The sequence below is a fragment of the Meriones unguiculatus genome, chromosome 4, assembly GCF_030254825.1.
Source record: "Meriones unguiculatus strain TT.TT164.6M chromosome 4, Bangor_MerUng_6.1, whole genome shotgun sequence".
In the NCBI taxonomy this organism is placed as follows: domain Eukaryota; kingdom Metazoa; phylum Chordata; class Mammalia; order Rodentia; family Muridae; genus Meriones; species Meriones unguiculatus.
The window spans coordinates 98,124,056-98,411,244 of NC_083352.1; the positions used below are offsets into that span (position 1 = coordinate 98,124,056).

The window sequence follows — 287,189 nt, forward strand, 5'->3', positions numbered from 1 at the left end:
AAGTGGGGTGGTGCAGGCAAACAGCCCTACCTAGGAGTGACCCTGACGGGAGCCGATTCTTAGGTTAAATGGACTCTGGGTGGTTTCGGTGGCATGGGAAGAAGAGCTGTCCATGGTCCCTTCCTGTTTATAGCTGCCTAGTGACTACCTTGTTGGCAAAGTGTGTTAGTGTGTTAACACCTGCAGAGAAGTTAATCGGTTCCCTGCTGTGCGTTAGCTACCCAGAAAATAAAGCTGGTGAGCTACCTGAACGCCGCACGCGGAAGACCAGCATGCGTTTTTGTCTCTTTTCATACTTACAGAGCATTTAGAGCCCTCTAGGGGACATCTCACAGCCCTGAGTGTGGTAGCACTGTCCACATCACCAACTATTGGCCCTGGGTGTGACATCACAGTCCACATCACCAATCATAGGCCCTGGGTGTGCTATGCCACAGTTGGTCTATGTCATGATAAGGCCAGGTGGCCAGCAGGTGTTGCTGCTGATTTTAAGGATCTTTTTCAGGCTCAGGGTTTTGGAGTCTCCCAAACTTTACTTGGTCATATTTTTTTGGGGGGGGCTACTTTATATTTTCCAAACCTATTCACCCTAATCCCTTCCAACACTCCCCCCCCAACAATAGGAAGGTTAGAGGGAAGAGGAGACATAGACCCCTTTAGACTACTTCCTGCTGATTTAAGAGTGTCAGGTTCCTAGGGGCAAGTCCACTCTTCATTGTCAGAATCTCCAGCAGTCCGGCGAACCAGCAAAGCAGAAAAAGAAAACGCAGCAGCCGGAACCAGCAGTGTCAGAGAGCAGCACAGCAGGGCAGCATCAACACCACAGGCCCCCTCAGAATTCTCCCATTTATGCCCTCTCCACAGTCCCCCAGAATTAAATGATCTGCACCTGGCCCCTCCTAGAGCACGAGACAATCATGGTTAACGGCTGTGGACAATCTGAAACAGCCTCAGGTCCCATAGCTGGGATTAAAACAAAAACATGACTGGGTTTAAAAAACAAAAAAAAAAAAAACAAAAAAAACGAAAGGCTCACCACAACCTTTCAAGATGGGGGTCAAGAGATCAATCCCACATGAAGAGGTCCATCTTGCCTGCCGCATGTGGAAAACCACAGCACGCTCCCTGTTTGCTCACAGGACGGCTTTGGGTTTCCTTCCTGGAGAGAGAACACCTTCCTTGCTCTGCCCTTGCTTCATGGAGATGTGCTGACAGGCCCTTGTAGTGTATGCCGCTTTAAACCAGAACCCCAAGCCATGGCTGCCTGGGCAGGACTGTCTGCTGGTAGATCCATGGTCAGGGGTCAGCTAGGTATGTCCTGTCTCTGAGCTGGACAGGAAATGCCCTGTCTTGCTAATTAGGGAAGAAAGGAAGTCACCACTGACCTGGCTGGGCTGCCACTGGGCCTCCCTGGAGTGTCTCAGTGCTGACTTTAAAACTCTTCAGCCAGTCGCTGGCAGGAGACCTTAGCCTGGTCTGTGTAGCCATCCTGTGGGCAGAAGGCTCTGCCTTGTGTAAGCTGACACGTCTGTCTGTGACCAAGGCCGAGGAGCTCCCGGTCCTCTGGAATGCCATGAAAATCCCATCACCCCCTAGGTAATGACATGAAAGGGAACTGGATTCACACCACACTCAACTCCCAGCCAGTTGCCTCAAATAACCTCCACCCATATCACTCTGAATAACACAGCCCACCTCACGTCTGTATGTGCTGTGCTCTCTGTGTGTGTGTGTGTCAGTGTGTGGTGTCTTGGGCTTTGTTTTTCCTGTGGAAGAAGTCCACTGTAGCATCTGGAGGATATTTTCATCAGGCTATCTTGAGCCTAGAAGAATATCCACGTGGAGAGGCGTTCACAAAACATTAGCACATGAGACGAAGTACCAGACGTAGGGGTTCAAGCCTGGAAAACACGCACGGGTATCAAGCACTACTGTGGAGGGTCGGGTTGCCTACAGCGGTGCTCATGTGACCTGAGCAGCCACAGACATTTGCTCTCCTCCAGCCGCCCACTGTGCGCTTGGGTTACACATATGAGACCCAGGAGTCTCCTGCATGGCTGGAGGAGGCTCCCCAGTTTCTGATGTGGGGACAGGCTCAGGAAGGCATTTGCTCAGGTGCCCGATAGGTAGGAGAAAAGGGAAGTTGGCATATTGTCTCCTCCCCACGGTAGCCTGGGTCGGCGGTCCCCTCAGCTGTCAACCTCACTGCCCTGGACATGGCTTCCCTACCTTTTCCACCTCAGCCTGAGAGGCTGGTACTGCTTCCAACCCCTCCGGTCTCCACTCTGCTTGTCAATTTCCGAAGTGCTTCTGTGAGTGTGAGACAGACCCCCTCGTCCTCTGCGTGTGGCGAACACTTTGAGGGTCCCTTTTGCTTCAACTCCTGGTGTCACTCGGGGCACCTGCCCTAGTTTGCTTCCTGTTGCTCCGATAAACGTCGTGACTAAAAACACCTCAGGAAGGAAAGCGCTCGTCCCGTCATACAACTCTCACAGTGCTGAGGGAACTCAGGGCCAGGAGCCTGGAGGCCAGGAGCCGAAGCAGAGGCTGTGGAGGAACACTGCACACTGGCTTGACCGCCATGGCTTCCTCAGGCCTACCTGTGTAGGGGTGGTACCGCCCACAGTGGGATTGGCCCTCCAAGGTCACTGATCAGGAAGATGCCCCATGTTCTTGCTGTAGGCCAGTTCAATGGAGGCATTTTCTCAGTTGTGGTTCCCTTCTTCTGGATGACTCTAGCTGTGTCAAGCTGACAAAAACCCAGCCAGCACCTCCCTTCATGTAAAGTCCATACAGGGTTGAGCTCACAACAATATGACATAATGGGTTATGACAAGGTGGTGCTCCTCCAAATCCCTCCCCTTCCCCCGGCCCGGGCTGGGAACTGTGGAGAGACAGTCTCTGAGCCTTGACACTGTGAACCTAAGAGAGCAAGACTCATCGAGGTGACTGTCAGGTGCTGTGGGAAGTTTAATTATGCCCTTGTCCTCTCTATGGATGCCAGCACAAAGGCCCCCACAATCCAAAGTGTCTCCAGACACTGGACAGGTCCCTGAGGGATGAAAGGGGACAAAATTGCTCTCAGCTGAAAGCCACCAGTTTACAAGAGGGTGGTTTTGCAGAGTTGGGCTTAGGACTGGGCAGGACTCCATGGATGGGTGCTGACTGCGGCCAGGTTTAGTGTCTGGGGCTCTGACTTCCCTGAGATGGCATGAGCCCACGTGGCTGCATTGGCCAAATCTCCAGACCAAGAAACAAGCATGGCACTCGACTGCTGGAGGTCACACCTCCCTGAGTCCAATGCGGAGGAGCTGTGGCCATTAGAGTGGTGGGAGGGGACCTGCCCGGTATCTCTGACGCAGGCCAGAGCCACAGGACACAGCTGGGCAGGGACAGGAAACTCCATGTTTCTCCTTCAGTGCATGGTGAGTTCACGCTGTAGACAGTGCTGACAGGTGCTGGGGAGAGTGAGCAGGGCTAACCTGTCTGGGCCACAGTTTACCAGGGTCATCCATGGTCGCCTGGGCACTGGACAGGAGAAATGGGGTAGATAGTGGACATGCATGAACCACCCACCCTGGCAACATCCTCATTGACCACTGGGCCAATCAGATCTCCTCTCATAGAAAGACCTACTGGCCCCTTGGCTTGGGGTACTGTCGTCAAATGTTTTCAGCCGTCATCTCCTCCGGGGATGCCTCAGCAACAGGGTGACACCTGCTGAGTGGCATGCCCTTCCTCCAAGCTCTGTTTGACACTGGCATGTAAGTGGCTATTTTTTTCCAGAGGACTGTAACAAATACAGGCTGAGGTGGTCTTGGGACCTCCCTGTGCCCTGACCTGATACTGTTCCCCAAGCTTCAGGCACCCGCTCATTGGATCCCTTCTCAGGGCTCTGTCTCAAGGAAGCCAGTGTGCAGGTACAGTACCGGACTGGACAGATCCTCTCAGGGACCGAAGGAACTGGTGTGCTGGGTCATGTCCCTGTACGATGGCGAGTGACAGGTGGAAATGGGTGGCAGTGGGTGAGACAGACACTGACTCATTAGATCATCTGAGCCTTCACCTTTCCTGCAGAAGAGGCTGGAGATGGGATGTCTGGGACATAAGTGGGCTTGCTGGTGTTCACAGCCAGGATCTGAGAAAAATAGGGCAGGTTTTATATAGGCAGGGACAGGGGACAGGGTGATTGCTTCACCTGATCCATGCTCTGGAAAACATACTGAAGGGCAGAAAGAGATCAGTGGTCCATTGGCAGCAAAATATGGAAGGAAGACGCCAGCCTAGTGGCATGTGATGGGGAACCCAGATGGTGGGAGATGGGCCAAATGAGGACCAGCCCTGGGGCTGAGCAGTCAGACCAGGTTAGTGGCAAAATGGTTGAACTCCCCATCAATACCACCTCCCATGTCAAGGCAGAGCTTTTCTTGGGAAGACTGAGACCTTGTGACAGGAAGCAGGGACACCTGAGTTGGTTGCTGGAAACTTGGGAGCGATGGCTCCTGAGGACCATCTGTGGCTGTGGTAGTCCTGTCCCATAGCAGCCAGGGGAGCACCATGGGTAGCTTTCATTGAAGACCTGACAAAACCTAGAGTCACCTGAAGGAGGGCCAGGGTTGAGAAGTTGCCCTAGTCAGGTTGGCTCCTGGGCGTGTCTGTGGAGAGTTGTCTTGACTGTTGATTGGTTCGGCTAAGCCCAGCCCACTGTGGGTGGCAACAACTTAGGCAGGTGGACCTGAGCTGAATAAAAGCCAGCTAAGTGGGAACCTGCAAGCAGCTATCCTCTATGGCTCCAGCCTGAAGTTCCTGGCCCAGCTTCCCTTGATCCTGATTGTTTCCTGGAAGTATAAGCTAAATCAATCTTTTCCTTCCCAAATAAGCTAATCAAGGCTAGATCCCACTCACAAACAGGAGAACACCCCAAGGCTATAGGGACAGAGGGCGCCAGCACTACCAACCACCGACAGGTTTACTGGTGGCTGTCTTCTGCAGAAAGCACCGATGGTGGGGAGGGCCTTTACAAGCCTACTTTAGTTTGTTTAGTCATTCAACAAACATCCACTAAGCATCCACCATGGACTAGAACAGCCAGTGGGGCAAGGAACCCACTTCACAGAGGGGAGCCCTTCAGGCCCTTTCCAGAGGCACACAGCCTGAACTGGGTCTACCTCAGAACCTATACCCATCCTCAGGGCTTGGTGCAGGCCCAGTGCCTTCTGGGAGTTCCCTATTCTCTCTCCCTCCACATTTTTATTTTAAATCTCACTGTTATTCTGCTCAGAAAAACAAACAGAACTTAGTGGACCAAGAGACTACAAGCCACTGGCAATGGACAGACAGACAGACAGCGAGAGGAGGCTCCCAGAGTCCACGACGTCAGTTGTTCGTCACAAACACTGAGCACTTGCCCTGTAGTTTGGAATATACAGTCATTCACCAAACACCCCTTCCATGGGTCATGTGCTGCTTCGGGTGACAATGACTCAGACAAGAAGTTTTCCTCATTGAGGGGACAGTGACACAGGGCCCTGGCCTCTGATGTGGTAGCACTTACGTGTGCGGGCCTCCTCCTTTTTTATTATCTAAATGTGCGTGCTTGTGCACATACATGTGTGGGCAAACACACACACATGCACACACGGATGCACACCAGCATTAGTGAGAACGGCACCCCATAATGGTGGAAGTCAGGTGCTGTCACAACTTCTGAGGCCAGACAGAAGCAGCCACCCTAGTGAGTGACAGGATGAAAAGGGTTGGTTGGAGGTTCCAGGAGGTCCAGCTGCAGGTGAGCCCCCATGAGCCCACAGGGTGTGAACCGCTCAGATGGCCAGGAGACTGAGGTCAGTGCCCGGAAAAATACACACTCCTTTGGCCATCTTGTAGACCCAGAGCTCACTGGCTGAAGGAGCCAAGTTCCTATGGGGGGGGGGGGTGTTCCCAGAGCCCAGCAAGAGTGAGGTAACTTTCCTAGTCTGCTCTAACAGATTTTCTCCAGAAATGGTGAAGCCACACCACCAAATAGCACTGTGACCCTCTCTCCTGGTGACAGTGGCTTGTGGGAGCCCAGCATGGCAGCTTCTGGACATTTATTTTTTTCTTCTCCTCCTCCTGGGGAGGAAGCATGATGGATGCCACATCCTGCTTACCAGCTCCAGGCTGAGTCACAGCAACGCTTGTCATCCGGGGATGGGGTAGGGAGAGTCACCTCCACCTACCCAGCATACCAGGGAGCTAAACAGATGTGTGTGAAAATCTTCCGGCAAGTGTCTCCTCAGGGTCGGCACACAGAAGCTACGCTCCAGAGGCGGCCAAGGTTGCACCTCACACCGGCAACTGACCTTGGTAGTGTAACAGTCACTCAGGTGGTACTGGTTTTGAAGGCATGAAGGGGTCATGGGAGCAGCTGAGGCTTGGCACTGTGAGGCAGGGCTGGAGTCCCAGAAGAGAGCCCAGGAGAAGCCATTGGTGAAAGTGCAGCCCAGTCGGAGCAGAGACCCCAGCATTTTGGGGATGCCAGTACCATGGGATGACCTCCAAGAACAGCAGCAGTGGTGGGGTGGAGCCAGCCTGAGCCTAGAAGACAAGCTGTGTGTGCTGCAGAGGGCGGAGCCAGAGAGGTGACCCAGGCCCCTTGGAGGAGCACAGAAGATCATGAGTCCCAGATAATTGGACACTGAGTTATTTACGCTTCTGGAGTTTGGTTTTGCTTTGTTCATATTTTGACTGTGCCCTGGTTCGTCCCTCTTGAAATAAGAAAGCATTAATTTGACAGGAGCACACAGTTGGGAGACTTTGAACTTTAAAAGAGATTTTGCAGTTTTAAAGAGACTGGATATTTTTCAAAGACTGAACTTTCACTGTGTTTGAAATTGTAAAGACTGTGGGACTTTTAAAGTTATCTTTTATTTTTTTAATATTTATTTATTATTTTATGTATATGAGTACTCTATTTGTATATACACCTGCATGCCAGAAGAGGGCATCAGATCCCAGTGTTGGTTGTGAGCCACTATGTGGTTACCAGGAATTGAACTCAGGACCTCTAGGAAGAGCAGACAGTGCTCTTGACGCTGAGCCATCTTTCCAGATCCCGAGAGGGCTACGACTGGGATTTAAAATGAGTAAATAAATAAATTAACTAAAATAAAGTTTTTATATTTTATATTGTGATATAAATATTAATGTGCCATCTTGGCGATAAATGAGAAAGGAAAGGTTCTAATTGAAAAGTGATTTGTTTGTGTGATAAGCTGACAAGAAGCCAATTGTGCTGGCTAATTTTATGTCAACTTGACACAAGCTAGAGTTATCTGAAAGTGGGGAACCTCAATTGAAAAAAAAAAATGTCTCCATAAGATCCTGCTGTAGGCAAGCCTGTGGGGCATTTTCTTAATTGGTGATTGATGGGGGAGGGCCCAGACTACTGTGGGCAGGGCCATCCCTGAGCTGGGGGTCCTGGGTTCTATAAGAAAGCAGGTTGAGCGAGCCAGGAGGAGCAAGCCAGTGAGCAGCATCCCTCCATAGTGCTCTGCATCAGCTCCTGCCTCCCTGTTCCTGTCCTGTCTGGGTTCCTGTCCTGATGATGAACAGTGATGGACTATGGTATGGAAGTGTAAGCTGAGTAAACCCTCTCCTCCCCAAGCTGCTTTTGGCCACAGCAACAGTAACCCTGACTTACAAGGGGAAATGCTGCCTTATGACGTTGAGACAGAGAATGGAGAGAAACGGGTAGCTGCCTGCCGGGCAAGCACAGGACCCAGGTTCCAGCCCCATCATCTAATTAAAAAGCCAGGTGTGGTGGTCAGTGCTTGTAATCCCAGAGTTGGGGGCTTTGTGGACAGCCAGCTCAGGGACTATTCCAGTTCCAGGCCAGTGAGAGACCTTGTCTCAAAAACAATGTGGATGACATCCTGAAGAAAGGCACCCCAAAGTTAACCTTGGCCCTCCACATGCAACAGCATGCACCCACACATGCAAAAGCAGCTGGGGGCATGTGACCACACACACATACACACATGTACACACAGGCACACAAACATGCACAGGCACATGCACATGAGAGTGGAAACGTGTTTAGAAGCATGCCTGCCCTGTTTCCATGATTAGAATCCTGGATTTGAGTTCTGCCCGGATCCCCTGCTAGCCCTGTAGGCTTGTGCACCACAGGCATGTGATGGACCAAAGGCTGAGCCTCCTGGCACTCCCTGGAGCTGACACTCAGGGCCATGTGCATGCTGAGCGCTGGCTCTCCCCTGTGCTCTGCCCAGATGGGGACAGAGCACTTTGGGTGGAGGCTGGTTTAGCACCCTGTTTACACTAGAGCCTTCGATGTGAGTATTACCTGGGTTCAAATATTGGTTTTTCCCATGTCTTGGACAAGCTGGCTTAACCTAAGAAGGGCTTTAAATTACAAGTCTTTATTTCTATGTGTGTTTGCACTAGGGACCTGGGGAGCGATCACAGGACAATTTGTGAAAGCCCTGCGGGTTGAACTCAGATTAGACGCTTGGTGGCAAGCACTTCCCCCTCACCCCCCGCTGGGCCATCTCACTTGCCCCCAGTGGTTAACCTTTGTGCCTCAGTTTCCACCTGTAGAATGGAGATGAGAGGACCCCTCCCCTCGCCCCCTTCCCCAAGGCTGTAGGGAATAATGAGTGAATCAGAGCCCTTGGAAGGAAGCTCACTGGGCGAGACTGTTGCCTACCTTAGCTTGCTTACAGCACCATGCCCACAAGGAGCCACCAGAGAGGTTGAGGTGGCTTCCACCCAGCCCTGACTCCTTCCCGTGGCAGAAGCCACAGCCTGGGTGCTTGTGACCCGCCCCGGGGACTAGATGGAGGCTGGGAAGACACTTGTCCGGAGCGGCCCCTCCTGCTCCCTGCCACCATATATGTCCATGCTGTCCGCAGCTGGTTCAACGGCCACCACCCCGGCTGTGTCTCCTGCCCAGACCTGGGGCTCACAGGCTAATTTTGGAAATGACTGGGGCCCAGCTGCTGCTATCTCACTGGCTGGGGGAGGAGGCTCAGGCAGGGCTGTGAGAGAGTGCAGAGGGCCCTCCCGACACCACACCACCACAGCCCCACACCCGTCCCTTGCCCTGCCAGGCTCTCCAGGCTTGCCGGGGTCCCTTTGTGACCACCCGGGGAGACTATTTGGATAGGAGTGGTTCCAGAGACCCTCACTGACCAGGTACTGTTGGGCTCGGGGTCATGCTGACACCCTGCAAGCTGGGAGCAAGTCTTGGTATTTGGAGGGCTGGAGTGAGGCCTTGGGACATGTGGTCTATTTTAGGCCTTTCTGGTAGGGAGCGCTTCTGAGGCCTTTCCCTTCGCTGTGGACTCTTGGTGTTTGCTCCAACGCCGAACTATTTGGTGTAAGGATTTTACCCTAGGTCATGGGGATATTGTTTAAGCTCAGGGGTTTTGTGTCTGTTAAAATTAAAAATTAATTTGAAGTTAGTTTTAATTTAAATTAATTTAATTTTAAATTAAATTTTAATTTTAAATTAATGTTAAATTAAAAAATTGTGTCTGTTAAAATTAAAAAGCATTTATAGTAGGTGTATCGTTTCCCTGGAGGGAAGCGTGCCACAGCACACCTGTGGAGTCAGAGAACAGCTTCTGACAGTGGGCTCGCTCCTTCCACCATGCGGGACCTCGAGTGGTCCCATGTGGGGATAGAGCTCGGGTCGTCACGCTTGGCAACAACATCCTGTGCCTGCTGAGCCATCTCACCAGCCCACTGCCAATGTCTGTTTTAGAAATATGCTGAGTTCTGACTTAATCCTGCTGTGGGACCTGGGAGGGTGGATTTCAGCTCTCTCTCTCTCTCTCTCTCTTTCTGTGTATGTGTGTGCATGCGCATGTGCATATATGCATGTGGAATCTGTGTATGTGTGGAGTACGTGTAACGTGTATATGTATTGTGTGTATATGTTGTGTGTGGTGTATATATATTTATGTGTCTGGCATGTATATATATGTGTGTGTGTGTGATATGTATGTGTATGCACATATGTGTCTGTGTGTGTGTTTAGTTTCCTTGATTTCAGTTTTACTGGTTTTCTGCGTTAGTCTGGAGGCCCCAGGTTCTCCCTCCAGAGTGTTCAGCCCTGCCGAGCTTCAGCCTGAGCTTCATGGGATTTTGTTTCAAATGAAGCCTGTGTGTGAGGTGGGGGAGGAGCCGGAGGTTTCAGTGTTTCTTGAGGAGAGCTGTTGGCCATGACACACTGATAGCCAATTCCTGTGGAGAAGATCCACCAGTCCCTGTGGCCCCAGGGAGGGTGGGAATGCTCAGAGGCCTCAAAGTGGCAGGCTCAGGCAGTTGCCTCCCTGAACTGACACCAAAGACACATGACCCGGGATGGTCCCAGGGTGGGCCTGGCCTGGTCTGGCACTCAGGGCTGGGAGCTCTGACTGCGAGCTGACTGTGTGACTGTCTTGGAAGACTGTTTCTCCAGGGCACTGCTCCTGTGGCTGAGCCCTCAGGGTCTCCAGGCCTTGTCCTCCAGGAAGGTGGAGTCAGAGGAGGGAGGTGTTCTGGAAACAATGGAGGCTAGAGAGGAGAAGGAGAGAAGAAGAGAGTGAGGAAGGGGAGGGTGAGAAAGGAGGAGGAGGGGCAGAGGGGGAAGAAGAGAAGAGGCAGTTTCAGGACAGAAGGGAAAGTGAGGGGGAGGGGGACGAAAGAAAGAGCCACAGAAGGGAGACAGGGTGGCAGGCAGGGCCCTCTTTTGAGGGCCTTTTGGCAACAACCAGGCATTTGCTTCTCCCTGCACATGGGCCTGGTCACCTTGAGTCATGTGATCTAGCACTACTGACCCTGTGACCTTGGCCATGACCTTCGTGCTGAGGATTTTGATTTTTCTTCTAACACTGGAGGGCTGAAGGCCCCTGACCTCTCCTCCAGGCCAGTGTGAGAGAGGCACCAATGTCCAAGGCGGGACAGGCCTCAGACTGGCCTGGGAGGGGGTTGGAAAGCCTAGTCCAGGCTTATCTCAGACTCTGAGAGCAGTGCTCAGGGCTGACCAGAGACCAAAGATTGGACCCTTTGTGGTTGCTTCGGGCTGGAGCCCACGCACATCAGAATTCATAGCCTTCTCCATGAGGTGTGCTGTGCACGTGTGTATGTGTGGTGTGTGCGTGCACTGTGGTGGGGGCTGCTCAATACAGGCATCACCTGTCATAAGCACGGAAAACACACAGCTCTCTATCAGATCCCAGTTTCTGCAAAGGTCTGAATAGGATGTGTGTGTAGAGCAAGCGCTGTACCCTTCTGCACCACCTGGAAATGAGACTCTAGTCCCCACGCTGGGAAGACTCCCTCACCACTGCGCCTAAAGGCAAGACCTCAGGCTGCTTCTCTGCAAGGCCACTGGGTGTGTGTGTGTGGGGGGGTGGCCCTCCTCCGTGCACACAGTCCTTAGGGCTGGTGCTAAGTCGCTGTTCTGTGACTTGCTTGTACTGGAAGCAATAAAAGCAAAAGGTGGGGAGGGTGCTCTGACACAAATGTAGTCTGTGGGGAGCTATCTCACACTCCCTGAGTGCTAAGGCACAGAAGAGAGAGGCAACTTGCCCACGGTCACATAGCTCTGCAGTGGCAGGATTGGGCTTAGATCCAGGCAGCCTGTTGGAAGAAATAACCCAGTCTACTCTCCCTCCCCCCAAATCTCAGTTATCATCATCCAAGACTAGAGGGAAAACATGCAGCCTCATATATTTTAAAATTATGTCTGTGTCTGCCTGTCTGTGTGTCTGTGGGTAGCAGAGCCTTGGTTCTGCTGGGACCATTTGTGTTACCAGCACAGCTGGCCCTTAGCTGGGCAGGGACTTTGGGGCTCAGGGTCTTGGGAGTTCCTCTTCACCCCCCAACCTGGGCTCATTTTCAGCTGTTTCTGGGAACCAGCTGGTGTTGAGGCTCTGGTTTCATAGAGGGCATCTGGAAAAGCCACGGAATTGAGACACTGTTTATTGGAACCGAACATTTCACTCAACCTTAATATTCATGGTGCTCTGGCAAGAAGGATGAACCCATTTCGCAGTTCAGGAATGTGGGGCTTCAGAAACCTGGGGTCACACAGACAAATGAAGTGGAGACCAGGTGTTTTCTGATAGACATCCTGTGTGACCCTTTACATGACTTGGGTTAAGATATCAACTCCTGTGAGGTTTCACTGGGGACAGACGGATGGCAGAGGCCATGCTAGGTCATCTTGCTGGAATGGGCTGTCTGTCAGTGGACGACTTTATCAGTTTTACAGAGGGAGAAATGGCACCACCGATGCAGAGAGTGGCTGGCTCTTCCTCCTATTTTCCTGTCATCAGTGTTCAGCACATTTTCTCATTTCTTTCCACGCCGTATCTTTTTCCTGTCTGAAGCAAAGATGTGTCTGCGTCCATTTCTGTTCATTCTCCATTCTCCTTGCCTTTATCCTTCTATTCCTGGCCCTGGATGGGTGCTAGTCTCGACTGCCACTGAATTTGTGGCAGGATCACCCTCTTTCTGGATGTTGGTTCCTGAAGGGTGCCTAGTGGCATCTCTGTCTGACCCAAGAGACTGCCTTTCCAGTGTGACAGCTGCAACCATCCTCAGGCATCACTAGCATCCATGGGTGAGCACACTCACCACTTGATGAGACTCACTGGTGCAGCCTAAGATCCACTGCTGCACCCATGGCAGACATGACTAGTCAATCCCAGCACATTGCCTTGTCAAATCAGACATAGCCCAGGCAACTACTCAGCTATGGCAAAACTTCATTGGCCACCTCTCAGTAGGTCATCAGGCCCACTTGTAAGATCCAGCATGTCATTAGGGACTGAGTGGCTGGTGAGGGACATGTGACCCATTGCATAATTGAAAGACAGAAGGGGAGGAGGGACCTTAAACATCTGAGAAGTTTAGGAGACATGGCGGATACAAACAGCCTTCGTGAGGCTAGGCTAGGCTAGTGCATAGACCATAAGAGATCAGTGTCTCTGTCTGACAGATAGTGGAACTACAGCCCCTGTGAGCGTGGGCTCAGGCGAGGCCTGAGGTTTCCAGGGTGGTTGATGTCAGTGTCTCCAGGGGAAGGAAGGACAGCCTTGGCCCTGGATCACCTCACACAGAGGGAGATGGCCACACAGGGCACAGCCACTTCCTTCTTAAGAATGGTAGGAGGCTCCAGATGAAGACCTGATGTGTGTGTGTGTGTGTGTGTGTGTGTGTGTGTGTGTGTGCGTGCGCAGGAACCACACGGGAAAGAGATTCTTGCTCAAGAGAGCAGGGCTGGGGTGGGAGGTAGTTGTGCAGGTACCATGGCAACACAGCTGCCTGTAGAGGAAACACATGTCTGGGCCTGGCATGTGGGTTCTGTAGGCATGTAGACCTCTGCTTTTTCCCAGACCACAGAGGCAAGGGCAGGAGAAGGGGCTTATGGTCTCAACACCAACTTCTGCCTCACATTCCTGAACTGTGCAATGGAGCAAGACCAAGAGGGACCCCTGAGGTGATGCCCAGGACATCAGAGTGACACAGGCAGACACCTGGGGCGTGCAACTCTGTGCTGAGGTCAAGCCTTCTGGCTGTCCTTACCTTGTGTCCCTCCCCCGCCTCTTGTGAATTCCTTTCTGCAATCCTCTGTCTCCTAGGTGGCTCACCCACACGTCAGGTCCCTCCTCTTTGACCCTCCCTCTCTCTGACCCTCCCTTCCCCATGATAGTTTCCTTATGACACACCTCATCTATGGCCTTCCCTTTCCTATGTGACATTCTCTCCCTTGCGACCTCCTCCGTGATGGCTTTCTTTGTAACCCTCCCTCCCTCTTGACCTCCCTTCCTATGACTCTCTCACTGGTGATGTTCTCACCCATGCAGCCTTCCTCCTGTGTGATCCAGTCTCCATAATCTCCTTCAGTGTGACTATCACTTCCTTGTGACCTTCCCTCCACCATGGACTCCTTACTCTATAACCCCCTTCTCATGTAACCTTTCCTCTTTGACCTTTGACCTGTGACCCCCCTTCTCTGTAACCTTCCTTCTCTGTGACCTTCAACATGTGACCCGCTTCTCTGGGACACACCTTCTTTGTGACACTTCTCTCCTGTCACTGTTCCTCCCTGTTCTGCCTCTTCTCCACAATCTTTTTGTCCTATGACCCCTTTTCTACTGCTAGCCTCCTACTCCTGAGCCCCTGCTCCTCATGTTTCTCACCTCTGTCTTGGTTGCTTTCATTTCCTTCCTTCCCTCTCCCCTACCCACACTCCTCTCACCATCTGTCTTAGGGATTCTGTTGCTGTGATAAATGCCACAAACAAAAGCAACTTGGGGAGAAAATGGTTTATTTCACTTTAAACTCCCAGGAAACAGCCTGAGAGAAGTCAGGACAGGAACTCAAGCAGAGCGGGAACCTGGAGGCAGGAGCTGATGCAGAGGCCATGGAGGGGTGCTGCCTACTGGCTTGCTTCACATGCCTTGCTCAGTTTGCTTTCTTATAGAACCAGGACCACAAGCCCAGGGATGGCCCCGCCCACAATGGACTGGGCCCTCCCCCTCAATCATTAAAGAACAGCCAGGTTGATGAGGCATCTTTCTCTATCAAGATCCCATGGTGGTGCTGGCTTATAATCCCAGCACTCAGGGCGGGCAGAGGTAGGTAGATCACTGTGAGTTCAAGGCCACCCTGGTCTACAAAGCGAGTACAGGATAGCCAAGGTTACACAGAGAAACTCTGTCTCGAAAAACAAAAAAACAAAAAACAAAAACAAAAACAAAAACAAAAAAAGATTCCCTTTTCCTGGATACATACCATCCAGCACAACACACCATTTCTCCACAATATCCAGCCTTTACGATCACTCAGCTTTTTATTTTTATTTTTGCGATAGAGTCTCACTATGCAGCCCAGGCTGGCCTTCAACTCCAGAGCTTCCTGCCTCAGCTTCCCAGCCCTGGGTTTCCAGGTGTGCACCACCACACCTGGCCCATTCCCTGTAGTCTTTCCGGTTCTGAGAGGGAGGGCCTGCTGCAGACACAGCGGCGACCCCTGGCCGAGGCTGCCACAGCCTTCGCTAGTGCTAATGAAGAGAGGGCTTGTCCTCATTTCTGTTATTGTTTGGCTCAAGGCAGGAGTGAGTTAGCCCGCACCATGAAAGAACCACAACAACCTCTTTTGCTTTCTTAACCAAGTGAGCTAGCCTGGACTGAGAATGAGCCACAGCAGCCTCCTCTGGTCACATAGCCAATAGACTGAAAATGCATAGGTGCTCCACGCACTCCCCCTGTGTTTAGAGCAGACGTTGATCATCAACCCAAGGACTATTTTGTCCTCAAGTCTGGACCCAGCTTAGAGTTCTTCTCATGTAATGTTCTGAGTAACCACTTCCCACTTTTCAGACTCTGTCTGGGAATTGGAACCAGATTGTCCCTGGCCATCATGGTCAGATTCTTCTCAAAATGGTACCTTCAGTGGGATTTTGGAGAGATTGGTGAATAAAGGAGCTCTACCAAGACATGAGTGCTGGAGTAAGAGACAAAGGGAACCGCAAAGCTCTGGAGGTGTGTGGGGCCTCATGGGGCTGGGTGTAGAAGGAGGAGAACAGAGGCAAGAGACAGAGGGATAGGAGATGGAAGGCTGGAGAGATGGAAAGATGGGCAGATGAAGGAATGGAGAGATGGAAGGATGGAGAGATGGAAGGAGGGAGAGATGGAAGGAGGGCGAGATGGAAGGATGGGGAGATGAAGGGATGGAGAGATGGAAGGAGGGAGAGATGGAAGGATCGGGAGATGAAGGGATGGAGAGATGGAAGGATGGGAGGGCTGCTTAAAGGCCTGAGACTATAGATGAACAGCATGGTTTTTGCCCAGACTCTAGCTCAGGTCCACTCAGATATTGGAGGCCTGGCCCTTTGCTACCTGGCGGTCATCTTTCAGGAGCTCTGTGCCCAGGAAGGACTGCATTCATGTCGGGGTCCTTTCAGAAGCAGATGGGTCACTGTGGCTGTTTATATGAGGAAAGTGGGAGCAGGATATGAAGTGACCACGGAGACAGGGCCTGAAGAGGATATTCATGGCCCCTATTGGCCCTCTGGCTCTACCTGGTTTAACATGTTCCATTTAAGCAGGGCATGTTGGCACACACTTTTGACAGAGGTAGGTGGATCTCTGAAGTCAAGGCCAGCCTGGTCTATAGAGTTCCAGGACTCCATAGTGAGACCCTGTCTCAAAAACAAAACAAAACAACAAAAACAAATAACAAAAACCCTAAAACCTGTTAAAAGTCAGTCTCACTCATTTACATATGTACAGGTCTGCCTTTCAGAAGCAGGACATTGTTCAGTCATATTCAAGGTTCCCTACCTGACCCTTCACCAGAAAACTGCCCACTCCTCCCTCAAGAGACAGTGCTGTGCTTTGCAGCAAACAAGAACGGGAACCCACACGTTTTCTGGACCCAGTGTAGACCAGGATGCAATCTCACTATGGAAGCAGGAGGAATGACTGGGCTGAGGAGAGAGCCTTTGGGAGGGGTAGCAGGGATCCACGCCCCTTGACGCCTGTCACCGGGCTTGGCTGGGGGACTCTCTTGGCCCAGGCCCTTCCTTGCAGGGTGGAAACAGGACTGTCACACAAGCGATCCCTGCAGCCGCTGCTCCCGGTAGGAGAGAAGAGGTAGACTGTTTATTGCGTGATGCAAAGACCATGTGGGGGTGGGGGTTGGGGCTGCAGGTGGGAGACCTCCATTCTCTCAGAGTCCCTGTGTTTCTGAGTGCCTGGGCTCTGTTTGACCTTCAGGGAGCCAGGAAACAGGCTACTCAGTCTCCCCAAGGCCTCTTGGTTCTGTGGAAGGGCTCACAGCGTGGGCCCTCTGCCTGTGGGAAGGAGGCACAAAGGCAGGGGCAGCACCAACCCAGATGTGGGGAAGTTGACATGGGCCATGCAGAGTGGGCCATGGGCAGGGGGACCGCCACTTTCTGGGGACCATTGGCCATCTGAGTTGAGAACCTGCTCCACTGCCTGGCTGCATCTTGGTGCTTCCTACACCTTTGTCTGAGGGGAAGGTCCCAGGCTGGAGTTACTCCCTAAAACCCCTGTGTCACAGGATCAGAAATTAAACTCAACAATGTCCAAAGGTGATGTCATCATAGCTGTGCTCTGTGCTGTACCTCAAAGGAGGAAGGGCGGAGAGTTCTGAGTCCGGGCTCAGTGACCACGGACGTAGGTATCCAGACCAGTGCTGTTCCCTGCTCTGTGACCATGTGCTGATAGTCAAGACACCAGCACTTCCAGACCTGTGACACACCCCTCCTCCACACCCAACCCTCCCCCCTCAATAGACACACTTCAGCCAACTTCCTGGGGTTCTGCAACTTGGCACCAGATTTCCGGCACCTCTTAGCTTCAATTTGGGATGCCCAGGTTAGGACTGGCCTTCCTCATACTGGTGTGGACCATGGCGAGGAGACGGCATGTTTGGGCAGAACCGGACACATGGTCGGTACTTCCCTCAGACTCTTGCTGGGTGACCTCAGACAAGGGCCTCCGCTTCTCTGAACAGCTGTCAGCTCTGTGGTGAGTGACACGGTTACAAGGACCATCTCGGATTTCAATGTAATCACATTTCAGATCCAGCAGGATGGAGGCAGTTTCACTGCAAGGACCCCAGGGCCGGGCACATGGTCAGTTCTTAACCGTGGGGGGAGACAGCTGTGGCTATCAAGCCAAGTGGCACACACCCAAGCTGCTTCAAGTGTGGCTCCCCTATTTTACAGCAAGCGAAGCTGAGGCTCCGGGAGCTTCCCAGATCTTAAAGGATGAGATCAGGGGAAGCCCTGCTGTGAGAGATGTCAGACGTCTTGTAGACTTACCCTGGGTCCCTTCTCTTCATCTTCTTCCACAAACACGCGTCCTACATGGACAGGAACGGTGTCATAGGGGAGTGGAATGAAATGAGGTTGTCCTGTTGCTTCATTGAGAATGTGACTTTGAGCAGAGATCTCAGGTGGGAGAGTGTTTGAGGCAGATGGAACAGGGCTGCAAAGGGCCTGAGGTGAGAAGGTGCCTAGAAGGGTATCCCCAGGGGCTTAGTTTAACTGCCCTGAGGTGGGGCAGGGCTGTTAGTCAGGTGACCATGAGTGACCCTTTGGTCTCCATCAAGACTTGAACATTTACTTTAGGAGGCAGGTAAACTCAGTGGGTACACTGTGGAGACTGGACGCTCTGGGGTGGTGGCGGAAGCTCGGAGGCTCATGGTGGGCCATTCAGATCCCACCTGAACATGGCCAGTGTTCCAGGTCACTGACTGGAACACTGGAACTCCTCTTCCAGAGGAGTCCAGAGAGGGTTTCCAGACTCCAGAGTCAGCACTGGGAGCTGCTTAAATTGGCATCTGATGGCATGTGTGGGTCAGGCCCTGAAGGGACAGAACATGAGAGCAACGTGTAAGTTAAAGCGAGGTGGAGCCTTGCCGTACAATGGACTCCTGACCCAGAGCCTGTGGGTAGGGTCAGTGTGCCGGGACTCAGGGACACCAGTTGAGACCTGGGGGAGAGCTGGCAGCTTAAGGTTGTCACAGCCAGTGTTCCTTGAGCATCTGGATGGAGAGTGATTTCGGCACAGGGCTCTGGCCAAGGCTGAAGCAGGCACAGTGGCCAGGGCAGCAGTCTCACGTCAGGCCTATTCATATCCCAGGTTCAGCCCCTCAGTTCAGGGCCTGTGAGTCACTAGGACATTCTCCAGTGTCTCCCAAGGGAGCCAGTGTGGGCAGAGGGGTGGCCCCATGCCGTACGCAGCCTCACGCTAGCTACACACTGAGCTCATGCTGTAGGGACCTTTCCATAGCCAAAGACCCAGCTCTGGCCACCTGCACATGGTCATGTCCCAGCGTCCTCTCTGGCATGTCTCCTCAGGCCTGAATGTCCCTTCTTGGCTCTTCGAGCCTCAAGTCTCTTCCTTGTCCAGCTATGGAGGAAGCTGGGAGCTCAGCCAGAGACTCCCTGGTGACTGCTAGGCAGCCTGTGCCCAAGCCCAAATGTGTGCCAGCTGCCAATTTCTGTGGTCAGGCTACCCAGGGCTGAGGTCAGGCCCCTCACAAGTCATCACTGGGAGCTGAGTTAGAAAGAGATGTAAGGAGAGATTGCAAGACACGCCTAGGGTCCCAGCATTCTGCCATCCGTGTGGCTACGGGCTGCAGATGCCCAGGCGCTGTCCTCACAGCCAAGCTCAAAGCCCATGAAGCTGTAGGAAGCCACAGGCTGAAGAAAGTTCTGGTGGTGTGCGTGTCTGCGTGTGTGCATGCTTGCGCTTTTGCATGTGCCGTCACCTACACAGGAGTTTCTCCTGCAGAGGGGAGGGAGAGCTCTAGAGGTCAGGCCCAGCTCACGTTCCACTACTCAGGAGCCTCCATGAAGACCTGATGCTATTTCTTCCTCACGGTTTCCACGTGGAAATTAGGTTCCCGAAGACCAAATTTGCCCCCTCTATGCTCTGCTTCCTGAAGGTTCCAAAGACCTCCACCCTGTCACACAAGGATGGCACCTCCCACACCTGAGCCATAGGCAGCCCACCCTAGTCACCTCACACTTCACATAGGATGTGGGCAACCTCCAGTGTGACAGCCATGCTCCTGGCTCATGACGCAGAGTTCCTGGCCTACAAGACACCTTGTCTCTAAAAGCAAGTGAAAGGCACCCAAGGCGTAACACCAGACGCCTCCACACACATGCGCACACACAGGAGCATGCATGCACATGCATACATGCACAAATTAAAATAAAAATGGAAAATGTTCAACACTAAGTTAGTACATGGCCCAGAAATTGCACTCTGAAAAAATGTGCCTGTGGAATGAAAGTGTGAATGCCAGGAGGCTCGTGAGGGCTTCTTTGCAATGGTCTCTTGTGGACCCAGCCAGATGCCTGTCTAGTGAGTGTGGGTCCAGGAGCCACAGTGTGTGCCTGGGAGGAAAAGGAGGCCCAGGAGAGCATTGTAGCAGGCTGAGGTCTAGAGAGTGCCACCTGTGATATCTGCTGGGCACCTGTGGGATAGGAAGTGGGTTTGCACAAGAATATTCTAGAGAAAGACCGTGGAGACAAGCTGCACAGATGTGGAGATTCAATGGGAACGTCACACTGTCCAAATTCTGCCCACAACCAGACAAACAAAACAAAACAGTCAAATACCACAGAAGCATGTGTTCAGGAAGCCTGTCAAGGCTTGTGAGTCTAACCTGGGTGAGGCTGCTTCAGGGTAAGGATTGCTGGGTACACTTTCCGGTGCCCACGCTGGACCCTGGAGCTGGACCCACTGACCCTCTAGCTGTCTGTCCGGGTACCCTGTCACTTCTGTGGTCTTATCAGCCACACAGTGTGCCTGTGTGTATCTGTGTGTGTGTATGTGCGTGTGTGAAAGAGAGAGATTCATTCCCTTCTTTTGCTTTATTATTATTATTATTATTATTATTATTGTACAACACAATGCTCTGAACAAATTTTTGTGACTTACAGAACTGGTAGAAGATGAGCTATTGACTCCTGGCACAGGTGAAAAATTAAAAAACGCCCCCCAAACGAGATGAAACAAAAGGGATCCCCAGGACACACATGCACACACGAGCATGCACCCCCAGTCTCCCTTCTGCCTTCAAGTCCTGCATACATGCATAATTTTATGTATTCATGTAAAGTATAGGACCCAGAAATAAGAGCAAATGTGGTTGTCGTTGTCTGAGCCTTTTGCATGCCCTGTGAGTGTGGACCGTGAACCCGGAGATGCAAACATCTCTGGTCTGTTGATCAGGAGACGTGGCTGGCTGGTGTGGCAGCTCCATTTCCGGTGTTTAGAGGACCTTCCACATTGGTTTCCACGGTGGCTGTACATATCCACCATCTTAGCTGAGATTTTATTTCCCTCTAGCAAAATGCACATACTTTATTTTTTAAATTAAAACATTTATGTAATATGTTTTGGTCATGTTTTTTTCTCCACAATCTCCTCCCAGGTCCTCCCTACCTTCCCTCCCATCCATGTTTTCCATCAAAACACAACAACAAACTGAGAAACAACAGAAGACATGTAACAACCACCACCCAATGCTGAATATCACAACAGACAAGGAAAAGGCCAATAAGAAAGAAGGACAGATTAAAGCAAAGTGAAACAAGCCAACAAGAATCCATTGAGTTCTTTCTGTCTTGGCCAACTATTCCTGGGCATGGGGCCTGCTCTGGTGTCTCAGGGTTTCTTTGCTATGAGGAGACCATGACCACAGTAACTTTTATAAAGGAAAACATTTAATTGGGGATGCCTTACAGTTTCAGAGGTTTAGTCCATTATCATCATGACAAGGACGCATGGCAGCATGCAGGCAGACATGGTGCTGGAAAAGAAGAAGCTGAGAGTTCTCCATCTTGATCCAAAGGCAGCAGAAGGAGACTGTGTGTCACTTTGGGCATAGCTTGAGCACAGGAGACCTCAAAGCCCGCCCCCACAGTGACATATTTCCTCCAATAAGGTATTACCTCCTAATAATGCCACTCCTGTGGGCCAAGCATTTCAAACACATGAGCCTCTAGAGGCCACACCAATTTAAACCACCACACCTGAGAGTGGTTGGCATGTTCAGAGAGATTCCACTGGAGAAACCTGAGTCTCCTTTTGTCAGTGGGTATCAATTGCAAGTAATTTCTTGGTTAGGGATGGGAGCCCATGTCCCCTTCCCCCTGTCAAGCTGGGACCACATTGTGCTGTCATTCTTTGTGAGTTCATATGTACATCAATCCTGTTGTGTCTGGAGGATGCTGTTTTACTGTTTCTTGGTGTCATCCATCACCTCTGGCTCTTAACAATTTTTCCCTCTCCTCTTCCACGTGGATCCCTGATCCCTGAGGGATGGGCTTTGATGGAGACATACCATTTAGGGTTGAGTTCTCCAAAGTCTCTCCCTCACTGCACATTGTCCATGTGTGGGTCTCTCTGTCAGCTCCCGTCTTCTGCAAGAGAATGCTTCTCTGGTGACGGCTGAGCTGGGCGCTGATTATGAGTGTGGAAAAATATCATTAGGAATAATCTTATCGCTGTGTTCATTTATTGGGATAACAACATTAGGTTTTCCCCCTAGGCCCAGGGCCAATCTAGTCTCAGGTTCTTGGCTACTTTAGTAGTATGGGTTCCATTTCAGGGGTGGGCCTTAAATCCAGCGAAAACAAACACACAAACAAACAATAAAGTGGTCAGTTACTCCTGTCACATTTGTGCCACTATTGCGGTCACTATATCTTGTAGTCAGGTCACCACTGAGGTCTCAGGGTGCATAGCTGTGTCATATTGCCACTCCGGTAGCATGCAGAGTCCCTTTGGTACACTAGTCAGTCAGTAGGGATGAAACGTCCAGTTTGGGTACCAGTTTGATTTCTCCGTGCTTGATGACGTAAGTGTTGCCTCCAACAATAGTCTTGCCACCAGGCTGTAGAGAGCAATCATCATCCTTGGCAATAGCCTGCGATGCTTGGGGGTTTCCATGGGACCCCTTTGGCCAACCACTCAACAAGATGCCACCCGGTCCTGGCAGTGGAGGTTTTACATGGCAGCCTACGATACCTAGGTGGGGCATCATCACGCCATCATGTAGTGACTCCATGTAGAATCCTCTCATGTATGTGTGTATTTCAGGATGTTTCTACAGTAATGGGTTCCCACGTGGCTTTTCAAGTGGCCTTTAGTGTTGGCTGCCCCTCCCATAATCCATCCTCTTCCGTCCCTCTCCCGGTTTAATCCTCCTACTCTACTCTTTCTTTTGTCTCTTCATAACACTGTGTTCTATTTTCCCTCCCTTGCCAGATCCTCCTCTCCGCCCTAGACCAGCAGTTCTCAATCTGTGGGTCATGACCCCTTTGGGTCAATTTACAATGTAAATACATCCTGCATATCATATAGTTATGTTACAGTTCATAACAGTGGTAAAGTTATGTTTATGAAGTAGCAACAAAATGACTATGGTTGGAAGGGAGGGTCACTATAACATGAGGAACCGTATTGAAGGGTTGCAGTGTTAGGAAGGATGAGAGCGACTGTCCTAGGCCCTTACTAGGTTCCCAACCTCGGTGGCTATTTGTGCTGTATTTGTATTGAACCCTAAAAATCTAGCATCCACGCATGAGAGGACCATATCTGTCTTTGCAGCTCTGAGTTACTTCACTCCGGATAATTTTTTTTTTTTTTTTTTTTTAGCTTCATCCATTTACTCACAAATTTTACGGTCTCGTTTTTCTTAAGAGCTGAATTAAATTTTATTGTGCGAATGTGCTCCATGTTCATTACCCGTCCGCCAGTGGATGGACATCTAGGCTGTTTCCAGGTTCTGGCTATTATGAATAGTGCGCACCAATGAACGTGACTGAGCAGGTGTCTCTGTGGTAAGGGGAAGCGCCCTTCGGGTCTATGTCCAGGAGAGCTGTCGCTGAGCCTTAGGGCAGGTCTAGTCCAGCTTCCCTAGGAACCGCCACAACGATCTTCACACAAGTTTGGACCTCCACCAGCAATGCACGAGTGCTTCCCCTCCCCGTATTCTCCTCAACATGAGCTGTCACTTTTGTTTTGTAATTGATCTTGGCCATTCTGACAGTTGTAAGACAGGATCTCAAAGTAGTTTTGATTTGCATTTTCTTGATGACCAAGGATAGGGAACATTTCTTTTATTGTTTCTCAGTGATTTATGTCTCCTCTTTTAAGAATCTTTTTTAGTTCTGTACCTCATTTTTAATTGAGTTTTTTGTTTTCTTGATGTTAGGGGTTTTGTTGTTGTTTAGATATTTTGGATATTAGCCCTCTATTGAATGTGTAGTTAGTAAAAATCTTTTCCCACTCTGTAGCCTGACACTTTGCCTGGATGACACGGTCCTTTGCTTGTCAGTTTCATAAGGTCCTGTTTGTCTATTTGCATTCTTCTGCACACAGACATTTGTTTTGATCAGCATTTATTGAAGGTGCTTTTTGTTTTGATTCTTTGTCAGAAATCAGGTATACGTAGGTGTGTGGACTTATGTCTGAGTGTCCAGTCTGATTCCATTAAACAACACGTCTATTTTTGTGCCTGTGTCATGCTGTTTTTATGAGTGCAGCTCTGTAGTATAGTTTGGGATTGAGTCTGGTAATACCTCCAGCAGTTTTTGTTTTTTGTTTGTTTGTTTGCTTTTTATTTTTATTTTTTTATTCAGGATTGTTTTAGCTATCCTAGGTTCCAATAGGAAGCTGAAGATAGTTTTTTTTTTTTTTCAATGTCTGTGAAGAATTGCATCGGGATTTCGATGCGATGACCATTTCTGTGAGATGGACTTCACGAACATGGGTCAGGATACAGGACAGTCCGCACCTTCCAGAAAATCCCTTTGCTCTGTCCCTCAGCTGAAACTCCTCTCATCTCCACTGTTCCCGACTTCTCTGGTACTTGATCACCACGCTGCTTAGACAGGCCTTGTCTTTGTGCCAGTGTCTCGCAGCCACACACACAAGACCACGTGTGTTTTTCCTTGGCTTTGAAACTATAGCACGGAGTCCAGAAGCAGAGCGTTCAGCCCACTGCCCTCTTTGTGGCTGGTGGCCTCATGGCTGGCCCACTCTCATGGGAGTGAGCAACAGTCTCAGCAGAGGGTGGGACAGCATGGCGCTGGCATGGTGGGAACAGAGCCAAACCAGCTTCTAACTAGTCTCTCTCTTCTCTCTCTGCTCTTCAGTGTGTCAGGCCCGTGTCCACTCGCCTCCTGTGCTCCATGTGTCTGTAACACTTCACTCCTTGCCAGTCTCGGGAGCACAACCTCATCTTGTCACCCTCAGCCCGGCGGGCTCTGTGTCACCATGGCTATATCGTCACGCCTTGCCCTGTGGGAACAGAAGGAAAGTGCTGTTTGGGGGACTGTGGTCATAGGGCCGGAACTCTACCCTGCAAGATGGGCCATGGCTGCTTGGCCCAACTCTCCTACCTCAGGCAGGGAATGATCTGCTGTCTCTATGGCCTGCCCAGTCCTTCTGAACCTACCATGGTGATCCCTTTCACATCTGCCACCTGTCTTGCCCCTTCCCTTCCTTTAGCAGGAGGCTGGGAATGAGGATAGTGTAGTTGCCCTGTCCTTATCCCATGGTATCCTGATAAGGGCTGGGGTGGGTGGGAGGAGAGAGTGGATGGGGCTGTAGAGGTGGGCTGTTGGCTGTCAGTCTAGTGCTGGAGGGTTTCTGCGGTCCTACCAACAGCCACCACAGAGACCTGGAACAGGGCTGTTACTCTGGCTATTACATTTTCCATAGGATTCTTAAAGGTTCCTTTGTCTCTGTCACCCTCCCCTACTTTTTCCCTCTACTTCCCTACCCTTCCCTCCCTCTTTCTCCTTCTCTTTTCTGCCTTCCCCTCCCCCCATATGATTATTATTATTTTCTAAAATCTTTTGTTCATAGTTGGTTAGATCCAGGGATACAGAACCCACAGACAGGAAAACCAGCAGCACAGGCCGTGGATAAGGGTCTTCCCCACCTCTCTGTGGTCCTGGCACACAGGAATTATCTATTATCTTATTCCAAGTCTCTAGGAGGCTTCTTCAAGAAGCTGGGAGGTGCCAGCTAGGAACGCATTGCACCCTGGGAGTATCCCTGTCTTAGGTGGGATGAGCATCTCTTGGAGTTTCTCCAGGGCCTGCTTGGGGCCAGAAGCACTACGGCAGGGGAGCTTGGTGTGTGAGCCATCCCTAAGGGCCCCTGTGGCTTTGATGGTTTGGGTTCCTCTCAGGAGGAGACTCTGTATGCAGAAGCCACACCCTTCTGTGTGGCCTCTGCTATCACAGGCCCATCCGTTCTATCTCCCCACACTGTCTCAGCCTCCTGGGGTCTCTCGGGCTTGTCCCCTATGCTCCTCCCAGGCTGTGTCAGATTGTCTGAAGAGAGCCCTGGCTTGCAGGCTCATTCTCAGCCCTCTCCTCACTTCCTTCCATACACAGATTCGAGAAGAGGACAAGAGCCCCCCTCCATCCTCCCCACCTCCCTTGTTCTCTGTCATCCCTGGGGGCTTCATCAAACAGCTGGTTCGAGAGACAGAGAAAGAGTCCAAAGAAGCCAGGCGAAGGAAAGAGGCAGCGCTCACCTCCCCGGAAGTAGAGGTGAATGGTGGTGCGGGGGATAGGTGGGGTGGGCTGGGGCGGGCGCTAGGTGCCTTTCCATTCATACCCTCCATCCTGGATGAAGATGGCATCCAGTCGTGCCATCTTCACTCCACCACCCTGCTGTTTTCTCCCACTTGCTCTGCAGAGCTCCTACGCAAGCTGAAAAACCCACCTCTCATTGCCCACCTCTGGAGGTTGCTCTTCTTCCCCTAACTCCCCCAGGCTTGTTTCTCTTGAGACCACACAGTGCTCACTTGATCACATGACATATTCAGCTGGGAATTCCTGAACAATAGCAGCTGCCTCCCACTCAGCTCTGTACCTTGATTAGCTCTCAGACCTTGAACTCGGTCCTTGAACCAGGCAGTCTTGGGGCTTCTACTCCTCTCCCTTCAGCCTCCTGAGTGGCCATGGGTATAGGCCTGGCCACTGGGCCTGCCTCGGTTCATTCATTAAAGCAGCTGGCACGCCCCTTACGGGGATAGTCTGACACAGACGTATTGGCATCCTTCTGGGTTAGATCAGGCACATGAACACCACGGCGTTCCCATGTCCCAGGGCCCTCCAGCTGCCTGTCTCTCTGCCCTTTCCAAAGTCTCTTGGAATATCTATAATCCTGTAACTAAAGGGTTAATCCTAGCCAGGTTGGAGATCCTGAGTGCTCACCCCATCTGTATCCCTTCTGATTGGTGGCATGTCCACCGTGGAGCTGTCATTGTTCTGAATGACACCACTGGGCACTGTTAGCCAAAACCAGGCCATAGAAAGGTCAGTGCCACAACCCTAATTTCCTCTAACCCTTTATCCAGAGGCTCCAAAAGCATAGGCAGGATTCCAAGGATGGATACCAGGAAGGTAGGCTTGCAGTGTCATGCACCCTGGGAGTAATCCCTGTGGGAGTCAGAAGGGGCACCAGCTCCTGCTGCCTCTATAGTGCCCTCTTGAGGCAAAGAGAGTGATGGCAGGATTGGGCTGGGAGGACCAGGGATTACAAAGCCAGGGAGTCATTTTGGCATCTTCTTTGCCTCCTCCTCAGCTCATTTATGCCACATCTAATGAGAGGGGATTCTCTGTGCAAAGCATTCCCAACTGACTAGCCACAGCTGAGGAGACAGGTCTTGTGGAAGAGGGTGACAGGGTGACTGGGCCCCGGTGCCTGCTCCTGCCAGACTTAAGGCATAAGCAGAGGCCACGGCTTACCTTGTGGACAGGGAAGAGGAGACTGAAGCCTAGACAGACCAAGGCACTCTCCTCAAGGTCACAAGATCAGAGAGAGTCAGAGCCAGGGCCATGTAAGGTTCTGTCTCTGGAGCTGCGCGCGCGCGTGTGTGTGTGTGTGTGGGAAGCAGGCAGGTGAGGTACAGGAAATATGGTAAAGGAGAAGGGGGAAGAGGCAGTCCATCAGGACCAGCAGGAGGGTATGTGGAAGGGGTGGGTGGGCCAGGACTAGGAGGTATCCGGTGTGGCCAGAAGGTAGGCTGAGTGGGGACAAACAGCCCTCTGAAAGGGCTTGGAGGAGCCTCACAGAGGGTGTGTTCATGCACTTCTTGTAGACTTGGCATGGCCGACAGTGTCCTAATCAGTTGTAAAGTGACCATCAGCAGGCGGCTGGGAGGTGGCAGAGTAGACAGTAGGTTTGAGAGCCCCTGTGGCTGGGGCAGAAGCTGCCCCCATTTTCCCCTCTGAGGTTCCACAAGACCTTTCCATAATCACTCCGCCAACATCTAAAGAGCATGCTTATGTTGCTGGGGGACCTGAGCTCACAGAAGATAGGAGACAACGGGTCACGTCCACCCGGCACCACAGCCATGATGGGAACATGTTTCCTTACTGAGGATCTCGTTAGGAGGCTTGAGGTGGAAATAATAACAACAATAGGCTCATGTGCAGTGGCTGCTGAGGACTGACTGTGTGCTGGGGACTGCCTGCGCCATGATGGATCCTAATATACGCCCTGCACGGCAGGCCTTTATGATCCTCATGTTATTAATAAGAAACTGGTTCAGGGATGGAAAGGTATTTGCCTGACGCCACACAGCAAAGGGAGGCAGAGGTGGAGGAGCACGACTTGGTTCTGTTGGACTCTGCACCTACCTTCCTTCCCTTGATTCTGTTGACCCTTAGCCTCTGTCTGGGCTAAAGCTCACTGCCAAGCACAGGACATCAGAAGGGCTTGGGTTTCTTTGGATGGGTGAACCAAGAGTGAATGGCTGCTGTTAAGTCTTGCAGCAGCTAAGTCCATTGTGGTCTCTTTCCTAGACCCCAGAAGTTCCCAGGACTAACCAAACCAACAAGACCAACAATGCCCCCAAGCCTGGAAGCCAGACTTCCCAGGACAGCCCATGCACCACTCAGAAGAGCCCAGACATTCCAGCAAGGGCTGGTGACAAGGACTCCACGCCTGTGACCAGCACTAGTGGGGAGACGCAGCGGGCGTCAGGCCCCACAGGAACACCCACCAAAAGGACACTGCCCTTCAAGAGGGGCGTGAGGAGGGGTGATGTGTTGCTGATGTTGGCCAAGCCAGAGCAGAAGATCCAACCTCATGACACCCCCACGGACAAGACCCCAGCCCCAGCCAAAGATACTGGAGGGCCAAAGAAAGGAGCAACCACGGGGACTGCCGGTGGCTCCCAGGCCCCTGTGCCCGAGAAGACAAAGACTGGGGTTGTTGGAGACACAGGCCAGGGCACAAAAGGTGGGAAGTGTCAGGGCACAGATGGGAAGGGGAGCCAGGACCCCCAGACCAACAGGCAAAAAGAAGCTGAGTCCCAGAGCACAGAGCAAGGGACCAGGGCCCAAACCCAGGGGGCAGGAAACAAGGGACAACTGGGAACAGCAGAGAAAGGAGGGGATTCCCCAAAGAAGATGGAAAGGGGGAATGGGCCCAAGGAGGCAGGGGCTGAAGTGAGGCCCATCGAGCCTCCAGTCCCCATAAGGAAGTGGGGAGGCTCCCGGGGCCAAAGGAGCAAGGGGGACGGTCCTCAGAGCAAGAATAGAGAAAGTGAATCACAAGGGAATAGGGATGAGAAGATGGGAGCCCTGCCAAGCCCAACAGGAGACAGGAGCTGTGTGCAGCCAGCAGAGCCTGGGGGGCAGCAGCAGGAGGCTCCAGGGAAGGTGGAAAAGGCAGGGAGACCTCAGAAGACGCCGGTGGCACCAGGGAAAGCCTGGGAACCGCCTGGTGTGGCAGCAGTGACTCAGAGTCCTGAGGAAAGCTGCAAGGCCCCAGATGGGATACCCACAGAGGCTTCGAGGAGGGAGGCCCATCTGGAAAGCAGGGCGCCGGGAGCCCAGGAGCCCCGTGCACACACAGAGGAAGAAGTGAATGTCGTGGAGCCTCAGGCGGGAGACAACATAGAGTCTGTTCCCAAGACCAGCGTGGAAAAGCCTTCTATGCAAAGGCCTGTAGAGGAGGAGCTGGTCCTGCAGGACCCAGGCAGAGGGGGTCAGAGCGGAGACTCCGACCAGGTGAGGTGTGGGCCATGGAGCCTGAGGGTTGGAGAGGGTATAGCCTAGGGGAGGTTGCAGGGTGGGCAGAGGGCTGGCCAGGGGCGGGCACTTCCCACAGCACTCTTCTGAAGCGCTAGGCCCCTAGGCTCCAAGCGGCCCCCACCCAGGCTCGACTTCTCCCCTGGTCCCCTCTTACTAATGCAACTTAGCATCCCATGTTACCCACAATTCCCTGCAGTGATGCTGCCTGTAGGTTCCCAGGCTGTGCCTGAGGTTCCATTAGAAAGTTGAGAAGATCCCTGGTGGCTCCGTGAGAAGCTCCCAAGTCAGGGGTCCTCGCATTAAATCCAGGGCTGGTGGTGTTTGCTGCTGAGGTGACGCCCTTTTCACTCCCAGGCCTCTGGGGATAGGTGGTACGAAGCACAGAAAGTCTGGCTGGTGCAGAAGGACGGGTTCACGCTCGGTAAGTGGGCTCAGGCCTGCTCGAGGGGTGCCAGGCTGTTCCTGTCGTGTGTCTCCTGCCTCCAGCCCCCAGCCAGTCTTATTTCACGCTGGGGCGAGGAGGAAGGGAGGAGAAGCGGAGAGGAGGGTGGGACCTGTAACTGCCAGTGGGCAGAGGGAGCCCCCCCCTCCCGAGAGCCGTGCTTGTTGAGTAGTTGAGGCGAAAGATACATTCTAGGAAGGGCTTCTGCATCCCAGAGAAGAGGCATCCGTTTGTCCCGCCTGTCAGGGAGCTGGAAGGGCTGTCAGCATCCTGTCCTGACCTAGGTGTGCGACTGACACTTTGCTACGGTTATGAATCATAATGTAAACATCTGTGTTTTCCAATGGTCTTAAGTGAGCCCTGTGAAAGGGCCGTTTGGCCCTCCACCCAAAGGGATTAGAGGCTCATAGTTGAGGTTCTTTATATGAACAGAACCCCGACAGAACCTTTCAGTCTGTCCCAAGTTCTGTTCCCAGCTTCCTGGTTTAGAGACTCTTTCCTTCCCTCCCCTGCCCTCCCCTCCCCCTTTCTCCTGTCTCTGGCCGCCTACACAGCAACAGTGCTCAAACCAGATGAGGGGACAGCTGACCTGCCACCAGGAAGGGTGCGGCTTTCTATCGACGCTGACAGGACTGTCACTGAGGTGGATGAGGAGCAGGTTCACCGAGTGAGTCTCCCCTACTCCTCTGACTCCCTGCCCCACCCTGCATGAGGTTTCCCTGGCTCGGCCTAGAGATGTGCATCAATGCCTAGAGATGCTGTGGGAAAACCCCCACGGAGCTCACTGCTCTATTGGTGGGATCATGGGAGCGTTCTCTATATCTTATAGCCTCTTCGCGAGGACAGGCTTGTCGGGCTGTGTTGCTCTAGCTCTGCCTGATCTGAGCAAGATATCACTCTTTGCTTTTTGAAAATCATCCCATAGACTTGCTTCCCTTTTCATCCTGGATGCCAGGAAACTCAGTTAAATGGCCAGGTTGCCACTGAAGAATAGGTTCCAGTGGCCCGTACTTTGGGCATCGGCTTTCTCTTAGGGGGTTGTGCAGACCGCTAAGGGATCAAGGCACAGCATGCTCTGGTAAAAGAGGTAGTTGGCCACTAACTCCTGAGTGTCACAGGGCACGTCTAGCATCCCTCTCCAGGACTTAAAGAGGCAAGGGACGTGTGCCCACCGGAAGCCACTTCATGGTGCACTCTGGGTCTCACTCGTTCTGTCTTCTGTATTGGAGACGTCAGCCTCACAGGGCAGTGAATCTAGGCTGTGGGGACAAAAGCAGAGAAGATGGACAGGTCAGGAGAGGGCTGCCACTCCCCCTGTGTGCTGGCCTTTGTCACATACCCTTCAACTGACAAGACCAAGTGTTTCGTGGGCACATGTACGCATGAGGGTGTGTGTGTGTTTGTGGGCATTCGTGAGTATATGTATCTGCACAGGCGAGGGGTGGTGCTGGGGGGGGGGGGCAGAGCCTGAGGGAGCCAGAGGAGACGCTGTCTGATGTCTGCAGGCCAACCCTTCCGAGCTGGACCAGGCTGAGGACCTGGCGTCCCTGGTCAGCGTCAATGAGTCCAGCGTCCTGAACACGCTTCTGCAGCGCTATCGGGCTCAGCTGCCACACACCTGCTCAGGCCCCGACCTGATCGCCCTGCAGCCTCAGATGACCACAGTGCCCTCTGCAGGGAAGGTGAGGTGGGGCCACAGTGTGTGTGTGGGGGGGAGGGGGAGCAGGCGCCTCTCCTGGGCATTGGAGGGCATGACAGAGTGTCAGCACCCCGAGGAAGTCTTGGCTTTGCTCAAGACGAGAATCTGGGACTTGGCAAGCCCTGAGGGCTGTGGAGTCCCCTGCTCCCTCGAGGGAAATGGTGAGCTCTGATGGAAAGCTCAAGTGACTGTGACGCCCACCTGGAGATCTGTTCCGCCGACATGCAAGCAGAGGAGCTGGGGCAAAGTGCCAGGCTGTGGGTCCTCCCAGATCCTAACGTGCACTAGGCACTCTGAAGTCTCATACATCCATTCACATGCGTGTGGAGAGAGAAGCCCTGTTTACCCTGAGGTTTATTATCCGTTAAGTGGAGAGGGCCTTTTTGGTTGGCATCGTGAATGAAAGCAAAGGTTCATGGCGCCACCTGGTGGAGAGTCTTGGACCGCACCGGAGTCCTCCGAGCCCATCCCTGGAAATGCTGACCCTGCTTCTAGGGAAGGAAGACAGGCCACAGCTCATAAAGCCCACAATGGCCAGATTGGCCTGGACACATGTGGACAAGGATGAGCCTGAAAGAAGCCAGTGGGGGAGGGGCACCTGCCACAAGTCCTGGGTGTGACTGGCATGTTGATGACTCACAGGTCCTCATTGGGGTTGCGAAAGACCCTGGGCTGCAGACAGACGGACAGGGGGACGGTGGGCAGCCACGTCCTCTGTGTACTCTTCCTGACTTGTGGAGACTGCACAGGCCTCTGGAGCCATGACACTCCCTCATCTTGGCTCCCATCTGTCACTCGGGGCTGAGAAGCCACTCTGTGCTCACTGGAGTCCCGTGAGGTGATGCCGGCACCAGGTCTCTCTTCTCAGACTGGGCATTGTACATTGGGCAAAAGCACCTGGAAATGGGCCCAGGGAAAGCCCTGAGCGGCACTGCCCTGGCCATCCTGTAGGGGGCGCTGGGCTTCATCTCCTCCACTCCCCCAGTGCAGCTGCCTCTCAAATCTCCTATGAAGTCTTGGCCTGGTCAGCCTCCTGTCCCCAAACAGCCATCAGGTGGGGGGGGGCAGGCCTGCAGTGGCCTGCACTCTGGCTGGGTGGCTTCAGGACACAGAGAGGGGCTCCTTGGGGTTGGACCGTGCTGAAGACGCATGTGAGTGTGGGATGTATCTGGGGTCTCTGGAGAGGGCTGCTGTGCATTCTGCAGAGGCCCGAGGCAGCGTTGCAGGACTGTGGGTGCCTGTAGGTGAGAGGCCTGCGCCTTCCATTCTCCACACAGTAGGAAACAGGAACTGAAGCTCACTCATGAACTCGTTTTCAGGATAACCAGAGCTCCAGGCTCAGACCCTAGGATTTTTGGCTGCCCCAGGCTCTGAGGTTGTGTCCAGTAGGGCAGACCTTGTCCCATGGCTTCTGTCTTAAGAACTTACTGAGTGCTGGTTCCAAGTGGTGTAAAATAAAAGGCCCAAAGTAGGGTTAGGCCACTCCAGACCTGGTTCCCCCAAACTCAAGGTCTGAGCTACGAGGAGGGCCCTCTGGCATGTGCCCTGGTTCCCCGAAGTCTCAGGAAGGAAAGGCAAGGCTAAGCTGGGCTCAGTGTCACTATGGGGCCTGGGGGCCTTGAGTTTCTAGCTCCTGTTCCTTCTCCATCTCCCACATTCCCAGGCTCCTCTGCATTCCTGTCCCCCAAAGTGGTTCTGTGTAGATGCCGTTAAGGTCACCTGACAAAACCAAGGCTCCCTCTCCTTGACCCTGGGCAACGTGGATGAGGCTGTTAACTCCCTTCTGGGCTCCAGGCCAAGCTCTTGTTTCCCCTGGTCCTTAGTATCCAGTGTCTTCTGGGGCTTTGGAACAATTTTGCACACCAAAGTGTGTGTGTATCTGTGTGTGTGTGTGTGTGTGTGTGTGTGTCTGTTTGTCCGTCTATCTGTCTGATGGTTATGAGTACTGGTGATGGAGCCCAGGGCCACTCCCGTACTAGGCAAGAGCTGTACCACTGAGTCACACCCAGGCCCTCTATTTTAACATTCTGAGATGGCCTCGCTGGCTTGTCCAGGCTGGCACTGAACCTGTCCATAGTCCAGGTAGGCCTTGTAGCCTCCTGAGTAGCTTGTGCCTCTGCATCCAACTCTTTGTCCCTTTAAAAGCTGGTTTGATGAAGCCCAACTGGTTCAAGCCAGCTCTCTATGGAACCCTTCCCTGTGACCATGCAGAGCTTGCCATGGCCCCCACAGGACAGCCACACCCAGCAAGGGCTCCGGGCTCTCTGTGCTCGGCCTCGTCCACCGGCCTCCCCCATAGTCCCTAGGTATGCTTTCTGGGCCTGTAGCTTTGCCTTCTCCACAGCCAAGGGCGTTCCCTGCTGTCCGCTTCTTTTATTTGCAGTAAAGCGTGTCAGTCATCCACAGTGTGACCTACTGTACTGTTTTCCTGGCTTTGGGGTGTTTTCTGGGACACACGCTGTACAACCCTCGGATGCCTGGGGCCTCCATGTACAACATGGAGGAATGCTCTGGTCCTGAGGGCTGGGTTCTTTCTGTTAGGTCCAGTGTGACCTCTGATGTAAGAGCCTTGTTGAGCACACCTTCCTTTCTCTTGGGTGTGTTCCCGGGGCAGTGGTGTTGGTCCCGTGACATGTGCTTACCTTTCTGTGGAGAGAGCTGCAGCCTGCGCTCTGCAGTGACAGCGTCACGTGCCACCAGCCTGCCCCGTCTGAGGGTCTTGCTTGTTCTCCGTCTTCATGGGAACCCAGCAGTGACTGCTCACAATTAGGTTCTTGGCCAAGGAGATGGCTCAGTTTGTTTCCATGGCAGACATCACTAAGTGGTAGCCAGTCCCTGTCTCCGTGTTCAATATTACTAATCAATTGTACCAATTTTTCCAGCTACCTAGAACCCTACTTAATGATTTAATGAGCAAATGCAACGAACCCCTTCTGGGTTGAGCCTTTAATGAGCCTATTGGTTGTCCAGGACTCCTGGTGAGCCAGCTGCGGAGGACACTCGCAGGCTGGCAGAGAGGCTGATGCCTGTCATCTTCTGGCAGGTACCCCGAGGGCGCCAGGATGGCCTACCCGCCCATGTCACATCCCTGGCCCAGCGTGCCTACTGGGCTCTGCTGAGCCAGCAGAGAGACCAGAGCATCGTGGCACTGGGCCGGAGTGGGGCTGGCAAGACCACCTGCTGTGAGCAGGTCCTGGAGCACCTGGTGGGTATGGCAGGCAGTGTGGACGGCACGGTGTCAGGTATGGTGGCTTCCAGGTAACGGCTGGACGGCGAGGGGAGGTGGGCAGGGGCCCTGGGTATCTTGTGGGGGGGTCGAGAGAGATGTGGGGGTCCTGGGTGGCTTAGGAGGGGTCCTGGGTGGCTTGGGAGGGGTCCTGGGTGGCTGGCTCTTCTCTACTTTTGTCCCGGCTGCCATTCGCTGAGCACAGATAGGCGAGGGCCCTGTGTTGGCTACTGACCCAGGAAGTTCTGCTCTGCCATGATAAAGATGCCCTTCTCTTATGACGTTGGCGGCCATTACAGTGCCCCCGGGCTGTACAGTGCTCACGGGCTGGGACACTCAGAAGCAGAAGCTTGGCTGCCACCTGCTGGAAGCCATCCCACAAGACAGATTGACAGTGCCTCCGGAGTGTGTCCTTGGGCAAAGCACAGCCTTCTGCACTGTACAGAGGGTCTGAGGAGCAAAGACAAACACAGAGCTGAGAGCCAGAGGGGAGGTGCAGCTACCGAAGGCTAGAGCACTCTCGAGAGCACTGCAGCCCTGATCAGGCAGAGGTGGGGCCAGCGTGCTGGGCCATCAGCTAACAGCATCCATAATAATGACAGCGGTCACTGCTAACAGTGTGGACACCGCCAGGGACTGGTGCCAGGCCCTCTTCCAACCACAAGAGCTCTGTGATTTTGAGCAGGACTGAGACATAGCTATTATGATTTGAGTTTTAGAGGTAAAGGCTTTGAGAATCAGAGAGGTTAACTAGGGTTCTCAATCATCTATGTCTCCACGGAGCCTTCCTAGACGTCTCTCTCCCCCACACACGTTCATCTAGAAAGCACGCAAGTGTAGTCGTGTGCTCGTGCATGTTTGTGTGCTCTAGATAAACGGCAGCATTTTTACTTCCTCCAAGAATGGTGTCTGCTCACTCTGGAGGCACTGCCCCCCAGAACCCAGCAGTGCCACACCCCAACGGTGGTGGCTGTGCGGCCGCTGCTGCAGCCTGCAGGTGCATCCAAAGCACTGCGAGTCGCTAAGTCAGAGCTGTGCCAAGGGCACACTGTTACCACCTCCAGGGATGGGCCCTCAGAGGCATAAAGAAGAGAGCTGTTTGTCCCTCCGTCAGCACTCTGCCAAGGGCAGAGTTCTCTCAGATGCTGTGTCTGCTGCCCTTCCCCCTCATGGTCACACTAGCATTCAGCTTACTTAGCTGGGGGGTGAGGGCAGGGCTGGCCTAGACTCTCTCACAGACTGGTTCTGCTGTGTGTGTGGCTGTGGGGACAGGCTGGAGTATATCCAGGTGCCCAGTACAGCCCACAGGGCACTGTGGGCACACAGAGAATACCTATGGGGAGATTCCAGGACTTTTGGGTCCCCCTGCTGGCCCTCAGATGTTAACAAAGAGTTAGGAGGGTTCCGGGCACCACGCTGCTGTCACTCAGATTGTCTCTGTCCTACTGGTGACTCTGGGACTCAGAGCTGTGCTAGGACTCGTCACAGATCCCACCCCAGGGACCAAGACCCAGGGATGAGTCTCGAGAAAGGTGGCCCTGTGTAAGGCACAAGTGACACCCCACCTCCATCTTCCGACAGTGGAGAAGCTCCGGGCCACCTTCACTGTCCTCCGGGCCTTTGGCTGTGTCTCCACTGGCCACAGCCATAGGGCCACCCGCTTTGCCATGGTGATGTCCTTGGACTTCAATACCACAGGCCGAGTCACAGCCGCTCAGCTCCAGGTGAGCCTCAGGGATGGCCACAGGCTACTTCAAGGTGCAGCGTCTCCAGCCCGCACTCACATCTCCAGTCAGGGCCCTGGGATGACAAGGGTCCTCCGAGGCTCAGCACCCCGGAATGTTGAGAGCAGCTAGCATGGTGAGGCTCTAGAGTGGGGGTGCAATGCATTCAGAGTGGAATTTACATGCTCGTTGGCCAATCATAAAAGCACACGGTGAAATGTGACAGAGCCACACAGAAGCATGTCCCTGTATGCCGGATAAGTGGCTGGTCCCCTCCCCCGCCCCAACATTCTAGTTAAACAGAAAACAGAACCAGTGCATTAGAGAGGATGGCCACGCAACATTCGGTGACTGCCCAGCTCAGGGAAAGCTGGCTTTTCAGCACCCACTAAGGCCTTGGATGCAGGCTGGCAGGCTTCGGTGAGGGCGGCTCTCTGGCCTTTCCCGGGAGCTGAGCTGGAGGATCCCGTAGTTTGGCTGATTGCTTGTGGGGCTCTGGATATGGGGCTCATCCTGTGGTGAGGCCTCAGGAAGTGTGGGAGTGGGACACCCTGGTGGAGTCTATGGGGACCAGGTCTGGACCAAAGGAACTGGCATGACATTGCCTGCCTCTCCCTCACAGACGATGCTCCTAGAGAACGGCCGTGTGGCCCAGCAGCCACAAGGGGAAGGCAACTTTGAAGTTTTCTCTCAGCTGCTGGCTGGGCTGGACGCAGATCTCAGGTGAGTCCTTGGGACAGGCTGGGCCAGCTGAGGCAGTGGGATGACGAGGGCCTGGTGTGAAGAGCTACTCAGAGCTGAGAGGCTGGGGTACCCAGTGACCACCTGTGTTCAAGGGTTTGGACACACTCCATCCGTTCTGAGCCCTAGTCTCTCTTTCACCCTGTGAGGCTGGAGCGTGGGATCCAGCGCTGATACAGTGATGGATGCCGGATGCAGCCAGGCGTGGCCTGGGGCAGCTGGGGGTCTGGTGTGGCCCCGCAGCGGGACACCTCATGCTCCGTGGCTTGGGGCATGGCAAACCCCTCATTTCCAGTCGCCTCTTTCAGGACGGAGCTGAACCTGCATCAGATGGCAGACAGCAGTGCTTTCGGCATGGGCGTGTGGTCCGAGGTGAGTGTCCTACCTCCAGGGTGTATCCCAGTCCCAGGGTCAGGGCCCCGGGTGGGAGGTGATGGCGTGTCCCGTGACCCGTGACCCACTGTCTCTTTTTGTTCAGGTCTGTAGTTCGCAATGGCAATCAAGTGGGAGCAACGGGGGAGGGGCCTCTTTTTGTAGGATCTGGGCTGGTTGAGGAAGTGAGACAAGGAAGGTGGAGAGGGCGGGGCATGCATCCCTTCAACCCTGCCTCTGTCTCCAAGGGATCCAATGAGACCCGACAGCTTAGCATGGCTCTGCCAGCAGGGGGCGCTCTGGAGGCTGATGGAGGAAGGTGGGCGCCCTCTGCTGGTGGCTGTTCATGGTCCTGCACAGAGGTGGGGGGTGGGGAGGGTGGGAATGAGGGGGTGAGGGTGAGGGCTGCAGGAGGGGTTGTGAAAGGCAGCAATAGCCCACCTGCTCTGGGTTACCCGTGTTCGTGGCTAACATTGCTCTCTCGGTCTACTTTGCCCTCATTTAGTTGTGATGACACTGGGGTTACAGTCAGGACTCTGGCACTCCTCTGAGGCTTTTGCTGAGGTGGGAAAGATAGGCATGGAGGAGAACACGTAGGAAGAGGTGGGGCTGTGGGCACCAGAGAGTGATTTGAGGAGATGTTTGGCCTCAGCCAGGGAAGGCTTTGTAGCCAGGGCGCACTGGGCCTGGTTCACACTGAGTTTTGAAGGATGGGTAGGAGTTTGCCAGGTAGAGGCGAGTCAAACCAGATAAACTGCACAACGACAACAAAAGAACATCGCAGACCAGTCCCTGCTGGGCGGAGATGCAGATTCTCAATAAACTGCTTGGAAGTTAAATCCAAGAGGACATCAAAAGGATCATTCATCAGGAGATGCTGCCTTCATTCCTTCATTCCGGTGAGGGAGGCCTGCCTCAGTGTTTGCAGATCAATAAACATAGCACATGAATGGAATCAGGGGCACAGGTCCCGAGACCCTCTCAACAGATGCTGAAAGGGCTTTTGACAAATTCCGACATCCCTTCATGATAAAAGTCCCAAGGAGACTGGGGTAGAAGAGCCTCTCAGCAGCACACTGTTGTGGGGTTAAAACCCATCACCCCACTGAGGAACGCCTTCCCACGGAAACAAAGACCAAGATCTGTCTGCTTGTTCCTCCTCACTACAGAGGGTGAGTCCTTGCTAGGACAGCGAGACAGAGAGGCTGGCACGGGGGGCACAAACAGGAGGAGTCGAAGTGTGGTCATTTGTAGACAATTCTGTGACCCTTCAGACTCCATGGGGACTCTCAGGGAGACAGGCCCCTCCGCAGAGAGGGACACACCCTTGACACACCAGGCTGCAGCCCTGCCATAGCCAGTGACGGACGGCTCAGAAGGAGATCAGGGAGTCAATCCCATTCACCACGGCCACCACAAACTCCTCACAATAAACATGACCTGGGGCGTGCAAGCCCCCGGCAGAGAAAACCTCGAGACCCCGAGGGAAGAAACTGAAGGAGACACGAGGAGGTGCAGAGGCCTCCCACGCTCATGGCGTGACAGGTTCTCGTCGTGAGTGGCTGCCCCACCGAGGCCGCCTGCCCACTCCACGCGCCCACCCAGGTTCCACGGACACAGAGAAACATCCCGAAACCCACCCAGAAGCAGAAGAGACCCCAGGGAGCCAGGCAGATCCTGAGCAAAAACAGGACTTCCGGAGGCGTCCCCACGCCCGATTCCTAGTTAATCTACAGAGTTGGAGTTGTGAAAATGCTGAGGGACAGCGTGTTGACCACCGGGATAGCGTCGAGGACCCAGGCACGAGCCCATGTACTCACAACCAAAAATACACACCGGTGTCCACGTACCCACCGAAGCTCCCGCCTCGCTCCTTGACAACTAACCTCAGATGCACCACAGACGCTCTGAGGCGCTCTGGGGCTGCTGGAGGCCCCCTGGGACCCCACGGGAGAAACAAACAAAAACAAACATCTCCCCCCCAAGCCCCACAAAACTCCTGTAGAGCAGCACACACAGCAGAAGAAGATGGCTCACAGAGCCTCTAAGGCAGCAGCGGATTACCTGGAATGTGAATCTAGAATGCACGAAGAACTGCATGAATGAGAAACCAGAATACCCACCGATGGTGAACTAACGAAATGAGCAGATGCTTCCCCAAAACACGAAACACGAACGGCCCAGTCAGAAGGGCACTCAATAAAAAAAACAAATGACAACCGGGGATGAGGGTGCGGGGGCCCCTCATGTGCCATAGTGCAAGCGGGTGTGAATGAGTCCAGTCATGCAGAAGGCTCCATGTGACCCAGCGGCCTAGCTGGGTGTTGACACAAAGGTCTCTGGTCAACACACCACAGGGATACATACACACATACCCCAAACACGCATACACATCTACACATACTCACATACACAACAGACATGTAAACACACCTACACGGAAACACACATTTTACACACACATGCACGCACAACACACACACACACATTCACACACATTGACACATGCACACAGTCACACACACACACACACCTCCAGCCCAAGCCCGCTGGCCGAGCCCGCCTGTGGCCACCGCTCCCCGACTGAGCGTCTCGCACAGCTGAGACACTGTGCGCTTGCCGTGGTGTGCGCACGCTCAGAGCGTTGGAGCCCTAACCCCCAAAGTCTCTGCTTCCTGGAGTGGGGACGGTGGGAGGCACTGAGGAATTGGCGAAGCCCCGGGCCTGCACCCCGGGCAGCGTTGGTGGCTTGTGAGGAGGATGGCGTGAGCCAGTCAGCATCCCGTGTGTCTCACTGTGTGGTGGCTCTGCTGGGTCAGGGGAGCCTGAGGCTCCTCGAGGCGCAGTGCTCTCCACCTCCCAGACAGCTAGCTTCTCCCCGGGAAGACGCCCGTTACTGTTTGTGAGTTAAGGGGTCTCGGACACTTTAAAAGCAGTGATGGATGGCAGATGAGGAGCAGCCCCTGGGTCTGACGTCTGCGACTCAGCAGTGGGTTTGGAAGCCTCACACGGGAGTGGGCACAGACCGGCTTGTTCTTTTTCCTTGCTGTGTAGTACTCCCGCTCTGGGCTCTGGAATCGCCACCTCCTGATCATCCTTTCTCCCCCTGCTGCCCACTTCACTTGGGGTGATGTGTGCACTCATCTAGGATATTTCTGGTCTCATGGTCTTTACCCAAGAGCAGGCTGGTTGGGGCAGGGACACTATTCAGAGTTCTTTAAAAGAACAGTGGCCCCTCTAACCATCATCACGTTGGGCAGAACTGCAGCTCCTTTTTTTAATTCATGTTCTCGGTTTCCAAAGAGACATGGGGTGTGAGGAGAGAAAGGAGCGGGGCTCTCTCAGACTCTCCCTCTTCTCTCGCTGAGGCTAAGTGGTCGGTGACAGCTTCTGCCTGTTATTCAAAACGGAGTGCTTGCTGACACTGGGAGCCAGGATTATCTCACTCTGTCCTCTGTGTGTCCTTCCCGCTACTTTGAAATCTCATAAATAACCGGGCCCTTGTCGTGAGGCGCCCTCCCTCACAGCTGCGGTTGCTAGGCTCAGCTCCTGGTTGCTAGGGTCTTTGTGGTTCTGTGGTGGCCCAGGAATACGACCGAGCGGTGGGACAGGCTTCTTCTGTTAATGGAAATGCTTCCCAGGCGACCCTCTCCACGCCACCACCTGCTTCGATGTTGGGCCAACTGGCCGAGGACCCTTGCGTGTCCCTCAGTCGTCTGAGGTGACTGGAGTTGACAGGAAGCAGCGTGGTCAGGAGCCAGGGACGCCTCCAGTCCTGCGTCTGCGGCTAATCTGCTGTGTGACCTCTTGGCATCAGCCCTGACCTCTCTGGGCATGAAACTCTACACAATTCAAGGACCTGTCAGCTCTAACTGGGCTGCCTGGCCCCGTGTCACCCAAATTCTCTTCTTGGACCAGCTACAAATTGGCCTCTCATTATTCTGCTGTGGTCGGTTATTGTCAAAAGGGTTCCTGTTCCCGTCTCGCTTTTTCGTTGCCTTCCAGGCTTCTGGGCTGTGTGTCCTTGGCCAGATGGCTCATGCACAGGACTTTCAGATTAATTTTAATATTGAGTCAAACATAATTAGAACTATAAATCTGAGAAAAAAATGACACGAGAAGTTCAATAACCCATAAACAACCCATTGGGCCATTCTTTCCTGCTTCAAATTCTCTGGCAACTTCCCTTTGTTCCACAGAGGATGGCAAACAGGCACTATTTCAGCTTCTGAGGTAGATCTTGGGGTGTGGTGGCAGAGGATGGTGTCCTTGAAGCAATTCTGGCTTTACTGGCTTGCTGTGGGATCTTGATTGATTAGTGATGTCTGCTGTGGGTGCAGAAATAGAAGTGGGGTCCAGTCTCAGTAGTTAACCATCTGGCTGCAAATTATCGCTCCTTAGAATTGCATCTGTGTCTTTTGAGACTGACCGCCGGACTGACTCAGGCCTTATCTGCCTTCCCTCTTTGCCTCATCCACCTTCACTAATAACTATTTTGGATCCTCAGTTGGTCAGCCAGCCGCTGTCCCCTCCGTTCATTTGGCCAGTTTCCCACATCGACCTTTCAGCTCCCATCTTAGGTTTTCCTCATTCGCTGTGATGTCCTGTGTCCCTGCTTAGGCCTGGGGCCCACACACAGCTCCCCCAACCCAGCATTGTTTTTATGCTCTCTTCTCTTCTGCCTTGAGAGGTTCCAGAGCTGAGCTTGGGCTCCTTTATCATGGCATCCAGACCAGAGCTCAGTGCAAATCAGAGCTCCGATAAATCCTTCCAAGAACGGATAAAACCTCCCCTGCACCCCAAAGCAGACGCAAATGACATTTACAGCCTTCCCAGAAGTCCGAATGTGGCTGCCAAACCCAGCCCGGCTTAACCGTGCGTAATTTACTGCAGCAGTAAATGGACCACGTGCCCTGCAAACTGACCTCGGCTCTGAGCTGTGAATTCCAGTCTCTCCACAGTGATGGCCTGTTTCTCTCTCCCTCTCCCTCAGCCTGAAGACAAGCAGAAGGCGGCAGCTGCGTTTTCCCAGCTCCGGGGTGCCATGGAGCTGCTGGGCATCTCGGAGAGTGAGCAGCGAGCCATTTGGCGGGTGCTGGCGGCCATCTACCACCTGGGTGCCGCAGGGGCATGCAAAGGTACGGGCGGGCCCTCCTGCCAGCTGTCTGTGCAGCAGGCATTTGTGTGGCTTCTCTCCCAGCAAGGTGGGGACAGACTCTACCTGTCACACTCCCATCTCAGGGTTCCCCAGTGGCCCTCTGGCCCGTGCTGTCCGTGCGAACCTGTCACACGGATGGAGACCCTGTCATCCCTGCTGTCTGCGGCAGTGGTCACCAGGCACATCGGGCCACAGAGACCTGAAATGTAGCCCATGGCTGAGGACACGAATTTGGAATTGTTTGTAAATTGTGTGTGTGTGTAGTATGTGTGTCTATGTGTAGTGTGTGTGCATGTATGTATGTGTAATGTGTGTGATATGTATGCATGTGTGTATATGTGTGTAGCATGTGTGTGTATGTGTGGTGTGTATGTATGTATGTGTGTGCATATATGTGTGTATGTGGGAGCATGTGTGGGTGTATATGAGTGCATGTGCTTGTGTGTAGGACAAAGGACACCTTAGGACCTATTCCCCGGGTGTGGTCCTCCCTGGGTTTTCAGACAGGCTCTCTCACTGGCCGATGCACCCAGGACCCTCCGGCCTCTGCCTCTGCAGCCCCAGGCTAGCAACGGGCCTCTATGCCTGGCGCATGCATGTAGTGCTAGGATTGAACTCGGGGCCTCACGCTTGTGCAGCAGGGACTTTACATACTGAGCCATCTTCCCGGCCCTGCTTCCATGTGATTTGAAGGGCTTAGGTTGCCGGTGACTTCTGCTGGCCGGAGTGGCCCTAGGCTCTGAGCTTGCCCATGGGATGGACGCTGTCTCCGCCACACATGCTGGGCTCTGCCAGTTGTCCTCATGGTCTGGGACTGCCAGCTGGGTGGCGGTGCCCCGGTGTCCCTGCCCTCACTGTGAGCACTGTACAACAGGCGCTGACTACGTACGTGCTGCTGTTTAGTCTGCTGCAGTGCTTTCCTGTCTCTCCTACTGCCATGTCGCTGGGACAAATGCCCGCCATCTTGGTGACATGAATAACAGGAGTCCCACCTCTCCTCTTTCGGTGCTGGGTGCCAGGAGTCTGGAGCAGGCTAAATGCAGACACACTCCACAGAGGCACTAGGGAGGACCTTCCTGGCCCACTCGTGGCTCTTTATCCCCAGGGTGATGTCACCTTATTCCCATTTCCACCGTCATGTACATTTCCTTCTGAGTTCTCATGTCATTTTCTGTAGCTTCTAAAAAACGCTAGTCCCTGGGTGGGCACAGACGGTCTTGCCTTGAGTGCAGACATGGCGGAGGTGGCCATGCCCAGGAGTTAGAGAGAAGGAAGAGGCTAGAACTGGTCACATGATGAACTCTAGGCTCTGATAGGCTAGGACTTTTTGACTGACAGCTCCAGGCTGTGTTCAGTGGGGAGGGCTGTCTGGAGAAAGCTCCCTACGTCTTGGACCTATTCAGCAGGAAGAGGAGGATGTGGAAGACGAGAAGGAGGAGAAGGAGGAGGAGGAGGAGGAGGAGGAGGATGTAGAGAGTGACGATAAAGAGGAAGTGGAAGATGAAGAGGAGGATGAGAAGGAAGTAGAGAGTGATGATGAAGAGGAGGCGGGTGAGGAAGACATGGAGGAGGAAGAAGAAAAGGAGAAAGAGGAGGAGGAGGAGGAGGAGGAGAAGAAGGCAGAGGAGGTGGCCACAGCTGTGGACCAGTCCAGTGGACAACCTGTCTCACTTTCCCATGCTGACCCAGCGTGCTCTTTGCCTCCAATTGGAAAGCAGACCCCAGGGCCAGACAGCAGTCAGCCTGCCATGGTAAAGAGGGGCTCAGCCCAACTCCCTCTCTGCCTGGGACAGGCGGGCACCCCCTCTGATAAGTACTCAGGGGCTTCCCTTGCACGGACATGCCTAGGATGATAGGGGAGAAATCCATGCCTATAAATATTTTATTAACTCATGATTACGGCAGTAATTCCTTCTGCCTCCCACCCTCTACATTATTTTATGGAGAGCCACCGTCGGTCTGCTCGGAAGCCCTGCCCCGTGATTTACTGTATTTTTCTGCTTTGGAAGATTTCATAATGGGTTGTTCTAGAATCAGCTATTAAAAAATCCACAGTCGTGTGTAAACGTCTCTGCTTTGTGTCATAACAGATCGCTCTGAAATATATTAGGCTCATTTTCATTAATCAAGGATCCTGCCTGTGCCTGCCTGTGCTTTGGAAGCTGGGATCCTGCTACTTGGAGCCAGCATGGTCTGGGTGGGAAGATGTGGGGTCTCCTTGGCTGGGTGTGGGGGTTTGTGCAGTGACAGAGTGTGACAGCATGTGCTGATGCTCTTACCCGAGAGGTTTCGTGCACTGGGTGAGAGTGCAGAGGTGGCTGCTTGGACCTCGGAGCCTCGGTTTTCTTCCTGTAAGATGGGCTGGGGCTGTGAGGCGGCTCACCTGGTGAAGGGATTGCCAGGCAAGCATGGGGACCTGAGCTTGGATCTTTGCCATTTTCATAAGCCTGGCCCTGGCCCTCGTTTGTGTCCCCGGCGGTGGCGGATGGAAACAGGAGGATCCCTTGGGTTTGCTGGCCAGATAGCCTAGGTGATGTAGGTTTGATGACCTCCAGGTTCTGTGAAGGAATCTGACCCAAAGAACAAGATGGAGACAGACTGAGGAGAATGCCCGATGCCGACCTAGCTTCCACACGCACGCGCACACAGGTGCACAGACACACGGACATGGACACACATGACAGAGTGCTGATGAGGGTCTGTTACGCAGTTAGGAAGTGCACAGCAGCCACATGGCCCGGATGTCCAGAACTGGAGTCTCTTGTTTCTTTGGTCTCCATCCTGTCCCGTGGCACTGAGGCTGGCGGGCTTCGTGTGGCTCGGCTGTGAAATGCCTTCGGTGAGCAAAGCTCTGAGAGTTCCAAGCCAGGGCTCCAGCATGTACATGGTACACCTCTCTGAGAGCCAGCCCCAGGCTCTAGGTCTTAATCACAGTTCATTATATCCCAAGCGTTGGGGCTCTCATAACTGCAAATGGCCACCCTGGGGTTCCTGGCACGAGGCTCCCATGCGGCTGCTTTCTATAGGTGGCGGATAGAAATGACCCAGGCTGAGCTGCCTGGACTGGGTGGCTCGCTCCATTGAGCTCACAGCCTGAGGTCTCTCCATGTGGGCTGCTTGGGTGTCCTATGTCCTAGAGGCTTCCAGTCTCCAAGCTCAGGTTTGTGATGACATTGATGGAGACTGTGGCGCTCTTCTGAGATGTGGTACTTCGTCTTGTTCGGTTGGCTAAAAGCTTCAAGGTCTGGCTTTTCAAGCAGTGTCCCAGCAGTGTCCCAGAATACCAGTGTAGCTATATTGCCACTGTGGCCTCTGCCCCAAGCAGAGCCTAGGCTATCTGAGACTTGGTTTCCTTGTCTGACATGGAATAGAGTTGCGTCGTGTGTCTGGGGTATGGCATACTGGGCCCTGCTGGTTTCTCAGGCGTAGTGTGTCAGCTCTGTAAAGTGCATCTGGTGGCTTCAGGATGTCCCACCCCACACTTTCCAGCTCCTGCTGAGGGGATGGAAGCCAGCCAGGGTCTTCTCATGCCTCCCAAGGACACTTCTCAAGGGGACAATCTATTTGCTCCTAGAGCACGAACTGGCCTCCATTCCTCCATCTTGGGCCCCCTGGTTGCATGAACCTAAAACTCAAGGTGGGGCTCTTTGCACAAAATCATCGCCGTGAACAAAATCATCCCAGAATCTGACCACTCCCTCCCTCCATCTAAGCTGGGATGGGTGAGCAGTTTTACATGCTTTGAACCTTTTTGTTTTCAGAGATGATAGACAGACAGAGACAGATAGAGCAGAGCAGAGCAGGGGTCCCTGTGGCTCGAGATACCAAAGCTCAGAGATGTTCTGTGTCATTCCGAGATGTTGAACTCGGGGACTGCCTCTAAAGTTTCCTTGGGTCTGCCTTGCTTTGTTTATTCCAAACTGCATTCTGGGTGCTCAGAGAACCCCCCTCATTTGTAGGAGTCCTTCCTTGGTTCCATCCAATCCTCTGACATCCCCGGCAACACTCTGCTTGGGAGGCTGAGCTGAGCAGAACAGAAGGCGACTCTCTAGGCCGAGGGTGTGGGTGTTCCCGGGACCAGTCTGGCTTCCTGACTGCGGCAACTCTGTGTCCTTGGGGACTCAGTATTGTCCTCTGTAAAATGTGACAGCGATGCCTGCGCCAGCACTCCTGTGAGGCTGACCCCTTTATCCTGACCATTCACAGCTCCCCAGATCCCCTTAGTACCGATATGACCTCATCAATAGGAAGTCCTTCCTGGTGAGGGAACTTGGGCCTGTCATCAACCCTCCCAATTCCTGTGGCCTCATCAATCTCCACAGAAAGTGGAGCTGGGTGCCACTGTGCCGGCTGACCCTCATCACTGTACAGAGAGGACCATGGCAATCAGAATCCAGCCTGGCAGCCAGGGTGAGGGTGCTTCTGTCTGCAGCTTATGTGGCTTGGCCTCTTTGTGAAGGCTGGTAGTGTGTTTTATTTATGTGCCCTTCATTAAATTCACCAGGCTGCTTGACACTGACCCAGTGCCTAATATATGACACAGTCAGATCATATATAAGCCCAGGAGAGGCTGGTGGTGGGAAAGAAGTGAGGAACAAGGCCACTGCCACCTCCCTACCACCAACATAAAGATGCCAGCCCCTGAATGAACGGGGCTGCAATGCCGGGCACCAAGAGGTTTGCTGCACAGTTTCACTAAGGACAAGGGCCCAGAACCCCATCTTCTTCTGGACAGGGCCCAGCACCCCATATTCTGCTGGACACCAGCAGAGGCAGTCCAGTCGGGGGTGGAGGAGGTGGGTGGACACGCTCTAGGCTGAGGATGTCCTGAGCATGGAAGAAAGGCAGTGCTTTTCTTGCTCTGCCCACCGTCTCTGTCTCTCTGTCTCTCTGTCTCTTTCTTTCTCTCCCTGCTGTTTCACAGCTGTGGTTCTACTCACACTCCACGTCTATGAAAACCAGAAACACTTGAAAGGATTCGGCACCAACCAGCAACACTTCTTCACACCTGCTTCCCCCCTGCCCTCAGGGGAGACAGTGGGTGACTTGAGCAGTACCCCTTTTTCCCCTAAGCCCCTTTCGGTCATGACACTTGTCACATCAGCAGAAAGAGACCAGAATTCCCGTTTTCCCCTTCACGCCCCCTTTCTCTCTCTCTCCCTTCTACTGATTTTTAGGCTTATTATTTTATGTGTTTGGGTGTTTTGCCTCATTCGGGCCTGGAGCCTCTGGGAGCCAGAAGAGGGTGTTGGATACTCCGGAACTGGAGTTACGGGTGGGGGTGAGCCTCCGTGTGGGTGCTGGGAACCTCGCCCAGGTCCTGTGCAAGAGCAGCACGTGCTGTGCTGTTTTTCCCGCTGCACCGTCTCCCCAGTGCCCCTCTCTCCCTTCTTTCCTACTCCTCTGTGTCTATAGAATGTCAGGCCCCAGATGCCCTGGGACAGCACCTTCAACATTTGCACACCACGTGGTTTGCCTGCGGCAAGTACAGTGACAGTGCTGGGGCCGGGTGTATGTATGTATGTGTGTGTGTGTGTGTGGGGGGGGTGTTCCAGGCTGGCAACAGCTCTCAGGTTGGCCCAGGGGTTCCAACATGCAGCTAAACCTACAGAACAGATGCAGTCAGGGAGGTGGCTCTGGGGTTGTGGTGTCCAGTATCTGCACAGCTGCTGTTTCTCTCTCTCTCTGCATGTGATGCCTGGAGTCTGACTTCCCACCTGAAGCCCTGCCCTGCCCTGATAGATGGACAGCTGCGGGCTGGCATGTGACTGGGCATCAGGGAGAGTCCATTGACTTGTCCTTGGGCCCAGTGCTCCCGAGGCCCAGCCCCTTCCTGTCGCCCTCTTCCCGTGTGCTTCTCAAGGCCAGATCTGAGCCTGTCCGCCCTGCCCCAGCTGGTGGCTTGGCTCCTGGCCCAGCAGCTGTACAGCAGGCCTATTCTGGGCCACAGGCGAGGATTTATTCTGCATTTTCTGAGCATATTGAATTCATTCATTAAGCCGGGATGGCTGTTCTGGGATGGAAACAATTAGAAGTTTCTGAAAAATGAACTCCCTGAAGTGGCTGGGGCTGGAAGGCAGAGCTCCCCGGCAGCTCCAGGCCTTGGGGTGGGTGTGGAGGCTACACCACAGGCTCTGTGGCCCGGAGTGTCACGGAAGGCCCTCCACTCTGAGCCTCTGTTTCTCTGAATAACGGTGGAGGCTGGCATCCTTCAGTGGTCACCGGGTGCTCAGTGCCGCCTACACGGCTTGGCTCCCACACAGAGCGGGGCTGATGATGGTGCCGCGGTGGCGATGGCTGAGATGTGGCGATGATGGTGGTGGCGATGGTCATGGTGACGCCGATGGCGACAATGTTTATGATAATGATAATAACCACGATGGTGGTGATTAAGTAGGTTCAAAGGATGTGCTGTGTGACCCCTGTGGTCCTGCTGCTGAAAGAGCATGAGCCTGCTGAAAGGCTGCTAGCCTGGGCCCAGTGAGATCCAAGTCCCTCCAGGAGTCTCCTTTCCTAGCTGAGTGGGCTCAGGCCAGTCGCTCGTGGATCTGCTGTTGGTCCCTCTGGGCTCTTGGTCCCGCTGCCACCTTGTGTGACTCCCTGTGCATTCCGCTCCACGGCCTGTTCCTCTGTGTAGCTGGCTCCATATCATGCGTCTAACTTCACTCTTCAGTGCCCAATGGGAAAGCAGCCAACCCATTCTACAGATAGAAACACCAAGGCCTCGAAAGGGGACATCTCTTGCTTGAGATTTCACAGCCATGCCATAACTGTCTTAGGACCTCTGGCCTCTGGCTCTTCCCATAGTATCCCAGCATCAAGAGGAGTTCCCGTCAGCCTCTGCCCGCTGAAGCTTTGCTTGTGTTAGTTTTAGAGACCTCCCCAAGGACTATTCTTTTTTTCTCTTGTGGATTCTCAGTGCTCAGGGCACACTGGAGACTCTAGGAAACCCTGCTCCAAAGCAAGCCTGCTGGGGTCAGTCTGACATTATCCCACCTGAGTGTCCACAGGAATGTCGCCACCCAGAACACCAAGGTGTGCAAGCTCTACCCACAGCCCTAAGGGGTGATGCCTATTCCTACCAGGCACCAGTTTCTAGATGCTTCTTTGCCCAGATATGCCAAGGGGTGGAGGTGGGATTTGAACCGGCCACTTAGCCTCTGGGGACTGACGCCTGTTCTTCTTAAAGCGGCCACATCCCTTTTGGCTTATCTAGTCTCCGCAGGTGGCCTCCGTCTTCCCAGGCTTCAGAATTATGAATCTCTGTGTGAGGCAGTGGGAGCCAGATGCTCCGGCATTATAAATAAGTCCCATAATGTTGAGTAATTCAGGAACAGCTCAGCTATTGTTGGAAGGAGAAATAACGCGGTTATTAATAAATGCAGGAGGTCACAGTAATTGATAGCGATTGAACCCGCAGTGAGCAGGGACAATAGCTGTACGCTTGTGTGCTTGTGCGCTTGTACGAGTGAGCGCTCTCTCCCTCCTGCCCTGCCCCTCCCTGTTTCAAACCTTGCCTCTGCAGGTGCATTTGAGTCACAGGCTACAGCCTCAGGACCTACCTCGCACCTTCCTTTTCACTCTGCGATTTCCCCTTTGTCCTCTCTATTGAAAGCTTTACATGCCGGGTAGTTCGTAGACAGAATAAGTGTGGGGGCTCTTTCAGCTGAGCCAGAGTTTTCCGGGCCGGTGTTTGACGGGACATGGTAACCACTGCAGGCTCTGAGAAGTCCCTCGGAGACCACACTTAGCCGGGCTGTGACTTGGATACCATACAGGGATCATTTTCCTCGGTGTGTATATACGGCTGTCACGGCTGTCACGACCTGGGAGGCCAGAGGTGACTTCGGCTGCTTCCCCCAAGCTCTCTCCACCTTATTTTTTTTAAACAATGCCTCTCATTGAACCTGAAGCATTCCTGTTTGGTTAGACAGGCTGGCCCAGGGCTTCGGTCTCCGCCTCTTCCGTGCTGGGATTTTATGGGATTCTCGGGCTGATAGTACACTTCTTCTGTCGTGGTGCTGGGGACCTGAACTCAGGCCCTTACTTTATGGACCTGGCAGTGACTGCAGCCCTAGGAGTCACTTTTCCCTCTACTGAAACTGGAGAAACTGAAACCCAACCCAGAGGCCATCCGGCCCTGTTCAACACCTGCTGCCACTGACCCTCAAGTCAGCCCTGCCCTGCCTAAGCGGCTGATGCTTTGAGCCTGGCCTCACTCACATGTGCAGGTAGCCTCTGGGGAATAAACAAGATGGCAGCAAGAGAGATGGCAGCAAGAGAGACAGCAGCTGGCTTCGCCGCTGGAGTCTTTCCTTGGGCGCCATCATGTGAAGGGAAAACATAGTTAGCCGTTGGTTTCTGAACATGGGTGGCGGCCTCTCTAGGGCCTTTCCCTTGGCTTGGGACCTTGGTGGGGTGAAGATGCTGAGGCAAGTGTTCGGGGACAAGATGCATATGCGACATGAGCCAAGAGGGAACCAGGAGGGGCGGCACTGTGATCTGGGGAGCACGGGTGGGGGGCACCTGAATCCTGCCATGGGAGAGACTTGTTTCTCACCAGAAACCCAAGAAATGGCTGGTGCTCCGTGTAGTGGGGCTATGTCAGATACAGCCTGTGGTGCTCTGGTGGGCAGTGCGAAGAGAATCAGGAATGTGTGGCCAACCCCCCTGCAACAGCCTGGGCCAGGGGAAGACCCACCCTGTTCCCTGTCAGTCAGGAGTTCTGCCCTCTCTCTTTGACAGCCCCTTCCTGTCCCTCCTCAGGCTCCCTTTGCTTTTCTCTTCGGCTTTTATCTCAGCTTGCTGCAGACCTGGTGGTGGGCTGATGGTCCAGATGGCTGGCTCCTCGGGGGCAGAGGGGTGCTCATACATTCTCTTTCCCAGGACTTGGGAGGGAGAAGCAAGGACAGAGTGGCCAAGGCCAGCCATCAGCCTTACAGCTCATCCGCTCCCTGACTCATTCCTCAGTGGATGGCCTAACATGGTTGCGCCCTCCATTCTCTACGAAGGCAGAGTAGCTGCTGCACAGGGCGGGCAGGCTCCTGGCCACTTCCTGTAGCACTTTGGAGGGGAAACTTGGCCATGCGCTGTGGTAGTCTGTTTCCATCTGTGCGCACTCCTGGAGGGTTTTGTGAGCATGGACAAGGTGAGGCCCAGTAGTGGCCCTGGCATGTAAGCCCTACTCGGGTGTCAGTGGCTGCCATTACTGTTAACTGATAGAGGAAGAGATACTCCAGCCGCTGGGGAACCCCTGTCCCCTGTAGCCTTCTGGGAAGCACAATGTCCCTGGCTTTGGAGGGGTTGGTATCGGACACTGGGATAACATACAACCTCCTTTCAGTAGAGAAGTAGGCTAGTCAACCGAGGATGCCCAGAGGGGATGCTCATCCCCAGTGCTAGCATTCTCCCTGGTACCCAGCCATTTCCTGAAGTAGCTGATAGACCGGCAGGGGGCACCCTGCACTGCCAGGACCCGGCCAAGTGCGTCCCCTGGAGTTTGCAGGTGGAGACACAGTGGCCAGGCTCTAGGCATTTTGGTTATCTCCACCCAGTCCTTGCGCCCTTCTAGAAGGATCTTGGGGCTCCTGTGGTCTTCCACAGATCACGGTAACTGTGCAGCTGCCGGAGAAGCAGTCATCTGGGAATGGCAGTGGCAGAAACTGGAAGCTGATGCTGTTTCCTCTTGGTGATCTGACCCAGTACCTTCTCTCTCCCTGTCGGATGGTATTTCTGAGTCCCTGGCCTTTCTGGGACACCTAGGGCTGCTGCCCCAGTCAGAGCAAAGGCAGAGGAGTCAAGTTTGGGTTCAGCACTCAAGCTACCGGCCAAGGACACCCCCGTCCCCAACAGGCTACTTTGGTTTCGCTAGCTGGAGGCCCCACAGCAGAACCTGGCATGTCCTCCTTCCTTCCTCCCCCATAGGCCAGGAGGAGCCACAGAGCCCAGCAGATCACCAGTTTCTCCTCCCAGAACCTCACTGGAGCCAACTCACTCCCCAGCTTCACCAGCCCCTTGAGACTGGGCAGGTAGCTGCGGGGCACAGAGGGGCAGAGACTCCAGCGCAGATGCACATGGTGTGGGGGAGGGGAAGGGGGACACCAATGAGGAAGTCATTCCTCATTGGGGTAGTTGGGGTTCACACCACCAACTACCCCTTGAGCAGGAAGAAGGAAGCCCCACCAAGGGATAACAGGCCTGGAAGCCATTCAGCTTCTCTCTAGTGCCTGCTCAGCTCTCTAACAAAGAGAGAGCCAGCTTTAGCCTGGGAGGTAAGGGATCTAATTAGAGGCTAATGGCCCGCTGGCGCCTGTGTTGTGTTTATTTCTGCTTTCTCTGTGATGGCTGACAGGGGTTCTCCTTTGAGAGGGAGAACTAACGATGTGCTCACCTAAGAGACGACTGGGTCCCTGTCAGGGGGTGTGGATCTGGGTCCTAACGACGTGGTAGGTTTCTTTAAGGTGGCACTTGATGGATAGGCAGCTGTCTATTGTCTGGTGATTCTCTGAATAGTTTTTTTTTTTCATCTTAAGGGACAGTGACCGTCCACGTCCACAGTGCCAGCCCCCCAGAAGGGAAGGTGGGGTGCCGAGAGTTAAACTGTGCAGTGAGCTCCAGCCAGCCTGGGCTGAATTGTGAGACCTTGTCTCAAAAATGCACACATGATAGTAGTGCTAGGATCCTCAAGAAAATTTAATAGTGGGGATAAACAATGGACGGGGCTCTTCATTTAGACCCCCACATCTAGACAAGGCGAACTAAGCATGTGGCATGGTCAATCAGGCAAGGTCAGTAAGGTTTAACCACTATTGTCACTACCTTTATTGTTGACACCATCACCACCATCACTTACCTCATCACCATCACTTACCATTACTGTCACCATCATCACCATCACTTACCATCACTGTCACCATCACCAAAATTTACCATCATCACCATCACTTACCATCACTCTTGCCACCACCATCACTATGGCTCACCATCATAACCATACCCCACATCACCACCCTCATCAGCGATGCCATCTGTTTTCACTGACTCCCTGAGCCTCAGCTTTGTTGTTGACTCTGGGTGAGCATCCCTGTGGAGATGGCACACGGGCACGCCCAGCAAGCAGCCACCATGTACTGGGTAGCCACCATGTACTGTACTCCCTGGGTAGCGCTGGTTAATGTCTCAGGCAGAATCTCTCCCAGGGTTCCAATTTCACCGTGAGACTGATTGCTGGGTTGTCTGCCTGGCCCTCTGGGCTCTGGCAGTCACATGGGGGACAGAGGAATGCCTGCAGGCAGCGGTAGTTTGTGTTTTAGAGAAAGAAACACATTTGCCAGAAGACTGCAGACAGAGAACACTTGGATGGAGCAATTGTGATTTTTTAATTAGTCAGTTATTTGTATTTAGGTCACAAAACCATTCCACTCAGCCCGCCATGATTTCTGTCTGACTGTGTTCCGGTTTGTCATGTGATTTAAAATAATTTCAAGACATCTATTTCTTTGTGTGGCTCGCACAGGCAACCTGCAGGAGTTAGCCCTCTCATTCTGCCGTGTGGGTCCTGGGGATTGAACTCAGGTCTTTCAGGCTTGGTGGTGAGCACCTGCCAGGCTGAGCCATCTCCCCATCTCCTCCCCATTTTCTCATTGTAACAGCACTTTAGAAATGATGTCCCAGCATCTCGTGCAATGGTTTCTCACCGATTTTGTTTATTTGCTTGTTTCGAGGCAGGGTTTCTCTCGTAGCCCTGGTTGACCTGGACTCTATCTGTAGACAGTCTGGCCTTGAACTCACAGATCTCTGCCTGCCTCTGCCTCCTGAATGCTGGGATTACAGGCGTGAGCCACCACACCTGGCTCCTCATCCACTCTTAACTGAACCTTTTACTTGTGAGCACTTGCTTTGCCACATGAAACCAGAAGTGTTTTAAATGGCCCCACACCACTCACCAGCATGGCTTCCCTTCCCGGTGTTTCTCTGATGACGTCACTTTTCTGCTCTCCTCCCTGTTGTGTTCCAGCCAGGCTGGTTGTCTTTGACAGACGGTGCTCATCCTGCCTCAGGGACTTTGTATGAACTCCTTACCTCTAAGCTCCTTAGTGGTTACAGCCCGGGCCCACTGTCTCATCTGCCCAGGGTCCCTCTGAGCAGCAGACCCTAGCAGAACCTGCATCACTCTTTCTCCATTGTTCTGGTTTGGTTTCTCCTTTCAATGCTCTCCACCTGAAGTTTCCTCACTCACCTTTCTGCCTGCTGGCTTCTTGCTTCCCTTCCTCCCTGGTCTGTTAGCTGCATCTCTTGCTCTGACAGCAGCGGTGCTCAGCAGATGTGTCCTGCACGTGCAGGTGGTTGGTCGGATGGTTGGGTGTGTGGCCAGGTACCTGGGTAGGTGGCTGCATGGTTGAGTGGGCAGGCCGGGGTCAAAGGGTAGCAGGTGTGCACATAACTAATTACATGTGTGAACATACCCTCATTCTACCCTCTTCTCCTTTTAGGGTGCTTCCCTATGCTATCTTTAATGGCTTAAAAGAACACCATAAAATAAGTGGGAAGGTGGCGCGGCTCCCTGAGGTGTTCTTCGGCATGCGGCCATCCCGTGCCTGGCACCTCACCCCGCACCCCTTCCTCCTCCTCTGTGCAGTGGGCCGGAAGCAGTTCATGCGGTTTGAGTGGGCCAGTCATGCCGCCGAGGTCCTGGGCTGTGATTATGAGGAGCTGAATACCGCCACCTTCAAGCACCACCTACGGCAGATCATCCAGCAGATGACATCGGGGCCGCAGCGCCAGGGCCTGGAGGACAGGGAAGCCTGCTCAGGTACCACGTCCTCAGGGCTGCCCTCTGGGTGCCCGGCGCCTTGCTGTGGTGGCACTAGGAGCTACACCCCATGCTCTCCCGTGTTTTCCCATGTCCATTAAGACTTTAGAGAGATGCTCTGCGCACGTGTGTGAGGGCTAGGGGATGCCAGCTGGGGGGAAAGGAAATGGCTCCTCCCTGTCTGGTGCTTATGGTCAAACAGTTCACTCTGGCTGGTAACTGAAGGGGCGATGTGTTTCCATTGTGGCTTGTGTTTGTGGTGATCCTGACAGGCGGGGGAGGCAGGCTTCCCCGTGTGAGGGATGAGAACAAGCCTCGTGTGTCTGGGACTGAGAGGGACGTGGGGGAGAGGTGCCGATGAGCACACAAAGTTTGCAGCGACTGGCTTAATGGGGAGGGTCTGGAAATCTCAGCTGGGAGGCCAAGCAGTGACTAGGAAGAGAGCCTGTGGAAATCACAGGTGAGGGCCGGGACGTGACTCAGTGCAGAGGGTCCCCGACATGCAAGCTCGGGGGCCTGCATTTGGATCCTTAGAGCCCACCCCAAAGCTGGGCTGAGCAGTGCATGTCAGCAGTGAGAAAGAAGCCCCCTGGGGCACACTGAGCAAGTTCTGGGCTCAGCCTCTGGTCTAGACCCCCCACCCCCCACACACTGCCTGCATGTGTGTATGCACATGTCTACATGAACATGTAACTGGCAACACACACACACACACCAGCACATATGAACCTGAATATGTGCATGCACACATTTACATGCATATAACACCCCCCCCCACACACACACAGTCATTGGAGAAGGGACGCTGCTGGACCAGAAACATGGTGATGGAAGTGGGGTGGGGGTGGCAGATGCTAGGGCTAGGGTAGATGCTGAGGTGACACAAAAAGCCATGGGATAGCCTCTTGGATTGGGCCTGAGCCACTGTGGGGGACTGTGCACACACGTGGACACATGCAACATGCATGAAACGAATGCACATGTGACAGACAGGCAGGCGGACAGACACAGCACTTCTTGAGTCTGAGTTGGTCTGTCCAGCGAAGGTCTCAGAGATAGACATTAAGGAGACAAGGGGCCTGTGTGCCTCAGATCAATGCTGGGAGGCTGTCGGTTGCCTAGCAACAGCCCAGGGTGGGGATGGAGATAAAGGAGGGATGGGAAATGCTTGGGAGCGGCTGTGGGGAGGCCCTCTAGAATGTCCAAGAAGAAGTGCTTTTCTTGAGGGGAAAGGGATTCTAATTCGGTGCCGGGATCTGGGTGAAAGGTCAGGAGCTGTGACTGGCCTCTCTTCACGGTACAGCATCAAGGCCAGATGCTTTCACGGACGGCCCTAGAGCCCCTGCATTCAGCCAAGCCTGAGGCCTGCTGAGCTTTCCCATCCCGTAGCACTGAGGGAAGTCCACTGCTGTCCCCCACTGTCCTGCTCCTGGCTTGCCCCTCAGCACTGGCGGAGCCACATTACCTCACCATCTGCTCTGCCTGGATAACAAGGTGATCCTGGCCAGTTCAGAGGATCGCCGGGCTTTGTGGACCCAGACTGCCTTGTTTCTCAGGGCTGACTGAGTCTGAGTCTGAGCCTGTGACTGCTTCCGGACAAACAGGCACAGCAAACGTTACCCATGCTTCCACTCTGTGCCCCATGGCCCTTACTGCTGGGCCCTCCCAGCCTCTTAAAGGAGACATAGGTTACAATAATGAGGGCCATGGATGTTTGTACCTTGTCCTAAAACCGTGACCCTGGTTACTCCATATTGATGCCCTTGACCTGGGGAGAGGTCATGATCTCCAGACACTGATTTCTCTCTCCCCATCCTAGGGCTCAAGATGACGGGTGTGGAGTGTGTGGAAGGGATGGCTTCCGGCCTGTACCAAGAGCTGTTCGTGGCTGTGGTCTCCCTCATCAACAGGTAACAGTGTTCCTGTCAGGCTCAGCCCAGGATCCCTTACAGCACTCACTGGACACAAACAAGGGCCATTTTGCAGAGTGGGATACTTTGAACAGAGGGAGAGCTTCTAAGACAGGCAGAGCAGAGCTTCAGTTCCACCACCCTCGGCTGTGTGACTTCACTAAGCCCATTTTCCTCTGTGGCCTCCACAACCTTAAAGTGCCAGTGTCCTCCCAGCTTACTGGGAGATTAGAAGAAGCAAGCAGTACATTGAAATAAGCTTCTGATGGTGAGAGTTCCAACAGCAGGGGCTGGGGCACAGTTTACTGGGCAAAGTTCTCCCTCTCAAGCCAAAGAGACAAAGTTCAGAGCCCAGAAAGTTCATTCTCCCAGAAAAGCCAGGCATGGAGGCGCACATCAGCAATACCAGCACCGGGGAGCTGGAGATGGGCAGATGATTGGTCGAGCCAAAGCTCCGAGCTCTGGGTTTAGTGAGAAACCCTGCCTCAAAAAACAGAGAGAGGGGCAGTGGCGGATGATGGAAAATGTGAGACTCTGGTCTCTAGACACAAAACACACATCATGCATACACACACACACACACACACACAGAGCAATAAAAGTTACAGCTTTGGGGGCACCTGCTTTGTGCTATTTACAGCTCACACCACCCCAGTGTGCAGGTGAAAGAGAATGAGATATGGAGGCAGAGCCAGCAAGATGCTATCCCCCCCCCCCCCCCCGCCACTGCCCTTGTCATTTATTTATCTGACTTCTCCTGCTGGGTTCGGGGACAGATTGGACAGAAAGGCGGAGAGGCCTGTCGGGTGGGCAGTCCAGGGCATGTGCTGGGCTTCTCTTAGCCCAGCCCTCCTCAGCAGCCCATTGAGTGGCTCCAGTGTGGCCTTGGGAGACACAGGGAGGGGGCCCTCTTTCTCTGCAAGAGCGCACAGCATAATTAGGCTTCTGAATCCTGTTAAGGGATGAGCCGCTGCGTAGCAACCGAGCCGGGATCTCCAGTCGCCAGGGCCTTGGAATCAACTCCCTCTATCGCTGTCTGAGTAATTACCATCCATCGGAGGCACATGCCTTATCTAGAAACCAAGGGATCACTGTGCTTAGAGGAAGGGAGGGCTGGCCTTGGAGCTGGGAATGAACTGAGGTGGAGAGGCTGCCTCTCCTGGCCATGGCAGGCCGGCATCACCACAGAACAGGCTTTGATGAGAAGGAAGGTCACTAGGCCAGTTGTGGGGTCTAGCAGGTGCCTGGCCCCCCACACCTCACCCTCCTCTCATCATGTCTCTGTGGTGGTTTCCCCACTTGACCCCGTTTTATAGATAGAGAAATATTCACAAAGGGAAGTGAGAACTGAGGTTCAAATCTCCAGATCTGAGCGTAGATGTTACTGGCAATGAAGGGAGCTGAGGAATTTTTCTGAGCACCAACCACAGCACAAGTTACATGGTCACAGCAATGGGTGTGTTGTAACGTCCCATTCTCCCAGAAGCCTTTGGGGCTAGCCCCTACCTTTAATCGTTCCACAGCTGATCATCAGAGAGGTCAGGCAGCTCCCTGGAGACACACAGCCCCTCCCTCTAGGGCTGCAGAGTGGGATGGCAGCCCTAGAGGGGATTCCTTCAGAAGGTTTCCATCCTATCTTTTGATTCAAGCTGTCCAGGCTGTTCACCCTTGACAGAAAGAAGAATTTAAAACTCCAAAGGGGTGATAACTTTAAAAAAATAACAAAAAAGATAACAGACACAAAATGGTTTCTCAGCTGCAGTGTACCTCAGGGAAAAAGGAGAATTATTGGGAGGCTTTTGACTTGGGGCCTGATGCAGAGGTCTGCTGGCACTGGCACTTAAACCCTACTTCCTTTACTGCAGCTGTTGGCCAGCTTACTCCTGTCATCATTTAACAGCTGGGGGAGGTCATGCTCAGAGAGGTTAAGTAAGTTGCCTGGAGGCCACACAGCCTATAAATGATGAGCTGGGATATGAAGCCAGACCTCTAAATCCACCTAGAAAGCTGCCTCAGTTTCTCCACCTCTGCTGCAGGGGAGGCTTGAATCAGCCTCCCATGTTAGCTCGGGGCCTTTCTCCTCTCTCCCCAGATCTTTCTCCTCCCACCACCTGTCTATGGCTTCCATCATGGTGGTTGACTCTCCAGGCTTTCAGAATCCTCGGCACCAGGGCAAGGAGCGGGCGGCCACCTTTGAGGAGCTGTGCCACAATTATGCCCAGGAGCGTCTGCAGCTGCTGTTCTACCACAGGACCTTTGTCTCTACCCTGGAGCGATACCAAGAGGTGTGTGTCAGCTGTGCCGGGGCCTCCAGACCTGTGCCTGGGGGTGAGGCCAGACAGGTGGAGTGAGGATCTACCCCAAGTGGCCCGAGTCAGCTATAGAGCATCTAGCTCCAGCTCTGGCTTCCTCCCCATCTGCCTTGGCATGGTCGGCCCCCCAGGAGCTGCCGCTGTGTGCAGACACAGGGCTGAATGCCCCTCCAGAGGGCAAGTAGCCATTTTTAATGGGGTAGTAGGTGCATGCTCCTGGCCATGCCCTTTCTGTGGGGCTTTCCATAAGCTGTTTATGTGTGAGTCAGGTGCACATAAGGCCTCTGAAAGGCCCCTTTCTTCATCTCCCATGCTGGCCATCAGATGGGGCACACTCAAACCATCAGCACAGAGGAATGCACAAACCCTGAGTAAAAAGCAAAGCTACCGTGTCCAGGTAGCCGAAGTGTGTGTCTGCCACCCAGGTGACGATGAGGTCAGGACCCCAGCTGCTCAGGGTGAGCCATAGAAGCATCCATTTTGCTCTCTATAGGATAACAGACACTCAAATCACAGCCATTCCTTTGTGTGGAGCCAAAATGGATCAGACAGGAAAGGAGAAGTATGAGTGGGAGAGTCTGGCTCTAACTCTGATTGGCTGTGTGGCCTTAGACAACTTACTTATTGTCTCTGACCCTTGATTCCAGCACATGGAAAACTGAGAGTGTATGCCTGTATCTGATACCACCGGGGATGGTACATCTATAGAATAAGCTGCCCTGAAGACGTGGCATGAGAGACCCTTGTGTCATTACTCACTCGGGTGGCACTTCCGTCTGGGGGTGGCTCTGGGGCGTGTGGTTCACTTCTGGGGACACAGCCCAGATGTTTCAACACCAACGTTCACGGTACCACTAGGCCCTGTAGACAGAGGGCTGGGTCACCCGAGTGTCCAACACAGGACGAGATCAAGAAAACATGGCCGACAGGTTCTGAGGGGTATCACCCAGTCTTTAGGAAGTTAATTCTGGTGTGTGCTACAGCATGGACAAACCTTGAGGATGTTCTGCTGAGTGACACCAGCCAGTTGCCAAAGGACATGTTCCGTGTGACACTGCCTAGGCGAGGTGCTGAGTGCAAAGTCACAGGGCAGGAAGGTCTGCCGGGTCGTCCACAGTTTTGGCACGTGGGAAGAGTGGGAGCCGTGCGGTGGGCCCTTTCCATTCCACAAGGTGAAAACTGTCGGCGCACATTAAAACCTGTTAGTGCTACCCTGCATGGTGTTGATTTTAAACAGCTCTTGAGGACGAAACTGAGATGGTTGCACACTGCTGTGACTGCCACCAGTGCCAGAGGGGCAAACTACAAGAGGTCAGAGGGGCAAAGTTCCTGCTACGGATATTCCACAACTTTTAAACTAACTTTGAAAAAAAAGATGGCCGAATAGTGATGGAACCTTCCCCCCCTTTGACTGAGCTTACAGCAGGAACTAATGTTTACGTCCTTTGGATTTCAGGAAGGCATTTCTGTGCCCTTTGACCTCCTAGAGCCCTCCCCAGGAACTACGGTGGCTGTTGTGGATCAGAACCCCTCCCAGGTAAGGAAGGACCCAGGCTCTCCGACATCAAACCGCAGCCTATGTAAGGCTTTGAGACGCCCATTTGCCAAGCTCTCTGCACCTGGATTCCCCAGGGACGGTTAAGACACTGACTGGCATGGACCTGGAAACTCCCCCGGCACCTAAGATCGGCCACTCAGCTCTGTCCCGAAGAAGTGCATTGGGACAGATATGTGTGGGCCTGATCAGAGCCTCATGTCAGGGTTGCTAGTGGCTCCCAGGTGGAGCCATAGGTAAGTCAGCTGGAGATGCTGGCTGCAGACTGGGGGGGAGGGGATGACCTTGGAGGCAGACAGGCTTCTGTGGGAGATGCCTCACTGACATCATCCTCATTCCCAGTTCACTCTTGTTGCAGACCTTTGACCTATGACCCTGACTTTTTATTTTTGTGTTTTGGTGTGTGAGCGTTCTTAGGCTGTAGAGCAGGCTGGGCATGGGTTCAGTCCTGATGACCTCAAGACCATCTTTTAATTTCTCTCAGCCTCAGTTTCCCCTTCTCCAAAGTGGGTGCAGTGTGTTTCTCTGAGTGGGTATAACTTCACCGGGAGCAGTTGTCACGGAGTGTGCCCTGTCCGTGGCCCTTTGGCCCTTCTTCTGCCATTGGCATGCTGTACTTCATCCTGTCTCCTGCTGCTCAAGGATGGCTGCCATGGCTCCTGCTGGTCACAGTGTACCACCACTGCCCATGTGAAATCACAGGCAGTGATTTCCAAAGTCCTAGGGAGTGGCTGCAGGCCAAGCCTTTGTTAGAAAGTGTGGAGCTGCTGTCACTATAGGCTTTCCTACCTGTCCATCTGTCTGGTAGGGTCAGCGGGGAGAGTGCAATGCTCAGAGGCCCTGAGTTGTGGCCTTCGAGGGCCTCTCCTGAGGATGGGCCAGCTGTCCATCTTCACCCCAGTGATGATGGCCAGGGGTCCTCTAGGCTTCGCTCCTGGTACTCACCATGGGACCTCGGATGTGTCCCTGGCCTTCTCCAGGCCTTAGAGACAGAAAGGCCACAGAGCCTTGCCTTAGCACTGAGTGCCCCAAGTGCTGGGTAGCCTGGGGTATCAATAACTCCGGGGCTGGCTGACGTTGCCACGCCCCATGCCCCCATCACTACTCAGCCCATTGTTTCCTTGTGCCAGCTCAAACCTCACCAGGCCTCTCTCATGTACCAATAGGCAAACCCATAGGTTTCCTGGAAGGTTGCTATGGCGAGCTTTAAAATTCCATGTCTGCTATGGAATCAAGTGCATGTTCTCTAAAATATTTCCTTGAGTGCTTGTCTCTTTAAAGTTATTCCCTGAGATCTCGCTGTAAGACTTCTGAGAGAGTGAAGTGTCAGGCTGGCTGTGCATGGTCCCCAGCTGTGTGTGTGTGTGTGTGTGTGTGTGTGTGGTGTGTGTGTAGGAATTACAAGCAGACACACCCTTCTTAAATCCCCAAGGCAACCCTCTGGGGAAGGCCTTTCCAGGCTCCACTTTACACAAGCGGAAACGAGTCTCAGAGGGAACAGTAGGTTGGCCAAGGTCATACTGGAGGTAAAGATGGAGGCAGGGGGGATTCAAACCCTTTGCAGACAGAGCTCGGCCTCATTACTGAGAGTTAAGTAAGGGCTGAACATGTTTTTGGATCCCATGAGGCATGCTTAGTCCCGAGGGCTGGGAGAGATGTCCAGACCTGACTCTCAGCGCACATGGGTCTCCCGGCAGGTCCACTTACCAGCTGGAAGAGGTGCCGAGGAAGCTGGGGGCCTTTTCTGGGTCTTAGATGAAGAAGTCCGGGTGGAAGGCTCCAGCGACAGCGTGGTACTTGAGCGTCTGTGCAAAGCCTTTGAGCAGAAGGCAGCTGGGGCTGAAGGTAAGGGAGGTGGAGGTGGGTCAGAGGCTGGGAATCTGTCTGTGCCAGCTAGGCAAGGCCCTGAGTTCTCTGCTAGGCCAGCACAGCACAGGGGCCTGTTTCAGGAGGTCACAAACATGTGCTCAAATACAGTGTCATTGATACACACACACACACACACACACACACACACACACACCTGTGATGTAGGCCTGAGTATTAGGAATATGGTCAACCTGTGTGTGTACATCGTAGCACTCATAAAGCAGGACTGTAATACATGTGCATGTGTGTGCACAGGCATACACACATATCTGCCGAAATATCATGCAGCTAGGGAGAACCCAGAGAAACCCTGCATCATGCTCCTTGAAACGCTAGGCTCCAAAATGATGAAGTTAAAAGACAACTCCTTTTAAAAATATAGGACCCTGTCTTGGGCTATGGCCATGAAAATGGAATAGAGCACAATTCTACTGATTTCTCTGCTTCTCCTCAAATATGCCTCGTGCATCTCTATCCCAGGAATAGTGGACCATCAGTTCCGGGCACCAGGGCACTTTTATGCCATATCTGAGCACAATGGGTGGATTTCCTCACCTCTGTTGAGTCTTGGAGACCTCCCTGATCATCACCTGTGTATTATCTGCACCACTGTCTCTTTACTCTTCTCTGCTGTATGGCATCACACATTTTCTCATCAGCCACACCCATCTCAGGGTGGGCCAGCTCCTTGGGGACGAGAGTTGGGCTGGCGCCCTCGCAGAGGCAGCCTCTAGAGTAGCTCTGATGTGATGAGGTGCTCATGTTCTTGACACACAATTAATGAATATGTGAAAACTCAATGATGTGGATCCAAAGAAATGAAATTCTCAAATGGAGTGTCGTCTGGATCCTGAGTTTAAAGCCAAAGAGACTAGAAGCAGTCTCAGAGGACGAGGCCTGTTGTGCAGCACGGCTGGAGTAGAAAGGGACTCACTGATGTCTGTAAACTTTTCCTCCACTAGGCATGATTGTCCCATCCCAGATACCCTGAGCAGGATGCTCTAAGGCCCTCTCCCCAAGGAGACTCTGTCCTTTGTCCTGAGTGGGTCATGATAGACACATTAACTCAGAGGTATAGATTAAAAGGCTTCACCCCTGCCCCCAGATCTTTCTGATGAGCTCTGAGCTTATCAGAACAAAACCTGGGATGGTGCCATGACCTCAGCTGAGTGTCCTCACATGAGTTAGGGAGCCTGTTTGAGTCACTGTTCTGTTGCTTGGGCAGACACCATGGACAAGGCAATTCTCATATGAAACAAACAAACAAAAAAACAAACATACTTTAAAAAATTAGGGCTTACTTACAGCTCCAGTTTAGTCCATTGTCAGCATGGTGAGGAACATGGTGGCATTCAGGCAGACATTGTGCTGAGAAGGGGCTGAGAGTTCTACATCCAGATCTGTAGGCAACAGGAAAAGAAAGTCTCTGGGCTTGGAATGGCTTTTTGAAACCTCAAAGGCCACTCCCCACCATTGACACACTTCCTTCAACAAGGCCACACCTCCTAATCCCTTAAAACAGTTCCACTCACTGGTGACAAAGTATTCTATGAACCTAAGGGGGGCTTTTCTCATTCAAACCACCACCAAACCCAACAAGGGTTGGAGGAAGCCCTAGGGAGCCTGTGTCCCTAGATAGTCAAGTCTCATGAATTCTGTTCTAGGAGTTGAACAGAAAGGGCTGAAAAGACCCTGTCTGGAGATCCAGTCTTATAAAGAGAGCTAATGAAAGACTGAAACAGTACAAGACAAAACTATCTCTCAGGCATGTCCATCCATCCATCCATCCATTTATCCATGCATCCATCCATCCATGCATACACCCATGCATCCATGCATACATCTATCTATCCAACCATCCATCCATCCATCCATCCATCCATCCATCCATCCATCCATCCAACCATCCATCCACACATCCATCCATCCATCCATCCATCCCTCCACCCATCCATCCATCCATCCATCCATCCATCCATCGACACATCCATTCATTCATCCATCCATCCATCCCTCCACCCATCCATCCATCTACCTTCCCATCCATCCATCCAATCCTACCATCCATCCATCCATCCATCCATCCATCCATCCCTCCACCCATCCATCCATCTACCCATCCATCCATCCATCCATCCATCCATCCATCCATCCATCCAACCATCCATCCATCCACACATTCATCCATCATCCATCCATCCATCCATCCATCCATCCATCCATCCATCCATTCTACCATCCATTCATCCATCCATCTACACATCCATTCATCTATCCATACATGCATCCATCCCAAATACTTCTGAGCGTCCATATGCCAAGCATGGCACCGAATGCTAAGGACAAAGAGAAACACTTTGTGATTCTGAAGCCTCAGCCAAAGATTAACTTTAGTAAACAGTGGTGGCAATATGCTGCTTGCTGAGTGAGTACCACGTGCCAGGTGCTAGCTACGTGTTTTATACATCCTTTGACCCTTACCCACCTTGGCAAGTATGCATTATTCAAGCCCCACTTTGCAGATCAGGGAACTAAGGCCAGAGACTCTGTGCCTTGGCCCCTTTCCTACAGTAATACATTCCAGGCAATCTATTCTCTCTAACCCCAAGGCCAGGTCGTTTGTGTCTCTGATCCTGTCTCTTGTAACCAAGAGGCTGGAGCCAGAATCTCCCAATGTCAGCTTTGTTTGATTCATGGCACTTCAGACTGCACACGGATACATATTTTAAAGTGTTTAACAGATCCTTATCTCCATGCACGGGAGGAAAGAAATGATGCTTATATACATCAGGCTCATGGTCAGATGCTTCTTTTTAAATGAGTGTGCTTATAAGAAACATGAGTTGGTTTAAACAAAATGTGATGTAAATCACAGCCCAGGTGACAGCTGGGTACATTTAGGAGACTAAGAAATAATGTGTGTTCTGGGATGCTTTGGCCAAGTAGGTGTCTGGGGCTTAAGAATACAAAAAGAGATAATTTTTCCCCCCAGAAGTAATGCATGCACCTCACTAGTGTGAGGAGGGTATGTACTGGGAACTAGCGTTAGCTATCCAGAAACACATTTACTGATGTTAAAACCTGTGGTAGGGTACACCAACAGAATGCGTATGTTCCTGACAGACCTCCCCCTTGGACTCACCACTCACAACACCGTCTTGTTCCAGGGCCCCCCACGCTCAGGACCTGTGAGCAGCCCCTTCAGTGTGAGCTTTCCCATCAGCTGGGGCGGGATCCTGTGCGCTATGACCTCACAGGCTGGCTTCGCAAAGCCAAGCCTAACCTGTCAGCCCTGGATGCCCCCCAGGTCCTGCAGCAGTCCAAAAGGTGAGTCAAGGTGGGCATGGGACAGGGCAGGGGTGTCCACCCCTGTGCTGTTCCTGTTCAGAAACAACCCGGTAAGCAATGGCAGTCTAGAAGTCCCATCCTGTGTGCTGTGGTAGGAAAGCCACAACTCCAACTGGAGTCATATAATGTCTCCTGTGGGGGCAGAGCTGACCCAGTGGCCCAGCAGAGCAGGCTTTCAGGGAGGTCAACTCTCGGCTGAAAAGCCGTGTCTCTGTATTTTTGGCTTTCCACCTTTCATTAAGTATCTGAGAGATGGTGTGGCTGGAGTAACATTTATGGACATCCTAGCGCCCTGGGGCTCATAAAAACCAAAGCAATGTGTTCTGTAGCAGCAGGAAAAACTCTATGCACGCCCTGCTCACTTGTCCCAGGAGCAGTAGCATGAGGCCTGCAGCAATAGAGACTGCACTTCCAGGTTAATAGAAAACGCTTGCTTTGTGAGGGTGCATGCCTCCCAGGGTCTGTGTGAGAAGCCAGCAGAGGCAGAGCCTAGCGTGGGGAGGGCAGGAGGGGCTAGTGTCTCAGCAGGCAGACCAGCGGGAAGGAGTGTCCATTGGCGGCCCACAGTGCTCTGACTCATCACTCTTCAGAGGGACTTTGCATCCTTAGTCCCGTTTTACAGAAGGGGAAACAGACATCCCAGTGAGGAAGTCCCTTGTCTTTGACTGTGGAGCTGGTTCTGCTGGCGGTGCCAGGGTACAGCTTGAACCTGTGTGAAGCTCTTAGCATCTAGGGTCTTGTGATCAGAGTTCAGTGGAAACCCCAAACCCGGAAGGCCATGAGAGTTCATAGCTCTCGCAGATACCCAGATAGGGAATTTAGTAAAAGGAGAGTTAGTGAATTGGCACACTGGAGTTAAGCCCTAGCTCTACCCTTTGGTGTGAGAACGAGCAGTCGCTCTCTCTCCTATGGCTTCCTCCACCCTAACATCAAAGCCACACCAGGCAGAAGAGTCAGCAGGCAGGCTCTGCTTCACAGGAAAGGGATGTATGTGCTGTGCTTCAGGGTCCTCTCCCTCATACTGGGAACAACGGGCCTCTACTCCACAGCATGGCCTCGAGGCTGGTGGCTATGCATGGATGCCTTGGGGTCTTGTAGTGTTCCTTCCTGCTCTTGAGACCCTGCAGCTGAAGCCAAGTGAGAGTTGCTGAGTCAGGGAATGGTGAGACTGTGTGAGCCAGGGTCTCAGTACCGGGGCAAGGGCTGAAAGACATAAATCCTATTAGAATGCTTTGGCAGGCCTGGTGATTCATGCCTTTAATCCCAGCACTTAAGGGGGGTAGGGGACAAAGAGGCAGGTAGATCTGTGAGAGTTGAGACTGTCCTGGCCTCCCAGCTCTCACAGTAAAATCCTATTTTAAAACAAACAACAAAACCACCAAATAAACAAAACTAAAACAGCACCTGTTTGTGGCAGCCAGTCGTCTATAGATCCTAACCCTGCTGACTGAGGGAGCAAGGCTTGCTTGATCTTCAAGCCAGGATCTGTAGTCAGTGCCCCAGGGAGTCCACCAGGGTTCCACCTATGGTCCCAAAGGCTTTCAGGAGACTATTTTCCTCGAGCTGCAGCTGTACTGTTTCAGTCATCTATAGCTGGGGGGCAGAAGGCTCCTGGAAAGAACAGGGACTTGCCCAAGGTCACCTGAAAAATGCAAAGGCAGAGGTCAGCTCCATTGGAAGAGCCGCCTATCAGACCAGGGCTGGGTCTGGGAGCACCTGCCTTCTCAACCGCAAGATGGTGGCTCCTGGGTGCTGTCTCGGGGCCTTGATCTCAGCACACTGCGTGCCACCTCTCTGTTGACTCTTGCCATCTGCTCATGCTTGTAATCCATTCCGAACTCCTCAGGCTCCTGTGAGCCAGTCCCCAGTGGTCTGTATCGTTTGTCTTTAGGGCTGGGGCTGGAGTGGGACCTAGGCTTTTAGAGAGAGCTGGCTGCACTTGGCAGGTACCGGGCCTCTGGTTCCCAGCCCCACTCACTGGGACAGGAGGTTCTGCCCAGCTGCCTTTTTCTTTCTGGAAAAAAAAAAAAAAACACAACTTTGATATATTATTTAAAATTATGATGAAGGATTACGTGAAGACATTTTCCTGGCCCCCACGTGGCTTGCTCTCCTTGAAGGATTGGATGGTAACCGCTGGGTAGTTTATAATGTGCTTTGGGCCTGTTCTCACTCTACCTCGCTATCCCCTCCCCCCACTACCCCTCTTTGCTCCCAGAGGGATTGCTATCTGCTGTCATGCAATCATCACATATGTGGTCTTGCGTCTCTCTCATATCTGAAATCCACAGATGAGAGGAAACAGTGGTTCTGTCTGAGACTTGCCAGGGTCTTTGAACGCAATTATTTCCAGTGATAGCTATTTTTCTTTAAGTGGCCTAACTTCATTTTTCATCATCACTACAAAGAATTCCACTGTGTTTCAAGCCACACTTCTTCATCCATTCCTCTGTTGACACCTAGCTTGGTTCCTTGTCTCTGTCCTGGAGCAAAGCCAGCTTGGGTTCATGAGGGAGCCTTAGGAGCCAGGTACCCTCACCAGGCATTTTGGAAGAGGCCAGTTGTGGGAGGGCAGATGGAGGGCGGAGACTGCTTACTGTGAGCCTTGGCACTTCGTGTTTATCTTGTAGCAGCGCATCATTCATTCATACAGTGATACAGTTAGCGCCTACTGTATCCTTGGCCTGTTCCAGGGATAATTAACATGGCTGCACCTTCAATATATGGAGGTTTTGTAGGACAGACAGGAGGAAGATGCTCATGAGCAGGGGAGGAGGGAGTGGCTGAGAAAGGCTCCACAGGCAGGAATGTTGTGAATGGAGGGGCTTCTGCCTTCCTCCCTCGTGGATGAGCCTTCCCAGAGGGTCCCTGCAACCCTTTCTCTCTTCCTCGCTAGGGAGGAGCTGCAGCGCCTCTTCCAGGCCCGGGCCAAGCTGCCTCCTGTGTGCCGGGCTGTGGCGGGGCTTGAGGGCACCTCTCAGCAGGCTCTGCACCGGAGCCGAGTGGTGCGGAGGGCCTTCGCCAGCGGCCTTGCTGCCGTGAAGAGGAATGCTCCCTGTGCCCAGATCAAGCTGCAGATGGTGAGTGAGTGGCCTAGGCTCTGACCTGTGGGACCGTGGACCTCCGTGGCAGGAACCACTGCCCAGCCAGGCTGCTCCCTTCTACCATGCCCCGAAAAACCACAGGATGGCCAACCCTCCCATTTTGCTGAGGGGGCACGGAGGTTCTGAGTCTTGGAGAAGTGTGGCCATGGGCATCCCTGAGAGGTGACTTCCCAAGGTTGGAGGCCAGAGCCTTGGATGTTTGGTGTCAAGCAGAAGCAGATTGCAGACCATGGGAAGGGTGTGTTTGAAGAATGAAATCCTCAGAGTTCTAAGTTCTAGTTTCCAGTTGCAGTCCCTCTGTTGGGGGGGGAGTGTCTCTGTGACATGGGCCCCTCAGTGGCCTCCCTCATGCCTCAGTTTCCTCACCTGTGTCTGCAGGGCTTGTTATAAAGGTCCTCTATTTTTTCCTCAGCATAAGGCAGTAAGCACAAAGCCTGGATGTGGGACACATCCTCAGGGATGCGCAGCCCAGGGTGAATGTGTACTTGGGGAGCATCCGGATGCCTGACTGCTCCCCCAGAGACACCAGCTCTCATTCCCCATCTGCTTTGGTTCCAGGATGCTCTCATCAGCTTGCTGAGCCGGTCTCGGCTGCACTTCATCCACTGTCTCGTGCCAACCTCAGTGGAAAGCAAGGCTGGGCCGGGGACTCCATCACCGCCACAGCCTGGTGGGGACCAAGGTGGAGCCAGTGAGCCCCCAGCTCTGGATATCCCGGCACTGAGGGTTCAGCTCGCAGGCTCTCATATCCTGGAGGCATTACGACTGCACAGGGCAGGTAGGAGACAGCTGTGAACAGGGCACCTGGCCCTGGTGCCACCCACTGAGTGCCAGGCAGCCACGGGACAAGAACACTCACTTTAGTTAGGCAGTTGTGGAACACGGACATCTACCATGTGCCCTGAGCTGTGCAGGCAGTGAGAGGTGTTGTCCCTTCTGCCTCCCATTTTAGAGATGAAGCAACCGAGGTTCAAAATGGTGACGGGCTGCTCAGGGTCACCCTGCAGGGACAAGGCAGGGCCTGGATGTGAATTGGGTCCCCTGACTCTGAAGCCCACATAGCTTCCAGGATTGTTCCCACCTCCTAGAAGGCCGGGGGCAACATTCCACACCTGTTGGGTGGGCTTTCCCAAACCAGTCGTAGCTTGAAGTTTAAGACCATAAGTGAGTGTGAAGATCTGGGTCACTGCAGTAGAGTCAAGAGGTTCATGGGTGCTTTGGGTGTGTGTGTGTGTGTGTGTGTCCTACTCTTAGCAAGCAGGGATACCCCCAGAATTGGTAAAGTAACAATTAGGTCCTGAGGCTGAAGAATCAGCTCCCATGCGGCAGGCAGGAGGACAATCAGCAAAGGGACCTCAGGGTCAGGGCGAGGGGGGTGGGCAGGCAGAAGAACTGGGGTCTGAGGGGATGAGGTCAGACTGGGTGTGGTGCTAAGCACTCACCTGGACAGGCTGCAGCCGCCTTTACTGGCCGCGTTGCTTCGGCCAGGCACTGCCGGGTGACGGAGTGTGGTTTCTGCGTTGGCTAATCATGTTCCGTTGAGTTCGGTCTGAATTTGCCCCATTCCTTTCTGCCGCTCAGCCTTGGAAGGTGTGAGTTCAGCCGCTCTCTCGGCAGAGGCCCAGCAGCCGTCTCGGGCTGCCCGCTTGCGTAAGGTCTTTGATGTTCTATCTCACGGTCACTGCCAACCCCAGCTCAGTGGTGGCACCTTGGACCAGACCGTTTGATAGAGGAGCTGGGAGTCCTTGGAGGCAAAGCCGAGAGCCCCCCATCCCCACCATGCAGAAGCACGTCAGCACAGGCAGAGGGAGCTGAATAACGTCCAGGGGGAGAGAAAGGAACTTCACGTGTCTCCCTGCCCGGGTTGTCTCCAGGTTACGCCGAACACATGGGGCTAGCTCAGTTCCGCCGACGGTTCCAGGTGCTGGACCCTCTGCTGCTGAAGAAGCTTGCCTTGACCTCTGAGGGATTAGATGAGAGGAAGGTATGTGACACTGGCTGGAGAGAGAGTCGGGGGTGGGAGGGGGGGACAGCAGGTGCTCCCACGTGGGCCACAGAGCCTGTTCTGTGTGGCTTGCTCAAGGGGCAGCTGGACCAGGAGGGATCTCAGAGCAGGGCCTTGAGGGCGGCAGCACAGAGGGTGGCGTGCGATCCGAGTCAGACTCCAGCCCCAGATGACACCTCAGCAAAGTCCCCGAGACCACCCCCACCCAGAATGCCCTCCCGCAACTTGCATGAGGATACACAAGAGAAGAAAAAGAGAGCATAGAACAGTGGGTCGTGTGTCCCAGCTCATGAAGACTGTGGTAGCATGAGCCCAGAGGGACTGGCTCAGCCTCTGAGCCCAGGGGTGGCCTCTGGGGATGTTTGAGAAGTACCTCACACAAGAATGTCGTGAACCGGCAATCTCAGGACCTTCACGCTGGCCGTCCCCTCTCCAGGGACACTCTCTGATGTACCATTTGCTAACCTCAGCTCAGGGACAGTCATCTCGAGTTCTCTTGTGATGTCTCAAGAGTCCTGGTCTTTAACCAAAAGCAAGTTTCCTAGCGAGTACTCAATAATTTAGCCTGGTGGCTGAACACACATGCACACAGACACATACAGAGACACGTGTTTGTGTGTGCACACACAGGTGCATACACATGTGCAAATGCATACACAGGCCCGAGTATACTTGGAATCCTCCATGCTGCCATCCTCAGTGAACCATGAGGTAGGAGGGGTAAACAGAGTCACAGTCTTAGTCCCCTTGGCTTTTGTCTTCTGTGTACCAGAACAAGGGCACTTCCAGCAGACAGACACAGATCCTTTTGTGTGACCCTCTGACTCACACACACATACATACACACACACACACACACACACACACACACATACACACACACACAGAGTCAGTGTGAGAGTAAGCTGTCCCCTCTCTGTTTGGCAGCTCATTTTGGAAGCCCTACAGTTTGGTTTGGCCTCAACCCAGTCAGCATCTGGGGCCCTCTGTCCTTGGACCACGCATGCTGGGCCCACAGAGCTGGGGACTCTGGGACCCCTGCCCAGCTGGGAATGTAGCAGGCTGGTGATGTGGGGGGGCTTCCTGCAGGGCGAAGGGCATACAGCAACATCCTCACTCTGGACGAGTCAGCAGGCTTCTGTAGCAGCTAAGCCGAATCCACCCCCATACACACTCCAGGCCCCAGAGAATGGAAAATTACCAGTGCAATGGACTTGGTTGGAAGTATTATTATTATTTTTTTTTGCTTCTTGTTCTTTTTTTCTTTTTTCACAAATTTCATTTGCTGGGGCATAGAATTTTGGTAGCAAAGAAAGAAAACACCATCCTGCCTCTTATGAAAAAGCTAATAAATATTCATTCATCAGGCACCGCGGCGGGCATGAATTATACATGAGCATGTGCGGCTGGTGGGCAGGCCGGAGGGCTCTGCATGCAGTGGTTAAGACCTCAGGATCCAGTGGGACAGGTCTGACGGCTAAGAAAGGTCAATGTCGTCATTAGGCGCTAGACGGCAGCAGAGGGGATTCCTGTCAGGGTGGAAGATGGGCCCAAGGGTCCTGCTGGTGCCTCAGAGAAGCGCCTATTCTGGGTACTTGCACACTGGCATCACAAAATAGTCTCCTGGTGTTAGGATGCACGCCTGAGACCCCAACGCTAAGCAGGTAGAGGCAGACGTTCACACTCATCCTCAAGGCACTGGGGAGTTACAGCCTGAGGCAGCCTTCCAGGACAAAGCCTTCTCCTCCTGGGGGGGGGGGCTGTGCTGTGCGTTTTTGTTTATTGTTTTGTTTGTTTGTTTTGTTTTGTTTTGTTTCCTCGGCAGAGGTGGCTGAAGCCAGGCAGGAGTAGAGCTGGGATTCAAACCCAGAGTCTGTCTGGGTCCTTATGTAGAACATTAAAAACCCATTCACCTGGGTAGAGAAGTTGCCTATCCGTTAAGAGCACTTGGAGCAATTGCAGAGGACCCAGGTTCGGTTCCCAGCACCCACGCCTGGCAGCTCATCGCCCCACGTAACTCCAGCTCCAGGGGATCCAATACCTTCTTTGGGCTTCCATTGCACCTCCCTATACAAAGTGCACATAAACTCTCACAGACAGACAGACAGACAGAAACATCTCAAATTAATTAAAAGCATGGCGATGAGTGTAGTCGCACTACTTTTCTTGCTGGGAGGACTTGATGAGAAACAGCTTAAAGGAGGAGGAAGCTGTAGGCAGAGACCAGCATGGCAGAGGAAAAGGTGGGGTTGGGAGTGGCTCACAGCCCAGCAGCAGAGGCACAAGGCTGCTTCCTCAGTCCAGCATCCACCTGAATTCAGTTCTTTTGCCACACTTGGTATGCTGACCTAGCTCTCTGGAAATTGATTCCATGCCCCTCCTCCCTCCCCTCCAGCCCCCCCCCCCTCACGTGCTGGGTCCTCGCCTTTGGGTAGCTCTTCTCTTGGCTCTTTTCTCCGTCACTTGAGCCAATTTGAGTACACGTGTGGGGTGTTTGCGGATGCATCTCTTTGCAGGTACGCTGCCACGGTCAGTACCCTGAGGGCTAAGCGACGCTTTCTACCATGATGTGGTCTGTGTGTAAGGGAGGCACTCAGGAGTTCAAGATGAGTTGACATCAGAGCCGAAGGCTTTGGCTTCAGACTGTATCTTCTTTCATGCCTTTCTAAGTACTTACGTCCTTGATAGCTGGTAGATGTCTGAACAAAGGCAAGCTCAGTGCAGTGCCCAGCACAGTCCCGACCTTTTCTCAGGGCCTCACAGCCCTATGTGAAGACTCCGCTCCACCTTCTCCTGGCTACATCCTCCCCAACATCCGAGGAAGCCCTTGACAAAACTCTGGGGCAGAATTTATATGTCTAATTGATCTTTCAATTATTTAAGAGACAGGTGTTAATGCCCCTGGCTACTAATGTTGAGCTGTCTTGATTTTCTTTAATTCTATCCTTTTTCTGTCTCTCCTGTGTCTTGAGGCTCTCTGCCTAGGTGCAAAGATAATTTACCTGGCTGGCTGGCCGGTTAACCCTTTCATCACTTGACAGGTCCCTAGTTGCTTGTGCCAATGGCTTTGGTTTAAGTCCAGTTTTGTTTGTGTCAGTGCTGATGTCATCTCTCGTTTGCTGTTTGAAGGGTGTTGCTTGTTTCATTTTTGACCCTTCAACTGGGCTGTGTCAAGCAGCCATCTGAGTTACTTTGTCTAGGGTAAGCTGTTCTACTCACAGACCATCTGAGGAACTTGCCAATATTTCAGAGATGATGGACTGTGTCTTCATTCATCAGGATTCCTTCAGATTAATATCAGCTCAGTTCTAGTGGGAGAAAGATCCTTTGTTCCACAGCTTCATCTCCTGACGACTCCGTGCCATTGTTACATGTGCACATCAAAACCCCATTAATACAACTTTACATTTTTCTTTCACCTAATCTTACGTCTTTTAAATTCCTTTTAAAAATATAGTTTCACAATATTTTCATGTTTGAGACAGGCTTTCACCATGTAGCCCCAACTGTCCCGGCACTCACTCTATAGACCAGGCTAGCCTCTAACACAGAGAACCATTTGTCTCTGTCTCCTGAGTGCTGGGATTAAAGGTGTGTGTGACCACACAGGGCCTTACACTATTTGCTATTATGCTTTCTGCTGTTGTTGAATCTTTAAAGGTCTGAGTCACTGTTTCTTTTAGCCTTTAATGCAAATATGAGATCTGGTAGCAGTGACTTCCCAGGACGTGTGCCTGTGGGTGAGGCTTTGAGCCAGCTTTGTTTTGGGGGGATTGGGAGCACAGCTCTGTAAGGTGTAGAGGTTTTGATTGACAAAGCCTCTTCCCCCAGCATCTTTGGACTGCCTTCTGGACTTCATCACTCAGGGCCTAGTTTGCTTTCCATGGCTGTGACAAACACCACGAACAAAAGAATCGCAGGGAGCAACGGGCTTATTTCAGCCTACAAGTCACTCACTGTCCATCACAGGGTAAATAAGGGCGGGACTGAAAGCAGAAACCATGGAGGAACACATTGCTCTGTAGGTGCTAGCTTTTCAAACTGTACATGTACAGAAGCCGGCTCAGTTCCGTTGCCAGGCGTGATTCACTTTTCTTTGTTCCCACCTTCCTCTGTTCTTCAGAGCAGTCACTCCCAGCTCACCATCTCATCTGCTGCTGAGCCCCATGGTGGTGAAGTTGATTTGATTTCACAAATGAAGAGCTTCCACTTGTGGTTTTTAGTCGTTTATATCTTTACATCTCTTTACTGGTATTTGATATCTAAGGCTCATCATGACATTCTTTCTTTGGTGTTGGGGATCAAACCCAGGACCCTGTACATGCCCATCAGGGAGCCTGCTGTGGAGATACCTGCAGCCTGTTCTGTCTTTTTACTCATTAAGTGGCACTTTCTTCAGGTCTCTGGACAAATCTACAGTGAATACTTGGAAATGGGCATTCTAAGTACATGTTCCGAGCCCAGGAGGTTTATCCTATTGGCCATCTTTCCCCATTACAACTATTAATACCTGGAATTTTTGTATGTGTCTTTCTGTTTCTATTGAAAACTGGGTTTTTGGTGACTTCTAGACACGGGTCTTTTCTAACTATCTAATGGCTTGCCTTCCCTAGCATGAACCCCTGGTGTCTCCACCTGGCTTTTAAAGCCTGTGGTTTTTATTCTGGGGTGAGGGCTGCATCTGCTTCTGTCTCTCAGAGCCGGCAGAGATTTTTCTGTGCAGTGTTTCTATTTTACTGAGGAGTCTGGATGCAATAGGGAGCATTGTCTGCACTTCTGCTCCCAGACGCTGGGCTCCAGTGTCTGCTCCTGTCTGTCCCACGACCAGGTCCATGGCTCCTGTTCTTGTCTTAGCATGGGATCACAAATACAAAGGCACCTCAAGCCTACTGCATGTTCCATTTCCTATAGCTTTCAAGGTTTCTGGTTGTAGGGCCCAGTGATCACCTCGGTCAGAGCTACTGCTTTAGCTGTGACTGACCCTGCCTGCTGCTGCTGCCAAGCTCCTGCTGCTTCTGACAGGCCTGGGGGATGGGTTAGCTATGCCTCCATCTGTAGACAGCAGCCCCTTCTGGCTGAGAAGCTGCTGCTTTCTTGGTGTGACTCACTCGGTGTCCCCACTGCTGAGTCAGAGCTGGCTGGGCTTCGGGGAGCAAAGATGAGAGGGCCCTGGTCAAGATGGCTTCCAGCTCCTACTACTCTGACCCAGACTTCAGCAGGCTTCTCATAGCCACTGCTTCTCACTTTGTTGACTCTTTCTGTTCAATTTGCTGAGTGTTGAATTTGTTCCTTTAGGAAACTGTAGCCATTGTCATGATGACTCTACAGAACACAGAGGGGTTAGGAAGATCCTTGCTCCACCATTTTGGAAACCATTCTCATGTGTGCCATGCCTATGACCTCTGTAAGTCCTCTTCTTTAAGCGAAGTGCATGGCCCCAGGTACTGAGGACCTGAGAGGGGAGCAGTTTCGCCAGCGCCATGAAGCCAATGAGTGGAGGATCAGAGCTTGGTGCCAGCATCAGAGGGTGGAGAACAGATTCCTGAGCCAGCTCCTGGGTCTTCCAGTATCTTCTCCTGGTCTATGATCCTTCGCATTGTACTGGGCCTTGGTTGCTTCCTTCCTAAGGAAAATAACATATTATTTTTGCAAAGGCTTTGATGCACAAATTATTCACAGGCCATTGGAATAACACTTGGAATTAAAGGTCAGGCTGAAAACTGTTTCTTCCTTTTGTTTGAGACAGGATCTCTATGTAGCCCTGGGTAACTAGAACTCGCTATCTAGACTGTCAGGAATTCTCTGTTTAGACCAACCTGGCTAAACTTGAACTCATGGACAGCCATGCTCTCTGCCTCCTGAGTGTTGGGATTAGAGGCATGCGCTAGTATGCCTGATAAAACTGTGTTTCTTTGGAGTAAAGTGACCAATGTTTTAATCGCAGACCAGCATTCCATGCTAAGATATGAGCCACGGTGTCTATGGAAGAGCTGATATGACAAGGAGGCCATTCCACACAGAGACCTGGATCCCAGCCACATCTTTTCGTTTTAAATAACAGGTTGTTGGACAACGATTGCATTGTGTTAGACCAAATTAAATAATTGATATCTAGCCCAAACAAAGCCTTTCCATATGGTTCAATCGCATATTAATATTAATGAGGATAACACAAACAACAATTAAATAATTAAATGCAAAGTCATTTACAAATTCCCTTGCCTATTTGCTCAGTGAAGCCTCCCTGGGGGCTTTAAAGTCTGAACAGGGTTGTTTATCTTCATCTCGAAGCTGAGGAAGGGATCAGAGATATGTCCCTCGTTTGCTCTCCGTCAGCTGGCCCACAGTTCTCTCATAGGTCTCTCTGAAGTCAGCAAGACAGAAGGGGTTTTTCTAGGGCCAATGTTGTTCTCCACATCTGAAGGATTCTAAGAAAATCAAGATCTAAAGAAGAGCCCTCCACTCCTCTGGTGGATGAACACAGTTAGGCCGTGTCTATCCTGCCTCCGAGAATATGTGAGGCTTGTCTTTTGTTAGACCCTCTCCCTCCCAGGGCTCTGCTCAAATGGAAAGCTGCAGGTGTGGGTGGGTGCTCAACTTTCCTGGGGTAGATCGTGTAGTAGGTGAGGCCCCTAGCTGTGATTTGTTCCTCCATCATTTTAAAAGGAATCCCACGCTGACAGTGATGTACTGGCCTGAAATCTTTTTATGGGTGATAAAAGTAAGACCTGGTCCCAGATGGATGCAACTCCAGGTCTTGTTGTTTGAGTCAGGGTCTTTCTACGTAGCCCAGACTTATCATAACGCTCACAATCCTCCTGCCTCAGCCTTCTAAAGTGTTGGGGTTAACCCCAGATCTGTGCACCTCTTCTTCAAGCACACACTCTAGTCCTTGCCTCCAAATGAGACTCAGAAAAATGTTTCTGGCTGGGATTCCACTTTCCCTGTCCATCTTATTTTCAGCCAATTTTTTATCATGCTTTTTCTCTTGTGCAGAGAGAAGAGATGTTATATTTAGGTATATTGGCTTTATGCATCTTGGCTGCCTACAACTCCCTTGGAGCATTTTTTTTTCTCTTTTTCTTTTTTTCTTTTTTCTTTTGGCTAAAAGGTAATAAATGAAACCACTAAGATTCAGGAGGAATGTGGTAGGAGGTTCTTTCAGGGCATCAGGGGAAGAGGTTGATTGTGGTCTGGGACTAGATTTTCAATAAGCAATTTTAAGGGGCGGCTTAGTATCCCGTGATGCCCTTGGCCTGGGGGTTAGCAGCTGCTTCCTTCAGCTGGAGTGCTTGCCCCTCCTGAGTGTTGCAATTACTCTCCTGATAAGTTATCCCAATAATAGACTTTCAGACTATTTGTGGGAGGGGGCACCTAAGGGTGGTAGAGAGAGAGGGTGATGGTGGCCACATGGGCAGGGGCAACCTGAGGTGGCAGAGTTTTACAGGTTGTTTCAACATTTCTGTGACGATTTGACAAAAGGAAGATTCCACAGGAGTACATCTCCACCTCCACCAAAATCTCTGAGGAAATTAATTTCTTCACCAGGGAACTGTTTCCTTTCACTGCTGTCTGAATCTCTCTGACTTGGATGTCCTTCCCTCTTGTCACTTTTTCCTTTCTTCTTTTCTTCCTTCCTTCCTTCTTCCCTTTCTCTCTCTTCATTCTCTTCCTCCCTCCCTTTTTATCTCCTTCCTCCCTCCCTTCCTTTCTTCTTTCCTTCCTTCCTGCCTTTCTTCCTTCCAACCCTCTCCCACATTCTGTGAGCCCTCACTGTACCCACATTGCACAGGGCAATGTCTCAGTGCCATGGAGGAAAGAGATGACAAACACAGGCCTCCCCCCTCCCCAATGTGACCAAGGTCAGACCCAAAGGGCACAGCCTCCTTGTCACAGACTCAGATACATATTTCATCTCAAGTCTTAGACCTTCTGTGGAATGATTGTGGTGTAGGGAAGACGTGCTTGGGCCTCTTGGAGGCTCCAGTGCCCAGGGCAGGGGCCTGGATATGGTCTGCCTGTGCCCTGCCATGCAGTAAGGCCACCTTCAGCTTGAGTCTCCTCACTCTGTGCTCTCTCTGAATCTCTCCCTTCTTCCTCCTCCCCCCAGGTGGTAGAGGAACTCTTGCAGACCCTGGATCTTGACAAGAAAGCAGTGGCCGTGGGGCACAGCCAAGTGAGTGAACTTCTCGCTGAGGACACCCACCCTCCTCACAGGAACTCGGCACCCAGTTCTTGTCTCACCCAGTGACCCGGTACCACTCTGGGTCCCCCCTTTCCTAGACAACACGGGAGCAAATTATTCCTGTCCCCGTCGTGCTTACAAAGTCAAGACGGCACAGTGTCCTGTGTGCAGAAGCGACACTAGAAATGTCATTTCTAGAGTCCACTGGCCCGGGAGACTCAGGAGTCTGGGAGAGTTGATGTCTGGGTCCTTAAATGACCTTCTGGGCTCCAGAAGGGATTGTACACATCCTGACAATGCTGTTAAAAGAAAGAGCCCAGGCAGGAGACTACCTGTTGGTGCAGTTTATTTAGCAGAACAAAGAAAGCACTTCAGGGAGAGATTAGAATGAGCTACCCCAAGATTTTGGAAGCGCTTATGAATATTTATGATGCAGGTGGCATATTCATGGAAGACGAGGGCCCTTTCTCTCCCAAGTCTTCCTTTAGGGTATTTCTTCTCAAAATCCCTATGAAAGGGGAAGAGGAAGAGTGTTGGGATTGCTGTGCAAGCCATGCTCCAATGACATCAGGCTTCAACAAAATGTCTGGCCCAAGCACAAAAGCATTTATTCCGGCTTATAGTTCCAGGTGGTATAGTCTACCGAAGCATGGTGGTGGAAGGTGGGGACAGATCACCCTGAGTGGTCCCACTGTGAGGGCAGCCAGGAAGCTGAGAGAGAACGGGAAGTGCATCCTGGCTCTAATACCTAAGTATCAAGGACATTTAACTACAAAGAGAGTCTGAACATCAGGCAGATGTCCAAGCCGCACCTGAAGTTTTCCTCAGTTACCTCGTGTCTAACTGCAGGTCTTTGGCATATCAGAAGGAAGCTGACTTCCTCAGAGGTGGCCTCTCACTGTCTCCTTCTCAGGAGGCTTCACACAGGCCTGGTCCGTGTCAGTCCACTGCAATCAGTGGATGGAGGAATAGCCTGGGGAGAGAATGGGATGACCTGAGGGGAGAGATACCACTTTCCAAATGGGACTGAAGCTCAAAGCTCTTCCCCATCTTCTTAGATGTTGATAAAAGATCTCCATGTTTCCCCAGCATGCCTGTGCACACTGATTATCAAGAAAGGAAGCATGGTATTTTAGGGTTCCTAAATTCTTTGACCCCAGAACCCTGAGTCTTTTGGGTTTGTGGCATACTCAGCTCTGGAAGCTTTCCACAAAGTGAGCACAGGGTTTCAACTCGAGACCTACGCTGGTGGTGGCTGTCAGGTCACCACACACCGATTCAGAACCAAGACTGGAAAGGAGACAGACAAGAGGGGTGGAGCCCCATCACCTACAGATTGTTGAGCAGAGCCAGCTAACCTGAGAGGGCAGACCCTCACCTGCAGGTGCCTCTGAGGCTCCGGGGAAGGGCTCTGCTCTCCCTGAAGGTCACAGAGCCTTCCTACAGAAACCCTCTTCTGGGTGAGCTCTCACACATCCACTCCCCACTGGTCCATAACCTGTCCTCGGCCCAAGCTGTGAGTCCACAGTGGGCTCACTCAGATTGTCCCCCACCCCAGTCCTTTGCTGATGTTCAGACAGAAAGAATATACCAGCCTGTTCCTGGGAATCTCACCACAAGCCACAGACTTCCAGACGGCTTCCTGTTTGTTGTCTTTTCCTCCCAGATGAGGAGATTGTGCTCTGGGGAGCTCTAGGGAGACCTATAGGGAGTTAGGTTCTCCGTCCCCACATGCTGAGGTCCCTCTGCTCATTGGTGGAAGTGGAGAATGCACTCACGAACAGGTCCAGCAGTCTTGACTCAGGGTGGGGCAGGGCCCCTCAGTTCCACCCTCTGGTCCACCCACAGAAACGTTGCCCAAGAATTTGCACAAACCCCAGATCCTCAGACCCCACCCGGACCTACTGGAGCAGAAACTGCAGGGTGGAGCCCAGCGGCTGCTTGCCACAGGCTCTCCAAGTGACTTTGATGCATGCTGGAGCCAGAGAACCACTGGGCTAGATAATTACCCAGTTATTTCATGAATACAGAAATTGGTCCCCACAGCCACTGCAGAGCAAGAGAGAGAAGAGAAGCTACTGCGTGGATTTACAGAGCCAGGGGCTGCCAGCCTGGAGGCCTAAACCTCCTGTAACAGTACCAAGCATAATGCTTGGTATTCACCAGGAGTGATGGAGCCCAAGGTGACCTCTGTGAAACTAGGCTCAGCACCAGGCTGGGTTCCTCTGGGCACCAATAGAATCTTTGCCATTGTACAATCTGGTACTGTCAGGTGGGGAGTCACTAAAAACCCATTTGGAGAGAGAAGCAGAGGCCCTGCCCTTGCCCTGGCTCGCAGCCTCCTGATTGGCTTGTGCCTCCGTTGCCACATCTGTGACAGGGAGCCTGTACTCTGCCTCCTGCCCATGTCATTTATCAGGACCAAGCCACCACCCCATCTACCAGTGGGGTTAGCTGTTTATCAGATTAGGTCACATTTTAATGCTTAAAGAGCTGAGAACCCCGGAGCTGGAGAGACGGCTTTCTGGCTAAGAGCACATGTGGCTCGCGAAGAGGACCTGAGTTCGCATCCTGCTCCCACCTGGTGGGTCACAGCCGCCTGTGATTCCAGCTCCAAAGCATCCAGTGCCCTCTTGGCCTCCACCGGCACCTGCACGCATGTGGTGCACAGGAACTCACGCAGATGAACACAAATGCATATGAAAAGTAATCGTTAGGGTACTCAAAGGTCTGGGCCTTTTTAGAAAGAACTAAGACTCCTCCAATCTGTAAAATGACCCCAAGGAGAGGCTCTAATCCCTCAGCACATACACGGGAGCCATCATCCAGCAAGACCTTTTGAGAAGCTTGGCTTTCGACGGAGAGCAGTAGAGAGCCCCAGTGTGTTCCTCAGAGGTGGGGTGCAAGGTGCTCATTCCTGCTGGGGTCCGGTAAGCAGCTGCGCCCGTGGGAAGCGAATATAATTATGACAATGTGTGATTTTTCACATTCGGTTGGACTTATTGGCATTACTACATTCTCAAAAAGGGAAGGAAGAAAAGAAGAAAGAAAGGAAGATCTTAAACCCGCCTCTGCAGAGCTGAGGACTTTCGGACTTTCTCCCACCCCGTGCACAGTCCTTTCCAATTATCTTTTAAATGAAAGCCTCACACTTAATCAATAGCGGACCAGGCAACACCAGCCTCCTACTGTAATATATGAAGTATGCTGCCATTGTTTTGATCATTGATTTATTCTTTTTTTTTTTTTTTTTTTTTGGTAAGGACAGCTTTTGGGACTCACCAGCTTGTGAAATTCACATAGCCATTATTGAGTAGTCTGAGGGCCAGGAGTGGCTGGTCCCTCTATTTCAGCCAGGCTGATCATCTTGGTGGTCCTGGGTCACAGAGAGTGCCCTCTGATTTACTAAACTGTTGGCCCCTCAGCGCAGCTCGGCATCACCTTCCTGTGCAGTCATTATCCGACCTGATGGACCGAGGGGTCCCCTAACTGAAAGTCATCTAGGGTGGAGGAGAATTTGCTGAGACCCTTGTTCGAGTTAGAGTCAAACTCGCTTTGGATTTCAAACTTCTGATGTGTGAGCCCAAGTCCTGGGTTTGAATCTCAGCCTCCTGGGCAATCAACTATTGAATTAATTGGGAGACAGCTTTCCACAGTGGAATAATTTGGAGCTTAATCATGGAGCATGGAGAAAATGGGATTTGAAAACTGTAGATGCCGGGGCCTGGGGAGACAGCTCAGCCATTAAAGCCTTTACCCAAGAGTCCCCTCCCGAGAACCCAAGTCTAAAGCTGGGTGTGGTGCTCCACACTGGTAAGCCCAGCTCTGAGGAAGCCTTTGTTCCTCCCTTCATAAGATGGAAAAGTCAAAATAGCATCAACCCTCTAGGAGCCTGCCTGCCAAGTGCTTTCTTGTATGTTGTTGTGGCTTTTAAGTCTGTTCTAATCCCTCCATAAGCACTGATCAATATTGTCATCATGCAGTGACATCAGAGAAGATGGCACTTTCGGGTTCTTCTGACAAATGCGAGGCGGGGGGGGGCTGGGGACATAGACCAGGGCTATGTTAAATTATGCCGTGTGCAGTCAGGGACACCCTCTGCCTGCAGAGCCTCGGGTCTCTAACCCCCGGATCTGCTGCCTTTATCTTCTATAGACAGACACCCTAGGCTTCCGTGTCATGGCGTTCTTTTCTCTGCAGTCTGTTCACGGCCAGCCCCATGGGGTGCTGAAGTCAGCACCACCACTGGCTCTATCCATTATTGATGCTCTGTAGCCTGGCAGGTGTGGACTCTGGCAGGAGCCCGGCAGCTCAAGGGAGGGTTGCATCAGCCGGAAGGGCAACACCCCTTCCCACCAGCCTCTGCTCTCCTTCCGCACTGAACCTGGGGGTTTCTAGGCTCTGTTGAGTGGATGGATTTGTCAGCGATCAAGAAGTAAACATTTGGGGCTAGCCCAGGAGTATGGGTTCAAGACAGCCTGGAACAAGGCCTCAGAACCTGCATTTGCCTGCCACCCAGGGATGACTCTGTCCCAGGGGAACTTAGGCCCATCTGCCCTGGTGGTGACTGTCAGACTAAAGTGCCTGCCACCAGGACCAGGGTGACATTCAGACTGTGGTTCATTGGGCTCTTCCTGTTTTCTTTCTTTCTTTCCTTGTGTTGTTGTTTGCTTGGATTTGTTTTGAGACACTGTCTCATGTAGCCCAGGCTGGCTTTGAACTCACCACTAGCCAGAGATGACTCTGAATTTCTGATCCTCCTTTTTCCAACACCCAAGTGCTGGGATTCCCACAGGTGCCACCATTTCCTATGGATGGCTTCCAGGACTCCGGCAATGTGAGGCAAGCATTCTGCCCACCAAGCCACGTCTCTGGTCCCAGATTTTGCCCTTGTAAAAGCCCCAGGGTGGCATGCATCAATCCCGCTACAGATGCCTAGAGCACGCTGGGTAGCCAGGATCAGGAGGCAGGAAGAGGAGCCACAGGAAGACATGGAAGTGTCTTTAGCCTTTCTTTAAGCAGCAGCTGCATCGTGAGAAGAGAGATGGGTTCCAAGTGACACCCTCAGACACCCCAGGTAGGCAGAGGCCTCACCTGCACCTTCCTCCCATGCCCTTAGGTTTTTCTCAAGGCGGGCGTAGTCTCCAGGCTGGAGAGGCAACGAGAAAAGCTTGTGTCCCGGAACATCACTCTCTTCCAGGCAGTGTGTAGGGGCTTCCTGTCTCGCCAGGAATGTAAGAAGCTGAAGGTACTGATCATGGGGGTCAGGGGTGAGTGTGCATGACCGTGCATCCCTCATGACACCCCATCCAAGGGATACCCCAGAGGAGTGTTGGTACAAGAGCTTTTCCTGTTGAGGAGCCCCTCCCCACTGGCCCGTGCTGTGGGTGACCTGGAATAGAGATGAGGCTGTGGCCCTGTTTTCTCCATCTTGCTTGTTCCCTGTCCTCTTTCCCAGGCAGGTGAACCCCACACAACCACGTTTTCCTCCTGCAGATCCGTAAGCTGGCTGCACAGTGCATCCAGAAGAACCTGTCTGTGTTCCTGGAGGTCAGGGACTGGCCATGGTGGGGGCTTCTGGCGTCTCTCCGGCCCCTGCTGAGTTCCACTCTTAGCACGGAGCAGCTTCGAGCCAAAGAGGTGGGTTCGTGTCTCTGGGTGGTGATAGCCAGCCACCTTCATGCTTGCACCCAGCGCTCAGGTGGGCACTGACCAGCAGCCCAGCAGTCCTCCATCCTGTGCTTGGAGGCTTCCACCAACCGAGACTGTGTTCCCCCAAATACAGCTGCTCCATGGGATGCTGGTAAAATGCACCAATCACCCTTGGGCCATGTGGCTTGTTCCAACCTCAGTCATGAGGCTTTTGCATCTCTCAGAGAAACCCTTGTCATCCCTCCACCCGCAGTGCACATGCATCCATGTGAGCAAAAGTGAGCACACACACACACACACACACACACACACACACACACACACACACAAGGTTGAGCATTGTCCCCACATGGAGATGGGCATTCAGCCCCTCTAGTAGGCTGTGTGGACCAGACCAAGCACAGACATGTTGATATGTGATGGTGAAGCAAATGTGACAGCGTTTGGGTGACAGCACAGACATGCAGACCAACCACCATGCCATGGCCAGCCATTCTTTTTTTTTATTATTATTTTTAAGTTTTATTTTTAATTGAAAAGTAATGATTACATGAATTTATGGGGTGCGATGTAGACACCGTGGCCTGCATGTGGAGTGATGAGCCCCACTGACATGATGCAAGGATCTCCAATTCTCTCAGCAAATGGGGGCTGGCTTCAATGGGCATCCTCACTGGCCTCACAGAGCTCGCTGAGTCAGTGTATCCCTGAAGCCTTGGCCCCTGCGACCTCTTGTGGACCATGAGGCTCATCCTGGTCAGCTTCTGCAAGGGCCTTTGTCCTGCAGGAGGAGCTGACGCTGCTGAGACAGAAGCTGCAGAAGTCGGAGAAGTCGAGGAGTGAGCTCAGACAGAGCACAGACCTGCTGGAGAGCAAGGTAGGCCCGCCCACCGCCGCCCAGATGCCCCGAGAATCTGCCCAGGGAGAAGGGCCCTCTGCCCCAGCCTGTTGTACTGGGGCAGCTATGGCACCCTGCATCTTCCTCACCCCATACAACCAGCCGTTCCATCCTGTCCCAAAGAGAAAAGCCCCCTACATAAGCCACGAAAGGAGAAAGGGTTGGGGTGGGGGGTGTCTCACCATGTTAAAACAAGGGGAGGCTGTTGCTCGAAGTGGGAAATGAAGAGGTGATAAATACTGGCAGACACATGGTGTCAAAGGTGTGATGTTATGGGCAGAGCAGAGAGCATGCTCCAGCCTTCTGGAAGACCAACCATCTGATAGGGAAAGTTAAACACTGACCAAAATATGGGCAGACGGTTCCTGGCCAGGGCAGCTGCTTTCTTTTTGCTTTCCCTCAAATTACTGATAATTTATTTAAAAGCCACTGTAGGAAGCACACGGTGTATGCGAGTGAGAACTCAGCCTCACTGTGAGGCCGCCTTGCCTGGGGCCTGGGAAAACCTTCCTTTTACATCCCCATGACCCGTTATTTCTACTGCAAGGGAGCCAGAAGGGGTCACGGGGCTCCCTGGGGCTGGAGATGCAGGCAGTTGTGAGCCTTGCATGTGGGTTCTGGGAACCAAACTCAGGTCCTCTGGAAGAGCAGCTCGACCTTTTCACAACTGAGCTCAGAATACGTACATCCTGAAAATGTATTCTCTCGCAGTCCCACACATGTAGATGGTCTATTTTGGTCACACTCCCCTCTCATCCCCCTCCCACTACTCTGAGCTCCTTTCCAACAAGTCCTCTCTTACTTCGTCCTCTTACTGTGGTCCACCACTTTTAGTTAGTGTGTATGTGTCTGTGGTGTCATAGAAACACAGGCAGCTTACCAGTGGCTATTCATGTGTGTGTCTGTCTGTATGTCTATGTGTCTCTTTGGTGTCACAGGAACACAAGCAGCTTACCAATGGCTATTCGTGTGTGTGTATGTGTCTGTGTGTGTATGTATGTATGTATGTATGCATGTATGCGAGTGTGTATGTGTGTCTGTGTGTGTGTCAGTATGTCAGGAGCACAGGCAGCTTCCCACTGGCTATGTCACTGAGGAAAGTGATTTCATCTCTCCAGCAATAGCTCCTGGGGTGTGGCATGAGTCCCTACCCCAGTCTTCTGGAACATTGACTAGCTTAATCTTGTGCAGTTAACCACAGCTGCTGTGAACTCATGAGTGCAATCAGAAGACAGCATTTCAGAGCATGCACTCACGCGCACCTGTGTATGTGTGAGCGCACACCCGGCTCTTACACTCTTTCTCCCCCATCTTCCATGATGTTCTGGCATCAGGGGCATTCTTATTTCAGAGATTTGCATGCTCAAGGATGCAATTACACTCACGAGAAGAGGCTTCATCTCAGCAGCAATCAGGAAATGCAAATCAGTGCCTCTGTAAGTGCCACTTCAGGCTCTAAGCAGGCAGAATGGAAAGGGGTTGCAGGGGAGTGTTGGCAATGTGTGTGTGTGTGTGCGTGCGCACACACACGCCTCTACATTTATGGCATGCAAACTGATGTCCCCGTGCATGGACAAGATGATGTTACAGAGACAAGCAGCTGGTGGCTGGCAGCTAGCACTGCCAATGCAGGCTTCAGATCTAATCAGAAAGCCATGGTCCCCCCATAACTGTCCTGCCATCATTGCTCCTGTGGGCACACCCTGCCTGGCAGGTCAGTATTATAGCATGCAGGGCCCAGCTCTGGCTGGTAACACTTCTTGCCTTGTGGCCGGTGTAGCACATTCTATCTCTGTGACTTTTTCAATCAGCAACCTCATCTCACACCCACTGCGAGTGTCTTACATCCCAAAGAAGCGAATCTTGTCCCTGAGGAGACTGTGGCATCCCGGGCCTGTGTAACACTGCATTTGTAGAAAGGTGCTAATCTTCTGTCAGAAAAGAACTATTACTGGCTTATGAGGGCTTGAGGCACCTCTAAAGGTGACGCTCTCCCAGGCTGCTGTGTGGAGAGGGTGTGACCCGAGAGGGAATCCCCATCTTCCCTGTCTCTGTGACGGGCTCTGAGGTGACTCTGTTGCTGACAGAGGTTTTACTGTGGAATCTAGGGCAGGTCCCTGCAGAGCCTGATAGAGCAGGCACACCAGACCCAGGCTTAGGGATGCTGATCTCAGGCTTGGGGTGCCCCCAGAACACCTGCACAGACCCTAGGCTTGGGGTACCCCCAGAACACATGCATTTCTAGCAGGAGTTCTAAAGAGAGTTTATTGCAAGAGTTGCTTCTCATTAGGACACACACAGGGTCCCAAGACCACCGATCTGAGAGTGTGTGGGGCCTTCTGTGTGGCTCTGTTGTCCCAACACTTGGGGACCAGGTGATCCTGACCAGGCCAAGCATCACAGACACACTGTCCTGCTGTCCCTTGCCCTGCACCCCACCCGTGTGCCTCAGCAGGGGAGGTGGCAGTTACTACCATTGCCTGTCTTATTAGACAGTTGCTGCAGAGTGATCTCACTATCTATCTGCAGTGAAGCCAAGGGAATGGGAGCCAGCGAGAGGCTGCCCCATGGGAGGGGTCTTCTGTTCATGGGGACACATCCACTTTCATCTAACAGGACATGATTGTCAGGGCTCCTGCAGATCTCTAACTACACAAGCCGGGACATCCTCTTCCCAAGGTTATGGGTTTTCCCTAAGGTCTAATTCATGGTCCAACATTGAGTGTGTGCTGAGATTTGGAGGTGTGTCAACACAACAACTTTTGAGGTTTGGTAAAGAAATGTGACAAGAATCTATCACAAGAATCTATCAGGAAGCTCCCCGGGTTGAAGGTGGCTTGCTGGTCAGGCAGATTGTCAGACCGGGCTGAAATCTCTTTCTGGGTTATAAGTTTGTCCCCTGGCAAGTCCCAGGCTCCAGCTTTTCCCTTCATCCAGCATGAGACCCCTCAGGGAGTTTCCTTGGGGTCCATTGCTTGAAGGCTCTGAAAGCCAGGGACACACACACATTTCTCTTTGGAATGCCTTCTCTCCCATCAGGATGGGTATAGCAGCTTTAGGCTCGTGCTGATTCCTTCCTGCCTCAGCTGCCCCATCTGCAGTCAGGTAGCTACCCTCTGCAGAACACTAGCTACAAACCCCCTGTGTCTGACCCTGTACCTGAGAGCCCTCTTCTCTCCATTCGCCTCCCTCAGGCTTTTCCCAGGTTTGAAAATGTTTGAAAGTCAGAGCTTGCGGGCAGGGTCAGGCTGTGATGTGTGGATTAGTCAGTCATCTGTAATTACACTGTGTGCCCTTGGCATGGAGCCTGGCACGCAGTCAGTGTGCACATAATGACTGGAGGATCCAGGGATAATGACGGCCACAACTGGGTTCAGCTTTTCAGCTTTTCGTATCTGTCCTGAGCTGCAACCTGTGTTGTTTTTTTTTTTTTTTTCAGTACTGGAAATTGATCTAGGATTTGCACATGCCCAGTGAGTACTTCCTCGCTGAGCTACAAAATCCACCCTCTTTACAGTGTCTTGCTGTTTCACTCTGGTTGGTCTTGAACACATGGTTCATCTGCCTCAGCCTCTGGGTTGCCAGGGTAACCGGCCCGTGCCACCAGGCCTGGCCAGTTCTTTTCTTTTTGATGCTATACAAATGGGGCCATTCCTGTTCCCTTCTGTCCAGCTTGCCCTCGGAGCCATTGTCCCTAAGTAGGAAGGGCATTTCTGCTGATCCCAGCACAGATCAGATCCGGGGAGGGTTGTCAAAGCGATTTCCTGTCAACTGGCCTGTGACATCTGTAAAAACTCTGCTATGTTTGCAAGGCAGTCATCTATCCTTAAACTGGTCTTCATGGTTCTGAGTGTAGAGTTCTCCCCTCCTGTCAGGACCGATGCCCATGCTTGGAGGGAATGGGGGAGGGGAGAAGGATGCAGAAGAAAAAAGGGGGAGAGAGGGAGGGGGGAGGAGAAAGGGTAAGGGTTGCGTGGTCTTTGCCGTGTGAGACCATGCCGTAGTCTCCTGCAGCTGGAAGAACAGACCATCCTTTGAGCTCTAGACTGTGGGTTCCACGAGACTCAGAATTAATGCATTAAATTAATTTTGTGCTCCCCATGCTCGGGCAGATTAGCACAAATTAAATTTCACACTAATTGTCTAAGCGAGGGATCCTCTGCCCCTGCTTGGAATCAAGGCTGATTCCTAGCGAGGGAGGTGCTTAGGATTGTGGCCCTGGATGTTCCTGGATTGTACTGGTCACTGTCCCAGCCACACAGGGCTTTTACAAGGCCACAAGCAGGGTCTAACTTACCCAAAGCAAAGAAAGGCCAGAGTTCAGGGCGGGGGGGAGACAGAGGCCCTTGTGACTAGCTTAGCTTTTGGGCTGGGCCCTGAGGACTCCAATGGGGAATTTGCCCTTTAGCAAACTTCCCTGAGGTGTTCTAGGCTTCCCTGGTATACTATTTAAAGCCAAAAGGTTAAACAAGAGCAAAAAGGCCCCTTTCAGAGGCCACCCACTCAGACTCCCTGGGAGCCCCCTCTGTAGCCATCATACTTGCAGTAGAGAGATGAGTTCAAATATCAGCTTCATCACTTGCTTGTTCTACAGGCTTGAGCTCACTCCACACCTCAGACTCTCTGGCTCTCTCTATTTTTCCTTAAGTTTCCCTTTGGGTCACAGCGGGGCAAGGACAGGCTGGAGGGGAAAGAAGGTCCACAGAACACACAGTGGCCCCAGTTTCTGTGGTGCAGCTGTTTTCCCAGCAACACAGTTCTCAACTCAAGGACATTTGTTCTAGAGCCAAATACGAGTGATGTCCTGGAAACAGATTCAGGTTACCCATAACTCCACAACCCAACATAGTGACCATTTTATGACCTGTTTAGTAGTGGGACAAAGAAAACCATAAATCAACTCTTCTCAAGTACGATGGTGGAAACAGTTGAGCTTACTGAAGATGAGGAAATCTCTACCACAGGCTACAAACACTAGAACATTCTTAGCCGGGGCCTAGGAAACTAGGTGTATGCTAAATTAATACACTAGGAAAGGTTTCATCTGATAGTTAAAGCAGGTAAGGAGAGGCCAAAGAATGGCCTGTCAATCAAATGGGCTAAGACAGCCCAAGACAAATTGCAATTAGACTCTGAGCTTGCACCACTCAAACTTTCCCGGTGACTGAAGTTTGAAAGAGCCCGTCAGCCTGAGAGTTCTGTGGCAGGCTGGATCTTCCCAGGAACTTTCCTTCACAGTAGTTTTGTTTTCTGACTTCTAAAAACGTTAGGAAGAAATCCACAGTACAGATGTGTAGCTGGGGCCCTTGTGAAACCATCTTCATGAGTGGGCTGGCACCTGGTGCTGTGATCGTGTGACCAAAAAATGAGGGAGGTCATCCTTGGTTGATATTTCCTGGGCTCCCACTGATGGCCCATACCCACATGTGGTCAGCACTGACTGGACTTAGTGGGTTTTCAAAAAACGAATGAAAACTCAAAGCTGGGAGGGGGGAGCAATGGTCATACCCTATTTCGTTACATATATGAGGCAATGCGTCTATATGATCCCCAGTCTGAATGCCAGGGGACAGAGGACCCCACCTCACTCAGTGCTTGTGTCTCCCTACAACCAAGGCCCTGGCTGAAAGATTGAACAAGCAGCCGCGTGCTCTGAGACTTGACCTTGAGCCCTGTTTCCTTTTTCCATTCTCTGTCTCTCGACTTTATTTGTATCTGCAATTAAAAATGTTCAGCGAAACCCCAGGTTTCATTCCCAGCATGACATAAACATGCACCACACCTGTAGCCCCAACACTTGGGAGGCAGAAGGATCAGGAGTTCAAGGCCATCCTCAGCTGAGTAACTGGGCTACGTGAGACCATTTGATGCTGGGTCTTCACTTTATTTTCTTTCCTGTGGTGGTGGCAGCACCGGGGTTTAGCTGTCAGCTCTGGAGAAAGCAAGTCACCTTTATCAGCTCATATGTCATGTTAACTCTCTGCCCCCTATTAACAGGTCTGTGTAATCACTAATACATTACAGGTCGGGTGCAGCGAAGACAGGCTGGGAAGGTGGAGAGCTGGCACCACGGCCCACAGAGCGTGCTCTGCACAGAGCATTCAGCTGTGCTTGTGCCTCACACAGGCACAGTAACATTCCTTCCTGCGGGGCTGTTCAGGTTCAGCTGCCCTTAGTTGGGTACCTACTATGTGCCAGGGCTTATCTCACTTACTACCAAAAAGTTCTATTAGTTCCTTCCCTGCCTTTTGAAGTGGATACAGGTGATAATCTGAGGGCCCAGTGTGCACTAGCAAGACGGGAACTTATGTCCTGAAGGGTGAGCTCTTGGCCTCCTGTTCATGAAGCAGCGCTTTGTCCTAGGACAGCCCTGCGCTGCATGTGGCGTGGACAGGAAAGCACAGCCAGTGGTCTCAGTGGTTTCTCGTCCTCAGATCACGGACTTGACTTCAGAGCTTGCTGATGAACGCTTCAAGGGTGATGTGACCTGCCAGGCACTGGAGAGTGAGCGGGCCGAGAGGCTTCAGGCCCTCCGAGAGGTTCAGGAACTCAAGGTGAGGGCTCACGGTGACCTGCTTGGGGTGGCCTGAAGAGGTGGGTCCAGGTTGCTGGTGCCTCTCTGGGACCTGTCAGCTAGCTGACTTCTGTGTCCTGGGTCCTAGGGACACTTGGGTCTTGCTAAAAGCCTGGGAGGTGCTGTGGGTAGTGACCTGAGCAATGGAAACATGATGTGTGAGCATGATATATGTACCATGCTTGTCTCATGCGGGTGTTACAGGTGACCAAACCGTGGCTTTGGATGATCACCCGTGAAAGGGCCGGTCTTGGCCAGTTTAGTCCACTTTCATTATGACAGCAAAATATCTCAAGTGGATTTCTTTATAAAGCAAAGAGGTCTGCTAGCTCTCGGCTCTAGGGACTGAAGGTCTTGGGCTTCCCTATTGGCTCAGCCTTTGGTAAAAGCCTAAGGCAGCTGGCACCATGTTGGGAGAGAAAGATCTCTGAACTAAATAGGAAGCTAGAGGGTCTCTGGGTTCCCCACTGTAGCCCTCTGTAATAACTAAAGCAAGAGTCTCACAAGAGCCTCCATACCAGGACCATGACGCCCTCCATCAGGTCTAACCTTTCATGATGCCATAAACTAGTTTTTCAATACACTATCAGGGCTTGGGGGTAGAGATTCCATCGTTTCCAAACCTCAGCCGACACAACATGGAGCCTTTCTTCCAGGCTAAATACCAGCAAGTGCAGGATGCCTTGGGGGAGGTGCAGAAGCAGCTGGAGGAGGCACAGCAGAGGAGCCAGCAGACCACCTTGGAAGAGAAGCATGCAGGAGGAGGTGAGCAGCGGGGGACCCTGGGGGTTGGGAGCTGGCAGATGAAACACCCTTCCACTCGGTTCACGGTTCACTTGATCGTGGCTCTGCCGCGAGCACTTATGTCCCACTGACATCACCACATCTGCGGCAGCCAAACAGGTACGACCCTGCCCTTGGGCGGTTTATAGTCTAACCCAGCAGCCGCTGTGCTGTCTGCCCAAATTCCCAGTGAAGACGGATCATGGCGAAAGGTGAAGGCTCAGGTTGAAAAGCAGGGAGGAGCTAGAAATGTGGCTCCACTGGTGAAGCGCTTGCCATGCCAGCTTCAGGAATGACCTCTGCACGGTCTCACATCAACCAAGTTCATACATGATCAAGTCAAGACTGGCTCTCAGGGTGATTGCGTAGCGAGAGGCGGGCAGCGCCGAGTGCTCTGGTGTGCCCTGGTTATGCCACTGCCTGGGGACTTGGATTTCATGGTTGAGCGGAATGGTGACATCTTTGTCCTGTTCCCACTATGCTGTGTATTCCCTCCAGCTGAATGGAAGCTGTTGAGAAAATGCCCAGATATCAGATGCTAGCAAAATATTGGTAACAGACTTCAGGATGCCCTTGCAACATCAGGACCATCCAAGTGACAGAAGTCTGGAGTCTGTGGAGAAGACACCAAACACAGTGGGCTTCTACTATGCTCTTAAGAAATCGTTATATCCATTTCACTGCCTGTGTATGTGTGCACACATAAGACACATGACAATCAGGGGGCAATCTGTGGGAATATTCTCTCCTATCATGGGGGTTCATGGTAGAACTCAAGTCATCATGCTTGGAGGCTTCCCCCCCATACACACACACTGTTCTCCTGCTTTGTTTGTGTCTGAGTCTCCCTGGGGCATAAACTGATCAAGAAAGGGACCACAGGGCATTTGAAGGTTTCTGCTAGGAGAGACTCAACAGGTCAGAGTGCACATAGGGAGAGGGGTATCTGTTGGTACAGAGCCAGCTATGTGCGGTAGCAGAGCCTCCCCAGAGGCATCCCAGGACGGCTCCATCCATCCAGGACGTGTCTGGATGAGGCTTCCCTGACATGTTTCTTTTGCAGCGATCAGGGGGCTGATGAGGTGGAGACGTCCTTAGCTCACAGGCCTATCAGTCACTGCATGAAGCAGGTGCTTAGCTCCGGATGTGCAGTTTGGGAAGCCAGGCCACAGAGAGTCTGTTTTTCATTAGGAAAGCCATACGTACTCTTTACATGAAACCTCTAAAATACAGGAAAGTTGAAAGGGCCAATAAAACACTCTCATCCACCACTGCTGTGCTCCGTCGTCCGCCTCTGCCTCGTAAAAACCCAGCTTTCTTATGCCAGCCTAAACACCTACAGTGAGTCTTTTATAATACACTCCTGGCACCAGGCTGGACTCTGAGGGCCTCAGAAGAATTTTAGTTGAGCTCAGGAAACTAGCCGTAAGTGTGGAAACAGATTACAGAAAGCCAGGAAATAGGTGAGTGGATAAATCAGGGCATTGTTATATAGACTGGTTCCTCGTTCTCTCATCTATCCATTCGCTCACTGACCCATCCCTCTACCTACCCATCAGTCCCTTATCTATGTTCCCACCTATCCATCTATCCCAATCTCTACCATTACACCTGCTTATGAGGGATACATGCATTACTCTTCCATCTTAACCACCCACACAACCATCTATCTCATCATCTATCATCTATTTCATCATCTATCATCTATCTATCTGTCAACCGTCCCTCTGTCTGTCTGTTTAATGAACACTTGTTTGCATTTACCATATGTTCATCACCATAGTGTGTCCTAGCATAGTACTTATGGATAGAAGTCCTTTCCTGGATTCTCATAATTTTCTTTTTACCAGGAACAAACCAGTTTATAGCTCTCTCTTGAACAAGTTTCTTATCCCATTAAATGGTACTAAAAGCTGAATAGAAATGACTTGTTATTAATACAATCATCCATTGTACTGGTAAAAATGAGTGTTCCACAGATGGATGCATAGATGGATGGTGGGTGGGTAGACGGATATATGGATGGATGGATGGATGGATGGATGGATGGATGGATGGGTAAATGGATGAGTCAGTGGATGGATAAATAATGGATGGATGGACGGGTGGGGGATGGGGTAAATGGATGGATGGATACATGGATGAATGGATGGTGGATAGATGGACAGGTGGATGGGTAATGGGTGTATATAGATGAATAGCAATGTATATAGATGATAAAGAAGTGGATTTGCTATTTCCTAAAAATGTTCCCCAAGTTCTATTAGCTTAAGAAACCTTATTCTCTTGGTTGGTGATCAAAACACAAGATATAATAACCCCTAATTCAGCCAAATAATTTTGAGTCAACTATCTCATGACTTTCAAAACCAAATCAAGTGTTTCAGTATACCCCAGGGCATCTTGTGGCCAAATTTCTATTGAGTGATTATTCATTCACCTGTCTGGTAACTCCCGCCCAAGTCACCCAGCCTTGGCCAGGAACATGCTGGCTCTCTTTACCTCATGGTTCTGGTGGGTCCATCAGCAGCTGGAAAGCATATCTTCCCTCTGTCTGAAAAACTACCTAGATGGTGTAGGGGATACACCAACGACTAGAGAGCTCCCTGCCTTCCAGGTTATGGGATTTCTTTGGAAAAAGAAACATCCAGGCACCCTTGCAGGGCACAAGGGATCCAAAGTTACAACAGCGAGGTCAGTGGATGTGGTCAGGACAGGCTGCCTGGAAGGAGCTCTGGGCTTTGCTTCAGCCCAGACCTCAGACACCAAGGCTGAGGCTCGGGGGCCATGAACAGTACTGTGAAGTGGCAAGAGCCTCTGCCATCTCCTTCACCAGCCGTCTACTCTGCCCCACAGCGGACGAGTGGCAGATGCGCCTGGACTGCGCTCAGATGGAGAACGACTTCCTGAGGAAGCGCCTTCAGCAGTGTGAGGAGAGGCTGGACTCTGAGATGAAGGCTCGGGCAGAGCTGGAGCAGAAGGTAAGAGGGTGGAGGTTGCGACCCCAGAGGCCCAGGGGTGGGTGCCTTTTCCCTCCATAGTGCGAGGCCACTGTGTTGTCTGGTCCTGGGGAAGGAGGTGGTGGAATCTTTACCTTTGGAGCGAACCTTATCCCTGTGGAATGTGGGGAGGGTGTTCTGGGGGAAGGGTGCCGCCTGCCTTGAATCCAGATCCATGTCAGAGGTGTGGCTCTAGCAGAAATCAGTGGCATCTAGGCCTCAGGTTCTACTCTGTAAAGTCGCTACAGCACATTTTTGGAATTCTCCTGCTATCTTAGTCAGGTGAGCACCACAACCAAGGCAACTCTTACAATAGGCAGCATTTAACACGAAAGAGGCCTGGGTTGAGTTTCCTCTACATTTTCAGAGGCTCGGTCCATTATTGTCATGGCCAGGAGCATGGTACTGGATCAGCAGCTGAGAGCTACATCCTGACCCACAGGCCGAGATAGGAAGAGAGAGACACTGGGCCTGGCTTGGGCTTTTGAAACCTCCCAGACCACCCCCAGCGACACACTTCCTCCAACATAGCCACACCTCCTAATCCTTCTAATCCTTTCAAACAGTCCCACTCCCTGGTAACTAAGCATTCAAATATATGGCCCTATAGAGGTCATTCTCATTCTCATGTCATGTCACCACACATGACATCTCCAGCCCCAGTACAACTCTCACCTCTGCTACTTGTCTCCCCTAGACTAGAGCCACAGCTGGTGATCTCTTCAACCACTGGCTGTACCATAGGTTAGAGTGATTTGATTCCCTTCCAGATTGTCCTAGCATTGCACATGGTCATGTCAAAGTGGACAGTTTTGAGTGTGTTCTATATCTTGATTGACCATTGGGAGAGGGTAGGTCCTCTGTTCTAGCCCCAGCAGTCCTAGGTGCCCTGTGCTGTGGAGTATCCTTTTTCTTCTTCTCTCATGGTAGTGTGCATGAGTGAGTGTGTATGCACCCATGCATGTGTGTGTATGCTGAGCTAGGTTTTATTGGGTTAACATCCCACTAATTCTAATTTTCCTGACTGTGTTGGTTTTACCAGGCATCCTTTGATAATGGGGCATGAGAAGGGTCTTCTGTCAGAAATACACTGAAAGAGGCCTGGGTTGGGTTTCTTGGGCAATTGCTTCCTACCTTATCCATGGCTTCTGGGCTCCCTACCGTGGCCCAGGCTGGGGTGTCCCATTCCCTTTCTCATTGGGTGGTTCTCTTTGAGAGTGTAAGCCCAGTACCACACTGATTTCCTCTTTCTCAAATACTCACTTTCTCCACCTAGGACCTTTGCATATGCTGCTGCTGGGGCTTGGAGGATGATTCCTCTCCTTCTGTTTCCATATCCTCATCCTAGCTTCAGACCTTAAACACCCCTCTCCAGAAAGCCTTGGCTGCCACAGATTGGGAATCCCCAGGCCATTCTCCCCGAGTCTGGCATACACCCTGCAGCATAGCATCAACTCTTTATGTCTTGGTCTCTCCCCTTCACCGTAAGAGCCATAGGGTGGAGGCTTCTATTGGCTGACTCTGCTGCTACAGTCTCAATGTGGGAGGAAAACAAACTGTGGGGTCCTGTAGAGGGGGCAGAGGAGGAACCAGTGGGGACCCTATAAACAGTGCAAGAGAGGTACAGTGAGCCTCCCCAGCCCCACCCCTAGGGTGTTGTTCGGCCTTTAACAGTCACTTCCAAGATGAATGAAGAACTGTGGCACTTTAAGACATCCTGGGTGCCCACACACGGATGGACAAAGAGGCGGCAGCCTGGGCCTGTGACCACAAATCACAAAGTCGGGTCACTTTCCCTAAGGAAGGAGGGGTAACTCACACCACATTAAAAAGTCATAAAGGCTCAACCTTCTCCAAGCAGCGGAACATAAGAAAACATCCCATTTGCCTTCAAATACTGAATTTAGAATTACAGGCCTCATTAACTCAGAGTTTTGCTTATTTAAAGCAGTCTTTTAATGAGGCTACTTCTTCAAAGCATGTATGCTGAGTCCCACTCTTCCCCCGATCTAAACTGGGACACTGTGTGTGTGTGGTGGTGGTCTGGGGAAGATGCAGGCCACTTGCTTCTGTATTTTCATGGCCCTGAGCGAGCTGTAGGCTTCAGCCCACACCACAGGACCGTGTGATGCCTGTTCCTGTGGGGGTCTGTCTCTAGGGTGCCTGCTCAGATTGGCAGAGAGGGCCTACTTGGTGACTCTGTAACTAGTCCTCACAGGTCTCCTCAGACAGTAGGTCCATCAGTCATCTGCTAGTCAAAGTGTCAAGCTGAGGCAGGGCGGGGAAAAATGAATTGTGGGAGTGGGCCAGGAGGTTGGCTGAGGCACAGCAGAGAGATCATCAAGAGACCGGTGGGCTTGCCACACGTACCTTGCAGCAAAGTGGGGCTCAGGGAAGCAACTCCCTGAAGCTGGCAGGACTCCTCCGAGGTCTTCTCTCCCAGCATCCTTTTCCCTACATGGCGCTGGCCTTGGGAATGGAGGCGCCAGTGAGCCTTTTCTTTTGAGCTCTCTCTTTTCGACAGCTCGGGGAGCTGCAGACTGCCTATGAGGAGGCCAAGAAGATGGCTCACCAGCTGAGGAGGAAGTGCCACCGCCTCACGTGGGAGTTGGAGGACACTCGAGTGCTGCTGGACAACCAGCAGAGCAGGAACCACGAGCTGGAGAAGAGACAGAAGAAGTGAGTGCATGCCACACTGTTGACCAGCCCGCCAGGGTGGGTGTCATGGCGATGGAGTACACTGAGGCCTCTGGCTTCTCTTCCAAAGCCCCCTCTCCACTTCTGTCAAGTACCCTGGAGCTCAGAGTGTGGTACCCTCATTCCCACCCCCATGTGGATGGATTCCTGTTGGGCTCTCAGGACCCCCAACCAGGAATGGTTCTTTGCTGTTACCGCCCCTGACTTCTTCCCGGAGGCCTTGTGACCTTGTGGAAGTTACTTGCCCTCTCTGGGCTCCACCATCTCTTTTCATCAAGGGATTGGTTGTAGAGAGTGAGGCTAAGCTAGTGGATGGGCGGGAGTCCATGCATCTTAGGGGATCACACCAGTTTTTCTCTGACTGCTTCCCTGCCTAGCTCTGTGAGTTTGAGCTGCATGCTCAATCCCTCTGGACAGATGCCGATCCGGAGAGAGGGGTGGGGTCTTCCTCTTGTGCATCCAAGTGAACTGGGCTTAGCTGCCCATCCCTAGTACTGAAAGGTGAGGTGTGCCACAGCAGCAAGTTTCTAAGCTGCACGTGGGTAAAATGCTGCCTGTGTTGGAATAATCTTGATGACGTGTTGAGAAGTACCCCAGGTGAGGCAGCCTTGGCTTTGCTTGGCGGTCTCGTTTCCAGGAGGCTGAGGGCAGGATCACATTCCATAGGTGGTTGGATGGGATCAGAACAACTCTCTGATTGCTCCCTTTCCCTTTTCCTCCTTGTCCCCTCTCCTCTCCTTCTTCCAGACAGGGTTTCTCTGTGTATCCCTGACTGTTCTCAAATATTGCTCTGTAGACCAGGCTGGCCTCGTACTCAGAGCTCTACCTGCCTCTGCTTCCTGGGTGCTGGGATTAAAGGCGTGTGCCATCACGTCCGGCTCTATGCCGTCTCTTGCTTTCACTTGTCTGGAGCTTTCCTGGGGTGACATCTTCATCCCAAAACAAAGGTTGGCTTCTTCTCACTGACCCTTTGTTCTATTCTCTATTCCACGCCCACCTGGGTGAACACTCGCTCTTGCATGGGGAAAATGACCCAACTCTACGCCAGCCACTTGGTACGTGACCTTGTCCAATGGCAGCGTCACTCTGAGCTGCAGAATGACTGGTGTCTTAGAGGCACCCATGACTTGCACCAGTCATTGGAGAATGTGTGTCTTTCGCGAGCCACAGCTATAACTGGAGCACTGAACGTACTCACGCCCCTCAGGTTTCTCCTGGTCCTCCTCTGGGAATTCTGCTCCTCCTGAGGGTGTCAGCTCTCCTATGGAGAGGCACTGGCCCATGGCCTTTGAGTTGTGGATTTCCTCACCCCAGGGACTTGCATTCTGTGCTCTGGGACGTGTCTCACCTCTTACCCTTGACTTTCTGTGTCTCTGAGCTCGCCTGCCTGTGGAGCCCTGAGCTCCACCACCAGCGCTGGCTTAGAAGTAGGTTTTGGTGTTAAATTCCTGATAACCCACATTCAGCTTCTGGGAAGATTAGCAGCTTAAAAGGAGCCCATGGGGGTGGCTGAAGTCTTAGTGCAATGGACATTTGGGCTGAACAACTCTAGTGATACAGCATGTTCTAGAAACCAGAGACACTTCCGTGTGTCTGTCCAGGGCCGTCTCAATTGCAGGCACAGCTGCCTCCATCTTTCTTTGCTCCATATTGTTAGAATTCCCCATCCCCACCTTGGCTTCTGCATTCAAGTAATGCAGAATGATTCCGTCTGGTGTTGGAGCCTTGTTGTCATGGAGATTCCAAGCATGGGTCACAAAGCTCCATTCCAAGAGCCAATGGAGTTCTTGGGCTGAGTCATGTGTCAGGCTCCTGGCCCTGAACCTCTGGAGGTTGGGTTCTGGGTAGGCTTGTACTTAGTAGAGTGAAGGGTGTGTGTGTGTGTGTGTGTGTGTGTGTGTGTGCGTGTGTGTGCGTGCAAACGTGTGTTCCATAAGTTGGGGTCTATGGGAACCCGTCTTGGGCATCAGGTGTCGTATTAAGACAAGAACTCCTCCAGAATGTTGGTCTTTCTCTGCCCCTTGCTGTCCTACCCCACCTGCTCCAGAGCATGAACAGGTAGATTGGCTATGAGGCTGGAGAAACTGGGTTCAACATTCCTTCTGCCACTGTGGAATTTGGGCCTCAACCAATGCACCCCTTTGAACTTGTTTCTTCCTTCACACCTGCACCTCACTTTTCCTACTGTGGCTATCTATTATTCACCAGTGTTGCTAAAGACAACAGAGACCCTAGCACAAGGCCCAGGAAGTTGGCACTGCCTGATCACCACCATCCTCAAGATTCAGGGGCAGCAGACAGAACCTCTGAAATGACGTCACCAACAGCCAATCAGAAAGCTCCTGGGCTGTTCCGGCAAGGGGAGCTTTCTAAAGAGAGCCATGATTGGCTTTCTGGGGAGCCAGGGGCTATGAAAGACAGCTGGTATGATGATCTCATTCAGGAATCCCTCTTGTCACTAATGTCCAAGTCCCAGATGCCACGCCATGATTGCTGGAGCAGTGGAACTTCCTGTGTGTGACTCAGTCACCCCCGACTGTGGCGTGGCAGCGTTCTCTAAAGGGATGCTCACCCGAAATGAGGTGGAAATCTGGGACAGAGGAGCAGAGAGTGAATGGGAAGGCAGGAAGGCAGCCCCAGGGTGGCCACCTCTGTGGAGGGGGAGGAAACTCCTTCCTCTGCCATGTGATGACCTGCAGGCTGCCTTCTGTTTTCTGATGCTAGGGGGAACAACGAGGACCAGGCAGCCTGTGAGTACCTGGCAGGCCATCCTCAGTTGGTGCCAGCCCCTGTGGCATGGAATGGGATCTTGAGCCATGGGCACACTAGTCAGGGACACTTACATGCAAAACCCCAGGTTGGACAGGGAAGGAGTCTCCAACAAGATGGAGTAGCTCCTACTCTCTCTCCCATCTCTTCTTTCTGTCTGTCTCTCTCCCCTCTTTCTCCCTCCTCTTCTCTAATAATCATATTCTTTATTATAAACATGCATTGTTTAATTTTACTCTGTATTTAAATACACTTTTTTTTGTCTCTATGTTGTATCAGGTTTCCAGTATTTGGATAGAAATCCTTTAGGCACCTAAAACTCATCCATGGAGTTCCAGACTCCTCCTCCCCAACAACCTCACACAAGAAAAGCCCATTCATTCCCCCTGCCTCTCATCTCACATTTTTAATTCTATCCACACATGACCCTGCCTCAGTTTCCCCTACCATGGTCCCCTGATGTGTCCATTCTGTCTCCGGCAGGTTTGACTTGCAGCTGGCCCAGGCACTGGGGGAGTTGATGTTTGAGAAGAGCCTCAGGGAGAAAGTAAGCCAGGAGAACAGTGGGGTACGCTGGGAGCTGGGCCAGCTACAGCAGCAGCTGGAGGTAAGCCATGGGCACTCATGGAAGTCTGGACTCTCTAGAAGCACCAGCATTCACCTGCTGCAGGGGACAGAGGAGGAGAGCCCTGGGTGGGTGCTGTGGTCCACCAGGCAGCTGGCAAAGCTGAACCCAGCATGCCCTCACGACACCCCCAGAGGCTGACAGACAGATAACCCTCTATGGCGTCACGCCCCAGTCACAGGGTCCCAAGTGCTACCTGGGAGGTCCCAGAGGTGCATCAGAGAATAAAGCTGAGCCAGTCATCTTGTCCAGGAGCCGCAGGCTGCCTCTCTGATACAGAGGGAGTTTGTGATATCAGCAGCTCCTTATCCTTTGGTAGGTCCTCATGACCCCTCAGGATGACCCGGGTACTCTGTCTACAGCCATTCATCCTGCAAACTTTGCCCTGGATCCAGCTTCCTAATGGATGGGTCACCTCTCCCTCTCTGATCTCTCATCCTGGCCCTAGCTGAGGGCTGGCACGGTGCCTGGCTCCCTTTTCCGACAGAAACACTTCCCTTACATGTGCCAAGACCCAAGTCCCGGAAAATCCCTCTCCCTCCATTCCCCAGGGTCCCTCTGAGCCTTCTTAAAGCATAACCATGCTAGTGTCCCCAGAGGAACTGTGTGTGGGGGGGGCAAGAGTGGAGGAGGGCAAAGTAGGAACCCAGGTGGTAATGTAAGCTTGTCATCTCAGCACTGGGGAAACTGAGGCAGGAGGATCCTGAGTCAGCCTGGGCTGCATGGGCTGTCTAATGATGCTGAGCCTGGGAGGCATCTAGGCCTGTGTGCACAGGTTGGAGGACCATGGTCACATGACTCCATTCCTCTGCCCCTTTCTTTGTAGCAAAAAGAGCAGGAGGCTTCAAAGCTGAAGCAGGAGGTGGAAAAGCTACAGGGCCAGAAGCAGGAGCTGTTAGGCTGTGCCTCCATAGGGGAGCAAGGCGTGGCCAGCCTGAAAGAGAGGGTCTGGGAACTGGAGTCCAGCGCCCTTGAGCAAAAGAAGGTCCACAGCCAGCAGGAAAACACCATCAAGCAGCTGGAGCAGGTGAGGAGACCCTCCCTGTCCAGGGGCCACTCTGCCCTGGGCTGGGTGCTCACACAGAGGGACTGTGTGAAAATGCTGCAGAGCTGCCTCACCGCTGCTCCTCAGCAGTCTGTGGCTCCCTGTCACCCCAGAAGGCCTCAGAGAAGCCAGCGCCTTGCAGGAGTCCCGCCCCGCAGGCAGCCATCCCTTTGCTGTTGCATGCCTTTGGCACTGGCCACGCCAGGATCAGTGGCACACTTCACCGTGCCCCTCCCCAATTGAGACACAAGTCCCATGACTGCAGGGTATTTGTTTGTTGACTGGCAGTTTTGATTACTTTTTTGTCTCAGTGCTTCCTGTAGTCAAGAATGACACCAGGAGCACTGTTGGTGCACAGCCATATCTACTCACCAAGCATCTAACATCATCGATGGATCGCTGCCCATGTATGAGGCTCGGTCCCTCACTCTCCCTGACCTCTTCTCATGGCTCTGTAGAAGAACCTCATAAGGGACATAGGGCATAGGACATTCCCTTCATGGGTGTGGGGCCTAAAGTCATATATATATATATATATGTATATATGTGTGTGTGTTATTTGTGTGTGTGTATAAGAGAGAAGGAAGGGGGTTTGGATTTGAGCTGGAGTCCTTAGGCTACAGGCTCAAACATCTATTCAGGCACAGAATCTAGGAAGATGAACCTTCTGGGATTTAGGGAACGTGCACTAACGGAGGGAGTAGGCAGGGACTGAAAACCCGACTCCCAGAGTCCTCAGGGAGGCAGCTGGTTTCTAGGTACCATCATGCCGAGCCACGGTGCTTGAAGCAGTTAGGAGACACAGGCATAGCAACAGAAAGAGTCTAAATACAGCAACGCGAGCCAGAAAAGCTCAAGTAGATGCTAAGCGCCCACGTGGTGGCTAACACCTTCCGCCCTACACTCCTGGAGTCGAGACGGAAGGACCACCATGAGCTCCAAGCCATCCTGGGCTACAGAGAGAGCATTTGAGGCCAGTGTTGGATATAGTAAGACTCTGTCTCTCCCCCAAAATCTAAATCCAAACACTAAGGAGAGATGGGAACTGTGAGAGACCTGAAACCCATGTGCCCTTACACACTTAATAAAATGCCAGCATTAGCATTTCTGGTTTTCAGAGAGATAGAGGGAGTGGAGACACGTGCATTTTCCTGTCCCCATATAAAAGCCACACAGTTTTTTTTTTTTTTTCCCAAGGGGAGGGAAATTTCAGTGCTTAGTTCTAAAGGAATTTCTGCTGGAGGACTTTTGTAATTGGCGATCCTGTTTAAACCTCGCCTGCTCTGGGAACGCCTGCCCGGGAGACATGAATGGCTAGAGCAGATGGACTCTATGCATCCCCACTGAAGCCAGGGTGCCAGCCCTCACACCTTGCTCCACCTCACTCCGTCTCACAGGGCGAAGCCTCCTGGGTGGAAGACATGGGTGTGGGAAGTGAAGGGTCGGGGGCTAGGGAGTCTTGGATGCTCAGGAGTGTCCAGCAGGCATTACCTAGCTGGTCGTTTTGTTAAACGCCTCGTCTGTATCAGACCCCACAGATGGAGAAGCAAGCCTGGCATCTGGTGCTCTCCACCTCCCCAGAGCTCGGAGGCCTGCTAGGATCAGTGCACCTTGAGTGTGTTGATCTAGTCTTGGGAAGGGCTGAGTGGGAGGTCAGGATGGGCTCGCTGAAGGGAGAGCTGAAGTCTCAGTCAGCACTGGCGGAAGGAGAGCTCCAGGGGAGGTGGACTGCTCCTGCAAAGGCCCAGAGGCCATGGAGTCATGTGACACTGGAAGAGCGGCAGCTCAGACGGCCTCAGCTCATTGTCCCTGGGACCTCAGGCACACCCCAGGGGTTTCTAGATGGTTCACTTCCTTGATGGGAGCCTCAACAATCTCCCAGCCCCAGGGCTAATGAGGAAGATCACAGTGTCCACACAGGCAGGATGCCGAGACTGACAGTGTGCTGAGCAGCAGGCCCAGCTTTCAGGCACAGGCAAACCAGCAGGCCTTTGTAAAAGGACCGTTATTATTTCTCGACGCTTCCTCCCAGCGCCAGGGAGGGCCACAAGCAGAAACATGAGCTGTGACCCTGAGGGCGGAGACGACACCCCTCCCCAGCGCCCCAACCTGAACTTAAACGGGAAGGGAAGGCTGAGAGGACACTGCGGTGTCCCCTGAACCTTGCACAGCGCATGTCCTCACAGAGGCCAGGCAGATATTTATTGATCTCAATAAGATACTTTTTTTTCCCCGGGAATTTTATGTTGACTCGTATAAGCTTGACATAAATGGTATTGCAGATGTCAGAAGTGCCCGAGAGGCTGGGGGGAAAAATGAAAAAGAAATATTATATTTCCTCACACGGCCTCTCATCTGGGATCATCCTCCCATAACCTCTGCCATTGTACAAGAAGAGCCGCAGTCTTAGTGGGGCTAATTTTAGCCAGGCTGTGCCAGGGGCTCTGGGCACATTGTCCGGTAGTCTCTTTGTGCTCCCAGCATTTCAGGAGCCCAGATCCGTTCTTGTGTTTCTTGCCTTTGCCTCTGCATTAGAGACAGCAGTTTCGAAGTTCTGAAACAGAAAAGGCTTTAACTTCCTTGGAGAGCATAGAAAGGGAATTGAGGCCAGCGGGAGAATGTGACGGATGAGTGACGTGTCCCGTGGGAGGGGGCGCAGGCAGTGTGGTGTGTCCCTGGGTAGGAGGCACATGTTAGAGAAGAAGGTCAAGGGTGGTCTGGAGGGCTGGGGATGTGGGCATGGCGTGGATGGCTCAGGACACGGATTGGGGGTGGTGCTGAGGGCGTGGGTGAGGACCTTCACCCACCACCCTTGTTTGCCTCCCCAGCTTCGCCAGCGGTTTGAGTTGGAGATTGAGCGGATGAAGCAGATGCATCAGAAGGACCGTGAGGACCAGGAGGAAGAGCTAGAGGATGTGCGTCAGTCCTGCCAGAAGCGGGTGTGTGAGCTGTGGGCACAGTAAGGCCCCCACGGTACCACTGGGGAGGATGCTGGGACCTGGGACCCACAGGAGTGCTTATACTCTGTAACCATCTGAGACACCTGTGCCCTGAGGGAGTCCAAACACCTGGGGCTCAGAGTTTTTAAGCACAACCCCAGAAGCTTCCAGAATTTCAAGCAAAATCTTTGCCAAGTGCCAGGCTGTGGGCAGTGATGCTGTTTGTGCAGGGAGCCACTGCTGGGCTTTCTCTAGCAGGCCTGTACTGTGTCCCTGCGCTTGACCCGAACTCTTTGCTCAGGTTCCTCAGCATTCCGTACCTGAGAGCCTGGCTCACTACTGTCCTCTCAGTCTGTGATCTTCACCATCCCCCTTACACACACACACACACACACACACACACACACACACACACATACACGGTGGAGACAGCCTCTCCTTAAAGGTAGCAGCTGCACTGTCTCAGTGCACTCTGCACTCTCCCATCAGTGTCGGCCTTTAGGCTTTCTCTGTCAGCAGTCTGACCTTGTCGGCCTTACCTGCTGTGTCCCAGGCGCTGCACGGTCTCAGCCACCACAGCCCATAGGCTCTCAATTGGATGGGGGACGGGTGGATCTCTTTCCTTTGGCAGTGCCCCTGGTTAGCGGAGTTTGAGCATCCCTCCCCTCCTCTGTCACACTTGGGGACCACGGAGAAATGCTCTTTACATTCTCCCAGGATGTGCTGGGCACGGATATTTTATGATTTGGGGGTATTTTTCTGGGTAGCGTTTCACTCTTATCATTTAGAGGCAGACAGGAGCACGGCAACTATACTTCCTGTGGGTCTTTTACACTTAACTTTATTTGTTTGCTTATTTATTAATGGTGTGTGTGTGTGTGTGTGTGTGTGTGCATGCCATGGCACATGGGTAGTCAGAGGTCAACATGGGAGTCATCCTGGGGATTGAACTCAGGTGGCAAAGCCCTCTCCTTGCCGAGCCATCTTGCTGACCCCGATTGGCTGTGTTTAAAACTCAGCTCCTCCTGGACAGATCTATGAAGGCAGCGTGCGAGAGCAGGTGGAGGCGTTTCTCTCCTGTGACAGATGCTGGTGGTGGCTTCCCTTCCTTCCTCAGTGCCTCCTCCCACAGCAGGAAGCAACCAGTGACCCGAGGGAATGCTGTGGGTGTTTGGTGGCACGAGAAGGGAGACTAACTGCCCTCAGGAATGCCTGGCTGCCGGTCTGTGACAGGGGCTACAGATGGCTCCAGGCACGCGTGGAGGGTGGAGGGTGGGATCGGCCCTGTGAGTGAGACTGGGGAACAGCTGGACAGCGTCTGCTGTATTCCAGCAAGGGACGCCTGGTTTGTTGGGTAATAGCTGGGAAATCAGGGCGAACTGCGAACTAAGTGAAGTGCTATCACTCAGATGTCCTAGTTGGGGTGGTGGGAGGAGAACACCTTAGCCCAGGGCTTCCATGAGGATATACACTACTCAGGGACCTGGGGAATACAAGGTCAAGGTGCTGGCAGAGGGGCTTCTGGCAGAGGCTGTCTTGTAGATGGTCACCTCTTTCGTATCTTTATGTGAGAGCGAAGGAGAGAGAAGGAAAGGGAGAAAGACATTGATTTCGGTTTTCTGCTGTCTTTATAAGGGCACTAACCTGCTGTGGGGTGCAGCCCTCATAGCCTCCTCTGACTCTAACCCTCCCAACAGCGTCTTCTAAATCCCATCCCACTGGAGATGAGAGAGAATTAGTGCGGTCCGTGTCACCAGGCACACCTGGGCTGGCGTCTATTTTCAGCCTCGTCGTAACAGGAAGCACGGGAAACAGTCTCCTAACACGCCATGCAGTGTGCAGCCTTCAGAGGCCGGACTGCTGGGGAAGAGGGGATGGCTCGGTGTGTAAGGTGCTTGCCGCACAGATGGGAAGTCCTGAGTTCAGATCCCCCAGCCACAGTGAGAAGCAGGGTGTGAGTGGAGCTGCTGCGACTCCAGCCCTGGAGGACAGAGACGGGAGGATTCTGGGAGCCTGTGGGCCCAAGATTCAGGGAGAGATCATGGCTCAGAAAGGTCCTGTGAAGAACACAGTGATCAAAGAAGACAACAGACACCAAATTATGGCCTCCACGTGTGCACATACAAGTCAACAAGTACCTGCGCACACACACACGCACACATACACACACACACACGCACACACATGCACACATACACACTCAACATGCTGAGACTAGAAAATATTCAAGCAGTGACCATGAGGACAGACGTCACAGTGTGTGGTAAAGGGGTCCTCTAATCTGACCAGCTCGCCCTTTCCTTCCCTGGTCCCAAGCTTTTAGGTTTCCAGGCCTTTTCACGGACATACCCCTCCCATTCATGAGACAGCAATTGGGTATGGTCTCCCTGTCCCCTCCACGTAGGGCCCTGGCCAGGGCTCTGTCTGCCCAACTCTCACTCAAGGGCACTCGCCTCTGTCCGGTGTGCCCACAGCTCCGTCAGCTGGAGATGCAGTTGGAGCAGGAGTATGAGGAGAAACAGGTGGCCCTGCACGAGAAGCGCGACTTGGAAGGCTTGATTGGAACGCTGTGTGACCAGGTAAGGCACACACACTGGGAGCCTGTGAGGGGACTCCAAGCCCACCTCTTAGCTCTGTGAGATGGAGGGGTGCATGAGAAAGCCAGCTACAGGTCTCCAGGAAGGGCTGAGGGCAGGCAGGCCTGTGAGCTGGCCCCTCTCATGTCCCCAGAGCGCATGTGTCTCCACCCATCCTTCCCGCCTGTGCTCACTGGCTCAGGAGCTGGTGACCAGCAAGTGCAGAGAAGAACACAAGGGAGTAACAGAGTGGCCTCAGAAGGCGTGGGCAAGTGAAGCCATGTGGCCTCTGGTGGCCGCTGGCAGGGAACTTTGGACAATGCTTGTACTAACAGGGTTGGGTATGGATGGCCACCATGGATGGCCACAGCTGACCTTGTTTGTAGGGACAAGATTTTCCCAGGAATGTAGCCAGGCTGGAGTCAGGCAGAAGTGTCTCCCACCTCTGCTGTCTGTCTGTCTCTGTGCCTGTCTGTCTTCGGGTAAGCTTGTTAATGGCTCTAAGCCTGTGGGCCAGTGGAAACCCTCAGGCCTGATCCTGTATATGTCTTGGGGTCCTCAGCATGTCTCTGTGTCGTTGTAAACATGATGCTTCCATGGTGAGGGCAGCCTTACACTGTGGCAGGGCACGCGTGCTGCCTGGCACAAGCTGCCAGGGCGCATACTGTACCCACAGAGCTGGCGCTGTGGGCTCCTTGTCCCTGGGAAGGCTGTGCAGTTTCCCCTCCATGACTAATCTGGTCATGATGGTCGGTTGGCGCCTGTATTTTCTGGGAATCGTTCTGTTCATGATCTGCCCATAAATGCTAATCAGTTTCTGATAATATACACTTCAATAGCTCTGCCCTGTGGCCACTCTCCGCCTTTGTTTATGACGCCCTTCAGTTAATAAAGTGTCTTTAATGCAGCCAAATTAACCACATTTATGGCTCACACTCTTCTACTTTCAAGTCGCTTTCCTTAATTTCAGTTCATATTTTACCATCTGTCTTAAAAGCTCTAAACTTCTTTTTATGTATATGATTAGCTTTTAATCCATCTTCTGTAGGTGTGTGGTACGAATTAGATACCTACGTTTTCCTGCTGTGGCTAACCCTCATTTTGTTTTTTTTTTTTTTTTTTTCACCATCCCTCATGCCGTGGGTGTGTGCGGATCCCCATTCTACTTGCTTCATGCTCTTCTCTGTCCCTACACAGTCTGGTCCTACTGGCTAGCTTTCAATAAATCGCAGTGTCCTAGATAGCTTTTACTGTCCGTTTAACACAGGTACATGTCGCCTTAGGAAGGAGTCACAACTGAGGGATTACCAGTCTCAGGTTGGTCTGCAGGCAGGCATGTGGGGAACTGTCAGGACAGGCAACTGGTATGGGAGAGATCAGTCCCCTGTGGGCAGCGCCATTCCCTGGGCAGGTGGTCTTGGGCTATATAAGGAAGTTAGCAAAACATGAGCCCAAGTGAGTCAGCGAGCAGCGTTCCCCCATGCTTCCTGCTTCAAGCTATCTGAGTTCCTTCTCTGGCTTCCCTTAATGGGGAGCTGTAACCCCAAAGTATGAGCCATGTATACCCTTTTCTCTGCGAAGCTGTGTCTCATCATGTTCTGCTGGCCACAACAGCAGAAAGGAAATTAGAACATGGGGCATCTGACCTTGCTTATCTTTGAAAATAATCTTGTCTTCTTGAGTCTTTAATGCAAGTTGGGGTGTACATGATACATGATACAGATACACAATACAGATGGGTCCCCATGTTCCATCCACAGAAAACCCAGTAGGAAAGGACGTCAGGGGCTGGAGAGCACTTGCTGCTTTTGCGGAGCCACCCCGTTCCTGGTGGCTCACAACTGTCTGTAATTCTTCTTCCAGGGTGTCCAGAGCCCCTTTCTGGCTTTTGTGGGCACATGGCCAGGCACATGATACACAGATGTGCATGTAGGCAAAACACTCGCACACATAAAATAATGATAAATAAATCCATTCTTTTAAAGAAGGAAAGGATTCCATGAGGAGACTTGATTCGGTGAAATGGCTGACCCGCCACTTCATCTAATTTCATTGAGATTGGACTGGCAGGTTCACATTAAGATGCTCTGCTGTTGGCCTCTGCCCCTGCCCCGTCTCTCTTTAGTTACAGTGTTACATTTTTTTAACAATACATGTCATAAGCGTTTTAATTAGATTTATTTCCAGGAAACTCTTGGTTTCCACAGCTTTATGAGCAGCGCTCATTTCGTATTTTGATTTTTATTTGATCATCCTACGGAGCCCAGGAGAAGCCGTAACATTAGCTTCATCATCCAGGAAAATTGCTGAACTCATTGCTTCCTAATATCTCATCTGTCAATTATTTTAGGCTTTTCTACATTGATGATGTCATCATTTGGAAATGAGAACACTTTTGCCTCTCGGGGGCAAAGGAAAAATCAAAACCATTTCATAGAAGAATGCACAGTTGGTTCCCTTCTAATACACCCGCTAACCTTAGCTGCTTAGGGACATATTAGGAAATAAAATGCACTTTTCTTACCCCTGGCTCAGTGTGACTACACTAAGCTTTGGCCATGTGACTAATTCTAGTGTGTGTGTGTGTGTGTGTGTGTGTGTGTGTGTGTGTGTGTGTATGTCTGTGTGGTTAAATACATCTTCACACACTGGGAGTTTTCTGGTATTGAAACAACCGTTGAACCTTACCTCGTGCTGCTGCTCAGTGGAGCGATTCCCCGCGGTTCGCTTCGTCTGTGTCGGAACGCGGTGCCTCTTGATCTTTCTCCCACGATTTACCTAGCCATCTGATTTATAATGATTTCTTTTTATTTTTACTTGTGCGTGCGTGGTGTGTGTGTTGCAATGTGTAACATGAATGCAATGCCCCAGGAAGCCAGAAGAGAACATCAGATACCCCAAAGCTGAATTACAAGTGGTTGTGAGCGGCCCCGTGGGAGCCAGGAACTGAAGTCCCAGACTCTGGAAGAGCAGGGTACATTCTCAGCCAAGGCATGTCACCACGTGCCCAGCATTTATCCTTCAGGATGGTGACAGGAGGATGTTTTTAAAAAACTAAAATCATAGTGTCGGTTTCTAATTTTCTCTCCTTGTTTGTTCAAGGTCGAACTAGCCCTGTAAAAATCGGTGTGCCTCTCCTTTCAAGATAGTGTTTTCTAAAGTTTACATGTGTAAATCTTAAAATTTTGAGATCATTTGCCTTTTAACTCTTCAGGGTGCAGGATGGGTGTTCCATGCTGCCTAGGCTCTGTTCTTCCCATCAAGTCTGAGGTCTGGCTTTCCCTCCTCTTGTTGAATGACTTTTTGGGGAAAAAAAAAATCTTACTACATCTCTGGCCTTGCGACAGAGTCTGCATATTTGCTGATCTGCGGCTTTTACTGCAGCATTTTCTCGTGACCTCTGCGACTGTGTCATGTCTCGTGATCTGCCTTCACAATCATGGCAGCATTAAGATTCTCCTGTTGCTACCAGAACTTTGAGAAAGTTGTCTCTTATCACTGTCAACGACCAGCTTGTGCTCTTGCTCTCACTCTTTCTCCCCCTCTCTCTCCGTCTTTCCTTCTTTCTCTCCCTGTTTCTCCCCATCTCTCTCTCCCTCTTTTTTTCTAGTGTATTTATAAATACCGTCTCTTAACTTTGCTTATTTTTTCCATCCCTTTTCCATTAGTTTAGCTTTTGTTCCATTCTTGGCTTGCATTGAAAAATTTTAACTCACACTCAGTGTTTCTCATTCTGTTATATGTTTTAGGACTGTATAAATCTTTTAAAAATTAAAGCACTGGTGATACAGCTTGCTAGGAAAGTACTTGTCTAGCAAGAATGAAGCCGTAGGTTTAGTCTTCAGCACTGCAGAACAGTGGAACAGGAGAATCTGGGCTTCTGGAAATAGCCCCATCAGGCAGTATGGAGCAGTGGTTAGAGACCCACAGGCTGAGCCACCATCCTTGGATTCTGCATATACACTTGGTAGCACTTGTGGCCCAGGAAGATCACACCTTCTGCGCGCCTCTGTGTCCCTGTGTTCTGGCTTTTATCGCATTGTGCCAAGCACACAGCAGTAAATGTGCCAGACTGCCTGTTCTCTTTCTTGGCTCCTGAAGCGCCTTCTGTCTGGGGTACTCTCCCTGTGCCCCTTCCTAGAAGCAGCTAACTCCACCTTCCACTGCCCATCTCCTTTTTGTCTCTGTGCAACTTCTTGTGAAAATTAAAGAGCAGGGCCGGTGCGCGAGCTCCGTGGTTAAGAGCACTGGCTGTCCTTGCAAAGGACCCTGACTCAGTTCCCAGCACCCGTCTTCTAACCTACAACCATCTGTAAGTCCAGTTCCTGAGGATTTGAAGCCTCTTCAGGCCACCATAGGCAGCAGGCATATGCAAGGCACACAGACGTAGGTGCAGGCAAAACAGCCATTCAGTGAAAGATGATGATGATGATGACAGCAGCAGCAAACACACCTCCCTTAAGATATAACTTGCTGAAGTTGCCTCTTTCTTCAACAGCTGGATTCGTACCCCAGCTTTGTGTATTCCCGGACAAATCACCCCTGTCCACCCCAGTCTCTTCACCTGTACAGTGAAGACCATGGGATTTAATGTGGTCCACCCCTCACAGTGTTTGGAGGCATTGCTGGTGCTCGGGCGCTCTCCATAAATGCAAGCCAGTATGGCGTCTAGAAAGGCAGTAGTAATAACAACAGTCTGTATTTTAAGGGATTGTCACAGCAGTTAAGTGTGACTGTGTGTGACAGAGAGTGGCAGGGCGCCCGACCTGCAGCTCAGTTCAGCTGGGCTCAGTCCCTCCACCTGTGTATTTATACCATAGCCCAGCGATTTAAATTTACCACAGTAATCCTTCCAAGGGAGGCAAGGCTGTGTTCTGAGAGCCAACCCGACTTTCAAAGGATTCCAAGCTGACCGTGAGGAATCGTGACATGAAATCTGTGGGTGTGCACGCTGGGTCATCAGGCAGGCGCTGTAATCCTCTGTGTTTGTAAAGCACTTGACACTCGGAGTGTGATCCCCCTCTTATCTCAACACAGAGAGCGGGGATTTCTTAAAACCCTCTTCTTAGAGACAGGAAGCTCCAGTTCTGGGTGCTGGCGTGGCGGGCGTCACCGGGGCTTCCTGCTGCCAGCAAATGGTGTGCTGAGGTTTAAGCCGGAGCCACCCCATTCTTAATCTGTGTTCCTTCTATAATACCCTCGGGCACCCTTAGCGTCCCAGGAGAGACATCTGACAGGTGGGCAGAGATCCCTGAATATGCAAAAGAAGCCCCTATGATGGTGGTTCTCAACCTTCCTAACGCTGTGACTCTTCGCCGTGACTCTTGAATTCACTTCCTCGTGTGGCGACCCCCAAACCATAAAAATATTTCTTATTGCTACTTCATAACTGTAATTTTGCTACTGTTATGAACCGTGCTGTAATAAATATCTGTGTTTTTTGATGGTCGTAGGTGACCCCTGGGAAAGGGTCATTTGACCCCAAAGGGATCCCCACCCCCAGGTTGAGAACCATCACCCTATGAAGAGACACCAGCCTTATTCTCTTCACTATCCCATCTATCCAGTGGCTCCCAGGACCTTCCTGGAACAATGGAGCTACTGGTGTCTTTAAAGGACACTAACCATGCTTCTGTGGGGTCCTGGTGTGATCCTGTTCGTCCCCAGTGTTGGCTGAACCCATCTCATTGGCCTCTGGGAGTCGATGCATCTAAGACAGGGTGTGACTTCTTTGTGACTTTCCTATCCACTGTTCCCTGACAAATTTATAGCTCTGGGGGGAAGGAACTTGTGCACTTCTAGGTAAAATTTCATCCATAGAAAGTGGCCCCTGAGCCTGCCTTTAAACCAGCAATCTACTTCATCTATCAAAAGCTTTGTTTAGGGCTTTGGAAGGAACACAGCCATTGTTTGCCCAGAGTCATGGTGGACCCCACAGCATCCTGCAGCATAACAGGGGATGAGGCACCGAGGGTCCCTGTGTGTATCAGCTGACCTTTATAACCCCCACCCCCACTCCCACCCCAAGCACCAGCAAATTGAGAACATCAGAGTCTTCCAGGAGGCTCCTCATACCTACTCCAGTCACTGTCTACCTGAGTTGCCCTATCTAAAGAGCCTGGCCAGCAACCAGGGTCTCACCTGGCATAGAAGCTCTTAGCTTGATGCATAAGAAAGAACAGAAGGAGCTAGGCCTTCCAGGTTATGGTGATGTTGGTGGAGCCTTGTTTGTGGCCCGTGGCAGCCCTGAGGCCTAGCACTCATGAGGCTGAAAAAGCACCTAGTTTTGTAGCATCCCAGTCCCAGTATTTGGTACCATCCATTCTGCAGATGAGACTCATGGAAAACTGCATCTTTCTATTGGCTCTGTGTGTGTGTGGTCTTACACTGTAGCCAGGCTAGCCTCCAGTTCACAGCAGCCCTCCTGTTTCAGCCTTACAAGTGTTAGGTTTAAAGGTATGTGCCACTGTGCCATAGGAGAGGCCAGACTGAGCCATGGAACTTAGTTCCTAATAACCTTGGTTCTGGCCACTGCTTTGCCATCTAAACTAATCCTTCCTTGGCTTCCAGATTGGCCACCGTGACTTTGACGTAGAAAAGCGTCTCCGCAGAGACCTCAGGAGGACACATGCTCTGTTGTCTGATGTCCAGCTCCTTCTGGCCACGATGGAAGATAGCAAGACATCAGTCAGCAAGGAAGAGCTGGAGAAGGTGCACAGCCAGGTGAGTGCTGTGCCCTCATAGGGAAAGGAATTCTGGGAAACACAGCTTGAGGTTTCCCTGGACCTTCAGGGAGGTGGACATGTGGGCCAGGAAGTCACTTGGCTCCACTCCCTTCTGTTGGGTGGAGCCAGTTGTATCTGTTTGGAGGGCATGAGCAGATTAGGGCTGAGGCTAGTGTGCATGAGTGTATGAATGCTTTTGGTGGCTATCAGGGCTGGGTATAGAAGTTGAAGCTTCAGGGCTGATATTGCAAATCAGTTCCTCTGAGAACCAAGGAGAGCAGCTGTGGCCATTTGACTCTCTACTCGGATGCTAATGATGCTGCTCAAGGTTTCACCTAGACTACCAGCTGCCACTGGCTGGAATCCCCTCCCCACCTCCTTCATGAACTGAATCCCCTGTGCATGGTATCACCTGGCACCTCTGGAAATCTCAGCACCTTGTGTTAGCCAATGAACAGAGGCTTACTCATAGATTCCAATGGTTCAGTCCATGATCACTTGGCCCCATTCTTCTGGGCTTGTGCTGAAGCAGAGCATCATGGGAGAGAGGGCATAGTAGAGTAGAGATGTTCTCCACAAGGCCAGTCGGGAGGGAGGGAGAGAGGGAGGGAGGAACAGAAAGACGGAGGAAGAGAGAGAGAGATAGAGAGACAGAGAGAGGGGGAGAAGAAGAGAGGGAGGAAGGAAAGGGGGAGGGAGAAGAAGAGGGACAGAGAGGAGAAAAAAGGAAGGGAAGGAGGGTTTAGGGAAGGCAGACCAAACAAATTAAGTATCACCAACCAGGAGACACTGAGCCACCCATCCCACATTCTATGATCTTCTGTCTTCCCTCTATGGGTCATTCTTATTCTGGTACCAATATTAAAGTCCTATGCCCTGAGCAAGACAGGGCACTTGCTTTCTTAATGTCTCCTTTATGATATTATTGGAGCCAGACTCAGTTAGTCATCATGGGAGCTTCAGAGAAGCAGAGGCTCACCCGTGCCCATTCTGTAGACAGGCACATTTGCCCAGAGGTGTTGACGCCTGTCGTTAAGTAACACAGTAAGTGGCAGTGCTTGGAATCTGAAGCTCTTGTCTCGGAGTGCAGAGCCTGGATCTCTCTGTGCTGCATTGTGTCTGTCTGCTTGTTGGAGGAGAAGAGCAGGGAGGTCTGGATGCCTTGGCTCAGCTGGGGAATGAGCATCTCATATTGGCCCAGCCCTCCCTCCCTTTTAAGAGAATTCCTTTGTCCATCTGCAGGGTTAAGATGTGTGCTCTGGGAAATAGTGGTGTTTAATGAGGGCGGCTTGAGCAGAATCAAAGAGCCTCATTCTTCTGACAGTCCTCTTCCCTGCTCTCTGGATCCGGCTCCCATCAAAGGGATCCACAGCCTTGGCTCTCTGCCGCTGTTGTCATGGAAATCACTGGAAGGATTGGAGCTCCTGGACCGGAGGTCAGGGTGCAGTCGCTTTGGCTCCTGGCACATGTGTCCAGATGCAAGAATTGCAGCTAATTAGATAAAGCACTGATGACTCCCAGTCCCACTGCAGCTCCTGTCTGCTGTCTGGCATTTGTCCTGTGCCTGAAGGCCATGGGGACAGAGGCAGGCAGGGCAGGAGGCGTGGGAGGAAGAGAGCAAGCCAATTTTACACGTAGCTGCTGTGTATGGTCCTGAAGGATATCCTCCATTTGTCGTGTGTTTGCACATCAGGTATTTATACAGCACCTGCTGTATGCCACATTATGGGTGAGACCTGTCAGTAAGACAGGTGTGGGACCAGCCCTATGAAATTCACATCTGATAGAAAAGCCAAACCGTGGCACAGATTACGTGCAATGGCCTAACTTTGAGAGAGGGAGAAAGAGCAAGGTCCTAGGTAGAGAAATGCAGAGGTCTCCTCTACCTGGAGTCATCTTCTTATCCCTGGAGGAAGGGAAGTGAGCAGGGAAGGTTTGGGTTTCACCCCAAGTGGGTGAGACAGAAGCTGCTGGCAACTTCAAAGAGAACCTGACTTTGCTCTGAATTGATGAGACGTGCAGGAGAGGTCTGGCTGACCACAGTGTGTTGTTTTAGATGACTCTTGCTGCGGCCTGAGCAGTTTGATATTTCTCTATTTAGCCCATTGTACTCATGGGAATCCAGGAAGTAGGAGGCTGACTGGACGCTTTACCCAGGGCACATAACAAGGCCCGCCTGGAGCTGTGGGTGCCAGCCGTCCTGAGCTCTTGAACCTCTGCTCACCTGATGTGATCCTGTTAACGTGCATTAAGTACCTGATATTGGCCAGGCTTGACCTCAGAGCCTTGAACACGGCTGTGCCTCGGCTTGCTGAGCATCGTTCTGGAACAGTGTGCTTCTAGTCCTTTCTCCGTTTGTTCTCTCTTGTTAAGTCTGGGTTAGACATGGTCTGCTTTCTGTTGCTGCTGCTTTTAACAGCACGATTCCTGCCCCCACCGGAGCTGGAGCCTCTTATATACACAGAGCCATGACAAGGTTACCGTAGGCACAGCTCCCTGTGAGCCGGTCAGTGCACCAAGGCGGCTCCTCCACCAGCTTCACCATCTCCACTGGCGTGTATCTCAGTCAGCACCAGAGGCTCATGCTCCTCCAGAGCATCCCTCAGGCATAAACATGAGATAGTCAAGGAGTTCCAATCCTGCCTGGGTGATCCCTACCTCTCAGGGATGGCTATGCCTTATCTCAAGCAGGCCTCATAACCCCAAAGAACACCAGATCACAAGACTTCACCTTGTTGAGATCTACAGGATCAGTGCTGGGGATGGAGCTGGCAGTGAGATACATATATATATATATATATATATATATCCCCAGAGAAGGCAGCTTCCATCCCTGCACTGCCTTAACTTTTTAGATCTATGGACATGAAGGCAGGAAGACCAGAAGTTCAAGGTCATCCTTAGCTACATAGCAAGTTTGAGGCCAGCCTGGGCTACATGAGACCTTGTAACATAAGAACTTACCCCCTAAATAAAGCCCCTCTGGAACAGCAGGACAGAAAGAACCCTGGCTGACAGCTCTCCCCTCCGCTCACCTGGGTTAGCTGCAGGGTGGAGGGAACGGGGCATCTTTGGCTTCTGGGTGCAACTTTTTTATTATGAAGTGCTAATTAATTCGCATGGGGTGTTTTCACTGAAAACTAACCTGGAAACAACATTCCAACAGCCAAGATGGATAACTGAGATGATGGCTCTAGTAACATCCATGAAACCAGATGCTGGCAAGAGCTGGAGCCTGCTCGGAGGAGAGAGTGGAAGCCGCAGGCAGCTCCAGGGCCCTAGTTAGTTATCTGTTTACTCACTCAGATCCCTGTTTGTGACCTCCCTTCCCAGGGGAAGCCTGTGACTGGCTTCCGTGAACTAGGGAGTGGGCTTTTGCACAGAGCTCATGCTCAGGGCGCTGCTTGCTCCTGCCTGCTAAGAACAAAGCTGCTACCATCGGTCCCTGGCGCTGCTCCAGGACAGCCCCCAAATCAGTTTCGTGTGCTCTGCCTGTCACCTGTAGATCTCCTGCCAGGAATTCTCTCTGCTGGCTTTGCATCTTGTCTGCAGAGTTTTCCACCTGACAGGGGGCCTCCTCACACTGGGGATGAAACCCAGGGCTTTGCACATGCCAGCCAGGTGCTTTGCCTCTGGCCCCACCCCCAGCTTGCCGCCTCATCTTTGGAGGAAGATTTTGAAGACCTCAGTGTAGATTTGGTTGCTTACAGGCAAGAGCTACAAGCAGTTCCCACCATCCTTTGCACCAAGCGCAGGTTCTTTAGTCCAACACGTGGGTGCCCAGTCCAGAGCTTGTCCTCCAGTCTTACCGCATCACCAGCTATGGCCCCCCACTGCTGCCTCCTCCTGCCATGTCAACTCTGCATACACTATGCCCCTGCAGGGCTCTAGGGTCTACCTTCATATCCCTCTTTGCCTGATGGCTATCTGTCCTCTGAACTCAACTTCAGGAACTCCCCCTGTGGCACCACTGTCTATGCCTCCCTCGGGTGGGGTGAAAGGTCACCATGTCCTGCTAGCATCCCTGTGCCGCCACCCACCGAATTGTCTTCCTTACCCAGGGTGGAAGACGTTATGAGATGCAGAACTGGATGACAGCACCCCAGTGTCCAGACATTGGCCCTGCCACATCCCAAGGTCCTTCCAGAACCTCTGGTGCTCTGGTGGGCTCTTCCCCCCAGGGGCTGCGACTGGGCCATTAGGCCTTGCCCATCTTCCCCATGAATTCCCAGCTGTGATTAACTACCAGCTTGGGGCTCCCTTCAGAGAAGACTGATGACCCCGGATCTATCCCCAATGCTCTTAATTGGGGCATTTGTCACCATATGTCACCTATGCTTCCCTGAGACAGCAGAGGTAATTAACAAGCCCTGGGAAGATGCCCTGATGGGAGCCTTTGTGTGCCCAGGCACCTTGAGGACACGTCTCCCCAGCCCTCGGACCCAGAGCAGTGGCCTCACTGGGTGTTTTATTTGAAGAGCGTTTGTTTTTTTCTCTAAGGACGATGTTGGAGGGAATTGATTCAATATTAACCTAACCTCCTGTCAGGGGAGATAAAGAGCGTGTTGTAATTGGTTGGAAACATGGTGGTCACAGGTTTGTTCGCCCACAAATATTGACACTTCCAAGGCGGTGATGAACGAAGCGTGAAGACGGCCCTGCTTCTACATTACGGGCAGGGAACCTAGTTCTCTGTCTAAAGGACAGCGTCTGCTTTGCTGGGGAGGGCCAGGCGAGGGGCACAGCCCTGAGCCCCCAAGGTGACACTGACAGGAGAGTCAATCCTTTGCACACCACGGGGCTCCCTGCAGGTCTGTGCCGTGACCTAATTCTGTACCCCAGAATAACATGAACCCAGAGGTTCTGGGGAGCCAGGGCAGGTGCTGGGGAAATGTGTCTACACACGGGCTGCCCAGCCACCTCCACTGAAGGCTGGAGCCGTGTGACACATCTAAGGAGGAGGTTTAGCCTGCGGGGAGGGGGTAATGCAAGAGAACAGCTGATGAGTTCGAGATGGGGGAGTGTGGCTCAGTGGGTGAGGCCCCAGTCTATATCCTCAGAGCCATGTAAGATGCAGGGCGTGGCTGTGGGTACCTCCAGCATCGGGGATGGAGACAAGGCCCATCCTCAGCTGGCCTGCTGGCCGAACTGAAGCGGTTAGCTTCCAGTTCAGGGAGACACCCTGTGTGGAGGCAAAAGCGTGAAGAGCGAGAGGGAAGGACACCCTAGGTCCTGCTTTGACCTCCGTATGCATGTTCATGGGTGTAGGCACCTTCGCACTCACATGTGTGCACCATGCACAACACACAACACACACAGCACACACATACATGCACACACACACACACAGACACAGACACACACACACACACACACACATACATACACATCATTTTTCCACTTGGAAATAATTGTTTCTTTGAGACGGAGTTTCACGTAGCCCAGGCTGGCCTCGAGAGTGCTGTATTGTCAAGAAGGACCTTGATTCGTGACCTGCTCTCTGATACCTCAGAGTGCCAGCGCTCCAGGTGTGAGCTACCACGTCAGCTTGCTCAGCACCGGGGTTGGCCTAGGTCCTGCACTCTAGGCAAACACTGCGAAAGGAACTGAAAATTCACTAGGAAGCTGAGAACAGTACCCTGGGCTCCAGCACACCTTCATCCACAGGTGGCGATTTCTGCCTGTTTGTTCCTGGTGCCGGGGTAAAAACCAGGACTTGATACATGATGCGCACACTCCCAGTCATTGAGCTCTCCTGCTCCTAGACTCACAACCTGGGGCATTTTTCAAAATCTGTCTCATCATTATCTTTGCACACCTGTGGCGTCTGTGAGCATGCGAAGGGACAATGCACTCTTTATCCCCATCAAAATCTAACTCTCAATATTGACACAAGTGCCAGTAGGCCATGGCAGCTCATGCCCTAGGGAGGTCGAGTCAGGAGGATCTACACAAGTTCAAGGCCAACCTATGGATATAGTGAAACCCTGTCTCACACCCCACTGCACACACACACACACACACACACACACACAAACAAACACACACACAAGTTGCTGTTTTCTGAACCAGGACAAACTGGATCTAAAGGCTTTTTTTTTTTAACCATTATTATTATTCTCATTATTATTTGTCTCACTGCAGCCTGTGGGTGGAGGCTGTGTGCATAAATATCTGTATGCATCTTAAACCTGGGCACTGCCCCAGGGGTGAGTATTTTCCTGTCTGTTCCTGACACAGGTGGACGACTCCCCCATGGCACCCAGGAGCTGAACCTTTAGGGCTTCCCCCACTGTTGTCCTTGGCAGCAGTTTCTTTATGCTACAGTTAGTTCAAGGCCAGCTTGGCCAACTTAGTGAAGCCCTGTCTTAAAACAAAACAAGAGGAAACGAGGTCTGGGGACGTGCTGAGTGGGTGAGTGCTTGCTGAGGCAGACAAGGCCCCAGGGAAGGCTCCCAGTACTGGGAACACTGCTCTAGACACGCCGGTGAATGCTGACCCTGTGTGGAACAGGACGATCTGGAACATTTGGTAAAGGCCCGAGTAACAGAGGTTGTCGCCATGAAGTCTTAGAACTTGTACCTTGGGTCTACTGTCTGCAGTTGTGTTGGTGTTTTGAAAATTTCATTTTTAATTACGTATCCATACATGTGGCTGTGTAGGAGTGTGTGAAGTGAGTATAGGTGCCCCTACAGTCCAGAAGGGGGTATCGGAGCCCCTGGAGGTGAAGTTATAAGCGGTTTTGAGCCACCTAACAACTGTGCCAGAGAAACAGATGGAATCCTCTGGAGAGCAGCAGGTGCTTCTAACCACTGAGCCATCTCCCCAGCCCTCATGGGATATTTCAAATACATTTGCAGTGCTGGCTTTTGCTGCGCATGGTTGGGTCTGTCTGCAGCGTGGATTGTGGGTGACCCTCTCTGGAGAAACCTCCCCCTCTGAAGGTGCCATGCCCAGCCTGGAACGTGTCCGGTCTAGCCCTGTAAATTCCGGCAAAAGACTCCCCCTGTGGCATTTTCCATTCTGTATTTTTAAATCCCTCAAGTTGTTCAACCAAACCCAGAAATCTAGGATCTAAGCTCTGCAGAAATAACAGCACTCCTGTTCCACCTCCCTCCGTATGTCTAGCTGACTCGCCTGGAAGACCTCTAAGTCCAAAGAAAACATTTCCCCAAGTATTTAAAGCAGGCAGCTGGCTTCTCATAAGATAACCAAACCATTCCTGGGCTTACAGGTGATGTGCTTGTGATGGGGGTCCCAATCACCCTCCCTGAATGCTGGTGGCTGGTGGAGACACAGTGAGGGTGAGGGGAGAGTGGGGGTGGGGGAAACAGTGGGGATGAGGGGAGACAGTGGGGATGGGGGGAGAGTGGGGGTAGACAGAGGGGGTGGGGAGAGACTGGGGGTGGGGCAGACAGTGGGGGTAGAGGGAGGCAGTGGGGGGAGACAGTGGGGCTGGGGGGAGACAGTGGGGATGGGGAGACAGTGTGGGTGGGGAGGGACAGTGGGGTGGGTGGAGACAGTGGGGGTGGGAAGGGACAGTGGGGGTGGGGAGAGACATCAGGGCTGGGGAAGACAGTGGGGGTGGGGGAAACAGTGAGGATGGGGAGGGACAGTGGGGTGGGGAGACATTGAGGATGGGGAGGGACAGTGGGGTAGGGAGGCATTGAGAGTGGGGAGACAAGGGGGAGGGGCTGGGAGACAGCAGAGAAGTGTCTCCTCAGGGCTGACACTGGGGGAAGAGGTCTGTAAGCAAGAATTTTGTGCAGTTGGGTGTGGATCCAAGAGGACTTGTGTCTGGAGCCTTCAGCACTTAAATCTGACCATGGCAACCCACGGCCACCCCCCTCTCCCTGTAATCTGAAGAAGAGGCTGATCCCTCTCTCTCTCTCTCTCCCTCCCTCTCTTTCTCTCTCTCTCTCTCTCTCTCTCTCTCTCACACACACACACACACACACACACACACACTTGCATGGGCCATAGTCACTAGTGGTATCCAGCAGCTCAAAGGACCACAGAGGGTGTGGATGTCCCAGTCCCCCCAGCCCATGGGAAGAAGAATGTTTCCCCTCCTGCGTAGCGAGCCTGGAAACCTGTCATCCGCTCCAGCCTTGGTACACAGGAGCAGCAAGTACATTCATGCACGCACACACACAAGGTCACACGCACATGCACACACACATGCTCACACAACCAACACACACTGTCACACACACATGCGCACACACATGCTCTCACACATGCACACACACATTCTCTTACACACACAAGCACACACTCTCATGCACAGAGACACAAAATCACCCACCAGTTTTGCAACTTTCTCCCAGTCCGGGCTGTGCGTGCATCTTTGATCTGTGTGTTTGCCAGTCTCGGGGTTCTGAGCTCAGCTCCAGCAGGAGAGAAGTTGTTGGGTGAACCATGTGGAAAGGTCGAGCCTCGGGTGTCTCCAGGCTTGGCTGCAGCTGGACTCTCCAGGGGAACCACCCTGAATGCGTCTCTTGGGCTGGGCTAGCCTGGTGTGTGGGGGCCCTGACTTCACTTGCTTGTGCTACCAGAAGGAAGAAGGCCTCTTGCTACTGTTTACCTCAGCGTCCTCAGTGTTTGGCTCCTGTTAGGGGGAGCCACAGGCTGGTCTCCCAACTGGGAATAGGGTCAGGTTGACACAGACACAGGGATGTTTCAGAGATGGACAGATGTCTCTCGAGGTCTGTAGAGGTGGGTGGAGACGGGGTGGCTGCCTAGGCTTGAGTTCAGGTCCTGCCACTTACTGTGTGTGTGGCTGTGCTCTCCGCTTTCAACCAGGTAGGATGGGAACGGCTGCTGCAGAGGTGAGATGAGCAGGGCGGGGATCGGAGTAAGCGTTCTTCCTCATAGTGTGCACACCATCCCTAACCCATCAGTTGTGTCCCACAGATCTGCTAGTGGACAGAAGCACCACAACCCCGTGTTTTGTGGTTGAGAAAGACCAAAGTTCAAAGACTGAGAAATCTGCTCATAGGCAAAGGGCTCAAGGGAAACAGCTATTTGCACACTGGACATAGGGTTTGTGTACTGATACGGGTTCTCAGTGGGACTGGTCGCTCTTGGAGGTGGGGCATGTGCTTAGGTAATTGTAGGTTACCAACAGACAGAAGGCAGAGGGTGAGAAAGCAGCTTAGGTCACTGGCTCAGCCTTTGGGACCCGGTCAAAGCTGACCGTAGGAAGACCCCTCCCTGCAGAGCTTCTTTCCTATTAAAGGTTTGCAGACCAGCTTAACGCAAGCCCTGGTTGGGGGTGGCAGGTCCTGCCATCCTTTGAGTCACCCACCACCCATGGTGATTGTCCTTTCCATCCCACTGTCCCTTTGCCTCATTCCCTGTCCTTCCCGGAGGGGTAGTCCCCACCTGTCCTAGCCTGTCTCCCCGGGGAAAGCAGGGCCAGTTGACGGTTCCCTGTGTGTCCCAGGCCTGTGCTGAGCTGGGAGAAAGCATCCCCAGGTGTCTGCCCAAAGGGGCTGAGGAGCAGCCCGCTCCTGCAGCAGGGTCCAGAGCTGCCACGGGACAGTGCTGGGCGTTGAAGTGGGCTCAGGCCCAGGCTGCCTCAAGCACATAGGCAGTGTGAACACGGGAAGGTGTGAGAGCGTGAATGTGAGAGTGGCCAGCTAGGGCTGGGCTGGGCTGGTGGAGGCAAGGAGGGAAGATGTTAGAGAAGTGACATCCTCCCTTTCTTCCACTCCTGTTCTTGGACAGCTGGAGCAGAGCGAGGCCAAGTGTGAGGACGCATTGAAGACCCAGAAGGTGCTGACTGCGGACCTGGAGAACATGCACAGTGAGCTGGAGGACATGACCCGGAGCAAGAGCCTGGTACTGTCCCCACAGCTCCGGAAGCACGGACACGGCCTTTATGGCCTTATGCTTAGGGTGGCTCTATGGGGCACCCCCCTCCAGAGCCCACTGAGTCACCCAGGGTACAGGTGGTAGATGTACAAGATGAATAGGGGAACTTATTGTAAACCTACTGCATGCTCAGCTTCCTAAGAAGCAAAGGACATTTATTATGGGCCTACTGGGTGCTTCACACACACACACACACACACACACACACACACACCTCAACAGTGAGATCCCACTCATAAAGGCAAAAGAGAAGAAAATGTGTTGTGGACCTACTACGTGCCCAGTAGCGTGACCTTGCTCCTGCACTGATCACATGCCCACGTTGTGCTCACAGCTGTTAGGGGGTTCTCGAAGCCCTCCTGTGTTCTTACAGCCCTGGGGACGGACTCTGCATCTGATGTCAGACCATTGCATGCTATCTTCTCTAAGAAGAAAGGCACGTCTCTCACAGGCTCACGGCAACTCCCTGCAACCAGAAGACCTGACTGTGTGGTCACCACTGACAGGGGAGGGACGAGCCATGTCGTAGACCTCTTTGTTGGTGACCATGTCTGGAGCCTGGCTCAAATCTGGACTTGATATACACAAGTCTACAGTTTGCATAGAGACGGACGGAGGAGGGTCCGGCTCAGCTCGTGCGGGATCCTTTTGTTCTGTCTCCTGTTCTAGGTTAAGGGGGATACAACCAGGAACATGTGCACATGGCGATACACATCATGACCAGAAGCAACTTGGGAGGGAAAGGGTTCAGTTTATCTTACACACATCACACTCCATCAATGAGGGGAGTCGGGGCAAGGACTCAAGGCAGGAATCTAGAGGCAGGAACTGAAGCAGAGGCCATGGAAGAGTGCTGCTGACTGGCTTGCTCCTCACTGCTTGCTCCCTCTGCTTTCTTGCATACCCCAGAGCCACTCATGGAGCACCACCCACTATGGGCGGGGGCCTCTCAGACTAATCACAAATCTCCATCAGGCTTGCCCATGGCCAATCTATGAGGCATTTTCTCAACTGAGGTACTCTCTTCTCAAATGACCTAGGTTGTATCCAGCTGATAAAAAGCTAAGCAGGAAATACCTACATGTGTACAAGCACACCACCCACAGGATACGCCTATATATATATATATGTGTGTGTGTGTGTATATATGTATATAACTATATATATATACATACATATATATATATATGTAGTCATAGAACGCACATGCAAAAGAAAAACCCCTCAATCAAATCCATCTACCCACGTGATAGACAGTTACCGGGCACCTGTTGGATGCCATGCCTGGTACTCGGTCCTGGGAGTATGCTGTGTGCAGGCAGAGCCTGTTCCTGGAGACAGTGTAGGTTGGCACTTACATCCCTGTGCCGTGGACCTTTAAACGTGTGTGCATGGATTCTGAGTGGCGCACACACCCTGCCTGCTGAGCTGTCCTCTACCTCCCTGCAGGTGGATGAACAGCTGTACAGGCTGCAGTTTGAGAGGGCGGACCTCCTGAAACGCATCGACGAGGACCAGGATGACCTGAATGGCCTCATGCAGAAGCACAAGGACCTCATTGCCCAGGTCAGGACCCTATCCCAAGCTTCTGAAATTCGGTAGACTTGACAGCCCAGAGGTAGGTAGAAGCCGTTGGTTCCATGTGGCCCTGGGGAAAGATGGTGCGTCCTCTGGAGGGCAGCTTCACCAGGAAAACATCAACCCACCCATACAGCCACCTCCCTATCCACACCCCCACCCACCATGTAATCTGCTCATCAATCCATCCATTCGGCTGTGTCTTAGTCACCGTTCCATTGCTGTGAAGAGACACCATGGCAACTTAGAACAGAAAACTGTTTTAAAGATTTTGCTTATTTGTTTTGTGTGAATGCTCTCTCTCTGTGTGCCTACATGCCAGGAGAGGTCACTAGATCTCAGTATAGGTGGCTGTGAGCCACTATGTGGTTGCTGGGAATTGAACCAAGACCTCTGGAAGAACAAACAGTACTCTTAGCCGCTGAGCCTTCTCTCCAGCCCCTAAAGGAAAACAATTAACTGGGGGCTGGCTGACAGTTTCAAAGGCTTAGTCCATTATCATTATGGTAGGGAGCATGTTTGGAATACATGGACCTAGAGCAGTAGCTGAGAGTTCCAAGTTGCATCCTGCATCCTAATCTGCAAGAGAGACAGGCAGACAGAGAGACACAGAGAGAAAGAGATAGAGAGATTCTAATTCTTCTCAAGTGTGGCCACTCTCTGATGACTAGCAAATATGTGAGCCCTATGGGGGACATGTGCCCATCCGCCCGTCCACCCATACGTTCTCTGCTCACTATGTCCATCAGTCTAGCCACCACCCATATACCCAGCCATCCAGTCTGTCTGTCTATCTGTTGTCCACTGAGGACTTGCTCTGTATTGGGCACCGTGGACAGTGCCGAGGACGCTTTGGTAAGCAAAGGGACATTTCGATTTTCTTTCGTGTTCCTGGCTTTGTGAGCTGAGCAGATGTTGCCCCGGAACTACCGGAACTACTACCAGGAGCAGCATGTGGGAGGAGTCTGGCTAGCGAACTGAACTGAGAGTCCAGGAAGGGGTTAAAATTATGAAGCACTTCCCTGGGGAGGAGATCTTAGTGAGGATCAGGAGCTAATGAGTTTGCAGTGGAACCATAAGATCTGGTAACAGGTGCGTGTCAGGGAAGGTGGCCCCAGGTGCTTGGAAAAAATAGTGTTGCAGGAGTGTGTGGCTCATGGCTGAGAGGAGACATCAGAGCTCCCCCAGGAAGGAGCCTGCCCAAGGCACACCCCAAGTGACCCAGTCCCTCCACCTAAGCTGCACCTTCCACAGTTCTACCAACTGTGTGTCCAAATTTGAGGTCCACACACGAAAACCATCCTTGAAGGCAGAGCACTGACTGATACTTTCCAAAGGCCCACTGGTGGCAAGCAGATCCCACCCACCCCACCCCCGCCCAGCCTATGGGAGACACTTCACGTTCAGACCATCATGCCGCCCCTGGAGTGCTGTCCCTGGCACCATGGCGGCACAGTTTGTTCTGGGCTCTCCAGCATGTAACATAAAGGGCTCAACAACCGCTGAGTCCTCAAGCTGATGCCATGGAGTGACTAAGCAGAGATGGGAATACGGGAAACTGTGACTCAGCAAATAGAGGTGATGGGGTATTGGGAAGTGTGACTCAGCAAGAAGGGATAATAAGATACTAGGAAGTGTGACAGCAAATAGAAATGATGGGGTATTGGGAAGTTGAGAGTCAGCAAGCTGAGATGGGATATTGGGAAGGGGGAAGGCGCAATGTTTAAGAACCAGTCATCGTCACAGAAGTTCTGGTAGAGAGACCTGGGTCAGAAAAGAAGCGGTTCTCAGCAGGGTCTGGGTCTCTTCATCTTGTTTTCTGCCTCACCAGTCTGCTACTGACATCGGGCAAATTCAGGAGCTGCAGTTGCAGCTGGAAGAAGCCAAGAAAGAGAAGCAGAAGCTGAGGGAGCAGGTATGCGCTCAGAGCCGCCATGCTGTGGGGGAGGGTACCCTGGGCCCTCAGGATCACCCAATCGTTTGCTCAACTTCAGTCACGTGCCCAGTGATTCCAGAGAGTCCCAGTGGACATAAAGACAGATCGGCACACTCACGTCACAGTTCCTTGTTCCCGCCCCACGTACAGGTGGCCTGTGCACCATTCAGGGCAGGCTTCTCCCTGATCCTCTCTCTCCCTCTGAGAAATCACTCCCAAGAAGAGAGGATGTCTGTGAGTCAGGGCCACACTTCCTTTGGAGCTCTTCTGTTGGAGCCCTGGTCTCTCTAAACCTCAGTGCCTAGCAGGCCGTTTTTATCCAGAGACTTCTCAAAGCCTCACTAGAGCTGATGTGTGTGCCCGTCAGAGTGGTGAGGTCTCATCCCACACACATGGGCGTAGAGTCCTGACAAGCCAGCCAGGGACAGAAGTAACCGTAGGTGCTGGCTAGCTGCTGGTCTCATGATGAAAATGGAGAAATGGATGTTCAAGTGGGAAATGACCTGTCTAGGCTCACTTTAAGCAAGTCGTGAGCGTGGGCTCCCAGCCTCCCTTGCTGTGTCTTCAGATGCAGGAGTTTCTCTCTAGCCAGCTTGACCCTTTATCATAGCAGGGAATAGGGGAAGAAAACCATGAGCGAACCAACAGCCTCAGGATGTGCCAGCCGGGGCAGGGCTAGTGTGAGGGTTGGCAGTGCTGGCCTGTGCAGACGGCCACCATGCGGCGTTGAGCAGAGAATGGGGGCCAGAGGTGGGGCTCGGGGCCAATGGTGCCAGTAGATCCGTCCATGAATCCCAGCTGCAGGTGGCCCAGCTTCGCATCCAGCACCTGGAGCAGTCCACGGTGGACCGCGCCATCGTCAGCAGGCAGGAGGCTGTCATCTGTGACCTGGAGAACAAGACAGAGTTCCAGAAGGTGCAGATGAAAAGATTTGAGGTACCTAGGGCACGCCGGCCATGGGGTGGGGTGAGGAGAGCGGGGAGAGTGGCCTGAGTTCCAGCGCTGCCACCCATCATTTGGTTCACATGCCACGCTTGGGACGAATCCCACTGCTCCATCTGTTCTTTTCCTTTTTGTCCTTTGTTCTCGTACATATTTCCTTGAGCTGTCCATGCACTCATCCATCTTCCTCCTCCTCTGGGTACTCCGACCACCATCTTCGGTCCATCCTCCTCCTCCAGCTCCTCTCCTAGCTCCTCTCTCTCCCGACTCCTCTCTTCCTCTCCTTCCTTTTTCCTCTCCCTCCTCCTCTTCATCCCTAGGCTCCACCGCCCAGCCTTCGGTTTGTGGCTCCCATTCTTCCCACCTCTGCCTATCCACTCATCCCCTCACACACTTCAAACTCTTTGTGGGCAGTTTCTTTCACACAGTCTCTGCAACTCCGTGTTGGTGTGTACAGGACAGACGTATGAGACAAACCCCCACCATGCAGAGTTGGACCTTCCAGGGTGGACAGCCCAGCTGGCTTCCAGGATGAGGCCTGCGGTATCGGAAAAACCCTGGCAGCTTGGGTGGGGTTTGGTGAGGACCTTGACACCAGTCTTGAGCTGGTAATTCTAGTGTGTGTTCACTTCTTCAGTGCTGCGGAACGAGGGCACAGGACATTTACAGAGGTTGCCTCCATTGTTGAAATCCTCTTTGACACCAGTCTGTGCCTGACATTTGGAACCGCTGTGTGGGGTAGGGAGTAAGGACTAGCCTCACCGTTAGAGTGGAAACATGGCTGCCAGAAGCAAGTTGAGTGTCAGAGGCAGGAAGTGATTGACGAGTCCCCTGCCCCTCCCCTCAGGGTCTGGGTTCTAATTTCTCTGCAGCCCCCACTCCTTCATTACAGTGTATTTGGGTGTGAAAGGCTATGCCACTCACTCTGAAATGCTCCCAACCCCAGGGACATGCCGTCTCTGATGCAGCTACTGTGGATAAACAGGAGAAAGCCTTGTTGACCTTAACTTCCATAGGTTTTCCAAGCAGCTCAAGGGACTCAGGCAGGGGCCCTCCAGGGCACTGGAATCCAGTCACTGTTGACACGGCTGCCTATGTCATGCCAGCTCTATGGGACTATTTGGTTCTAGCATAGACAACTGATAACAGGAAAGGAAAACCCTGATAGCAGAACCCAAAAGACCCGAGCCCCGTATTCACCATTATCTAAATGTAGCAGAGCCTATGTCCCCTCTGCCAAGAGCTGGGGGTCTCTGGGGACACTGTGACAATTCCTGTATCCCCCCATTTCCCCTGACAGTCTCCAAAATGGACCCTAATGGGACAGCTTCCTTTTGGGTGATGGTGTCTGACCCTGGGTCTGTCTCCTCCATCTGAGGCTCCCAGAACACTCAGCAGGGCTTGAAATAGTCATGGCCCTTGCCTGTGTCAACACTCTGATGTTGACCCGCTGGGATCCCATGGATCGATGAGCTCCGGGCTTGTTGGCTGCCTAATGAAGCCGAATAGCCCTGGGGTTTCTCTCACATTCAAGGTGCCTAGCATCCTTTATCTCCATCCCTCCATCATGCCTGATGGGTTTCTGTTCCCAGGACAGGCAGAGAGGAGGCATCTCATACAAGGCTCCCATTCATAAACCCAGAAGCCAACGGTTCGGTTTCACTGGATTGTTCTCTCTCTCTCTCTTTCTCTCATCCCTCCATGTCCTAGACCTTGGGAGGCAAGGGGGCAAAGGATTATCAGGCTTCAGACTCTGACTATGATAACTGCTTAGCTTAGCTTGTTAGATCCCGGCAGTACCCTGGGACACAAACACAAGAGCCCCTACCTCATCACCTATCCTGGGCTATACGTCAGAACCCAGAGCCCCTTGGAGGCAGATTTTCCATGTGTCTGTTCCATAGTGTCTCGGAATAGTTCACATTTTTCAAACTGAATTAGTATGGGGGGGCAGAAATCCCTTTTTTTTCATTTTTCTTATATTTTTAAGATGATAATATAATTACACCATTCTCCTTTCCCTTTCCTCTCTCCATACTCTTCTGTGTATCGCTCCCTCTCTTTCAAATTCTCTGCCTCTGTTTTCATTGATTGTTTTTATATCCATATATGTACATACATACATATTCCTAAATATAACCTGCTAGCTCTGTATAATATTACTTTTGTGTATGTTCTCAGGACTGACCATATGATACTGGCTAACCAGCCAGTGTGCCCTTCACTGAGGAAGACTAAGAAACTATGTTCTTACCCGGGCCGCTCGGCACAAACATGCAGAGGCCCGGTGAGACCTTCCTTTGGGCACCTGTTCTCTCCAAGTAAGACCAACCATGTTCTCCGTCCCTCTCAGGTCCTGGTAATCCGCCTTCGGGACAGCCTGATTAAGATGGGTGAGGAGCTGTCCCAGGCAGCCAAGTCAGAGGCCCAGCAGCGGGAAAACAGCCAGTATTACCAGTGGCGCCTGGAGGAGCTGAAGGTGGAGATGCAGGAGGTGGTGCAGCGGGAGGAGGAGGCCAGTCGGCGCTGCATGGAGTTGGTGAGGCCTGGCCCTGGTGGGCTCTTGTGCAACTGAGCGTTTGCAATGGGGTGGAAAGTTTCCTTCAGGGGCTAGGAATGCCCTCCTGATGGGCCTTTTGAGGTGTGTTACCAAAGAGAGGGAAACAAGGTGATGGTCTGAGAGACAACACTGCCATTGGCTGCAAACTTTTGAGGTGTATCGAAAGCCGACAATGGCCTTCACTGCCATTGGCTGCAAACTTTTGAGGTGTATCGAAAGCCGACAATGGCCTTCTCTGCTGCTTGAAGTCTCCAGACTCAGACCAGTGTTCTCTGCCGAGGACAGAGAGGCCTCAGGCAACAAGGAGACTGACAGCAATGTACTTAATGTGCATCTTTCCTGGAGTCTCAGCACAGAATGTTCACAGCAACAAAAGTGTGTAGAGTGGGAAATTGAGGCTTCAGTGGCCACTTGATTCATTTCTGAGCTTGGAGCAGAGACAACAAACGTGGCAGGTAAAAGAGGGATCTAGAAGAGCCTGGGTGTGCCCGTTCTGAGTGACATGCTTCCCATGTTGTTGTAAAGATGGGGAAACTGAGGCACTGGGCTATCTAACATGCCAAACTGAGGCTTAGAGGAGGGTGCCTGGGTCTGTAGCTCTAGCTCATGCTATGAGACGCTGGGTCTCTTTATCCATGACATGGACCAAGAACATCTTTTAAATATGTTTTTCAGCTTGTGGGAATTTTCTCCCATCTTTTTGATGTATTATTCTAAGAATAGTCTCCTGCAGGGAATCACAGGTCACACGACAGCATCAGTCTTGAGGACAGGCACACTGAAATGTTTGACAATGGGGGCGGGGCACCAAGCGCCCCTTTTGCGCACTGTCATTCAACCGTCGAGCAGGAGAACCTGTACCATTTCCTGGCGCTGTCCCTAAGGTCTCCAGAGCGAGGTCCTTTCCCCGCCTACCTGTCCCTTCTGTCTCTGTCCTCCACTGCAAATGAGTTCCCCAAGCAACCATCCTCCACAGCCAGGGTCAGGCTGTCAGCTCCACCCTTGACAGGCCAGCTGCCTATGCGGTGACAGGCGAGGTACTGTACAAAGACTGAGGTCCCCAGGCAAGCGCAGCTCCCTGGCTGGAGTTTCCTCCCCTCCCGAGGGAGAGAAAGGCTTTCCTCCAGTTGACAAGCAGGGTTCATTAGCAGCCTGCTTCCTATGCCACAGCCTGTCTGTGTCAGCTCTGGCCAGGAGGAGAACCATCCCCGCCCCCACCTCCCCTGATGTCTTTGTCAGCACGCTGGACATGCAGGCACACTGGCCTGTCAAACGGTGGGTTTGCTTCCTCTGTGCTATCTCCCCCTCCCGTATCCTCCCTTTTCCTCTCTTCCATGCTCCCTTCCATGCCTCCGTTCCTAGGGTAACGCACAGCTCTTTAGAGACCCTCAAATGCTGGAAAGATCAGATAGATGTCGCTGTCGTAAAAGCCCTGGGCAGTTTGGAACTTCTCAGGGCAACCTCAGGTATATGTCTGCTATGGACATCATAACTGAAAACTGAAAACTGGTGACTGAAAACTGGTGACTGAAAACTGGGTGTGGCTAAAGCCACAGATGCACGTTCTCAAATGTTGTGGAGATCAGAGTCTGAAACGGAGTGTGCCAGGCCACACTCACTCAGAAGACCCCCACCCTGCTCTACTCCCCACCCCTGGGCCTTCCCTGCATCCTGGTGGCTGCAGGTCCTGGCCAATGGCAGCAGGCAGCAAAGCTCTAGTCTGTGCCTCCGTCTCCACTCATCTTTTTGCCTGAGGGTTCCTGCCTCAAATGTCACATTCACAGTCCTGGGTGGACATGCGTCAGGGAAGGTCATCCCAGGAGCACAGCCTACATCCCTGCTCAGCATCCATGGCAAAGGCATCTGACATGTTCCATGGTCTCTTCAGGGCTTCTGAGGTGGGTGAGGTGGGTGAGCAAGGCTGACGGGGACAGGTTAACTCAGCAGTCTGTACTGGTTACTTCCATCTCTGAGATTCTGTGACTGACAACAGAGACAGCTTGGTTGGGGGTTGAGAGAGTTTATCTTAGCTCAAGTTTCCAGGGCTCTCAGCCCTCGTGGCTGGGAAAGCTCAGAGTGGGAGCCATCCAGCCTGTGACAGCAGAGGCTAGCGACATCATCTATTTGGAGGGCGCACATCGGGGATGGGAAGAACATCTCTGGGTCAAGGAGCGATTTAGCCTTCAAAGGTTGCCCTCAGTGACCTCAGGAATTCAAAACATGAGCCTGCAAGGGACACTTCCAATTCAAATCTCCACACACAGCCTCTTGCTAAGGGGCTGTCCCAAGAGTACTCGTACATTCTGGGCTCTGAGGACTCTGTGGTGGGAGGAAAGGGGTCTGGGGTAATGTGCTCACAGCCACAGTGAGAAGGAGGAGAGAGTCTCACGGTCCCCACTGTATGGAAGTACATGATGAGGACACTGGGGAAAGAAAGTGCTCATTGTCACTTGAAGACACGTCGTTGCTGAGGCTGCTCCGCTTCGGCATCCTGGCACACCCCCACCCCCAGGCTTCTCAGAGACTCCATTCCACCTGTCCTGGTCAAGGTTCCTGGTTAGGACCAGCCTATTTCCCCTTGCATCTTCTCCTGCCGTTCTGGGCAGAAGTCACAGTTCTGGTTCATTCGCGCACATTAGATATGTCTCCAGAGGGCCTACTCTGTGTCAAGCACCGTGGTGTCCTTGACCAGCCCACATGTGGGACATACAGAACTCTTACAGCTTGGGTCCTGGCCTTTCTAAGACATGATGTAGTGGCAGGAAGTTAGATCATCGGGGGCACGCCCTTGAAGGGGATATTGGGGTCCCAGCCTCTCCCTGCTTTTCTCTTTGCTGTTTGGCACCTGTAAGTTGAGTAGACACCTTGACCGTGTTCTCTCCATGATGTTCCAAAGCATCAGAGCAAGAGGCCGCAGACCGCTACCTCTGAAACAGCGAGCCCAAAGCAACCTTTCCTTCCTGTTATCTGTTTGCCTCAGGTGTCTTTTCACCGTAGCTGGCTATCACTGCTGTATTTTACATAGATGAGGTTTCTTCTATAGTGAGAGCCCAGAACACTCACAGGCAAAACTCCCAAGTCCCAGTTCGCACTAAGTTTCCCTCCCACGCACACCAGCACACCATCACCACTACAGATCCATGTTCTGAATAGTGTTGATCTCTGCAACCACCATTTTTAGAATTGAAGTTGGAAGGAAGAAATGTAATTTCCCAACTCAATAATGCAGTCATTCATTTGTCCATCTACTTATCTATCCATCCATCCATCCAGCCAGCCAGCCAGCCATCTACCCATCCACCCATCTATCCACTCATCCATCCATCCATCCATCCATCCATCCATCCACCCACTCATTCATCCACCCAACCACCTACTCCACCCCATCTATTCATCCACATAATCATCCATCCATCTATCCATCCACCTACTCATCCATCCATCCATCCATCCATTCATCCATCTACTCATTCATCCATCCATCCATCTACCCATCTACTCATTCATCCATCCATCCATCCATCTACCCATCTGCCTATGCATCCATTTAGACACTCACCCACCCCATCCATCCACCCACCCACCCATCCACTGATTCTCTCAGTGAATGTTGAGTTTGTTGACTATCAGCTCTACCAGGCAGGGAATGTAAAGGGGCAGAGGTGGTGGCTGGCCCAGGACAGGCATCTGGAATGGCAGAGCTGGGGCTGTTGACCTTGTGTGTCAACAGCCAAAGTCTTCCTTGAGATAGCTCTGTCCTTTCAGTCCAGCCCCGCTGAAAAATGACTCTATTGTAGGAGACCAAGAAGGATCCTAGGCCCCTGGGACCTGTGAGCCGCCACAAGGATGTTGATGGATCGTCCGTCTGCATTCCTTTCCGCCTGTCCCCGGCTAGCTCCATTTGTCACAGCTGGTGTTGGTTTAAAGGGCTGTGAGCTGTTGCATGTGGGTGATTGATCCCCCAGCTGGCTCACCGGCACGTCCAGATCAGCATCCATTACCCACCAATGGAACTTCTCTGCCTGCAAAATAAGAAAAATGAGCTCTGCCCATTAATTTTAGTGCATGTACTATTTCTGGCAACTCCAGGTGCCATTGTGGAAAAAAAAAAAAAAAGAATATTCTGGTTCTAAATCATTCAAGTTCCTTTGTCATCAGGGTACAAGACAGCTCGTCTCTGGATTTATATTCTGTTATTTTTTTCAGTTGTCACAGGGCCTAGGAGAACTACGTTGGTCCCTGGACTGGGTATCTGGGGAAGCTGGGGTACGGATGGTGTTGGGGAGCCTACCCACCACCTGCTTCCATCCTAATTTCCCTTCAGTAGAAGCCATGCCTCTTGGGGCTGCAGACAGGTCTCCCGGATCTGAGCAGACTTGCAGGGTGCTCAGCTATTTTCTGCTTCTGCACCTGTGCTCCTAACCATCGCAGGATGCACCTGTTCTTTATCGGCACCTGCTTGCTCATCTTGCCAAGCAGACAGATTGGGGTCTCACTTGCTTCCTGTCGCCACAGTGGGAGAAAACCTGGGTTAGTCATCGCAGGAGTGGACTCTTAAAGGAGCGGGTTTGGCAACAGCCAGATGTCTCAGTGGGTAGAGGTGCTTGGCTTGAATTTGATTCCACCATGTTGGAAGGGAAGAGATCATGCAGCATTCAGTAAAGAGCTGGGGCGTGACTTCTGTGTTCCCCAGGCTGTACCCAGGACCCTTGAGAAAGAGACCAGCTATGGAGCTGCAAGCCTGGCTGCTCAGCATTCTTCCTTTCTCATGTGTCTCATCCCAGATCCTTCACTTGGTGCCAACGAACAACAAATTGCTTCCCTTTCCCCACTCTCCCCACTCTGCCACTCATGAAACTTCTCCGACTTGCGTGGGGATCTAACTATGTATTGATCCTATTGGGATTTTATAAGTTAGCGAAAACTGGATGTCCTGAAACAAGAAAGATCCCAGCTAAGGGGACCAGAAGTCTGAAATCAAAGTACTGGCAGCTCCACCCCCAGCCCCGTAGGCTCCTTGAGGGAGCCTTGTGCTCTTCTTGTTCATGGTCTAATGGCTCCGGGTGACCCTGGGCAGGTGGCTGCACCAGCTGGCCTCCACTTCTGTCCTCACATGGCTTTCTCTTTTCTATTGTTCCTGTGTGCCCTTCTTCCAAGGCCATGTTCACTGGATTTAGGGCCACAGCATTGTGATCACTCATGCCGCCATGACCATTTGGCTCATGGTTTCAGGGGGTCCATCATGGTGGGGAGGGGTGACAAAGAGCTCAGTTCATGTCATGGTGGGCCAGGAAGCAGAGGCCAAAGTGGAAGCATTCGGGGATGATGTAATTTCTGAGGACCTACATCCTCCAGCTTCACCTCATACCCCGAGTTTTCAGAAATAGTGCCACCAGGGGCTTCCAAAATTGCATTTCATATCTCAGCTATTACGGGATTCTGACCCAGGATCATCATGTTCAGCAAAGCCCATGTTTCCAAAAAGTCACATTTTGAGGCTCCAAATGGATATGAATGGGGGGGGGGACCACCTAACCAGAAATAGCAGACCCAAGGGATACCTCAGCTGGTACCGCATAACCCACTCCTGCCTGTGAAACACAGAGTAAAGCTGCTTCCCCACCGAATGACTGCGAAGATGAGAGAGACGAGTATACAGAAGTGCCAAGTAATAGCACACAGCAGATGCTCATTGGTCGACTTTTGGTTTCTTTCTCCTTCCCCCTCAGACTTTGACTTTTCCCTTCCCTCTGACACAAGCTGCCACCTCCTGCCCTGCTCTGCTTCCTACCCCGTGAGGGTTGTGTCAGTCCAAGCTGGACCAAGGGCTTTGCATCTATTTCGCATCCTTTCTTTCTTTCTTTCTTTTTTCTTTTTTTTTTTACTAGTAAAGGAACCAGGATCCATCCAGGTAAGGCAGTGTCTCCTAAGTCCTAGTAAGTGACAGAGTAGGAATTTGAACCCAGGCCTGAGTCTCGTAAGTACTGTTTTCTGACTTAAATATCTTAGACCCACAGTGTTTACTCATTGAAGTCCATCTTCAAATAATCGCAAAAATGACAACTTTCCGTTGCATAACGCAGGGTTTCCCAACTATGACGACTTTAACTCTCAGGGGTGGGATGCGCGTGGTTCATTGAAACACATTTAGCGGCACCTTTGTCCTCTATCCACTAGGAACAAGTAGCACCCCTGCTCCAGGTCGTCACCATAAAAATGTCTCTAGACATTACTGAATGTCCCAGAGAGGCAGATTCACTCTCTGCAGATGGTCTGATCAAATCCTCACTGTAGTCATTAGGGGGGCATCTGTGGAATGTCCCATTCTATACATGATTCAGTTGAGGCTCAGGGAGCCAGAGTGATAAAGCACAGGTCATCAGGCATCTGGAGACAGGGCACATGAGAAGAGAGAGTTGAGAATGAGAAAAGGGAGAAACCTAAGTCCTCGTGCAGAGGAAAAGGACAGAGGCGTCCAGCAGAAGCCCTGCTAACCTTCCTGAGACCCAGAGGCAACCTCACGGTAGATTCCAATTCTGGGGGGAATTGAGAGCCTTGCTGTAGACTGTGTACTTTTAATAATGTTTAAATAAAACATGGGAGCATGGGTGTGATCTCCTCCCCACGTCTGGCTTGTCAGCGCCCTGGCGGGCTCATAAATAGTTAATGGACAGCCACTTACAGCTCTCCTTCTGTTAAACCAGCATCAATTTTATATGCCCATGAATTATGGATCTGCCATTGCTTTGGGGTCCATTTTCCACCTTCAGATGGGAAAAATGAAAAGAAATCCAGGTCTTAAGGAAATGAGGGGCCTGGCCCCATCTCTGTCTCCATCTATTTTCTTTAAGGAAACAAAACAAAACAAGACAAAACAAAACTTGGCTCTAGTAGCTACCAGGCCCTGGGACAGAAACTGGAAAGCGCCGTGGGTGCTTAGCTGGCTCTTCACGGAGGCATCTCCTGGCTTCCAGTGGCTGCTGGTTCTCATGGTGTAAATTTTCCCACCTGAAGTTGAGTACACAGCACCACTGTACAGTGGGGACCCAGGCTCACAGGACACCATCTTATGTCATTCCCCCAACAGAGAAAACAAACACAAACTCCAGGGGCTTGGCTCACAGAAAAGCACTAATAAAATCTTGGGGAAATGTGAGATTCATCTTTGTTTTTAATATAATTATTTCATGGTCAATTCCTATCGTTTAATTTTTACTAATAGCTGTGTTTGATACCTCGTTTGCAAAACTGCTGACAGTTTAATAACAAGCCCCTGCCAGCTCTGTGCTGTCTGAGAGTCTCCCTGAAGCGGGATCACATGGGTGGGGCTCCAGTGATCTGGTTGGGAGTTTCTTGAGGCGTGGGTGGAGAGAGGGTTAGAGTCGGAAGGCTGTGAAATAAAATCTCACGGTAAGTGTGCCGCTCCAGAAGACGAGTCCTGAGACTGTGCACTCAGTGTAATCAGGGTTGGGAGGTGGCTCAGGGGGTAAAGTGCTCGCCACGCAGGTGTGAGGAGCGGAGTTCCATCCCTGGCCCGCTAGGAACAGAAATCTGGGCATGGCCGTGCATTCCCACACTGTGGAGACAGGGATCTCTGGAGATTGCTGGTGAGCCAGCCTAGCCTGATTGACACAGGCTTTATTTAAGTCCCAGTGAGTGGACAGCTTCTGGAGAGCCATACCCAAAACTGACTTCAGGTACACACACACACACACACACACACACACACACACACACACACAGAATCGTATACATGCATGCAGACGTACACACAGGCACATACACATATACATATACGCGTTCACATACACACAGAGAGAATCATATACATACATGAAGATATGCACATATGCATAAACATACACACACAGAGAATCATATATATATGCAGATACACACATACATACACACATGCATATTCAATCATACACATACAAACATACAGACACACACATACACTTACACATGATCTACACATACATACACATGCACAGCCACACAAACGGAACACTGAAGCAGGTGGTGCAGGCCGCTCCTTCAGCTCCGTGCTGTGATCCCTGGAGACCCCTTTCTCTGCTCTCTCCTATGTTCTCAGGCTGCCCACGTCCAAGAAGGCTTCTGAGCAGCCCAACGCCAGACCCTGCTCGGTGTTGGAGTTTGTCTTTGTTTCTTTCTGTCGTTTGCGAGCTCAGTGAGCCATGCGTCCAGTGTTCAGGCTGGCACAGCCTCTCCACGGCTTGCCCCAGGCGTCCACCCAGCTCGGGGTTAAGGGCTTATTTTTACAGAGATCTGAGCATTCTCTGCTTGCAAATATGAACTCGCGCTCGTAAAGATGAGTTATTTGGACTGGGAAGTGAAGTATTTAAAAAGTCATTCCATATGGAGGGTGTTTGGGGCCACAGGCCGGGTGTAAATAATGTCCTTTATGGACCCCAGCAGGGAGGTAGTTTCCTAATTACTGCCTGTTATCATCATCTCCGAGTAATCCAAATGGCCCGACTCGTGTAAGGCTCAGCACTCACAGACTGCTGTACGTGCACTCTCAGAGCCTCCTTCATGCTCAGGGCCAGCCTCGGGGGTTCCCACCCCATCCCTCCAGCTGCCATGATCTCTGATAGTCTCCCTGCGCCCCACCAACACTCCAGTACCAAAGCAACCTGGTCTAAAAAGGGGGTAAGGACCTGGGTTTCCCAGACTCCGGAGTGCTTCTGGGATAGGGTTCTTCCACACCGTCTTTAATCCCAGACGCTGAATGTCCTCGTCGCAATTCAGAAGGTGTTGGCATCTAATGAAATGAGTTTCTCTGCATCTGCCTCGGAGATGAGGCATCCCGATAGTAAAAATCTATTACTGAAAGCCTACCTAGGAATAATTGGGTCCATTACTCCCCGGCTTGTGGCTTTGTTTCTGCAATTGGAAAGTGACTCTCTGGTAATTAATCAGAATTTACAGTTGCTAATACCAATTACAGACAGTGTGTGTAGTCTCGGGATGGTGTATACAGAGGAGCAGATAGCTGGCGTGTCCCCTGAGACCTCATCAACTGCACTTTCGTCACTTTGCCGGGAAGTAGAGTCATTTAGCTCCGCAATGTTAATTACTTAAAAAAGGGATGGGGGCGGGGGCACCGACTGGATACTGCAGGTGTGCATCAAGTTATTCAGATCAGTCCAAGGCAGATTGCTTAGAGGAGATCAAGCTTCGCTCCCTCACATCAGGGGAACCCAGCAGGCTGCTGCCTAGAAAAACAGCGTCATCACTGTTCCAGCTGCACACTCAGAAAACGGTGGCCCCAGGGGCATCCAGGGTCTTGTACGTCAGACTCTTACTGCCTTGACTTCCTCCTTATGGAGCTTATGCTGTGAGGGGCGGGGATGCCGTTTGTGGTGGTCTGAAGGGGGTGTTGGTCTTAGTGAAAAGAGAGAAGGGAACCTCAGAACTTGAGGCGGCAGAATGGGCTGTACGGGGAGAATTCCTGGTTTCAAATGGGGTGTGGTTAGAGTAGGGGGAGGCTAGTGAATTTCTCAAGGCTATTGCTTTGTTGTTGTTGATGATGATGCAACCTATAAACTCTGATTGGGCTATGCAAAAGGGAAGTCACTGGGTCACCTGACAGAGACAACCAAGGGCTTCAAGACCATGTAATGGCTACAGGCTCAGTCCAGACTCCTAGGCTCAGCTTGTGCCAGCTCACCGGGGCTCACTGCTCATAGCTCTGCTCAGGTCTTTTTAGTGACATCACTGTAGCTTCCTGGTTAGTCACCGTGGAATATTTACACCCCAGGAACTGGCACACACTCTAACCAGGGCTCTAGTTTTAAACACTCCTGGCCGGATTCTTCTCCACCCCCTCTGCCTTGATGGTCGTTTTGCAGCAGGCTTTCCATCTCAGTAACCACAGAGCTAAGCTGAGAATGATCACTACTCCATTGACTATACAATAGACGACACTTCCTGCTCCTACTCAACTGGCCAAGCAAAAGCCCCCAAATTTGGACGGAGTCTTGTTGATTTTGGTCACTGGCTTGAGTTCATTCAATGGCTACTCCTAAGACACCCTGGTGCCTGAAGGCTGTGATCTTTGATTGGACAGGTCTAGGATATGTCTCCTACTTGAATCTCCTGTTTTCTACCTTTCTGGTGTTTCTGGGGCTGGAACACATGATGAGAAGTGCTGCTCAAAGAGAGGAAAGGAAGAGGGAGGCCTGCATCTCCCTTCTCACTCTTCAAGGGAGCAGTTCACCCTTGTGCGGCTTTTCCTGGAGAGACACAATTGCATGTGTGAAAAAGCAAGAAAAATGATTCCACGAAGGCCCAGCGGTGGGTTTATCAGTGCCATCTGTGTAAGATGAGATTACTTGAAGGAGGACAAGTAACCACATTTTCTTTAGAAACAGAAAAACTCACATTCATTCACTCAGTCTTTGGTGTTATTTTATGTGTAAATAATAAGACATAACCATTAATTATACCATCTTTATTATCATGAGTAACTGACCATTATGAAAATCATCACCCCACCACCATCACCATCATTATTACCATTTTAATTACCATTGGCAACACCACTATCACCATTACCATCACCAATACCACTATAACCATTACCATCATTATCACCTACAACACTATCACCATTATCACTACTATTACCATCATCACTATCATCACCACCACCATTATCGTCACCATTATCACCACCATAATCCCCACTAGCACCATCACTACCATTAGCACCATCACCACCACCACTACCATCATCATCACCATCATCAACATCATCATCATCACCACTACTATCATCACCACCATCACCATTATAATCTCCATTAGCACTATCCCCACCACCACAAGAGTGAGATAAAAAATCGGAGAGTCTCCCCAGAGTTTCCCTAAGATGGCGCCTTGGCAACAGGCATAAGCCTAGACTAGAGTTGGCTCCTTCCCGTTTTTCTCAGACTCTACACTCCACAACAGCAGCTTCCCTGAATATCCTTCTCCAGCCTTCCCTTGGCTGAGCTCCAGGTGAGTGACTCAGAGCCTGCCACTTCGATCATCACAATGAGCACGTCCATTTCCCTAATGGCACTCTCATCTTCCCCCTCTGGAAGTTTTCAAGTGGAAAGAGAAAGTGAAAACCAGCTGATCTGCCCTTGTTCACACGATCTGCATCTGTCTGTGCTGACACCCCCAGCTGAGAGCAGTCTCACTTCCTGTTTACTTGTGATGGGGGTGATGCAAGGCCACATGATGCGTTTTTCTGTGCCTTAGAGACCATCATCCTTCTGGAGAGATGTCTATAAGCAGACTCTTCCAGGGAATCCTCCAGGCTCTCAGTTTTTGCTAGATAATTACATGGATGAGAAGAAAAGGAGTCTGTTGTCCCCTCAAACCAAGGGGAAAATATACAAGGCTTTCGCCTCTGCCTTCTTCCCCTGGTGGGAACAAAACGCTCTACCCTGATGGTCAGAGAACAAACAGTTCTTCCACCACAGTGCAGAGGCAGCAACGGCCATGAGAGAATGGAGGCATTGGACTCCAGTACCAAAAGCGTCTCTACAAAGGCTCCGTGGCTAGTTTGGCCACTGGCACTTGCATCCTCCTGATCCTCAGAGCTGAGTTGTAATCCTCACTATAACTCTTGCATGCTGTCACCCACCTGGTGTTGCTTATCTTGTCAGAGCCTCTAATAAACCACAGCCACCATCCTTTGCTCTCATGATCAACTAATACCATCATGAAAAATCATCATTCCTCCTCCACCACCACCACCATAGTCTGAATTAACAACATCACTGCCATCATCATTGTTCTCTCTACTACTACTATCATCATCACCACCACCACTACTGTCATCACCATCACCACCATCATTACTACCATCATTATCACCATTGCCATCATCACCATTATCACCACCACCATCACTTCATCTATCATCACCACCATCATCACCACTACCATCACCACAACTATCATGATCACCATCATCACTACCACCACTGTCATCACCACCACCATCATCACCACCATCACCACTGTCATCACCATAGCCTTCATCGCCATCATCACCACCACCACCATTACCACCATCATCACTACCACCATTATCATCACCACCATCACCACCAGCATTATCATCACCACCACCATCACCACCACCATCACCATCTCCATTATCATCATCACCACCATCACCACAATCATCATCACCACCACCATTATCATCACTGCCACTATCATCACTATCACCACCATCATCACCACCTCCATCATCACCACCACCATCACCATCATCAACTGTAAGATGTTACCTCACGTGTATGTGTGTTATGAAGTGTGAGGAGACAATGCCTTGCACCCATGAAGCAGTGAGTGAACACTCTGGTTCGCCCCACTCCCAGCCTGGGTCACATCTCAGCACACTGATCTTTCTGTAGGTCTCTTGAATGTCCAGAGGTGCTGATTTTTCTTAAGGATGGCCTCTCAATTTGTCAGTTCCCCTCTCAGCCAGGCACCTCCCCAGGCTCAGCTGGTCCGTTTCCACAACTTCACTGAGATGTGGTATCCTCTGGAAACACCCGAGAACATACATTAAGTTATTGCTGGAGGGAACCTTTGTCCTTTCGGCTTAGGATTTGGCAGCCCTCCTGGCAAGGACACTTGGAACCAATCAAATAAACAGGTTACATCTTAGCGGGTATGATGTTCAGACAGGGACCTGGGGATCGCTCAGCCTTCCTTGTGAGAGCACCTGACAGTCATGACTGATTTGGTGGGAACAGAGGGAAAGAGAGGTGTAAGCAGAGGCCTGGCTTGGCTTGGCTTCGCTTCAGCTAGGGCTGAGGAACCTGGGCCCTTGTTACTTGCGGACTTCTGACACATTTGCATATGCAAAACCAGAGTTGCTCTTAGAAAGAGTGGGTGTGGCTCCTTTCTGTTGTTGACTCTGGATTGGTCATTATTGTTTCCATAGCATCCTATTGTTTTGCAGCTCTGGCTAACACAGACTCTCAGTCCCTCTGGTACCCTAGGGTGACAACCATCTTAAACCAAGTCCCTCAGTGGCTCTTGGTGACTCCTCATAGCTGGGAGGAGACCAAGGCTGGGGGAGTTGAAGGGCAGTCTTCTCCATACAGACCCTAAGTGCATAGTTGCAGTCCGTTTGGTTCTGAGCCTGCCTCTGTTTTACACATCTATCTGGTTTTTGTTTTGTTTTGTTTTGTTTTCACACTGTCTGCTATTTCCTGTTACCAGGCATCACTCTTCCCAGTGTGGGCTACCAGAGTGAAAAGTGTCCCCAGGCAGATATACAGGTATCTGCTGTCTCTTCAGTGACTCTGTGGCATTTACAGATGTAAAAGAGGTCAAGCTCTTTCTTAAGAAGGACAGGGTGCCTCAGTCTGTGGGGTTGCTGGGGTGCCTCTGCCCTCTAAGTTTTAGATGGCAGAGTCACAAAGCCCTTGAGAGTGGACACAATGGGTGTCGAAGCCTGGAATCCAACAGCTCTTAGCTTGGCCTTTCTCCAGTTTTCTCCCTGGAGTGACAGCTGCATCAGAAAGAACAGACAAACAGTGTGATTTTTATCTCTTTATGGCGTGTGGCTACCAAAGTGTGAGGTGGCTCACTAGGCAAAAACTCTGACTATGAGGCCAGCTTGTGTTGGCTGGTGCCGGGTGACCTGGCACCCCCCCCCACACACACACAGGGTTCCTTTAATTTGAGTGGCGTCAATTGAGATAAACTGTGAAATCCAACCCATTTGAGCAGCCACCGTGCCCTCAGCAGCCATGCTTGGCCACCACCCCGGGCAGCAAGTTGTTCATTCTAGGTGGTGTCCAGATTCTTCTCTTCCATTCGGCATTCTTTCCAGTGCCCTCCTGGAATTCTCTCTCCCTAGAGCAGAGCTGGCCAAGCCTTGCCTGTTCACCGTCTAGCTTTGTTCTTATCACAGACATTTCACTTATAAAGAAAGGACCTGTTTGTGGAGTCCCCAGAGTAATGTGCTCAGCGGAGCCTCATTCGGTTCCCCTGTGCCTTTGGGTCATGTCCCAGCTGTGCCTTAGGGAGGATGGCCAGGAGACAGACACCTTCAGCTCCCATCTGTCTGCCATCTTTCCCCAACAAGGTAAAACTAGTCTGCCCTTTTAAAAAGATTGATTTAGTAGCTGCACCCTGATGCTGACTAATTAACATCTATGTCTTCTGCGCCCTAATGGCAGAGCTTTCCTAGTTCTCCATATGGCTGCTGGCTGTTCAGACCCACAGAATCTTAATGTTTGGAATGACAGCGTTCTTGGTCATGAATGCCTGAGACCTTCACAACTGAAGGCCAGGGAATGCAAGGAGCTAGAGACCCTTGAGTCACAAAAGTTAGCAAACCCTCGAGTTACACATTGAGAACTAATGTTTGTGCAGACCCTATGCCTCCAGATGCCCCCACATTCTTCAAGGAATTCTGACTAAAGCATCCTGCAGAAACGCCATCCATTTCAGGGCTTACAGGCTCCCTGTGTTACGGAGCTGTGGAACTCACAGGTGTTTGAAGGCTGACTATAAATCTTGTCTGCCTGGCTGGCTCTTGAATATTTAAGTTTTGCAGACCAAAAGGTCTCTGTTTTGTCCTCTGGACCATCTGCTGTCAGAGGATAGGCACATCCCAGAATGCACACTGAACAGTCGTGTTCCAATAGAACTCTACTGACAAACACATGTGGGGCCAGGTTTGCCCTGTTGGCTATCATTGCCTCATCTGTTTTGGAGTATAAGGTTGAAAAGGCTCCACCACGCACTTAGGTTTGCTCAAGAAACGCAGAGGAATCTCCCAGGCCTGTGATGCATCTCAGTTGTGGAGTATCTGTCTAGCATCTGCAAGAATTTACAAACAAATAATCACCAACGCAGTGCAAACACACAGAATACCCGACTCAACTACAGAGTCAAACCGAAGGACAATTTTTCTTGGCTCAGGCCCTGCCTCTCCCACAATAGCCTCTGATCCCCAGACAGGAGACAAGATGGACAAACAGGTGTCCCGAAGGACCTGAGGCTGAGGTAATGCTCGGACCCTGGGAAGTGTAGGAGGACCTTGCTGTAGGCTGAAGAAAGATAACAGGCAGCCTTAGTGGCCATGCCCTGCCAGGCCCTCCGTCAGACTCAGGCGTTCCCTAGTGGCACCCAGGGCAGAACTTACGGACAGCAGGAGCCAGCAGGCCCCAGCTGTGAGGAGGATTTGATGAATCTGTTCATGTGAGAGGCACGCACAGCCCGGCCATCACCTTCAGATGTGGAGGGAAGAGAGCTCACGGCTCAGCCGTTGTTTTTCTTCCCCGCGGAGTCAATAAATGGATAAATGGGCCGTGAGTGGCCAAGTGGCTGTTATAATTTTAGACTCTATCAAAAGGAACATCACAAAAGCGTACGGAGGGAGCGTCAACAGCTTCATGCTCCATGCAGCGAGCGGCTTCCCGTGTCATCAGGAGGTGTCAGAGAGGACAGAGGCAAACAGCCCGGGAGCAGCCAGGATCGTCTGTCTGAGGTGATGCAGACACTGTGCGAACACGTTCCGGGGCCTTTCTGATTAAATCTGAACTCTCGCCTTCTGAGGGGGGACATTTTTAATCTCTGTTGACGCAGTGTGAGAGAGGAGCTTTGAGAGGTAGAGCGCTTCGCTTGCCCAAGGCCAGAGAGTGAGGAGACTGGCAGCCACCATGTCCTCAGTGTCCACGGATCCCAAGCTGATTCATTTTTGCACGGCCAGTTTCTCCAGTGTCAGCTGAAGGAAAACAGCTCACCTGGGAGGTGGCTTCAGCAAAGCTGACCTGACAGAAAGAGGTAGGGCCTGAGAGTGGCACTTCCTTTCTTAAGAAGGAAAAATGTAAAAAAGAGTATCACATCATTTAGTTGGTGTATTTATTATGTGCATGCTCACGCCATGCCAGACATGTGCAGGACGGAGGACCACTTGGGGGATATGCTGCCTCTTTCCTTCTACCACGGGGGTCTCGGGTATCAAACTCAGCTCTGTCAGAGTTGGGGACAAGCACCTTTACCTGCGGAGCCCTCTCACTCCTCCTGCAGGTCCTTTGGATTATCACTTTGGTTTAGGCATCATGCAAAGTAATGGCTTTCTCACGTGTATGTTCACAGTTCTTTGTTCTCATCCCTCCTCAGTCTCTCTCGTTCCCTCCCACTATTTCTCTTCTTCTCCACAGCAGTTGCTTTTCTTCTTGTCACACACACACACACACATATGCATGTACCATGTATACATGTCACTCGTGGTATCTGTCTTCCTGCATTTGGCTTTATTTATCTGGCAACCCCTACTTCCACCCAGACTCGTGCAAAGGGCATCCTTTTACTCTTTGAGGCTGAACAAAGCCTGCAGAGGATAAGAGCCACACGGATGCCTCAGCTGATTGCGTCGTCGGCCATTCTGGGTAATGCAGCAGCGAATATGAGCTTAAAAGCGGCTCCATAGATACAGGGGCACAGCTGGGGCACATGGCTGGGCTACATTTTTATTTTTAGAATTCTCTTGAGTTCCACAGTGCTTGGATTTTTTTTTTCTGTCTTGTTTTGTTAGACTGAGTCTCACTGCATAGCCCAGGCTGGCCTGGAACTTTCAATCCCTCTGCCTCTGCCTCCCAAGCACTAAAGATCACAGGGAGGTATCACCATGCCCAGCCCAAGGTTCTGCATTTGTGGCCACGTGATAGAGGCACCAGTGGTCCAGGAACCTGAATTGGAGTAGCCATGCCAACCCTAGGTTCCTGTGCTCCAGAGCCGCCTTGCCATGGAGGAGGCTTTCCATCCTGAAGTGAGGTCTCACAGTGAGGGGTTTTTGGCTCAGGGTTCAGTTTCACATCTGGGATCAGCTGTCGTCTGGGTGTGCTTCTGTCCTTTGGAAATAATTTTTCACAACAATTTTGCTCATCACAGATCAGAGGCAGGAGATGCTGGTGTTCTGTAATGGGGAGAGCCCAGAGGGGCGGTTAACAATGTCAGCTGCACAGCACAGCACTCCCAGGTGAGGTGGCGCCTGTCCCCACACGTCGACAGCCAACATGCCCCCGCTGCGGAACATCTCTCGCCTCTGCAGATGGGAGCCCGCCATGCCAGGCACCGCTGTCTCAGTCTCTGTCATTACCGCGCCTGGCTGCGTGCTGTTCCTTGGCGTCCTTTGCTGTCTGTGTCGCACGCACGGTTGTCTCCAGCAGTAACTCCCGCTGCCACCCCATTTCTCAGCTAGACAGCATCGGCTGCTCCAAGACTGGGGACTTGGTGCTTGGCATTGATTGCCAGTGCCGGCAGCAGCTTCCTCTCTCTTCCCTGATCGATCTCTTGGGAGAACAGATGTAACAAAGCAAGACTGTCGATGAGGATTGGTCTGCCTCGGAGGGATCTTCCCTCCCTGCTCTCTTGAGCGCTGGAGAGATTTCTCTGACTTTTGGAGTAGGTAGCTTTGGCTTCGGCTGATAAGGGACGAGGGAAGAGGCCCTGCGATTGATGCAGTTGCTGATGGAGGAGCTTTCTTAGAAGTTCATCAGTCCATTTCTTCTGGAGGCAAACCTGAAAGACTGCTCTAACCTAAGCCAAGATGACGTGGTGGGGACAGTCTTCAGTCTCATCCAGAGAGCACTGAGTAAGAGTGGCTATTGTCAGTGTAGGCTGGCAGCTTGTCCCACTGTTAACTGTCCACCTGTTAGCCTCGACTGTCGCTCTGACACAACCTAGAGTCACCTGGAAAGAGTCCTGCTGGGGGCCTGTACGCTGGGTCGGCCTGGCCTGTGGGCATGACTGGGGGGGATTATCTTGTTAACTGGTGTGGGAAGACCCAGCCCACTGTGGGTGGCGGCATTCCCTAGGGGAGTGGAGAGGAGGGGGGAGGGAGGACCTGAACTGCTCAAGAGGAGTGACGGAGAAGCACACAAGCACCCAAGGGAGTGAGCATCCATTTGTCTGCCCTTCCCTATGGATGTGTCTGAAGTCTCTGCCTTGACTTCTCCGCACAGATGGAGAAGTTGCTTTCTTCTTCAGGATATTGTATTACAACTGACATGAAAGCAGGGCACTATTCTTTAGAAATCGAACATAACCGAGAGCACGGCCAAAGCATGTGCAAAGCTGGTGACACATCTCTTGTCCCGTCCTGCACACATCGGTGCTTTTACCCCTGCCTAGCAGCCCAAGTGTGCTGACATCAGTGTCGCACAGCTGCACAGGGTAAACATCAAACTGCCACACCGCAGCAGCCGGAAGTTACTAGTCTCTAGACCTCTAGCCCCGTTACATCTTCTGGTACCACTGTCATGTGTGTGGTCCACTTGGGTCTCATGTCACTATGGAACATGGCCTATCATGACCTCACTTGCATGAGGTGCTTCTGAAGGTCCCTGAGCCTCATTCTGCACTAAGGGAAGGAACAGAAGACCCCCGTGGAGCTGACAGACAGGCACGCTCAGCAGTGGATGGGAAGCACACAGGTGTGTGTCAGCTGCCAGGTCCCACCAGCCTGGGTGACTTTCCGCGGGCTCTCTGACTCGTGCGTTTGTGTCTGCAGCCCACTATCGAGTCCCCTTGTAGTCAAAGAAGATCTTGAACTTTTGGCTCTCCTGCCTTTACCTTCTGGGCGCTAAGGCTACAGGTGTGCACCACCACACACAGTTTACGTGGTGCCGGGGAGCGAACCAGGGCTGTGTGTGTGCCATAAGACGGTACAACTGAGCCCCAGCTGCCCTGTCAAAGCTCTCTGGATCCGGAGCTCAGTGGCCACCGGGGAAGCCTCAGAAGCGAATTTCTCTCTTTCTGCAGTCATGTAGGCCAGTGGGAGGGAAAGAACTGTGCCCCAATGGCACTTTGACTTGATTTGGAAGGAGGCATGCTGGCGGCAGCTAGAGATTCCCTAGCTGGAATATCAGTCTCTGATGTGGGACTGCTGGCGTATGTGCTAAAGATAATCCTTGCATTTGAGACTTAATTATATTGATATAATTATTCTCTTGTCAGGAAGATTGGGTGGTGCGGATGTCATATCTGTGTTTGAGCAGAAAAATTGAAATAGTTTTTTTTTTTCCCTTTCATCGAGAAGCAATGTTGGGGGTGAGTGACTGTGGGAAGCCGGGAGCCAGGAGGTTGGCGTCCACCCCAGGTCAGAAAGCCTTGAGTACCGACTTGAAACATTCAAAGCTGATCCAGAACTGCCCTTTGTCACTGAAGCAGAGGGCGCAGGATGGGGGTGGGGGCGGAGATTGGGCTTTAAGGAAAGTTTTGTTGTTCCGTTTGTTGGTTTTGTTGTTGTTCTGTTTTTTATTTATTTATTTTATTTGCAAATCTTTCTCAAAGACCCGAGGCTGTGTCTTGCAGCAATAGCCCACACTCCTTGTCCCCCGCCCAAAGGTCCCAAACATCCTCAGCCACACTCCACTTCTCTGTGAGGGTGTTTGTTTGTTTGTTTGTATGTTTGTTTGTTTTATGAGACAGGGCCACTCCTACTTCTAGCTGTTCTGAGACTCACAAGCCAGGCTGTTCTTGAACTCTCAAAGGTCCACTTGCCTCTGCCTCCCCAGTGCTGATATTAAAGGTGTGCGCCACTAGGCCTTGCCTCCCTATGAGGCCTTGCTCCCTATGAGGCCTTGCTCCCTATAAAGAGTGTGCCTCCCATGGCTCCTCATTCATCAGAGGAGACTGGAGACCTCAGGAGTCAATTCAGTGACCTCCCTTCACCACCAGAGTCCTTGGCCATTTCCTTGTTTTAAGTAGGCAGAGTCCATGTGCAGGAGGAAATGGTGGAGAACTTGGCTAGCCTGGAGGAGGCCAGGGGTCTAGGCCTATCAAAACAGTGCAGTGGGAAAAGGGGGGGTGCTCTTGGAGAAAGAGAGAGAGAGGGAGGGGGAGAGAGAAAGGAAGGGAGAGGGAGGGAGAGAGAGAACGTAGGTAGGAAGACTTGAGGTCCATGGTCTTTTTTCAGCCTCCATGTTGTGCACAAATGGGCATAGCATGTGGTGGGGGTGGGGGTGGTTGTGGCCTTTCGAAGAGTGTTTCACTGAGCCCACAGCTTTGGCTTTTAGCATGTTCCTTCGATCTTTGTCAACTGGCTCTTAAACAGCTCAGTCTCGCCCACCTGTTGACTTTCCATGAAGCTATAGCGGCCTTCAGGCAACAGCTGGGGGCATTTTTTTTAAACAGTCATCTTGAAATAGAAGACGGAAAGGGAAAGCATGCTGGCAGCCACCTGGAGCTCCCAGCCCCCTGTTTTAACGGAGATGGCGAGGCAGGAAAAGAGGGAGGGTGTGTCTAAAGCCGGTTCACTGTCCACATAGTGGACTCTGGGTTGCCCTCAATAGGACGGGAGTGTGGGTCAAGTGGGCCCACCTACACTGTGCATGTCCACATGCACGCGTGGCATGGAAATGCAGCACACTTAAAAGGGTATCAGCATCCCCAAGTGACAGACCTAAGGGAAATTTCTGTGTGTGTGCACGCGCGCGTGCGAGCGTGTGGCGTGTTCTCGAATGTATACAGATGTGTGTGTATGTGGTGTGTTCTCGCATGTGTATGCATGTATGTATGTGTGCATGCACATGCTTGTGGAGGTCAGACACTGAGATAGCCCATCTTCCCTGTTGCTACTGAGTTTGGAGTGCCCTCTTTGCTGGACTGGCTGCTTAGGGGCCCTGGGGACCTTCTGTCTCTGCCTTCCCAGGGCTGGGGTGACAGATCTGACCCTGAGTGCTGGGAACTCAAATTCCCGTCCTTATGCTCGTGGTGAAGGCCCTTTACAGACTGAGCCCTCAGCTTTTTACAGACACCCCCCCCCCCGAGCCCCCGAGGGTTATTTCAGGCTGCAGGACCCCGAAAGAGCACGTGGTGTTGAGGCTGCTGGGCTGTAGAGACTGGGGCTTAAAAGAGCACACGGGTGCCACCTACATCCCAGGAGCCAGGAGCCAAAACCTCCAGGAACTTCTGGATGGTTTACTGGGAATAATTTGGAAACTGTTGCTTTGAGACAATCTTGTACGTGTCATGGGCTGGTTTCAAACTATGTATCATCTTGTCTCAGCTTCCCAGTACCAGTGGGACAGGTGTGTGTGCCACCTGGTCAGGTGTTGCTGATTTGGTGTTCTCTGGCTGCAGATATGTCATTTCGAGGCTTAGCTTCTGCCCCAGCCCATCTCTGTCCCCTCAGTGTATCTCTGGACCTACGTCTCCATCTTATGATGACATCAGGCTTATCAATGTTGTTGGATTAGATTATGCGTTCATTTCAGCTCGGTGCCCCCCCCCCCCCCCGTTAAGGACTTTGTGTGCATATCCAGCTGCTCTGAGGTATTAGGGACCATGACTTCCAGGGACTTTGTTCGGCCATTGTATAGCTGTTTTCTTAGAAGTTCGGCTTATGGTCACAATGGACATGGTTCCTTTTAGAAGTGGGCTTTCTGACTGTGAAGGATTTCTGGTATACCTCTACTGGCTAGCCTCTAACAGACTCTCAGGAACCTCTGTGTGGCTCCATGCTCCATCCCAGGCTAAGCTGTAGGGGCTCTGGGCTTCAGCCCTGTTATTTCTTGGCTGCTTACTTCAGGAAGGGGTTTCCTCTTGACATGAGGTTGTTTCAGCATCTTGATGAGGATCCCCTTACCCCAAGTCAGAGAACTGAACTCCTGTCATGAGACAGCCACTGAGACCTGCAGCCCAAACCCATTTCAGTGAGTGTCCTTGAAAAGAGGCCCCCCAGGCTCAGTCACAGCTGGTGTCATATGTGCCCCTGCCCTGGCTGGCATCTGATTATGACATTCAAAGAGACCCCTCAAGTTTGCTGCTGCTGCTGCTGCCGCCGCCGCCGCTGCCACCGAAGATGCCCACGTGGCGGTATTAAATAATGGAGCCTGAGTCTTGTATAGTTGTAGAGGCCAGAAGCCCAAATCCATTGCAAAGAGGTGAAAATCAGGGCCTCAGAGCTCGGCCCCAGGGGCTCTTCACTTCCTCTCCCGGTTCCAGAGTCATTGCTTTTCTACCTCTAGTCTGTGCCGTTCCAACCTTGGCTTCCATCACTGAGGCTCAATTATCCCCACGGGTCCTCTTGCCTGCTTCCTACAAGGAGCCTTCTGAAGGATTTTAGGGTCCACATGGATAATCTCCCCACTCCTAGATCCTTGCCACATCTGTAAGATCCTTTCTCGGCACAGGGCAGCATCCAAGGACCTTAATTGGCCCTCCAAAGACATGGAGCTAAAATCACCCGGCTAAGCCGAGCCTGAACCTTTCACGCTATAAAAACCACATGAGATAATAAATCTTTGCTGCTCCCAAGCATTGGGTGCTGAAGTAATTTGTTACACGGCAATAAATAACTGATACACAATACAGATTTGCAATTTCTCACTTGGTTGTATAGTACCCAAAAGCCATAATTTTGGAAATCTTCACAACCTTTTCCTCAAAATTCACAGACGAGAGTGCACAGCTCTGGGCGGATGGTGTGAGAGATGTTTATAAGCTGGATACACCAGTTGCATTTTAAATAAGCCCTGGCGATTCTGAGCACTGACCACTGAGCTGCCCTGTCTGCCATCAAATCCACTCTAACCTTTCTCAGCTCAGCTGTCATCTGGCACCTAGGTGGGAACACAGAGGGCGGCGGAAGCGGGCTGGAGAGTGGAAGGCTTTACCTGAGCATTCTCGGCAGCCGCCACATCTTTTCATTGGATTTCCGCTTAGGGGCCCTTTTGCCCTGGCACCAGCTTCCAACAGGGACCACTGTCGGAGCCTCGCCTTGACTGGACGGCTCCATGTGGGGCCTTTTCCCTCAGCCTGGGCTTGGCCATGCCTCTGGCTTCCTCCAGTCGCTCTTAGCTCTGGTCTGTATCAGCCCAACCTTGATGCTCCCTACCCCAATGTGGTGACAGTTGTTGCCTATGGACCCTCTTGCTTGCTTTCTCCTAGAATCCTTTGTGCAGGGTCAAGTTGGCTAATTACCTCACCCAGGGGATCCTGTCACACCTACAAAGGGCTTTGACCATGTAAAGTGGCATCCGGATTAAGATGGCCTCTTCTGGTTTCAACTTTGCCGTCACAAGGGGAACCTATTCCCCTGTTAAATCTACTCATTCAGTTCCCTGTGTCAGGTTCCTGGGACTGAATGACACGGGGTGGCTTCTATTTCTGTGGTTCACGGGGCTCCCTCAGAGTGAGCATTGAAATCCTTTCACCTTCAAGCAAGAGGTGATTTATTTTTCCACTCATTTCTGGAAAATGAGGTTGTCCTGCCTGTTTGGTACCTGCGGCCTTTGTGCTCCCACGTCCTCACTAGAAAGATTCGGGCCACTCAGATATACAATGGTGCCACTTGATATTCCTTCTTTTTTTTTTTTTTTTTTTTTTTTTTTCTTTTTTCTTGGAAGAAGCTTTTGTCAGAGAGCAAGCACTGGCGTTGTCACCGGGAAGTGAAGGTGAGAAACAGAGCTCAGCTGACAGAGTCCCCACAGAGAGGCAGGCTTCATGCTGTCTAGAGAAAAGGCTGTTGTGTGCTGGCTGCGTCTCACTGCGCTCACCACAGATCCCTTCCTGATTGTGACGCCTGCTGAGAGTTGAGGCAGCCACTGCCCAGCGCTGTGAGGAAGGCTGGTGCTGAGCACCACTAGCTCAGGAGAAGATCCGGGTTCAAAACTCAAAGCACAAGTTCGTGCTGAGTGGGTGTTGGTTTTCGTCACCCCAGAGCCAAAGGAACATCTGTCACAGTGAGCGACTCCTCCAGTCTGCGTGTGTGAGGTTATGTGTGCGTGTGAGGAGAGTCAAGACAACTCGGGGCGTCAGTCCTCACCTTCAACTCTGTTTTGAGGGCTAGCTGGCCTGTGACCTTCCTGACCTCCTTCTGTCTCCACCTCCCTACTTCAGGAGTGAGTGTGGGGATTGCCAGAGCTTACAACCCTGCATCGGGTTCTTCATCCGGGCATTGAACTCAGGTCCTCAGGCTTGCTTTGCTTTACTACTGAGCCGTCTCCTAGCTCCTGTCAGTTAGACTTCCCTCTCTCTGACAAACAACTGGGGAGAAGAAGAGAGATTATTTACTGTTATTCAAGGTTTCTATCTTAATTATTCTCTTTAAAGGCTACTGAAAAGCTCATCAATTTTGCGTAGGAAACTAAAACTTGTAATAAATTGATTTAAATTGATCACAGCACTTAAAACCCTCAGCTCCTCTTTTCAGTTGTTAAAATTATTTTAAAGGTAAACATAGACTCAAAGATACACGGTTTTTCTTAAACAGAAACATTTCATCTCTGGCCACCCTGATCTACCCTGATCCGCCCTCGTCTGCTTTCTGCTGCTTGTAATAAACACTGTTGGCACAGCAGTTTGCTGGTAAAGGGTCTCTGTCTGACACATTCCAGTCATAGTCCGTCTCTGAGGGAAGTAAGGATAAAAACTCAAGGCGTGAACTGATGTAGAGGCCTTGGAGAAATGTGTCTTTCTGGCTTGTTCTCCATGGCTTCCCAACCTGCTTTTAAATACAAGTCACAACCACCGGCTTAGGGCCGGTGCTGTTCACCTTAGACTGTGCCTCCGACCCCCACCCCGCTACATCACTCATTAACCAAGAAAATACACCCCTAGACTTGCAGTTGAACTGAGGCCGCTCTTCAGTTGCTGGTCCCTGTTCCCAGGCACTCCTAGTTTGTGTCAGGTTGACAAAAAATAACCAGTTCAGTTCACCCCTTCTCAACTTGACACACAAAGTATTAATCCATAAACTTTTCTTCTTTTTACTTGTCTCCAAGATATCCTGTTAATGTCCCAGGATAAAGCATAGTATAGAATTATCAACACTTTCAAAATCCAAAGTCTCTTCACTGCAGGCTCCTTATTCCAAGAGGAGGAAAACCCGGGCACAGTCATGAGCGGAAAGAAGCAAAGCCAAACTTCAACAGTTATGAATAACTGTTGTGTCCAACAGTTTGAACTCACTCATGATCTTCTGGGCTCCAAAGGGCTTGAGTAACCCCACCTCTCCGGCCACACCCTTCAGAGCACGCACAGCTTATTTCATGGGCTCAGGTCAGCTCCAGACCCGCAGCTGTCTGTCTGTCTTGGAGGCTGTACTGTGCAGCGTTACTGTTTCCGACATGCTGGAGCCTCTGCTCCAACTTAGGCTGCACCTTCAGCAATGGCCTCTTCTGGCCTCTGAGGGACTCCGACCCTGCCGCACCATGCCATGCCTCAGCTTCTCTCCGTGACCCTTACGACCATGAAGCTCCCGTGTTTCTGAGATCATTACTCTGATAGGGAGAGTCCTACCTATCCCAGAGTTCAGCAGCTGCCAGCTTGATACGCAGTTTTGTCCTCCCTGGACCTCAGCTCTGCCAACTGAGTCTGAGGAAACACTTCCCAGAAGGTTTCACCTCAGTGATTTCGGCCGCTTCTTAATCACTTCCTGTTTCTCGGGCCCAGCTGACCAGCAGCGTTCATTGTACCCAGAAAGCAAAGGTTTCATTCCCGTGGTGCTGCTCCCTTGCTTATCGCAGCTGATTCTTCAGCCCTGGATGCCCAGGAACTACAGATTTTTAATTCAAAACATCCCTTCAGCAGGCATGAGGGAGTCTTTAGTTCTCCCTCAAACTTTGTAAGCTGGTCTCCATCGTCTTCATCTCTCTCAATACTCCTTTCTTCCAAGTTCCCACAGAACGTTCGATGGCTTTTCCCGCCCAAAGATTCAAATGATTGCGCAGTCCTTCCCCAACCAACGTGACCATGTCTGTTGTAGCAATACCTCACAGTCTTACTACCTGGTTTGTGTTCTACTTCTGTGATGAAACAGCACAACTGAAAGCAACTTGGGGGAGGAAAAAGGTTTTTTGCCTTAGACTTCCACACCATAGACTATCACTGAGGGGAGCCAGGTGACCTACTTTGTGTTGAGTTGACAAAAAACAAACAAACAAACAACAACAACAACAACAAAAAACTGACCAGCACACACTACTTTGTTGCCCAAAGAAAAACGAAATCTTTTTCCCCCGATCCTAAACTACATTTACCCTTCCCAGGGTCCTAAGCTTTAGGCTCTCCAAGGAAACTCTCTGCTGTTTACAGCATTGCAGCTTTGGATTTAAATATGTTCTTGTTGCTGTTGGACCCTATGGAGTGTCCAGGAGGTGTCCTGAGATGGACATGGTGGTAAGAGGTCATGACAGAGCATGAGTGCTTACCTCAGGAGAACCAGGAATCAGAAAGAGAGACAGGAACTGGACAAGGCAGGAGACCATGCCTGGGGACACATGCCCAGCAGCTGATTTCCTCCAGCTAGCCATCTCCTAAAGTTCCCAGTGATTCTCAAATCATCACCGCCAGCCGAAGATCAAGCCCTCAGCGCAGGAGCAACACTTCACACTGAAAACCCAACAGGGACCATCTGTCTAGCCATATTCTTTGAGGACTCAGGAGCCACTTCCGGGCAGATTGCCATCACTTCAGGCATGATGTGGTCTGGCATTCTGGTTTCCAATTACAGGCGAAGCACAGGGAAGTCTGGGGCTGAGGCACTCAGCTAGGTGGTGAAGAGAAGTGCTTTGTCCCCTGGTTGCTTAAGCTTGTGCAATGGCACGTCAGCCATGCCTGTCCCAGCTAAGGTGAGGGATGAGAGGGACGGTTGGATACCTACTGGCCAGTGTAAATATGTCTCAGCGTGTATCTCTCTGCCACTTTCTTTGTGTTGTTCTTGTTGAGATGGAGTTTCTATGTAGCCCTGGCTTTCCTGGAGAGCTCCATGTAGACCAGGGTGGCCTCAAGTTTATAGGGATCTGCCTGCCTCTGTCACAGGAGTGCTAGGATTAAAAGGTGGGCATCACCACACCTGGTTCCCTGCCTTTGTGTGTGTGCGCCTTTGGGATCTGCTAGGGTTTGAATCTTATTGTCCCTAGCAAAGACCAATGTTTGCTCTCCAAGGTATCCCAATAACAATGCTGAAAGGTAGCGAGACCTTTTGGTAAGGACTGAGGAGGAGGGTGGATCTAGAGTTTCTCATGCCCACACACCTACACACACATGGGAGTGCTTTCTCTCAGAGGACCAAAATGTTTGTCTCCAAAGTGACTGTGCAAAGAGACCCTGGAGCATTCTTGTTCTTGCTGATGGCAAAGCTTCTGTCTGCCCTTACTGTGTCAGAAAAGAGCAAGATGGATGAATTTCAAGGGTGCCATGAGATCTGTTCTGTTGGGCAAACCCTGCTCAGATCACAAAGCCTGAGGGGGGGGGGCGCTCCCATGCATCAGTGAGAATAAAAGTCTCAGTCTTCTCCACTTTCTGCCAGGTGCATGTGGCCTTTGGCAGAAGCCACGCACATGTTGGTGCCATGCCCTTAGATTTGCATGAGCCAAAATAAACCTCTTCTCCGTACAAATGTTCTAGTCTCAGGCGTTCTATTATAGCAACAGAAAGTGAGCTAAAATGAGCTCTTTGATGAGCCTCTCCGTGCCTATTATTACACCATAAAAATAGAGCAAAACAGTGAGTTTTCAGGATGGCTGAGGGAAGGACCTCACAGACCAGCAACTGTATGCTCCCCGACCCTTCCTCCTGCTGATAATAACCATCTTCCTCACCCTTGAGCAGGTGTTGGGGGCGGGGGGAGGTTCAGTTGCAGTGGACCAAAGAAATGAAGCCCGTTTCCAAGTTTCTCAAAATACACCAAATTCATAGTTTCCATAGAGAATCTGGAAAAGCATAGAAAGAAAACAGAGGCATGTTTTGATAGCTCATGCCAGGGAGAATAGCCACAGCCAGCAAATTACTGAAACATTCTCCAATAGTACTCTGTTTCCACGGTGCTTGGATCCAAGGAATCTTGTTAATATTTAGCAAGATAAGACACAGATATGCATGTGTGTATGTATACTCTATGTTTGTGTGTGTGTTTCAGAATGTTTCAGGGCTGTTTTTCGATCCTCTTGGACTTTATATTAGAGCAGGAGCCGGGTGTAATCGTGGATCCTGTAAGCCTAGCAGGAGAATGAAAATTTCAAGGCCAGCCTGGGCTACAGAATGGAAGGCAGACGGACTTGCCAGTTGCAGATGACACAGACATCAATAGATCCGTGCTCGTGTTTACTAAGCAAGTCAGTGGCAATAGCCACGTGTCCATCACCTATTCACTGGAACACCCACAGCCTCCGGAGCAGCAAGCTTCTGTCTATCCTTAATGTGAAACAGAAAACAGCAAGATGGATGAATTTCAAGGGCACGGTGAGACCTGTTTCCCAGCGCAGGTGAAGTGAACCTTGAGAGGCCGCCTCAGGGGCACGGAGCCTGAGGGGAGGCTCCCGTGCACCTCAGGCAGATGGAGGTCCCTGGGGAGCAGGGTGCTCTGGGTAAAGAAACAAGCAACGAACAACAGTGTTGGTATCAGCCTCTAATTGAATGTCGCATCGAGACGATCTTAATTGCTGGCATCAATTATCGTCTGAACTGCTTCCCACATGGTGGCTGCACATGGAGTGCCCCTGGGAGAGCAGCAGTCTGGAAGTCTGAAGGGCTCCGACTCCTGTCAGCGATGCTGGGCCGGGAGCACACACTGTCTTTATCTTGGCAAATGTGACATGTGTGCATCTTTGTCACACATAGTCGCATAGTAACACTGACTGTCTCCACCTTGAACATGCATCTGCCTGTCAGGCGCCGGGAGACAGAAGTGCAGATGGATCTGGGCCTGTGGCTGAAATAGCTCTGAGGAAGCTGGCGCTCAGTAGGTGCTCAATAAACTCTGACTGGATGAAAGGGTGTGTGATCGGACAGGAGGAGAGTATGTGGTATGCCCTCGTACATGTGGAAGCCACTTCTGACAGTGTTCCTTTCCCTGCCTCCCAGCTATGGAGCTGGGCATCAGGCGGGCTCCTGTGGGGTTTTCTGCCATGCGTATGTCTAACTCCCTAAAGAGGCAGATAGGCCACCGGTGTTCCACCTCTGAGCTTCTTCACGCTCTACGCTAACCACAGAGGAACCTAAGCTCATACGGGGCCTCAGAGCACAGCTGTGCTCTCGAAGGGCAGCCCAGCCAAGCCCCAGTGTGACCCAGATGTGATCGCCGTGCAAGCTGGACATCTGTCCCTGGAAGGCACAAAGAGGCAGGGGGTCCCCAGCTTGAGCCAGCTGACCGCAGCTGGCCCCTTTTCCTGTGCATCTTCTCTAGGTTCTGATGGGGTGGGGTGGGGGTGAAGGGCCTTGATTTGTCCATCTTGGGCTGGCTGCTGGGCTCCACAGAGTTGGGACTGATGTCTTGGTCTTCATGGTCTGCAGACTCCCCCGGGTTCCGAAGCTGAAGCTGGAGAGCTCAGCTGCACTGATTATTGATTGCTGGTCATGCAGCTCCTTCCTTCGCTCTGGAGTGCTCCTGTGCTCCAGGATGTTCCCTTGAGGCAATGTGCTCCCTCAGTCTGTTGCCCACAGACAGCAGATAAAGGATGGGCAATGAAGGTGGGGTGGCCACAGATCCCTAAGTCCTTGTTGCACATCTTCCTCAGGGCATAGCCATCCATTGCTGAGGTCTTCCTCCTCCGTCTAGTTAGCCCATTGACTTTAGACACAGACTTCCACGTTCTCAGCTCCTTATTCTGAGCTTGACCTTGGAATACCTCCCCAGTGACACAGGAACAAAGTGGCCCTTCCCCAGGTTCCGCTTCTGGACATTTGATGTCAGCTGTGACACCCTTGGCTCGGCCTCCCCCCTCCTCCCCCTTTGCTTGGAGATGATAGAAACACAGAGTTGGGTGACTTGCCGAAGGGCACACAGCCTATGAGCGCCGTGGCTGAGATTCAAATCTGTGACAGTTACTGCCGGGAGGTTACGGGTTTCCCTCGGTTCAAGTCCCGGACTCCCGCACACATGCTTGGTTCTGGTCCAGCCCACTCAGCAGAGCAGAACGCCCATCTCTGCACCCATCCCTGTCCATCTTCTTCACTCTCTGGAAGTTCCCTGAGGGTTGGAACTGCACAGCTCTGCATGACCCTCAGCTGGGTGAGAGTCATGGAAACAAAGCTGAGGAGGATTCCATGGCCCTGAGCCTGCAGGCAGGGCCTGGGAGGCCTCATCTCAGACGATCACACACCCCCAACCCCGTCCACTGCTTCATTGTGGCCAGAGGGTTTCTTTGCTCTAGTCTTCAGTACCCCAGGCAGGGCAGTCATGTGACCAGTGTTCACTGCTTCCCATGTGATTCCTCATGCCCACCTGATCCAAGTGTTGAGGCATCAGTTAGGCCTGAAGGCAGAAACCCAGAGTTGTCCAAAGAGGCAGCAGCTGCCACAGACTCTGGAGGTGGAGGCCAGCCCAGAACCATCAGGGCCTGATCCTGGGAAGGAGTGGTGCTCCCAAAGTGCCTTTGCAGTTTTGGGGCTTTAGTTCCAGCCATCTTCCTAGTATCCTAGTATCCCTTTCCTGGTATCCTTTGATTCACAACACTACTGGCTGTGTCTGGGGCTGGGCTGCGGCTTGTCCCTCACTTGCCTGTCCTGAGGTGGACATTCCATGGCTGGCAGCCTTACCTGAAATGTATGCTGACCCTGCCTATGCCAGCCCTGCCCACATTGCTCCTCCCTGTTTAGCTCTGAGAAGCCCTGGCCTGGCTTGGGCCTTATCTTCTGCAATACTCAATCCTGCAGGAAAGACTTAATGCCATCTTTAAGGTTCCAGCTCCCAGGAGTGAGATGTGAGGCTGGTCAGTGGAGGAATATGGAGCCTGTTCTTGGGATGGCAAACAGCTATGGTCCTTGCTGGAGTCCTGATATGTGGCTGTTCCGCCCCATGGATGGGGTTCAGATCCTGGCTCTTCTGCCTCTAGTGATGTCACTGTCCTTTGTTTCTTCAGAGAGACCTGGAAGGCTGTCTGCGGTCTCTGGGCTGGTGGAGAGTCTGAGGGTTGCACTCAGATCTGATCCCTAATCTTCACCCTGCACACACTCCCATCATGAGGCCTGTGTGAGTTTCCTTGAATGGCCGACCAAACAGTAACTTCAGGTGATCAGAAAAGCTTTAAAAAAAATCTCTCCCAGGATTCTGCTCCACCTGTAACATACCTGAGATCCAAGTCCCACCCAACGATCATGTGTGTTGCTGTGCATGTGTGTTGCTGTGTACACAATGTGTAGTATGTGTGAGTGTGTATGTGCATGTGTGTGTATTGTGTGGTGCTGTATTGTGAGAGTGTGTGTCTGTAGGGGCGTGGTGTGGTATGGCGTGGTATGTGTGCATGTGTGGTTGCTGTGCATTCCAGGTTACAGTCTTCTTGGTGTTCTATCTGCTACACAGTGTTCAAGGATGCCGTCCACGTTGCCACAGCCCTTACTCCTGCTAACGACTGACCTGCTACATGCTGCAGTGTACCCTAAGATGGGGCAGCCAACAGTCCCCGGGGCTGACTCACCTTCCGTCAGCAAGCCTTGGGGTGAAGGGATAAGCCGAAAAGTAGATGCTTCATGGACCCCAGAGATTTTCTAAAGAGTCGGGACAAAATTAAGCCAGTATGAGGGAGTACTGAGCTCCAGTGAACAAGTACCATGAAGGGAGTCAGGAACACTCTAGCACCTGTGCTCAGTCATTGCTGTAGAAGGTCTCAGTTGCTCGGCTCTGAAGTAGGATTGACATGATGGTGACTCAGCTGTCAGGCCCTCAAACAGGAAGGGAAGCTTTGATCAGCTGACGAGAGCTGACCACAGAAAAAGCCCCACAAATGTCTGTCGGGTCTGTCACTCTGCAGGGCCCCACTGGAGCACCCCACTTTGTTCTATTCTATTGCCGTGACCGAGGCGGCGCTTATGAAAGAGCACATTTAACTGGAGACTTAACAGTTTCAGGGGATGGTCTGTGACTATCGTGGTGGGGAGTGTTGCATGGCCTGGAGCACCAAGAGCAGGAAGGTGGGTGTCCAGGTAGAGGATCCCTGCTCTGCGTTGCTCCATACCTTTTGCACCGGGTCTATCCTTAGCGCTCAGCTTCCCCGGGAGGCCCATTTACTGATCAGTTTAAGATGGCTTTGCATTCAGTGAGGTGGTAGCATAAATCCGAGCACAGCTCTGGGCTCATGAACAACCAAGGAGCAGCACCCTGTGTGGTCGACCCAGCTTTGCATTCCTGGGACATGCCAGGAGGGTCCTCTGTAGCCTGACCCTTCCTGTGTAGAACTTGTGACTGCCCAGGACACACAGGGCCTCACACTCCCCTCACCATCACCAGTGAGAACCTGGGAAGAGTTTGCTCTGTGAGCTATGGGCTCTGTGCAGGGTGTCCCTCACCCCCGGAGCTCTGGAGTAGGGTGGCATCCCCACTCAAGGCCAATGGTTTCCGTGCTCTATGTCTGCAGGAGAAGTATGTGGAGGAGCTGACAGCTGTGAGGCAGACGCTGCAGACGGACCTGGAGACGTCCATTCGGCGCATCGCAGACCTGCAGGTGGCCTTGGAAGAGGTGGCATCAAGTGACAGTGACACAGAAAGGTAATGGGTGATGGCTGGGTCGGAGGTGGGACCGTGTACAGCAGAGCTCTGTAGGCCCTAGAGGTCTCTGGCCGCATTTGCTGGGGGACCCAAAAATGCCCGAAGGTTGCTGGTTTGTTTGCATTGAGAGAAGAGGGATGCTGTCCCTGTCACCTATGAAGCATGGAGTCTGGCTTGCTGGACATGAGGCAGTTGGAAAGAGATGGATCCTAGGGAAGTGGCTTGTCTGGTCAGGGCCTGTGATCATTCCTCTCATGTTGCTGTAGCGAAACAACTCGTAACAAAAGCCACTCAAGGTCGGGCTTGTTCAGGCTTATGTTTTAGGGCTGTCATCCATTATGGCAGGGAGTTGTGGTGGCCTGTCCCCAGGCTGCCCCTGTTTGTCCAGCCGGCACTGCTACCCATTCTTGCATTGTTTCTGCCCTGTGCAGCCTCTATGGTGTAGCTTGTTGGGTAGGCTTGGAGCGAGCAGCCTCAAGATGTGTTTTCTTCCTGATGACCCTGCTGTTTCTGTCCCCACCTGAGTGGCTGCTCTGGGAACCTGCCAGCCCCGATTGGTTGGCTCTTCCTTGCTGGAGAGACAGCTCTTGGCGGCAGTCAGGGCAATCAGATATCAGACCCCGGGAAGAAAGCCTGTCTGTTTCCACAAGGACCCTGACTTCAGGGACATTTCAAGTCATGCAGCAGGTTGGCTTTGGGCAGAGTCGGAACTCAATTCAGAAAGTTTTATAAAAACATTTTTTATTTTAAAAAAAATGTTTGTTTTGGAGATATGACCTTACTAGGCAGCTCTGGCTGGCCTAGAACTTTTCATGTGGACCAGACTGGCTTGACTTCACAGAGATTCCTCTGCTTAGCAGCCTGTGACCTTGACCTCTCCTGTGTAGATCTTTATATCTCACTGTACCAAGTAATGTCCAACCATTGCAAGGCGGAGATGCTGGGCAGGGGAGGCACCTACCCTCCCCTGCTGCAGAGCTTTATTTGAAAACGACCTTACCTTATGCAGTGTGCCTTCCACACACATGCCTGGCGGCGTCTCTGTGTTCCCTGCTAAGCAGTGGCCAGACAGCAGTGAGACCAGGCCCTGGTGCAGCAGCCACTCTCACTACAGTACTGTCGCCTCCTGCTCTAGCTCCTCAGGACCAAGTTTGCATCTGTAAATTCTTCTTTTGTTTCTGGAATGGGCACTGGCTTTTCCAGAACACTTATGATCGTGGCGGTGACGCGGAATGGCTGGAGACACTGGGATCTTTGGCCCGTGAGCCAAATTCCGGAGCCGTATTCACTTTCAGTATGAGAGGTCACTTGTCTAATAAACAACAAAAAGGTAAAGGGGAGGGAACCTGGAGAGAGCCAGAGCAGCCATGCTTGGAGGTGGGACAGGCTGTGACAGGAAGCAGAGGCCCGACTCCTCACCTGGGTAATGAGCCAGGATGAGGTCACACAGCACCCCAGACATCATTCACTCTAGTCTCTGTCCTTAAAGGTCTGCTACCCCCAGATAGTGCTCCTATGGATGAGACATCTGTCTGTCTCCCTGGCAACAGACTCAGCCTCATCCTTTGCCTGGGCCCATCTTTTTCGAGCTTCAGGCCCAGGTCACATGATTGCAGCTCTGGCATTTGGCTCATCTTACCCCAATCTCTGCATCTGAGGGTGCATACATTCTTCCTGCTGAGTTTCTAGTGAAAGTCTTTTGTCTTCTCTGTGTCTCCAGTTTCCACATGCCGTCTGCCTCACCGTTCCTCAGGTTGGGGGAAAACTAACTTGTATCTCAGGGGAGCTGTGAGGTGTGGTGTCAGCACTAAATGTGATGTACCCGGTACCCAAGACACGCCATACTGCAGCCAGTGGGGAGGACAAGGCATAGACTCTGCAGTTCTATGTAGGGGAGGTCCATAAATGTCACAGAACCTCAAACAAATATTCAATCACTCTGATCCTTGGTCTTCATTCTTAATATGGATCAGTAAGTGGTGAAAAAAATAAAACTCCTCACACAGAAGCAGGTGCTGTGTACAGGCTCAGCTGTTACTGGTTGCCTTTATCCATCCATCCATCCATCCATCCATCCATCCATCCAACTGATAAGCCTTCCCTGAACACCTGTCCCACGCCAGACACCCTGCTGCATTTCCCTTCTTGCCTTTCAATGCCATTTTCTTCCGTCTTATGGTAGACAAAGGCTGGAAAGCTTGCCTGAGAGGTTCAGAGCAGTGCCAGGGGCCTGGGTATGTTGAATGACTGAGGAATGGAGAACTGTCTTCACACAGCCCGCATTCTGGGGCATGTACACAAAACAAAACAAAAAAAATGGACAAACAAATGGAAGAATGTGCCTCACTCTGTAGAAAGTGGGTGACCAGTGGGGTAGGCAGCCCTAGCTTACAGACCCACGAGTAGAGAATTGAGGAAGAGGAAACAAGGACCAAGAGGAATGTTCTAGAAAGTAAGAGAAGAGCCTTGAATTAGCTTCTTAAGGGAGCAGAGGTGTTGGTTCAGGTAGAGGTATGGCCCCTGTGGAAGGCAGCCTGTCAGCTGGGAAGGCACAGGGCATGCATGCAGGTAGGTGTGTGCACATTTGGGCCAGAAGCTGATATCATTTTCAAGGGCCTCCCACAGCTCTCCAACTCTGCCAGCTAGGGCACTGTCTCCATGTTTCCATGATCCCTAGAGTGATGCCACCGTCTGGGAACAGTGTTGGATCACACTGCAGGACCATGTCACACTAAGGTCCTGGAGGAGGAGTTCCAGGCTCTGCTCTTTACCTTTTCCTGTTATCCATCTTCCTCCTTCCCTCTCCTGTCTGACTTCTCCATAGTGCTTTGTTGAAACCCAGAGATCCTCAGTTCCCTGGATATTGGGAACTAAAGACATAAATGACGCCTTCAGAAAAGTCCTGGCTCATTCCAAGGGGCAAAGAGCGCACCTCTCTCTCTCTGTTCACCACCGTCTTGATTAGAATCTCCTGATAAACACCATGACCAGAATCAACTCGGTGAGGAGAGGGTTTATTTCAGCTCACAGCTCTTCATCACAGTTCATCAACAAAGCAAGTCAGGGCCGGAACTCGAGGCGGGGACATGGAGGCGGGGCCCGAAGCAGACATTGTGGAAGATTACCACTGACTAGCTTACTTCTTGGGGCTTGTCAGTCTGCTTCTTACACCATCCAGGACCACCTGCCCGGGGATGTTACCGCCCACAATTGGGCTGACCTTCTCACGTTGATAATTAATCAAGAAAATGCACCAGAGACCCTCCCACAGGCCACTCGGATGAAGGCATTTTTTTTAACTGAGGTTTTTCTTCCAAGATGACTCTAATTTGTGTCAGTTGACAGAAAACAACCAAGACAACCACAAAGGAACATTACTGACTGTCAAAGACACAAAGAAGTATGTGTTGCACCATGCTAGGTCTGCTGTACAGAGCCTCAGAGCGAAGCTCCCCACTCCTGCCCTAGTCCCCACATCAGCAGCCCCAAGATGCACACTGTGCCTACTTCTCTTATGCACTTGAACAAGAGGTTTGGATTGGAGCCAGAGAGATTGGCCCAAGAGACAGAGAAAGCCAAACTCTCCAACTGCCAGGTTGCAAGACGCCTTCACATTATGCTAAATCACAGTTCCACAACCCTCCTGGAGTTAGATCCATGTTTTTAAAAGATTTAATTATTATGTATACAGTGTTCTGCCTGCGTGTACACCTGTACACCAGAAGAGGGCACCAGATCTCATTCTAGGTGGTTGTGAGCCACTGTGTGGTTGCTGGGACTTGAGCTCAGGTCCTTTGGGAGAGCAGTCAGTGCTCTTAACCTCTTAGCCATCTCTCCAGCCCCTGGAATTACATCTTAATGGAGTAGGCCTTGCAGGCTGGAAGCTGAGCTACGTGCTCAGAAAGGCAGGCAACACGCAGCAGTGCTGAAGTGTGTGCGACTGTGCAGCAGGGCCTGGCATTGTCAGTTAGACTGTAGCATCAGCCTCCTTAGATTGATGAAAGAACTGTTTCAGCTCATCTCCCAGGCTTGGGACATGCTCAGTAGTCATGGAAGGAGGACTGCACTGGCTCACAGAAAACCCCATCTACTACTGCCCCAGAATCTGCAGCTGCTCTGCCTTTTTCCTTGCAGTATGGTGTGTGTGGGGGGGTAAGGGGCACAGCTTACCCTTGACTTCAGAGTCACCGATGAAAGTGTGCCAGTCCCAGCTGGGCCTATGTGAGATGAGCGTGCTGGGAGCGAGCATGTCCCCGGCCATGGGGTGAGTGATGCTACGTGTTCTCCTACTCAGAGGCTCTAACCACTGGCTATGGGGGGAGGCCTGGAGATATCCGGATGGAAGCAGAGATTGACCTTCTGAAGACATGTTGTGAGTCAACACCTCAGTGTTGAGCCCTGGCTCTGGCCAGGATGTGACGTTCCCACTGCACGAGAGGACAGCACTGTCCCCTCAGCCCTTTTCTTGTAGCTGGCCCCCATGAGAGATGAACATTCTCTGACCTGGAAGAACAGCTTGAGCGAGCTCTCTATTCATCGAGGAGGGTTGACCCCCAGTTAGAGTCACAGCATGGGCCCCCGTGCCCTCGGCATGTGCTTAAATGATGGCAGGTTGGCTGGCTTTCTGAGCATGATTGTAACCAACGCCCAGCTGATGAGATAGATTCACAGTCAGAGCTCCCACAATTCACTGTGTCTATTCCAACAGTGCAGGAACTGCTGGTGATAGTGCCCCGTGGTACCCTTTCTGGAGGACAGTTGTTTCTGCTTGGCACTCACTGGCCTTGCATAGTCTCTGGGTTCCTATCTTTATCTTTCCCAAATTAAAGATAAGGAAACTGAGTCTCAGCGGTATCCAAAGTCATTCACTGGTGCACGTGTTAAGAGATGAAGCTATGGCTTGGTTCCGAAGCTAGGCCTCATTGCTCTCACCGCCAAGGCCAGCCAGCCAAAGGCAGCTTTGTTATCATGTAGGGCAGGCCATGTGGCCCTCATCTCCTATCAAGGCCTCCGTTCCCTTCTGGGCTGCCATGACAGTGAGCTCATGTCAGTCACTAGCATGGAGCAAATGAATCCAGGCGTTTCCCAGGCTGTATTTGCATTTAGACTGTGGCTGTCTGGTAAAGGCGTCCTGAAGGAATACATTTGAAGACACTTAATCAATTACCTTGATCCTCACCAACAACTGTTTAAGAATTCCTGGCATAGGTTCCTTTTGCAAAACCACACTGACCAAGGTGACAGAAAGGACGCTAGACACCAGCCAAGGGCTGGGGTTTGAGCTTCGGCCATGCAGCCAGCCAGATCAGGACCACAGACAGCGCTTCTGGCCCCCAGCCCCTGCGTGCCCTTCCTTCACAGAGGGCAGCTAACCTGTTAATCACAAGTTAAAGAGCCTGAATGTGGCCTGCTCCAAGCACAGGCTTTGGCAAGGGTAGAAGGTAGAGGATGTAGCAATGGTGGCCACTCCCGTTTCCTGTGAGATGGACTCAGCTATGTTACTTCCCCCTCCACACCCACTGGTGGGTTAAGCGGTACAGTCACGATACATGGAAAATCTAGGTCTCCATGCTCACCTGCAAACCATCATGGGTTTGGACCATCAGAGAAGTCTGCGTGGAGCATGAAGGCTAACTCCATATGGAGGTGCTGTTTATGAGGCTCCTGTGGAGGAGAAGCCACAGCAGGCGAAGCATCCAGAGATGGTCAGGAGCCGGGACCAATAACTGCTACTAGGTCGAAGGGGCAAGAGAAGGTGCAAATTCTGGAAGAGGGCATGGCCACATAGAGGAGGCTGTGGCCAGTCAACCAGCCCGTGGTCTGTAGCAGAGAAAAAAAAATCAGGGGAAAAACTGCCAAGACCTCCCTGCCTTACCTTCCTCACCCCTACTGTCAGCCAGTGCCTCAGCTCCTCAGCCCATTGGGAAGCCATGGAGGCAGGAAGCACACGGGCAGGACTCACGTACTCAGTGTGGTTTGCTCCTGAAGAGCTGGTCCAAAAGCATCACACAACCAGTGTGGACCAGTAGAGACAGTAGTGAAACGTGACAGCAGAAAGAGGCCAAGTTTCCGCAAGAAAGAGTCCCTCCAGGAGGAAGTGGCTTTGAATACTAAGTTCCCAGAGCAGCTCTCAGAGATCAAGACAGGATGAGTGTCAGTGCCCACGTGTGCCCTGTTGATGGGCTGGACAGACTGTCCAACACTGTCCCAGTAATGAATGGTGTCCAGTGGGTCCAAGCTCAGGAGCATGGAGTCCAAACTGACAAAATGAGAGTGCCAGCTTCCTGCGCACACTGAGAGGGAGATGAAGTCCCAGCATCTTGGTGTTAGACATTTGGTCGTGGGCTCCGGGGACCCTACTGCCCAGTCTCGGTGCAGTCAAGCAGAAAACATGCTTCTGTGCTAGTGCAGGGTCAGGAAGTGAAGGCTTACAGCAGCCGTGCTCTGTGGTTGCACAGAGGTGTGATGAGCAGAAACTTTATGTGAAAGTAGGAAGGGGAGAGGCGGTGTGTAACACCCAAAGTGCTTACTGTGGGCACATCATCCTCACTGCCCAAATCCCAGTGGACCCTGTGGCTGGAGGCCCTGACTGAGGACTCCGGGTTAAGGCAATGTAGTTGCAAGGCCTTGTGGTCTTGTGGGCTCCCCATTTGGGGGCCGTGGCTCACTGACTATGGCCATGCCTGTGATCTCCACAAAGCTGTGGTTGGAGGTTTGGTGAGTGTGCCGTCTTCATCTCTAAAGTGGAAGCAGGTGAAGTGGACAGGCGTGTGTGGAGACTGTTTCTCTCTGAACAATAGCTACCGGTATAATTAGATTACGAGTTTCCCACAATGCCCCAGGAAACTATTCTGCATGTGTCTGATTTGTTGGCCTCCCAAAAATATGAGGCAAAGGCCAGGCAGGCGTGTTGTCAATAACAATGTGATTAAAGCCAGTGAAGCCAGTTGCATTTCAAATAAAAGGTTTTTGTTTTGTTTTGTTTTGTTTTGTTTTGTTTTGTCTGAGTGTTTTGTCTGCATATATGTGTGTTGACTACAGGGGTGCCTGGTGCCCTTAGAGAACAGAAGAGGGCATTGGATCCCCTGGTATCACAGATGTTTGTTAGCCACCATGTTTGTACTGGAAGTTGAACCTGGGTCCTCTAGAAGAGCATCCAGTGCTCTGAACCAGAACCCTACCCCTGTCGTGTTCTTAAAGAGCGTTGGTAATGGTTATTCCTGTTCCCCAGGAACTGGGCTGGAAAGCACACAAGGGCTGCCTCATTCTGCTCCTCAGGCTTGGAGATAGAGGTGCATGTATTATTAATCAGCAGTTTGCAGAGGTAGAGGGAGACTTAAAGAGGACAGATCAGAGCCCCACAGCTGCACAGTAGCAAAGGGTGGAAATGGGACACAAACCCAGCTATGATAGTGTTGGAAACCCGGTCTCCAGCCATAAGCAGCTATGATACACCTTGTCTTGTGTCTTCTCCTAGTGTCCAGACAGCAGTGGACTGTGGTGGCGGCAGCAGGAAGGAGGAGTAAGTAAAGCCATGTAGGCAAGCCCCTGGCTGTGTGTGTGCAGTTTTCAAGAAGGTTTACAGCCACCCAGAGAAGCCTCCCATGACGCCTGTGGGGCTCTGGCCTCATACCTTATCAGGCGCCTTACCGGAGTGTGTGCTGCATGTCTGCTTGACTTCATTTAGACAGAGGGACGGCGTGTGTTATCATGCCCCGATCCCCTCCACCTTCATGGCTCTCTGTTGCCCCAGGACAGAGTTTTTAGATAGACACGTGTGCTCTGTGTTAACCCTTGATCCCCTCTTCGCCTTGGCTCGTGCTGTCCTACTGCCTGATCCTGACCCCTCCTGACCTCAGCACTTGTGTGTGCATTATTCCCACCAAGCCCTCACCTTCCGGAGGCTCACCTGCCACACAGACTTTCCTCTTCCTCCAGGAAGGAAGCGGAGGCTCCTTACTTAGCCTGCAGGCCGGCACTGCGCCCCTCTCTGTAGTGGTGCCAATGGGGCTTCACTTCATGGCTGCTCACAGATACGCTCACCAGCTCTGCCGGGCTGTGAGCCTGAGGACAGAATTAATGTTAAGTTCGTGTCTGCAGCCCCTGTCCCATGGTGACGGACTTAGTGGCACATAAGCATACTATACTTCTTTATGCATGGGCCACACCCATACACTCACACACATATGTACATGCATACATACACATACATGCACACACAGATACTCATACACATACACACATACATACACACTCACAGACACATGCACATACATACATATACAGACTCACACACACACATGCACATGCAAATGAACACAGATACTCATACACACACTCATGCAACGCACACACAGATTCTCATACACACACTCTCACACAAATGCACACACATGTACATACACACACACACACACACTTTGAGGCTGTGTAACCCTCCTCTGGTGCTACTTTAACAGTCAAAGAACATAAGGAGAAGGCCCAGCTTGCCAAGGTGATCCCCGTAAGACAAGGGAGGACTGAAGTCCTTCATTCCTTTATATATCCCATGAACATATTATTTGATAAAAAATGCAATAGCAAGCTTGACCCTCAAGTCAAGCAACAACCCCAGTTGTTGCTGCTGCTGCTGGTGGTGTGTGTGTGTGCGTATGCCCATGCCCAGGTGTGCTGTGGTTAATAAGAAGAGTATTAGAAAGCTTTCTGTCCAGACTTCATCAGTTATGAGGCAGGTGGCCTTGGCTAAGACCCAAGTTGGCCCCTCCAGATGCCAAAGCTTCCTCCCATTTCCCAGGCCGGCACCAGTTCCCCGTCTGTGGCAGAGCAAGACTCACTGTGTGTGCTGACGGTCTGGTTATGGCCCTTGCTCTGGTTGCCACTGTGATCAGTGTCCTAACTTTGGCTTCTAGGGACAACGCCTCTGTCATCAGCTCCCAGCCAGAGGGCAGTCTGCAGTCCTGGAGGAGCTGTTCCCTCTCCCTGGCCACAGACCCCTCTGAGAGGAGCCTCTGTCGACAGTCAGAACAGTCAGCCATCAGCAGCGCTCTCCACAGCCCCAGGTAAGAGCCTGGCCTTCGGTCTGGCCTCTGGACAGCTCAAAGACCCACCCCTGCGGGCTGGCTCATGACTTCCATGTCTTATACTCGGGGTGGGGCGCTTCCCAGCTGTGCGGCTTTCCAAAGGTTACCTGACCTCTCAGGGTCTGAGAAGGGTGGAGTCTGAGGCAGTCTGCTCATGAGGATGATAGTGAGGATGAGCTGGAAGGCAGACCTCCATGAAGCAAGGCTCATCGGCCGTTTTGAATAGTGCAGTGAGAACGAGGGATGACTGATCTTCATCACTGCCCTTGTCACGCTCTCGATTCTCTGGTTTATAAGTAGGCGTGGCCAGTTATGGTTCTGCTTCACTTTGGGTTGATGTACTTGAGTGGAGTCACAAAGAAAGCTGAGCTAAAGGCAGGCCCAGTGGTGCAATGCCTGTTAGCTCAGCTGCTCTGGAGGTTGAGGCAGGAAGATTTCTCGAGCTGAGAAACTTGAAGAAGCAAAAGCCTCACACTACAGCAAGCTGCTGATTTTGTAAGAGGAAAAGGGGGAAATATATTGAGCTGTGTTTCTCATGGAGAAATTTTATTTTATTTATTTTTTATCTGGAATATAATCTTTTATAATCTTGGGGGTGGAGAGATGGCTCTGCCGATAAGAGCACGGACAGCACTTGCAGAGAACCTGAGTTCAGTCCCCAGCAACCACACTGGGCAGGTCACAACCACGTCAGCTCCAGGGAGTAAAACAGCTTTTTCTGGACTCCTAGAGAACCTGCACTCAAGTGTCCATACTCACATTTAGACACACACAAGCCTGCACACAACCGAGGACAAAAGTAAAGGTTTTTAATTTTTTCTGATCAGAATATGATTACATTGTTTCCCCTTTCCTTTCCTCCCTCCAAACCCTCCTCTCTACCCCTCTTTGCTGTCTTTCAGATGCATAGCCTCCTTTCCATTAATTTTATATTTGTGTATATTTGTGGCTGCGTGCGTGCGCACACACATACATGTATTTCTAAATACATAAGTGCAGCCTGCTCAGTCTGTGTAAGCTTAGCTATACAGGTATGTTTTCAGGGTTGACCATTTGGTGTTGGACACCCAGTCGACGCTGTCTTCCCAATAGGGGAAGACTGTTTCTGAGGCTCTCAGCAGTCCTTATTGAACCGCAGCAGCTCTTTGTGTAGGGTTGAGGCCTTTTGGCCACACCCCCTCCTCCGCTCCCCCACCATCCGCGTTAGTAAGTCTGTTGCTGTCATCCTTGTTCAGGTCATGTTTGGGAAGTCATGTTAGTAGGACTTTCCGGACGTGGCTTCTGACATTGCTAGGAAACACAGTCTCAGCAAACTGCCCTGATTCTCTGCTCTTCCAGTCTCTCTGTCCCTTCCTCCTCAATGGTTTCCAGGCCTTATCCTCAGGAGCTGTATTATGGATGCGCTGTGACTGGGCTACACAACTCTGCATTTTCTGTAGCGGGCTCTCTCCATCTGTTGCAAAGAGACGTTTCCTTGGTGAAGGGTGGGAATTACACTTATCCGTGCACGTAAGGACAAATATTTACAGTGTAGTTAGGGCTCGTGCTGCTTTAGTAAAATGGTGGTTGTAGGCTCCCCTCAAAGATCTGTCACTTCACTGGCCCCGGGTGGTTGGCTAGCTTTCTAGTACCAGGCAGGGTTTCCCTCTTGTTCAGCAAGCCTTAAGGGCAAGTAGAGAGCTGGTTGGTTACTGCCAAGGCATGCCTGCCACTACTGCTCCCTTAGTGCCATCAGGCCAGGCTCATCGTTGTCGTGTTCCGTAGGCGTCACACCTGGGTAGGACTGTTGGTTGCTTCCCTCCTCTGGAAGCTTGCTCAACACCTTCTGTATCGTGAAAGCTAGTCCCCAGGGAGGAGGCTTTCCAGTTCAGGTGCCTCTGCGCCCTGTGTCTGGAGTGCATGGTGTCTTCAGCAATAGGGACTTACCTCCCATCTCTGGGAGGTAACCAGGAGCAGCGGCAAAAGCCTATAATGCTTTGGGAGTCTCTTGACTGAAAACTCAAAAGGGGGCTTCTCACGCTGGGTGTTGGGGTTTGTATTGGACAGCCTTTGGCTCTCTCTCAGAGAAGAGAGCGCTGTTAGCCCAGATGAGAACACTTCATTTAAGCTGTGCGTGTTTCTTTAGTCACTTACTTATGTGCGTTATAGGCGTTTTAGATAGCTAGCTCATAGTGTGATCTCTAATGACTTTTTAGACATCCTTACTGTCATTTTTAATCCTGCCCCCTCCTCTTTTTGTGTGTATCTCTCTCTATCCCCCTAGTTAGAGTCCCCTTTTTTCTCATTTCCTCTATCAGATCACTTGTGCTCTGCTAGTCCCCCACCCCCCACCCCTGTAATGGTCCCTTTTTGTTTTCCTGGCTTCTGCAGTTACTCTGGGATCTTTATACACATCTGCAGGCCTGGGATTGGGAGCATCTGGTGAAATAGGACATGTGACATTTGTCTTTCTTGGTTTCCTCACTTAATATGATCTTTTCTAGTTCCGTCCATTTACCTGAGAAGTTCATGATTTCATTTTTCTTTACATCCCACAGAGTATATATGTACCACATTTTTGTTACACATTGTTGGTTGAAGGAGATTTATGTTGTTCCCATTTTTTATCTATTGTGAACAGAACAGAAAAAAAAAAGACATGGCTATGACTGAGCAAAGATCTGTGGTGTAGGATAGGAAGTCCTTTGGCCAAATGCCAAGGAGTGGTATCGCTGGGTCAGCTCCATTTCTCTGTGTTCACATATTTTTCCTTGCAAGGGTGACCCTGGTGTAATCAGGACCTAATGTCCGGGAATCAGAAACAATGGTTCTAGCAGATATGTAATTAATATGAACCACTCTCTGCTGCTGTGGTGAAAGGGGGGCCAGAGGGACAGATAGGAAGGCCAGTGCAGTATGGGACAACCCCAGATAAACCCAGTCTGCATCTGCCGGAATGCAGGGGCATCTCATCAGGAAGACGACAGGGTGGAGCCTTGCTGACCCCTAGGACATGCTCAGCCAGTGTCTGAAGAACATCTTAGGTCAAAGGATCTGATTTGAGAAATATCAAACTCTGAGTGGAGGCTCTAAGAGTGATGGCATCTGCGGTGCTCACAAGAATCAGGTTATATGGTGACAACAGTCAGTGCAGAGAATGAATCTGGCCCACTGTGTGGATAAGGACATCTCTTCTCTGCCATTGAGTCTGTACTGGAGAAGTCAGACAGCGGGCACCCATTCCTACAATGTCTGATTTGTGTAATTAAACTATGTCAGGGTGTGTGATGACCCTTCACCTACCATTCACACACCCGGGTGTTTAATGCCTGTTTGCATAGGAGAGAGTGAGTATGGGTATCAATGCAAGGTCTGTAGTCAGTGGCCAAGATTCCAGTCCTGTATTGTGTCTAGCTGTGTGAGCTGGGCAAATTTCTCAGCTTCTTTGCTCTCATGCCCTCACATGGAACTCAGGACCATTGTCAAGTGTCGTGAGATGAAGGTTACGTGGGCTGGCTTCCCCAAGGCCAGCACCTAGGCAGAGCCATCTGCCCGGTGCTCTGAGAAATTCTGGGAGGTGGGTGGCTCACTGGTTACAGAAGATGATCTGAGGGCTAGAGAGGGTAGGCAGGCCTGACCCTCACTCAAGCAGGCCATCCCCAGAGGCCCAGGCAATGTCCTCTAGTATCTCCTGTGCTCCCTGCTCTATCCCCTGCTAGTCCTGGCTCAGGTCAGCTGTATCCCAGAGTGGAAGTGCAGGTGTCACGTTTGTGAGAAAGGGCTCCTTGCTTGTATTCTTCATGCCTGTGTCTCCAGGGCTGGCTCTCAGCCATGCTCCACAGATATTTGCTGAGCGAATGAATGACTGACCACGGCACAGAAGTTGCAGCAGAAAGATGAACTGCATCTGGCAATAGTTCATTCTTTGCAGTGCTTCACAGAGGGCCAAAAGTTCACCCAGTGTCACACGGCAAATAAGAGGAAGGGCCAGGCTTTGAACCTAGGTCTGAATTCCTCCCAAGCTTCCATCTGTACGGGCCTCACAGTCACACCTCAAATTGCTCTGGTAGAGAATCCCAGCAGCACCCTGCCTAGTTACTCATGCTAAGAATGCCTCAGGATTGTCACTCAATACTCGGCGACGTAGCCAGAGGGGTTAGGTGAGAGCTTGCTGAGCGCTGAACTCCAGCTGTGAGCTCCCGAAACACGGGAATGCTTTTCTTTATCCTTTTTCTTTAATTATATTTTTATTATTTGAAAGTTCCATACATTACGCAATGTAGAGTGCTCATACCCATCCTCTTTCTACCCCCCCGCTCCCACCAGAGTGGCCCACACCATCTCCCTCCTGGCTTCAGGCCTTCGCTGTATATATTTACTTTTATTATAAGGCTGAGTCCAGTTAGTTCTGTCCATGTGAAGATGGACGTGTGGCCACCTGCTGGGGCCTGGACAACTTACCATAGGACACACCCCCAACAGAGACGGACTCTCCTGCCTTCAGCAGCCACTAGCTGCCAGTAGCTCTTCCAGTAGGGGTGGGTCTCAGGGTCCCTTCATCTACCCACGTTGGAACTTCACCAAGTTTGATCATGCAGTGACCACTGCTGCTGTGAGCCGAAGTAGGCCATAGCCTCACCATGTCCAAAAGTCAACCTTCCTCCCACTCACTGACTCTTAGCGCTCTTTCTTCCCCCTCTTTCCTGAGCCTTGGATGGTGGGGGGTTGGCATGGCAGACCCATCCACAGCGGGGTCCTCCGTGTCGTTTATACAGGACACATCGGCGGTTCTGAGTCTCCGAGTTAGCCACCTTCACACACTTGAGTATAAATGTACATGTTTAGAGCTGTCACAAAATGACAGCAGGCTCCTCCTAAGGCCTGTGGTGACACCCCTCCCCGAGCGTGGGCTTTTGACCGGGTTTACAGTGCCCGGTGGGAATGCCCGCCTTTGGAGCAGATCTCGCCTACAGTCGGAAAGCAAGGGGTTGGTTCCCCCAGAACCATCCCGCCATGCTGCACCGATGGGCAACCTTGCCAGCAGGTTGGTTCTGAGGCGTGAGGTAAGTCATTGAGGTCTTTTCCACCCCAGCAGCCTGCGCAGCCCCCTCTACCATGTGTAAGCCAGGCACAGGAGCGTTTCCCGGTTGGTGGTGCTGGCTGGTGCCCTCAGCAGCCGGGTCTTACTGTGTAGTGGTGATGGGCAACCGAGGGCGGTGCCAATAGCTTACGCTGCCTTGGGTGCCTCTGGGCCCTCCCTGACCAATGACTCCTCAGGAGATGTCCCATGCCTGGAGATAAAATTTTCACCCAAGGCGTGTCTTCTAAAAGTAGCCTATCTACCCATGTAGGGAACTTCTGTTTAAACTCTGTGGCGCATGCCAGTTTTTCTTAATTGCCTTACAAACTCATGGATTTCCAAGGCTTCTTCATTCATCCTTCGTTTTTATTAACCAACTCCTCCTCTCCCCAATACCTCTACCTAAACCTTTAACCCCGAGTTTTCCTTCCCCCTCCTTTCATGGCACCTGCGTTATATTGTCTCCTATTATTGAATTTTTCCATGGATTGGACGATCCTAGGTTTCCATGCAACACTTTCCGGCACCCTTTGTTTTGGTTAAGCTTTCCCCCTCATTTCCCCACTTCTTTCCCCCTTCCATGTTTGAACCTCACCCCTCCACTATCCCTCCTCCACTTTCATTTTACCTGTACCTTTCCAGCCCCATTCTCTTAAAAAGTCCATCTCCAGGAGCCTGCTTCTGGTCTTTCAGGCATATCCAGGTTAAGCATATGAAACAAAAGATTCAAAGCGAGGACCCTCATGAGTGCAGTCATGCCAAGTTTGTCTCTGGGGGCCAGGGTGATGTCGTTTCCTGTAAGTTTCTTTCAGGCTCATCCATTTATTTGTGAGTTTCTTGCTTTCATTTTTTACAGCTGAGTAGTATTCCACTGTGCATTGCCACATTTTCCTCACCCGCTCCTACTCATGGCCATGTAGGTTCATCCCGTCCCTGGCTGCTGAGAATAGAGCATGCCTGGACATGGCTGAGCAGCATCTCTGGAAAAGGACAGAGACTTTAGGGTTCATGTGTAAGAGCCGTAGAACTGGGGCACGTGGAGGTTGCGTTTCCAATTCTTTGAGACACTTCTGGACTGATTTCCATAGTGGCTGCTGGCATTTATACTCTGCTAACAGCCCTGCCACCAATCCATACCAGCATGGTCGCCATTTATACTCCTCACCTCAGCCACTCTGACTGGAAACCCCTTCCTTTAAATGTGTTTATAACTGAAGATTCCACACATCTTTAGCTGGAAGAGAATTCTGGGTTGATTTAGTTCAATATGCTCACTCTAAAGATAGGGAAACTGAGGCCTGCAGTGAAAGCATGTCACCCACATCCACTGTAAGGACAGCTCGGAGGCCAGGGACTTTTGGTTAGTTATATCTCTCTATCATCCATCTGTCTGCCATCTATCTATCTATCTATCTATCTATCTATCTATCTATCATCTCTCTATCATCTATCTATCATCTATCTATCATCTATCTATCTATTTATCTATCTATCATCTATCTTTCCATTGTAATGCTGAAGATAGAGGACCCTGAAGCAGCTTCTGGATGAATTTATCTTAGGGCTCAGCTCATTTCCCCATTTACAGTCCAGGATCTCAGAGCACGTGGCTCCACAGTTGAAATGAGTCCTTCCCATCTTAATTAAGATAATCTCCCACTGCCATACCCAGAGACCCTTATCCCAGATAATTCTAGATCCTGTCAAGTTGAGCTTGATTAACTACCACACCCCATTTTAAAGACTGATGAACAATGAATATGCTAATCAGCCAGTGAATATGCTAACAACCTGGTGAGTATGTTAATTATCTGGTGAATATGCTAATGGAGGTGGATACTTTCTGCCCAGTGTAATTGCACAGAATCTTAAGCTCCCCTTTCTTCCCTACAAGGGACTGGAATTCAAACTTATGTGTGGTTTTAGACACATATTTGTGGTTGGATTTAACGTGTCTAAGCTGAAAGTTTTAAAAAGAAATCTCCATTAGAAGATAATTGAATAACAGAATAAATATCATTATTATGATAATCAGGGCAGTAATAGATTTTGTGTGAAAAAAAATTGGAAGAGGGAAAAGGTAACAGTGAAGCAGTACAAGAAAAAGGAGTTAATTTCTCCATTACTGTGAATGAGACAAAATAAACCATCTTGGGGTCATTTTATGCATGGTGTGTGTGACCATTCTTTCTAAATCACTCAATATTTAAAAAAATAAGAATCGGAGACCGAAGACCACGCCCTTGCCCACTCCTTAACCTTTGCTCTCTAGCAAAGGAGTCATCCCTCTTCTCTGCATATTTATAAACATCTTTAGCACTCACTGCAGGTGTCAAGTGTGTGATTGTGCGCTTTATAAATTCTCACAGCATCTTTCCGTCCACAGTGCATCTTGGGGTCTTTCCTTACAGAGCCCTGGACTCTATCTTGGTCTCTTGAATGCCCATGGAAGGGCTTAAGTTCTAAGTTGCTTGGATTTAGCCGTGATGATCATATTTCACTTTTTGGTGCTTTTTAGACATTTGCTGCGAACTTGTCAGGCTCCAACAAATCCGTGTCCTTATGCGTTGATTCCTCAGGTCAAAGGGCACTTGCATTTTAAACTTGAATAGCTGTCTATCCCAAAATCAGCTCCGTGTCCTATACTAGATTGGGGGGGGGGGCAAGTCATGTCTACCTAGCACCATCTTGCCTGGTGCTTGGCAGGGCTCCATCAATGAGCTTCTTGAACACTTCCAGTTTGGCTGGATAAGAAGGTCACTCTAAAAACAAAAGAGAGTGAGAGGGCAGCCTTCTCGCAGGATCTGAGAGCATTGGCATGTTATTTACAAGAGGGTGTCAGCTCCAGAGAAATACGCCCAAAGCTTTGTGACTTATGGCCATCTGGGACCAAGCAGCTGCCACTGATAAATGCGGGCCCTTCTAGAGACAGACACTAAATTACCTCTGTGGCCCCCGAGGAGGAGTTCGAGGCTTGGTGGCAGCAACGGACTTGGTTCAGCAGTCACCTCAGGACATCTGGCAGAGTTGCTTCTGGGTGGGAGGCCTGCCTCTCCCTGCTGTGTCCAGCACCAGCTTCCTGCCTTCTGAGACCACCCCTGCAAGCGCGTGCCTCTCTCACATCCTTGCTCTTTATCACTAGGACACGCAGGGCTTCCAGAGGAAGGTCTTGGCCCGTTTTGTTCTTGCCCCTCTCTCCACACTCAGCAGAGCCCCAGCCTCGGTCCCAGGTTCTGACAGTCCTCCTCAGTCAGGCGAACTGAACACTCAGCACCGCTCAGTCATCATGTTCACTAACACAGCTAACTCTGCTCCAGCCAACATCCCACCCTTTCCCGAACCCAACCTTCCCTCCCTTCATGCTCCAAGGTCCTCCCCTTCCTTCTTGCTCATGGTTTCACAGTCTGACTGACTCCTTTTGTCCTCTGTTCACACCCAGCCTTCTCAAATGGGAGGTCTGCGTGCCCCCTCTCCACTTCCTCTCTCCATGTATGTGCCTCAGTTTACCTCATGCCCAAACCTGCTCTCAGCACCTCACTGGAACTTTGTTTTCGGTTTTTTTGTTTGTGTTTGTTTTTGTTTGGGCCTCTGTGTGTAGCTATGACTGCCCTGGAGCTCATTCTGTTGACCAGGCTGGCCTCAAACTCACAGAGATCCGCCTGCCTCTGCCTCCCAAGTGCTGGGCTTGGAGTCATGCACCACCACGAACTTTGTAATTGTGCCAGCAGCTAGCAAAGAGACACAGTAGAACCCATTCCCCACTCCCCACTCCCCACTCCCGTCTTTTTCTGGGTGGTTTGTTGGTGTCAGCAGCAGCCAGCCCTCTGTAGAGCCCTGTTCACAACTGTGCCCACCTCCCCCACCCATGCTCCTTAAACATTCCTTTCTGGGTGTCCTCCTTACCACCCCTTTCAGAATTGCTGTGGGGTCCAGGTACAGTTACTCATTTGGCTGTTTTTCTCTCTCCTCACCTGAGGACAAGCAATTCATGCATACTCTTGTGGTTTTTGGACTCCCAACCTACGAAGCTGCTCAAGCCCAGCACAGTGGCTCCTGCAGCCCTCGGATTTTGAATATCTTTAGCTTGCCTACCCCAGCCACCCAGAAGTGTGTCTCTCACACCTCTCGTCCTGTCGTGCATCAAGTCACTCCAGTTGCAGTCCTTGAGTCACCTCAGCTTCTTGTCCCTGTTTTACCCAGTTCTTTGTTCTCACAGCTACCCTAACACTTGTCATTCAGTGGTCACCATTCCCTTCCTGGACTCCAGCAGAGACTGGGCAACCTGCTCCCCCCATGCCCTTCTCTGTACTGCCGTCCATGTGTTTCCCTCCACAATGATAATCTGGGGTCAGTGGCTCCTCACACCATGGGCACAGGCCTCATTCTGTTTTGCCAATAAAGTTTTCTTAAATCACAGCCTTGCCCTTATGATCAACTTTCTTGATCCTCTTTCTTCCTTGAGACTTTGCAGTCTTTCTTGGGACCTCTGCTTTGTTCCTCTTTGCTCTCTGGCTGTCTCTGCTCTAGTGGGGTCCCGCTGCCTTGATTACCTGCTCTTTTTCAGCCTCATGACACAGCTCATGTATCCCCCGCCTTGGGAGTTGCCCCTAAGTCCCTGGTGAGCTGGTGCCCCTTCACCGTGCCTCACAAATGCCCTTCAACGAGTTGCAGCACTCCCTCTGCCTATAGATGGGCTCTGAAGGGTTCTGGCCTGTCATTAGACTCTGAACCCTCAAAGGCCACAAGCCTTGTCTTTGGCCTTCTGAGCCTCCCCATGTGACATGGTGTCAGGCACATAATAGGTGCTTAAATAACAGGTTAGCGACAGGGGAGCAGGCATCTGAGGTCCCTCACCTGTTCTGTTAGAAGGGTAATGTTGATACCCATAGTAAAGAGCAGGCTTTCTGGCTGGACCCACTGACTCTTAGTACAGAGCAAGGGGTGAGCAATATGAAAAAGAGCAGATGGAATATGATGGAGAGATGAAGGTCTGGGGTTTATCCCCTCGGACAAAAAGCCAGGTTGGGAGCCTGAGGAGGTAAACTGAGGCTGGCAGAGGGTATACTTAGGAGGACTGGAGAAAGGCTGGTAGATATGACATCTCTTTTCTGGGGTGTGGGTAGACACACGTGTGCCGTGGTGCACACATGGAAGTCAGATGATAGCCTCCAGTGTTGGCTCTTGCCTTCTACCTGAAACAAGGTCTCCTGTTCACAATTATGTGCCAGGCTGGCTCTTGAGCTTCTGGGCAGAGTCCTGTCTCCACCTCCCATCTTGCTGTGGGATGCTGGGATTACGGACACACACACTCTCTCTCCTTTGGCTTTACATGGGATCTAGGGATCCACAAGTGAGTCTTGAGAGTATCTCCCAGCTAGATTGATTTCTGCTTCCATCCCTGTCAGTTTCTTCCTGATTGACAGGGGTAGCCCTGTCCTGTTTCTCACCCTCAGTCTCACCATGAGGTAGGATTCACAGACTGCCTGCGTGCTGAAGTATGAACAGCCATGGCTTAACCGTGCAAGGCCTGGCACCACGCTGGCATTCAGCAAAAGCCGCCCCCAGCCTCTGCTCTTCATCCCGGGCTGTGCCATGGTTCCTGGTGAAGGAAGCCAGGGCTAGAGAGCAGAGGTTCCCCACAAGCAGCTCTCTCAGACTGGGGTCTCGGTGAGCACTGAGGTACGGTGGGCTTGGTGTGTTTAGGGACATCTAGCTAAGTGAAGGGTTAAGAAAGATTTGTAACTCTGCCTGGCGTCCTGAGAGAGGCTTTCTTTTGGAAATAAGTGCTGTTAAAACAACCCAACTTATTCAAGCAAGAAGAAAAAAAAAATGTATTGTCTCCTCCATCTTGGAAATCTGAGACGAGAGGGAGAGCCTCATCCATGGCTGGGTCCAGGAGCTCAGTAGTCATGGGCCCTGGTTTCCTGCTGTGCCACCATCTGCTGGCTCCTGAAGTCAGAGATTGAGTGCTACGCTTTTACCATTCTAAGGAGAGCTTTAAAGAGGGCTGCTCTCTCTCTCTTGATAGTGCTGTTGGGGTCCTGAGCCTGAGGAGACAGCTAGGAAGGACAAAAGTACAGCAGCTCCTCCAACCTCAGGCTTCACTGTTCTCACCTGATGATGGGAGCTTGGGTGACTCCCCATGAACTGAGGGGAGTCTAGGGGAGCAGGGACACACCTCAAAGGACAATCTGTATTTCAGCCAATGCCATAAAATGGTTCAGTGAGAAAAACAATGTTTTTCATGAGGGAGGAGTAGTTTTATGGGAACAGATAAGATGGGGGCATGGAATACTTGTGCCCCATTCGGTGACCTTGTAGACCTGAGCAGAAGCATTTCCCACTCACTGACTTGATTCTCCACTAGGTCCTGCTGACCTGTCAGTCATCCACAGTCAGTGCTGACCTGTCAGTCATCCACAGTCAGAGCTGACCTGTCAGTCATCATCCCACAGACAGTCCTGCTCACCTGTCAGTCATCCCACAGTCAGTGCTCACCTGTCAGTCATCCCACAGTCAGTGCTGCTGACCTGTCAGTCATCCCATAGTTGGTACTAATGACCTGTCAGTGATCTCACAGTCAGTGCTGCTGACCTGTCAGTGATCTCATAGTCAGTGCTGGTGACCTGTCTGTCAGGCCATAGTCTGCACTGGGGCATTCGGGGTTCTCTCTGTGTTCCCCTGTGGACATGTCACAGCCCAGTGGGCTTGTGAAGGTCACACTATATCAAATTCTACCTCACACAACCGTGGAGTTCTTAGCTGTTATGTAGTCTGTAATCACTGCTGTACCGACTGAATGACATTGCATAGTCTGACTAAAAGGCGGTATTACAGTTTTGCCCCTCCCCTGGATGGGTAGGTAGGAAATGCTTTTTTGCTTTCCATAAACACCCCACCCATACTCTTGGCTTGATCTCTTTTTTTTTTTTTTAAGAAAATAGTTAGAATCCAGCATTGCCATCCCACCCAGCCCCACTTGTGTTTACTTTATTTGTCTGACTTGAATTAGTAAAAAGGTCTAAATTACAGGGTATTGTTTGTAAAATAAAGTTGTATTACTCAAGGAAATGCAATTACTCTGCCCCGGACAAAAGCCAAGAACCTGTCAGGAGGGCTGCCTCCCTGGTTAGATAAGACGGGATTGTAATTAGCTCATTAATAATAGAAATGTGAATGGATGGGTCTTAGCTTACAATGCTTGTTCCAAGTATGCCTAGTCCTCTCGGCCGATCCTGTCTCTACAACTCAGTGCTTACCCATCTTTGTAGTGTTAGAACGAGAGCACAGGGTGTCTTTAATATTCTCTGTACATCCTTGGTACAGATGGGGCTCTCGAGACAAGGGCTCCACGTCTTTCTGGGCATGGGTTTTTTTTACAGACTCAGTATTAGGGGGTTAGTGGGGGAGGTGTGAGACTCAGTTCAGCAAGAACCCTCTGCCCAGACTCTGCACAGAACTCCAGCAAAAGAGACCAAGGCAATCTGCAGTGGGTGCAGGGCTTGACCACGGGGCCCATGTGACTCCTGAAGGGACTCCATGCTCTGTGCTGTCTAGAAGCCTGAGTTCTAGCCAGTGAGGCCCATGAAAGTCTCATAAAATGGGAGACGTGGGGCTGCAGACAGACATGGCTGCCTGGGGAAAGCGTTTACTGCATGTAGAAAGCTAGTGTGGCTGCTGTCGCCATAACCCTATTGCTGGGGAGACAGAAATAGTCAGATCCCTGGTGATCACCAGCCCAGCAGCTTAGCCAAACCGACACCTCCAGGGTCAGTGGCCACTGGCTTCAAAAGATAAGGTCATCATAGAACAAGACACCAGGTATCAACCTCTGTTCTGCACTAGCACATCTGTGCCTGTGTGAGGAGTACACACAGACATGCATACATGCATGCATGCATGCATGTGTGTGTGCGCGCATGCGCGCGCACACACACACACACACACACACACACACACACACGACAATCTGAGGCTCACCCAAATGAACTCCCCACCATTGGAATCAACCACTAAGGAAGGACTAATGACCTAAATGGAGTCTGGTTGACTTCAAGTTTTGTTGAAGCTTATTAATGAAATGTGCACCTAAGCGGGTACATCTTGACAAAGCACTGAAACACTAATCAAAGCTGTGTCATTGCCGCCTCAGCCTTCTCGGCCCATCGAAGTCCTGGTCTCCTCTCTCTGCAGAGATAACCTCCCGCGCTGGCTTCTAGCACTCTGCGTCACGTGGGCCTTTCTTTGACTTAATCGTGTGAGCTTCCTGCACTGGGCTTCCTCCTTCTGTGTTTGTGTTTTGTCTGTGAGGGTGGCCATCCATGTTGTGACAACTTGTCACATCCTGGGTGCTACAGTCCATTATGGTGACATTCCCAGGAAGGTCTGCGTCTCCTCCCAGGGGACAGTGTTGTCCACATCAGAGGCCATAGCTGCTGGTCTCTGTGTGCAGAGGCGAGGGCACTGCTCATCTTCGAACATCTCAGGACTCGCACGGCAGCACAGTGCCGCACTGTGAGCACACAGCTCCTTCGTTACCGTGCTTCAGATGACTGTCTGAGTCATCACCCTTTCTCTCGCACCACCTCCTTACCCTGGGAGCAGTTCACTGTGATAAAGCCAGCCAGGCAGTTAGCTGAGTGATTCCAAACGCTGCTGATGCATGGCTGCTTCCCCCACTGATGTTCAGGGTTCAAAGGTCAGGGCAACCTCGCCGGTCTCAGCCCACCTTTATATGACCTCACACACCCACTCCTCCTGCCTCCACTGTGGGAAGCCTCCTGTCTCACTGCGGTGGCCTCCCCTGTGCCCCGTCCTGGTCCTCAGTCAACACCTGGGTGACCTTCAGTCTCTGTTCCTTCGTCAGCATCTTGGCTCCTTCTCCCTTCGTCAGTCAGCCTAGCACACAGGTGGCTCTGGAACATTCATGAGCCCCCACCCCCTCCCTTCATGTCCCTTTAAAGGATGGAGGTGTCTGGTCATCTTGGACTTTTCTGGCCTGCCCTTTACTTTGATGACTGTCAGGGCCTTTCAAAACTGACACTGGTTTCTGTTTTTGTCCTCTCTCTCTTCTGGTGGTCCCAGGGTCTCAGATATTAGCAAACATGTAGTGTCACCTTGGTATGCATTTTACCCCAGTTGTCCCTAAATGGCCTTATGTCACCAGGTTTTTTAAATAGAAAAATCTTACGCAGAGGGAATTATTACATTTGGTTGTCCTCCATGGCTGTTTAGGCAAATAAGAAGCTTTGTGCAGGGGAAGTCTGAGGCTTACAGACACATGGGGCAGGAAGTACCGTAGCTCCCTACCGGGTCACCCATTATGTGCCTGTCTGTCCTAGCCCTTCACTCGGTCCCTCACACCCTGCCTCTTTAACTGAGATGGAGTTTTTGTTGGGTTTCCAGGAACGATTCTTTTTAACCGACACAGCTTTTGTCCACATTTTCGGAGCGCAGGGCGGTCATTCAGTGTGTGCACACTCTACAGTGCTCAAGCCAAGGCTGCTGACTCGCCCTTCCATCTCCTCTAACTGTTCCCACGCTAAGACTATCAGGATCCTCTAGGCACTGTGCGATACATCACAAAGTTTCGGCAGGCTTTGGCTTCAGTGTTGCGCTATAGGACATGAGACTGCACCCAATATTTATCTGAGTTCTGATCCCCACCCTAGGGGATCCCTCTCTACCCATCCCAGTCTCTAGCCACCCTGAAAGGCCCTGATCCTGATGTGTGTAAGGCAAAGCTCCCGATGCCCTGTGTCAGGACGTGGGTGAGGTCCCTGAAGCAGGCCATCAGGCTGGCTTCTGCGTCAAGGACTGATGCCCACTAAGGCAGCAGAAGGAACTGCAAATGAGGCTGGCAGCCATCCTACCTCACCGCATCTGTGCCTGGGTCACTCCAGTGTCCATACTGTTAAGCCAGGAGTGAGTGGACACATGGACGGTCTCCTCCTGACCTCACCTTTTCGGCTCGGTCCCCCTTGCTTCGCGTCCTCCCTCCCAGCCTGGTGTCCTCACTGCGCCTCACTTCCCCATGGGCGAAGTGTAGGGAGTCGCCACCGCCTGCCAAGCTGTTTGCAGATGGAGTCCACTAATAACTGGTGGGCGGGGCCTTCCCTCCTGCAGGCGCTTATCCTTCCCAGCCCATGAGCACCACTCTCTGCCTCCCCCCTTCCGAAGCCTGAGTCATCCCACCGCCCCCAGAAAGCCTGTGCTCCAGGCTCAGTACCAGCGGTGAGCACCCTCGCCAGCCCCCTCGCTGCATTCGCACTGCAAGCTTCATGCTTTACCTGGGACTTTGTGCGCAGCAAACGCTTCTTCATGGCTGCGTCCAGAACTTGCCACCAAAGGTTTGCACTCAGTGGGGTGAGGCAACCTGTCTTCTGCTTCTGCAAGTCAGCCCCCTCCCCCCAATCTTGAGACAGACTAGGGTGGGCATCTCATAGCTCAGCTGGTTCCTCAGCAAGCCTGCTGGCCCCTCTGAGCCTCAACCTTCTCATTTGTAGAATGGGACAATAAAAGGTAAGGCGGCAGAGTGGCTAGGAGGTGAGGAGCTGGGTAAAACATTTGGTGTAAGCCATGCATAGAGCATCCCGTGGCTTGACATTGGTAAGCCTCTTGCATGGCACAGGGAGTCCACAGTGCCATGTGCTTCAGGGAACATGGTGCCAACGCAACTGAATGATGTTTGCCTTGTGTGTAGTCCTAGGCGCCATGCCAACCTTTGGCATTTGCTCTCTTGAACTTGATTCTTGTACCCACAGGGCCATCTTCAGAGGAAACTCACTTCTCACTCTGGCCCTCACCAATCTTAAAGAACAGCAGGATCTTACTAATTTGCTCTGTGGTTTCCGGGTGTGGGTGGAGGATGGGGGTGAAGGCTCACCTCTTGGGGTGATTCACAATGTCACTGTACCTGCACTGAGTCCCCTGTGGCTCCAACTGGCTCTGACTCCAGCCGGATGCTGAGGCAGGAATGGTGATTGCTACTGTGTGTGGTTATGTCTGACACCAGGGTCCAGAGGCCTGTGAATTGGACCTTTCGTTCACTGTGCCATGATGTGACTAACTGGGTAAAACTACGCCTAGCTAGAGACCCACGCTGTCCCTCAGCCCTCAGGGGAGGGGGACCTGGGGAAAACAAGGAGTGAATGACGTCAGACCACTGAGGGTCCTGGTCCAGGTCCTAATCCGCTTTGCAGGAAGACCATGAGCAAATGGTTTCACCTCCGTTTGCCCAGGTGTAAGGTAGGGCAGCGTGGCTGGTCTGGGTGAACTGGTACGAGGCTTCATCACCTGCAGTCAGGATCCACGGGGCGCGGCTGCTGTGATCACACTCAGGATGAAAACCCAGGAGACACATCCACGAGACAGGTAGGATGAGGGTATGCTCCACAGGAAGCTCCCTGTTAACCCCTGGCTTCTTCTGAGCACAAGCTATACCTACAATCACCTCTGCTTTTCCACCAGGGCAGGTCTTGTTCATTCTTTAACATCTGTGCTCAGTCTGGGGTCGTCCTCAGCCCCAGTGTCGGAGCCATCAAGGACAAACAACCAGACAGGTGTTAAGGTGCTGACATAGATCAGACTAATGAAGAGCAACGCTTTGAAGTGGATCGGCACGCCTCCCCATGTAGCTAAGAGGACTTGGCTTCTGAAACACACAGATACCGACCTCCGTGATACGGTCCAGATTTTCACAGAATTTATAACACCCACACACACACACCATGTCCTCATGCCCTTAGTCAATTCATGATACCCACACACTGACTTCATTCACCTGCTGGCTGATGAGCAGTCAAACTGTGTTGCTTAAGAAAAATGACGGGATAGAGTACCTGCGCGCGTTTGGTACAGTCACGGCTATTTTTCGAGTACTTTTGATCTGGCTGAGTCCACAGATGCATAACTGCATGCTGACTGAACATGCAGGTAAAACTATAGAATGTGTTGCCGCTGCTGACGCTCTGGGGCAGATGGAGGCTGGGCAGCCAGCACGCCTTATCCCTAGCTCCTAATGACATCCTGAGACCTGAGACATGACCCGGAAGAAGCCTGGCTTGGAAGCTGAAGAGCAAGGGTTTGAAGCCACCATCACTCACTTAAAGACTCATTTTGCTAGCCTTGCAAATTCCAGTATCCCAAAGATTGCATATCCCAGCTTACCTAAGGATCCTCTGCAATGTTAGGCAACCAAACGCACAGGGCAGTGCTACATAATGTTCCTGTGGGTTCACTAGTCAGCACTCATTGGACTCTTACTGTGTGCTTGTCTTTGGAGCATCACTAATAACTGAACATGCTGAGCTGAGCACCTACTGTGTGCCAGAGGATCGAAGACTGCCCTCAGGAATCCAGCATGTGTTATACTGGGGTCTCCTAGCCCACGTCATGCGTAGTTACTGAGGATCTGCCATAACTATGGCACTAGTCTAGGCAGTGGTGCAAATATAATTCCTACCATGGGGCTTTCCCCTCTGTAGCACTGGTAGGTGGATGAAGACACCCCTATTTATCAGCCATGGAGGCAGGAGAGATGCCTGTATTCTGCCCTGATCCTAGCACAGGGTCCAGCGTGTTAGGGTGCCATGACTGTGACCACTGACTATCTCTGAGTCTGAGTATGAGAACCACCTCAATGCTTGTTCTTTGCAGTGCCTGAGGGACAAGACTAAGGGACTAAGAAGCCCCCAAGATATCTCAGGAGGGTCTCTTCAGACAGTACCCCCCTTACTGGCATTCATTACCCTTCTCCCAGGCACTCGAGAGCCCTCAGTACTGTAGCATCTCCATGGCCAGCATGCTGAGCTTCAGATAAACATCTTTATTGTCTACCATGCGTCCATCACGGGAGGCTGATAGGGTTCCAGCCGGGCCACCCTGGAGGACACCTGGAGGGCAAGAATGAGTGTCACAGGCCTGGGTGCCTGAATACAGGCTGTGCTTGAAGGTTACAGAGCTGGGACAGGATGCGCGCCAGCCTCAAGCGGCAGAGTCAGGGTTCTTTTCCCAAAGCCCAGAGGATGTCTGCACCAATAAATCCCACAATGTCTGCACAGACTGTGGATACAAAGTCTCATGCAGACAGCAGTAGGAAAGGCTGAGAGAGACAAGGGATGTGGCTTTCTGTGCAGTGGAGCTGACAAGGGAGGTCTCCACAACTCACCAAACACCCCTTGTCCACTATAGTCCCCCCAAGAATCCAGATGTTGTGGCTTGTGTCCCTGTTGATCCCTCAAAGGCATCAGGCCTTCCCAGGAAGGCAGAGTCTAGGGCTGCGCCCTGCTCCTGAAGCCAAGGCCACACCTGCAGCTCTTAAGGCCACCAACCTGGGCCATCTGTACCTTACAGAGCAGCCTGGATCTGCAGATCCACGTCTGGGCTCCTGGCTGATGCTGCTTCCCAGCCTGCCCCCAACTTTTGTCAGAGATGAAAAGGACAGAACCCCATCCCTCGTGTGATTCTCCAATCCCTGCCCCTGTCTTGCTGTCATCCCTGTCTCCCTCTTCTCTCCCCCACCATCTGAGCCTTTCATCTTCCTTCTAGTCCCCAGCTCTCACCCATCCCCTGGTGGTCTACCAGTTGTCTCTCCCTTGATTTACTCCAGCTCCTCTCCTCACTAGCCCTTTTCCTACCTGTGTCCTACCCTTTCTCTTTTCACCTTGCTCCTGCCTCCTTCTTCTTTACCCTGATTAAACCCATCATTTGCTGAACACCTTCTGTGAGCAAGGCTGGGAACTGAGTAGCTATAGGATTAAGAGACAACAGGATCCCGCCCAGGTGATTCCGGCATCTTTGACTCTTCCACTCCTCCTTCTTATATTTGTCTTTCCTCCTCCATACCTCCCTCCCCACCTTCCTTCAGCTTCTGGTTATTCCATGTTCTCCTGCCTTGTCCTGGCATCTGAAGCCAACGGTAATGGTTGGAGTTGAGAGCAACAGGGCTACAGAGTCCCAGGAGACTAGCAACAGGCACCCTTGGTATCGTCACCACCCTGAGCGGCAGGCGATGGATGAGGCTGAGGCTTGAGACACATTCATCACACCCACCTCCTTTCAGGGCCAAGACAGCACAGAAATGACTTTTGTCAGCTCGGCAGCAGCCCACTGGCCCTGACAGCTCAAAGCTGTTTATTAAAAAGGAGAATGAAATGAACAGAGAGTGGATGTCACCTTGCAGGGGGTGTGTGTGTGTGTGTGTGTGTGTGTGTGTGTGTGTTTGTATGTGTGTGTGTTTGTGTGTGTGTGTGTGTGTGTGTGTGTGTGTGTGTGCATGCACATGTGTTGGAGAGGGACATTCTAAAGCCCTGCTCTTGACAAGTGTGCCTTCAGGTGTTTGGAAAAGCAGCCACTGGGCTTTACACTCAATGCTTGAAGGTCCAGCTGTGATGGGACAGGAAGAAAGCAGCTGCTGCGGGAGAAGTGTGAATGTTTAGTTTTAGCGCTCAGGGTCGCCCACTTCAAGGTCACTGCCGTGCGACAGTCAGCCCTGTCTTTATCCCTCTCAGTTCTGCTGTGTTGAGTGGTGGTTTGTGTCTGGAGGCTGGAAGGTCGGGAACAGGGTGGTAATAACCAGAGCTTTTGTGATTGGCTGCTATTCATTTCTGCATTCTTCCTGATTGAGGAATGGATGCCAAGCTCAGAATCAGGAGCTTTTCCTTTGTTTTCCTAACCAACTGCCAGTGAAGCCAAAATGCAGAGGAGGGAGAGTGGCTCCTGGAGGGTGGGAGGCGACAGGGGACCGGGATGGAGGATGGGGAGGTCCTGGTGCCTAGTCTAGCATGGAGCAGGGGCCAGTGAATGCAGCCAGCCCTACCTCCGTCCTCGGGAGACTGTCTAGCAGGACTCCTCACGGTCTGGCATCATCTCCCAGGCACCAAGCTGGCAGGAGAGAAGCCCCCGGGATGACGCTCTGGCTCCCGGTGTCATGGCCTCTGCATCATGATGACAAAGCCCCCCAGTCCAAGCGGCTCCCAAACAGAAGGGGATTGCTCAGCAACTGCAGCCTGGAAGTCCAAATTCAGAGAGAAGCCCACTCAGTGTGCGGCTCATGGGTGTCTGTCTGATATGGAGGAATGAGGCAACTGGGTTGTCTGGGTGTGTGTGTGTGTGTGTGGTGTGCATGTGTGTGTATGTATGTGTGCATGTGTGGGTGTGGGGATGTGAGTGTGTATGTGTATGTGTGATACGTGTGGTGTGTTTATGTGGTGAGTGTGTGTATGTATACGTATGTGTGTTCTGTGTCCATGGTGTGTTTGAATGTGTATATTGTATCTATGTGTGTCTCTGTGTCGGTGTGTATAGTGCCTATGCAGTGTACATGTATGTATGTGTATATATGTATATGTATATATATGTATGTATGTATGTGTGTATCAAGTGTGTGTATAGTGTGTGTGTGTGATGTGTATATACGTGCAAGTGTATGTGTAGGTGTGGGAGGATGGTGTTTGTGAGTGCTTGTATTTGTACATATGCTGGGGTGTGTATGAGTGTGTGTGTGTGTGTGTGTGTGTGTGTGTGTGTGTGTGTGTGTAGGCCAGAGGTTAAACTCATATGGAGCCTCTGTCTACCTTGGGTTTTGAGACAGAGTCTCCCCCTGGCCTGGAGCTCATCTGACTGACTGGCTCAGCTGACTGGCTAATGATGTGCAGGGCATACCTGCTGCCCCTCCCTCCTCAGCTCTGTGAGCACAAGCACACAGTGTCACACCAGCCTTCATATGTGACCACAAGCACACACTGTCCCGCCAGTCCTCATATGTTGTGGTAGGTCCTCACATTTGTGTGGCATGCGCTCTACCAACCGGACCATCTTTCCAGCCCTGCAGGGGACTCACCCTCAGGCCTTGTCACCCCCCAAGGCTGCATAGCCTGACACCTGTGGGGATAAGCACAGTCTAAGAAAACAGAGTCTGGGCCCCTGTCCCTGTCAGCCATTTCCTCTGGGTCCTCAGCGTGGCTGTATCCCCCAATTCTGGGCCCTCGCCTCTTGAGCTACCCTGTGAGGTCAGGATAGAGGTGGCAACTTCCAGCCGGGAGCAGGATGCTTTTCTCAAAGCTTTGTACCAGCATCCCAGCTGGCTTTGGTGTTTGGCACACCTCCTACACTTGTCCCCATTGTCACAGAGCCTGAGTGTGCCTGGCTCCCACCTCACCGCTGGCCTGCTCTAGCAACTTCGTCTCCCTCATCCAAACCTGACATCTGGTGTTCCCTTCTACTCTTAAACGAATTATGTGACCTCAGTGGTGGGTGCACAAGGAGGGCAAAGAACCATTCTGTTTCTCAAGGGGACACTGTTGGCCTGTCACCTCCTTTAAAGAATGCCCTTTATTTCGTGGTCTAGAATTCCCTCATGCAGGATTCGAGACTCTGGCTTTGGGGAGGTGGGGCACAGCTGCATCAGAGTGCTTCATGAAAATGGAGGCTTGTGTCCCAGAATAGAAGCTGCCCTACCCCACCCCCAGGCCCCCTAAGGCTGCCCCCTATAGAGACATAGCTTCAAGCTGATTTCATGTGACTCTTTTCCCTCCATCCTCCACCCCAAAGCCATCAGAGGTCTCATAAAGTATCTCGACAAGACACAGCTGGGGTACTTGATGCTCCGGCACCCCACTTGTTGGAGCTGCGCTCTGAGGTTGCCCTTCAATAAATGAGCCGCCCTGGCTTGTGTGACCTCCAGGTTTGGAAGAGGGAATTACTTACTCATCATATCCCAGGCTCCGGAGTGACGCTCTGTCAGATAGAATGCCCAGTAAAGTCCAAGGCACCCATCGTCGCCACAGTGTTGAGCCATTCAAACGTACTTAGCCGGGTTTAATTATAGATAGAAATTGCATCTCAGAAAGCAACACAAAATCATTTCCGCAGCTGGAATTTCCACATCAGATCACATGACTCACTCGAGGCTTCGGCAGGGACGGGCCTTCACAGAGACAAAATAAGACCCGTGCCGGGCTTCTCGTGTGGGTCAGGCAAATTGTGTGAATTGCGGTTTCTAGCGGTTACATTTTTCTTCTCCACGCAGGATAACTGAAGAGCCTGAGAGTCTGAGACGGGCATCATCGGTGCTGAGTGGAGCCTGGGATGCTCCCGGAGAGACCTCGAGGGATGGGGAAGGCTTTTCCGTCCACAGAAAAACCCCTCCGGAGCGACCGGGTCCTCTGCCCTCGCCTCCCGCTTCTCGGAGCTCGGCTGCGTCACCCCTGTCCAGGGACAAGTTGCCCAGCCCGTCGGCCGCTCTCTCGGAGTTCGTGGAAGAGCTCCGCAGGAAGAGGGCCCAGAGAGGCCAGGGTTCCAGCCTGCACCTTGGGGATGGACCCATGCTGCCCATTTTCCAGACCACCGGGGCCTCCTCGCTTAGGAGGGGCAGAGCCAGCAGCGACGAGGGAGACCTCTCCCTGAGGATGGGGACAAAATCTCCTCTGGGGGCAGAGTGGAACCCCGGAGCCACAGCTGGCCTCTCCCGGTCCACCAGTCTCAAGTGTGTGTCCTCAGAGCTGCCCGACAAACAGCAGGCACGGTTCGGTTCCTGCGAATCCCTCTTAGAGTCAGGCCCCGGCGCAAGGAGAAAGCTGAGCTCCCCCATGGCCCTCAGGGACCCACTCTCATCGCCTACACTGCGGCCCAGGAGGCCGTGTCTGGAGTCCTCTGTGGATGACGCGGGGTGCCCCGACCTCGGGAAGGAGCCTCTGGTCTTCCAGAACCGCCAGTTCTCTCATCTGATGGGGGAAACTCTGGACAGCGACCCGTTCAGCTGGAAGCTTCCGAGCCTCAACTACAGACGTCAGACCAAAGTGGACTTTGACGACTTCCTCCCGGCCATCAGGAAGCCCGCCACTCCTCTGTCCGAGGCTGCCGAAGACGGGAAGGAGGCCTCAAAGCAGCCGAGCGTCCACTTTGAGACAGAAGAGGCCGACCGCTCCTTTCTCAAAACCATTTTGAAAAAGAGCCCGGAGTCCAGGGAGGAGCCCGCTCACCTCTCTGACTCCTCCTCGTCCTCCAGCTCCGTCGTGTCCTTCAAAAGCACAGGCAGCATCAAGAGTGGTCCAAGAGTCCCCAGACTCCAAGGGGACGGTGGTGAGCATGTGTCGCCTGAGCACGGAGAGCCCGGCCCCGGGAGGAAAGGTGATGATGTTGAAAGCATCATGAGGAAGTATCTCCAGCAGTAGGAACACACTGCAGGTAAGGACGGCAGGCCAGGCAGCCTCTAGGCCAGGCAGCCTCTAGGCCAGGCAGCCTCCTGGGAAATGGGGGCTCAGCTTTAACCCTGGGGTGGCTGGCTCCGGGGTGTCAGAGGCTATAGCTGAAGTCACATGGCCTGTAAGATGTAGGAGGATGCATCAGACAGCAGAGGGTCCTGGGGGATGATGCTTAAGACAGTGAGAGAGGGGCTGGGGGGACAGTGCCATGGGTAAGGCACTTGGCCAGGGAGAATAAGGACTTGAGTCTGGATCCCCAGCAACCATGTAAGAGCTGAGCAGGCATGGCGGCCAACCCACAACCGCAAAACTCAGGAGGTGGAGAAAGGGGAGCCCTGCCTGGCATCTAGGCTAGCCAAACAGACAGGCCCTGGGCTCAGCGGGACCCTGACTCACTGAGATGGAAGAATGGGCTGGAAAGAGACTGAAGAAGGTAGTTGATGTCAGCCTCAGGCCGCCACGGGCATGTCTCACATACCTGCACACGTGTGCTTCCACACACATGTAAAAAAAGAGAGAGAGGGAATGGTAGGTGTTTTGAGGGGGCAGGAGAGGGGTGGCTTAGTCAATAGAGTGCTCACCTTGCAAGCATGAGGACCTGAGTTCGATCCCCAGAACCCACGTCAAAGATGCTAAGTTTAGTGGCACACAGTCCAACCCCAGAGAGCGCCGACAGCAAGTGGCTGGGGTTCAGGCGTACCAGCCTAACTGGTGAGTTCAAGGTTCAATGAGAGACTCTGCCTCAAAAAGCAAGGTGGCCATCTCCTGAGGAGCACCCCTGAGGCTGTCCTCTGGTCCCAGCAGCTGCACACATGCACACAACCTCCAGCGGCAAGCACACACGCACTCAAAGATGGAGCCGGCCTTTTAGTGTTTCCTGTTGGGTCTCTTTTTTTAACCCCTTTCCACCTGGGGCTGAAGGGGCTGGTGTGGCCTCCCGTCTGCAGAATATTCTAACCTCACGGGCTGACCATCCTCGGAGCAGGGAGTTGAGAATCACCTGGGATTATCCCGGAAGCTGAACTCCAGGCTCCTCCCCTCCCTCTCCAAGGCTTGTCCTTACTCCCGCCACACAGGTCTCCTAAGCGAGGAAGTCAAGGCCGAGGCTGGCAAGCGGTTGCACACAGGTGCCCGCGTGTGCGCAGCCCCAGCCCCACACCTCCTTGCAGCCCGTGCCCGCCTGCTCCTTTGAGAGGTCCCCTCGGCCCACTGCAAAGCCGCTGCCCCTTCCTCGGGGACCTGCTTGGGCCATATCTGAGCAAATTAATTTGACTCAGCGTGGCCTTCTCTCTGCTCTCAATTACCAAGTAAAGATCTGGTATTCATTTACAGTATTATGCTCTCGGGGACATAGGAAGCAGTTTCAAAGGCCAAGTAAAGGGCACATGTCCACAGGGGATTGTTCTTGGTACACACTGGCCCGGAATACCTTGTCTCTGCCATTATTAGTTTTTTTTTTAACTCAAGTGACCTCTCCCGTCTGATGGGAGCTCTCTGAGGCTGTTCACTGTACTGGTGAGTGCTGACTACAAGTCTCCCAGATTCGAGGCCGGGGTTCTAAACCACACTGCACAGCTCCATTTTCCAGGCACACCCCAGCCTCATCTCTCCCCTCCCCGGCTGCTAGCCATGAGACCATGGGCAAGCCATGGGGTCTCACCAACATCTGTGTCCTCTTTAAGGTGGTTAGTGGACAGTAGCCAGTACCTGAAGGTTTAATGAGAATTCAAAAGATTCACGGGCTTGGTGGTACATACTTAGGATTCCTGTGCTGAGAATGAAGGCCAGGAGAGTCAAGGGCAGCCTGGAGTACGGCATGAGATCCTGTCTCAAATACACACACACACACACACACACACATATACATACATATATACAATAGTATATGCATACACACATATACACACATACTTATATACACATATATACACATGTATATATACACACATACACATTCACACAGTCATACATATACACATTCACACACACACACAATAAATAAAACAGACAGAAGCAGCTGGCCTCTGCTCAGTGGAGTACAGGTACTCTAACATTGCGTCCACCTCCCATGCAAAAAAAAAAAAAAAAAAAATAGCCTTTAAATTTGGGCCTTTGGGGACAGTCCAGGTCCAAATCCCAGCAGGCCCTTTACAAGTCTGTCCTGCCCTCCTCCAGCAGTCTCCCTTCAGCCCTCCATATTCTCTCTGGTAACTGCCCCGTCCAGGCTTGCCGGGCCTCTCATCTTCCCCACAAGACCTTCCCAGCTGGCATCTGGTTGTCTGGTTCTTATCTGTGTTTGCCTCCCCGGACACAGCTGCTGTCAGAGACTGCCGACTCCAAGGCTTGGAGGGAGAGAGAGAGAGAGGGGCTCCAGTCTCCCAGGGCCTGCCGTCCAGAGCCAGACAACATGGCCACCGTCAAGACGTGGGATGGGCCCAGGGAGACGTGTCCCAGCAGGTCACCAGGCTGTGCACATGCTTGGTCCGTATGGAATAAATTTGACTTCCCCAGAGTCTGTGTGGTTTCTGTTGGGGTGCAGCCATCTTGGATTCTGTAGGGGTGCAAGTGGGGGAGTGAGGGCCCTGACAGATGGGACCAGCCCAAGTATGGGTTCAGTGCTACGCTTTCCCGCCCACCGTGTTTACAGGCCCTGACCTGCCTCTACACCTACATATGCACATCTTTGCCTATGTGTGACCACTGCTAGTAAGCCTTTCTAGATAGGCTCTCCTCCATGGAGAGAGAGTGTGTGTGTGTGTGTGTGTGTGATGTATGTACACGCATGCACATGTACGTGTGCATATGGAGGCCCAAAGCCAGCTCCGTGGGAGGTGCACTATCGCTCTCTGCCTTGCTCTGAGCATCTTGGAGCTCACGCTGGCTGACCCAGCTGACGTCAGCACCATCCCTGGGTCTGGGACAACAGCTGTGTCAGTGCATGAGTTACCCCTCCATCCGTGCAATAAGGCACGCGGCCCAGCAGCTTAGAGAAGGAGGGCCTCATTCGCCTGATGGTTGCAGAAGGATGAGGGTCCATCGCCGACACACTGGCAGGTGTGAGATGCGGCGGCTAAAGCAGGACGCTGGGGGCGCTCATGCCGCGAACCGTGAGCACAAAGCAGGGAAGAGGGTCTGGAAGGAGTGTGAACTCACCTCTGGAGACATGCCTCCTTCCCGAACAATGCCGCCAACTGGGGGCCGAGTGCGCAAGCACATGAGCCTGCAGCGGACGTTTGTTTAAGCCACCAGGACCACCAAGCCCTGTTCTTACACCCTGCTGGGATGCACACTCAGGCCCTCGTGCTGTGCCGCAGTCACTTCACTGACTGGACACTCAGCCCCAGGTCATTGTCCTCCATCTCCCCGGAACCCCATACTTACCTGCACCGTGTCCCGTCTTCTCTGTTTCTCTGCTTCGTGAGTGTGCACCAATGTGCAGGCCCTTAGGAGCCTCCATGAGTGAATGAACCTGTAAATATGCACCCCCAGCCCCGCCCACACTCACGGCCCCACTCAGACTTACTGCCACCCACACTCAGCCTCACCCACATGCTCAGCCATACAGTCCCTTCTGCATTTCCAGCCCTACCTCCCACAGCCCCTTACACACCCAGCGTCTCCCACACCCAGACCCACCTACTCTCAGCCTCACCCACATTCAGCCTCTTAAACACCCAGCTCCTTCCACATTCCCAGCCCTCCACACTCAGCCCTACCCACACCCATAGCCCCTCCCGCTCACAGTCCCTCCCATGCCAGCTCCTCCCACACCCACAGCCCCTCCCACTCACAGCCCCTCCCATGCAAACCCCACCCACGTTCAGCCCCAGCAAGCACACTTCAGCACAATGGAACCATAAACTGAGAAGGGCACAACCTCCATCCTCACAGCCGAGATACCCTTTTCCTTAAACACCCTCAAAGGAGCCGGAATGGTAATTGCCAGTTAATAAGAGCCAGCTAATGGTCATTGATCACACACCACGTGGCTGCCGCTGGGCCAGCATGTGGCACCGTTGTCTCCTTGAAGGGTTACAAATAGGCCTGACCAACAACAGGGAAGACCCAATCTTACAGACATGGAACCAGGTGATGTACCACACGCAGAACCAGTGAGAATCTGAATCCTGTCCCCACCCCCCTGGGTTCCATGACCTTTCCCAATTGTGTCCGTGTTGTGGGGACCCATGGAGTGAGTCTCTCTATGGATCGTGGGGGCAGCACACAGGTGGCTGTGCGGACAGTACTGCCTCCTGTAGGCTAGGAGTGGACTCCTTGCATTCCCACAAGCGTCCTCCCTCATCCCACCCAGGGTCCCCAGGCAGGAGCCATGGAGCCCACCTTCAGCCCAGAACAGGGCACAGCTCATCAGTGAGTGTGGAGGGAGCATCCAGACATCCGTGGGCTCAAAGGTCCTGGTGGGGAAGAGGACAGGACCCCAGAGCATGGAGAACTTGGCCATGGGATACATACTTGAGCTTCAGGCCTCACCAGGGGACTTCAGGGTCCTAGCGCCGCACCTTAAGGCTCCTCTCCCCGAGCCGCACTTTCCTCTTCTCTGCAGTGTAGATAATAGAGTCCAGTGATCTTCGGAGAAGTGGACATACAGGGTGCAGCATTTGCTAGACATCCTGAGACAGAACCATACGGTGTGCACGGCCTCAGCCTCAAGATTTTACTTCAGGCACCCGTAAAGCTGGATCTGCAACCGAGGGTCCTGGGGATGCTCTCTCCTAGGCCCTCTGTCCTCTGTGTCCTTCCACACCTTCTATCTGCCTGTCTTCACACCTCTCCCACCTCTCCGCTGTGTCTGTCCTCACACCCCTTTACTCTGCCCATCTGGAGCCTCTCTGCGTCTACAAAGTTCCTTTCACAGCGCTCAGGATGGACCACTGCCCACGCAAGCAGCTAGGGTGAAGGTAATCACTTCTGGAAAGGTCCCTGCTAGCAGCTAGGTTGAAGGGAATCCCGTTTGGAAAGGTCCCTGCTATAAACATGACCCCAGCTGACGGCACTGAGCACTCTCACGTTTTTAGAGGGTCACCGTACGGCTCAGCAGTCTTGAGTGGAGGTTTAACACATTAATAACTGTACCGTTATCTGTGGGACCACTCAATAAACATGTCGCTTCCCCCAGCTTCATCCCCAAAGCACGGCCATTTTGACATTGGAAATAAAGTCACATGGCACTTCCTAGCCTGGAAAATGGGAGCTCCTGTGAGATACTCTGTACCTGTAATTCTCACCCAGCCAAGATTTGCTGGGCATGTGCTCAGTGCTAGGCCGTGCTCCCCATGCCGAGGGCACATTGGGACAGGCAAAGAGGCCTGCTTTTCTGTAGGGGACTTTGTAGTTGTGGGAACACAGACAAGAGGCAAGGAACCAAACCCTCCATCAGAGAGTGAGACACCACGGGGAAAATAAACCCGAGAAAACATTGTTTTCTGAAAGATATTTTTATCAAGGAAGAAAGCTGCTATCACTCTTTAGTCATATACACTGACGCCTCCAGAAAGGTCAAACCTGCTAATAGCAGCAAGACCTCCCTCCTTCAGCGAGGAACAGAGATTCTAAAGAGGATCGTTAAGAGTCAATTTGCTAAACCGGGCATGGTGGCTCATGCCTGTGATTCTAGTGCCGAGGCCAGGCGGGAGGCTGGCAAGCTGGATGGCAGGCTGTGCCCCAGGAGAAAACGCCTGTCTCAAAACAACAGCAGCAAAACAAAGGCAAGGAGATGGCTCAGTCAGGGAAATGCCTGTTGCACAAGAGTTAGTTTAGATTCCTCAGAACCAGTGTGGAAAGGCAGGGTACAGATTCACTTGTCTCCAGTACTGGGGAGTCAGGGGCAGGAAGAGTCCTGGTCAGCTCACCGGGCTGAATCTGAGATTGCCAAGGTCAGCAGGAGGACTCCACTCAAGGGGGGACAGAGGTGGAGGAAGACACCAGACATCTGCCTCTGACCTAGATTCTCTCTCTCTCTCTCATGCACATGGACCCACCCACACACAGATAAACACATATTCACATACACACATATACACATGCACAGATACAGAAAACAGAAACATGCACACACATACATACATACAGATACACACACATAAACATAGACACACATACACACCACTCCAAATGTAGCATCCTCCAATACAGCCCACATAGGTCAGGGCTACAGAGCAGATCCAGAAGGGCAAGTGGCCACACCAACATTTCTTCTTCCACGCAGAGGGCATTTTGCGCAGTGTGTTATGTCTCAGAAAAGCCTTAGACAGTAAGGACTAGAGAGTCTCAGGGAAAATCCCCAGCACAGAGGTTGGTCTGGAACTCAGCGTGTGACCCCATCACTCAGGGCGTAGAGGCAGGAGGGTCAGGAACACAGGGCTACATAGTGAGTTCAAGGCCACTGGGATACATGGGACTGGATCTCAGAAAAAAAAAGGAAAAGAAAAAAAAGGGGGGGAGGGAAGTAAGGAGGAAGGAAGGGAGAGCAGGTGGAGAGGAGAGGAAGGCGAGCCTTCCAGCTGAGACAAGAGCAGCCCCGTGGACACCAATGCCCTGGGTGTCGGGGTACAGCTGTGATTTGGTCCTCCTGGGATGTGGAAGGTTGCTCCGGTGACTAGCTCGGAAGAGATTTTTGAGCTGAGGTAGAGGAACCCTCATGGTGCCCTGCGTTCCTCGACACCCAGCCAGCACTCACCAGAGCCAGGGCAGGGCCTGGGTTCACACCCTCACCGTCCCCGGGACTGCCCTGCATGGTGTCGTGTGGGGATTGGAGAAGGCCTGCCCTGCCTGAAGAAGAGCTGACATTGGAAGGCCAAACATAAGAACAACCCCGGGGCCTGGCTCCTGCCTCCACCAGCTGCCCTCACACGCTTCTCTGCACGGGAGGCTCCAGTCGGCCTCCAGGAGCCTGGTGGAGCAGTTCTGGCCGCAGGGTGGGGAAGATTTATGTCCTCTTTTCTAAAGGTAAAGGTTTCTTAGGGATGCTGATTAGCGCACAAACAGCCCCCAGGCCGTACCGTAGATGGGCAGAATTGAGTGTTCATAGCCTCCATTTGTCCAGGAAACTAGAACACAGGTGCAGGAGGAGGGCTGTAGTGCAGGGCAGGTCTCTCCCAGCTGGGAATTTCTCCCATTCCACTCCCCGCCCTGTGTTCACCCTTTGGATGGTTTACGGACCCACTCTACAAATGCCTCCTGGGACGTTTTCCATGTACCAGGTGCTCTGCTAAGCGTCAGGGAGCCAAGCAAGACAGGGCCCTGCCTCTGAAGCACCCAGCAAAGTGACGAGACAGGGTAATGGTGGATGTCACACTGAAAAGCAATGACAATATTGATAACGGCTTTATTGCTTTCTGAGGTCTACTTTGTATACAGTGACACCCTCAGAGGGGAAGCATGCTGGTGGGTCTGACTTGATAAATGCCTGCCAGGATTGATCATTTCTTACTCACTTCCAGGACGGGAGAGGCCGCTCAGTGGTTAGGACATGTGCTGCCGTAGCCTAGAGTTTGGTTCACGTCCCCCCTGTAACTTCAGGGGGACCCGACCTCCTCCTCTGGCCTTCAAGGGTACATCACTCACATGTACACACTCCCACACACAGGCTTACGCACATAAATTAAATCTTTTAATCTCCTCAGTAGGTCATTTCCTGTCCCTCCTTTTTAATGCTTCCGCCCTAATGCTGAATGATATTTCATTGTCTGAATCTTTCCACGACTTCCCTGCGGCTAACTATCCCCATCTGGCAGTGGGGACACTTGCTTTGGACACTGGATTCATTCCCGTGGGCTTTGGTTCTCGGTCTCCCGGATAAACACCTGCCGGCTGAACATGAGAGTCCTATAATGCTGAGTGCTTAGCTTTGTGATAACTTGCCGAGTGGATTTCTGTCAAGGATGTCCATTCTGTTCCCTGGAGGAATGGGCAAGACCCAGGTCCTGCCCAATCTGACCCACAGTGGCTGGGGCTGGCAGTGACATTTTGTGCCTTCTGCTGGCTGCGCGGCAGGGCCTCGCTGTTTTTCCTGGGTATCTCTCTAAGGTTTAATGGAGCCGAATGCCCTTTTCAAGTGTTAATCGGCCATTTGCCTGTGTTTTTGCATAGAGTGTCTGCTCAGATCTTTATGGATGCTCTTGTCTCTTTATCACCCAGTTACGATTTTATTTTATTTTTTTACGTCTTCTATAGTGAAGTCCTTAGGCAGTGATATGTTTGGCAGGCTTCCCCCTCCTCAGTCTGTAGCATGCCTACTTATTTTCTTAAAAATGCATTTAGGGGCCTGGGGCTGGGGCTCAGTTGGTAGAGTACTCATCTAGCACACACAAAGCCCCAGATTTAGTCCCCAGCAGCACTACCTATCACCGGGCCTAGTGTACACCTGTAAGAGTACCTGACGTAAGGGTAGCAGGATCAGGCGCTCAGGGCCAGCCCCAGCTGTGTGACAAATTCCAGACAAGCCTAGGTTACATGAAACCCTGTCTCAAAAAAAGTAATTTAAAAAAAAAAATAGGTATATTTAAGGCAATGCATTACCAGCTGTCTAAATCACTTCTCTGTTGCCATGACAATACTCCTTGACCAAAGCAGCTTATAGAATAAAGAGTTTAGTGGCAGTTTACAGTTTAGAGGGTGAGCCCAAGACCATCATGGCAGGCAGGCAGGCAGGCAGGTGGGCAGGCGGGCAGGCAGGCGGGCGGGCAGGCGGGCGGGCGGGCGGGTGGGCAGGCAGCAGGCAGGCAAGAAGCCGAAGAAGTAACTGAGAGCTCACATCCTGATCCACAAGCATGAAGCAGAGAGACATAGCTCGGAAGGTACAAGTCTTGTGAAACCCCAAAGCCAGCCCCCCAGTGACACACCTCCTCTGACAAGGCCATACCTCCTAATCCTTCCCAAGCAGTTCCACAGTATGGAGACTAAACATTCAGATGTATGATCCTGTAGGGACACTCTCATTCAAAGCGCCACGGCAACCGAGCCAAGTCCTTCAGCAGGTGTATTGAGATGAAGCAGACACCTGTATTTTGATGATTACCCATTAATTGCTTATTTTTTCCATTCCTACCTGTACTCTCTGGACCCTTCCGAAGAAATCTTAGGTCATCAGACCTAAAAGGTTCTCTTTCCAGGACGTTCCCAGCTTCCCTCTTACGAGCAGGCCTTGGGACCATTCGTAAGTCACAGAGGCACATCAGTGCATCCTCTCGAGGGCCATCCAGTCGTCCAGTGTTGTGAATCTCCTTTCCGTTGCCACAGAGCAGGAACCTCCTTTTGGTTTCTTGATGCACTTCCCTCCTTCCTTCCTCTTGTCTAACACCAAACTGGAGCTGACAGCTGTGCGTTTGGATGTGGGTCTGACCAGCAGATGGAAGAGTCTCTCTAGTACGGTACAGAGGGCACTCAGAGCACCAGAGGGAGATGGTGGGTATGGACAAGAAAGACATGACAGGGAGGGAGCTGGGTGAGATGCAGTGCTCAAGTCTGAGGAGAGAAGATTTATCTGTAGGGAGAGAGTCACTGGGGCCAAGGCTCCAAGGCTGGCCTCGGGGACACTCCTTCAACGGCAGTGACCAAGGCCAGCTGTGGCAATGGTCACAGTCTCTGCTCCTTCACCTGACCCTGGCATTGTCGTGTGACCTTGATAGTCCCACTAGGAGGGCAGAGAGCTTCCTCCAAATGGGAGTTTTCTCTAGTCAATGGACCTTAAGGGAAGAAGGCATGCAATCCTAGCATGGGCCTCATGCGGGCTGTGTCCTTCTGTGCATCTCTCGGCTCTGGGGTGCACCCTAGCCTCCTGGCTGCTTCACGAAGCACATCCAGATCACTCCGACCATCTAGACAAAGCCAACCACCGGCCGGCTTTTCATCTGGGTTGTCTAGAAATGAGAGACGTGCAAGGAGTTGGAAACGAGCACAAGATGTTTGTGGAAGATTCGCCTGGGAAAATGGACTCCAGCAGGGAAAGGCCAGACCCCAAGGAAGATGTGGCGCCTGTTGAAGGAAGGGTTGGCTTCAAGCCTCAGATCATGGCCTAGACCTAGCCCAGCTCAACAATGCCAAGCTGATGCTGGGGCAAAGATGTCTTTGTTTGGCTTCCAGTAAAGAGCAGATATGGCTGGGCTCTGGCCTCTGCTGGGCTCAGCCGCTAGCCAAGGGTTTGGCTCCAAGTCTGTCATCACTGCCTGGAAGCTGATGGAGAGCCTAGAGGTCCCAGGAGCTGGGCACCATGGAGCAACCATGGGCCTCGCTGTTAGTCATGGAATTCTTTCCGAAGCAAAATGCAGAGCTCGGCTCACAGGCCTTCGCAGAGACGGGCAGGAGAGCCCCACCGAGACTCCAGAACCAAGCCAAGCACCCGCTAACAGTTCCAGGCACGTAAGCCCTCCACCCTGAGTTCTGTGAGCTCTTGGATTGCCACGCGTGTTTGTTATACAGCATCGCTGTGGCGAAAATAGCTGCTACAGTGAATGAGTACTGTAGTTCACGTCCCATGGGGTGTGGGTCAGGGGCAAACCCGGGGCTCTGCTCCAGCCAGATCAACAAGTACACAGCCGTGCTATTTTTTTTTTTTTTTTTTTTTTTTTTTTTATTGCAGGGGAGTCTGACTCTGCCAGGCAACCCGAGGCCATTCAACAATGTCTATGCTTCCAACTTCATTAAGCATCAATTTGTAAAGATGAGACAATTGTGGCGCGCTGGCAGCCTCCGGGACTGGGGAGGAGGGGAGCCAGAGCAGCCCTCAAATGCAGCGGCTGCCGGGGAGCCTTGAGGTGTGTGTGAATAATTCATGCCCATCATTGTGTGCTTTCGAGCGGGGGCATTGGGTCGGCGTGGCTGGTGTGTGCTCATTGAGCCTGGGAAATGGCCTCGAGGGAGAACAGGGGCTTTAAATTCCAACCTGCACAAACTCTCAGAATTACTGTGGGCACCATGCCAAGCAGAAGGGCCTGCTGCTTCCTGCAAGCATCCCCAGCACCTTTCTCTACCACCTTTGCCAGGGGACTTTTGACTCTATGATGAAAATGTCCCAAATGGAGATTGGAGAGAGGGCCCAGTCTGCAAAGCACTTTCCATGTAAACACAGAGACCCGAGGTCAATACCCAGAACCCCCTGTTGAAGAAGTTGGGTGTGCTCATGTGCACTTGCTATTATGGTCCACGTCTCGATGCCTGCTGAGCCTAATTGGTGAGCTCCAGGCCAGCGACAGAAACCGCATCAAAATACCAAGGTAGATAGTGTCAAAAGACACCCACAGTTAGCCTTCACTCATGTACACACACATATACAAACACACATGTACACGCACACACATATATGCACGTTCTGAGGGAGGGAGAGAATACCTCACTGCTGGCCACTCCCACCTTCTGCCCAGTCACAGTCCCCAGCAGAGAGGCCCTCCATGAATGATGTGGTCACTGCTCACCTAGACCTCATTTCCACTCTTATCCCTTGGGACTGTCCCATCCGACCAGTCAGGGTAATCGTGCCGAAAATAAAGTCACATCGGGCCACTACCATGCTCACGATCCTCTCACCCTCCCCCATCTCACGCCAAGGGAAAGGAAAACCCCGTGCTGGTTTCTGTTCATCAGTAGGCAAGAAAGAAGCGCCCCGGATGGAGCAGCTGAAGACACTGGTGTGATGTGGCCATGTGCCGTTTGCTGGCTGCATGCTTCTGGCCTGATGAAATGGGATGGGGTGGTGAGGGTTAGACGACCCAAAGGGACCTTGCTTATAGATGGGGCTGGTGGCCAGAGCTGGTGGCTGGCAGAGGCTCAGCTAAGGCTTCAGCTGGAGGTCCAGGCTGGCCTCTAAGTCCCCATCCATGGCTGCTGGTGCCCGAACCCCCTGTGTGCAAGGAGTCTCAGTCAGAGTACAAGATAAACTGACAATAAAACCTCAGGAGTTCGCAGGCCAAGCCTCAGGGCCACACAGCATCACTGCCTCTGCGTCTCATCTGCCTCTGTGTGAGTGTGTGTGTGTGTGTGTGTGTGTGTGTGTGTGTACGTGTGTACATGTGTGTGTGCACATGTCCTACCTATGGAAGGACACAGTTCACTGAGGGGAGGGGCATCACCAGTGTGTGGACAGCAGCTGGGGGTTATGGGTTAGGCTGTTTCTGTCCAGTATAGCAGCTTCACAGAGCCGTGGGTACCTTGGAGTGCAGCCAGTCCATGTTCACATACGCCATCATGAGTGTCAGATACGTGCCAGAGAGCAAACATGTAGGTCACATGAAAGAAGCCAGAAGTGTGTCATTAGCGACTTTACATACATGACAAGTAAATAGATTTTGTTTCATGGGGTTAAATAAGATACATATTAACATCCGTCCCAGCCGATCATTCACCAGTGGGGCTGGTGGATGCCGGAGGCTGCAAGTGTGGGACTCACCAGCAGCATGCGCCTGTTGCACCGCCGTCACGGCTGCTGTCGTTATTGGCTGGTTTCTGGGGCTCTTCCTATAGCTGCCTCTTATTGCCTGTCCTCGGGGTCTTTTTCCACCTGCAGAACTGAAGTGGTGCAGAAACTGGCCTGCTCTCTTTGGCATTCGTGCACGCACAGGACTATGCATGTGTGTGCGGGTGTGCACACATGTGGTCACAGAGATGTCCCATGTCTCCCGCTATTGCTCTCCACAGTATTTCATTTTTAGATTTTCCACTTTTTGTTTTGTCTTTGAAGCTAGAGCTCACCCTTCCTCTTAAGCTGGCTGGGCAAGGAGCCCCCAGGACCCTCCTGTCTTGTCTATCCCAGGGCTGAAGGGACAGATGCAGGCCATGACACCTGGCTTCCGACATGGTGCTGGGTGATGCCAGGCCCCAGATCAGGGAGACACTATATCCACTAGAGGACAAAATGGTGGTTGAGAGCAAAAGCCACCAATCTGGAGACCTAAGAGACATTTCCAAGCAGCAGAAAGCCAAGGCTGAAGTGAAAGGAAAGAGAGTAATTTAACTTAAATGCAACTGCTTCAAGAGCTGCTAAAAGCAGCCCCTGGGTTGAGAAGATGGAGTGTTTTCAATGCCAGGCTGCTCCAAACTCACAGGTCACATTCTGCCCTTTATTTAACCATCGGAGGCAAAGCATATTCATTCCAGATGGCATAGCGGACATGCATGCATCTGTAAACTTTAAAGAGCTTGGCAAACGGGAGGCAATGGTTATCCCGCACGGTCATATGCTCCTGACCCACAGACAAGGATGTGCGAGCACTTCCTGCACTGTGGAATCCCTGAGCCCGGGGCTTAAGGTCGCACACAAGTTGTATACCTGAGTGGCCGGGGAAGAGCTGAGGGTCTGGGGCCATGGATGCCTCAGCTTGGTTCCAGGCCACCCCTCAGCTGAGCTCACTGGTCCTCGGTTTCCTCCTCTGTGACCGTGTAAAACAAGCCAATGGGGAAGCGCCTGTGATGTGCAGGGCATAGCAGTTGGCCTTCAGAAAGTAAACAGGAAGTCTCATAGAGGATGGCCACAGGAAGTGCAGCCCTCTCTGCAGTGGGAAATTAGATCATAAATCAAACGAGCAAGGTGAGCACCAGTTGGGCATCTGTTAAAGCCACGGCTTCTCTGACAACTTGGCTACTTACCCTGCCGGTGGCTACTCGCAGGAGCCATCCACGTGTGGCTGGACCTGGGCACATAAATGTCCTTTTGGGTCACGATTATGTAGCACAGGTTTCAGCACAAGCTCCAGACTTGGATTTGAGCCGTGGTGTTGCGGAGCAAGGCAGGCTGTGCAAAGCCAGATGTACAGAGCTCAGAAGGACCCTCAGGCCAGGCTGGGGCAAGTTTAGGGCTTCTTATCCTTCAGGGATGGTGTGGAGAGTGATGGAGGCCATACTGTGTGGGCGGGCATCTGAGGGTGATGACTGATGGTGATGATGGATACAGAAGGAGAGCCACGCATCCCAGCCTCTTCCAGTTCTCACTGACTCTGCGCCGCTGCTTTTACCTTCGTTGTCCTTATCTGGACAATCTTGTGTTTCACTGCATACTCACTCTTAGTGTGTGCACATGAGTGTGTGTGTGTGTGCCTCTGTGCCTGTGTGCCCTCATGTGCCTCTGTGTACTCTTGAGTGTGTGCACTCACGTGCCTGTGTGAAAGGCTGAGGGCTAAGGCCAAACTCGGGTTCCTCACGACAGCCATCCATCTTATCTTTCAGGACAGGGTCTCTCACTGGCCCTGGGGGTCACTAATGAGGCTAGGCTGGCTTGCCAGTGAACCCAGTAATCCATCTTCCTCCACCATCCCAGCGCTGGGGCTGTGAGTGTGTGCCATCCTGCCTAATTGGTGTAGAAGCAGGAATCAAGCTCTGGTCCCCATGCTTGCACACCAAGTACTTTGCAGACAACAGCCATCTCCCAGCCCTGTATTTTAGTGTTGCTGCTCGTGACCTTGATGAGGAGCCCTCAGAAGGTCCTGTTTTGGGTTCTGAGGGTGGCATCAGCTGAGTAGAAAAGCTGCCAGAAATGTCTCAAGCTCTGAGGGCGGAGGGGATGAACTGGTGTCTGAGTGTGGGCTGTAGGCAGACACACACCACGACAGACATGGCCACTTACTGAGCAGCTGTTATCTTCTGATGCATGCTGGGTATTTTGTCTGTATGATGTCACTCACCTCACACACACAAGCATCATTTAGACAATCGTTTCCATTTTGCAGAGAGCATACAGAGCATACAGAGGGGGAAATTTTATTTGGCCAAGGTCACAGGGCCAAGAAAGGAAAACACTGCCTTTGAACCAGGCCTTGGAACCAAGTAAGTGTAATTTTCTTCTTAAGGAGAAATCTCCCTGTACAGTAAGGCTTGACTTTGGATTGAGAAAAAGCAGTGCAATGTCTTCTGAGCCCGATGCTGAAGGGCGACCGTTTGAGAGGCTCCTTGCTCATTGTTCCCCCCAATAGACTTTTATGCACGACAAGCATGAAGTGTAAAAAGTACACATTTTAAATATGTGTAACAACTTAAGAAGCTCAAATGAGGGCATGGTTAAACACAGCTATCCTCCAGCGTCTGTGGGAACGGATGGCATGCCCCTTTACCGGCAGCCAAAGCTCAAACAAGCAAAAGTCTCCGTGTGTTCAGTGTGGGTGTTGTTTCTCCTGAACCTCCCAGATTTGTGACTTAAACAAACAGATACAGGAACCACAGACACAAAGCATAGTTACGAACCTTTTTGCACTTTAAAACACACCATGGAAATGTTGGGCACCCACACAGGTATTCTCCCTGCGCATAGAGGGAGAAGTCGCAACAGGCATGGGCGGCCAGTTCTATCCCTCCAGCCCCGTGAACACCTGCAGCCGGATCTTGTTTTCCCGTGTTGTCATCAATGCCCCGGCATGTGTGTCTTGGACTGTGTGTTCGAGCCTATCTGCAGCAGTCCGGCACTGGCTGCGGACTGTGCTGTGGGCTGGCTTGATTGGACTCTGAGAGTCAGGTGAGTGAGTAGACTCCAACTGTTCAGGCTTGCTGCCAGTTGCTTTGAGATGGTGTCAGCGACCTGCGCTTTGCTCTTCTGGAGAATAAGCAAGCTCATCTCAAGTTAGCAGAACAGTGATGGCGAGAGATGGCAAGCCACTGATTCACTATTTATATCCTCTATTAATTGCTGGGTCATCAGGACCAATGAACATAAGTTCTACCTCCCTCCCTACTACGGAAACGATTCAACATTCTTTCCCTGGGCCACACGTGAGAAGAGCCAAGAAGCTGGTGGAAAGCTTTAATCCAGAGAAGATGAGAAGAAGAAAATTTGCAGTCAGGTGCTGAGGTGCAGATGATGAAGATGATTACAATAATGATGATGATGACGATGATGATGATGACAATGATGACTACGATGACAATTTAAAGGTGTGAATTATGGGCTGTGCTGGTTGGTTTATGATATATTTTGGAAGAGAGACTCAGCTGAGGAATCGCCTCCATCAGATTGGCCGGTAGGCAAGTGTGGGGGCCGTTTTCTTGATTCATGGTTAATGTGGAAAGGGCTAGCTCACTGTGGGCAGAGCCACCCGTGGGCAGGAGGTCCTGGGTTGTGTAAGAAAGCAATCTGGGCGAGCTGTGGGGAGCAAGTCAGTGAGCGATGTGTCTGCATGGCCTCTGCTTTAGTTTTTGCCTCCAGGTGCCTGCCTTGGCTTCCCTCAATGGAGCGTGACTTGGCACACGTAAGCCAAACAAACCCTTTCCTCCCCAAGTGAAATCAGGCTAAAACATGGGGAGTTTGTAAAGGGACCCACCTGAAGGAGTTTCAGCACAGAAGGTCGAGAGGAAGTGGGAAGAAGGGGTTTTGAATATCCGTGAAGCCTGAACCGAGCATTTCTGGAGGCAGGAAGTTATCTTGTGAGTCCTGTGGGATGCTAAACATGACATTCGCACCTAAGCTGGACAAGACATTACCCAGGTGTCCTTGGGTTCAACTATGGCAACTCTCCCCGCCCAGATGGCCCTCAGTACTGCTTCGTAAAACACACCTTTATCATTTTTTTTTTTCAATTTAAAAAGTGGATAGCATCAGCACCAATAATGTTGTGAAGAAAGATCTCCTAGAATGTGACTCAGTGCATTGTTGGTGACCTCATGGCATGTGCTGGCACCAGCATGGGGACTTACAGCCTTGTGTGTCTATTCTAAGCTCCCAGGCTCCCACGAGCAGCTCTGTGGTATAATCTGGGCTGGAGCGAGAGTGTTTATAATTTGTATAATATGCCTTTAAGCCTCTTAGAAACCGAACCCCAAATCCATGATCACCTAAGGTTTTCCTGAATTTTTCGAAGAATTGGAGACCAAAGCCTTGTTCGTATCCAAAGGGCAGCAGGGCCCATTATGTGTGTGGACGACGGAAGCAGATACTTTTCCATGAAGGGAGAACCCATGGGTTCTTGGGAAGGGCAGATGTGGCACAGCGCAGGAGCTCACAGAGTTAGACAGAGCCCAGCTAGGAAAGGATCGAGCACCAGGCCACAGGATGTCACGTTATGACAGGACAAGTCTTGGACTCGGATAGATTTTCCTTCCAAGACAACCACACTGGCTGCAGAGAGGTTGGCACATCAGAGCCTTGGGAGAGGTTGGAGGACAGCAGGAACAATCTATGTGGAGAGACAAAGATGAGTCACTGTGACAAAGAGGAGGCGGCACGGATGGACCCAGACGCTGCAAAGTGACACAATACGGGCACCTGAAGGAGGTGTGGGTTCCCAATCGAAGTGGCTACTCTTTTCCCGGGTCCCTGCTTCCCATCAGCAGGAGTCCTCAGAGCACAAAAAATTCTGCAGTTGGCATTCTGCACAGTTCTATCCCAGCTCTTTCTGAGTGCCCCCTCCCACCTGTGCCCCTGAAACCAGCATCTCTTCTGGATGCTCACGGCTGGATTTTTGCCTCCTTCCTTCCTCTCAGGCCCATGCAAAGTGGCTCTCAGCTCCTTGCAGGGATCAATAAAATGAGCTTGGAGCCCACCCGGTTCCCAAGCCCATGTGCTTGCTCAGATGTGTTCCTTGCCGGGAAATTACTCCCGGGCAGCAGAGCCCCCTGCCCCCACACGGCACCCCAGTCACCAGCATGTGTCACCCGCTGTTGCTATGATTGATTTGGATAAATGTGCTATGGAGAAGCCAGAGAGTAAGTTTCCTTTTGTGGATCAGCTTCAAATTCAGAGGCAACTGCAGGGCAAATGGAGTGTGGACAGGAAGCCCCACATCTACAGAGCAGGGGTGCCAAGGGAGTATCCCCACCACACCTGCCTCCACCATCTTGGCAGGTAAGCAGGGCTGAAGCTCTGGGGAGGAATCAAGGCTTATTTTGTAACCCCCACACAGTTCAGAGAAAAAGCAAGCATTGGTTGAGTTTGTTTTATAGAGTTTTCCAGAGCTACCTCCCCGTGTCTTCTGGCGTAGGGAGAGGTGAACTGTGGGGACCCCAGTTTTGTCTGTTCTATAAAATGTATTGTGATGATGACGCTCAGCTCATCCACCGTCTTGAGGATCTAAGTGAGAAACGACACACAGACGGTACATTTAATGGGTTTGCTAAGAGCCCTTGCTGCTCTTTCAGAGGACCTGGGTGGTTTCCAGCACCCACAGTAACTGGCTCACACCCATCTGTAGCCCCAGCTTCAAGGGATCTGGCTCCACAGGTACCTGCACGCACATGGTGCACACACATCTACTCAGGCACAATCATCAGGTGGATGACAGATAGACAGACAGACAGACAGACAGATAGATAGACAGACAGAGATGGATGGATGGCTAGATAGCTAATAGATACAGGTAGACAGGGTAGGTGGGTAGATAGACGAGAGAGAGAGAGAGAGAGAGAGAGAGAGAGAGAGAGAAATCCTTTTTGAATTTCTGCTATAGAAATGGTCCCATGGTTGGGAGCACGTGCTGCTCTTGCAGAACCTGGGTTCCCAGCATCCATGTTGGGCAGCACACAATGGCTCGTGACTGACTGCCCAGAGGGCACCAGACACCCCATCGTCTGTTAGTTATCATCTTGGCACCTCCACCAGAAGCTACAAAGCATTCTAGAAAGAATGCTGGAATGCCCAGTATCTTGTCTCTTTAAGGCATTAAGTTCAACCAGGGAGGGGCCAGCACAGAGCTGTCCCCACAGCACTCCTGGCCGGGTCCCAGGCAGCAGCCTCCAGGGACTTGGCGAGAAGGTGGTTCTTCCATTGGCTCTTTCTCTGTGCAGAGCCTCATCGAGTTCTGCTCACCAGGGTGGAGAGAGCTGCACTCTGGACAAGGCTGGGCTGTTTGCAACCTAGAGCATCAAAAAGGGACTTGTCTGCTCTAATCCCGGAGAGCAGGGTTGCTAAGGAGACGATTGTCATGTCACATCATAAACACTGTGCGGCTGAAGCAGAAGACAAGAACATTCTGGGGAGGGAAACCCTCTCTGTGTCAGAGCAGAGGAGTATGGGCAAGGGTAGGCTTTACTCACTCAGCCGGCTTGGAAAAGCGAAAGTGATGGTGTTATTCTATCCCCTGATTGGCAGACAGCAATCGTGGATGGCTAGGAAGTTCCTCCACATTGCTTCCTTGCAGTAAGATGTCATTGGATTAAAGCAGGACTGGGGTGGCTAGGAGGATGGCTCAGTCAGCAAAGCACCAGCCCTGGAAGCAAGATGACCAGTGATCGGACCCCAGCACCCATGTACTCAGGCATGCTGACACAAGTGTATCTCACTGCTGCAAAGTCAGAGGCAGGCGGATGCCTGGAGCTCCCCAGTCACCCAGCCTCGACTACTTGGCGAGCCACAGGCCCGCGGGAGATCCTGTCTCACACAATAAAGGTGGACAGTGCCCGAGGAACACTCCCTGCCTGTGATGTCCTCTATCCTCCACATGCACATGCGTGCATGCACACACACATGCATCATTCACATACACCCACACACATGCACCACACACACACTCCGTGAACACATACATGGGCCATGCTCATAGATGCACTACATACATGCATGTATGCACCATCCACACACACAGGTACCACTCACATATACCTATGCACACACGTACCATGCACACACACACACACACATGCATCATGCTCTCACCACACACATACACTGATACAAGTTTTTGGAAAAATAAAATAATTTCATAAACGTGGTTGGACTGGATGACTTAGAGGCACTCCAGGCAGCTGGGGTTTTAGCTCTGTGCCCGTGAGCACAGGTGAATCTCCAGGACTCACCCACATATTTGCACCCACCATGGAACTGGGTTTCTCTGCCAGCTGGGGCCCGTGGACTGCAGGTACAGAACACAGCGCAGACCTCGGCGGGAACCTCTATCTGCAGAGAAAGTGGGAGCCAGGGATGTCAACGACCTGCTCAAGGTTAAAACAGCGACCTAGAGCCCCGGGTCCCTGGAGTCACCTACCTCTCACCACAGCGTGGGGGGCGGGGGGAGCGGGATTCAAGGCCCTTCGATGATGTACCCATATCACGTGATCTTCCCCCCACTCTGAAGTACAGGAACAGGGCCCTGACCCTCACCTTCCCTCCCGCTGCCTCTCTTCCTCCCTCCTGACTTAGCTTCGCTCTTAGCAACAAATTCAGCTTCTTCCTGGCCCAGGTGGCTCCTAGCGTTTCAGTCCTGGTTGATCCCTGCAGAGCACAAGAGGGAGGAGGTGGGAGGAAGGGAGATGGACAGCCACCTAGGACAAATGTCCTGTGATTTGGACGCCTTTGGTGACAAGCGCACAAAGGACCAGGTAAGAATAGCTCTTCAGGAGCAGCGTAAATAGGAGCCCACTGGGCCTTCCTGCTCGCTGCTACAATAACGAGTGTGCCTGCCTTTTGCTAACAACATTTTAAGTCGGTAATTGGCCCAATGGGGGACACAGATTGTACATGGAGCTACAGAATAGCACAGAAAATCCCAGAAAGTCTGTGCCTCCCATCTGCGGGGCCTGCCTGTCGGGACCCAGCGGAGCTGCATTCCTTCATTGAGCAACGCGCAGACATTCAGCACAGAAGGGGTTTGCTGGGCCTCTTTCCCAGAGCCTCCTCCACATCAGAAGGCTCTTTGATAACCCCTCTCTCCCTCCCTTGGGGTCCCCACTCTAAAGGACGCAGCCAGAAGCCCAAAGTGCTCTGATCTTCTGAAAAGGATGCATTTGCCTTGGATCCATGGAGTAAGTGGTTGCTAATGCGGGGCCTCCGAAAGATGAGTGGCCTGGCTCGTGCGAGCTAGTCACACCATCAGTCAGAAAATGACTGCTGTGCCCACCGGAGCCCAGGGAAGAGATTCACAGCCTCACCTCACTTTATCTTTAGAAGACTGTCACAGTGTGTCCTCAGTTCGAGGCAGAGGTCTTGGGGCCACAGAGAGGTTCGGGAGACGCCAAGACAGCTCTGAGCATGGATTTACCCCAAAGTCATTCTAGCCATTTCCAAAGCCTTTTCAAAATGTTGAGGCTCCTTTGGGGAAGCACTTTCAATTTCTTTTGCAAGGTTGAATCTTGTTATTTTGATCTCAAACTTAATAATTAACGCAATGGAGGTTCAAGAGAGGCTCAGAAGCCTGCTCTTATAAACCAGTTAATTACCGACACAGCCAGTTTAAACCTGTGTTTAAATTAGAGTCCTGTGTTCTGAGCCCTTTGTGGCTCATCTGGTTTCAGCAGGTAATCATGAACACATAGCAAAGGCGGAGCTGATATGTAACAAGCTTGTCACCACCTTTCTAATCTACACCCAGGGCAGACATGAGTAATCAATCATGGATTTCTTTCCTGAGAAGCTTTGATACAGCTACAGGCAGGAACTCCCAACGAACTGGATTTTGCAAGGAAATAAAACCTGTTTATTTACACTGTTGAACGCCCTTTGGGAAACACAAAGAACGTTGTCTGCTGTCGACATTTTTACTGCTCACAAAAAAAAAATATTCTTTTGGAATATAACATAGACGTTCCTATTTGAAGCATACAAATTCAGAAGAGCTCTAGCCTCTCCAAATTTTTGAACCCCGTGGTTTTCCAAAACTTCTTTTGAATTTGGATTTTCAAACTTAGGATGTTCAATCAGAGTTTTGGCAAGCATTCCCATGAATCAGAAAAAGAAAAAAAAAAAAGGCTCTGAAATCCAAACACTTCTGGCTCCAAGCACTTCTGACCTTTGACTTGTTCTCATGCTGGTAACAGGCAAAGTTATAGTTGATGCCCACATCAAGATAAACCAGGGAGAGTACAATGGGGTCTGCCAGCGAGGGCACACATGAGTGGGAGGAGGCCGTCCCAGGGGGAACAGTCATACAAGCAGTGTGTGCCCACAAAGCTGAAGAGGAGGGAACTCAGACAGACCAGAAAGGACAGATGGACAGGTGTGAGAGGTGGTCAGACCAGAAAGAAAGGATAGATGAACAGGTGTGAGAGGTAGAGTTCATAGGCTGAGGAGTTAAGCCAGCCCTGACTGGGGAGGCAAATATTGCTCATTTCTGAGGATTAGGGTGTAGCTCATGAGTAGGACACTTGCTGAAATACCCAGATCACGAGTCCCCAAAAGACCAACAGGCTTTGAATCCAATGTAAAACACACGAGGGTCCTTTATTACAAACTCGAGCTGGGTGGCTCCCCTTACAAGAACAAAGGGGCAAGCAACCCCCAACTCTGGGGGAACAGGGTTTTTAAGGGGTCAAAACGCAAGCAGGGAAGTGTAGATCTTGGCATTACAGGACTGGGTGAAAGGGTCTCTAGGGGAGCTGACCTTTAAAATGATTGGTTTGCTTCTAGGCGCCAAAACTGCGAACGGTTAGGTCTGGCTACCTGGGGGACACCTGTCCACCCCCTCATACGTGCAGGTTAGGCTGTAGCAAGGGGGAGGGGGAATTAACACATTCCATGGGCTTTCCCAGGGCCTACATGACCCTAGTCACACTCTAATGTTAATCTGGGTAGGGGGCTGCTGCTGGACCTCTGCTCTGAAAGGACTGTGATTTCACCCCAGTGGCAGGAATTAACTCTAAGTTTTAGAACCTTTCATTGCCTAGCATTCACAAGGCCCTGGGTTAGATCCCTACCACTTACAGAAAAACTGTCATGTGTATCAACGTCTCTGTACAGACATCTCTTTTCTGGCCCTCCCTTCTACATGAGTGGTCACGGCAAGATGGGCCTGGCAGAGTCTGGGTTTGACGGGCAGTAGAGTATTGGAGCTTGTAGCTGTGATGGCGACCCAGACAAAGACATTACCGGGTTCCTCTAGATGCTGTTTGGTCAGCAAGTACTGTTCAAACTCTTTCAGGTAGGCCAGCCTGTGTCCTCACCTCCAGGGGGGCTGGTCACAAGGATGGTGGTTCTTGGGGACATTGCCAGCAGAGCCAAAGAACTTAGGAGAGGGAACAAAAATCAGACTAAACTGGAGCAAGAGAGACAGAGACAGGGAGAATCTCGCCTGGGTCACCCAGGCTGGGAGGTGAGGGTAAGTGCAGATGCTCAAAGTCAGCCACCCTGTCTCCGTTTGGAATTTCAAAGAGAATTCATTAGGGAGGTGAGTCTTAAGGGGACAGGTTAAGTCTGTCACCATTCTCCTAACTTGTACCTGGGACAGACATCACCAATCTATCACAGAGCTCTTTCTCACACAGTGTGGAGAGTCCCTATGGCAACCAGGGGGCGCTCAGATAGTTCCTGGCTGTGTCCTGATCTTGGAGACATGGGCAGCACCTCCCTCAGCTAAGCAGCTGTCTACTCTTTGTATCTTTTCCAGCTTGAATCCACTCTATCCTCAGACCCCCAAGAGGGCGGTTCCCAGAATTATTCTCACAGTCCCACAGACAGCATCAGCCTCATTAAACCGATAAAAGATCAGCCCTCTCCTAGGGGTTTATTATGTGCAATTCAAAATCAACCCCCCACTGTGAACACCCCTCTGCAGAGGCCCTAGGAGGAAGAAATTACGTGTTGCCCTGGAGGAGGAGGAGGGGGAGGTGTGGGCTGAGGTTGCAGCCCCTTCTAGATTTGTGTCTTACAGATTTGTGTAGTGACAATGCAATGGCTTGTTGTGACAGCCTGAGGCAGACAGACACTGCAACTCAGAATCCTAGGTGACTCCAGTTCATGTACACAAAGATTTTAAACGTTCTATGAACCTGTGACCTGTGCAAAACATTCCCCGAGGACTGTCAGGTGTGAAGAGGACGCTCACTTCCTCTTTACACACACACACACACACACACGCACACACACACACACACACGCACACACACACGTACATGCACACATCTGCTCACACACACCGATGGGTGGTCCAGCAGCAGCAGCAGCTTCTTTGTGGCCCCAGCTCCTTTGGACTAGCCCCCTCTGATGCCCCTTCTCCCGGGGTTCCCAGACCTACCCTCTGGCGACCGTGATCTTCCCCTCACACCTTCCGGGCAAGGGTGGGGGCGTCTGGCGTGTGCCTTAGATGTTCCCACCACCATCCAGCTTCTCAGCCTCTGCTTGCACGTGTCTAAGCAGCGCCCTGCGTCACCTTCTCCATCTTAAGCTCACAGGCGTGTTTGGTTGTTGTTTTCTTTGTTGGATTCCAACAGCTGGAACCACGGCCCAGAACTCTGCAAGAAGTGCCTGTGGGTCCCAGCCTTGATGCAAATGTTGAAGTTCAGCTCGTGTGCACGGGGCCACCCCAGTGTGGCTGTCTTGCCTATGAGGAGATGTATCTCTGCATGAATGGCGCCAGCACTGTGACATGTCGCACTCAGCTGCTGGCTTCTTAAGGCCGTGTGATCCCTACCCAAGCTCCTGCCGACCGGGATGGTCGGCCTCCATGCTCTCTGCTTGTTTTGGAATTGTCTGCTCTCTCATCAGCTCCAGCCTGCTGGTCCAGGACCTCCAGCCTCACTCCCACTATAGACTGTCTTGTCCACACCATCACTGCTGAGATTTTAAAACTGGTTCTGAGAAAGCAGAAGATGAGCTGACTGAAATGGTCCAGGAAACACCGGGCTCAGTGTAGTGAGGGAAATTCCTTCACCACAGGACTTCTTAGAGCCTTGAAAATATGATGCCGGTGAGACTGCAGTGCTTTCCAAAGCTAATTGGTGTGTGTGCTTGCATGCATGTGCGTGCGTTCTTGTGTGTGCCTTGTGCATCACGTGTATGTGGGTGAATGTGTGTGCATGTGTATATATGTGCATATGTGCCTGTACGTGTGTGTATGCACATGTGTGCACACACGGTCTTACAGAACTTGTTGCTGATGGAACACTCTTCAACATGATAAAAGGGTGTTATTTTGACTGTCCCCTTCTAGCTTCCCTAGTCACCTTTTTCTGGTGATGGGTGCTTCTCTCACGTCAGAGTCTTTTCCATCCAGTGAAGGTGGGGTAGGTCCCCTGCCACTGCCCCCATCAAGTGACAGTGGGATCCCAGCTCAGCCCACAGTCATTAGCTGAGCTCGGATGAGAGCAGATCTGAATTAACTAATCACTGAGATTGTTCGAGCAGGAGCCTCAGAAAGCCTTGTTCTGTCTCCCCCCACTGGGGATGGAGAGGCTCAGTGAAGCAGGTCGAACAACTAAAGGTAGACAGAATCTTCTGGGACAGAAGCCAGAGCCAAGAGGACCGTCAGAATTGCATGAAGGAAAGCTAGGATCCCTGGCCCTGATTCCTGAGCCTCCTAGTCCTCTGCCTCAAGCTGATCCATTTCGTCACCCTCTTAATTACATGAGCTGCCACCAGCCCCTGTTTAATTTTCATTTTTGCTGGAGCTAATTTGAGTGCACTGTCTCTTACAAAGGTGACCTCCTGCCCGTCAAGGAGGAAACACATCCTCCACAGCTCCCAGCAGGAACGCAGAGCTGAGTCAGGGTGGTCCCGCTGTCCCTGACTCCTTAGCTGGCAACCCCAAGGTCGAGTCCTGCCGCTGGCCTTTTATCCATTCTATGGATCACAAGAAGCAAGCGATTGGGTGTGGAGCTGTTGACACAGGGAGACAAGACGGCAGCACATGCATCCTTCATCCTTGATATCCAAACATTTGGCCACCAGCTCAGTACCCCAGGACTCAGCCACACGACTTCTAAGGGCCAGAAGAGCACAGGGCACTGTAAAAACAAATGGTAGAGATTGCTCCCTCCAGGTGTGGGGGAGCAGTCAGCTCTGCCTTCCACTTCCAGGCTGCCGAGCGCCAAGGAGTCCAGGTGACTGTGTCAGTCCCCGCTCCGTCCTCTGAGTGAAGGGTGAAGACAGCTGGCCCCACTTTTCAGGGAGGACTCTCAAGGCAGCAGAGCCTGCAGTGACCCAAGGTGTCAAACAAAGGTCACAGAGCCAGAGGGGCTGTTGGGAAAGAAGGTGACATGCCTGGTTTGAACCCAGGTCTGTTTGCATGTCATCTGGGACTGGTTAATTGGTTCCGGTGTCCGGCCAACTGGCTTTCCTGTTTTTACAGCCACTTCCAAGCCCACCAAGCCTGAAATTTGTCTCTCTAGCAGGAAATACTATTTAGCTATGGAGACACTGCCCATGCCAGCCCTTTCCAGTTGTGGCCTGTAGAAACTGTGATAACAGAGGCCAGCTTAGACATGAACCGGGGTGGAGAGTGAAGACAGATGGATCTGACACTGACTGGCAAGCCAGCACAGGCATAGCAACGAGCTGCAAGTTCAGTGAGAGACCCTGACTCAAAAAAGATAAAGGTGGAGAGCAACCATGGAGAGACACCCATGAGGTCAGAGCAAGCGTGGCATGTGACACACTCACAGTCAGGGCTCCCTTCCTGACTGGTCAGTTTGGTGGCTTGTGTCCTCTTAGGATATCTTAACACATTCATGTGTACTGGGGTGGCAGGAAGTGGTTAGGAATGCCAATGATATAATCCTGGGGAACCACCCTGTTCACAGGTAAAATTTCCCACTCACAGGTGAACTCAAACACGGCACTCAGATAGGCTGACAGTCCCTAAAGAGGTTTGATGTTGGCTTTAATTTGTATGCCCATGGGAGAAGAGTCTCAATGAGAGACTGTTTACTTTGGGCTGGCCTGTGGAATTGTCCTAATTGATATGGAAACACTCGTCCCCTCTGGGTGGCACCATTCCCTAGGCAGAGGTCTTGAATTGTATGAGTGGAGAGAGAGAGCTGAAGAGCAAACGAGGAGTCCTGATAAAATAGGATACATGCCACCCGGCACAGCACGGCAGAAGCACAGACAACCAGGGCAAACATCATCACTAATTATTTAGCTGAGGACTAATTTGAGTGTCCGCTCAGAGTCAGATGACAGAGTACCAAGTCCAATCACAGCCATATCAAGCCTTGGATTCCAGTCCCAACTCTGTCTCTTCTCCGTGACATTAGCTAAGAAACCACCTCCCAAGCCTGCTCCCCTTGTTGACAGAAAGTGGGATTGGAACAGATTCAGCCCAGGCTGCATCCAGCCCTTCTTTTGTGGTTTCTCAAGGCCTGGCCAGCATTTGACAACTTGTCATATAAAAACTGGCAAGTCAACTTCGGAAAATTCAGGAGAGCGTGGCTGTGGCTCAGCAGGTGTGGCGCCGATCCATAATGCATGAAGCTGTAGGCTCCTGTCCCAGCACAGTGTAAACTGGGCACGGCTGTGCACACCTGTGACCTAGCACTTGGGAGGTGGAGGAAGGAGACTAAAGATGTCAAGACCCTCCTCAGCTGCTGTGCAAGTGTGAGGCCAGCCTGGGCTACAAGAGATCCTGTCTTTAAAACCAAAAAGACAAGTGATCAGCCACATCAGGCCCCATCTCCTCATAGGCAAGGGCTCCCTTTTCAGAGAACACTCCAGTCTCTGAGACGCCTACATCTTACTCCCATCCTCTCCCACCCCTCCTCCAGTGTCTTGGGCCCACTCCAGTTTGCTCATGCTCCTGACCTCTAGGCCACAGGTCTGTGTTTTCTTGAACAGTCTTTTTCTCCTCCGACATGTGAGGCAACTGATGCCCCTTCCAACAGCAGACCACATGGTGAGAGGGTCCAGGGAACATGACCCAAAGAAAGGGCACCCTCATCCAGGGGGGTGCTGTATTATCGTGGCCACATCTGGGCTGTGGGTGTCTTCTCAAGCTGGAAAACTGGCAGTAGCCAGGTCCAGGGACAAACAGGAGGTGACTGTCTCCCTGCTGTTCTGCCAGACTCCCGCCTCCCCCCACACACACACCAAAAAAAAAAAAAAAAAAAAAAAGCCCCGTGTGAAAACCCTCCTCAGTGGCTTTGATGTCCCTCTTCCAAGAGACACCAAGAGAAAGGCAGGCTGGGCAGTGGAGCCTGGCAGAGATGTCCTTCCAGAATGCTAATTATTCTCCCTCTGTGTAAATAATTATCTGGAAGGAAAAAAACAGCGGAAGACTAAAAGAGCTGGAGATGCCAAAGAAAGACAAAAGGCGGTCTGGGATTTGACGAATCCCCGGGGGCAGTCCTGACAGGAAAGTGAGGCTGCAGAGTCTTTCTTGTGTTTTAAGTGAGGCTTTCAAAGCCCCAGTCATGGCTGCTGTAACGAAATCAGTGTTCTCCAAACTGGCGTGTGGGTGAGCACCCTTCTGTAGACTCCCTCCTGTAGACTCTGCAGCAAAGGCCGGAAGTCAGGCCGGAAACCATCAGCTCAGCTCAGGCTTGTACTTGGCTTCTCTGCTTGCTAAAGACAGAATCAGGTATGAATTTTTACTGCTGCCAAGGGCCTGTGTAAGGCCACTCTCTCAGTTGGAAACACCTCCAGACCCTGACCCTTCTCTGATACCTTCACTACTGCTGTGGGGGCCCTGATGCTCCCATGTCTGGCTACCTTCACCCATGATGTGTTTCTCCTGAAGGTTCATGCATTGGGCTGGTCCCCAGTGAGTAGCATTATTCCACAGTGCTTGGATGCTGTTGGAGAAGGTTTCTCTTCCTGTTCTTAAGCTCCCGGAATAATGAGTCACGAGACCCAATTATTATTTCACACCTAGGCCATGTAGGGAGGCTCTTTTCTGACTAGCTCATAACTTAATAACCCACTAATATTAATCTACATTCTGCGATGTGTCTGGCTACTTGAGCTCAGGTACCATGCATCTGTCCTCTTGGAGGCTGAATCTCACACACCTGTCTCTATCCCGGAATTCTTTCTTCCTGCCGAATATTCCACCTCCCAAGTCCTGCCTAAGCTATAGGCCATCAGATTTGTCATTGACAAGTGCTACATCCGTACAATACACAAGATATTCCTTGTACACTTGGACTATGATGGATCTGGCTGAGTGGTTGGCTATGTAGCTGAATGGACTGTCAAGCAGTGGGGTATGGTTAGAGGAAGACTGTTTGGGCCATGTCTTCGAAAAGCCTCCCTTTTGCTTTCTCCCTGCTCCCTGCTGGGGCACTCTGCCTCCAAGCAAACAGTCCCAGAAGCCAGGAGACCGAGTGACTGGGATGAAACCAAAGAAACTGTCCCTCACAAAGTTTTCCCTGGGGGGCATCCCTTGCCACTGTTTCTCTGGGACACTTCATCCCTCACTTCCTTGGCACAGGACAGAGTGTTGAGGCTTGAGTAACTGTTGGGGAATGTCCCTTAGAAGTGAGCCTGACAGCTGGGGTGAGGGCCGAGCCATCACAATTCCTGCTAGGGAAAGATCTGAGGAGCATGTTCTGCAGTCTCCTGGCTTGCCAGGCAGCATCACATGTGGCTCCTGGATCCACCAGGTGCCTCATACGGCTTCTTCTTCCTCCATACTTTCCTCCTCCTCTCACTGTGAGGTCAAATGCTACACACCCTGCCCAGACCCTTCTTGCCGCATCTCCCTTCAGGAGCTCAAATGGAGAGGACAGCTGCCTGGAACTCCAGTCCAGTGCCATTTCCTGGGGAGGAGGGGACACAAGGCATGAGGGTTTCAGAATGGAATGTGGGTGATGGCCCCTTTACAGTGTTCTCAGAGCACAGGGGTTAATAGTGACGGTATTTCCTGTTGCCCGACTCGTCAATGTTTCCCCTCCTCTGCTGAGCTGAGCATCTGCACTGGGACTGCTGACTATACTCACTGAGTCTCCGTTTCCCTCACAGTTTCAGAGCGTACAAATGCCCAACCAGAGGTAGGAATGAGGCTCAGTTGGAAGCACACTCACATGGTAGCTTGCAGGAGGCCCTGGATTCAACAAAAGCATCAACAGGCCATGGAGTCACACTCCTGAAATTCCAGGACTGAGGAGGTGGCAGCAGGAGAGTAAGTTAATCCTAAGCTAAAAGTCAAGCGCAAGGCTAGCCTGGGCTACACGGGACTTTCCAAAATAAATAAATGGATGAGTAATAAAAGCTTAACACGGATGTGGTCAGCCTACGGCTGAAAAATAAATCTGTTCTGGGTTAGCAAATTATGAACTGGCAGTTCTTGGAGCACAGGGAACATTCTAGAAGTTGGAGACCTTCACTGTAGCTTCAGCTGTTTCTCCTTCCCTCTTCCACCACTGATGTCACTTACAAAATTTAATCACTGCTAAAATTTTGGAATGGCTACCCAGGGGTCACAACTTCAGAAAGGCAGATCAACTTTTTGGGAGTCAAAAACAGCTCTTCAGGAATGTCTGACATGCCAAGCAGGCTCCTCGTTGCTCCAAACAGCCCCATCTCCTCAGTACAGAGAATCTCAACCTATGGGCCTCATATCACATATCCTGCATATCAGATATTTACATTATGACTCATAACACTGGCAAAATTACAGTTACAAAGTAGAAGCAAAAGTCATTTTTTGTTTGGATGTCACTACCACATGAGGAGCTGTGTCAAAGGGTCACAGCGTTAGGAATATCGAGGACCTGGTCTGGATCCTTCACCAGAGATGAGGGATGTAGGTACAGGAGCCCCAGGGTCAGGGAGGCTCAGTGGCTGGAGACACTGTTTGGTAGAAAAGCAAAGAGTCATTCCACATGGGCAGAGAACAGGATTGTGGGAGGGGAGTAATACTTGGATGTATGCACACATCCAAGTAACATGGGAAAGGAAGGTTGCTCCCCCCCCCCCAGGTTTCTCCAGGGCCTGGGAAGCAAAGGGGAGAAGGTGTGTGAACCCCATCCTGCATTTCCCTCTGCTGCAGCCATCTCTCTCTGACACCAGTCACCAGCAGGCATCCAGAATTTTCACAGAAGACAGGAGAAGAAAGAATGAGAGAAGAACACTCCCAAGTGAACAGACGCAAAGGTTCTTCACAATTGGAGGGTTGGACATGGGCGGGAAAGGGAGGCTTGCTTTGGGCTAACTGCTCCTGGAAGCCAAGCACACTCACTGTATGCTTGAGTAGCCAGGTACCACATGGTCTTTTGGGGGCCTCTGATCCCTCCAGACAACCAGAGTCCTGGCTTTCTACAGGGACAGGTGACTTCCTCCTCTCACAGACATCAAAAGTCAAAGTCACTCCGGGCTCAGATGCTATCTCCTCATCCCCAGCCTAGCACAGGAACAGCATTGTGCCGAGGCTCCCACAAGCCTGGATCAGAGGTACAGCTCTTCTGGCTATGGTGGATGAACTTCTGTGGTCCCTGTCCTTCAACTGTACCCTGAGAGAACGTGACAGGATGGTTCTCAAGGGAAGCTGTGAGCCGGCAGTGAAGGCTGTGATAAAGGTGGGCATGAGTACAGGGCAGGCCTCAGACACGCGCCGGAGGTGGAAAGGAGCTGATTCACTGTCTCTGTGATGGGGGAGGCCTCAGGTCTGCCAACATGGCTTGTTGTAGGGTACCCACCAGAGAAGACTGTTCAGACACGGGTTTAAGTCAATAGAAAGTCTTTATTAGCCAGCCAGGGACTACACTGGGTGTTCAGGATCCCAACGTAGCCCTGAGCCTTTCCCAGGATGATCCTTTAAGCACAAAAACCGTGTCCTGGGTTGACATCCTTCAGTTAGCAAGAACAGCTAGTCAGAAGCAGAACTACAGAAGCCAAAAAGCAAGGTTAGTACATTTAGAGACTTTCCCACTACTATGGATTTTGATGGATTAGGTCTTTGCTTTCATTTTGGGAGGTGGTGCTGCCTACCTGCTGAGCTGTATGGCTTGAACGTCACTTCCATCATGAGTCACCTACGCTAAGGTCTGGGGACCTACTAAGATCTGAGGCCCTGAACCCCAACTCTAATCCCCGGTAAATTTAAATCTCACATATAAAAAATATTAGTGTATCTGTCAGATATTGTTTGGGATACGCTTATGTTAAAAAAACAAACAAACAAGCAAAAAAACCTGTTCACATTGCTTTGTGACTGGAATTGAGTGTCGTCTGCTTTCTTCAGTTCATCTGGCAACAGCAGACGGGGGAGGTGGGGCTTCATACAGCGGCTGAAGGCTGACCGCCCGCAGGCTGCTGTCGGGGTACTTCAAGCACAAATAAATTCTGTGTAAGTGCCGGCTGTTCACTTCCTCCTGAGATCCAGCCAGGGGGTTCCATAGCACTCTGACCTTCTGGCCCACTGGATGTCATCAGCCACAAACGTGACTTCTTGCCTGGTGTTCTGAGTTTGCTGCCCAACGTCCGTCCCTGGGATGACCTGTTCCTAGCCCCGTGTCTAGACCAAGAGCCTGCTGCAGCCAGTGCGGCTCTGTGGAGGTGCTCCCATCCCTCGGGCAGGTGACAAAGAGGACTGCGTGTGAACGGGAAGGGACCTCGATCGTGACTGACTTTCACCTGCCTTCCCCTCGGGGGCCCTGGGTGAACTGGGCAAACATGGGCACCTTGAGTTTTCCTCCTGCCGTTCTTGCTTGCGGGTGAAACCCCAGCTCCTCACCTGCCATGCCGCGCAGCGTGGATTGGCTCACCTCAGCCCATGCCAAACCTTCTCTCCCTTCCACTCCATGCAGGGACACCAACATGCAGACCCACCAAGCTGCTGAGTATCTCAGACCTGCCCAGGGCTCGCTCCCCTGGGATCCTGAGACAAGAGCCCTTGGCGTTCGGCACGGTCCAGTTCCCACCTCATAGTCCGTACATGCCATGGCCATGTCAACCCTTCTTCACTCGGTTATGGCGCTTCTTCTGGGTCAGACACTAGCCTGACTCAAGGAACCTAAATCAAATTATTGGAAGGTGACACAATGTAGGCAGGTTTCAGAGGCCATCGGTGTCCATGGAGTCTGAAAATGCCCCCTCCTTTCCCATTTTATGTTATAGTTTGAGAAGCACTGGTGTGTGGTCTTTGAAAGTCTGGTAGAATTCTGCGCTGGATCCATCTGGTCTGGGTTTTGTGTTTTGTTGGTTTTCTTTTTTTTTAAGTTGGGAAATTTTTAATTACTGCTTCCAGCTCTATCTGGATGGTTGCTATAGATCTGTGTAAATCATTTTCTTTGTCTTGGTTTCACTGTGATGGGTCATTTGCATCCAGAAATTCATCCATTTCTTTTAGATTTTTTTCTCAGTTTAGTAGAGTATAAATTTTTGAAGTGTGTCTTCTTGCCTCTTGTGATTTCCTCAATGTCTGTTATAATTTTTTCCCTTTCATCTTTAATTTTATTAATTTGAGTCATCTTTCACTACTTTGCTTAAGTTGGCCAAGGGTTTCTCAATTTTGTTTATCTTTTTAAAAAAAGATAAAAAAAAAATAGCCAACTCTTTGTTTCACTGATTCTCTTCATTTTCTCTTAATAGTTTCTGCCCTGATCTTTGTTGCTTCTCTCTGTCTGGAACCAGGGCTTTCAAAACACCCCCTCCTACATAGCAAGAGACAGCTCACACAGGGGGTGTGGGGTGAGCATCTGCTCCTCTGGGCATCTGGAAGGCGGACAGTTGCTGGACAGCCATGCACAGACATGCTGGGCTCTGCATCTCCAGCAGGCCACCCTGATCATCACACCTATAGACAGGTGTCTTGAAGAACACGGCCCATGTGACCCCACGAGAGGAAGACAACACAGGAGCCAGCACGTGAACACAGCTCCACGCGTGCCTTTGTCTTTTCCCATCCACCTGAGCCACCTGACGGCTTCGCCTTGCCTGGAGTACAACCACGTGTCAGGCCTTAGGAGAGCAATGAGAGAATCTGAGAAAGAGCCAGCCGGTGGCCTCAGGAGCCCCCGTGCTGGGCCTTTTCAAGCAAGTGTGCAGTTTGCACCTCACCCTATGGCCCCCTGGGTCATCTCTCTCTGGGACAGAGGCCAGTTCTCACCTTAAAGGGCACAGCACGGTGAAGAAAGAAGTCAAGGACCAGGCAAGGCGGCAGGAAAGCAGGCTCGTGACTCACCTCGGGTATCTGGTTCTAATGCTTCACTGTGCAGCCCCCTTAGGGAGAGGAGAGGGGATAAGGCCGGAGGAGCCCAGGGTGCAGTGCTGAGGCAGCAGCATGCTCCTGCAGGCTGCTCCCTACAGGGTCGGCAGCCCCACTGATAGCTGATATTGGTGGAGGCATCCCCTTGGTTCAGGCACCCCCTCATTCAGAGCCATTGGAACTCTTCACTGTGTGGCCCTTGGGGGGGTGCCCCCCACCCCCCACAATCTCCTTTCCTAGGTAGTGAGACCCCTTCTGTCCCCTCCGTTGAATTGATGGAGTTGTGCATGTCCCAGTCTCACCCCTAGCCTGGCCCCCACTTGCTCCATGAGCCCCGTGGCCCTCAAATCCTCTCTGTCTGCTTCCCCACTTATAAAATAAAGTGGCTGGAGCTGGAACTCCCAGCATCCTTCAGGGCGAACATGATAGATCAAAGATGGAGCTTTTTCTCAAAAGCAGGCTTTAAAAACCTCTCCAGCTCCGTTCAGAGGTAGATCAAACCCACCTCTTCTCCACGCACAGCCAAAGCGGCACATGGATCATACAACGGCCGGCAGGCAGAGGGCCTGCTGCAGCTTCCGCCAGGGGCTGGCCTTCAGGAGGGTGGGCAGGGTGCTGAAAAGCCCTTTGTTTAACTAGCCACATGAGCAGAGAGAAAAGGGACAGAGACTTGATAGATGAGGCCATGTTCTGCAGCCAGGAGCTTCACCCTGGTATCTCGGGGCTCAGTGAGTGACTCTCAGAGAGTAGCCTGTGTGGAGTGTGAGGTTAGCTCTAGAAACAAACAAACAAACAACAACAAAAATACGAGAACGAGAGAACCAAGTCCTGAAATTAAATTTTAAATGTTGCTTGAGTTTTATTTACTTTTCTTTTCTCTTTTAAATGAGGATGCTTATGGTGCAACTGTCTTCTGTTGGCATCTGATCCAGCTGTCCCTCCATGCTCTCCAGTCCTCTGAGTCTCGGTGACAACATATTTGCCATTAACTCGTGTCCCCTTGACTCCATCCTTCAATAGAACATCTGCCTGGAAAACTCTTATTCGGACTTCAAAACCCTTTCCAAATGTTACTCTGCAATAAAATTTTATTAGCATGGCTTTTCCTGTGAAGCATCTTGCAATCCCAGTACAGCTCCTCAAATAGACGAGACCCTGAAGTGGCATCCCAGCCGGCAGGGGGCGCCTCGTGCAGGAGAAGGCAGGTGTCCCCGAGAGTCCCCCGAGCGGGTGTTCATAGCTTCCTGGAACTTCCTGGAACTTCCACTTTCCCTGGCGGGATGCCTCCCTGATCAGGACAGAGTCACTGGAGACCATGAGAACCCCACACTACTGTCCCTCGGCCGTGGCTGTCGGACGCCGGCCTCCCCACTGAGGGTCTGACCCACTGTGAGGCTGTGCGGATGGTGTGAGAAAGAGGGGTTGGGAGGGGGTGAGCGTCGCTCTGCTTTTGGAAGGCAGGACCTCAGCACCCTGTCCCGCAATAGTTCTCTCGGGGACTGGTTAGCGGCCCCTGTGCATTGGAACCGGCACCCATGGACTTTACACACACAGGCACATGCATGCACACACAAACACACACATGCATGAACACTCCAACATGCACTTGTACACACACACAAATGCATGCGCCTGGGCCCACACACCGGTGGCCTTCCCAGGTCTCCCTGCAGCATCCGTGGCCCTTGCTCCCAACAGCGATCCCACGTGGCAGCAGTGATCTCCATACCGATCTCCGTCCCCCTTAGCAGCCAGCTGCAGGCCAAGGGCAGCTAACACTGCCTGTCAGAGAAGCTGTGCCTCAGAACCCTGAACACGTTTTATTACCTGTTTTTGAGGTAGGCCAGAAAAGGCCAGTGTCAGAACAGGCAGCTTAATGCTGGGCTCAGAGAGGGCAAGGACTTGCCGAAGGTCACCCAGCTAGGGTGCCCAGGTTTCTCTCGCCGTGTAGGACAAGCTCAGTTCCCATGGAGACTGAGCAGAGGGATCCTGGGTTCCACAGCACCAAAGCCTTCAGCACCTTTCTTTCCATACCGATCCTCCCAGTGTGGTTTAAAACTAAATGCCCAACAACTCACTGTTAAAAAATAAAAATAAAAATAAAAATAAAAATAAAAAAATCAGATTGGCTTGGCGAAGCTTACGTGTTCCTCCCAGGTAAAGAAAATCCTGTCTTCCACCCAGCTCCCCACGTGAGCATTTCCTGAAAGGCAGATACATAAATTAAACAAAAACTGGAACTCTGGTCCTCAGAGCTCAGCACCGCATAGTCTCCTTATTATCACATCAGTCAAGGACTTCTTGCAAAGCAAGAGCCGGAAAGTGTGTCAGCCAGGTAAAATGACCCCTTGGGAAAGGAGGGTGGGATCCGGGACAGCCCTGGCTCAGATGTCCCCAAAAGGAAAGTGGGGCATTCCTCTGGGCTCAGCTCTGAATCGTGTCTTTCAGGCATGACGGCCGCCCTGTACTGGGTCATTGACTCAGGTGTCCCGTGCTCTGTCCACAGCAGGCCTTTCTTGTTCTGTTCCCCGAGAGTGGCTCGGCGGCTCTGAGAGTGACCTCCTTTCTGCACAGAGATTGTTCGTGGTGCTTAGAAACAGCAGGGTGGGCCTCAGAGTCAATAGTCCCAGCTATTTCTACCAACACAGAAATGGGCCAGGAGATTGGAAGAGAGCAGCTGGCATGAGCCAGGTCCTGTGGAAACAGGGCAGCCCACCATGACTCATCATCCTCATCCAAGGGTTGTCACAAGCTGTTTCTGGATGTTTGCTGGCGGAGGAGACAGGTCCCAACAGATCTGGCATTTTCATGGGCAAAATGGCCACCTCCCGGCCTCCCCCCTGGGAAATGACACAAGTTAGAAAACAGAAGTGCATGCTGGGCAAGCTTGGTTACTGGCCAGGTAAACACAGGCTAGGCACTCGGCTAGGCGCTCCCCTGAAGTGCGTTAGCTCTGAGGCTCTGTCACAGCTCCCCAAGACCTCACGCTTTGCCACTATCCCTTTGCAGATGGGGACAGCAGGAATGGCGGGCATGAAGCGACTTGTGGATTAAAAATCACTCTATTGAGTGTTGGCAGAGCACAGACATGGTTCTGGTGGTCAGAGTGTAGATACCCCTCCACTCTCCTGCTGCCCTCCCTCTTGCAGGGATATTGATGGGGACATGAGCTGACCATGTTTGGTTTGTAGGAGGCTCACGAGTTCAGGGGTGTCAGTCTATGCCTGCTGGGCTCTGTTGTTTTGGGCCTGTGATGAGGCAGAGCATTGTAAAGATGGGAGCGGGGAATACGGTGGAGAAGCTGGGATGAGAATCAAATGCATACTTCCAGGTCTTGTTCCGGTGACTTTCTTCCAACCAGGCCCACCTCCTCATTTCCACCAGGCACCATGATGACGATGGTGATGATGGTGGTGGTGGTGGTGATGGTGGTAGTGCTAGTGATATTGTAAAGGTGACAATGGTGGGGATGATGGTTTTAATGATGATGGTGATAATGACTTTGATGATGGTGGGGGATGGTGGTGGTGATGGTGATATTTTGAAGGTGATACTGTGACAGTTTTGATGGTGATGGTGATGCCAGCAGTGACTTCATTGAACTGTCAGTAGTGCTGAGCACCATCCCCCTGGAGCAATCTCAATTGTCTTATGTGTACATTCAGTCAGCTTCCATAATGAAAGTTATGATAAAAAAAAACATCTTCCACAGCTCCCCAGCTTCAGCACAAATCATTCCTGCAGCATGGAAGCCTTATCAATCTCCACCTACACAACTTAAGTCACCAAATGTAGAAGAATTCTTCTGTACACGTGTGTGTGTGTGCATGTGTGTATATGTGTGTGTGTGTGAATGTGGTCTTTCCCAGGAGGAATAAGAGGAACATCATGGAGCTACATCCCCAGGAAACATCAACGAATTGGTGATGGTTCTTACTGAAAAGGTCATGTCCCACAAGGACAGTCTCAGAACAGAGCAGAAGGGGTTAGAGTGTGGAAGTCTGATGACTTTGAGAGTGACCTTCTTCTCTGCACTTGAGTGACCTGATGAAGACTCTTCCTTTCTCTGAGCCTCAGTTTCTTCATCTCAGTTGGTGAAAGTGGAGCCAACACATTTTCATCAAGGAAAGGATGGCTACTGTAGGAATACTGCACAGCTGTGAAAATGAACGAGCAGTAGTTTACACATGTTAATACAGATGAGCATCAGGGATCATTAAAGAGATAAATAAGCCCATGGTGTGTGAGCTCACAGATGCAAAGGTCGAAACAAACAAAGCCGTGTTCCGGGGAGGGGTGGATAGAGGAGCCATGCGAATCCCACAGTCTGTGATGAGTGCAGGAGTGGACCTGCTTTTCCTGGATGAGAGAAGCTGTTAAGTCCCTCCCACTTCTGAGTCTGGATGGCAATGCTTCCTGCCTCACTGCAGCCTTGGGAGAAACAGGTGTCTGTGTGCTCAAAGCACGTAGGCTGTGTGACATCAAACAAGCTGGAGGCATGAGGCTCCTCCTGTCTTTGCTTTTCTGCCATTCCTCTCTCGCTCGCTCTCTCTCTCTCTGCTGTTGTCACCATTATCGAGAAACAGATTCACAATAATGATACAAAAAGAAGCAGGAAAATTATTAAACCCGAATTCTCTGTAGTGGCTTCCACCAGGAGCTTGTGAATTATTGATGCCGCTGTTTCCTGAGCTGGGCTGTGGGTCTGCAGCTGTGTGCATTATTATTAGCCCTTTAACTGGATGTCATTTTCACTGTTGGGCCTGTATGATACATTTCACAATAAAAATTGTAAAGTGTTTAGTGGGATTAATTATTGAAAAGGACCGACACCCTTGTTCCCCTACTCCAACTGAAATCTCCTGGCTGCTTCTGGATGTCTCCCTACATGAATGGCTCCTCACTGTCTGGAGAGAGCCAATGAGCCTGGCAGTCACCCCGTCCATCATCTTCCGGGCAGCATGGTTTACACCCATCTGCAGATGAAGATAGAGGGGGGTGATCTGCCCTTCTTAAGACTGCCTACAGGGTAAGTGTGGAAAGGATCGTGTTCATAGTCTACCATGGGCCTGCTTCCTTCTCGAGTTCCAGTTTAAAGTCAAATGTGTGGGAAAGTAAAAACCCAGAGCTTGGAAAAATGCATTCTGGCCAAGGACATCCTCTTGTAAAGAGCATCTGAGGTTCCCGGGATTTTCCCAGCAGCCCGGGAGACTATGATGTCATGGAGGCTTTTGAGCTCTGAGTCGTGATGGAAACAACCAGTCAGAATTTGTGGGGCTGAAGGGTGCTTAGCAGGGACCAGTCTCTGCCTTGCAAGCATGAGGGCCTGAGTTTGAACCCAGACCCAAAATGAATAGCAATGAGGCTGCATTCCTACAGCTGGGCAGAGGTGGGTTCCCTGCTGCTCACTGACAGCCTTCTCAGCAAGTCCAGGGCAGAGAGAGACACTGTCTCAAAACAGAACAGGGCAGGGGCCAGGAATGGTGGTGTATACACACCTTCAATCCCAGCAGTGGGGAGTCAGAGGCAAGTGGCTCTTTGTGAGTTCGATGCTAGCCTGGTCTACACAGCAAGTTCCTGGCCAGATGGAGCTACACAGTGAGACTCTGTCTCCAATAAAACAAGCAAAGAAGAAGACCTGGGACAGATGGCTCTTGAGGAACCACACCCAAACGTGTCCCGTAGCCCCCGAACCTGCACCTAGGTACATGCACTCTCACGCACACGGAATTTGTGAAGCCCCTGCTCTGAGATACATTCCGCTTCTCCACTGGGCATCTGCTAAGCCCCAAACAGCCCTTGCATTACAACTGCACAAATGGAAACATGTTGGAGCCTCCTTGTACAAGGAGAGACAGACTTCTAAAGAAGCTAGGTGCCTTTTGCTCCCAAACACCGTTTATTCTTCTATGATTCTTTTCAGAAAAAAATAAATTCAATCTGAGCTGTGGGATAAGTAAACCAAGTCCCAGAAGGACACAGCCTCTAGCAAAGCAGTACAGCAAGGAGCGTCGGGACTCCACCTAAGCAAGGAGTGGGCCCTGTCCTGCTGCCTTGCTCTGTGCCATCAGGAAGGTTGGGTTTTCCAAGAGGAGCACTGCAGGATTCAGACATCCAAGAGGGAGCAGAGCAGGGAGCCGTTGCCTGCAGAGTGTGGGCAGATTTGCTGGCGGGGTCTCAGGGCAAAAGGAAGATGGTGCAGACGGGGAAGGCATTTGAGGCCTGGAGTGTAACAGAGAGCAGGGGCAGCAGCAGCCAGCAAGGGCCACAGTGGAACGACTACAGGCCTTTATGACAACTATTGATTTGTCAGGACATGACTCAGAGACAGAAGCCACGGAGTTGGAAAGACAATTGCAGGTTTCAGGGGCCTGTTTGTGAGAAATTCTGCAGCAGTCATGATACCTGAGTACCCATAGTGGGGAGTTCTAAGGTTGGGTAGGTCCTTGGCGTGCATATTTCCATTCTCCAGCCCCCCACCCACACACTCACCTTGCCACCTTCCACCCAACCATCTGACCAAGCAGTCATCCACTCATTTGCCTGTCCGCCATCCATCCATCCACCCATCCGTCCACTCATCCATATCTATTCCTCCATCTATCCATCCACCTACTCACCAATCCATTCATCTAGCCATGACCCCCCAACACACACACACACACACACACACACACCTGAGGGCTTATGCAGGAACACTTGTGAGTTCTGGATGTGTAATGGCTCTTTGCGTCCCGGTGAAGTGGGCTGATGCTTTGGCGCTAAGGGGACTTGTTTTTATTCTATGACATCTTCCCCCATCTAACCAAAGAGCAAACAGCACGAAGACCAAGACTGGTGACCACTGGGAAAGGAGGCTGTATGGAGCCATTATCACAGAAACTGTTCGTTTGCACGCTTGCATGCGTGTGTGTATGTACATGTGTGCATGAGTGTGTTGTGTGCACAGGTGCATGTGTGTGTATGCGTACATGTGTGTGGCATGAGAATGTGGTTGTCTCTGTGTGTGCATGGGTGTGTGGGTATGTGTTCACACTTGTGTACGAGAGAGAGAGAGAGAGTCTGAAAGGGTTCGCTTTGCCCCCAGCCCCAACTGACTCCAGCAAACAGGGAGTACTGGAAGTGAGGCAATGGTGCTCTAGCCCTCTCCTCCAAAGTCCCTCAGTCATACCTGCTCCGGGAAGGCAGAAGTCTTCCTGGGGATGATTTGGGACAAGCTGCATCACCGGCGTCTAATTCGGGAACCAGGGAGGCAGAAGGTGGGAGGGTACACTGGTCGAGAACACGGGCAGGGGCGGACAGTGGCAGCCGATACAGGTAGGCTGTTAGACCTCATTGTAAGCACTCCTAATTAGGTGATTCAGTTCTGAGATAAAGGGTTATTTTTAAGCACAAATAGCTTTTTCTGTAATAGATGTTCCTCCTCTCAGGCACAGATCCAGAGGACAAGGGGAAAATGTCCCAGTGACCCAGACAGCATGGAACTCTGTGTGCTTGGCAAGGCTGGGCAGCGCTCAGGCTCCTGGGCTTGTAACTACCCACTCCGGAGACTGAGGGTTGAAACAAGGGTGGGCATGCAAAGAGTGGATGCTGCAGAGTGTGACCATGGTGTGTCGTAAACAGCACCCAGAGCCCTGTAAGAAAATGCCAGAGGATGAGATGGTAGGGATCGATTAGCAATGTCTGCCAGGAGCACAAGAGGCGATGGTGGTATATATCATGCATCAGCCACGGTGAGCCACAAGGGCCTGCTGGAAGGACTGACTGATTAGCCATGCCTGCCATGGGAAGAGCAGAGCCCAGGTGCATTTGGTATGGATCAGAGGCTTGTGACCTGGGGTGCTTGTGTGGACAGTATGCCTGTCCAGATATGGGAGAGTGTGGTAGGGGACGGGATAGGGTGTAAACCCAAATGTCCTAGCTTCCTTTCAATGCTGTGACAACACACACTGGCCAAAAACCATTTAGGGGAGGAAAGAGTGTTCAACTTACACTTTCAAGTCACTGTCTTTCACCGAGAGAAGTCGGGGCAGGAACTCAGTCGAGGGCCTAAAGCCTTGGAGGAACGCTGCCTGCTGGCTTGCTTGCTTGCTCATGCTCAGCCAGCTTTCTATGGCCTCCTGCCCAGGGAATGATGCTGCCCACTGTGGGCTGAGTTCTCCCTATCAGTCAACACAGACATGCCAGTATGATAATCCCCACAGACATGCCAGTATGAACTAGGCCGTTCCTTAATTGAGGTTCTCCTTTCCGATGGCTCCAGGCTGTTGTCAGATCGATGGGTAGAGCTCACCGGGACACACCGTCATCGTTTGCTTTTCTGTTGCTGAGGAAGCCACTTCAAGAGAATGCATTCTATGGCTTACAGGTTACAATCCACCGTCAAGGGAAGCCAGGGCAGGAGCTTGAGGCAGGAGCCTGAAGGCAGGAATTGAAGCAGACGCCATGGAAAAGCTGCTGCTCACAGGCTTGCTTCCCATACCTTGCTCAGCCTGCTTTCTTATGCAACCCAAGACCGCCTGCCCAGGAGTGACACAGACCACAGTGGTCAGGGAGCTCCCACGTCAAATCATTAATCAAGAAAATGCCCCATGGGCCAGTCTAATAGATGCAGTTCCTCAACTGAGGCTCCCTTTTCTCAGGTGACTTCTACAGTTTGTGCCAAGTTGACAAAAGCCAAGGTTGTGCATACCGGCCCACCAGCTTGTGATTGATGAGACATTGCATCTCTTGATGCCCCCTCCATCCCGACTCCCCTCTTCTCCTCTCAACCCACCTTATTCTTGTCCATACTACAGGAGAATCATTGCTGCCCTGCTAGTGCCTGTGACAATGATTGACTGTGGAGCCTTTGACACTGTCTTCATGGAGGCTAGAGGCGGTTCTAACATAAGTGGCATCAGTTCTTTTATTTACTTCTCTCTCTCTCTCTCTCTCTCTCTCTCTCTCTCGTGTGTGTGTGTGTGTGTGTGTGTGTGTGTTTGCATTTGTGTATATTTGCATGTGTGTGTGTGTGAGTGTGCCTGTATGCATGTGTGTGCAGGCATGTGCACACATGGGTACATGGGTGCAGATGTGTGTGCACGTGAGTGGGTGTGCATGTGGAGCCAGGATGTCATGGTTGTCTTCTTAAGTCACTCTTCATCTTTCATTTTTGAGGCAGGAGCTCTCACTGAACCGACAGCTCACCAGCTGAACTAGACTGGCTTGCTATCCCCCCACAATCCTGTTGTCTCCACGGCACTGATGCACACTGGTGTGACAGGTATGGGTCAGCCTGGCCAGCTTTCCCATGTGGGTGCTAGGCTCAAACTCCCGTCCTCAGGATTGTAGAGCAAGCACTTTCCCCGCCGAGTTGCCTCCCCAGCCCACTGTTTGCTATCTCGCCGGCAGTGTGCCAGGGCTCCCGCATGGTATCACCATGTGTTCTAAATTGTTGGGTCCTAATGGCTCTGAGTTCTGTATCGTACCACTGTTCCTGTTGCAGAGAAGAGAAACTGAGGCTCAGTGAGGACAGATGATGGGTACATATGCAGGTGGCCACAGGGTAGTCAGAGAAGAGGCTCCAGGGTGCCGAGACCCTGAAGAACTCTGCACGTCTACCCTCTGCGTGTCCTTGATGCAGCCAAGAGCCTGGGGAGCATGGCTTTGTCCTGTTCAAAGGAAACTCCAACTTCCCAAACCCAGAAATGAGCTTGCCCTGGGCTACGGGAGGATTTCTGGAAGTTAGATAAAAACTAGCCTTCCTCAAAAACTCGTGAAGCCTGCTCTTACCTCTCCCTTGCCTCTGGCAGAAGGGACACACGGCTACCTGTGACAACAGGCTCCTCCAGCCTCACCAGTACCCGGGCTACGTTTCAAAGTCCATGCTAGCATCCTAGCCATTCTCACCTCCTGTCCTGCCTTAAACTCCTTCCAGCTCACAGGCTTTTCTCTCCTGGGCTGCTCATCCTCCTTACAGACACGCTTTCATTGCTCTGCCCCTCCCCCAGCTCTGCTCCTGCTTCTCCCCCTCTGTTCTCTCTAGTCTCTCTCCCCTGCTACTCTCCTCTCTCTGCCCGATGGCCCTGCCAAGTCCAGTCTGCTGGCCATGTCCAGTCTGCTGGCCGTGTCCAGTCTGCTGGCCGTGTCCAGTCTGCTGGCCATGTCCAGTGGTCTACTTTGTTCTCTCTCTGCTCTGAGTAACCAGTTTTTGCAGGTATGTCCCGCACGGGTCTCACTGTGCCTGCTGCTTTTACTGTATGTCTTAGAACAGCACTAAACTGTGGAGGCTTTGGTGCTGTGTTCTTTGCGGTCCCTGCGCTGTGAAGAGCTTAAGCCTAAAGATGGACAGATAGGGACCACAAGCCAAGGCACCTGTCATCAGCTCTGTTCTCTGTATTAGAATTCCAGGCAAGTTCCAGCTGTAGGGGAGAGGGCGTACTGATGTACACACCTTAGACCCTGTGTGCGTGGCCCAGCAGGCCTTTCACACCTGCAGCTCCAACTCTCGGGACAACAAACCAGGAAGAGAGGCTTCGGTAGCTATGTGGAAGTCAGGATTCCCCGTTAAATATGTCTGTTTTTTAATCCCTGTCAAGGCTGAGGCACGGAAGTCCCCTGCAGGGAGATCTTGGGTAGTGTGGCCTTGTTTCTGAAGAAAGGACATTCCCAGGCTGTACAGCCAGGTGACAGTGCTGGGGGTGGAGCAGCAGCCAGTGTTTGAGAGCCCTGAGGGTGAAAACCGGTGACACCCAGCCACCCCCTCACCTTTCAGGAACTGTCACAGGGAGACCTCAGCGCAGTGCGGAGCAGAATGCACAGAATTCCCATGATCCCGGGGTGGGGGTTGGGGACACCCTTGGCAAACAGAGCTTGAAAATCTGTCTCTGCAATGCACAGACTCCCACGGAAGAAGAGGATTCTCTGCAGATTGCATCCTGCCTCTTTTTAATTAAAAGCTTTTATATATTTATTTATCCTTAAGTTGCTGGAAAGGGCAGGAGCCTGGCTGCCGTGTAGAAGGGTCTGGCTGTACTCGACTGGTGGTGGCTGCTGGGCAAGACGAGGGAACCATGCCTCCCCATCCCCCACCCCCAGCTCAGGGTGACAGTCTGGTATGGGGGAGGAAGTGGATATGCAAATGAGTAAACAGGAGGCAAGTGCTGTGAGGAGGTGTGTTCAGACCTCGAATCTCCAGCTCAGCCTCTTTGAATATTGGGGGCCACAAAGAAATCGAACCCATGGCCAGGAGTTCTGTGTCTCTCTAAAGGGCAGAACATCTGGCTTCAGGAATGGGCAGGCTCCTGGCAGCCACAGCTGGAGGCAATTAATCACGCCTCTTTTTCCTTCCCCAGGTCCCCGCCACATCCTCCTGCCCTGTGTCTGCTCTGCCGCCTTTTTGACCGATAGAGGGTTTAGATGTAAGAGTGTAAGGGAAATTGTGAATTAGTGATTAGTACAGTCTGTGAAAATCAGATGGGTGTCCATAAGCAACTGAAACCGGAGAGCCAGGAATCTCACACAGCTGGGAGAGATGAGTCTCAAACTCCCACGGTTATCACGGGTATTACGGCACTATGCAAAAGCCAGATCAGGCATCGACCTAGGACAGGGCAAGACAGAGCAGGGATTTCTCCATCTTGTGTTCTTGCTGAGGCCATTTTAAGTTTAGCTAGAATTTAATCTCCTTGATGAAGAATCGCCCAACTCTGTTCTAGAAACCCGAGGTCAAGACGCACCTGCTAACTTATCTTAGCTTCTGTTAAACTGCCTGCTTGTGCAAACCTCCCCCTACAGCTGCCGAGGGAGATACCAGGATTGGGATCCTGCTTTTAATGACTCCTTACCATAAACATTCAAAGCTACGCTTAGGTCCCAAACACCTGAATGTAGTCCCAGCTGGCTAAACAAAGATGTTCAATTGGCTACAAACTGTGTCTGAGTGGTCGTCTCTGGTAGGCTCCCCATAACAATTCTTTCTCTCCTTCCCCACAATCTGGATGGGGAAACTGAGGACCAAATGGAGATAAGACTTCATCAATGGGCTCCCGAGGACCGTTCATGTTTTCAACTTTTCCCTGGAGATTTTTTTAGGTGGTTTAAGCACCCCATCTGTAGCCACGCCTCCCTCGGCCCTGCTTCTGAAGAAAGAGCTCCGTGAGGCAGGTTAAAAGGTCTGGTTCCTGGGCCGCTGTGTAACCCCAAACCCCGTCTCTTCTATCAGCTTGCTCTGAGCGATGGTGGACCAGTCTCTCTATGCGTTTCCGGGGTCCTAAAGTGCCTGCAGCATGGCTGGGGGCACTAAGTGGGCCCGCCCACTGTGTAAAGAGCCTCACCTGTCAAAACCCACCACGGTATAAACACGACCGGTTTCCCAGCAGCACCCTCCAGGGGGCCCCAAGCGTTTTGCCATAGGATTCCATCAGGTCCTCCATCAGCCTCTCTGTCGTGGTCACACATTTCGTCAGCCCAGAGCTGCGGGCTATGGTGTGCAGCTGCTGCTCCCAGCCCAGGGTTCCCTGCAGTGAGCCGCACACGTACACGGCCCGTGTCCACACTTCCTGCACAGGCAGGATAGAGTGTCACCAGAGAACCCCACACTGCCACAGCAGATCCGCCGAGGGGGCTCGCTAAGCTCCAGGCGGCTTCACAGGGGTTTTACAAACCGTAGCTCCTGGAGCCTTCCTGGAGCCACCATGGTCATCCCCACTTGACAGGCAAGGAGCTGGAGTGCAGTGAGGACCAGCAAAGGGCCAGGATTGGGCCCAGTTGGCCTAGCACCAACCCCAGGGCACAACCTCACTGTGTTGATGGACAGTCAGCGCTCGCACTGGAGTCAGATTCTCATTTGCCCACCTTTTTGTTGTTGTTTCCCTGAGTGAGGTCTTTATGTAGTCTAGGCTGGCCTTCAGCTGGGCATCCCCTGGGCCCAGGCCTCCAGACACCTGTCACCCCTCCTGGCTTCAGGTAACCCATTTTGAGCTGTGAAGTGTGAGTATTCTCAGGGAAATGTGGGGGGGAGGGGGCTGGGGCAGATCCCTCTGATTGTTTAGGCAACTGAAGACCAGAAGAACAGGAGGAGACAGACTCCTACACTGCCCACAGGAACCCCATTTGCTTCTTTCACAGGAGAAGCAAATTCACTTCTGCATTGTCTCCACTTATAGGACCTTGAGGATTCCAAGACCAGGGGTCTGTACCGTGTAGGATGACAGAAGCCACCTACTCAGCTGGTCAGGACTGGAGGACCCACTCTGTAAATTGGGTCTCCATGACAACCCTGTAGAAAAGCCACATCCTTTGAGGGCTTCAGTAGGAAGACAAAAGGTCACAGGTGTGAGGTGAGGGACCATCCTGCCATGGGGCAGCTGCCCTGTCCACCCCTATAGGCATCCCTGTAGTTCCTCAGCACCCCTATTTCAAAGATGAGCATCCCAAAGTCCAGAGAGGCCTCATGCCCCAGGATGGCCAGCATGGCCTACCGGACCCCAGTAGGCTAGAGGCCATGGGCTGGCAAGATGCTGTATGCCTGCAACTTTGCCATCTGTCCTGTGTTGTGAGAATTTGTTTCTGTCCATCCTGGCAGCACTGACTCATAGAACGTAACCTAGAGGGCATCGGGACCAGTGTCCTAGTCACAGCTGCTGTTCTGATGTCTCAGCATGCCAGGTTTGGCCACTATCTCCAACTGAGAGGCCAGTGGAGGCAAAAGCAGGAAAACAGTGGCTTCCGCCAGTCTGCCTGCACATTTGTCTGTCTTTCTGGACATCTGTCTCTCTGAAGGGTAAAAGCAGTCTTGGGGTTGCCCAGCAAGGGTCACAGGTCAGCTGTGATCCTGGCCAGGCCCTGTTGGTGGCCAGAGATGTGCCTGCCTCTTTGAGATCACTTTGACTTTGTCAGGAGTTGTTTATTTGTGCCAATTGTTCCTGGGAGCTGGGGCCACTGCAGAGTAAGGGGTGACTCGGAGGAAGGCTGGATACAGTGGAATATAGACTGAGGTTTTAAACCTCTCTTGGCTATTGCTCCCTGGAGGCCTGGCCAGGCCTGGGGAGGAGCTTGTGCTTTGAGCAAACCCTGGGCTGTGCTCAGGGTTCCTGCCTGTCCTGTCTTCCGGTCTGAGGCCAGAGTCTGGGCTCTGCTCTCACAGTTCACTGCATGAGTGCCACCCATAGCTCAGGATGGGTGCGGGGGAATGGCATTTGGTGGGTTGGTGAGTTGTGTCTCCAGCCCCTGCAATGTGGCCTTTAACCCACTGTGGCTTCAGACAATTTGTCAATGTCTCATCTGTGGATAGATCAAGCCAGGTCAAAGGTCACAAAGAGCCTGTCAGCCACTTGGTGCTCAGAGACTGATTCTGGCCTGGTGGTGTCAATACATTTTAGTTGAAGTGCTTTTCAGTCGGGTACCTGGCAGCCCCGGGGCTCCTTGGTGCCTCGTGTCCACTGAGGCCCCCCCGACGGCTGTCTGCCTGCAGAGGTCATTTGATTTTAACTGAAGCCAGCGGGGGCGCTGAACTCAAGAAGGCGGGAGCTGTGGGTAGGTGACTCCGTGAAGGAAAAGGAAACCGCTGACTTCACAGGGTGTTTCCAGGGGAAGGAGGTGTTCTGGCCCCCTCTCTGTGGCTGTGACAAATACCCTGGCAAAAAGAGCAGCTTGAGGAAAAAGTGGTTAGTTTGCCTCACAACTCCAGGTTGCAGTCCATCCATCGCTGAGGGGAAGTCAAGGCGGGAACCTGAAGAGGATCACATCCCACCCACAGTCAAGAGCTGAGACAAATGAATGCACGCATGCTCCCTTGCTTGTCCTCAGCATGGGTGCCCCCTCTTACACCATTCAGGATCCCTGCCTAGGGAATGGCGATGCCCGTAGTGGGCTGTTTGTTAACTTCTCACTGAGACTGTCTACCCAGGTGACTCTAAGTTGTATAAACTTGACAGTTAACGCTGAGTCACTGGCACAGGAGGGACAGTAAGAAACCACATAGTGACAGGGGCTGGTGGGTGGCATGACCCCTGACACTTTAATGACTAGTGTCGGCTTTGCTACCTGTCTGAGTCAGGGTCCCTGTTGCTGTGACAAATCACCATGACCAAAAGTGACCAGGGGAGGGAGGAAAGAGTTTGATCAGATCACACTTGCACCGCATAGTCCATCAATGAGGGAAATCAGGACAGGAACTCAAGCAGGGCAGGATCCTGGAGGCAAGAGCTGCTGCAGAGGCCACGGAGGAGTGCTGCTCACTGGTTACCTCCTCATGGCTTGCTCAGCTGCTTTGATGACATCACCCACAGTGCTGGACCCTCCCCTGTCAATCAGTAATTAACAAAACAACTTATAGCTGGATCTTAGGGAGGCATTTTCTCAACTGAGGTTCCCTCCTTTCAGATAACTCTAGCCTGTGTCAAGTTGACATAAAACTAGCCAGCACAATACCATAAGGCTCACTCCTGGAATCCTGGAACCCAGGCCCAGACAACCACCAACAGTGCCCCGGAAAGGAGCCACAGATCCTCTTAGAGACCCCTCATGATTTAGGGCAGCCATTGTCTCTGTTGTTTTGGCTAATCCTCCACTGTATTAAAAGCCAATCCGGTAGGGCCTGTGCCTGGTCCCTACAGGGTAGGGAAATCCTGGACCCCAGCCACTTCATCTAAAACAGCATTTCTCAACCTATGGGTCAAAACCCCCTTGGAGGTCTAACAACCGGTTTACAGGTGTTGCCTAAGACCATTAAAAACGGATATTTACATTACAATTCATAACAGAAGCTATGAAGTAGCAATGAAATAACTTTATGGTTGGAGGTCACCACAACATGAGAAACTGTACTAAGGAGTACAAGGTTCTTATTTCTGAAGCCTTCCAGGCCACAAGGAAGGAGACCCCTGAAGCCATCAGACACTTGACTTCTCAGCTACAGCCATACACTGCAGCCCCACTGCCTGCACGCCTGAGGGAGAGCCATCTCATCTCCTGCAGTGAAACAGAAGCCATGTGATGGGCTCTATATCTTCAGGCTTGGCTGGAGGCACAAGAGAAGACCTCTTAGTATTCTAGAGGTCAGGGTCTGGTCCTTTGTAAATTCCAGGGTTCACTGGAGAGGGTTCATCTGGTATGAGCTAAGACCTAGGTTCAACCACAATCTCCCTCTCTTTCTTTCCCTCTGTCTCCTCTCTTTCCCTCTCCCTCCCTTCCTCTCTCCCCTCTTCTCTCTAGCACACACACACACACACACACACACACACACACAGAGCCATCTTCCCCAGGTCAGATGAGCTGTCCCTAAGAAGGGACACCCCCATCCCCAGGTCAGTGAAAATGAAGTTGTTTCTCAAAGTCTTCCCAGGTATAATTCCCTCATTCACTAGTTCTTTGCAAGGCAGGACCAACCAGCATGCCTGTTGATCAAGATGGCTGGCCCTCATGTTGACCATGGACACACTTAAGTTGTCATCATCACGCATGTCCCTATTGGCTTCCGTAGCCCAGTGGAAGGTTTTTCTCTAGAAAGGAGTAAGACATGAGTTCTCTGCTCTTCTCCCTCAGTCTGAGAACACAGACTGATGGCTTGTGGGTAAGGAGGAAGCCAGAGCACAGATGTCAACTGGGGTAGGGTCACAAGGAAAGTCTTATCTCTGGACACAGTGGCTGCTCTGTCATACATGAGCCTCACCCCCTCAGCTGTGGGGGTGAGCAGAGAGCAACCACAGACACAGCTCTGCTCACATCACAAACATGACCGCAAGTCTCGGAGTAGGCAGGTTTGCTGGCCACCGCCTCACAGCAAGTTCCCTCAGAGTAGGTCAGATCTGACCTTTCCTTGGCCTATCCACCTTGACCCTCCTGCAGGGCCAGGCTGGATTGGCTCATAGCCAGGAGACACACCTTAGGGACCTCCATGTGGGGGATGGCTCCTGGGCTGCCTTGCCTAGAAGTCAGGACAGGAGGCCTTGGGGTAAACGTGGCAGCTTGCATCCCCAAGGACCTCTGCTGTCCTGGGGCAGTCAATGAGGTCACCAAGTGTCTGCCTCAAGTCTCCCCTCTCCGTGTCTGCCTTTCTCCTATCCATTTCCTTTCCCCCCCTCCCTCCCTCCCTCCCTCCTTCCCTTCCTCCCCAGCAGCACCTCTTCCCCCGTATGACAGGAGGGGAGGAACAGTAGCTTTCTCCCAGCACTCTGGATGAGTCTCCTTCCTCATTTCCCAGGTAAGTTTCCATCTTTCTCTTCCCTCCATTTGATGCTGTAATTGGGCCATTTTCCTGATTCCTTAATTCAACAGCTCAATTTTAGAGCCATTCTCAGAATTGTCCAACCTGAGCCTCCTCTCCCAGCCTTCCCACCCCCCTCTACCCACACCTGCTCCTTGTGACATCACCACTTCGCTCAATGCAAATCGGAGCCATTTTCTCCCCCAAACCCTTGTCTACAATTGATATCCTCGGTGGATTATGATTGGAAGCATCTTTGACTCATTTTAAACCCTGTCAGCAAATGCCCTCCTCTCAATCCAGGATGAGAGACCAAGCAGGAAGCCGAGACGAAATGATTACACAGCACCGGCTTTGTTCCTTGGGCTTCCTATTTAATAAATAGTAGCAACCTGCCTCAAGGTGAAAAGAGGGAAATGAAATCTCAGAGGGAAGCAGAGAGATGTTCTGAGCACCTCGACTCAGCTTGCCTGCCTAGGCAGAGCGTTGCCTCCAACGGGACTCTGGTATCAGCAGAACTGGGCTCAAATCCCAGCTCTTCCACTTCATGGCTGGGAGACCTGGCAGGCTGACTTTATTCCTCTGAGACTTCAACTCGTCTTTGCTACATGGCAGTAGTGGCAGGGGTGGGGTGGGGGTGCTAAAAGAGCAGTGACCATCCATTTCCAGGGCTGGCATTGGCCTGGCTAGAAGTTCTCAGACAGGCCTCCAAAGGGCAGTCTGAGGAGCACAGACTGTACAGGGACAGGCATGAAGGACCAGAGAGGCTCCAACACCCACCTGATGTCACACAGCGAGGAGTGTGAACTGCACAGGAACTGATTTCCTCCACACCCCACACCCTCTCTCTCTTTTTGTTTTTGGACAAAAATTTGCTTCTTAGTCATGGCTGCCTGGGACAGACCCTCCTGCTCAGCCTCCAGAGATCTGGGAGGGCAGGTATCCTCCTGAGTCCAGCACGATGCCCATCTTCTCAGCACATGAGGATGCAGGCAAGTGCATTGCCCAGATCACACTTAGAGCACCCGCCTCCTGCTGCTCCCCAGGACAAGCAGTGTGGAGCTGAGGGCTTGGCTCGCTGTGCAGCCCTGAGCAGGAGGTGAACGGCTGGAGAAGGGCTGCAGCCTGGGGCTCCTGAGGGCGCTGGCTGGCAGAGGCCCAAGAGCCACCTGATGGGGTTGTCAGACCCCTCCTTGCTTTTTGGGGGTGCCAGTGGAACCATGGAAGCTCCGTCTGGTTATCAAGTCCACATCCTAGCTCCCTGCCGGCAGCCAAAGTGCTCACAGCCCAGTGGTCCAGCCTGTCTTTCCTCCTCCTAGTGGAGTTCTAGGACCGTTTGCACCCCTAGTGACTGAGGGAGGCAGTCACTAGGCATCAGGCAAGGGCATCAGTGGTAGACACCTGCCTAGCATGGTGGAGGCCCTGAGTCCCACATCCAGACCCCTGTCTGCACACACATGTACACACACAGGCGCTTGCTTGGCGTCTGCATGGGCAGACACTGGCATGTGCTCACACAGGCACACACCAGCACACGCTCACAGAGGCACTTGCCGACACATGCGCACTCACAGGCATTTGCACACACACACGCACAGGCACTAGCTAAATGGCTGGAGTCTGCAAAGAGCATCTTACGCAGGTTCTATCTGTGGAATTGGCTGCATTAGACATTAAAATGAGAGACGCGATTCCAAATCGCGTGCTGGATCCCTTACGAACCCCAACAATAAAGCCGTTAACAAAGGACACTGCAGGAAAAGGAAGCAGATTTTAGTGAGGCTGAGGAATTGTGCGATGCATCCCCGCTGGTCTCCGGTGCCCTAGCGGAGGGCCTAGCTCCCCTGGGCTTCAGTCTTCGGGCTGTGGTGTGCTGTTGGAGCTGAAGGCTGTGAGGAAAATCATGTTCCATCCAAACACCTCATCAGACAGGGCGACAGCCAGGATCCTGGACCCCGGGAGCTTCCTTGTTCCTCAACTCGGCTAAGGCTAATTTAGTGTTTAAAATGTAGACACAGAAGGTTAGAGAGCCTTGAGTTACAGCTCAGTGTCTCTTCTTAGTCCTTGTGACCTCACTGGTGTAGGGCAAGCTTTCAAGGTCTGTATAATTCAACAGTGACGGTAACAGTGGTGGCAGTGAGGATTATAATAGTGATGGTGATTGTGATGATGATAATTGTCAAATGGTGATGATGGCACAAACAATGTTGATGGTGGTCGCGATGATAGTGATGAAGATGATGGTGATCACGGTGGTAGTGGTGATGATGATGGTGCTGATGAAGGTAGTTGTGATGGCGATTACAATAGTGATGGTGGGTGTGATGACGATGATGTGGTAGTGACGGTGGTGATGGTCACGTTTATGATGGTGGTGATGATTGTGGTGATGGCGGTGGTCACAGTGATAATGCAGATGGCAATGGCACATACGTTCATGTGGACAACCCTCTCCTACCGTTGCATTCAGTCCTCCCCACAGCTCCGTGGGGCCGTGCTGCTGCTCTGTCTGTTACGCCGACAGGGGCACAGAAGATTGAGTAGTTGGCTCCAGGGCAGACCCACAGCAGAGCTGTGATTCCAGTCCAGGAGACCGGGCTCCAGACACTGTGCTCTCAGCCGGAACTGTCTGTGCTGTCCCCGTGGCAGTCAAGCCATCTCCAGCAAAGAAGGGCGCAGCCAAGGAGGAGAGTCTCTGGAGTGTTCGCCCGGCAACTGAAATGCAGCGTGCATGCAGGCAGAGCAGGGGAGGCTGGCTTTTTCAGTGTGGTGTTTGTTAAATATTTGATCTGGGAAAATTAAATGGCAGTTTCTCTCCAGAGACTGGAGGCTGACGGGCCTGGAGAAATGAAGCTGGCGGAAATATCCGCCGTTGTAATCGGGAGGATATGTGCTGTTTTCAGGGCTCTCTGTGGTCCTTACCCATCGGTCAGTGTGGTCACCAGTTCTCCCTCAGATCTGCTTCCTGTCCCTGCAGCATCAGCCTTGAGCCTTGAGTGTTGCCTTCTCAGCCCTGTGCTGGCCTGAACCTCATCCTGTCTGACACTGATGCTGCCGCCAGTATCTTCCTTCATCATGACAGTGGCTATGACTGAGCCATTAGCACGCAAAGGACAAGGCACGCGCCTCCATTAACCACATCATTTGTTAATATGTGTTAATACACACACACAATTTGTGTATATCATTGTGTATATCTAAGTCACAGATCTTTGTGGCATCTCCCCGTTTTATAGATGAGGGAGAAGGCTTAGGGGAGTTTGCTCTTTACAAAGCTGCACCACCAGGAGAGGGTGTGTGAGTGTGTGTGTGTGTATGTGTGTTTGTGTTTTTGTACATGTTTGTATAAGTTGTGTGAGTGTGTGCATGTGAATGTGTGTGAGTATGGTGCATGTGTGCAGATATGTGTGTCCATGTGAGTGTGTGTGCATGTGTGTGCATATGTGTGCATGTGTCTAAATGCTGTGTGAGAGAGAGACTGTGTGTGCATGTGTGTGTGAGTGTATTCATGTGTGTGAATGTGTGCGTATATTACATGAGAATGTGTATTCATGTGTGAGCATGAGTGCATGTGCATGTGATTTGAGTGTATCCTCATAGTGGGTCAGAGGACAACCTTGGAGATCGTGTCCCTGGCACTTTGCATCTTTTGTTTGAGACGTGTCTCTCTTTGGCCTGGTATTTTGGCCACTGGCCAGCAAACTCTGTGACTCTGCCTGACTCTCCTCATCTCATCACCAGAGAGATTCGATTTGCACCACTGAATCTGATTTTTATGTGGATGCTGGGGTCTGGACTCAAGCCCTCCAGCCCCAGATCTGGAATCTGAACACCCAGCACAGATCCCCCAACTCACCCTCTTAAGCACAGAGCATCTCTACCTCCCACATGTCCCAGCGCTGTCCCTCATGGACTCTGAATTTTCCAACGCCATGAGGCACTTGACTGTGGCACCCAAGCCCCTCAAAAGCAACGTCCACATGTCCTGGAGTCTGTAACCCACCACATCTACCACTGGGGTCCCCATGATCATGTCCCCAAGCCCTCTGGCCACAGAGCATTAGCACCGTGTGCTGACCTCCCCCCCCCCCCCCGTTCTCAGCACTCTCCCTCCTCGCCAGGACTCTCTGCTCCAGCCTGGAGTGAACCTTATGGACTTGTGTTGCTTGGGCACCTAGAAAAGTTCAAGGGTGGAGAGCTCAGCCCTGATCCCCGACCTGTCATGCTGTGATAGTTGTCAACTTGATATAGCTGAGAATCATCTGCAGAGAGAGGGGGTGGGGAACTGTCAGAAGAATCCGAAAGGACAGGGTGACCCACACTCCCAGAATGCTCCGAGGATGGAAGAAGGCTTTCAGCATTCTTCAGAGGAGAGCCAGGGCTGTCTGGGCTCATGTGTTCGCCACTCCAGCCCACTCCCACAGGTGTGGGCATACACACGCAGACCTACAGAACATGCTCTGCATGCCTGAGCACACAGAAACACCCAAGTGCATGAAAGAGCAGTCTATCCAGGGCACAGCAGGGTCTCTCTGAAACCAGAGCCCCCAATATGCCCGGTGACTGGGGGCTTCTTAGACCCAGCAAGGAAGTGAGGGGGTTGGGCAGGCCACAGCCTCATCCAGCCAATGCTCAGCCCACTTCAATCCACTTGGGAGCCTGCAGAGAGGTGAGCAGGCTCAGCCACTGGAGATACTTACCGGCTCCAAGGACAAAACACGACTTTGGGAATGTCAACAAGAATTTAAGCTGGGAAGGGCAGAGCACGGATTTTCGATCTTCTGCTTGAGGTGTCTCTCCATACCTTGGGTTGGGAGTTGCCAAGATCTTCTTAACCACAGTGTGCCTAGGAAAAGAGCCTCCTGGGCATTTGAAAGAATGTGGGCACCTGTGTCTGTGCCCACACACGCATGTAAATCCCACATAGTTAGGCATCAGAAACACAACACACATGATACAACTACAAACGGAAAACACTCCTGCGATGCTGCCTCCCACCTCTGCCCCTCACACTGCCTCCTGTACCAGTGTGCCCTCTGTACCAGTGTGTCCTCTGCGCCAATGTGTGCCTTCTGTGCCAGTGTGTCCTCTCTACCAGTGTGCCCCCTGTACCTGGTGCTGACCCTCTGGTTAACCACTGTCTGCTCAACATCTTCTCCATTGTCTTCCTTTCCCTCTGATCCAGCTTTTGCCTGTGCTTCATGCAAAGTTCACAGCCCTTCCAAACAAGTGCTGCCTGCACACCTGGTCCTCCTTCCTGTCCCATTTAGGAGTCCCCCTCAGCTAGCACAGGGATGCTCAGGGCCTCCTTACTTTCCACTCTTGAAGTTGAGCCAAAACGTCACTGTCTCGGCAGGGTGTAAAGAAGCTGGCCGACACTAGCAAATATGTTCTCAGTGTTGGGGAGGTAGGAGTTAGCTGTTAACTGTCCACGGCAGAAACTGTGACCCTGGCTAGCTCTCCACACTGGTGCTAGCTCCTCACACCTTGTGCAGCTCCTCACACATTGTGCTAGCTGGACATACCCGGTGCTAGCTGCCCACACCTGAGGTAAATTGCTCACACCTGGGATGAGATCCCTGCCGCTGGGATGACTGCCCCCAGCTGGCATGAGCTCCCAGTACCTGGTGTCTCCCTGAACCTGGTATGACCATCCCAAGACTTGGTGAGAGCTCCATCAATCTCCTGATTCCTGGTGTGAACTTGTATGAATTCCCCTGCTGGCTGAGAGTACCTCATACCTGGCGTGATCGTACTCCTGTGAGCTCCCTGGCTGATATAAGCTCTCTGGGCCTGGTGTGATGGCCCATTTTCCCTCTCTCTAGGTGGGAGTGTTCCTTTCCACTTGAGGAGGGGTTTCCCTCCTCTACACTAAAGGCAACCAGGGAAGGGCACACACAGAGCCCTCTCCGCCAGGACTGGGGCTATGGGCATGCCATGTATTTGTCCTTCATCTTCTGGCCTCTGCACTGGCTCCACAGCATCCCACCCTGGAACAAGCTTGTGGAAACACACAGGACTGCCTGCCCCTTGCTCACCTCAAAGCTGGCTGTTCTGGGAGACATTAGTGATTGTTGTTCCTGAGAGTTGTGGGAGAATGTGACAAGCTGTAGTTTCCAGAAGACTGTGTGTGTGTGCATGTGTGTGTGCGTATTCAAGGAAAGGTCATGAAATAAAGCTGGCTTCCTCTTTTCCCTTTCCCTTCTCCCCTCCCCTCTCTTCTCTCTCCTTCTCCCACTCCATTCACCTTAGGAACCCATCTTATGTGCTATGAGGAAAGCCAAGACAACCAGGCTGAGAGACCCCATGGAGAGAAGCTACACAAACCAAAGCAGCAGTTTCCAGCTGAGGATCACCCATCAGGCTCTAGAGTCTTCTAATCCAGGCCAAAGCCTTGGGCAGGAGAGACCAGCCACCCACTGTGACAAGGGCTGACCTCCCGGCCCCCAGCCTCTGGTGAGTCCAAGTGACCGCCCATCTTGGCCAGGATGACTTTGTGGGAAGCCACAGCATGTGATGGAAGGCTGGTACACAAAAACAGAAACCCCCAGAAAAGCCAAACACGCACCCATCCCTCGGGGAGTGACCTGCTCCTCTTCATGCCCAAGTGAGAGCTTTGCGGTCAGAAGGGTCAATTGGGTGAGAATAGAAAAGAGAACCACCTTTCTGAGCCTGACAGATATTTCATGTTTTCTCTCCCACGTGAGAAAGAACACGAAACCATGAAGAGTGCAGAGGAGCAGAGATGGGCAGGGTGTCCAGGGCAAGCGACCTCTGAAGATGTAAGCACTATGCAAATGTCGGCGGGGACCGCCTTCCCTTAAATTCCAACAAAAATACATTAAAGAAAGAACAAAAGAAAGGAATGCCTTGGGCTTGGGGCCGAAGCTCAGTCGGGGGGTGCTTGTCTAGCATGCAGGAAGCATGCAGCAGAGAAGACCAGGCGTGGTGGCGCATGCCTGTAATCCTAGCACTTGGGAGGTGGAGACGGAATGATCAGAAGTTTAAGGACGGACATCTTTGGGTACATAGCAAATTCATGGCCAGCCTGGGCTATATGAGACTTTGTTTTAAAACAAATAATCCCCCTAACTGAGCTGTCTAGTCTATCCCCAATAGGAGAAGATGCACCTAGTCCTACTGCTGGTGGATCTCCATTGGAGGCCTCCCCTTTTCTGAAGAGAAGCAGAGGAGGAGTGGACGGTGGGGGAGCAAAGGGAGGTGGGGGAGGAGACCGGGAGGAGAGGACGAGGGGAAACGGCGGTCAGTCGGGATGGAAAATTAATCAATTAATTAATTATAAATAAAATAAAACAAAGACGGTAGCTACAATAAACAATGCTGAGAACCACACAAACTCTCCACATCACAGGGGACAAAACTGTGACCCGAGCAGCATAGGCTTGAGCCTGTGTGCTCTGGGAGGAGGAGGAGGAGGAGGAGGAGGAGGAGGAGGAGGAGGAGGAGGAGGAGGAAGACGGAGCAGCCTATGTGTTGGGGAGCATTCTCTCCACTGCCACATGAGATCGTCCCCACACTCTATAAGGAATGTGGCATTTACTTCTCTCCTTGCTTTGACAAAAGTGACTTGAGGGGGAGGAGCTTATCCTGGCTCACAGGCTGAGAGTGCAGTGCATTGTGGGGGAAAGAAAGGCTGCCGGGGCCCCTCGCGTAGCATCTGCGGTCAGAAGGCAGAAGGAGCCAAAGGCCGGTGCTCAATGCCTTTCTGTTCAGCCCAGGATGCCACCCTGAGGACCAGGACCCAGGCCATCCACATTTAGGGAGAATCTCCTCTCTCAGTTAACCTAGCCCAGGTGACCCCTCGCTATGCCTCACAGTGATTCTAATTGTCATCAAGTTCACAGACCATCAACCATCATCCCAAAGGAGCTGTTCCTGTTCCCACCTCATGAGTAATAAGAGGAGGAGCAGGGGTGACAGCCGTGGTCCGAAACCAGAGTATGGTGGTGGCGAGTGCATGCTTAGCAAGGCCGCAGGCAGCTCACTGACCCTCCCTCATGCCTCATCATCATTTCCGGCCTTTTTGTCCCTTGAACAGTGTCACCACCAGTGCCCAGCAGAATCTACCAGTGCCCAGCAGAATGCATGGAGATAATGCCATTCGCCATCAGCTCAGGGGATTTCCTGTGCCGCTTGTGACCTATACGGCCTTTACCTCATCTCTTCGAGCTACGACTCTCTTGTCAGTAAAGCAGGACCGAGCGTCTGATGTTGTTTCGTTTTGTGACAGGATCTCTCCGTGTGTCATGTACCCCAGACTAACCTGTGACTCGCTGCATAAACCAAGTTGCCTTTGAACTGGCAACAAGCCCCCTGCACCTGCCTCCTCTGCGCTGAGATCATGTGCATGCACCGCCCCACCCAACTGAAACGTCTCTGATAAGTGTGAGATGAGTGTGAGGCGCAGCCTTCCTGTGTGCATCTCTGCAGAGCCGCCCTTTGGACCAAGACCCCAGCACGCCAAGTTGGCAGCCACGCCGCTCAGGGATGAATGATAGCGAGCCACAGCCTCCATGACAGTAGTTCCAAATAAGCCCACATTCTAAGATACCAAAGCTGGAGCACCATCATGAGCACAAACACAGGTGACCCCACAGCGGCATCACACCGGCTTCCAGTCCAATCTGGCCATCTCCAGCCTCCGTACCCGTGGACCTGCCATTAATAACCTGGCTGTCCAAGAGCTGCTCGAGAGGGGCATTTCCTGGGAAGAGGACCCTCTGGCAGGCCCCCTGGACTCGGAAGCTCTGGCGATAATTCACAGGCAGCCCGGGAACTGTGGGTGGCTTCTCCAAGAACTCCACTCGAGCTCAAGAACACCTCGTTTGCTGAGGTAATTAAAAACATAACCCGCACTATTAAATCCCGCCCCCATTTTTTCCCCTTCCGAGAGTTCCCCAGTGCACGGAATCGTACGCCTCTCCTAATCACCCATGACATGTCATAGCAGCCCCCGGCTCCCTCCTCGGCTGCCACCCCTCGGAGAGGGCTGGGTTTCGGAGACGGTTTGTTTTAATGTCAAGATCGACATCTCTGATAATTATATACACACCCCCGTTTGCTGGGAATTCACTCTTGGAATGAAAGGCTGAGTGGTGGAGCTGTCGCCTCTTGTCAGCGGCAGGTTCGGGTGCGTGCCCAGGGCACAGTGGCAGGCTCATCGTTGTGGGAGTTCCCAGTGAGGGGGCATCCACGGGTGGCAGGTGACGGTCACTGAGGGGTCTTCAGTGGAGAAGACCCCCATCACAGCCCAGACCATCATGAGAAACAGCAGCCAGCACACCCTTACCGCCTCTCCCTCGACACGAGCTGGGGTTCCCTTTAAGAAAACAGACAAGACACGCACGCACCGAGGGCTTCTCTTTCGGCTGGGAACATTCATGGAGGTGCCAACCACAGTGGCATGGAGGAGAAACCTTTGCTTTAGTTGAGCATCTACTTTGTCCAGGGTCCTCCTAAACCATTAGCATTGTAAATCTTCACACCAGGCCCGAGATGGTGTTTGGTCACCATTTTTAGACAATAGTTTTGAAGAACAGAAAAATGAATGAACTGACCAAGGCGACTCTCCTGCCATGAAGCTGGGAGTGTGGCTCAGTTGATAGAGTGTGATCCCTGCACTCAGGGGATAGAAACAGGAGGGTCTGGAGTTCAAGTTCTCACAGACCCAGCAAACCGTCTCCTCACCTATTGGCTGCTTTCCAAGCTCCCCTGAGCCTGTTTCAACACAGGAAAGGAACCAGGCATTTGGGCTGGTGGTTAATTCATCCACCAAGTATCTGAGGGATCTAAGTGGCTCTGGGGGCTATAGGACTTTGTGTGTCTTCTGGAGCAACCTAGTATGTATTGATTTTTTTAAAAAATATTATTTTCCAATAAGCAGAGAAAGTTTCAAGAAACCAAAGACTTCTGAGCTACTCACAAATTTATTACTCAGTTGCTCAGGTGGGTAAAAGCAGTCGGATGTGCAACTGCCCATTCCTGTGCCGTCCAGCTCAGCCCGCATCATCTGTGGGGCACATCCTCAGTCAGTGTCTTAGGGGAGCACCTGTACATGCCACACTCTTTCCTACACACACACACACACACACACAACCTCTGATGATAAAGCTGAATTCACAAATTAGCTGCAGCGACAATACTAAGAGTTAAAAGGTGGGGAGAGCTGAGTGGAGGTAGCCTGCTCTCCTTCCACACACAGCAGCAGACCGGACAACCAACATGGTGGCAAGCACTGCCAGTGGGCGTGAAGATGGTGGCAATATGTCAGAGAAAAGGAGGACCCACATCTGGCCAGACTGAGTACCTCCCAAATGGTTTAAGACGCATGAGCTGTCAATTTCTAGAATTTTTCATTTGATCTTATTTCCTGCTCCCAGCCAACCACGAACAACAAAAATGAAGGAAAGCCAAGCCACAAGAAGAAAGAAACATGGCGGGCAGACAGGAACTGCCCTTCAGAGAGAAAGCTGGAGTGTCCAAAAGCTGGAGGTGGTGAAGAATTAACCTGATCTGGGATCAGAGGCAGTTTGGAGGCAGAGTTTCCTCCTCCACGGGGGTCATTGGCCTCTTTTCTTCTTTAAGGCTGCCAATTAATTAGATAAGGACCGACGCCCATGCTATGGGGTGACCTGCTTTATTCAGGTGCTGATGTGGAAATAATGCATTCACAGCAAGATTTAAACACGCTGCCAGAGCCTCGCCGCCGTAGGAGAAAATTAACAATCATAGGACAAAAGCCAATAGATGCTTTCTGACTCAGAAAATGAGTGAACATATTGATAAATCAGTGAGCGAATGGATGAGTGGGTGGGAGGCTGGAAGGAACGGATAGATGGGGAGGTGGATGGTTGGGTGGGTGGATGGATGGATGGATGGATGGATGGATGGATGGATGGATGGGGTGGGGGTGGAGATTCCTAAGTAACGTTATAAAGAAACAAGTGATAGAAAGGCAAGTGTCCAGAGCAGCAGTGACATGGTCATCACCATGAGTTCTACAGTACCCAGATCACCTGCATAACATTCAGAAAACACATCAGATGAGCAGAGGGAAGGAGGAGGCCAAGATACATGGGTATGGAAAGTGAGCAGGAATCTTCTGTAGATGGGAGGAGTCTCCCATGGAGGGTGAATAAGATGCATGGGCCCTTCCCTGGCCTTTCCTATTCTAAAACTGAGGACAGGGAGGCTAAGCAATGTGACGTGAGAGTGAAGGTCATTCACCCAGGGTCACCCAACAGTTTGTGTGCAGTAAGCTCAGTCAGTGGGAGTCAGGACCCAGATGTCTCCTTCCATCTGGGGAGAGGGGGGTTAGTGTTCCAAATGGGGGATAATTTTACCCTTGAAGGCACACTCAGTGATTTTAGAGACGTTTTTGGGCATAAGCAGGTTAGAACCACTGGAATCTACTCAGGAGAATCTGAGAACAGGGTTGCATTCCCTTCTGTGCACAGGCCAGGCCAACACAGAGAAATGATGGCAGCCAAGCTGTCAGTCAGTCACACTGAGGTCTTCTGCGAAGAACTAGGATGCAGCCATGCACTTTAGATACCAAACCCAGCAAGCAGAGAGTTGCAGGCTGGCTTTGAGGCCAGTAAGGGATGAAGTCTTTCTGCCCTTTTCCACCTGTGTGACTTTGGTCACTAGACTCACTTCTCTGAGCCTCAGCTTCCTGTGTGCAAAATGGAGACTATGGTGCCCCCTCCCTGAACAGCTGAGAGTGAGCTCAGGACCAAGCAAGCATCCACGTCACATAAAGGGTACATTACAGCGTGAGTCACCAGGTCCCATCATCAGCATTAAGTTCTGTAGATCCAGGTAGGACCTGAGAGTCAGTATGTTTAATGTGCATCTCATCCAGGCCATGGGACTAACCCAGATACAACACTCCCAAAACCACTGAGTGAATTCCTATAAAAGATGGGACAGTGTCCAGCATACAGTAAGAACTCACTAAATGTTCAACTCTGCCTTACCATCATCAGCATCACTATTAGCATCACCACCATCAACATCAGCACCATCAACACCACCATCAACACTATCACCACCACCATCACCATCAACATCTCCACCCTCACGGTCACCATCAACACCAGCATCATGATCATTGCCACAGCATTGCCCTTTGAGCTAGGAGCTTGCTACTGAGGGCCTCTCATGTTGGTATCACAGAGATGACATGATCTAGAAAGGCCACGGCAGGCCCCAGAAGATGATGCTAAAGGACATGTCTACGGCAGCTCTCCTGGAACCAGCAGGTGAACATAGAGAGCCAGGAGTGTGCTTCTCTTAGGGTTTCTGTTGCTGTGAGGACCACAGTGATCAGAAGCCTCACAGGGAGGAAAGGGTTAATCTCACCTTACAATTTCAGATCTATCACCAAAGGAAGTCTGGACAGGAACTTAAGAAGGGCAGGATCCTGGTGGCAGGAGCTGATGCAGAGGCCATGGAAGGGTGCTGCTCACCAGCTTGCTCCCCATGGCTTGTTCAGCCTGCTTTCTTATAGAACCAGGACCATCAAGCCTGGGGATGGCCCCACCCACAGTGTACTGGGCCCTCCCTCATGAATTATTAGTCAAGATAATCTTCCACGGACTTGCACAACAGACCAGTCTGCTTGGGGGTATGTTCTTAATTGTGGCTTCCTCTTCCCAAATGGCTCTAGATTGTGTCAAGTTGATAAATAAATAAATAAATAAATCTAACCAAAACAGTGCTCAGATGTAACTGAGGAGATTTATGAACACAGAAGTGAGGTCATGGCCTTGTACATTATTAAGGTTCACTACAAGGGCTTTCATGTCTCGTAGAGCTAAGTTCACATACTTGTCTTTGCTCTTCCAGTCTGTGCGACCTTTGGAATGCCACTTGCCCCTTTTTGTGCTTCCATGTCCTCCTGTGTAAACAGGGAGTGACTGTAATCATGACTACCTCCCAGGTTGATGTTGCAGACAGCGACTGCAGAAGGTTCTTAGGAAAGTCCTCTGCACAGACAGGACCCAGGAAGCAGACTCTGTGATTCACCGTGGAGTTAGTGCCTTTAAAAGGAACTTAAAGTGGCAGGGTCTGTTTAGGAACTTGAGGTGGAAGGGCCTGTTTAGGAACTTGAGGTGGAAGGGTCTGTTTAGGCTTTCAGCCTGAGGGTCTATCATGGCAGGAAGGCGTGACAGCGAGAAGCAGAGAGAGGCAATAATGGTGGTCAGTGTGGGGCCACAGCCTGCAGAATGGTGTCACTCACATTTAGGGTGGGTCTTTGTTCTTTAGTTAAACCTTTCTGAAAACCATCACAGGTGCAGTCAGAGGTGTGTCTCCTAGGTGACTCTAAATCCAATCAAGTCAGTCAGGAATGTTAAGGGTCACGGTCATCTCACTTCCTGAAGTACTGAAGATAAAATCATCCGACCCCATCTCCTGCTCACTGCGTCTCCTGACCGACGCTCATGTCTCTGGTTTTTCTCCGGAGCTGGTTTGTCTGTCCCTGTCTCCTCCCCTGGGCCCCACCTCTCCGGATTCAGAAGATTTGAACTGTTTCTTCCCAGAGCCAATAGTGCACCTCTGTTCTCCGCCGACAAGGTAAACATAATTAAAAAGCGATTATGATCTGGGGCTGCAGTCATAGCAGCACTAGACCTAATTACACGGCGCGTGTGGGTCTCCAGGCGACAGGCCTCTCCAGGTGGCATTTACCATTCTCTCATGCCTGGCGCAGTGCTGGCATCTGAGCTCTGGCACACAGGTCCATTGTTGATGGACAGTAAATGCATGCAGCAATGCCAAGACGGTGGGGCACCAGGGAGACGTTCATGGGAGCCACAGTGAGGCCTCCTCCCATTAGAATGCCCAAGATGAGGGCCCGCAACGGCACACTGTGTGGACACCTGAGGATGTGGGAAGAAGGGCCGCTGAGCATTGTGGGAAGGTGCTATGCATTCACAGGGAAGGGTGGGCCCCTCATACTCATACATGCCTGTACTTGGATCTCACTACAGCTTTTCTCAGGACAGGCAGATTCCAGAAACAACTCCCTTGTCTTTCTAACAGGTGGATGGCTGCATCCAGCTGGAATATTATTCATCAAGGAAAACAAATAAAATACTGATCCTGTGGAATGTGAAGGAGTCTGCAGAGAAGCATACTCTATGGAGGACAGCTAGCTGCAGATCCTAGACTCTATGAGGGACAGATAGCTGCAGTGTCTAGACTCCATAGAACTTTGTTAGAATGATGTCAGGAATGAAGGGGAGGGAAGTGGACATCAGGGCCGAGGGTGGTGAGGTAAGGTGGGAGAATGCAGACATTGTAAGGGAAATGAGGAGTTTTCTCAGGTATGAGCCCATCCAAGCCGCTGTCTCCACGGAGGTCTCACTTGTAGTTTGTCAGGACAGCACAGGGAGGGAGGAACACAGCATAGGGACAATGCCAAGGCCTGCATCTTTTTTACAAGTCCTTGAGATCTGAATTAGTTCAAAGCCAAAAGCTTACTTTAAAAACTCACACACAGGCCTGAAGAGATAGCTCAGCAGTGAAGAGCATTGGCTGTTCTTGCAGAAGACCCAGGTTTGATTCCCGGTACCCACATGGCAGCTCACAGTTGTCCGTCTTTCCAGGAGATCTGGCGTCCTCGTCTGGCCTCCATGGGCACTGTAGCATGTGATGCACAGACACATGCAGGCAAAAATTCCACACACACAGACTAATCTGTTCTCAATCCTGGTCTTAAGCTGAGTTTTCAAGCGATTTGAAACCCAAACTACCTAATTAACTTTTTGCTAAAGATGCTACGATCTTACCAGGGTCTCCCAGCAAGCTTGTGGTGGGAAACTGGGGAAGGGGACTTGAGTTCATTTGGGCTGTTTGTTTCTTTGTTTGTTTGTTGGGTTGTTTTGTCTTATTTTTGTTTTTTGAGACAGGGTCTCACTATGTCACCCCGGATGGCCTGAACATACACACACACACACACCACACACACCACACACACACAACACATACACAACACACACACAACATATACCACATACACACAACACACATACCACATACACACCATACACACAACACGTACACAACACATACCACACACACACAGACACACACACACACAATACACACACAACACAAGATTTAGGCTCAAGGACAGCCACAAGGGTTTCATTTATTAAAAATGAAAACTGGGCAGAGAACCTTTATTGGAAAAATGGCTAAAAAGTAATGTGTAGCTGTAAAATGGAATGAAAATCGAATAGCCCACCACGTAGGAGAGGCCCACAGGACGCCCTACAACCCGATTAAGGAGGGAAGGCTGATGTTTGTGTCTCGGGCGTAGGGACAGAGCGGAGTGGGGGCTCAGACGGCACCAGTGTTCGCAGTGTTTGTCTTGTGTGATGTTTGTTTGCTTCCTCTATACTTTTCAGGCGCCTTCGGTGTCTCCTGTGCAGGAGAGAGTGCTCAAGCGTGGTTGTTCGTCCACAAATGAAGGTCAGTGTGAAGTAACTAACCGCTCCAGCTGGGCATAAGGGCGCTTGAAGCCTCCTCAGCCATACTGGGAGCTGCTGTGTGTGTGGAGGCCAGAGGCTCTTCCTGTATTGCTCTGCTTCCCCCCCCCACTCCCTTAGGACAGGGTCTCTTGTGGAACCTAGAGCCAGCTCCGGTCCCTCCTGTCTCTATGTCAAGTTTATAGACATGTGCTCCTGTGCCTGGCTTTTGTCTGCCCCTGTCCACGGATTCTGGAAATCAGAACTTAGGTTTGTACATTCTCATGGCAAGCGTTCTACTGACTAGGCCATCCCCCCATCCCATAACATCAACAGCTTCTGGGAATAAGCGTTATGAGCCCCACTCTGAGAGGGTGGGAGACAGCTGAGGTTCAGAAAGGAAAAATGTCTTCCTCGAGGTCACAGAGCTGGCAGGAGGCAGGATTTAGAATTCAGACCCTTTCCTTTCCTTGTGAACCAAGACTTAGCTAGAGGGAAATCTGGGTGAAGCCTTGCCAGCCAGGCGCCTAGGGGTGGAAAGCTAAAGCTGCTGCTGAAGTTTCACTGGACAGAGGCTGTCCCCACACCTCATGACAGTCTTGAGCCTGGAGGAACCCCATTCCCAGGACAGCGGTTTGCCTGAGATGCTCTGATGCTGGCAAACAGCCCCCATCCCACCCTGCAGGTTGTCCCAAGGCCTGAATGCCCGAATGCCTTGTGCCCCACTTGTCACAGCTGGAGCGGGCCCCTCAGGCTGAGCCTGGGCCAGGGGGACTTCCAGTCCTAGTAATTGCCAGATCAATTTGTGCTTACCCCGCACAACCCCGAGCCTGCCGAGACCTGTCACCAGGCCTGCAAGCGTTTCTGCACAGATCTTTAATGATATCAGCCTTGGCTGCTTTCCGAGTCACCATTTGTCTTGCAGCAAGCATCACCGAGGAGAGGCCTTTGGGAAGAAAAACAGAGGAGAAAGTCTCCAGTTCTGCCAGACCCTTCTAGAGGCTGTGCTCCTCCTCCGTGCTTCTCATCCCAGCAAGCAGAGCCGCAGCTGACCGAGCACTTGTGTGCAGGGTCTGAGAGAGGGATGTGGGGAGCTCACCTGTCTCTCAACTAAACCTCTGCTCCGGGGAATCCTGGCTGCCCAGCGGCACTCCAGCATCTGTTGTATGTCCAAAATGGTGCCGAGCTCTGGGGTTACAGTGTAAAGATGTGAGCCTCGCCCGTTTAGAGCAGCTGAGAGCTGGCTCGTGGTCCGAGCTGGGGTTGCCCTCTGCTTATTCAGTCAAACCTCACCCCCGACCAGAGCCCCGAATTCCTGGAACTGAGGTGATGGCAGGTTATGTTCTTGTGGGAGCTGCTCCAGCTAGGACAGGAAGGGTGACAATGGAGGAGAGGAAGAGAGACTGACGCAGTCCCAAGTCAGTCCTCCACACTCTCTTGAAATGGTCTCTGTTCCGTATCTGGCCACAACGACCTGGCTTTGTTCCCCCACTAGTCACAGTGTATAGGTCACCAGGGAGGGGCAAGAGGTTACAGAAAATGACTCTGAAGCTGAGCCTTACCCTGCAGGGCTGGCATCCCAGCTCTTCCCACCAGCAGCCCCTGAAGAGAGAGCCCGGCTATGTGTCCACACCCATCACAGGAGGCAGACAAGAGTCACAGGCCTTTGCTCTAGTCCTCGGACCAGGTAGGGAAAATGCCCGGCAAGGTGAGAATTTATGGGGGGGAGTGCACCTTCATTGGTTCTCCAGCATGGATTAAAACAACAGCAGAGCTATGGCTGACCTCCATGACCTAAGAAAAGATGTAGCCTCCACAGAGATCTGTGGTGGTTTCTTCTGTAATATTCCCGTGTGGTGTGACATGAGCTATAAAGAAGACATGTACCTACGTGGCCACAGGGCTGTGTGCCTGCTAAACAGAAGCAAAATGGCAGAGATGCTCACTGTGCAGAGCATCAGACAGAGAGGAGGTGAGCTGGGGGCTAGGTTTTGATGGCTGCATAGGAGTTTGTTCATAGGTAGAAGCAGAAGGAAGTGGAACGCACCTGTGCAGAGCCACAGAGAGGCAAAATCCCACCTCCGAGGGCACCTGCTCCTCCAAAGAGCCAACGTGTCCAGCTAGGGAGGTCAGGCCATGTTCAGGGGGCTGCTACCCAGGTGACTTGGGGACAATGGCCCCCACCCCAACAGCTGCAGCAGTTTCTGTCCACGGAAGGGAGTGGCCTCAGCTGCTCGTTTCCTGTCACATGACACGGGATGAGTCTTTCTGATGCAAACCCTTCTCAGAAGGCCTGGACAGCTCCCAAAGAAAGTCAGTTTCCCTCAGCCCAGATGCTCCCAGAGACACCACTGAGGCCACTCAAACGCTCCCGAGGACCAATGGTGGCAGCTCTCCTGAATACCTGTGTCAGCAGGTCCTCCATGTCAACAGCATCTGCAAAGGCCTCCTTGGACAATGTCTTTATCAGTGACAGTATCAGAGGTCTCTCATGTCTGTAAAGAGTCCACACGCCGGGAGAGGTCCCTTTAAACAAGCCCTCACCGGCCCTGAGAAGGGCTGCTGTTCATATCTCTGCTTACTGTAAGAAAGTAAGGCAGAGGTGCCAACCTCGGAGAAGGTGAGACACTTCCTTAAGGTCACACAGTCAGGAGACTGCCAGTCCAGGACTCAAGAAATGCCCCACAGCAAGCTCAAGGCCAGTGAGAAGCACCAGGCAGGGCCTTTGTAAAACCTTCCTTGTCTGTGCTGCTGTGTCTTCTCACGCCTTCGAGAATATGCAAGGTGGGGGTAGAGAGAGCAAGGAACACGCTGATTGAGGGGTCACAGCTCATCAGTGGTAACCTGGGTGCTGGTGTTCCCTCAGGATCGTGGAGGAACTGGAGGCTGAGGCCCGCTCTCACTGCCCAGCATTTTAAGAGAGTGGTCCCTGTGTGTGCTGGACTATGAAAGAAATTAAGTTAAAGTCAGAAGTTTAAACTCAGGGCTAAGGAGACGGTATTTGCCATGCAAGCCTGAAGACCTGAATTTGGTTCCCCAGAACCCTCAATGATCCCAGCATGCCTGGTGGGGAGATGACGGGGCACAGACAGAGGAATCTACCAAGCTCGTGCAGGAGTGAAGGGACCCTGACTCAAGCAAGGTGGAAAGGTGAAGACCCCAAAGCTGTTTTCTGACTTGTAGAAGCATGCCTGGCATGGTCTGCCCCCTACACCATTAACAAGCACGCCCATCCCCACAAACATGCATACAGACACACACACATAGACACATGTACACAGATACACACATAAATACAGATACAGACACAGATATACACACACAGACACAAAGAGATATACACATACACACACACACACACACACACACATACACACACACCTAAGTGCACAAACATGTCCTCACATTGCAAAGATTCATAAAGAGACAGGAACAGGGGACAATGTGGCTCACACAGAAATGGTTGGGTACATTAGAGAAGAAGTGGCCACAGCTCCGTACTCCAAAGCTAAGTGGATGGCCCTTTGCCTAAGGGTCCTCTCCTGTCTGTGAGTCTGTCTCCTCACACACGAGCACAACCTCCCGTGCACTCGGCTGGCGTGAGCTGCATCCAGGCTGACACGCATACCTTGCAATCATCGCTTTTAACACCAACATAATATTCCGCTGACCAGAATGGTGCGGAATGTATCAGTTAGAACAGCCTTCATCCTTAACCCCTTACAAGCGACACAACAGCAAACCTGCCTCCATCCATAAAGCTCCTATTTCCTACTTAGGATTATTTTGTGAAGGAGGAGTCTCAGAAGTACAGTTACTGCCACCGAAGTCGTAAACACCGTTCAGAACCTCGGTGTCTCCCCGCCCTTGCCGCTTAACAGGCGTTTGTATCCAGACATGTAGCCTCCGGCGGCGAGCGGCCCAGAAATGTATTTCTCCCTTGATTTTATTTCCTTACACGACTCAGCCTCGTGCTTCACAGAGCAACAGCTCACCGTTTTAATAAACCCGAACAGAGAGGCTTCTTCCGTCAGGTCACGCCATCCGTCTCCCTGGCCCCTGACGACAGCGACGGGACAATGTGTGCACCGATTCTTGCAGGCTAGGAAAGCCAGCTCTCCCCTTTGAGGCCAATACTGGCTATTTTTCAGCCCTCTCCTTTTCTTTTGTTGTGCTGGGGATGGAATCCATGGCCTCTATGTCCTATGTAATCTCAATCTCCCGCACATGCACACTGAGCTACACACCTGACCTTTGCCCTTTTTTGTTTAGAGACGAGGTCTCATTAGGTTGTTTAGGCTGCCTTTGCGGGATCCTAAGTTAGCTTTAGATCCTCCTGCCTCAGCCACCTGCATGCTGGGGTGACAGGGGTGTGTCACCAAAGCCCAGGAGCTGGGCAATTTATAATTTTCTCCCTCTCCAAGGCTGTAGAATTCACAAGGGTTGGAGCCTTTGGCTCTGCTGGTTAATAGGGTGCAGGTCCCAGGGGGTCAAAGATACTCAGTATATACTGATAGACAGAGAGACAGGGGGACACAGGGAAGGAGGTAGGGAAGGGGAAGGGAGAAAGGGCTGAAGGAAAGAAGGAAGGAAGGAGGAAGGGAAGGAAGGAGGGACAGAGGGACGGAGGGAGGGAGAAAGGAAGGAAGGGTGGTGGTGGGGGTTGACTGCTGTTTGGAATCTGACTGACCCAACCTCAGCTCGGTGACCTCAGCTTGGTACTCCCACCCTCCCTCCCCACCACCTCCCTCCCCACCATCCCCCTCCCCAGCCTCTGCTGCAGACAGTCTCTCTCCCTGGGCTGGGACCCAAGTGGTCCTTAAGCTAATAGCGGAAATGCAGCCACAGGTTAGGTATTCTTGCTGGGGCCATTTCAGGCTTAATTTGATCTCTTTGATGGAGAATCCCATGGAAAATTACTCAGTTCTATTCCAGGACTCAGGGCCAAGATGCCGCAGCTAACTTAGTGTCTGGTAAGCTGCCTGCTTGTGGAGCCCTCCCCCTGCAGCTGCCAACTGAGGTGCCAGGACATGGGGTTTTTGCCTTTAAAAGCCCCTTGGTCTAAATGCTCAGGGCTATGCGTGGGCCCTCCAACACTTGAGTGTAGTCCCAGAGGGCTGGAATAAAGACTTTGAATGGCTGTAAACTGTGTCTGAGCAGCCATCTCTGGTGGGCTCACTGTAACATACTGTTCACTGCATCCCACCCCCTCGGGTAAAGGGCTAAAACCCCATTTTACAAAAAGCTGCAGTCTTCCCTCTTCCCCTCCCCTTCCCCATCTCCCTCCCTCTTTTCCCTCCTCTTCCCTTCTCATCCCTATCTCCTTTCTCCTCCTCCTCTCCCCTCCCCCTTCTTCTTTCCTTTCCCCTCTCCTTCTCCATCTTTCCCTACCCCTCCCTTTTCTCTTTCCTTCCCCCTCCCCCTTCCCTCCTTTTCCTGCTCCCCTCTCCCCTCTCTACAGTGGACAGCACCTCCACTCACTGCAAGTTAGTTCCATCTCCAGCAGAAGTGGTAAACTGTGGGATCCCCGGAGGTCGCCTGGAGCCAGAGCCCTGCAGGAAAGAGTGCAGGCTACAAAGCCACTGCCACCAGGGAGGCTCCACCCGGCTGGTTCTGTGTGGCAGTCCAGAGGCAGGCTGTGGTGACCAGCCTGACTGCGCTGCTCAGGCCCCTCAGCCAGATGTCAACTCCATGCCTCTGAGAGGAGCGATGAAGGGCATCCGTCCTGACAGCACCTTCCAAGTGGAAACAGCCTTGCATCACGCTGTGGCAGAACTGCTCAGAGAGAAGAGCTGCCCTGGGCCAGAGAGGACAGTGATGGGGGGAGGGATATGGGCTGCCCTCCCCCACCCTGGGAGCCTAGGTTCCAGGAAACCCTCACACATGGCCAAGGAGGGAGAGGGAAACTGTCTGTGAGGTCCTGACCCAGCTGCAGGTGGCTGGATGTAGCTCGCTCTTCATCTCTCCTGCCCTGGCAGCTGCTGGGTGGGGTTGGGCTCAGAACCTGTTCATCCTCTCACTCGCAGTGGTCTCTCTCTTTTGGATGTTTCCATTCACCAAAGGCCCCAGCACAGGAATGAGTCTTAAAATGCCAGAGAGTAGAGGTTGTGTCTGTCTTCAAACACTGTCTCCCCAGCCTGAGACCAGTCTGATGTGTGAGTTACCGGAAGGCACAGGAGGAGGGAAGGGTGAGCTGGACTGAGCAGCACACAGTGGGTGCTCAGAGGCTACCAACACAGAGTGGGTGCTTGGGGGACACCAGGCAAGCATGGATGAACAGCCTGTGTTAATTGTGACGGCAGCCTTGGTGTCTACCACAAATGCAGAGGCGAGAGCAAAAACCTAATGAATGAATGATTGAATGAATGAACAGCTAGGCTGGAATGCACAATGGAGCAGCCTCTCCCTCATATTAACCACCCTGTTATCACTATTCCAGGAGATCTTGATTTGGAGATTCTGCAGGCTACAAGCCGAGGTGCAGTCTGGGGCAATGGCTCAATGGCTGAAGAGCTTGCCTTGCAAGAAGGCGGGCCTGAGTCGGAGTCCCAGAAGCCACAAGTGAGCATCCAGGCATAGCAGCATGTTTGTTATCCCAGGTTTGGGAAGATAGAGACAGGAGAATCCCTGAGATTCACTGGCCTGCCAGCTCAGCCTAGTCAGTGAGTCTCATCCAAGTGAGAAGAGGAGGTTGCGGTACCTAGGGAGCGACCAGAGGCTGTCCTCTCAGTTCCACACAGATGCGCACGCACACCCACCATACACGTGCACCAGCTCGCACACATATTCACACATACAGGCATATGCACACATACCAGTACACATGTGTATGCAAATACTCACCAACACATACACATATGAAACCATACATGGGCACACGCACCAGCACACACGTGAATGCATGCACACTTACCTACAAACACATGCAAACTCATGTGTGCATACATATATGTGCACATATGGAAAAGCCACACATTCTTTCCTCAACTTCCAAACTGAGATGCGTAGGGTTCATTAAAGAATTGAATATCGATGATAAATGTTCGAGGTGAGCTTGTTTATTTATTTCTCTTTTGATTTGGCCCAGGCATTCAGGAGCAGTCTCCTGACCGGGGCTCAGGCCCCTCCCTAGCCCACCCACCTGGTTGTCTTGATTAAGTCCCAGGAGGGAAGTGCAGGTGTACAGGTGTTGGCCAAGTCTTCGGGAGCTGTGAAGACAGGAAGCCATGGGTATTGGCGCCATTGTCCTCTGCCTTGTCTCTAAAAGGTCCAGGAGCCTCTGAGAAGCCAACACATGAAATGGACTCCAGTCACACACACATGTTGTGCCCATACTTACACATAGACACGTGCTCACACTCCTACCATCACACACTGACATGCAGGGGAGAGGGTGCAGATGGGGTGGGGAATGGTTAGCAGTGAGGCTGGATAAGAGGGTTTGCTTATGATCTTCTGCACACAGTAGGGCAACAGCGGTTGGGAGCTACTCCTTGACTATTCCCGGTGGCTGTAGAGAATTATTAGAGATTCCAACACGAAGATGGGATCAGGCTGGAGAACACGGGCTGGCCGGACATGTCAGATCGGTGTGCTGAGACGGTAACCACAAACACCTAGAGTTACCATGAAAAGTAAAGCTGAATTGAATTTCAAGAGAAGGAAAAGGGAGGGGGTGACGTGGAGAAGAAGGGGGAGGGGAAGGAAAGGTAGGAGGAAAGAGAGGAGGAACTGAGAAAAGAGAGAAGAAGAGAAGGGAGAGATGGAAGGAGAAAAGGGAGAGGATAGAAGAGGAAGGAAAGAGGGAAGGAAAAAAAGCAAAGAAAAAAGAGGGGGAAGTAGGGAGAGGGAGATGAAGTGGAAGGAAGGTGGAGGAGGAGAGGGAGAGGAGGGAGGAAGGAAGGGAAAGAGGAAGGAAAAGGGAGGGAGGGAGGGAAGGAGGGAGGGAGGGAGGGAGGGAGGGAGGGAGGGAGGGAGGGAGGGAGGGAGGGAGGGAGGGAGGGAAAGAGGGAGCAGAGAATGGATGCTCAAGAGAATGAATGGGGAATTGGCACCACAGAGGAGTGTGGACTGGTCTCACGGTGCAATGGTGGAGGACGCTCTGTGACACACAGACAGAGAGCCCCTTGGAGCATTCACCCAGACAGGCGAGCTCAGCACCTCTGGGATTCTAGTCTGTGTTTCCCCGTTATAACCATTTTGGATTGTGAGTCACCACATTCGCCTGCAGCCCCGGGGATCTGTGAGGCCCTCCTTCCCAGCAATAGAAAGGGTGCCACCTGATCACCCCCGGGGAAGGGGAGGGGGAGAAAAAGACTTGAGGATCAAAGCCTTGGCATTGTTCCTTAGGATGCTTTTGTGTGTGTGCAACAGAATCTGTGGCTCTGAAAGCCTCGTGATTCAACAGAAAATGTCAAATGTTTGAACAGCGAAGGGGGAAAAACCCTCCTTATTTTTGGCTTCAAATACCAAGAACTGGAGCTAGGGTGCAGAGGAATGGAAGGAGACAGGCATGCAGGCAGATGGACGAGGACACACAGGCTCCGGTTTCCTAAGCTAGCAAGCAAGCCAATGGAGGCAACAGGGGCCCTGGAAGGACTCCAGCTCCTGCCTTCAGCAGGAAGACAGGTGTCGCCAGCTGGTTGGGTGCCAGGGCCCCTGCCTCCCAGGCCTCAGACCATGTATGTAAGTTTGGCATCCTGTACGGCTCCCAGGCTGTGCAGGACCCTGCAGCCTATGGGGCATCCAGGCCTGAGGACAGCCTGAGCTGCAAGGCACTTCCGATGAGGCCTCCCATTCACAGCTGGACTGCGGCAGGTGCCCACATCCTGGGACCCGGCCCTGGCGGGAAGTAAAGATAGCCACAGGTCCAGACACTCTCCTTAAGCTCAGACGTCAGCGGGTGGGAGAAGGGCACAAGGAAGACAAAGCAGCCAGATCCTTCCGTTCCTGTGCTTCCAGGATTTCAGTCAACCACAGATTGCTCATGCTGGGCTGATCTAGAAGACCTGATCACCCCACGACCTCACAGCAGGCGCATTTTGTGTAAGCACACTCTGTGGTGCTCACAGGATGCCTGATGACACACTTCTCCGTGTACCCCCTCACTGAGTGACGCATGGCTATGCCACTCAGAACCCACGACGTGTCCACGGCATTGGCTCAGCAAGGTCAATACCTCTAGCTGCAGGTGGGGAAGAGATTTCCCCGGGGCGTGACCAGCCTATGGGCTGAGGCGGAAGCTTCAGTCTGCTGGGGCCACGAGAGGCGTGGTGTTGGTGTTCTTCCATCTACAGATCCCTTAAAGTTGTCAGGGACACCGCCAAGGCAGTCCCGTGTTGCATGTCTGAAAACGTGACCTCCTGGCCCCACACAGTACTCCGGTTGAAGCAGCTTGCTCTTTGAGTTGTATGTAGTTGAAGTTCTGTGTGTGTGTGTGTGTGTGTGTGTGTGTGTGTGTGTGTGTGTTTGTGACTGTGTGTATGAATGTTTATGTGTGCCCGTGTGAGTGTATATTTGTGTATGTGAATATGTGTGACTGTGTATTGTCAGTGTGTCTACGTGTGTGTTATGCATACATGTACATATGTGTGTGGTATGTATGCATGTATATGTGTGTATGTGTATGTATTATATGTATATGTGTGGATGTATGTTAGTGTGTGTGTTTGTGGTATGTATATGTATGTATGTGAGTATGTGTGTATGTGTGTGGTGTGTATGTATGTATGACTGTGTATGTGTGCATATGTGTGTATCGTGAGTGTGTGTTTGTGTGTGGACAACCTCAGGTATCATATCACTTATTCCTTGTATCTTACAGAGTTTTTCGTTTACTTGTTTGATTGGTTGGATGTTTGTTGAGACAAGTCTTACTTTGTAGCCCAGGTTAGCCTCAAACCCAGAGATCCCCCATGTCTGCTTCCTGAGTGCTGGGATTACAGGTGTGCACACCAGCCCAGATACACATTCTTTTGTTGAGACTTGGATCCTTGCTGGTCTGGAGCTCACCAATTAGGATAGATGGGCTGGTCAGGGAGCCCCAGGGAGCCCCCTGATCGGAGTTACCAGTTCATCCTGCCACACCCACCGTTTTTACACCAGTTCTGGGGGTTGAACTTGGATCCTCATGTTTGCACAAGGGCTTTACCAATTGAGCCACCTCCCAAGCTCACATTTTGGGTTTTCCTGGTGAGCTAAGAGCAAGGGAAAAGGAAAAAAAATGGCATCAAAAGATTGATATAAGAAGAGACCCGAGAGTCCAGCCTCAGATACTGGCATCATTCATAGGTGTTCTTGTACCCAAGCTTCAGTCTGTCCATCGCACAATGGGCTTCCGAGTGGGCAGCCCTAGGCTCTGGCAACAGAAGGCCGGCTTCATGCATGGCTGCACACTGCGGGCAGCAGGAGCAGGTGCAGCAGCCAGGTCTGTTGCCAGCTGCCCTATGGCCTGGCACTTGGCCCAGGCGGGCAAAGCTCCCTCGGCTAAAGGAAATGGAGTTTGACTCAGTGCTTATGAACACTTCTCTGCGGCTGGTCAGGCCTCCTTCACTGGGATTGGCACAGCAGCTTGGCTGGTAGCTTAGGGCTGGAGAGAAATAGCTCTTCCAGGCCTAGGGTGGGGACTCTATCTCACACATCACTGTGGTCAGCCAGGGATCTTGTCAGGAAGAAAGAGCCAGAGACACAAAAATCCAGGCACGGCTCTCGGAACAGAAATGTCCGAAAGGAAGAGTCCTCAGTTCACCAGTCACTGTCAGTGAGCACACATGGAAAACAAGAACAGCCTATCCAGGGTTTCACAGCTGAGAGGCAGCCAGGGGTAAATCCAGGCCCTGCAGGCTCCTCAGCTAGCGCACACACACACACACACACACACACACACACACATATCCGTATTTTGCCTACGTGTATGTCTGTATGTCGTGGGCACGACTGCTCCACTTGGAGGTCAGAGGTCAGAAGAGGGTGTTGGATCCCCTGGAACTGGAGTCACAGACAGTTGTGGGCTACCATGTTCAGGTACTGTGCAAGAACACCGAGGTGTTTTAACCACAGAGCTGCCTCCCTGCCCTCACTAGCTGGTTTTCATCTTATTTTCCTGATGAAGAAACTCAAAGGCTCGAAAGTGAGACCAGTGCAACACTACCTCAGTACCAAAGCCCGGGTTCTCAGCACGGCTTCTCCGGCCCCAGCCCTGTTGTTGACATCGAGAAAGATGCCTGCTTGTCCTCAGCCCCGGATACAGTCCATGGCAATCTCCTTAACACCCATGGGACTGCAGAGCCAAGTACAGTTGGAGTGGAAGGAACTGAACATATTTGACACAGACATCCCCACAAGTGTATCTCTGTGGCTTCGGTTCTCATCATTATCACTGTGGCCCGAGACCAAATGGCACCAAAACAGCAGTGGGCGACACCAGATCAGCAGCTCTTGGCTGTCTCACCATCACTTGTTAGCTAAAAATGCATGCATGTGCTGGGCATGGTGGCACACGCCTGAAATCCTAGCACTCAGGGAGGCAGAGGCAGAGGCAGAGACAGGTAGATCTCTGGGAGTTCGAGGCCAACCTGGTCTACAAAGTGAGTCAAGGACAGCCAAGGCTACACAGAGAAACCCTGACTTGAAAAAAAAGTATGTACATATGTAATGTATGTATGTAATGTATGTATGTATGCATACATATATATGAATGCGTGTATGTATGTATGTATGCATTCATGAGTATAAATGTGAATGCTATACATATGCATGCATGCAAGTATGTATGCATGAATATATTTGTATGTATGATATATGTATGTATGTACATATGCGTGTATGTATATATGTATGTATGTGTGTGATGTACGTATTATAATGTATGTATATACATGTGTGGGTATATGTAAAGGAGAGAGGGAGGGAAGGAAAAGGAAAGACAGAGAAATTGCTGATTGACAGACTGACAGACTGGCTGATCAATCGATCGATTGATAGATTGAGCATGTCCTGGTTTCTGTTTTGCCAAGTAAGGCATTTGATAAAAAGGGCGACCGCTTCTTCTTGCTTCATGAAGGGCATAAAGGCAGCTGGGAATCAGGACGGCGAGATCCAGGAGAGGCGCCCTTTACAACGAACACAGTGCCTTTCTGAGGACTCTCAACATTATTCTTCTCATGTTCCCCGAAGACTGGAGAGAAGCTGATCAAGAGCCCAGCCTGGGATGGCGGGCGGCTGTTTTGAAAGCAGAGCCTGTCCTACCCTGCAGGGGCTTGGCGGGAGGGGGTGGCTCGGGGGGTTGGGGTGTCAGGACACGTTCCTGAAGAAATGTGTTCCCGGAAACCGTGGCAGTTGATGAACAGGAATGCAGCGACATGGTTTTCCTCTTCTCTTCAGCAACCTGAAGAGGGGATTCTGTGCAGCAATAACGTAGCCACAGACTCAGACAAGCCTAACTTGGAACTTAGCGGGGCCGCGTTAAGTAGCAGCCTGGCACCTGAGTCTGAATACCAATCCGGGAGTAAACATGCAAGGCTCTGTCTCAGCGGAGTAGCCGCAGCCTGTCCTCTACATCACTTCTAGAGAGGGGTCTGTGCAGGGCTCTCTCTGCAGCCACATCTAGGCAGGAGCTCTGGAGGCCTGGCCATCACACCAGGGTGGGGAGAAAGAAGCGAAATCTGAAATCTGGTGCCGAGCTGGCCTTGGGAGAGAAGGCCAGAGCTTAACTCCAGGGAGAAAGCCGTGTGGCCACATAGCTCACCAGGCTTGCTCAGGCTGTGCGAACCTGAATCCAGCCTCTTTCGTCCCTCACCTCCATGTCTCAGCCCACATGTGTTCAGATGGAATGGAAATGCCCCATGGAACAGTTCCATGCATGTCTAAAACAGTTGTCAGTCAGGGGGGTTGACAGAAAAGGAGCCCTCGTACTGCTCGGGGTAAAACAGTGTGGAGGTGGAGCTAGGGGACAGTGGACAGGGGAAGTACCTCCCTTTTTTAAAGTCAGAGAATGGCTTCAAATATGAGGAGGTTGGAGCATGCCTAGAGGCAGAGGGCTGTGACGGGGAGCTCCAGCCGCATCGCATTGATGGGAGCAGACGGCTCTCACATCCAGGGCACCAGAAAGAAGACAGCTAGCCCAGAACACATCTGGGGACAACCTTTAAATGCGCCTCTGTGAGTCCACGTTCATAAGCCAGGCCCTGCCCAAAGCACTGCAGTTTCCTCAAAAGGCACCACCACCTGGGAATCTGGTGTTCAAAATGCAAGACTTGGGGGGCATTCCAGATTCAACAGTCTAGAGTCTGCATTTCTGTTAGCAGCTGAAATAGACTTAGCAGTTCCTGGAAGACAGGGACAGCTCACTAATGTCAGCTGTGTTCCTCATCACCATCATCACCACCACCACCATCACAAATGTCATCATCACCACCACCACCACAATTATAACTGTCGCCATCAACCACCATCACCATCGACATCACAGACATCATCATCACTACCACTACCATCACCATGATTACTACCATCACCACCACCATCACCATCACCATCACCATGATCACTACCATCACTGTATCACCACCACATCACCATCATAACCATCATCATTATGATCACTACCATCATCATCATCACCACCATAACCATCACTATGATCACTACCATCACTATCACCATCATTGTTATCATCACCATCACCATTATCACCATCATTGCCAGTATCGTTAACCTTATCCACCTGGTACCTACACCTTTATCAATCTAAATGCTTCTGATAAATTCATCTTTGTGGTTATTGGGGGATGGATAGTATCCTAGCAATGTTGACTCGAGGCTGGAGAACACTCCTCGGAATGATGAGGGTCATTTCATGGTGATAACGAGGTAAATTCATTGCAAGGATGTAACAACTGTAGATGTGTATATATCTATCACAGAACTTCAAAATGTGGGAACCAACGACTGATGGAACTAAATCAAACACAGGCAAGCCCACAATTACAGCCCGAGATTTCAGTCCCGCTAGCCCTATCATTAATAGACCGGCAGACATAAAATCAATATGGGTATTGAGAGCTGAAAAACACAATCAACCAAATGGGCCTAATTGACATTTATGGGACGGCAGACCGAACGCAAGCAGAATACTTATTTTTCAAGTACGCATGGAATATTTTACCAATAGAGATCATTTTCTGGGCCATCAAAGAAGTCTCAGTAAATATAAGAGGATTTAATATGGCAAGGCATGGTTTCTAACCACGGTGGAATGACATCAGAAAGCAGAACAGACCTATAGAAAGCCCCCACATTTGGAAGCCGAGGCTGGACCTGAAGAACTTGGCAGCATTAGCTGTTCTGCTGCATTGGAAAGGGAGGGAGTGCTCAAGGCAGGGAAACCAGTTTGCACCTTTACAGACTGAGAACACAGATATCAAATTAAGCCCCAGGTTAGTCAAAGAAAGGAAATACTAGAAAGAGAGGAAGGGGAGGAAGGAAGGAAAGAAGGAAGGAAGGAAGGAAGGAAGGAAGGAAGGAAGGAAGGAAGGAAGGAAGGAAGGAAGGAGAGAGAAAAGAAGGAGAAAACAAAACATAATCTGTGGAAACAAAACCAGTTCTTTGCAAAAAATCAGCAAAAGGAACAAAACTCAGTCCTGACAGCCAAGTCAGAATAGACAAGCCGGAGGCGGAGCAGAGGGCCTCAAGACAAGAGAGTGGGGCTGTGGAGAGCGGTCCAGGCTCTGAACATCCAGGTTCAGGCTTGCCATGTCCCCAGCAGAGACCTCACCGGTCCTTTCCTGTTGAAATTTGTAAAATTTACATGAAAGACAAAGGGCCTAGAGGGTTAAAAATACTTTTGTGGTGCTGGAGATGAGACCACACACGAAGCTGTTTTGACAAACGACTAAAGCAAGGGGCTTCGGGTGCTGGATTGCAATATGAGGTCCGCAGAAGCAAGACCCCCTGTGGTACTGGCCTACACACAGCGTGTACGGATGGAATGAAAGAGAGGTGAGTCGGTGGGATAAAATAGAGCAGAGGAATAGTAAGATGTACCAGGAGTTTACAGCCCATTGATTTTTGTTGCAGAACAAAATCACCAGGACAGATCAATGGAGAAGGGATGAAACAACAGGACAGCCACACACACGAGTGAGCAAGCTGCCATCAAGGAGTATCTGTTGCTCCTAGAACACAAACGGGGTTTCAGGAAGGGGTCCCGAAGTCTGACACATCTTATCAGCAGTCGAGATGAAGAGCAGACTCCGTAGACGGTCTTGAGTGGACACCGCACCAGATCATGGTCTTGCCACGGGAATAACTTCTAACTGGGATTTCTAAAGGGTCCTCGGAAGAAGAGCATCCAGGAGCCCCATGACTGTCGGTGCAGCCATGTCCTCACTCCGTGCACCAGAGGCTATGAGCTGAGGGCTGCCTGAGTCTGCACTGTATCAAATGCTCCAGGAAATCTCAGAAACTTCCAGAGCTAGAAAGATAGCTTGGTGTTAGGGTGCTTGCTAGCATGTGTGAGAGCCTAGGCCAATTCCATAGCACAAGAGAAAAAGGACAAGGGATGGAGATGATGGGCAAGGGAAGGGAAAAGAAGAGGGGAGCAGAGGGGAGAGGAAGGGAGGGGAGAGGAGAGGAGGGGATGGAAGGAGAGGACAAAGAGTTGGCTTTCAGTAGCCTGGTCTGTGGCAAGCATTTCTGACTATAAATGTTCCTACTCAGCAACCTTCCCATCCCATTCTTCTGTCCTTTTCAGTGTATTTTCTTCATATTTGTGTGTGTTGAGGGGAGATAGTTTGCATGTAACTAGATAGAAAGGCATGGAACTACTTAGAAGTGGTTTCTCCCTCTCTCTTGCTCTTTGGAAGGCTCCTCGGTAGAATTTTAGACCTTCACACCTCTCCTACTCTGTGGGGAGAGCAGAAGACACAGTCACTAGTGTGTTTGTGTGTGTGTGTGTGTGTACGAGTGTGTGTGTGTATGTGTGTGTGTGTGTTTGTATGAGTGTGTGTGTGCATGCACGCACACACATGTGGTGATGCCGATGCGCCCTGTGACAGCTATACACACATAGATTTGGAGAACCCAGTCTGGCTTTGTGCTCTCTTTGTGTTTTATAAGCACTTTGAAATGTTTATTTCCCTGAAAGTTAAACGAATAAATAAATAAAACTTTAAAAGATGTGTCAGTGCCTCTTCTGGCCATTTCTGTAGCAGAGAACTTGGCTTTATATTAATGAGGACTCTGCCCACACTTAGAACCTCACCTGTAATTACCGGGTGGACTGGGGTCACTGAAGTTCATTGCCCAGCAGTGTCCATCAATAACGGCAGCGGCTTATGTATTCCAGCCCAGGGCAGCTGCTCTCTGCAAGTGGGGGCCTCAGATCCTGGCCTCCTACTTAGGACTCTCCTCTGAGCCTCAGTTTCCCCACCTATAAAAGGTGGTGAGTAAGCCAAGGCAGTGTGTCACAGTGCACTCCATCTGCTTCAGCGTACCCTGCACACGGGTGGACAGGTGGAGGCACCAGCTCCCCATCAGGGTATGCCTCCCGGTTGCTCCCTCTCCCTTTCGCCCTTGCCTCCCACTCCTTGCTTTCAGGTCGGCTGCTGATGACCACCCCTCCAGGAGAGGATGACTATGGAATGGATGGGGACTGAATATTTAGCACACAGATCCAGAGAGTTGTAATACTGTATGCCAAGAACACAGGTCCTGTGGAGTGGTGGCATCCCGAGGGCAGAGTTCCAAAGGGCACCAGTCACCTGGAAATTAATCTAGAGTACCTGAGCGTGTTTTGTAAAAGTCAGTAACAGAATGACCAGAGCAGAGCCCAGGGTGAGATACTTGAGATCTACAGCCCATTACACCATTTTGTATTCATGGGAAGGGAGGGGGAGGGGAGAAGGAAGGGGGAAGGGGAGGGGGAGGAAAAGAAGGAGAGGGAGAAAGGGGGAAGGAGGGGAGAAGGGAAGAAATGAGGAAAGCAAGGGAAAAGGGAGGGGTGGAGAGGAGTTGAGAGAGGGGGAAGGGGGAGGAAATATGAGTCTCAGCAACTTGAATTGTAACCTGGAGGTACTGAGTATCATGAATGTCGTCACGGCCCTGTCAGGTCCAGCTCCCCTCCAGGCTACTCAGTCCCTCTGTGTGGAATCCGCAGCATCTGACCTCCTTTCAGAACAACGCTGCCACCCTGGCCAGAAATACCCAGTTGCTACCATGTTCCTCTGACGTGGGCAGGGACGCCCACCCAGATCCCTGCCCAGACTCTCCTACCTGCCAGACATGTGTTCCTCACCATACCTGGCATTCCCCACAGACAAGCTGCCCATCACCAATGGCTGACTCCTGCTCCCAGTGGCCATCATAGAGCCCACGATGTGCTCGTTAAACAACCAACAGAATCTCAAGGGCACAGAGGGCTCCTGGTCTGCTCTTCTATGAGACCTGAGGGATACCCAGAGTTCTGGAACCTTCATCCACATCACACCACTGCCCACCCTTGAAACACCCCAACCGAAAAACAAAGGACAAAAACATCCAAAATCTGATGAAAAGCTTTCAGCAAGTCATCTTGGCTCAGCAGCAGCTTCTGTCCCAGTCAGCACTGTCACTGGCAGCTTAATTATCCTAATTAGAAGCCACATTAAAGCATGATTATAACATAAAATTTGAATTAGCCGTATAACACGCCCAAATTTTTCGGTATGTTTATTGATTTTGTTCCCCTGTTAATCAGAGGGCCACAGCAAAGTTAGATAGATCTGGTTCAATTAAATCAAGCCCTAGCCAGTGAGACTCCCATCAGTGTCTGTCCCTTGTCAGGGACAGTGAGGTGAGGAGGTGTGTTGTCACTGGCAACAGGCTCAGTCCTGCTCCTCCTGGACCCTGCGTGGGCCAGGCTATGCCCTCCTTCCTCTGGATAACTGCTCTGAAAATAGATGTGTCATAAAGCTATCAAAGAAACTCATAAGGAGACGTGGTTGCTTCAAAGAGAAATGTTATGTTTATCGATTTTGTTCAATAATCACTCCACTGGTGATTTGGCGACACACCGACCAAGAAAGGAACTGGTCTCTGTGTGGTGGCGGCCTTGAACCCAAGCGCCTCATAGCATGGCCTCACTGCCGTCCACTAGCTCTGTGGCCTGCATTGCTTTATTGGGGACTGTAGAGATGGAGCAGGTCCCTTCTAGCTGGCCAGTTCCAGACCCGTGAGAGACCTTGACTCAAAATAGAGTGAATGGTACACAGGGGACAACACCCTGGGCTGTCCTCAGCTTCCACAGGTATCTGTACAAGGATGTGTTCCTTCACACATGCGCACACACTGGCGCGCACACTCACATGAATAATTTTGATTTTGGGCAGCAGAATCTTGGTTCCCACAGCAGGGTTCCTTCAGCGAAGGGTTCACATGCAGTGCATGCGTGTGTGTGTGTGTGTGTGTGTGTGTGTGTGTGTGTGTGTGCACGCGCGTGCGCTTGCGCGCCCTGCCTGAAAGGCTTGGGACACAGCGCCTCCGGTTTTAGGATATTTGCTATTCATGACAAATTACCTTGAGCCAGGACTAAATCTGACATTTGCTTCCTCTTCATTTATACCTTCTACACGCAGATGGCGATCACGTGAGCAAACATTCTCCGTGTGGCACATTCTGGCATTTGCACTGTGACCCGCTGAAGTCAGATGTGGAATTTTCCACTGGGGCCTGTGTGTTGATACTCAACAGAGTTTTGGATTCTGTCTCACTTCAGAGTTTGGATTTGGGGACTGAGGGTACTCAACCCGTAATTTTTGCCTCCAACTCTCCTGATTGAGTCACCGTGATCTTCATCATCATCCCGGACCCCAACCTCTTTAACTTCACCCAAAGATTGACTCCTGTGAAGGCTGCTGTGGCTCTGAGGACCTCCACAGTGCCATGGAGATACCGGGACTTGGGACTAGGGGTGTCCTGCAGCCGGGGCCACTCAACAAGCCAGTAACTTAGACGGGTTCTCCTGTCAGTGCCCGTATTCGCGTAACAAAGATGACCTTCAGGTGCTGAGCATGAGGAGAGGGATCTGCACCTGAGGTGGAGGGAGGCCCGTCAACAGCTTCTCATGGCAAACATCCTGCCCTGTGCCCTGAGAGGTGGTGGTGGCACAGGGCAGGCTCCTGGTCATCTCCGTGGCTCACAGCGTGACAGTGTCCACACTTCTGCCCTTTCTCTGGGAACTGTTTCTATCCAGCCGATGCTCTGGTGAATTTCCCACCCTCCCTTGTGGTGAGAATGAGGTCGTGTGACAAGTCTGACCGAAAGAACGGAGACCTGGCACCCCCCACGGAAGGCTGCGGGTGTGAAGCTTGGTTGTCAATGTGACTGGAGCACCATGACAGACAAACTGTCGATTTGTGCTTGCTCTTCTCTAGCCACCACCACCATCAAAACCCAACTTCTTTAGCCTCTACAAGGACAGGAGATCCCCCCAGAAAGCCTCCAGGCTGTTGGCACCAGTCTGGGGCTACTGAGACCTCCAGGCCCTGGGTACCAGTTCTCAGACAGCCCTGCACTCAGGCAGCCATTTTGGGGCTACCGGGCCTATACCATGTAAGTCAGTCTGGTAAATCGTCTTTTCCTGTATCATACAACCACGACATGCAGAGTGACCTACGACCTCGAGTCCCCAACGGGACACATCTTTGGAGAGCACCGAAGCCCCACAGACTCCAGCGAGCAAGGAGCATTCTGCGCAAAGCCACTGAAGTTCCCTTTAGTTACTGGAGCTTGCTTTCTTGAAGAGCTCAGGACCAGCAGCCCAGGACGGCCCCACCCACAACGCCTAGGCCCTCTGCATCCTTCACTGACTGAGAAAATACCTTACAGCTGGGTCTCATGGGGGCATTTCCTCAACTGAGGCTCCTTCCTCCCTGATGACTACAGCTTGTACCAAGCTGACACAAAACCAACCAGGACAGACGTCTCCCTCCCCCGTCTGTGAAGACGGCACATGGCTTGACCAGGTTGGTGACAAATACGTGGGTGAGTCCAGTCACAGAATAGGCACTTAGTGGCCATGAGGTGTGCTGTGTCTATAACAGTGGGCAGTTTGGTACGCTGTCATTGGGCCCACAGACCCAACCCCAAGTGAGGCCCTGGACAGTCATCTATGGCTGTATCTTGGGGTGAGTTTCCTAGAGCATGAGTTGGTGATCTTCGCTGGGACTCAGGTATGGGAGAAGGACTGCCCGGGGCTGGTTTACATCTTGGCATTTATTCTGGAAGGGTAAGATACACTCAGACACCCTCAAGCAGGCCTACACACACACACACACACACACACACACACACACACACACACACACGTGCGCGCGCTTTCTTATCTTTGTTTTTGTTTTTTCTAATTTGGTTCAACCAGTATTTGTTGATTGTCTACAGGTTCCATATCCTAAGTTCCACATCCCCAGATTCAACCAACTTCGGCTGAAAACAGTCAGCAACACACCTCGAGCACAGACAGCCATCTCCTTCCCGGCACTTAGTGAGCAATACGAAATTAATGCTGATTCCATGAGGCTGTCTATCACCTAGAAGCAAATCAGAGAATGGGCAGCAGCTACAGGCAGACACTGTGCCATTTGAACAATTTGATGTCCCAGGAGGATCTTGAAACTCACCCCCAGCTGGTTAGACCATGTTAGACAAGACTCCACTCTGCCCACGCCGGAGAAGCTTTGGTTCAGACTCCCATGAGGACTAAATAGAAAAAACTACAGATGTGAGGGAAAAAGAAGCTGCCAAGTGAGAGAATGGGCAGGGACGAGGAGAGCAGAGGTGAGAGGTCATGACTTAGATGGCCTGGCAGAGAACCAGAAAGACTAACAGGCAATCAGCCATCATGGAGGAGGAGAGGTTGGAGGAACGTTCATCTGGAGAGGTCAGCAGGAAGAGGGGACTTCCAGCAGACAGGTCTGTGGGCAGAGCAGGGGCCCAGAGACCCTGCTAAGATCAAGCCTGCTCGTGCCGGGTACCGGGGAGCCATGGAGGCTGTGGGCTAGGAGCAGCTCTTATCATACACATCAGACTTCAGGGCATGGCTGCTTTTGAGCTGCAGGCTTGAAGCACGGAGACAAGGAAAAGCCTTTGTTTGACTACCAACGCCCCCCCCTTCCTGTCCTGAGCAATTTTGAATCCATTCCCTTCCATCAAGCAGAAACCTGAAGTTTTCCAGACAGCCTCACTGCCATGGCAACAGCAGGAGACACAAACAAAGCTTACATCAAGCGACTACACACAAAGCCTGTGTGTGTGGCTTCCATGCCATTATTTTAATAATCGGCAGCGGCCTTGCAGGGCCAAGAACAGCAGGCTTTCCTGCACTGCCAATGTGCCTCTCTCTTGAGATGGCTTGAAATGCTCATGGGCACGTGGGCCTTAGCACTCAGATCATGTCTCCAGCAGTGAGTTCCCGCTGGTGTAGATCCTTACTGCTAACAATGGTCACCCACCCCTGGGCTGGGGAAGCCAGGTGGCCAGGTGGTTAGAGGACCCAGCCCCACAGGCCAAGAAGCCCTGAGTACAAATCCAAGCTTGGCCCCTTCCAGGCTGGTCATGGAAGAAGGGAAGGATGAGACATTACACTGCCTCTCTGGGCCTCTGTTTACCCACCTGCAAAGTGAAGGTTTACTTTACAAGGAGTTGTTCCAAATTTAACGAGGCTTTGTTGGAAACCTGCCGGAGCTCTGTGTCGCAAAAGGTCCTTGTATCTGCAGAGCCCAGCCTAGCAGAACATCAACAACACACCAGCAAAGCACCTAAATAAATACAGAAGGTGTGTGGATGGTTTCCTAAGCTGAGAAAGACTTTGAAAAACGCGGGAGGCCTCTCTGGAGTGGGGCCAGCTGGCCGTCAGGAGGAAAGATCCAGCAGGTCTCAGGTCAGAAACTTGAGAAAGAGACACAGACAGGGATGAACGAAGGGTCATGGTGACACACACCTCTCTCCCAGAACTCAGAAGCAGGGAGGAAGACTTTAAGTTCAAGGCCAGCCTCAGGCAGAGAGTGAGACCCTATCTTAAGCAGTCAGAAGGGGTCCCATGAAGAGGGTTCTGTGGGCTGGGTAGGAGTTCAGCTTGGTGTATAGTGGTATGACCTCTTCGGGTGGTTGCGAGGACTCTGTGGACATCAGGTGTTCAACTCCAAGCGAGAACGTGCTCACAAATGTTGGCTTTCTCTCTCACGGGGATGGGTCCCTCCTGGCAGTCACTGGGTATGACAATGTAGAATCACTGATCATCACGACTGGGGGAGGGGGAGTTCCCCCCTAATTACTCCATTTCTTCAAATGAGTAAAATCTGAAACAGAGAGGGTAAGAGACAAGTAGACTGAGCTGAGGGTCTGTTGTAGAGAATTTGGACTTTGGAGGTTCACAGTCCCTTGGGCTCCTGAAGTTCAGCCTATGCCAAGGTGGCACTCCTCTGGGACGCACATAGCCTGGGTGAGCTTGGACATACGGCTTCTCCCCTCGGGCCTTAGGGGTTCTACACATGTTCCTACCTTCTGCCCCCTCTCTTCTGTCCCCCCTGGGTGCTGAGGCTGGGCTTTGGCTGGGAACAAGGATGGAATATTGAATAGCAGGAGGCTGACCCAGCCTGGCCCCTTCCGTATCCCACACCGAGGAGACCAGGAAGGTTTGAGCGGGAGGCAGAGGGCTATAGTGTGTTCCTGGAATTGAA

General features: G+C 51.8%; 1 protein-coding gene across 1 annotated transcript; it reads left to right on the plus strand.

The window, feature by feature from the left end:
* Positions 1–24,288: 24,288 nt before the first annotated feature.
* On the plus strand, positions 24,289–200,584 carry Myo18b (myosin XVIIIB). The gene is made up of 44 exons (XM_060383234.1): positions 24,289–24,300; positions 24,776–24,856; positions 25,961–26,119; positions 28,382–29,593; positions 29,972–30,038; positions 30,614–30,726; positions 31,565–31,741; positions 34,802–35,000; positions 36,566–36,708; positions 37,331–37,431; positions 37,758–37,821; positions 42,815–42,959; positions 55,617–55,790; positions 57,610–57,700; positions 59,793–59,985; positions 61,469–61,549; positions 63,265–63,412; positions 66,604–66,763; positions 69,681–69,864; positions 70,447–70,666; positions 71,763–71,872; positions 80,004–80,069; positions 85,198–85,326; positions 85,575–85,718; positions 86,518–86,607; positions 93,063–93,182; positions 93,859–93,967; positions 96,842–96,966; positions 99,509–99,663; positions 102,934–103,057; positions 103,902–104,102; positions 106,949–107,059; positions 109,534–109,638; positions 116,206–116,358; positions 126,093–126,206; positions 127,689–127,805; positions 129,649–129,732; positions 130,552–130,689; positions 133,049–133,234; positions 165,607–165,737; positions 173,215–173,259; positions 174,647–174,796; positions 196,906–198,062; positions 200,394–200,584. The coding sequence occupies exons 1-43, from the start codon at positions 24,289–24,291 to the stop codon at positions 198,047–198,049; spliced, it is 7,575 nt and encodes a 2,524-aa protein (XP_060239217.1). The 3' UTR covers positions 198,050–198,062; positions 200,394–200,584.
* The last annotated feature ends 86,605 nt before the right edge of the window (positions 200,585–287,189 follow it).

Coding starts and splice junctions, on each gene's coding strand:
- Myo18b (XM_060383234.1), top strand. Junction 26,120..28,381: donor TCACCTCCCCGGAAGTAGAG/GTGAATGGTGGT, acceptor TCTCTTTCCTAG/ACCCCAGAAGTTCCCAGGAC. Junction 55,791..57,609: donor GGACAGGGAAGCCTGCTCAG/GTACCACGTCCT, acceptor TCCCCATCCTAG/GGCTCAAGATGACGGGTGTG.